Raw genomic sequence first — 288,358 nt, 5'->3', positions numbered from 1 at the left:
AAACCACTGAAACCCACTGTCAATGTATCATAGGCCTAAAGTGTTACTAAGCCCACAATGGTAAAATCAGTCTGTATATGCAGTAAAGCATGCTTGTTATACTCACTGTGGAACCTAAGGGGTAATCCTCTGCATTGTGTAAAAAAAAAGTTGTTTGATTTTGTCTTCTCTGATCCTCCCCTTCCACTGTCCCCAAATAATTCTACTGATAGTACAGAGCTCTAGGAGGCACTCAGCACAAGCTCAATTAGGTGTGCATTGCTAGAGCCTTTTTTTTTTTGGGGGGGGAGTGCATATGATTGGCACAGGGCCAATTGGCACTGTCTAGAGGGTCAGGGGTCATGCAGCCTCATAGGACAGTCAGAGTAGAATGAAAACTCATCCTACAAGATTTAACCAGTGTTCAGACGGATACTGATAGAAGTCAGAAGACTGCTGATGAGAAAAGGTATTTAACAGTTTATATTTACTAAAATAATTGCATTTCCATGTTCTGTGTACTGTGGAGACCAGATATAGTGAATGCAGGCTCCTGGGTTTAGTAACACTTTAATTATGTACTGACTGTTTAATATCCTGTTTATGTGTAACTATTTTTTTTCCTCCATTTTATTTTTAGGATTTCCTTGGTAAATCGGATCCATTCCTGGAGTTGTACAGGCAAGGCGATGATGGATCCTGGCAGCTAGCACACAGGACAGAGGTAGACCATCTCCTACACATTATGACTTTATGCTTAAATGGGCTATACAATGGCCTCTTTGTTCCATTTAGAGTGGACCTGTTTTTGTCTATTTAGTGCACCCTAAAGCAGCCTGTCACCATAGTGTTAAAAAAAAATGGCAGCCACCTGAAGTAAAAAGAAGCAGCTTAAAACACATCTAGACCCAAAAATCAAAATGTCTTTTATTGCAGTTTACCAGCCTTATATGTGGTGGTTGCATTAGTTCTCATTTTTCAGGATTTTTTTTTTTTTTTTTTTTTTTTTTTACTTCAGTTGCATCTATTTAACCTGCAAATACACTTCCTGTCTCTGAGTGGCTACTCTCACTCCCCTACAGAATCTATGGAAGGCGCTATGTTTATCACTCAGGCTGAACTTCAAACATGTCTTTTTTTTGCTAAACTTCATTATATGGGGTATGAGGAGATTAGTAATTTATACATTAAAGAGGTCTGTCAGTGTATAAAGATGCAGATAGTATCTGTTTCAGCTGTGAAAGGGTACCTGGGTAGGTGCAAAGACACATTGTAGAAAGGTGGGTGTTGCCCCATGAAAGGGTAACAGTCTAGCACAGTGTTTCTCCACTCCAGTCCTCAAGGCGCCCCAACCGGTCATGTTTTCAGGATTTCCCTCAGATGAAACGACTGTGGTAATTACTAAGGCAGTGAAGCTGATCAAAATCACCTGTGCAAAATAATGGGTAGCCTGAAAACATGACCTGTTGGGGCGCCTTGAGGACTGGAGTTGAGAAACACTGGTCTAGCAAGTCAGGTCACCCTCCCCAGGAGACAGATTGCTGCAGTAGTAGAGGATGTGTGTAGAAAGACACGCAAGTGAGCCCGTCCAAGCACGTCTGGCTTTAGGGTCAGTTCACACCAGCGCGCGGTGCAGAAAAGGCGCATATTGAGCATGTTTCCTGCATCATATTCAAAATGTACTGCCTTTGCAATCTGCCAATATCTTAACACACCCTAGTAACGCAGATTGAAAACGCAGTGCGTTTTGTGGGCAGCACATAACATGGTATCGCAGTACTGTGTGGAGATATATATATATATTACACAAAAAGTGTACCTGCTGACTTTTAATAATTAGACACTCGGGCGCACAAAGCCTCGTTCCTCTCCCCGGCGCCGGCATTGTAACAATGGGCGTCCGGCTGCGGCTTAACTGAATGGCCGGGCAATCTTCTGGGACCTGTGATGTATTTTGGACATTGGAGGGAGGGGGGAGAGGTGCACTTCCAGGGGAGGAAGTGGGAGTTGGGTGCCTGTCAAAACTGGGTCCCCCCCCCCAAAAAAAGACATGCCAAATGTTGCATGTCAGGGGGTCACCAGTACTTAAAAAGGAAGTTCAGTTTTTGGGTGGAACTCTGCTTTAAAGTAGTAAGTTCTACAACACCTAATGCTCACGCTGCTTTTCTATTAGGCCTCGTGTACATTGCGCTTTTAGGTCCGCTGCATGAGATTAATTTCAGGCACTTCTATAGCACCTTCAATTTACGCAGCGCTTTACATATAAATTGTACATTCACATCAGTCCCTACCCTCAAGGAGCTTACAACCTAAGGTCCCCAACACACATTCATACATATACTAGGGCCAATTTTAGACAGGATCCAAATAACCTACCAGCATGTCTTTAGATTGTGGGAGGAAACCAGAGTACGCGGAGGCAATCCACACAGGCACAGGGAGAACATACAAACTCCAGGCAGATGGTGTCCTGGGCAGGATTCGAACCAGCGACCCTTTTTGCTGCTAGGTGAAAGTGCTACCCACTACACCACTGTGCCGCCCATGAGATCATGGCATTTAGGTGCCTGCAGAAGGCACAGGCGCGCTGCCCATGCTACCAGCAGCCTGGTAAATTTATATGTAAGGCGGAAAGCTGCTGTGGCTGGATGGTGCACAGATTGGTAATAGCGTTTAGGGCAATAAATGTCCAGAGACGTATGTCTGGAACACAAGGGTAGATTTACTAAAACTGGTGCACACAAAATGTGGTGCAGCTGTGCAAGGTAACCAATCAGCTTCCAGGTTTTATTGTTAAAGCTTAATTGAACAAGCTGATTGGTTACTATGCACAGCTGCATCAGATTCTAAGTGCACCAGCTTTAGTAAATCTCCCCCTGTGGCTGCTTGCGCTCTAACTGCATTCGCCCCCTTTCACATGGGCCTGTCAGGTTTTTCAGGCGGACCTGATCGGACCATCCATTCACCCCTATGGGGCAGCGGATGTCGGCGGTGACATGTCAGCTGACACCTGCTGCTATTCGATCCTGTCCATGAATTCCAGATGGATGGAGACCCTATTTTCCACCTGTCATCAGATCGGATGAAAACGGACAGGCGGTCCATTTTCATCCAATCTCCTCCTAGAGAACAGTGGGGCTCTGAAAGGTTCATCTTAGCACAGTGAGCGGAGACGGACCTGTCATCCACCTTCTCAGTGGGGATCAGCGGAGCGATTCCGCCGGTCGAATCGCCCGTGTGAAAGAGCCCTTCCATCTACAAATGATCAATTCAGGGATTAGCATGGGTTTCTGAATTATTTGCATTGTATTGGACACCTTTTGAGCTCAATGCAGCATAAATGACTCTTGTTGGGACACAATGAATGTTTATCCTTGGCTCCAATGGCTGTATAATAAATTGTGCATTCTATGTTTTCTGCAGGTGGTGAAGAACAATCTAAATCCTTGCTGGAAGAAATTCAGTGTTAACTTGCAGAGCTTGTGCGGTGGGGACTTAAATAAACCTATCAAGGTGAGGAGCGAAATTTTGTCAGACAGAATGACTTCTAAATAGGAGGTTTAGGGAAAAGGCATATCCAGTTTTCATTATGTCAGCAGTCATTGCTAACGTCTCTGTTTAAAATGCAAGTTGTCTGGCTGTCATACTGACCCTCTGGCTTTATTGAATTCTGAGTCACTGACTTTAGTATTGAGACTTAGGCCTGGCTCACACCTATGCGTTTTTTTTTTTTTCTGGTGTGTTTTTTTTTTTTTTTTTTTTGTGCTTTTTTCAGAGACGCACTACAGTCCATTTTAACATGATTTCCTATGGGAAACATTCACATCTATGCTTTTTTCAACTGCTTCATTTTTGGAAAGGGTCGGGGACCTTTTTAAACACCAAACTGTGTTTTTTTTTTTTTGGTTCATTAGACTTCAATGGAGAAGATGCAGAAAAGCATGTTGTGCAAAAACGGATCAAAAGCAAACTGCATGGGTATGAACCAGGAGCTGGCCATACACCATACAATTTTCTTATTCAATTTTCTTTAGATTTACCTTCAACTATGTAGTAGAAGGGCCTGCCTGATTGCATACACATTGAAAGTGTTTAGGTTTGACCTCCCTATTATATGTTTTTGGTAAACCTAAAGGAAAGTTGCACAAGATAAATGTATAATGTATGGCCAGCATATAGGACTCTTTTGGGGTTGATTTACTAAAACTGGAGAGTGCAAAATCTAGTGCAGCTGTGCATGGTTGCCAATCAGCTTCTAACTTCAGCTTGTTCAATTAACCTGGAAGCTGTTTGGTTTCTATGCACAGCTGCACCAGATTTTGCACTCTCCAGTTTTGGTAAATCCACCCCACTGTCTTCTTCTGATTTTCATTTGCAGCATGATTTTTGTAGGTATGTGACTTGTGTATGAAAGGGAGACGCACGGCCAGGTAATCGGCATTTTCAAAAGGAGACCAGAAATGTCAACTACCACATTTCTCTCATAACAAGGGTACTAATTCATAAGTCCTCTAATGACTCAGGACTGTGTTTTGAACCTGTTTTGAACCTGTTTTGGTCATGCAGGCAAAGCATCAGGCTCATTAAGGCCCCAATCACATCTAGGCGTCTCGGATCGTGGGTAGAATCGCTGCAATTCTGCCCACAATCCAGAATCATGGAAAATCGCAGGACGCCCTTGCGATCCCCGTCACTTCCAATGGCACCAAGATCGCATTACGATTTTGCCGTGGTTGTTGCCCAACGAATCACGGTAAAATTGCGCACACTGAATTACGGTACGCTTGTCGCCCCAAAAAAGTTCTTGAATCGTGCCGTGATCAGGGTGCCATTGGAAGTGACGGGAATCGCAAGGGCGTGTCGTGATTTGCGATCGCGGGCAGAATCACTGCGATTCTGCCTGTGAGCCGAGACGCCTAGCTGTGAATGGAGCCTTAAAGTTGAGCTTCAGCTTTTGTTACACTTTACCCCAAACTGTCCCTCACTAATATGTGAGACCTCTGGATGTTTGCTGTTCAACCACCTTGGCAATCAGAATTTTCAGAAGGATCTCATCAAAGTTTTATTATGACAAACTTATTTATATCAGTATTTAGATATTCCAGGACTCCCCAGAAACGTTCATGTCTCCAGCTCCATGTGGGATATGTGATTAAATTGACCCTGCTGCTACATTTTAAATGTGTTGTAATAATGGAAATGTACTATATACTTGCCTTTCCTGCTGCTGATCCGAACTCCTTTTAGAAACTACAGTGCTTAGAAAATCTTCTTTCTACACTTCTGGGAGTGATGGATTTCTGCTTCCCTGCTGAGTGCTGTGGTTCCTTCCACCAGACACTTTTGGGTAGTGCGGTGATTGTTGCCTATGGAGAGAACCACAGTGCTCAGAGGGAGACCAGGAATCTGACACTCCCAGAAGTGTGTTGGATGAAGAGGATTCTGCAAGCTTCCATAGTACCTGAAGAGAACGAGGGTCAGCAGCTCATGAGACGGACAACAATAATATATCTTTAGAGGAAAATGTTTTTTCTACTTTAATATTTTTTTAAAGCAATGGAAAAAAAAGTGTTTGAGTATGCACAGTCAACTTTACTAAATGGACTTTGGACATGGGGGGTTATTTACTAAAGGAGAATACACTTTGCACTACAAGTGCACTTGGAAGTGCAGTCGCCTTAGATCCGAGGGGGACATGGAAGAAAAATAAACAGCATTTTAGCTTGCACATGATTGGATGTTAAAATCAGCAGAGCTTCCACTCGTTTCAGATCTACCCTTCAGATTTACAGCGGCTGCACTTCCAAGTGCACTTGCAGTGCCTAGTGGATTTGCCTTTCGTAAATAACCCCCATGGTGTACTATAGAAATATCACTTTTTTAATCATTTTTTCATCAGTTTGATGCATGTCTTAATAAATTTTAGCATTTTAATTGCCATAATACGTACTTTCAGGACCGAAAAAAAAGTCCAGCTGAACAGAGTCTGGTCTGTGGTGGTGTCTTCCTATTGTAAAAACAAAATATTCATAAGCCATATTTTTCTTTTTTTTTTTTTTTTTTTTACCTTTTGGTTCACGTTACTGCGGCTGAGATTTGATTTTTAGTGCGATTTATGTAGTGCGGCTTGGTTGCATTTTGGATTTGGTTTGCATACTCTACGGGGTCAAAATCGCTCTGGAATAGCACCGAAGTAGCACAGGACCATTTTTCAAAATTGTGCAGTGCTGTGCAACATTGGTGTGAACAGGCACCATTGAAAACAATGTGATTTCGATTTTTATTTGATTCTGTGTAACTCAATTTGCGTCTAAAATCTCGCTAGTGTGAACCAGGTCTTAGCTGATTAAAAAAAATTACATTTATACTTTCTAGACCCAAACATGGTAGATAAACAAACATCTACTCAAAAACTCTATACATCACCTTTTTAAAGTGGTCCAAGATTCTAAAATTGTTGGCTTAACTTCTACTGGCCCATACCCATTTTATTGTAACAGGAGTTGTGTCTTCAGGTGGAAAGTTATGTGACCACTACTGAATTCCCTGAAAGGGCTTTAGGTTGTCTTTTTGGGGCAAGAACAGTCAATAGTTAACATTGCCAGAACAATGGGGTCAACCCTTCACTAGAGACCACATGGCCAAAGCATTGGCTTTGGTCATGTGGTCCATTGTCAAGGGGAGCCCAAAGGAGAGCTCCACTCCTAACTGGAGATGTCAAGCAAGAAATGATTAAGTGGCTTTGCTAGAAGGGAGGAAAGTAGTAAAAGAAACCAAACAAAAAAATCATAAACTGCATCAAACTGATTGATAAATGACCAACTTTAAATGTGAGAATCTGTTAGGACAGTTATCACAGCCTCTACCTCCATCCAATTCTGGAGGCTGCCCTGGCCTGACTTGCTGAAGCAGGGCTGATTCCAGGGCAGAGCAATGCACAACCTCATGCAGAAGAGTGACGCCTGCCTTGGAACTAGCACCTCATCTGGTAATCAGACAATTGCAGCCTCCAGCACTGGATTGAGCTTCATCTGTGACTGTGAATGGTCATGCTGGTGGTTCGTTTTTAAAAAAATTCTATAATGTAATTAAAAACTTTGTGTCTGGGCTTCTGTATCTGTTTCAATGTCAGGTCTCAGTTAGCGATCACGATGACAGCTCCAGCTCCGATCTCATAGGAGAATTCGAGTGCGTGACTTCCAAGCTGCTGGGAGCTCAGGAGCAGCCGGTGAGCCCTATAACCTCTTCTCACTGCGTGCCTCTCTTTCTCTAGGTTCACTGTACAGATTATGATAGCGATGGGTCACATGACTTGATAGGGATATTTGAGACTAACTTGTCTCAGCTGCAGAAAGCAGGAGGAGGTTCTCCGGTGAGCTCTTTAATGTTTTTATTCACAATCAAATAACTTTGCTAATTATCTCCTACTCTGCTATGGATGCATCCAGGGCTGGGCCTCTTCACCCACTGACATGGTATGGTGGGCCTCTTCACCCACTGACATGGTATTATAGGGCCCCTCCTCCCTCTGACATGGTATTATAGGGCCCCTCCTCCCTCTGACATGGTATGGTGGGTCCCTCCTCCCACTGACATGGTATTATAGGGCCCCTCCTCCCACTGACATGGTGTTATAGGGCCCCTCCTCCCACTGACATGGTGTTATAGGGCCCCTCCTCCCACTGACATGGTGTTATAGGGCCCCTCCTCCCACTGACATGGTGTTATAGGGCCCCTCCTCCCACTGACATGGTGTTATAGGGCCCCTCCTCCCACTGACATGGTATTATAGGGCCCTTCCTCCCACTGACATGGTGTGGGGGGGGCCCCTCGTCCCACTGACATGGCGTGGGGGGGGGGCCCCTCGTCCCACTGACATGGCGTGGGGGGGGGCCAATCAGGCTAGGAAAAAGGCAGCACAGGATAACTGATCTGGGGTGGGGCACAGAGTATAAATCCGGCCTTGGGTGCATCATGATGGCTAATCACTGCTCTCATTGCATGCGTATTTGGAAAAGCCTGCGGCTCTCAAAACTGTTTCTGCTGTTAATCACTATGGATGGGGTTAGCTATGGTTGGGCACCAGTTAACGTGAACTTACTGAGATGTCTAAACCAGACAGCAGTACTTGGTTAGTATTTAATGTCAAATGTCTGTGAAATGTGATTTTTGTATAGGTGGAATTTGAATGTATTAATCCCCAAAAAAAGCAGAAGAAGAAGAGCTACAAAAATTCTGGGACTGTTCGCGTCAAGTTTTGTAAAGTAAGTTTTCTTTCTTCACTTCTCTGTAAATGTTTTGTCTCCATGAAGTGTATTTTAAGTTCAACTCCAGCCAGAATTTTTTTTTTTAGTTTTGAATAGAGTAGGGAAGGAAAAAAAAAAACTTGGTCGGTGACTCCACTGCAGAGATTTCTTTTCACAGTGTATGTCAGTGACACCAAGACAAGAAATAGGGGGAACAGGGGGAAGCAGGGTGGATGTGTTGGCCTATCTGTGGCCAAATTGACCATATTGTGTGCTGTTGCTTCTTTTAAGGAATCTCCTGATCCTGGAATATTGCTACTGGCCTTATAGAGTGAATCAACACATTTGGGCTTTATGTAAGTGCAAATATGATTAGGATTCAGGAATTCTAATCCCTGCCCTTTGTCAAGTTACTGTGGGCCAGCAATATTACTGAGGAACAGGCTAGTCTCTGGGAGCTACTAGGGACCAAAAACGTCCCTGAGGAACAGGCTAGTCTCTGGGTGCTGCTAGGGACCAGTACTATCACAAAGGGACTAGCTAGTCTGTGGTTGCTACTAGTAACCAGCAATATCTCGGAGGGACAATCAAGTCTGTTGGTGTAATATTAGATTGAAGTTACTCTGTGGATGCATGTCCATCTGTGGCAAGCAGTACATTGACCCACATAAAGATCTTTCCAAAAAAAAAATTATTGCATATTTGTTAGGGTAATTGCCATATATTTATGTCTAATGATGGTCGTTCTCTATCTAGATAGATGTGGAGTATTCATTCCTGGACTATGTGATGGGTGGCTGCCAAATCAACTTTACTGTAAGTAAATTGCATAGCAGTTAAGCTAATTTACAATTGCTAAGTGTATATATATGTGTGTATATATGTATATATGTGTATATATATATATATGTATGTGTGTGTGTGTGTGTGTGTGTGTGTATATATATATATATATATATATATATATATATATATATATATATATATATATATATATATATATATATATATATATATATATATATATACACACACTTATAATTGTGATTAAAATATATGTACATGTGTCAAAATAACTTGCCGCTCCGATGATGAAAATATGCAAAGCATACAAACTTGGTGCAATAGCAAAAACATGAAAGTAAATTAAAGTCACTTTTATTGTGTATGTACAATAAAAGTGACAGTCCCAATACAATAATATAACACCACTGTGTTATAGAAAATATCTTATGGAGATGAATCTCATGGTCACCGCTTTAGGGAATGGACTCTTACCAGAACGAGTAGACTGTATTACAGAGTCAAGTCATCCTGTGAGTAATATCCTGTAATGAGGTGCTATGACCTGTGTTGCTTGGTTGGACTCCCGTGATGTCTCCACCAAGATATAGCTTTCCAGAGCAATATTGCAAGTATCGCAAACAGACGTGGCGACATCACGTGCGTTAGTGCCACCCAACGTGTTTGTCACAACTGACGTCATAGGGGGCATCAAATCCCAACCACGACACTACCTGCCTGGAGTTTGCATGTTCTCCCTGTGCCTGCGTGGGTTTCCTCCGGGTACTCCGGTTTCCTCCCACACTCCAAAGACATGCTGGTAGGTTAATTGGATCCTGTCTAAATTGTCCCTAGTAGGGTATAGGGACTGATGTGAATGTACAATGTATATGTAAAGTGCTGCGTAAATTGACAGTGCTATATAAGTAACTGAAATAAATAGAGTACATGTGCACACTATATAAAAAGTTGCCATTTTTCTTGCAATGCAGTTATTGTACTTAATCCGTGCCCAGGCACGGATTAAGTGACAGCACGCTACACGCCAGACCGTGACACCCGCAAGATACACCGTTCCAGGGACATTTGGATATTCATCCTTTGGTCATTCAGCTGATATTCTAGGCTCCAGTGACTGCTTGTCCCCTATACCAATATGGGAATTACATTGGCATAGATTACAGGATATTGCAGCCACCATGCACTTAAAAATCTGCCCAATACTCAGTCTGACGGCCGTGCAATACTAGAACGGACTCTATTCTCTCCAGTGCCTGCCTATACATGGAATCATTACACTGGAATCAATATTTATGTATAAAAACTTTTCGAACCCTCAGCCCCTGAGGAAGGTATCTGAATACTTCATACCGGAAACGTGTCGGGCATTAGGGCATTTACACTGTATGACGTTTATGTGTATAGTTTCTATTTTGTTTTCCATGTGATACATATTGTGCATTCTTGTCATATGTAGATTTTATATGTTTTTTATTCTATATCATTAAAAGATTATATTTTATTCATTGAGTGGGTGGTCTGTCAAAGTCCCATTTGAGGGGGGTTACCTTCTTTTTTCCAATTAATAGGGATGGGACCACCATGCTCTGTGTGCCATGATGGGAGTCTCTCTTTTTTCTAGTTATTGTACTAAATGTTCAAAATGTCCTTGATGGGACAAAAATCTCTTTATGACTTAAAGCTGATCTCTGGGCATAAAGACCTCCCCCCTCATTAATCACTGAGTTAGATAACATTTCAGCTCTAAAATCCTAAATGTACACATTTAATCTGTGGACACATGACATGTTGGTTCCCATATCTTCTGTCATCTTCACTTCAGAGTAGAAGGATCCTTGTTTGGGTGTCCGTGTGCATGCCTGGGTGTTATGATCACCTACTTTTGCCTGTCTAGCAGTGGGGTCCTCTCAGGGTTCACAGAGGGATGGCACCACAAAATGTTGGAATAGAGGGATGAATGGGAGGGTAGAGATTTTTTTGCCTAAAAATGGGCTTTCAATTTATTAGCTCTCCACTAGTGCTGTTTGCAACTAGACATAACAAAACCCCAGTGCAGTTTCAGAATAACTAATATGGGTTCATCTGTCTCTAACTGTCATACATCTGGAAACTTAACACACAAGAACTGTCATCAATTTGTCATGTCATAGTTATGCTTGACTGGATCAGGAGAAAAAAATATCTACTTTTCTGCTTCATTTGCCAGTCATGATGCATTGATTGAGTTGACACTCTCAGTATGACTTCTTATTACTCTCAATGATCTTGGCAAGATGGGCTCTGACAACAAATGATTCCAGGTGCGTGGTTTAACAGATAAGATAATTTGCTATCTTATCTTGCTGGCTTAAACGGAAAGACAAATGCAAATATATATATATATTCTCAATTGCTTTAGCTAGAACTAAACTGTGGTATACATGATAAAACCTCTTCTGTGCATGCATTGTATAAATATGCGAAGAACAGTAATGTGTAATACATCCTGTCTGCTCATTTCAGGTTGGTATAGATTTCACCGGTTCAAATGGGGATCCCAAATCGCCCGACTCGCTCCATTACATTAGCCCAAATGGAGTGAATGAGTACTTGACCGCGATCTGGTGTGTGGGGAACGTGGTCCAGGATTACGACACGTAAGCTTGTTGTGGTGATTTATTTCTTAAAGTGATAATAAAGCTTCTGATTTTATTACATTACGATAATAAACATGTCATATTTACCTGCTGTGTGTAGTGGTTTTGCAAAGAGCAGCCCAGATCCTCCTCTTCTCAGGTCCCCCGCCGGCGCTTCTGGCCCCTCTATCCTGCCGGGTGCCCCTAGAGCAGTGATGGCGAACCTTGGCACCTCAGAAGTTTTGAAACTACATTTCCCATGATGCTCAACTACACTGCAGAGTGCATGAGCATCATGGGAAATGTGGTTCCAAAACATTTGGGGGTGCCAAGGCTTGCCATCACTGCCCTAGAGCAAGCAGCTTGCTGTGGGGGCACCCAGGCAGGTTCGCTGCTGCACTGTGTCCATTCACAAACAGAGCCACGGTTTGGCCCCACCCCTCTCTCTCCTCATTGGCCCGCTAGCCATTATGGACAGCAGGGGCAGCCAATGGCTGCCGCAGCTGTCCCAGCCAAAGAGGAGGGAGAGTCCCTAGAGAGCCGAGGCTCTCGTGTACATCGCTGGAGGATGATCATGCTCAGGTAAGTATTGGGCTGCTGGGGGAAGGTTTTTTACCTTCATGTGTTGAAGGTAAAAAACGTTGAGCCTTTAGAACCACTTTAAGAAGCAAGGATAGTTAATATAACAAAGCGAACTATCACTGCACAAGGCAACATGTAAAGATGTAACAAAACTCCGGTTGTTAAAGGATCAGTCCACCCAAAACTAAAAAAATACATTTGTTTTTTTCAGTAGATGCTAGGGCATTAAACGCTGACTGTTTGTTCTATTTCTCAGAGACTCCGTTGGTGACATCTCAGTGCATAGCAGCTGTGCCCATTATTAAGGCCTCCCAGAATCCATAATGGATTTTTTTATTTACAATTCTGAAGACTATAACAGGAGGGGCTGAAACAGAGGTTGATGGGAACCCCCAAAACTCTCAGTTGGAAAGAAACAGTAGTTTTACTGTATGTAATGGGGATCTCTGTGTTGGAGGATATCCAAGCCATGTAAGAAGCCAGGCATTGACTCCATAAATGGCTAAAATATCACTTTTGGATGGAGTTTTTTAGGGTATTGCACATGTTGAAAACAGGAGACCTTAGGAGACATTGTACTCCTCCTCCTCTTCTCCGTCATCCAACTCTAAATGGATAGCCTGACTAACTGCTTCAAATTTTTCTTATTTTGCAATTGAGAACAATCAAGGCCAACAGTTCACATGTCTGGATATTTATAAAAGTTTTATTTTTTTTTCCCTCTAAGTTTTGATGCATTCATTTTTTCAGGGACAAACAGTTTCCAGCATTTGGATTTGGGGCCCAGGTTCCTCCAAACTGGCAGGTAAGATGGAACTGGGTAAAAAGAAAACAAAAAATGGCATAACGCATACTGGGTAAACCTTGTTTGTTGTCCATTGCCAAAACCAATGAGTAGCGGCTGTATAACAGTAACCATAGTGGTCCACGTGACTGCCATGGGGCCTGGTGTAGGATCAGGGACCAATTGGGGTGGCTGTTAATCTGAAGTTTGCTGTATAGAAGGACTGAAGTTGGACCTCAGGATCCATCTGTGTAGTAAACCTAACCATTTACAAGTGATGGCGAACCTTGGCACCCCAGATGTTTTGGAACTACATTTCCCATGATGCTCATGCACTCTGCTGTGTAGTTGAGCACCATGGGAAATGTAGTTCCAAAACATCTGGGGTGCCAAGGTTAGTGATCACTGCCATATACTATTGGATTTTTTTTTCAGCCTACAGGCTTTAAGAAAAAAAAAAAAAAGCAACAGATTGTTTCATCCAAGCTACTCGGCACAGGTGGACAAATCTCCCACTGCAGCCATTGCATTTTGACAGCTGGTCCAGATGGATGCCAAATTCCCAAACAGCAGCTGCATCTGATTGGATGCAGCCGCTGTTTAGTCAACAGTATTCTGCCCGGCTCATTCCATTTTTCAACCAAGGAATGTTAGGAGGTAGGTGGCCGACGGGGCAACACACAGAGAAAATTGAATCTGTGTATGGTCAGCTTTTAGAGGCATTTGCTTAGCTGTGTGGATTTAATGCCCTCTGAACTTCTGATACAGACTGAAATGAACCCTGTAAGACTAATACAGTGTCTTCTCTGCTAAAACGTTTTAATACAGCTGAGGTTTGTAGTGCAGTTACAAACCAGTTTTTAATAAGTTTGCGTTAGGGTTATATAGTAAATGTGTGCAAAAGCATAAATAATTTTGCCACAATGTGAAATTCTTTATGGATGATAATATTTATTATTTTTTATTTCCATGAAAATACTTATTTGAAAAAGATTTTAAACAATAAGAAAGGTCTGGTGTCACCAGTGACACACCTCCATCCCTAATATAATATATATACAGAAAAAATCGCCCTGGGACTTAATATGAAGTGAGCACAGTTAGCCACTGAGTAACAAAAGTAGATACAGTAAAATAATTTATTGAAAAATTAATATACATACATGAATCCTAAAAGTATTAGCTCAGCCAATAAATTGTACATGATAAAATGGTACACATGTCATACAGTATAGTATATGCGCATATACAGGCATCAAGCAGATCCGACGCGTTTCGCGAGACCAATTGCTCGCCCTTCGGGGGTTGATGCGGATAGTATATATCTAAAATAGAGAAATGTATCACAGTGGTGAATGTTTAAGGCAATGGTAGATGATGATGATGATGATAATAATATTATTTTTTTATTTCCATGAAAATACTTATTTGAAAAAGATAAAGTATACATCGAGCATAAACAATGGTCGTGTATTAGAGTACAAAGAATATAGTATCATAACAGGTATAAACAGGTTGGCTATACATAGTCTCGCCTCCACAAGAGAGAGATCTTGGTCTGGAGCAGAGGGGTGAACAAAAAAAGAAAAAGAAAAACTCTGTTAATAAACATCAGGTAATGAGACCATTCAAGTCTGGGGTAAGGAAGTATTATTCTGCCTAGGCCTCTGGGACAGGTAGGGTAAGCACCGAGTGGTCTTCGGAGAGACGGTTCCACGTATTTGCCTACCAATTCCAGCTATGTATGCATAGTTCACATTGTATAATACTCAGAGATAGAATCATTTTGGTTTAAATTTTGGATGAGAAATTAAATCCACAAGTGTATATAGTAGGTCATCATAGGGCATAAAAGAAGGTGGAGTGTATTCGAGTTAAGAGCAGTGTTATTTTCGTCAACTGAAATCTTTTCGTAGACTAAATTTAATACTATTTTAGTCGACTAAATACGAATAAAACAATTGAGATGATTAAAACTAAAATGGCATTTTAGTAAAAAGACTATGACTAAAACTAAATTGAAATTTGATGTCAAAATGAACACTGCACTACCACATAAGAATATGTAGGGGGCATCTATCAAGCTGCTTAAAGAAAAAAAAAATTAAGAAAAAGGCTTTTCTTTTTTCTTAATATATAATGTTGGTCATATATTCCGGTAATATGTGCAATGGCATTACAGCCAACAGAGTTTACAGTTTTTTTGGGGTTTTTTATATTTTCAAGTTGTACTTCTGCTTGTCAAAAAGCAAAATATTTGTTTTATGGAGCTTGGTTTTATTTATAAAGACGTTATATCACAATGGCTAAATCTGTGTCTGTAGTGCATGTTCAAACCTTACCATAAATAATATGTTATTAGATTTTTACTCCAGGAGTATATAATGAGTTTGGCAATTCTAAAGAAATGCTTATATAAGGCATTTTAAAGTTTAACTAAACCCATTAGGATTTTAGGATACTAAAATGTACTGGAGATTTTAGTCAACTAAAATACGACTAAAGCTAAAACGATTCAGATGACTAAAATATGACTAAAACTAAATTGAAATTTGATGTCAATATTAACACTGGTTAAGAGTAGCGGTTAGCACGTGGTCTTCGAACATTGGAAGAGAGGAGAAAGGGAAAGAAAAGGAGAAAAAAAAGGGGGGGGGGGTCAGAGGGGAGTGGTGCATTTCTTAATCCCCCCCAAGGCATGTAGGAATGTTTTCTGGCCCTTCCCTGGGTGGGTGTAGGCATTGGGAAGGGTGCCATGTAGAATTTAGATCTATAGGCCGGGATTGCTTCTGTATTGAGAAAAGCAGCTACGCGGTTTTTTATTATTCTTATTTATTATTATTATTACTACTATAACTTTTAACCCACACTGGCCCCTTGTATTGTACTGACTATGCTGTCCCTGGCTTAGGCATGCTTTATGTTAAGATCAGTGACCCATATTGTCACAGTGGGCACTACCAGCTGCTACAGAGAGTTAGTCTGAGGGTCCCATCAAAATTTTGCTATGGGGGCCCATGGTTTTTAGTTGTGCCCCTGAACAGTAGGACTGCTAATGTGTTTCTGCTGCAACCAGAATGTGTCATAAAATGATGAAGCACAATATACACTGCCCCTTAGTGTGTGTATCACACAGATCAGTAATGCAATTGTCTTTTTGCATCATGGATGTACACCTTTTTAGCTTACTTTTTTTAATTTTGATATCTTTGGATATATCAAACCACTGCACCATATTTTGGGACTGCAGTTCTGGGTGAAGAGAGGCAGGCTTTGGCCTGTTGTGTGTCCAAGTTATGATATAGCCACCTCTGTCGTGCCTAGAAAGAGGAAATAATATTGTTTTAAATGCAACCAATGATTTTTGTTTACACATATTAATTTTTCAACTCAATGTGATGTTTTGTACTGGTGCTGTGACATATTCCCAACCTTCAGATATTTAAAGGTTAACTCCGATATTATTGTACAAATGCAGTTCACCCTGCAGCCAACTATGGTTATTTAAAACTAGAAATTATAGGGTTGGATTTACTAAAACTGAAGTGTGCAAAATCTGGTGCAGCTATACAATCGACTTCCAGGTTTCTTTGTCAAAGCTTAATTGAACAAGCTGAAGTTAGAAGCTAAACAGTAAAAATCTTGCGAGCTACCATACACATATACTAACTTCTATCTAGATAGCTGCTAGCACTGCTCACGTCCCATATGACCGTGCAAAAGAAATAAATATAAAGGAAAGTGCTGCTCTTAATATTGGCATGTGATAATTACCATTTCCGTGTGTACTTCCCCAAATCAGTGTAAATTTATATACTTTAGAATTTATCTTAAATGCTCCAAAAATAACCAATACATAAAGTGCCCTAGTGACAACTTTTCCCCATTCATCTTTCAGGACAGCACCATAGAGAGAGACACCGGCTCCTCCCCTCTTAGGAAACACCGCCTTCCAATTCAATATTTAAATCTCATCCTCCCAACGGCCCCTCAGTTCAGGTGTTTCCTCCGGTGGGGAGACACTGCTTGGGAACCGTGGCGGATCAGTCAGGGAGACTGAAGCCAAAGATTTTGTGTGAGGAAGAGGGGGAGTCGGGTCTCTCTAGCTCTTTCCCTCTACTATTGTTTATTCAGTTACGTAAAGGCTGGGGAAGCCATACTTACCTGTTTTTAAAACTGAATTGGCGCGCCTCAGCCTCTCTTGGGGAAAGAGACAGCTGAGGAGGTCCATGTTTCTTCTGCCCAGGGGGGCGCTGTGGGAAGTGCCTGAGTCTCTCCTGCTTGTTCAAGCAGCCAGCATTTGAAGCTCTATGGCCGGGTCGGATGACGGGTGACGTCAGTTCCGGCGAGGGCGGGCACTTCCGACGATTCCGCGTCTTCCGGTTCCGGACGCGGGGAAAGAAAACGGACCGAGCGTTCGGCTGGTGCGACCCTCTTGCTTTGCTGTAGAGTCAGCTGTCGGGGGAAACGATCGACCACCATCCTCAGCGGACATGTCTGAGACAGAGGTCTCTAGAACTGCTCCAGGAGACAGTAGCACCAGCCATGCTAAGGTAAGTGGAACCCTGGGGTGGTGTTCCCTTACCTAAATCCCGATAGCTTCACGGGTGTTCTCCCCTCACTGGTGGTTGGGGGGAAGGGGAGTGTGTCTGGGACCCTGGTGGTGGTTGGTCCTGGGGGGGGCACTCCTGGTGGTCCTCTGTAAAAGCACTGGTGGGATTGGGCATTTATGGCGACTCTCTCTCTTTCTTTTTCAGAAAGCCACAGAGAAAAGCAAGTCGCCTCATGGTTCAAAGAAAAAATGCCCCTCTTGTAGAGTTAGTATGGGGGAATCCTGGACCAAGGCACTTTGCAAGGAGTGCATTGATGGATTAGTCAGGGAACAGGCAGCAGAACAGGGTACAGATCTTGCTGCATCCGTCAAAGAGCTTTCTAGCACCTTTCAGTCCTTTAAGGCACTCTTTTCTAGCTTCCAGTTGCCGCAAGCCCAAAGCAGTCCTTTACCAGTGCAGCAGAGTGTTACACCTAGCCCAGTGGATACTCCCTCTGTTAGTGGAGAGAGACCAGGGGGCTCCAGAGTGGAAATTGAGGAGGAGCCAGATAGCACCGCTTCAGATTCTCAAAGGGAATCGGATGTGGAGGAGGTGGATGGGGAATCCACAAAAACCTCTCGCTATAAGCTTTCCCTGGACGAAGTGGAGGAGCTCTTGGGAGCTATTCACACCACTTTGGGAATTCAGGAAGAAAAGAAGGTGTTATCGCTCCATGACCAAATGTACAAAGGTCTTGGGGAACAAAAAAGGAAGGATTTCCCAGTCCATGATGTATTGGTTGAGGCCATAAAGAATGAATGGAAAGATCCTGAGAGAAAACCTTTCTTTTCAAGGGCTTTGAAGCGAAGGTTTCCTTTTTCAGAAGGGGAGTCTCTAGTCTGGAATAAGACCCCTAGGCTGGATGCTGCTTTTTCTCAGGTTTCCAGGCAAACAGATCTGGCCTTCGAGGACATGGGGGTTCTTGCAGACCCCATGGACAGAAGGATGGACTCTCTCTTAAAGAAGTCCTGGGATTCGTCACAGGGAAACCTTAAGCCTGCCATGGCGGTCACAGTAGTGGCCCGCAATATGGAATATTGGCTTACGCAGATAAAGGCGCATATTGAGGCAGGAACGCCAAAAGACTATTTTGGCTTCCTTTCCCATGCTACTTAAGGGTGTAGCGTATATTGCGGACGCTTCCGCCGAATCAGTGCGCATGTCCGCAAGGTCTTCAGCCCTCACTAATTCGGCTCGAAGGGCCCTATGGCTTAAGACGTGGCAAGGAGACAGCGCGTCTAAAGTTAAACTCTGTGGAATTCCCCTCACAGGAGATCTCTTGTTTGGCCCAGGGTTAGAGACCGTTTTAGACCGGACGGCCGATAAGAAAAAGGCCTTTCCCATTAAAAAGAAGTTTGGGGAGCAGGCTAAAAGAAAGTTTCGCCCCCAGAGAAAGTTTGAAACCCCAAAAGGAGAGCGGCAGAAAAAAGCTTGGGGGCAGAAGGGCAAGGGGCGGGGAGGGGCGATTTTTCGCCCTCCTGAACAGCCCAAGAAGACCCAATGACGGGGTAACCACGGTGGGAGGAAGATTGGGGGCCTTCCTCCCACAATGGGAGATGATCACCTCCAACCAGTTTGTGTTAGGGATCATAAGAAGAGGTTACCAGCTAGAGTTCTCAGAACCTCCTCAGCACAGACTTCTGGTCACCGAGCTGCCAAAGTGTGCAGAGAAAGCGTCAGCTCTTCTATCCTCCCTACAGGAGTTAGAGGAACAAGAGGTGATAGTGAGGGTTCCTGTAGAGGAGATAGGCAGAGGCTTTTACTCCCACATTTTTGTGGTCCGCAAGCCTTCGGGAAAATTCAGGCTTATCATGAATCTGAAGCCTCTGAATGTCTCAATTACCTACAGGAAATTCCGGATGGATTCTATCTATTCGGTGAAAGCGCTTCTTCCCCCAAATTGCTTCATGGCGTCAATAGACTTAAAGGACGCTTATCTGCACATTCCAGTCGCAGAAAGTTACCAGAGGTTTCTCAGACTGGCGGTGAAAACTGGGGAAGGAACGTTTCATCTACAGTTCAAAGCACTCCCCTTTGGACTATCCTCTTCCCCCCGCATCTTCACCAAAGTGATGGTGGAGGTCCTGGCTTTCTTGCGGCTCAGAGGCATCTCTGTAGTCGCGTACCTGGACGACCTACTCCTGTTTGCTCCTTCCCCGGAGCAGTTGTACCAGGATCTTCAGGTAGCAAGAGACAGCTTAGAAAACCTGGGATGGCTCTTGAACCTGGAAAAATCCAGTTTGGTTCCGGCCCAAAAGGTCACCTTCCTGGGCTATGTACTGGATTCGACAAAACAAAAAGTGTTCCTTCCAGCAGAAAAAATCCAGAAGGTGGACAGAGCAATATTACTGCTCCAGGGCAGCAGTCAGATCTCAGTAAGGAAAGCAATGTCAGCACTGGGCTTACTGACTTCCACGCTTCCGGCAGTTCAGTGGGCAGGGCTGCACTTTCGCCCCCTACAGCTGTTTATTCTGAGTGTCTGGGACCACAGTCCAGCATCTCTGGACTCCCTTATATCTGTGCCAAGTCAGGTCAAAAGGTCCCTCTGGTGGTGGAGGAAAGGGTCCAATCTCTCACAGGGCCTGGAGTGGGTTCTTCCAGTGTCCATAACGGTTACGACCGATGCGAGCGGCACAGGGTGGGGAGCACACCTAGATTCCAAGATGATGCAAGGCACCTGGGAAAAAGAAGACGCAAAGAAGTCCTCGAACTGGAGGGAACTGAGAGCAATAGAGTTGGCTCTCAGAGCTTTTCAGAGAGAACTCCTGGGGCAGCATGTGAGGGTCCGTTCGGACAACTCATCAACAGTGGCCCACATCAACAGGCAAGGGGGAACCAGGAGCAGATCCTTGTGGGGTCTGGCAGAATCCATCCTCAGGTGGGCCGAAGGGAGCATTCTCTCTCTCTCTGCAATACATCTGAAGGGGGAGCAGAACCACGTAGCAGATTTTCTGAGCAGAAAAATGCTGAAGGAAGGCGACTGGGTCTTGAACCAGGACATCTTCAAGATGATTACTCGGAAGTGGGGGGTCCCCTCCGTGGATCTCTTCGCCTCAAAGGCGAATACGAAAGCTCGTCTGTTCTTTTCCCTAAACAGATGGGACGGAGCAGCCGGGGTGGATGCACTAGCTCAGAGCTGGCGTTTCTCAAAGTGTTATGCCTTCCCCCCTCCCGTAATGATTCCAGCAGTTCTGAGAAAATTTCGGTCAGAAGACACAACCCTCATTCTGATCGCACCACACTGGCCAAGGAGGCCGTGGTTCTCCCTCTTGAAGAGTCTGACAGTGGAGCCTCCCTGGATTCTGCCTATCCGGGAGGATCTTCTCTCTCAGGGTCCAATCTGTTGCCCTCAGGTGGAGCGATGGAACCTCGCAGCGTGGCTACTGAGGAAGAATTGCTAAAGGGCAAAGGTTTCTCGGATCGGCTAGTGACAACTCTCCTAAATTGCAGGAAAAGAGAGACGCAAGCCATTTACCTAAAGGTGTGGAAACGCTTTAACAGTTGGTGCACAGAAAGCTCCTTCGATGTACGAAGTTCTGTAGCAGTATTAGAGTTTCTGCAGGCAGGAGCGGACAAAGGATTAGCCCTTGGCACCTTGAAAGGACAAGTATCGGCACTAAGCGTTTTCCTGGAAAAGCCGCTAGCTATAGATCCTTGGGTAGCTAGGTTTTTTAGAGCTTTAGGCAGACAGAGGCCTGTTAAAAGTTCCCCATTCCCAGTGTGGGATCTTTCCTTAGTTTTACAGTCTCTTACAGGGGATCCTTTTGAGCCATTGGAATCCTGTACCTTGAAGTTGATCACCCTCAAAACTGTGTTTTTGGTGGCGATCACCACAGCAAGGAGAGTAAGTGAACTCGAAGCCCTTTCTATTAGGGCGCCTTTTTTTCAGGTTTTTCCGGACCGTTTGATTTTTAAAACGGATCCGGCCTTTTTACCAAAAGTGGCCTCTAGTTTTCATAGGGGCCAGGAAATTATTTTACCTACCTTCTGTTCGAATCCTGTGAGGGAACAGGAGCATATTTTTCACAAACTGGACGTTAGAAGGTGCGTCCTTCAGTACTTAGATAGTACAAAACAGTTTAGGAAATCCGATTCTTTTTTTGTATTGTTTTCAGGGGCTAGGAAAGGGTTCAAAGCCTCTAGACGATCAATAGCCAGATGGTTAAGGTTGGCCATTAGCCAGGCCTATGTAATCGGGGGTTTGGAGCCCCCGGAGGGTATTAAAGCACATTCCACTAGGGCAGTGGCAACTTCTCAAGCAGAGTGGGCTGGTGCTTCTCCGGAGCAGATCTGTAGAGCAGCAACGTGGTCCAGTTTTTCCACGTTTGTGAAGCATTACAGATTGGACCTGCTGTCAGCCAAAGACCAAGCCTTTGGGCGTAAGGTGCTGCAGGCAGTAGTCCCTCCCTAAGGTAAGGTGCTCGCTTATCCTCTCTATGGTGCTGTCCTGAAAGATGAATGGGGAAAAACGGAGTTACTTACCGGTAACATCCTTTTCCAGGAATCTTTCAGGACAGCACTAGTACCCACCCAGGTTTTTGATTATCTATGAGAACTCATCGCATGAGAACGTCAGGTAAGATAAAGATTTGTATGACGTATTCTTGTGTCTCCCCAGCTGGCCAGAGGAACTCGTGAAGAACTGAGGGGCCGTTGGGAGGATGAGATTTAAATATTGAATTGGAAGGCGGTGTTTCCTAAGAGGGGAGGAGCCGGTGTCTCTCTCTATGGTGCTGTCCTGAAAGATTCCTGGAAAAGGATGTTACCGGTAAGTAACTCCGTTTTTTATCAATAAAGTGACTCCGTGCAACAATATAATGCAGCGTGTAAACTCGTATCATCATATGTCATAAAAAGTCCTTGAGTGCTCAAATTCTATACAAAAAAGTGTTCCAAAGCACTGAAGTGCTACACAGGGCCGTCTTTTCGCATGCGCACGCTGGGCAGTTGCCGGGGGCCCCACTTGCCTGGGGGGCCCCACCTGCCCAGCAACCCCAGCTAAGGCCACCTGCACTCAGTGCCCTGGGGCCACTTTTGGCTCAGAGCTTTCCCAGTTGCCTGTCAGTAAAATGAAGAGCAGCGGCGGCCGCAATGCCTCCTCTTCTGATCCGGCGCCGCCCACTGAACTAAGTGATATGCCTGAGGGGAGCAGGAGAACGCAGTGGTGCTGCTTGATTTCTCCTCCTTTCATCTGGCCCCTGTGGCACTAAAAAAAATATATATATAAAAAAAATTTCTCTCTATATAAATTTGTGTATATGTATATGTGTGTGTGTGTGTAGAGATCTCTCTCTATCTATAGATAGAGCGAGATATATAAATAGAGATTATATATAAAATCTCATACACGTATAGCAAAGGAAACTAGATAGTGTAATATTCTTTAAACAATTTTTATTAATAAACCCTAGCCCCTTTAATAGGGTACTCACATTTAATGGGTGCTTCAGTGCACCACTCTTTAAGGACCTAGAAAACAATGTGACCGCTAAACTGGTATGTCCTTTCCGTGCTGAGATTGATCCACTGTCTCCTGCACCGTCCTGTCCCCTCCCCAACGCGTGTCGATACCGGGAATGTGACGTATCTTCCTCATTGATTATACAATCAGACTGTATGTAATGTTTGGTGATCTTAAGAGGAGTATGGTCAAAGCTTTTTTTTTTTTTGACCAGACTTCTCTTGCGGGTCACAGGAGTGTACCAGTATCAGCTAAAACCCTGCTGTCGGATGAGGTTGCCGACAATCTCAGGATCCACCCAGATACCCGATCAGCAGCTGGCTTTGCCTTTCTGTGCACTGCTGAGAGCCCAAGCCAGCTGCTCTTGCACCCTCCCCAGCCAAGCGCTCTAGTGAGCGCTGGAGGGCCAGAGAGCATTGACTGACAGTCGCTGTTCTCTGCTCTGGGAGGACCGAGAACTGAGTGATCAACGGTCATGTGATCACCCAGTTCTCTGGCTTAGAGCTGGCAGGTGCCACAGCATCGGACTGATACTGCAGCAGGGAGGTGAGCAGAGTTTTAAAAAGGTATACGATCTGTGCCAGTGAGCTTTGTGTTTGTTTCAATAGGCCTATGCAGTTTGTTTTTGTTTTTTTTCATCAATTTACGCTTCTGAAATAATTTTGGGTGCATTTGACTTACAGCTGACTTGCTTTTAAGCTGCCTCCACCTTCTTCAAGCTGATTTTCTGTTCCTTTTGACTTGCATAGGAAGAGAAGCAGTTCTGAACAAACTAAAGCCTGTTGACAAAGGCCTTTACCCCTGCCCCAGAGTCTCTTTAGACCTAACTTCATATGTATTGTACTTGCAGGTCTCTCATGAATTTGCCTTAAACTTCAACCCAGCTAATCCATACTGTCCAGGTAAGACGTCACTGAAGACCCAATAACCTACTGAATTTCCCATAGGCCCCTTTTCATATTGATTGAATGTGCCACAGTAAAATAACATTTTTAAGAGCTCTAACTCTTCCGTGTGTATGCGTGTGTGTGTGTATATATATATATATATATATATATATATATATAATATATATAGTGAATGTGTGTGTGTGTATGTATATGTGTATATGTATATATATATATATATATATATATATATATATATATATATATATATATATATATATATATATATATATATAACATGTTTTTTAGTACAATTGGGAAAGGTTAGAGCCTTTGGTAAATTGGCTGAAGCTGGGTTAATGTTCTACTTTATTTCACAGGTATACAAGGCGTTGTAGATGCATACCGCCAGGCTCTGCCGCAGGTCCGCCTGTACGGGCCAACAAACTTCTCCCCCATTATCAATCATGTTACCAGGTTTGCAGCATCTGCAGCACAACAAAAGACGGCATCTGTGAGTATTCCATGTAACCTTAATGTAAAGCACTCACTTGTGTTTTTTGTTATTTTTAAATAATAAAAAAAAAATTGTTATACTTACCTGCTCTGTGCAGTGGTTATGCACAGAACAGCCCAGATCCTCCTCTTCTCGATCCTCTCTTCTGTGCTCCTGGCCCCTCCCTCCTTTCGAGTGCCCCCCACAGCAAGCAGCCATAGCTGTGTCTGTTCGGCCCTACCCCCTCACTCTCCTGATTGGCTAATTGACTTTGACCGCAGCAGGAGCCAATGGTGCCGCTGCTGTGTCTCAGCCAATCAGGAGAGAGAGTACCGGATGGCCGAGGCATTCGTGCACATCTCTGGATAGGGATGGAGCTTAAGTATTAGGGGGGCTGCTGCACACAGAAGGTTTTTGGATCTTAACCACTTCAGCCCCGGACCATTTTGCTGGCCAAAGACCAGAGCACTTTTTGCAATTCTGCACTGCGTCTCTTTAACTGACAATTGCGCAGTCGTGCGACGTGGCTCTCAGACAAAATTGACGACCTTTTTTCCCCACAAATAAAACTTTCTTTTGGTGGTATTTGATCACCTCTGAGCGTCAATTTTGAAAAGAACGCATTATTTTTTAATTTTTGCTATAATAAATATCCCCCCAAAAATATAAAAAAAAAAAATGTTTTCTTAGTTTAGGCCGATTATGTATTCTTCGCCATATTTTTGGTAAAAAAAAACGCAAAAAAGCATTTGATTGGTTTGGGCAAAAGTTATAGCGTCTACAAAATAGGGGATAGTTTTATGGCATTTTTATTAATAATTTTTTTTTTCTTTTACTGGTAATGGCGGCGATCTGCGATTTTTATCATGACTGCGACATTATGGCGGACACGTCGGACAATTTAGAAACATTTTTGGGACCATTGGCATGAATACAGTGATCAATGCTATAAAATTACATCGATTACTGTAAAAATGTCCCTGGCAGTGAAGGGGTTAACCACTAGGGGGAGGGTTTAAGTTGATCCTAGGGAGTGATTCTGTCTAGGGGATGGGCTAGCAGTGACACGACACTGATCGCTGCTCCCAATGAGAGGGAGCAGACGATCAGTGTCCTGTCACTAAGCAGAATGGGGAGATGCTGTGTTTACATCGGCATCTCCCGTTTTAAGCATAATCTGTCATTGGGCTGTATGGATATCATTACAGGGTTTAGTAGCATGTTTTTGCTATAGAAGAACCCCTTTGCTGTAGAAAATTCTAAGGCATACCTAATAATAAATGAAACGCGAACAAAAGAGGGTGCACCAGCCTAGTGCATTATCCCATGTTTATTGAAAAGCAATAGTTTAAAATTTATCCTCACAAACAACTCATTTGTAGTCCATGACACAGTTCACTCCAAAGTCCAGGGAGACCTCAGCAGGGTCCTTTACTGGCTGAAGCATTTCGAAGGATACACCTTTCTCAGAGCCAACTGGCAGAGGTCACCCTGGACTTTGGAGTGGACTACAGGGCTACAAATGAGTAGTTCAAATTCACTTGTTTGTGAGCATAACGATTGCTTTTCAATAAATGTGGGGTAATGCACTCTTTTGTTTGTGTTTTGTAATGGCTTTCAGGACATCCTCAGCCCGAGAGGGCAGCAAGGCTTTTGGCTACATCCCCATGACATGGAGTTATTCTCAACTTCATTACTGGGACACTTTTGCACAGAAGGTGTATTTATTTTTTTTTTTTTTTTACCTGTAAATGAAGTCAGGACTTGCCTTTTCTGCTGCCTGGACTGCCAAACTCTGCTCTGGAGCTGGTTCTTCCTGTTGACCTCCACATCACTTCTTTATACTGTAATGGGTGGAGGTCAGAGGGGAACTCAGATCGACACTCCAGGAAGTGTCAAGTTAGTGTGGACTTCAGCAGTGGATATATCCGCATTCTAGTGGAGGCCAGTGACACAGGCAACAGAAGAGGCATGTCCTGTCTTCTTTTACAAGGAAAATCTTCAAATGGGGACACTTGTTCTGGAGACCCACGGTCTGTGAGTAAAATGACCCCGCTTTGAAGAGCGATTCTCCTGCTTCTTGTGTTTACAGGACATAAAGTAAAGAGAATCTATTCTTGAAGCCAAGAAAACTTAAAGTTTCTACCACACTCTGAGACACTTAGAAAGTTTTGGCTTTAGATTTACTTTAATGCCCTTTCACCCTGTTGTCTCTTTTTACCTTTTCAGCAATACTTTGTCCTTCTCATCATCACTGATGGAGAGATCACAGACCTGAATGATACCAGGAACGCCATTGTCCAAGCCTCCAAACTTCCCATGTCCATTATCATTATTGGAGTAGGAAATGCCGATTTCAAGGCTATGGAATTCCTCGATGGTGACAATGGAGTTCTGAAGGCTGCCAGTGGGGAAGCAGCCGCCAGAGATATTGTGCAGTTTGTGCCATTCCGACAGTTTCAGAACGTAAGCTTGACCTATGGTTTCTATTTTGTGTTTAAAGGGGACAGCATAGTCCATGGTTGGGCAACCTTGGCACTCCAGCTGTGGTGAAACTACAAATCCCATCAAGCATTGCAAGATTCTCAGCCACAGGCATGAATCCCAGAGACAGAGGCATGATGGGATCTTTAGTTTCATCACAGCTGTAGTGCCAAGGTTTCCACTGATCAGTCAGTAATGTAAAGAAGGGGGGGGGGGCTGAGAATACTGGAATTGAGGGTGTACAAATAGAATCTCAGAAAATAATGTGTATTGACTGATACAAATTGCAGCTTGCGAATGTCCATATTTTACATACAATGAAATAGTTTATATTTCATTGCTTCCTACACAAATTCATAAAGCAGAATTTAGTCCTCATCTTGAGGACTTCAAACCTAACACCAGTGCATCTCAATCATATTATAAAAAGGTATAACCATGAAGGTTGCGGTCAGATTACGGAGATATATACTGTATTTATTGGCGTATAACGCTCACTTTTTCACCATGAAAATTGGGTGCAAATAGCGTGTGCGTGTTATACGCCAATACTTCAATTCTAGCTGCCTTGGAGGGGACAGGGAGGGGGGCGGGACGAGCGCCATCAGATTACATACAGTGAGAATCTGTTTACTTGGAGGCCTCTGTAATAGGAAGTTCAGTCTCCTGGGCCCTTATTGGACCACTGTTCTGTCTATCATAGGAGATTCTCACTGTATGTAATCTGTCGACGCTCGTCCCGCCCCCTTAGGCTGCAGATGGGCATTGATCAGGCTGCATTGAGGGCAACGGCGAGGCTGCTGCATTGAGGGCAACGGCGAGGCTGCTGCATTGATGGCAATTGAGAGGCTGCAGATCGGCTCTGACCCTTATTTTGCTTCAAAGTTCCTTATTTAAAATTTTACGTTTTTTTCCTGAAACTTCCCTCTTAAAAATGAATGTGCGTGTTATACCCCTGTGCGTGTTATACGCAGACAAATAAATATATATACCTTGGGGTGCGTGTTATACGCTGATAAATACTGATATAGATAGATATATATATATATATATATATATATATATATATATATATATATATATATATATATATATATATATATATTATAAACAGTATCTCACAAAAGCGAGTACACCCCTCACATTTTTGTTAATATTTTATTATATCTTTTCATGTGACAACACTAAAGAAATGACGCTTTGCTACAATGTAAAGTAGTGAGTGTACAGCTTGTATAACAGTGTAAATTTTCTGTCCCCTCAAAATAACTCAACACACAGCCATTAATGTCTAAACCGCTAGCAACAAAAGTGACACCCCCCCGGGATCCACAAAATGAAAGGATTTCACTATGCAAATTCAGACCATAGCTTTTATGGTGTTCTGACTTGCCTCCTACCACCCTCTGCAAATTCCCGTTGGGCTATATCGGGGCTCAAAATTTCAAGTCCTGAGCTGCTAGCCAGGCCTTAAGAGTTATTCGCCACCAGTTGCCCCAACCAACCCCTACCCTACCCTGCCCCTAATTCTGTCCCTAAACATGCCCACAAATTATCTCATGAAATGACACTTAAATGTTTTATGCAGAATTGAGTTACAAAAATAAATGTTACCAACTTTAACAATAACATAAAACATATTTCATTAATCTGACTCTCATAAATACAATTAGGATAGAATATGATTGGCTACTATGGGCAACTGTACACATAATTACTGCCTCGTTGAGTAAATATGGGCTGCGTACCGAGTGCAGGGTTGAGGGGTGCGCTGCATACCGAGTGCAGGGTTGAGGGGTGCGCTGCGTACCGAGAGATGTGCTTTGTGCTCCCAAGTTCTCCCCCAGTTCAGGGCTCCCCCCCCCCCCACATTCCAGTATAGAGCCCTCTCCCCCACACATTCTCTGAAAGAGTGGGGCTGCTGCAAACGAGCAGCTACAACCTATCTGCCCCCACCACCAGCCTGCATGGATAAGAAGGAGCTTCTGCCATGGAGGTGGCAGGATCCTCTTCTCCTCCCGCTTCCCCTCCTTGCAAGGCACCTTTTATGTGGCCACGCAGTGTGCACCGGGCCAGTGGCTCGCTCCCCCTCCCCTCCCTGCCTGAGCTAACCGGACCAGACCCGCCCTCCCACCTGAGTCGAGTTGAGTTGGAACTCGTCCTCGGCTTCTTCCACCAATAGCAAAGTGCAGGGATGGTCAGTTTTACATGCCGTGTACAAAAGTTAAAATTAATGTCAAGTTATCATTGCGGTTTGTGCAGACATTTAGGGGATTTACCACCTTACTTTTTTGTCTTGGTTACAGTTGTCACTGAGACAGGAAGTGAAAGGAATTTTAAACTTAGCGAATTAACCTCTCTTCATGTTGGTTGTCTAAGAGAAAAAGTGAGGGGAACTATTACCAATGGGGACCCAAACGGTAATAACAGAGTGACTGACAGATTCTAACCCTTTTCTAACTTATCTAAAACTAAAAATAAAGTTTAGCTGGGACTCTGTTGGGTACACTTGCTCACTTCTGGCTCTATTCTTGCTGCCTATGAAGTCTACCTCCTCCTGCTGCAACATGGGTTTGTAGATGGGCATATGAAGTCTACCTCCTCTTGCTGCGACATGGGTTTGTAGATGGGCATATAAAGTTTACCTCCTCCTGCTGCAGCATGGGTTTGTAGATGGGCATAGAAAATTCCTAGTTGTCTTTCCATTCTAAATTTCCTGTTAACTCAAAACTGCTTGCTTTATCTTACAGGCACCCAGGGAAGCTCTTACTCAAGCTGTGCTTGCCGAGGTCCCTAAACAACTGGTTTCCTATTTCAAGCTGCTGGGACTACCACCAGTCAAACCCCCACAGCAGAAGACCACTTAGAAAAAGGAGCAACCCCTCCATATGTGTTGCTGCTACAACCAGAGGAACATGACCTGTAGAATGAACAGATCTCCTTATTATCCCACTCTAATAGACTTGACACAGTTTTTCATTCCAGTGCAACAGAGCAAAACCCCTTTTCAGTAGATGTTCTTAGTGACAACCACCCTTCCTGGAATCTAAGGTCCACACTGCTAAGGCAATGTTCATGTATATGTGTTGAAGTGTTGAGCATTACAATCCTGCTTGCCACATCTATGGTGCAGTTTTAAGCAAAACACATGTTCTATAGGAATCAACTGTACCATATGGAAAACGCTGAAATGTGAAGTTAGCCTTAAATTAGAACTGTGGCCAGACTATAGACATTCAAATCTGTACAAGCTGTAAAACAGTCCCTCACTGACCTCTGTAGCTGCTGGTGCTATGGAGCAATCAATTTGCAAAGTTCACCAAACAAGAGAAGCTGTTCAAATCTGGTCAAAACCTGCAGTAATCGTGGCTGGAAGTGCACAAAGTTCATCCAGCCGCAATCACCGCAGGAAACTACTGGCTGCGCAAATTTTCACGAATAGCTTTGGCTGCCTACAAAATGTCACGGGCTCAAGGGCCACGACTAGCCGCTCAGTTGTCAACCCCAGCAGCGGAAATCAGAAGATTCCTGCCGCTAGGATTCGCATCGTGGTAAAAACTCCTGTGCGAATGTATCCTAAAAGGCTGGCAGCCTACTAAATCACTGCTGGGAGGGGGGAGCAAAACCACCTACTGAGAGAAAATAAATGTACTCCACAGTTCCTGCAGCTACAGAAGCCAGCGAGGGCTAGTTTTACTGATTATCAAACTATATAAATGTCTATAGCCTGGTTACAGTTTTACTTTTAAGATGAACATGTGCTCTTGGCATGTGGGTCAAAGTGACAGGATCACTTAACTCCCCACTCGCTCTGTTTTGGACTTTGACCTTTATATAATCTGTATTTTCTTTTCTGTATGTAGAAGTAGATATTATTATATGCCAATTTTGTGAATTTTATCCAATACTAACCAACATTGGGGTTTTTAATATGGGTTTTTAAGGTGCAGTGAAAATTGCGTAAACTCATAGCCGTGAGATTTAGCCCCGTTTGCGCCAAATCTGACTTTGAAATTGTGCGACTTCACTTTAAATCACACGATTTTAAAGCCGCATGTCGGTGCCACTTCAGGAGTGACTTGGCTGACATCTGTGCGATTTCATGGATAGATGTCTATGCAAGTCGCACCTGAAATTGGCAAAAATAGTGCAGGAACTTCTTATTCAAATTTGGTGCGGCACCGATTTGAACAGTTCCGTTGCCGACAAATAGAGTGCGACTTGTCACCGGTGAGATCGGGGGCTAAATAGTCTTGAATATCTAGCTTTAACTAAAATATATTTAGCGCTCGCACCGTAATTTGCACATTTATTAAAATCCTGCATGCTGCATATATAGAATGTATAGCTAAGCTGGGGCATGAATTTACGTTAGTAGCACAGAATGCACAAGCTGCATGCAAATTCCATAATTCCGATGAGAACACAATAATTCACGTGAATATAGTCCTTCTAGGTTTATTGATGTGTCTGATCACACAGTCCGTTATACAGAGAGTGAAGTGCAGTTACCCACAGCAGTCAATTGGTAATAATCTGTGATTTGAACCAAAATCTGGTTGCCTTTGCATTTTGTACAGCTGCCCTTTACATTGCTTTTCATTAGCCACGTCTTCTTTTCTATGCAATTTTGAAAGCTGTCCGTTTTATGTGTTGCATGCTAAAGCCTCGTACACCCGATCAAATTTAGGCTTCGGTCACACTGAATCCGACTTTGAAATTGTGCGACTTCAAGTGCAGTTGAATATCAGTTTTTTGTTAACAGCGTTCAAATGCAAAAATAAGAAAGCAGATCACAAAAACCTAAAACTGTAGTTCTATTTGACCCTGAAAATTGCCGCATTGATGTTCAATGATCCCATTTATGTGCCTCATTAATCTTCTCACTTTAGGTTTTTTTGCTTCCATTTTCCACTTCCTTGCTAGTGGACCTCTCTGGATGATGATCAGCACAGCCAAGGCTCCCATCCAGTGTTAGACGCTGATAGGGCTGACTTCCAGATGCAGTGCTAGTTCCAGGGCTTGCATACGACTGTGTGACTGCATCTGACTGTTCAGGTATTCAGACAGCTGTGGACGCTGTGGCTGTCTGAATACTATATTCAGCAGCAGGGATTCCTCCATCTAGCCCTTACCTGCATGTGTTGCCGGTTAGTGAATGAAAGCTTTGTGAATGGAGAAGAGCAACCAAGGCAGCCAGCATTTTCCGAAAGAGAAGTCTGTAATGGTTGTCCCAGTGTTCTGTAGTGATCGTTCTCCTTTTATTGCCACTTTGCTAATAAAATCTTAAATTGAAAATAGACGGAAAGTTTTTTTTATCACCCCCTGTCATTTTTAGTTTTACCATCTCTGTCCCATGGGGGGGGGGGGAGGATTTCCCTCTACTTCCTGTCCCATCGCCAAAATAGAAGTGAGGAAATTCCTCAAGTCAGGGATTACCTGGTTGTCACCAGAACTAGTGTCGTTATTGAAGGATTTCCTCTGCTAGTGACAACCCAAAAATGTATTTCACTTTAAAGCGGAGTTCCACCCAAAAATGGAACTTCCGTTTTAAGGGAGGTGTCCCCCCTGACATGCCACATTTGGCATGTCGTTTTTTTTGGGGGGGGGGACCCTCTTTTCAGAGGGTCCCAGCTCCCACTTCCTCCCGGCACACCGCGGCACCGGAAGGGAGATCACCTCTCAGCAATCACCCCTCCCTCTCAGCAATCATCTGGGACACATCACAGGCCCCAGATGATTACCCAACCAGTCACGGCGCATGCGCAGTGGGTACCCGGCTGTGAAGCCACAGCCAGGCACCCACAGTTACAATGGCGGTGCCGCAGAGAGGAGGGGGAGACCAGCGGGGCTTCGATCCCCTGCATTGCTGGACCCTGGGACAGGTAAGTGTCCGATTTATTAAAAGTCACCATCTGCACTATTTGTAGCTGCTGACTTTTATTTCTTAAGCAGAACTCCGCTTTAAGTGATAACGGTCACTAGGGCAAAGGTGAATCTCGCTAACAGGGGCACAGACAGCAGTAAAAACATAACAGGGGTTCTAATCCCTCTCCACTCTATCTAAAACTATAAAAAGTTTAGCCTTTTAGTTATATATTTTTACCTCTTGCAAAGCATTTGTTTTAGGACTGGATGAAATGAAGCCTTCATTTATGCTCACAATGTGTTATGCATTTGCTTGCCTTTAGAAGTGCCTTTCCCTGTCTCTGTACTTTACAGGGTTAACCAGTGCCACGCTTCAGTGCTCAGTGCCTTTCCCCATGATACAAATGCTGCTTTACCCTCTGCACACAGATACTTGTGGCCTACAATGCTGTAATAGTGGACATTCAGCTAAGGCTTCATTCACACTTGTGCGACTTGTCATGCGACGTTGGACATCCAAAGTCGCATGACAAGTCGCAGCCCATTCTTTTTAATGGCACCCATTTTCAAGACTTAGTCACAGCAACTTCGAAAAGGTGCCTACACTACTTCGGTGTGACTTTGGTCCAGAGAATGTAAAGTCGGATCAAAGGCACACCAAAGTCACACTGGAAATTGTTTGACTTTGGAGATGCGCTAATGTAAATGGAGCCTAAAACTTTTTTTTTTTTTTGGTTAAAGTTGAAAAGTTTAGATCAGGAATATACAATTAGCAGACCTCCAGCTGTTGCAGAACTACAAGTCCCATGAGGCATAGCAAGACTCTGACAGCCACAAGCATGACACCCAGAGGCATGATGGGACTTGTAGTTTTGCCACAGCTGGAGGTCCGCTAATTGCATATCCCTGGTTTAGAGATTTTCCATGACTTCCTGTCCTCGTGACTCCCAGGACGTTGCTGTGAGCTAAACTTTCCGTTCCTCACTTTAGATATTGTTTGGATCTATTGGAGGTGGTGACAATGACACTTGATCCATGCTGAATTTTCCAATACATATCCATAGACAATCCACCCAGATGCAATACAAGGGGAGCCAATAGGCTCACAACAGATCTCCTCACCTGGGACAGGTTTATAAAATTCTCATTTTATCCCAAAAATAAATAAAAACTGTCAAAGCGCGCCGATCTTTCCATGCTGTGCAATGTAAATTGTTGAGGCCTATCTTTGTATGTTTTCCTTTTTGCCAAAAATATCTATTTTCTAATGTTCCGTTATATGTTGAAAATCTATTGCAAAAGTTAACAGCGTCTACTTTCACGGGTCAGTATCGTTCTTCTTTTGTAACTTTAAAGGTCAATTCACCCGAAACTAATATTTAAGTTTTTTTGTTTTATTTGTGGGTGGGTGCTGGCACGTTAAACCACACACCAGCCTAATACTATAGATCTTTCCAAGACATTGTTGGTGAAATTTCTGTGTATTTAATGAACCGTGTAAGAAGCAAAGCACTGAATGCCAAGTGCGAGAACTCATGGTAGCCAATTGGAATTCACTTTGCTGAGGTCAGGCCTGTACAAGATGGATTTTGATTGGTTGGTAGGGGTTCTGCGCTTTGCTCACTGGCCCCAGTAATGTCTTCTGACCTTCCCCAGGCATTGCAGAAGGAAGGCGTCTGATTTTATAATATAAATTTAAACTCCCCCAGAAAAGATCTTGCTGGAGTTCCTAAGACCCGTAGATGCCACATCCACCCATGCTGGTTTCGGTGAACAGTCCCTTTTTTTTTTTTTATTATCGCCATTCATTGCTGGACTATACAATCCTATGGATCTGGTGTCAGGTCATATTATTCCAGTGGGGTCAGATGTATTCATCTAGTTGTATTTTGGATAATATGATAAATGAAGATTGGCATAATCCAGTCTTGTGTGACTAATAACCTGACAATTATTACCTACATATTATTGTTCAATGCAGCATTTTCTGTGTCATTTTGTAGACTTTTGTTTGTTTTTTTTTTTTTTTTATAGAAGTTCTGAAATAAAATGTATGCAAGTTATTTACAGTGGTCTTCTGTGGATTTTTGTCTATAAAGCAGTAAGGGAATATTTTAGGCTTGGTTCACACTGCCGCAACCTGAAAGTCGCGTGACTTACAGGGATACTTGGCCATGCGACTTCAGCGCGACCTGATGCGACTTTCCAGCAATTTCAGGGAATGCCGGGGTAATCCTTCTGTAATGTCGGATTCAAATTGCATCAATTAAGATGAGGATCTGAACCTGGAGCCATTAAAATCTATGGGCACAAGTCGGATAGAAGTCGCCTTGAAGTAGTACAGGAACCTTTTCTAAAGTCTTCCTTTTCTAAAAGTCTACTAGTCTACCTTTTCTAAAAGTCTACTACTACTTTGGTGGGACTTTTGATGTGACTTTGGTCCAGAGAATGTAAAATCGGATCAGGTCCAGAGAATGTAAAGTCGAATTAGAACTATTAATTCAGTAGTTCTAATTAAGACCGCGCTCATTGACTAAAATGGGATTTCACATGTCCCGCGATTTGGGGTCTCACAAGTCGCGGCAGTGTGAACCGAGACTTAGAGACCCTGTCGCCAAACTAAAAAAAAAAATCCAGGTGAAGGCACAGAGATGAAGTGATTTACATGCCTATTTGCAATGTCTTTTCCTTTCCATAAATCATTTCTTGCTACAAAATTTGACCAGTACATTCTCTAGAACCGCTTCCTCCCTTCTTGTGTGTCATAGCCCTTTCCTCTTCTGGGATTGTCTTAATTATGGTGTGTGCTGGCCCAGCTCCCCTGCTCTCCCTTCACTTCCCTCCATAACCTTTTATGTGTACCTGGCGGGGGAGGAGCAAAGAGGAATACAATAAAATATGACCTGAGTGACAATCTTGAATCTACTGGGGCTGCTGACATCAAATCTAAAATGGCAGGACCCTTTATCAGTCTCGGGGCATTTGGATGACTATGCAAGGGAGACTTCACAGGTAAACGACAATCGTAAAATAAGATAAATGTACATATAATCCTATGGGAATGTATATGTAAATGACTCCCGCGCTGTCTAGAAGTTTAAACGAAGGGGGCACTGCTGCAAATACCTGTGACTCTGATCCAGGGAAAAAAAAAAAATGAATAGAATAGTGATGGTGTTTGCACTGTGAGAATAGGAATAGAGGTGAGGGGAGTGTAGCAAAAGAAATTCTAGTGGAAATTGAAGTAATAATGACAAATGAATAAATGTACATCAGATCCAAAGTGCATCAAATAATGATTAGTACAGTCTAATCATGCAATCAAAAAGAGTAAAATCAATAGTGGATATGTGTAAAACATATAATATATATATAATATAAATACCAGTCAAGTTATGACTCATATAAAAACACACAAAAATGAATCCAAACGAATACAATTATAAAAAAAGTGGCAAAAGGTCCATGTGATAATAAGGAAAAATTGAAAAAAAGTCTATCAGACAAAAAGGAACAATCCCACCACCAGGAAGCACATGTGTACCAAATGCAATCTTCAGTGATGACACCTCTGTGTCTGCAAGCAGCTCACCTTACTACTGTAAAGTGTACACCATATACTGATCACAAGTGAGGATGGTTGGTGCAAAGGTAGAACAATCTCCTGTATATTGCTTGAACAGTTCCAGTGATGGATGTTTAGGATCATACAGAGAAACATAAAAAATGTATATAGCTTGATTCCGCGACAAACACAATGGGACAGGGGCGGATCAAACAGTGATGCACTCACTTTTATAAAAGGAGCATAGGCGTCAATCCACGAACGCTGAGTTCGTATGCCCTCAATGTGGAATTTTTGGTCAGCTCCTGCTCCCAGTGTTTGTCAGATGGGCTCAGTTGATATTAGTATAAACATGAAGAGATAATGCACATAGCGTAATCCCGTATGTAAAAGCCAATTTATTAATAAAAAAATTTCAATAACAAACTCACATATAAGAAGCTGTATGGGATAAAACATCCACGAGCGACGAGCTCGTCTCCTGCCATCAGGCTGTATCTGTACCCAGTGCTATTAAGGACAGTCGGAGCGGCTTCTCCACCTCCTGTCCTGATTGGCTGGGAGGAGAAGCCGGTAGCAAATATTGATTCGCTAATGTCACAAGTGGGTGGGTTCGGGGTGCAGAGCCCCACCTTTTTTAAGCCAATTAGAGCCTCTAATCATGTGCTTAAAAAAAAAAAAACTCCTAGAAACCTATGAGTCTGGCCCCCCACATGGAGGTTAGGGGGCGATGCCCCTTGTGCCCCTCATGAACCGGCTGCCGCTAGGATTGCCACCTCATTCCTTTAAACCCAAACACATATGAATTGCACAGGTTCTAAAGCTAATTTAATGGAGATAAGGCCCCAAGTGAATTTAATTACCACCTTAACCAGCCAGAGAACCTGTGTGATTAATATGTGTTCGGTTTTGAGCCCACAATCACATCGGGGCCGATTTGGCAGACGATTTGACATGTCAAATTGCATGCCAAACTGGCAGCTATCGCCGACAATGGCACCATCCAAATCGGTGCGACTTTGCAGCGCCGCACAGATTCCCAAAAGTAGTTCCTGTGCTACTTTTGGCAACTTTGGGGGTGATTTGAATAGACATCTTTGCATGAACCCGCACGATGTCTGTTAAATCGCCCCCCAAGAACTGCGTTGCCGGTTTGAAATCATGCGAGTTCAACTGAACTCGCAGGATTTCTAACCCGCATCAGTGTGAACCTGGGCTAAAGGGATGAAGCGGCAACCCTAGCCGCCACTGATTGGATATAGTCCTGGTCTATATTTTGAATTTAAAATTTGATAAGAAAGGAAGGAAAAAAAAAAAAGCTCTTTCCATAAACCAAGCTGCTGTATATGTAGCGCTGACAACCTTTGTTGTTAGTCATATGTGTGTTGTAAAAGAATATAAGTTGATCTAGTGCCATCTATTGGACAATTGAAAAGGTACAACATTTTTATGTTTCATGATTAAGAGAAGTGACATGGAAGTGATTGTTTACTTCTGAACATTAACTATGACCTACCCACAGTGCTTCTGGACAAGCGAAGAACTGAACTGCATTGTGGGAGGGTATAAAAGGGCTGGGAGCGGCCATCTTAGGTCTCTTGTTCCTGGGACGTGTGGCCTGCCAGCAGGACTCTGTGGGTGTGTGTGTCCCACAGGGTTGCGGCCTACCTTGTAAAGGAGCGGAGCAGCAGCAGCAGGGATCCTGTCATCGTATCACAGTGTGCTGAAGCAGCAGAAGTGATTGTTCCGGAGACGTGTGGGGGAGGTAACTGAGGACTCCCGGTCGTTAGTAAACGGAACAGTGTGACGGCGTGGTGGTGGCTCCATACGGACTGAGAACTGCTGAAACGGAGACATCCATCCGCCCGGATCCCGTGTGGTGAGAGGGTTAACACCCGGAACTTTGTTTAATACTACACACATTTAGGACGGTTACAGAGTATTGCTGGGACTGATAGTTCCACGGAACAAGTTAAGTTGGAGAACATTACATTTGCATAGATTTCAGTATTCAAGAACTGATACTAGATGTTTGTCTTCTTCGTATAAGAACACTTAATCTTCTGGATTATAATTGTCTTAGTGTATTACCTTACACTGCGCAACACCCAAGAAGAACCCTCTGTGGATTACAATTACAAATTTGTAGCTAGCGAAGATTGAAGACATCAAGACTCTGTCTCTTTTATTGCAGGGCCCTGCATCTAGTTACAAAGGGTAGTGACTTTACGGTTTAGAGCCGGGGGAACTCCCTGGTACAGATATATATTTAGGTATATTTGTGTTTGTCACCAAGACTGTTATAACTGTTTACTGTACTGTTGCACTACGTTGGTGTGATAGTGTAGTCACTGTAATAATTCTTTATATAAATATATCATTTATCCAAACAAAGAGGTTATTTTGGTTATTACAGAAGTTTATGTGCAGTGTTATTATTTTTCATGCAGGTGGAGCTACAAGCACCCAGGTAGAGGTAAATATAAGTGTATATTGTGGATTAAAGTTGGTATTAATATCATTACAACACTGCACTACAGCTGTGTCAAGGGGATTGAACAATTTAAAGCGGGGGTCCACCTATCTATCGTGTTTTTTTTGTTTTTTTTTTTAGTTCATTCACAAACTTTTCTTCTCAGCATTACATACTCACATATTGTGTGTAATATGTCCGCCTGTGTCAGATTTCGTCGGAAAGAATAACTTATATTATTCACTGCAGGCGGTTTCCATCTTCATTGTGGGCATTTGAAGCCCACAAGCATTTATTTCCTGGATGTGGTGAATACTGTGCTCCCAGCATTCACCGCTCGTTCCCGCACATGCTCAGTGGCATCCTGGGAAGCCTGAGACTAGCTCCCAGGAGTCTGGGAGAGGCTAGAAACACGCCTACTCCCACGGGAGAAGAACCAGGAAGTGCAAAGAAGATTAGAAAAATAAAAGGTAATTACGGTGATTTAAATTTTTTTTAACGGCATGACAGCATCTAGGCAAGGAAGAGAATACATACAGATATTGTTCAAAATTTGGGTGGAACTCCGCTTTAAGAGGGGTGAAGAGAATAGAGGACAGGCCCAATAATAAACCAGCAGCTCCACCGAGAGTTATTGCTACATATAAATAGCTTAATGATATTAAAAATGATTTACTAAAGGAGTACAGTGTCACTTGCCTTACCTTGAATATGATGAAAATTCACTTTGCAAAGAATACCCAATCACATGCAAGAAAAAAAAAAAGAAGAAAAAATACTTTTTATTTTTTTTTTACTTACACCTGATTGAACGATTGAAGTCAGCACAGCTAAACCTCATTCATTAAGCTGCAGTAGGTGAACCTTCTACCTGGATCACCTGTGTATTGCTGAGATCATGACTCTGGTCACTCCCTTGTTACCTGTTCACATTTCCTTAGGCTGTAACATTGTGTGCAATAAAAAAATCCATTACAGGAAATACCGGTACAGCGAGATCCATCACCAGTGATGTCAGGTATAGGTTTCCTTTTCATCTGTTTATGTGAAGCATAATAATGGATATATATCGGAATGGTTTTCTAGAAGCTTTGGGGCTTGTTTACACTACCTGTGTTTCTATAATGCACTGTACATTCATTTTGAATGGATTAATGCAGTACGCCGCAACGTGCCTCAAACACATAAAAATGTTTATGGTCATATGTGTAACAGCAACACAGCAGAGTACTGTGCATAATACTTTACTTTTACTTTATTTTAATTTTTTTTGAGCTAAGGTTTCCTTTACCCTGGTGGCCTGTTTACTGCCTTCTGAAAAACAATCCATGGTGGATTACTTTGCAGAGGGCGGCAAACAAGCAGCTTCAGGGGGCACAATTTCTTCTTCTTTTTTTTTTTTTATATTACTGCCAAGCGGTAATTTTATATTGTTAAACGTTGCTGCAACTGCAAGCCAAATGTTTGTCTCACCCTTGTGGTATGGCCCTATTGATGTCAATAGGTAAGTTTGACAGGTAGTGCTACCTGTCAAACTCTGCAGCCCGAGTTAAAAATGCCACGCTCACAAAGCAAAGCATCATGGCCAGGGCCACTGATAAGGCAGTACAGCCAGCCCTCTTCTACTGGGCCCGGGCCCCATCTGTTAAAAAGGGGAGCCCAGGCACCTGGTGAGAAGGAGGCTGTACTGTCTTATTGCAGACACCGATCCTCTTCTGTCTCCCGTCCCACTGCAGCGCTGCCAGCTTCTCCTCCTTTCCTTCCCTCCGGATGCACTGCAAGGGGATGGGTTCTAGCACATCCGCCCCTTCCATCTGCTGTCTGGGGGGCCCCCTGTGTGCCCCTTTCCCCCCACTGTGCTGCTGGCTTCTTTCCTCTACTGCTGGCACAATCACTCCTGTGTCCGTTCATCACTGAAGCATAGTAAATGGTGTTTACTATGATTCAGTCAAGTAGACTGTATGGGGCCCTGTAGTTTCTAATAGCAGCAGCGATCTTGGCCACAGCATGTGTACAGCCCTGTCAGGTTGTAATGTTCGCATTTGGGTAGGAGGCCAAAGAGCAGTGAAACTGCAACTCAGTTGCTGATTTTTTATTTTTTTTTTTTTTTATCGCTCCCGTGTCAAAGAGCTCTAACAGTTACATTTTCAGAACAAGGCAGCACAGTGGTCAAGTAGTTAGCACTTCCACCTAGCAGCACTGAAGTTGTTGGTTCGAATTCCAACCACGACACTACCTGCCTGTGTGGGTTTCAAAGACATGCTGGTAGGTTAATTGGCTCTTGTCTAAATTGGCCCTTGTTGTGTATGTATGAATGTGAGTTAGGGACCTTAGTATGTAAGCTCTTTGAGGACAGGGACTGATGTGAATGCACAATATATATGTAAAGCGCTGTCCTAATGGATGGCGCTATATAAGTACCTGTAATAAATAAACAAGCTTTTTGGCTGTTCCCTTCTTCTTGGTCCACACAGTACTGATACACAAAGCTTTAAAAATATGTTAAGAACGACAATTTTTAAGAAACACACACACCCCTTATGGAGTGAAAGGGTTGGGGGGGAGTCAGAGGTGAGAATTGTTATTAACCGCTTGCTTACTGGGCACTTAAACCCCCCTCCTGTCCAGACCAATTTTCGCCTGATGAGGCGGCACTGATGGGCACCGATAGGTGGCGGTTATGGGCACTGATGGGTGGCAGTGTTGGGCACTGATTGATGGCAGCACTGCTAGGTGGCACTAATAGGTGGCACTTGTGGGCATTGATAGGTGGCACTTGTGGGCATTGATAGGTGGCACTTGTGGGCTTTAATAGGTGGCACTTGTGGGCACTGGCAGATGGCACTTGGAGGCACAGATGAGGCATCTGTGCCTCCTTCCTCTTTGGGACCGATGTCCCTTTGACATAAGCCGGTGATCGGCTTTTTTTTCCTCCTCGCGCTGTTAGCGTGAGGAGAAAACGAAACCGATCACCGAGCTTTTGTTTACATCATGTGACCAGCTGTCATTGGCTGACAGCTGATCACATGGTAAGGGGCCGGGAACGGCCCCTTACTCGGATCTGTGATGATCCGAGTCTCCGTGACTCGGTGATCACAGCGCGCACACCGCGCGCCCTGCAGGGTGCGCGCGGTGCGCGTGCGTAGGGGAGGACGTCATATGACGTCCTCCCGGAGATTGAGGTCCGCGCTGTAGCCGTCATTCGGCTATGGCCCGGACCTCAAGTGATTAAACCATACCTCCCAACCTTTTGAGATGAGAATGAGGGACACCTATCAGCAAAAGTATGCAGGCATAGGACACACCCCTTGCCATACCCCCTTAAAGGAGAATTGTACAAAAAAATGATTGGTTAAACCCACAAGTGCTTTTTTTTACCACTACTATTACTTTATATTGGCTTTTGAAATTTACAAATGCAGCAATTTAGAAATTGGAGGAAAGGTTTAGCACTGGGAAACCCTTTTTGATAGATAAAAAGTGCAGTTTATATACAACTATATAGATCAGACCAAAATGAGGGACAGAGGGACATTGCTCCAAATCAGGGGCAGTTGGGAGCTATGATTAAACTGTAAAGCCTCGTACACATGATCAGATTGATGGCCAACAAAGCAGCAGACTTTTGTCCGAAGGGCATGTGCCAGGAACTTGTCTTGCATACAAACAGTACACAATTGTTGGCCAACAAGCACGAACGTAGTGACGTACTACGAGGAATTTCTGCTCTTGAGCGCCACCCTTTGGGCACTTTCTGCTAATGTCTTGTTTGGTGAGCGATGATTCTGAGCATGCGTGTTTTTGTACTTTCAACTTTTGTGTGACGGACTTGTGTACACACGATACGAAAATCTGACAACAGGCCATTTTTCGCCGAAAATTTACTAGCCTGCCATTCAACATTTGTTGGCGGAAAGTTGGACAACAATTGTCTGATGAAGTGTACTAACGGTCAGATTTTAGGCCAACAGTCTGTCATCACACAATTCCCTGACGAAAATCAGACTGTGTGTGTGTGTGAGGCTTTAGGCTGGGTTCACACTTACGTGAATTGGATGTGGATTTCTCCGCGTCCAATTCTTGGGTGTTACACCTTCCCACTATCAGAGTTCCTCTCTTATTAATTGTGTTACTAAAATTGCCTAGCATATCCTTATACACATTCATGAGATTCACCAGTTTTGCCACTAGATGGCGCTGCTATACCTCAGCACAAAAAGGAGTGCAAGGGCTGCAATCTCCCAGCTTTCAAGGATGGGAAAGAGGGACACCTATCTGCGCAAAGTGAGAAGACAAAGGGCAAGCTCCTGCCACACCTTGTGGACAATTATAAATTAAAAAAATAAGATTAGTTGAACCCACAACTGTGTTTTTTATATCACTACTTTTCCACTAGCTTTTCAAAATAGCAAATACAATATTTAGGGGTTAAATAAAAGGTCTAATGTAGTATAACATGTTTAGTATTTAAAGTCCAGGCAAATCTTTTATATAAAAAGTCCCCTGGCAGGTGTTTAAAAGAAATCTGCTTGGTTGGCACACCTCCTCTCTGACACTTCAGCTCCAGGAAGGTTTTACCCCCCCTTCATGACCAGGCCGTTTTTTGCTATTCGACACTCCGCTACTTTAACTGACAGTTGTACAGCCGTGCAACACTGTACACCAACAAAACTTATACATTTTTTATTTTTTTTACACTTAAGCTTTCTTTTGGTGATATTTGATCACCTCTGGGTTTTTTTTATTTTTTGTGCTATAAACAAAAAAAAGAAAATTCTGAAAAAACATTTTTTTTTTCTGCTATAAAACATATACCATAAAAAATAAATAAAATATCTTAATAAATGTTGGCCAAAATGTATTCTGCTGCATGTCTTTGGTAAAAAAAAAAAAAAAATCCCAATAAGTGTATATTGATTGGTTTGCGTGAAAGTTATCACGTCTACAAACTAAGAAATATATACTGGAATTATTATTATTTTCTATACTAGTAATGGTGGCGATCAGTGATTTATAATGGGACTGCAATCGTGCAGCGGGCAATCTGACACTGACGCTGGGGGGGGGGGGACGACAAACTAACTGCCACTGACATCACCAGTGACATTATTACAGGGATCATTATATGCACTGTCACTGTACAGTAATAATGAAACTGGGCAAGAAGGGGTTAACATCTAGGGCGATCAGGGGGTTAAATATGGGCCTAACAAGTGTTTGTGTGTGTATTGTGTGCTGCTTTTACAGGTGATCTAGTTGTTTTCGTTCCCTGCTTAGCATGGAAAAAGGACGGGTAGAAGAATGAGAGGTCTGACTCCATTCATAGAATGCTTTGCTTTATAGTACAGCCTCTATGAATGGAGGAGGGGTGTTAAGGGCAGACAGAGTTCACTGCAGCTGGGGTAAGGGGGGCGGAATCCGAGGACTCTGAATGTCGACTATAACTGGATCCAGTAGCACAAGGAACACTATGCATTGATTGTAAGTAATGTCCCTTGTGCTGATTTTTATTTATTTTCTTGGACTTTGCGTAGGCTGTAATATACAATAGTATGAAGCCACTCTTCTTTCTTAGCTGGCCATACACTATATACACAGCGCCTTGAGGCGATTCAGTTCACATGTGCAGCGCTATACAAATCATTCATTCATATTCATCCATTCACACATTTCAGCAGGTGCCTGCTAAAATTCGATCAGTGGGTGGCACTCTCAGCCCCTTCCCACATAAGTCATATACAGCAGGAGTCCCCAATCTCTGGGCCGTGGACCGCTACCGGTCCGTGGCCCGTTGATAAACGGGCCATCGTCACACAGCTGGGTATAAGTGGTGACCTTGGTCATGCCATTTAGCGTGTAGTGTCTACTCTCCTGGGTCTCCCGCCCGATCACCGATGTCATCCTATCAGCAGAGCAGGGGGCAGGAGCTGCAGATCGGACAGAAAGCGTGAGACTTTTCATATTACCAAGGGGATAATCACCTTCTTGTTAACATGACAAGTTGGGCAGCTCCCGCCCTCCGTCCAGATCTGCAGCACCTCCTGCCCTGCTGATAGGATGACATGGGCGGCCGGTGGGAGACCTGGGAGATGACACACAGGCTGATAACAACTACCTCTGCCCTGCCGAATGTAGGACTGTGCAGGGGAGGCAGAGATTGAAAGGGGCATTGTGTTGTAAAAGGAGAAAGGGGGGGGGTGACTACAAAGGGCACTGTGATGGAGGGAGCTATGACTGCAAGGGGCACTGTGATGGGGGGAGCCATGACTGCAAGGGGCACTGTGATGGGGGGAGCCATGACTACAAAGGGCACTGTGATGGGGGGAGCCATGACTACAAAGGGCACTGTGATGGAGGGAGCCATGACTGCAAGGGGCACTGTGATGGGGGGAGCTATGACTGCAAGGGGCACTGTGATGGAGGGAGCCATGACTGCAAGGGGCTCTGTGATGGGGGGAGCCATGACTACAAAGGGCACTGTGATGGAGGGAGCCATGACTGCAAGGGGCTCTGTGATGGGGGGAGCCATGACTGCAAGGGGCTCTGTGATGGGGGGAGCCATGACTGCAAGGGGCTCTGTGATGGGGGGAGCCATGACTACAAAGGGCACTGTGATGGGGGGAGCCATGACTACAAGGGGCACTGTGATGGGGGGGGGGGGGGCAGCTGAGATTACTAGGGGCACTGTAATCATTACAGTGCAGTGCCCTTTATATCACAGTGCCCCTTTACAGTGCAGTCCCCTTTATATTAATGTAAAGGGGACTGAACTGTGAGACTGCTTTAAAGGGGGAACTGTGATGTAAAAGAGATGGTGGACACTAATATAAAGGGGGGTTGTGATGTGAGGGGGGGGGCTAGAGACAGACAGACTCTGTGAACCCCCCCACCCCCCCACCCCCCCCAGGAAAAAGTGGCTACACCAAAACCGGTCCCTGATGCCAAAAAGGTTGGGGACAGCTGCCTTACAGTATACACTGTATTGCCAAAAGTATTGGGTCACCTGCCTTTACACGCACATGAACTTTAATGGTATCCCAGTCTTAGTCCGTAGGGTTCAATAATGAGTTGACCCACCCTTTGCAGCTATAACAGCTTTAAATTGTTTGTAAAGTCTCGAGTTTTTTTTTTTTCCCTAAATAACAAACATGTTATACTTACCTCCTCTGTGCAGTTGGTTTTGCACAGAGCAGCCCGGATCCTCCTCTTCTCTGGTCCCCCTCAGCCAGCAGCTTCCTATGGGGGCACCCAAGCCAAGTCAGAGCTCCATGTATCCATTCAGACACGGAGCCCTGACCCAGGCCCCACCCCCTCTCTTCCCTGATTGGCTGGCTGACTTTGACAGCTGCAGGAGCCAATGGCCAGTCAGGAGGAGTGTCCTGGACAGTTTAGACGTTCGTGGACATCACTGGAGAAAGAGGGGGCTCAGGTAGGTAATTAGGGGGGTGCAGGGGAGGCTGATACACACAGGTTTTTTATCTTGATGCATAGAAGGCGATAAGATAAAAAACCTCCTGCCTTTACAACTCCTTTAACTCTTTTTAAAGTTTACAATGTCTTTAAAACTCACAATCCCAATTAATAAGCGTTCCCCTATAAGGGGAAACATCACTAAGCCCTAATTAAAGTGTTTGTCAAGCAAAAAAAAAAAAAAAGAATTCTAGTTTTATATAAAGTAAGGGTTAGAACCCCTGTGGGATTTTAACCTGAAACTTCATTCTTCCAATCAACATTGGTTTTTAGTCCACATGCTGCTAACTTAAGTAAATAGATTAGAAAGTACGCTATATTACCAAAAGTATTGGGACGCCCACCTTTACACGCACATGAACAGCTTTATGCCCCGTACACACGAAAGGATTTTCCGACAACAAAATCCATGTTTTTTTTCCGACGGATGTTGGCTCAAACTTGTCTTGCATACACACGGTCACACAAAGTTGACGGAAAATCCGAACGTCAAGAACGCGGTGACGTACAACACGTACGACGAGCCGAAAAAAAAAAGAGCCAGTGCGGCTCTTCTGCTTGATTCCGAGCATACGTGGAACTTTGTGCGTCGGAATTGTGTACACACGATCGGAATTTATGACAACAGATTTTGTTTCGGAAAATTTGAGATCCAGATCTCAAATTTTGTGTGACGGAAATTCCGATGGAAAATGTCTGATGGAGCCCACACACGGTCGGAATTTCCGACAACAAGCTCCCATCGAACATTTTCCGCCGGAAAATCCGACTGTGTGTACGGGGCATTAGTCCGTAGGGTTCAATATTGAGTTGGCCCACCCTTTGCAGCTATAACAGCTTCAACTCTTCTGGGAAGGCCGTCCACAAGGTTTAGGAGTGTGTCTATGGGAATGTTTGACCATTCTTCCAGAAGTGCATTTGTGAGGTCAGGCACTGATGTTGGATGAGAATGCCTGGCTCACAGTCTCCACTCTAATTCATCCCAAAGGTGTTCTATCAGGTTGAGGTCAGAGCTCTGTGAAGGACAGGCAAGTTCCTCTACCCCAAACTCGCTGCGAGCCAGGCCTTCTCATCCAACATGAGTTGAAGCTGTTATAGCTGCAAAGAGTGGGCCAACTCAATATTGAACCCTACAGACTAAGACTAGTATGCCATTAAAGTTCATGTGTAAAGGCAGGCGTCCCAATACTTTTGGTAATACAGTGTATGTATTTCATCTGTGTATTTAGCTTATTGCCTTTGATCACTAAAATTAGAAATCTGAAGGAGGATCCTAACTATGACACACAAGTGAATAATGGAAAATCGCATGTAAATAAAATGAATTCCAGGTAAAATTGGCAATCTAAAAAAGCAGAGACAATCGTCTATGACTTGCACACAGAGGCTCATATCGTGTGCAAACCTTGGCGTGTCCTTTACTTGTGGGAAAGTGTTAATGCTTGTTTGCCAACACTGAGCCCTGTGGGTGTGATGTTAGAATAGATTTAAAAGTTAAAAAGCAAATCTGTGTACAGAGGCAAAAGCTGGAACCGGCCGGAGCTCGGAGGGTTCACTTGTTTCCGTAACATTGATTAAGTACAGCTGGAAAGTGTAACTCCAGCCAAACCTCTCCAAGGTTTTTATTGATGATGACTGAGCCTTCATTTGGGAGATTTTCCCTCACTTCCTATCCTGGTGACAACATTGTCATCCAAGGAAAAAAGTGTGGGAAAATCTCCAACAGGGTGAAAGGCCACAATAAAAATCTTATATGGGCGGAAATGGATAGACCTGTGTCTTTAATCAGCTTTGTAATTATATATGGAACTATGTTCTTGCCTATCCCTACTGCAAAAAAAAAAAAAAAAAAAAAAAAAGTTTTTTTCTGGGGTTACACGTTAAAGTAGGGGTCTCCAAATGACGGCCCACGGGCCGCCCACTACAAGATTTTATCTGTCCCGCTGCTAGACTCAGTGGCATATCCTCAGTTTCAGAGCACAGACTGAAGATTCAGATCAGTTGGTCTTCACTTCTGGTGGGGACTCTGAAGAGGGCCCTAATGTAAGGGGGGCTCTGATGGGGACACTTATGTGAGAGGGGAACTGATGGGATGATGGGGCATCCTGATGTAAAGGGGGGCTCTGATAGGGACCCTGATGTAAGGGTGGGCTCTATTGGGGACCCTGATGTAGGGCAGGACTCTGAGGGGGACCTTGATGTAAGGGAGGACTCTGATGGGGACCTTGATGTAAGTGGGGGCTCAGATGGGAACCCTGATGTAAAGGGGGGGCTCAGATGGGGACCCTGATGTAAGGGGGGGGCTCAGATAGGGACCCTGATGTAAGGGATGACTCTGATGGGGACCTTGATGTAAGGGGGAATACTAATGGGGGCAGTAAAGTAAGAAGGGCTGTGATGGTGGCCCTAATGTAAGGAGGGGGGAGCTCTGATGGGGACTCTAATGTAAGTGGGCTCTGACGGGAACCCAGATGTAAAGGGGGGGGCTCTGATGGGAACCCTCATGTAAGGGAGGACTCTGATTGGGACCTTGATATAAGGGGGATACTGATGGGGACACCAAAGTAAGAAGAGCTGTGATGGTGGCCCTAATGTAAGGAAGGGAAGACCTCCGATGGGGACTCTAATGTAAAGGGGGCTCTGATGAGGACCCTGATGTAAAGGGGGGCTCAAATGGGGACCCTGATGTAAATGAGGGGGGGGCTCTGATGGGAACACTCATGTAAGGGAGGACCTTTATGTAAGGGGGGATACTGATGGGGCACAAAAGTAAGAAGGGCTGTGATGGTGGCCCATAATAATGGGGGCCATAATGTAAGGGGGGCTCTGATGGGGACCCTGATGTAAGGGGGGCTCTGGGGACCCTGATGCTAGGGGGAACTTTGATGGGAACCCTGATGTAAGGAGGGATACTGATGGGGGCACCAAAGTAAGAAGGGCTGTGATGATGGCCCTAATGTAATGGGGGGAGCTCTGATGGGGACCCTGATGTAAGGGGGAACTCTGATGGGGGACCCTAATGTAAGAGGGAACTCTGATGGGGGACCCTGATGTAAGGGGGAACTCTGATGGGGGACCCTAATGTAAGAGGGAACTCTGATGGGGGACCCTGATGTAAGGGGGAACTTTGATGGGGACCCTGATGTAAGGGGGAACTTTGATGGGAACCCTGATGTAAGGAGGGATACTGATCGGGGCACCAAAGTAAGAAGGGCTGTGATGATGGCCCTAATGTAATGGGGGGAGCTCTGATGGGGACCCTGATGTAAGGGGGAACTCTAATGGGGGACCTTGAAGTAAGGGGGAACTCTAATGGGGGACCTTGAAGTAAGGGGAAACTCTAATGGGGGACCTTGAAGTAAGGGGGAACTCTGATGGGGACCCTGATGTAAAGGAGAACTCTGATAGGGGACCCTAATGTAAGGGGGAACTCTGATGGGACCCTGATGTAAGGAGGGGCTCTGGGGACCCTGATGTAAAGGGGGGACTCTGATGGGGGACCTTGATGTAAGGGGGAACTCTGATGGGAACCCTGATGTAAAGGGGATCTCTGATGGGAACCCTGATGTAAGGGGGGACCCTGATGGGGACCATGATGTAAGGGGGACTCTGGGGACCCCGATGTAAGGGGGAACTCTGATGGGAATCCTGATGTAAGTGCCACCCTAAGAGAGGAAGTGTGGGGGAGAAAAAAAAGAAAACGAATGCAGCCACAACATCAAAGGATTGGTAAGCTGCAATATATTACATTTAGTTTTTGGGTTTACACAGGCTTTAAGTGTGATTGGATCCTCCCAGACCTTTCTAGAATCCTCAGAATCTGTCGGGTGTCTCGCCCCACTACAAGCTGTGACCCCTGTGCTGGTTGTTACATCACAAGTGACTTGCTATTTATGTTGAAGCCGGGTGGGGAGAGCCGCAGCAGCAAACGCATCGGACGCACCCGGACACACCCAGAAGTGTTAGATGTAGAAGATTTTAGCGGCACATCAAAGTCTGCTGGAGAACGAAGATCGGATTCAACAATAATGTATTATTCGTGTATTTCCAAATACTGCGTTTCATTACATTTTTGTACTGCAGTGACAGTTTCCCTTTGATAGCCTTTATTCTGGACGCCCCACAATACTGCAATCTGCCATTATAACTGCCTTAGTTTACCTTCTAGGCATGGCCTGAGTTACATTTCAACCAGCTCATGATGAGGACAAATGAAGTCTACCTTCTTCCCTATAAAAGACCAGCTTGTACACAATGACTCACCTATCAGTGAAATATGTGCAATTTCAGAAGATTATACAGGTAGACGGTGTCATGGAGTACACAGGAATTTAGCTGACGTCATAGACTCTCCTAGGAGGAGTTAAAGGGACATTAAACTCTGGTTTAAATAAAATAAAAATAAAGATTCTATTTAAGTATTTATTCCTAAGGCATGTCTTTGGTCAAGAAATAAAATTATTTTTTAATTTCCACATTATTATTTCAATTAATTCTAGCCTACGCCTATTAATCTGAACAATCTTGATGTTTGTAAACTTACTTTACGAAGATTCCCGCACTTTTACTTCTTTGAATTCTGTGACATGTACAGTGCCACGAAAAAGTATTCATACCCCCCTGAAATTTTCCACATTTTGTCATGTTACAACCAAAAACGTAAATGTATTTTATTGGGATTGTATGTGATAGACCAACACAGAGTGGCACATAATTGTGAAGTGGAAGGAAAATGATAAATGATTTAAAATTTTTTACAAATAAATATGTGAAAAGTGTGGCGTGTATTTGTATTCAGCCCCCCTTTACTCTGATACCCCTAACTAAGATCTAGAGGAACCAATTGCGTTCAGAAGTCACCTAATTAGTAAATATAGTCCACCTGTGTGTTATTTAATCTCAGTTTAAATACAGCTGTTCTGTGAAGCCCTCAGAGGTTTGTTAGAGAACCTTAGTGAACAAACAGCATCATGAAGGCCAAGGAACACACCAGACAGGTCAGGGATAAAGTTGTGGAGAAGTTTAAAGCAGGGTTAGGTTAAATAAAAATATCCCAAGCTTTGAACATCTCACAGAGCACTGTTCAATCCATCATCTAAAAATGGAAAGAGTATGGCACAACTGCAAACCTACCAAGACATGGCCGTCCACCTAAACTGACAGGCCGGACAAGGAGAGCATTCATCAGAGAAGCAGCCAAGAGGTCCATGGTAACTCTGGAGGAGATGCAGAGATCCACAGCTCAGGTGGGAGAATCTGTCCACAGGACAACTATTAGTCGTGCACTCCACAAATCTGGACTTTACGGAAGAGTGGCAAGAAGAAAGCCATTGTTGAAAGAAAGCCACAAGAAGTCCCATGTGCAGTTTGGGAGAAGCCATGTGGGGGACACAGGAAACATGTGGAAGAAGGTGCTCTGGTCAGATGAGACCAAAATTGAACTTTTTGGCCTAAAAGCAAAACGTGTGGCGAAACACTGCACATCACCCTGAACACACCATCCCCACCGTGAAACGTGGTGGCAACATCATGTTGTGGGGATGCTTTTCTTCAGCAGGGACAGGAAAGCTGATCAGAGTTGATGGGAAGATGGATGGAGCCAAATACAGGGAAAACTTAGAAAAAAAACTGTTAGACCCCTCTCACACTGGTGCGGTTTTCAGGCGCTTTAGCCCTGGAAATAGCCTCTGCTAAGCGCCTGAAAACCGCCTCCCATTCATTCAAGTGTGACTTTTCACACTCGGGCAGTGCGCTTGTGGGACATTTAGAAAAGTCCTGCAAGCAGCATCTTTGGGGCGAGTTGGCAGCGATGTAATATTGCTTTGAAAAGTGCTTTGAAAGCGTCGCAAATGGGAGTTTTTAACCCTTTTTTGGGGTTAAAAGCGCCCCGCTAGCGGCCGATACAGAGCTAAAGCACTAATGGCATGGACGCTCAGTGTGAAAGGGGTCTTGGAGTCTGCAAAACATTTAAGACTGGGGATGAGGCTGCATAGTAGAAGCCCTAGCACAACTTCCCCCCTCCAAGGCGCCTGGCTCGGATGGACTCCCAATCGAGTTTTACAGTTAATTCAGGGAGATCCTCGTCCCTAAACTCCGTGAGCTATACACCCACATCTTCGACACTGATGCACTCCCAGCTACCATGGGTGAAGCCCTCATTGTTCTGTTACCCAAGCCTGGCAAAGACCCACTGCTCCCTGAATCATACTGCCCCATCTTTCTCCTGCAACTAGACGTTAAGATACTCACCAAAATCGTATCCCTGCGTCTCAATAAAGTAATCCTTAGCCTAATACACCCAGATCAGACCGTATTCATGCCCAACAAAAACACAGCGTTCAATCTAAGGCGGCTCTATATGAACCTTCAATCCCAACATGGCAACACTGGCTCCAGAGTAGTGGTCAGCCTAGATGCTGCCAAGGCGTTTGATTCTGTGGAATGGGGCTACCTATGCGAGTGCCTCCGCAGATTTGGCTTCGGCCCCAAATTCATCAAATGGCTCCTTTATCAGTCCCCCACTTCACGCATCCAGGTTAATGGTAGAGTCTCTTATTCCTTACCTCTCTCCCCCTACTATACGCCTTAGCCGTGGAATCCCTAGCCATCGCACTTAGAGCCCACCCAGACATCAAGGGTCACTGCCGTGGACAGATGAATGAGGTAATTAGTATTTATGCTGACGACATGCTCCTGTATCTGTCCTATGCTGGCCCATCACTACAGGCTGCCCTGCAGCTCATTAAACATTTCGGGGTATTTTCCGGTCTTCAGATTAATTGGGCCAAGTCCCAAATCCTACTTCTAGATTTAGGCGCCCCATGGCTGAATAAGCCACACTCCCGCTGGTCAGAGCTAACAAGATTAAATACCTGGGCGTCCACGTCTCCCGTTCCCCACTAGACTACACAGCCTTTAACATTAAACCCTTATACGATATCCTTAAAACCAAAACGCAGTCATGGTCCTGTCTCCCCTCTGGGTTATGGGACAAATTAACCTAGTAAAAATGATCCTCCTCCCCAAATTACTTTACATTTTCTGGCAAGCCCCACTCTATATTCCACCATGCATATTCAAGTCCATGGAATCCAATCTCAATACATTCATTTGGGGCTCCTCCTGTCACAAACTGTCATGGCAAGTCTTAAAATGTCCAGCTGATCTGGGAGGTACCTGCAAAAATAAATAAAAGACCTGACAGGGGATATACTCCCTAACTTTATCCAAAATTTTAAAAAAAATGCCTTTGGTTCTCATTTCCACATTAGAAAAATGTAAAGTTGAATTGTATTTGTTGTTATAAGATAAACAGGTGTTCCCTTTATGCCTCATTTCAGACATATTTTCCAGTAGGGCTCTTTAAACCTATTCAAAAAATAACAAATCTCTTCCTCAGGCTAAAATGCCGATAAGGAAGCCAGAAGAATGATGTTGTTTTATCTTTTCTGAGATTTAAATGTCAACCATCTTCAAGGAAATGTACACTGTTCATGAAGGATTACTTCTTTATAACGCAACCATTTTCTCTACAACCCTGCCAAAATGTGACATTGTGTATTTCAAATGTGTATTCAAACGTGTATTTCATGTATGTATTTAACTATTTGCCTGAACTTCCACTGTAAAGCACCATGTTACCATTGCTGGCTCAGGACATGTACCACTAGGCAGTATTGTTTGATATAATATAATTAAAGTAGATGTAAAACAACATAAATCTAATATAATCTTTAACATGCAAATGTAATTGAAAAAAATAATTTTTAATCATTTTAAATCTGCAACTTTAATTAAAAATGTAATTGAAGGTTCTTGATTGGGCAACGGGCACTTTCCTTTTTGTAGTGTGGCAACGAGTGCAGGTATCCAGTGACAGAATAGATGACCAGTTCAATGCTTAGGAAACTGGAATCTGACTGAATATGATTAACCATTTCCCGCCTGGCCTATTGCAGAAAAACAGCCAAGCAGGCGTTTTGTTATCCTGGGTGCATGACGTCATGACGTCCTCCAGGCGCACGCCTCCTGTGCACTCTAGCTTCCATGCTGTGGCTTAATCTGTCACCTGCTGTGTCCACCAGACACAGCAGATGACAGATCATTGTACAGGGCTGACCCTGGTACCATGTGATCCTTGTGACCAATCACAGCAGATCACATGACAGTTGTACATAATGAGTGGCTTTCATTTATAGCAATTCATTGTATACTATTGCGTTGATCTCAGTGATTAGTCACAGTGATGACATGGTACAGACAAGGCCAATCACCGCGCATCTGTACCATGTGATAACTGTGCCCAATCACAGCTATCATAATAGTACACACTGGCAATAACTGGATGCCATTTATAAAAAAAATATTGCTTTAACAGTGATGATTACTGTTATAAGCAACCATAGTGTAAAAAAAAAAAATCCTGATCTCCTCCCCAGTGTAGTACAGTGTCACTATGGTAGCACTGCTCTGGTCAAAGTCATCTGCTGTGTCACTATGGTAGACACAGCAGATGACAGATCATTGTACAGGGCTGACCCTGGTACCATGTGATCCTTGTGACCAATCACAGCAGATCACATGACAGTTGTACATAATGAGTGGCTTTCATTTATAGCAATTCATTGTATACTATTGCGTTGATCTCAGTGATTAGTCACAGTGATGACATGGTACAGACAAGGCCAATCACCGCGCATCTGTACCATGTGATAACTGTGCCCAATCACAGCTATCATAATAGTACACACTGGCAATAACTGGATGCCATTTATAAAAAAAATATTGCTTTAACAGTGATGATTACTGTTATAAGCAACCATAGTGTAAAAAAAAAAATCCTGATCTCCTCCCCAGTGTAGTACAGTGTCACTATGGTAGCACTGCTCTGGTCAAAGTATATAAAAAAAAAGTAAAACTAAAGAAAAAAAAATTATATATATATATATATATATATATATATATATATATATATATATATATAATATTTACAAAAATGTGAGGGGTGTATTCACTTTTGTGAGATACTGTGTGTATGTATGTGTGTGTGTGTGTGTGTGTGTGTGTGTATATATATATATATCATATACAAATGGAGGGAGGCCGACATAAACAGGATATGACCAGGACTGGGACTATGAACAAGAGAAGCAGATATAGGCTAACAGGATACATGGTACTGGAAGCAGATACAGGATAAGGCTGGGATCAGCAGGCATGGATATGGCTAACAGGCAAAATACTGAAGCACTGATGCAAATCAAGGATGGTGTTACATACCTTCCCAGCAGCCAGCTGATGCTGGCTGCTGGGAAAGTATACTGTGATCTGCTGGCTGCTGAGAGACAAAAACCATAAGGTATTTATATACACAAGGGGAATAGACAGAACTGGAACTTGCATCCTCTTCTTGCATCCTCTGTGTATATCATATACCTTTTAATAAAAGCCTATAATCTGAAATTATTGGAGTGTTCATCAGAGAGTTAGGACAAAGTGATTTGGCACTAATCACGAAAGTAATATTTAAAATCTGCAAATTTCATTTAAATAATACAAGTGATCCTGCCATTAATGTCCTTTCATAGAGTGACAATGAATGTCCCTGCCTCCCAACTGTGCTTCTGTGTTGTCACCCTGTCACATGCTTTCAGTGGAGACCATAGGCTGCCATGACCATGCTGAATGTGTTGGCATGTTCTGCGGTAATCACCATCAGGAGGCCTGCCCTGATCAAAGTCATGCAACCATTGCAGGAGTGCATGAAGACAGGAAGTGGCAGCAAACAGGTTTCAGGAGATTAGCAGCACTGAAAAAAAATATGGAAAAAGTGGCAATAAGTATTATTATTATTAATATTGCTAGTTCAGTCCCTTCCTCTAGAGCTAAACAGACCAGTTTTGATCATGCAACAGTGGAGATCAATCGCCTGCTTTAGAACACATTGTTTGTAATAGCAAGGAGCCCTTGGGCAACTTTCAGTAGGATGATCATAGTGACCATCTCTTATGATGGCAAGTGGAAGCTGCTATATGTGAAAAATAGAAAAAAAATTGCTTCTACTTCCTGTAATATGAGTTATTTGGAGCATTGGCCTACTACTCACAACCATCGCTAGAATCTTCATACCTTTCCTGAAGACTTATTATTACTACACCTTCTATATGAAAAGTACGAATTCTGTACCATACCATATTAAACAAGAGCATCTCATGCAAATTAAGACATTAAATTAGTTATTTCATTATTTTTATGTTCTTTCTCCTCTCTTATTCTTTGAACATAGGTTCAAAAGTCTCCAGGCTAGAGCCGGGTTGGTGACCTTTCACCATTGCACGTTAGCAGCCCATACACAGAGCAAATATCTTTCCTGCAACCCATGGAAATTCCCCCAAAATTCGGTTGATTCCCCATCAACACAGTGAGATCCCTTCCTCTGAGCCTTTGTATTCTCCCACGGGGAGGGAGAAGACATGATTATTACATAGTAGGTGAGGTTGAAAAAAGACACAAGTTCATCAAGTCCAACCCATGTGTGTGATTATATGTCAGTATTACATTGTAAATCCCTGTATGTTGTGGTCGTTCAGGTGATTATCTAATAGTTTCTTGAAACTATCGATGCTCCCCGCTGAGACCACCGCCTGTGAAAGGGAATTCCACATCCTTGCCACTCTTATAGTAAAGAACTCTCTACGCAGTTTAAAGCGGAGTTCCGCTGAAAAAAAAAAAATAAAAGTCAACAGCTACAAATACTGCAGCTGCTGACTTTTAATAATCGGACACTTACCTGTCCTAGGGTCCAGGGATGCGTGGGATCGAATCTCCCCCTCCTTTCTGTGGCGTCGGCATTGTCACTGTGGGCGCCTGGCTGTGGCTTCACAGCCGGGCACGCACTGCGCATGCGCGAGCCGCACTGCGAGCTGTGACTGGCCGGGTAATCATCTGGGACCTGTGACGTGTCCCAGATGATTGCCGAGAGGGAGGTGAACTTTCTTCCGGCGCCGCTGTGCCCCGGGAGGAAGTGGGAGCTGGAACCCTCTAAAAAGAGGGTTTCCATCCCCACCCCCCCCAAAAAAAATGACATGCCATATATGGCATGTCAGGGGGTCACCTTCACTTAAAGCGGAAGTTCCATTTTTGGGTTGAACTCCGCTTTAAGGTTAAACCTCTTTTTTTCTAATTTTAATGAGTGGCCACGTGTCTTGTTAAACTACCTATTGGCTATACCAGCCTCTAGTGATAATCGCATGTAAAACCCTGCAGGCTGGTTGTACCCAAATTGATTGATCGACCAACTTGATACATTTAGCCTGTCCATACATGGTTTCCCGGTTCACACATATGCGATGCGGGAACCAGCAGGATTCCAATGCGGATTCCCACATCGCATGTCACTCGCCAATGGTTCACACTGACATCTGCGAACCGCTGCGGGTGTCAGTGTAAAGTTAATGACACCCCCGATCGGTTCGCAGATCGCAGTGCGAACTGTGAAATGGTGCAGGAATCGGATCGCATAGGTGTGAACCCCCATGCGATCCAATTCCAGTGCGGACCGAAAAAAGGTTCCTGCACCACTTTGGTGCAAATGTTATTTCAGCCATGCAATTTGCATGGCCGAATTCGCATTGCAAAGACATTGCATGAGATCTGCACAGCAATGCGGTGCGAATAGCATGCGGTGTCTGTGATTGTACAGGTGTGAATCCACCATAAAACTCCACTTTGCTAGATTAGGCCGCACAGCGGCTTCTCCTCCCATGCTTTAGCAGTCTAAGGTCCTAAAGTCATCAAAACAGATGCAAGGTCCAAAGCGTCCACCTCTGAAGCATGGGGGAGCAACATCTGCTGTGCTTTTCCATTGACTTTTATGAGGTCCTGCAGTTTTGGTGCTGTTCAGAAAGCTCACCAAAACTCCTACATGCTGCATCTTTGGTGCGCTTTCTGAATCCACACCCAGAGCACGGGACATCATAGAAGTCAAATTTTGGGTGTCCCCAATGGGATAGCAAAGGAAAAAAATTCACCCTCCTGTAATCTATCCAAAATAATTGGTTCTACTTTTCTACTTTAAATCCTCACTTAAGCTGATTACTTGGTTATTTTGTTTCCTCAATGAAAAAAGTAATGGAGGATTTTTCTAGAAGTACAGTAAGGCAGGAAAGGCAATAGATGGCAGCTTGCACACAGACTTCTGTAGCCCTCAGTGATGTGATAAGGTTCCTCATACACCTGTGTGTTTAAGGAAACAATTTGAGGCGGGTGGCCTGGGACTGAGGTGTGTGGAACCTGCTCAGCAAGTATGCAGCGTGATGAAGAACCTGTAGAGCTAGTATGCGGCCAGGACATAGCACACTGGGGTGGGAGATCGCTTGTAGCTGTCAGTCTATGTACACCCTCTGCACTGGAATGATACCTACCTAGGAGGACCCCTGTATAGTCGTACATCAACCGGGACACCATGTCTCTCAGCATCACTTTGAAGAGGGTGACCAATCTCCCAGGAAAACATGAACGACAAGTAACCCTGACCTTTAGAGGTAAGAACTTACTCTATGTATATCCTTTGTCCATACACCAACTTTCTATTGCTGTTGAGCAAAACAGAGATCAAGGATCAAGGATCAAGTTCACTATATAGCAATCCGTACAAGCAATGTGATCAAAGATTGGGTTGCCGGTCTACCTAGATCGACTGTTCAAAGTTTGTTTGTCAACTAGCAATATCAACTTTAACAGTGAATTCTAATGTCGACTACAACATCGAATTTTAATGCCAGTGGAATTCATGTACGCTTTACCATCAAATACTAATGTCATTGAATTTTAATGTCAAGTTTAGAGTCAAAATTGTTTTGTTAATGATAACCTAAAATACGCTGGAAGAATCTCATGCGTGATCAGAAGTTTATTTTTGGTCATTAAGATCAATAATCATTGATCGAAACTACCCTTTCAAGCTACGTATCGATTGATGAATTTCCTATACAATTGAAAAATCAACTGGGCACAGTTGGTCGCTGAATCTATAGTTTATTCATTTTTAAACATCAATCTTTTCACTAATCATACACTTTACTCTAGAGTTATCTACCCGCTCTGCAATCTGAAATGCAGATTTATTTATGTTCGAGTGCTCCTTGCCTCTATTGTTGTCTTGCAGGGGGGTAGATAAAGGGGGGGAGGGATAGGGGGGTCCGAACCCGCCCAACTAGAACATCTTGCCCAGTGCCATTCCTCAGCGTCTGCACAGTCGTTTGATTATCATTTTGTCTAAAGGGAATGTTGGAAAATTTTCTTGATCAGCAGATTTTTTTGGTGTTCCAGAGTGCCCCTTGCCTCTTTTGTCATCTTGCAGGATGGTAGATAAGGGGGGGGGGGGATAGGGGGGTCTGAACAGCAACTGTGCAGTCGTTTGAATATCATTTGTCTAAAGGGAATGTTGTAAACTTTTCTTTAACAGCAGCTGCCTGCTAATAGGCTCAGAACATGGCCCCTTTACACTTGCGTGGTTTGGCCACACCGTGGGTGTAGCTCAGTGTACCCGCGGGTTTGGGGCAGGCTAGCCGCGCTCTCTCCCATTGACTTCCATTTATGTCCCCGCGGTTTTGGTGCGCTTTCAGAAAGTGCACCAAAACGATGGAACAAAAAAGAGCTCTATGGGAAAGCGCGCCTAATCCACACCAAACCCGCGTGTACATTGCGCTCCACCTGCAGTGCAGACAAACCTCACCACATCAGTGTGAAAGGGGCCTACAATGTCCAAATAACCATCTATGACCATCCTTAGAATTTAAGAGAGCTGAATTGCCCCCCCCCTCCAAAAAAATATCTATAGCCATATCGTGTAGGTAAGTATGGCGTCTCCTCCGCTCCCAAAACCCCCTGGGATATGCATTTCACTTATCTGGAGGAGGGCAGAACTGGTGGAGCACCATCAGAGGGCCGACTGCCTGAACAGGATAAGACAGCCAGCTCCCGATGAGGTGGGAAACGAAGATGACGTCATGGGACCTGGTGTGTGGCACAAAGCCACGGATCACAGCAGACCAGCGCTGGATTTGCCGCGTGTGTGCGTAAATTTCCGAGGATAAATCAGCTTAAAAGGTAAGAGGGGATTAAAAAAATAAACACGGGGTGGGAATGAAGTTCCTCTTTAAACTGTCAGAATCTTTTGGCTAGATTCATATCTTTCCGTGTGCTGTAATATACCTTCATACCTGTGTTTTAACATGTGTTGTGGCAACACACTACAACATAGTGTACAGTATATGTACATTGCGGTGCATTGTAATTTATTCTGATTGGTCCTCCAATGCACTTGCACAGTATTATCCAATGCAGCTGCACTTTAGTGCACCACAAAACATATTTGTGAATGTACATGCGTTGCGGTGCACTGCATTGCCAAAAAGATGTGCAGGTCTGTTTTTTATTGCAATGAAGAAAATGGGCTGCCTTAATGAAATGTGCGTCACTGCATGAAAAAACGCATATCAATGCACGCTTTTAAAGTGTATCTAAAGGTCAAAATTCTTTTTCCATTTGGATAAAGTGATGGAGGGTAACATACCTGTTACTTTTGTTTTTATCCCCACTATTTGTCCTGGTGGCCATGGGTGTCACAAGAGTGAAAATGAGGGAATATTCTAAATTTTCGAGTTGTCACCAGAACAGGAACAGAGGGGAAATCTTAAAATGGGGACACTTGCTCTGATCACAACTGTTTAAGAGGGAATTTCCCTAGTTTTGAAGCGATTTCACTTTACTTCCTGTTGTGCCTACAGAAAGTCAGAGTGAAGGGAAATCTCTGTAATGGGACATAGATGACAAAAAAGAAGCCTTACGGGGGTTTTGATCCATACCTATTTGTCCAGCATAAAAGAAAAGTTTTGTCTTTAGATTTATTTTTAAGTGATATTAGCAGCAAGTGTGTTCATCCTAGTGCAAGACAGGTTAACCACTTCCGGACCACCCGCCGCAGTTTCACTGCGGGAGGTTGGCTCGGCTCGGCAAATCGACGTTACCTTACGTCGCTTTTCCTTTTGGCCACTAGGGGCGTACGCGCGCGACCAGGGGCGCGCGCACGCAGTGTGTGCCCGGTGTCAATGCGAGTGCCCAGTGGGCACGATGACCGCCAGGCACCCGTGATCGCTCATGACAGAGCGAGAACCGGAATCTATTTCAGGGGAGAGGAGAGAGAGATCGTGTGTTCATACTTCCGATCTCTCTCTTCTCCTAGATAGTCCCATCCCCCCTACAGTTTTAACACAGTGAGGGAACACAGTTAACCCCTTGATCGCCACCTAGTGTTAACTCCTACCCTGTCAGTGACATTTATACAGTAATCAGTGCATTTTTATAGCACTGATCGCTGTATAATTGTCAATGGTCCCAAAAATGTGTCAAAAGTGTCCTCCGCAATATTGCAGTTCCGATAAAAATCGCAGATCGCCGCCATTACTCTTCTTTTGTTTATAGCGCAAAAAATAAAAACCGCAGAGGTGATCAAATAGCACCAAAAGATAGCTCTATTTGTGGGGAAAAAAGGACGTCAATTTTGTTTGGGTACAGCGTCGCATGACCGCGCAATTGTCAGTTAAAGCGTCGCAGTGCCATATCGCGAAAAATGGCCTGGTCATTGAGCAGGCAAATCTTCCGGGGCTGAAGTGGTTAAATAATATGTATCATCTTTGTTTGTGTAGTCAGGATTTGCAGTGGGTAATTCACTCTATTTTTTTCCTGATTTTTTTCTACTTTGCAAATTGACTGATTTATTCTGTTTTAAATAAGTATTATTAAGAAGTTCCCCTGCAATCAGTGGAGATGCTTGTGATTGCTCTGGTCTGTTCTGAGATTCCCAGGCTGTGGGTTTGACTGCTTTTCCCTGCCTTTTGGATGGTTCTAGAAAGTAGTGGGCTAGGAGAGTCAAATCTACAGGTTGGATATTTATGTGGTCCCAGACAATCCCTGGGGGAGGGCACCAAGTAGGTGACTGGGAGGGAGCATAAATAGTTTGAGGCCTGGAGCAGAGGGGTTCTTGTCCAGGAGGAGAAGATCCCAGTCTAAAGGGCTGCTGCCCTTCTGGGCAGTCCAGTTGCACACTTGTTCATCGAGGTCCCAGCTTCAGCAGCTGGGGTGCCTATTTTACCGAAATTTGATGGAGCTGATTGAGGGTTTTGTCTGGGGATCTGGTCTGAGGAGCCCACAGGGGACGTGTCTGGCTGATATTGGAGGGGGCCATCCAAATATACAAGGACGTTTGTGAGTACAGACCAATGTGTGAGACCCCAATGACTGTGTGCTGCCAGTATGCCTCTGGGAGCCTGTGCTAAAAGGTGAACATTCCCTAAGGTGTCCCTGAGAGGCTGAAGCTTTGAGAAGGAGATAAGTGTCCTCAAGTTGCTATTTAACATTATTAGAGTATCCCACAGTTACCCCGCACCCATCCAAGTTCAAGTTTAAAAGAGCATCAGAAAAAGGATACCCTTTGACCAGTGGTCTCCAAACTGTGGCCCGGGGGCCATATGTGGGTCTTTGCTTGCCTTTATCTGGCCCTTGGGGCATTATCCTCCCACTGATACGAGACACTATTCTGCCAGCTGACACTATTAATAGGGCACCAATTCTCCCACTGACACCAACAATGGGGAACCATTTCTGTCACTGACACCAACAATGGGCACCATTTCTCCCACTGACACAACAATGGGACACTGTTCCTTCCAGTGATACCAACGATGGGACACGATTCCTTCCAGTGATACTAACGATGGGACACTATTCCTTCCAGTGATACCAACAATGGGACACTATTCCTTCCAGTGATACCAACAATGGGACACTATTCCTTCCAGTGATACCAATGATTGGGCACTATTCCTTCCAGTGATACCAACAATGGGGCACTTCTCATCCCCTTTGATACCAAATGTGGCTATGTTTACTCCCTCTGATGCTAGGAAAATTTCCACTCCTGCTGGCCACACTGCGGCCCCCTTAAAGAGATTGTAAACCTCAGAAAAAAAAAATACCCTTCAAGACAAAGGCATAATGAGCTAGAACGCATCTCATACTAGCTCATTATGAAATATTTACCTTAGAACGAAGCTGTTGCAGCTGCACCTGCACACCGCTGACACGGCTGACATCTTTCCCGGAGTTTCTTTCAGGTACGTGGGCTCCAGCACTGTTACTGGCCGGAGCGGCGATGATGTCACTCCCACGCATGCTTGCAGCAGCCGCTGTTAATGGCACAGGGCTCGGAAGGAGCGGCACCCGGGGCCGTTCATTCAGAGCGCATGTGCCAGTGATATCACTGGCTGCATGCAATGTAAATATCTCCTAAACTGTACAGGTTTAAGAGATATTTACACTACCTATAGGTAAGCCTTATTATAGGCTTACCTATAGGTAAAAAATAAGAAAAAAGCTGCTGCGCCAACCAAACAAACAAATATAAGTAAATGTAAAAAATGAAAAATGTAGTGGAAAAAGTAAGCAGCCAACACCACCAATTAGACTAATTGTGACAATGAATATAAAAACAAAAAGTGTAGCGCTATAATGTTTCGGTCAGCAGCATTGGAATATGCTGAGTGACCAACAGTGTATATCAAAGATTAGATTATATTAGACCACAAATAAAAGAACAATGAACCAGTGGGAAATCTAATATTCCAAAGAAAACCACTATTATCATGTCCTTTGTGAGAAAAACGATGTGAATCAAAGTGTGCGTCACACAAGTTAAACCCAAATCCTTATAACAAAACACAGGCATATAGGGGTGGGGATGAGTGGTAAGTCCCTGAGGTGAGGACAGTTCATTTAGTCAGACGGAGACCTCTTGGAGCATGGACATATATCCAATAACAATGTTGTTATTAGTGGACTCCTCCAATGATCAGCCCAGTGCAAAAGTAACGTAAAATGCCCTTACCGGACGCGGTGGACTCACAGGCCATACAGCGGTGAGTCATACGAGCTTGAACCGTGTGACACGGTAGGGTTATAGCTGGTCTGCAATTGAATGATCTTGAGAAGAACTCCAATCATGAACAGTCTCCCGATTCATCCTCCAGCACTCACTTGGGTCTTCTTATCCTGGCTGCATCGATCCGGATAAGGAGGAGAACACAGCGGTGGCTCACTTTGAAGAAAGTGAGCCACCGCTGTGTTCTCCTCCTTATCCGGATCGATGCAGCCAGGATAAGAAGACCCAAGTGAGTGCTGGAGGATGAATCGGGAGACTGTTCATGATTGGAGTTCTTCTCAAGATCATTCAATTGCAGACCAGCTATAACCCTACCGTGTCACACGGTTCAAGCTCGTATGACTCACCGCTGTATGGCCTGTGAGTCCACCGCGTCCGGTAAGGGCATTTTACGTTACTTTTGCACTGGGCTGATCATTGGAGGAGTCCACTAATAACAACATTGTTATTGGATATATGTCCATGCTCCAAGAGGTCTCCGTCTGACTAAATGAACTGTCCTCACCTCAGGGACTTACCACTCATCCCCACCCCTATATGCCTGTGTTTTGTTATAAGGATTTGGATTACCTATAGGTAAATGTCTGTAGAGGAAGTTTACTTCCTCTTTAAAATCTGAAGTACAATACACTGACCCTTTGTTTAGAAGGTTTGGAGACCCCTGCCCTAGACTAATGAACCAGAGACTGTGAGCCTGGCTGCAAATACACTTGCTTGGGAAAGAACCTTTGGGACCACTCAGTAGGCCCTTTCAGGAGTGAGCGCTTCATTTATTTCAAGCTACTGTAAAACCTTGGTTTGAGAGTAACTTGGTTTGAAAGCGTTTTGCAAGACAAGCAAAATGTTTGAAAAAATTTTGACTTGACATACAAGCGATGTCTTGATATACAAGTAGCGTCATGTCACAACTGGATATAAAAGAGAAGAGAGGCGCCTCTAAGTGTAGAAATATGGTTACATTTAATGAAGGTACAACATTTAGCAACTCCCATGGTTGATTAGAACAGGCACATCTAAGTAGGCAGGCATCTGGGGTAAAGTTGTCCACATAGACCATCCTCTGCACCGCCATCGACGTCATCCCTTCCACTCTGCGCTCCATGAGCGGTTCAAGCCTCACTTTCAGATTGTTCTACTGCAGGGTAGTCTTCCCGGTCACGATTGCAGACTGACAGTGGTGAGAGATGGCGGTGCGAAGGATGGTCTATGTGGACAGCCTTTCCCCCGGATGCCTGCATACTTAGATGTGCGTCTTTTAATTGTCAACCACGTGAGTTGCTAAAAATCTTGTACCTTCATTAAATGTAACCATATTGCTACACTTAGAGGCGCCTCTGTTCTCTTTTATACTCTGTAACTCCTGCTGGATTTTGCTTCTAATCCCCTTGTGGGGGCTTCCATTTGTGGATGGACATTTTATGGTTACACAACCTATCACATTGCTATAATCTTTTTATATGGACTATAAACTGAAGAACTTATGAATAAATGGTTGTGGAACGAATCATTTGAATTTCCATTATTTCTTATGGCGGAATTTGCTTTGATATACAAGTGCTTTGGATTACAAGCATGCTTCTGGAACAAATTATGCTTGCAATCCAAGGTTTTACTGTATTAATATTCCATTACTTTTGACGTATACTGTGGAAATGTTGCCATCAGGGGTGTTGCTAGGTCTACAAAAGATCTGGGGCTAGAGCCCATAGCAGCGTAGTAAAGAAAATCATATGCTTGGGCGGGCATACACATCTATATACAGTAATATACGTATGTGTGTATATACAGTATATCCCCAGAGAGCCCCCCACTTACATCAGGGTCCCCAGAGAGCCCCCTTACATCAGGGTCCCCAGAGAGCCCCCTTACATCAGGGTCCCCAGAGAGCCCCCTTACATCAGGGTCCCCAGAGAGCCCCCTTACATCAGGGTCCCCAGAGAGTCCCCCCTTACATCAGGGTCCCCAGAGAGTCCCCCCTTACATCAGGGTCCCCAGAGAGCCTCCTCCTTACATCAGAGTCATCAGAGAGCCTCCCCCTTTCATCAGGGTACCCAGAGGGCCCCCCATTTACATCAAGGTTCCTAGAGAGCCCCCCTTAGGGTCACCCAGAGAGCCTCCCCCTTAAATCTGGGTCCTTAGAGAGCCTCTCCCTTGCATCAGGGTCCCCAGAGAGCCCCCCACTTACATAAGGGTCCCCAGAGAGCCTCCCCTCCCCTTTGGGGACCCCTGCAGAGACTCGGGCTATTGGTCCCAGATTCGGGGCTATAGCCCCAAAAGCCACCCCCTAGTGACGCCCCTGGTTGCCATAAAAAAGAAAGAAACTTCACACAAATATTGCCGGGGCAAACATGAAATACAACTTCAGCCAAAACTTCTTCTTTTTTTTTTTTTTTTTTTTTTTTTTTTTTAGGAAATAGTGGGGAAGGGTCCAAATCTCTGTGGGGTTAGTTTTATTCTGTCTGTGTTATCCCATCCTGGTGACACCGGTTATCTAATTTTCTTGTTGTGGTATCACTGGTACAGAAAGTGGGTGAACAGGCAGCGATTAACAACTCAGAACAAGAAAAAGCCAGAGCACCACCAATAAACGTCACAGTTTTAATGAGATCCAGCCTGTAAAGTTTAATGGCTGAGTGTTTGGCTTATTCTTGTTTGGAGCTAAAATACGGAATCACTGTTATCCATACACTTTAATTTGGGTTATATGCTGGATGGATTTGTTTTTTATCATGTAACACCTGAATGAGTTTTTGATCGTTTCAATATTCTGATAAAATGCGCAAACGGCCATTGTGGCTCACAGTCATTTTATTCAAATAATAAGCTGTTCGATGTGTTAAGGATTATAGGGCATATTGATGAAAATATCATTGTCTCAAGCCCAGCCTTTAAGTCTGTTATGTATGGGCACTAATGCATTGCTTTGCTAAAAAAAAAAAAAAAATCGTATGCACCTTTGTTTGTAGAGAGAAGTATGGGCAAAGTTGTTTTGGCCATACTTCTCTTGTGGGTCACAGGGTGCTTTCCTATGACCCTGAATCAGTCGATAGCGGGCTGTTGGCTGACGTCACTGAGAGCGGTGACTGACAGTCACTGATCTCTGTTTCCAGAATACAGAAAACTGAGCTATTAGCAATCATGTGATCCCAGCATGGGACAGTTGTAGCATGAAGGTGAGAATGTATGTTTGTTTTTTTACATTCCCATTTTTTTTTAAATAAATCTTTTCTATTTTCATTACATACACATTTAAGCAATGCCATCACTTGGTCTCTATGCTTATCTATGCAACGCAGGCAGATCATGGCTGGTGGGAGGGCCTGTACATGGCTTCCTAAAAACAGCAGACTACCCCAGGTAACGCCCCCCCCCCCCCCATATGATTCTGAGCCTCCATGATTGAAAGCAGTGGTGTATTTTGGTGTTGTGCTGCCCTAGGCAAGACTAAAATTGAGGGCCCTGCCCCATATAATTTTGTCCCACCCCTTCCTTCTCAAATGGCTATTCGGGTGGCTATGTGGGGTCTCTGGTTGCTATGCGGGGTGTCTGGTGGCTATTTGGGGTCTCTGGTGGCTCTGTGGGGTCCCTAGAGAGATAGAGGAGGGTGAGAGAGGGGAGGAGAGAGAAGGAGGGTGAGAGAGAGGGAGAGAGGGAGGAGAGAGAGAGAGAGAGATGGGGTAAGAGGGAGAGGGGAGGAGAGAGAGAGACGGGGTAAGAGGGAGAGGGGAGGAGAGAGAGAGATGGGGTAAGAGGGAGAGGGGAGGAGAGAGAGAGACGGGGTAAGAGGGAGAGGGGAGGAGAGAGAGAGACGGGGTAAGAGGGAGAGGGGAGGAGAGAGAGAGATGGGGTAAGAGGGAGAGGGGAGGAGAGAGAGAGATGAGGTAAGAGGGAGAGGGGAGGAGAGAGAGAGATGGGGTAAGAGGGAGAGGGGAGGAGAGAGAGAGATGGGGTAAGAGGGAGAGGGGAGGAGAGAGAGAGATGGGGTAAGAGGGAGAGGGGAGGAGAGAGAGAGATGGGGTAAGAGAGAGAGGAGAAAGAGGGAGGGAGAGAGTGTGAGAGAGAGAGAGGGAGAGGGGAGGAGAGAGAGATGGGGTAAGAGAGAGAGGGAGGAGGGAGAGAGAGGGGAGAAGAGAGAGAGGGAGAGAGAGAATGTGTGAGAGAGAGATGGGGTAAGAGAGAGAGAGGAGGAGAGGGAGGAGAGAGAGGGGAGAGAGAGTGTAAGAGACAGAGGAGAGAGAGGGGGAGAGGGGAGGAGAGAGAGAGGGGGGTAAGAGAGAGAGAGGTAAGAGAAAGGGGAGAGAGAAAGAGAGGGGGGGTTGACAGTGGGTGGAGGAGAGAGAGAGGGGAGAGAGAGGGATAAGAGTGAGAGAGAGAGGGGGAGAGAGTGTAAGAGAGAGAGGGAGAGGGGAGGAGAGCGAGAGGGAGTAAGAGAGATAGGTGAGAGAGAGGGGGGTGACAGTGGGTGGAGGAGAGAGAGAGAGGGATAAGAGGGAGAGAGAGAGGGGGAGAGGGGAGAAGAGAGAGTGTGTGAGAGAGAGCGAGAGGGGAGGAGAGAGGGGGGTAAGAGAGAGAGAGGTAAGAGAGAGGTGAGAGAGAGAGGGGGGTTGGCAGTGGGTGGAGGAGAGAGAGAGAGGTAAGAGAGAGGGGAGAGAGAGGGATAAGAGTGAGAGAGAGAGGGAGGTGAGAGAGAGAGAGAGAGAGAGGGGTTGAGAGAGAGGAGAGGGGGTGAGAGGGGGGATTGAGAGAGAAAGAGGGGGTGAGAGAGAGGATGCGCCCCTATTCCCCCCCATACTACACCAGGAGACTGTCCCATCCCCCTCCCCCCCCAAAAAAATGACACCCCTCACATTCCCGCAGCCCGCCGACTCCTTTTTACCAGCTGTATGTAGCGAGGCTGCCAAGGCACGATCACAGCCCGGGACTCTGACCAGCTCTGCCAATTGAGATACTTCTAGGATCAGAGGCTGCAGCCACCGTGGCCTCCTGCTTCTGCTTCACTCCCCTATCCCCGAACAGATCAGTTTGCGGCCGCCCCTGGTGTCACCACTCTGGCGGGTGTCACCTGGGTGCAGTCCACCCCCCCCCGTAGCGACGCCACTTCTTCTCTGCCTGGGGACATCGCCGCCCCCCTGAAAAATGCATCCCAAGGCAAACTCCTTGTCAGCCCCACGGTACAAACACCCTTGAACTGAATTGAATTTTCCGAAAAAATTTTACAGTTCTGTTTTTGACTTTCAAACGTTAACTATTTGCGCTTCTCGACTTGTAGATGTCTCTTTTTATATATCAACATGAAAATTAGTCAGATTCTTTTGTAAGGAAACCAAAAAAAGTTGTGACATTTATTCAGTTTATAATGGCCTTATAAATACCCCCTATGTAAACCAGCTGAACATATAATTCATCGGGTAAAGTCTACATCCAGCCAAAACCTTTTTCTTCGTTGTAGTCTTAGTAATGCCCTGTACACACGGTCGGATTTTCCGATGGAAAATGTGTGATAGGACCTTGCTGTCGGAAATTCTGACCGTGTGTGGGCTCCATCACACATTTTCCATCGGATTTTCCAACACACAAAGTTTGAGAGCAGGCTATAAAATTTTCCGACAACAAAATCCGTTGTCGGAAATTCCGATCGTGTGTACACAAATCCGACGCACAAAGTGCCACGCATGCTCAGAATAAATAAAGAGATGAAAGCTATTGGCTACTGCCCCGTTTATAGTCCCGACGTACGTGTTTTACGTCACCGCGCTCAGAATGATCGGATTTTTTCCGACAACTTTGTGTGACTGTGTGTATGCAAGACAAGTTTGAGCCAACATCCGTCGGAAAAAATGCTAGGATTTTGTTGTCGAAATGTCTGATCAATGTCCGACCGTGTGTACGGGGCATTAGCGTTTTTACTGCTATCCAGGGTCCTATTAGGAGAGATTCCCCTCGTTTCCTTTCCTGCTGACAACCATTTACTGGACAGGAAGTCTGACAGCAGTGTAGGCAGAAAAAAGGCTAGAGCCCCTTTCAGATTTTTATTTCTGGCTGAAACCCATTTACAGGTTTTCCATCGGAAAAATAGAAAACCTGCTCTCAATCTTTTGCTGGCGGAAATTCCGCCAGCAAAAGTCCGATGGAGCATACACACAGTCGGAATTTCCAACCAAAAGCTCACATAAAGACTTCTGTATGACTGTCTAAGTCCCAAATCCAGATACTCGTTATTCCACAAGACAAACAAACTCCCTTCACCTTCCTTGACTGAGCTGTCTCTTTTATTTACATTATATTACCAAAAGTATTGGGACACCTGCCTTTACACCCAGTCTTAGCCCGTAGGGTTCAATATTGAGTTGGCCCACCTTTTGCAGCTTCAACTCTTCTGGGAAGGCTGCCCACAAGGTTTAGGAGTGGTAATATAGTGTACTTTCTAATCTATTTACTTAAGCTAACAGCATGTGGATTAAAAATCAATGCTGATTCGAAGAATGAAGTTTCAAGTTAAAACCCCACAGGGGTTCCAACCCTAAGGCCCCTTTCACACGGGCACCATCAGTTTAGCCACGTTAAAAACGTATCAGTTCTTATCCGTTGCTTCATCCATCTTCATCCGTCATCCGTTCCGTTAATCTCCGTTTTCATCCGTCTTCCGTTCCGTTAATATCCGTTTTCATCCGTTAATGTACACGTTTACATCCGTTTTTTCATCCGTTTTTGTATCCGTTTTCATCCATTTACAGCAGTTTCTTTGCATTTAAGGAAATTACCTAGAAAGCCTTGCTCCACCCATCCTACACTGCCATGCGTGAACAATTTGCCGACTACTTTCTATCTCCATCAGGAGAAGTTTCATGGTAGTACCTATATATATATATATATATATATATATATATATATATATATATATATTGCAGTGCAAATTTTAATTTATTAATTCATTAATTTGGGTATTTCATTGTGTTTTGATAGCATAAAAAGACACAAAAGCACATGATATGTTCAAAACAGTTTTAGTTTTATTATTCTGCATAACCCTTTAAAAATAAAGGTTTTTTCACTTTGTTTTTTTATTTGTTAAAGTATGAACTTTGAATTATTTCTACAAAACGGATCTTAACTGATCGGACGTTGACGGACATTGTCAGTTAACGTCAGTTAATATCCGTTTTGACGGATCTGGACGTAGCTTTGTACGTTAAAAAAAACGGATAAAAACGGAAGCGGAGGTTAACTGATGGTAACGGATGGTCATCCGTTTGCCCATAGGAATGCATTGTCGTCCGTCGACGGATGGAAGAAAAACGGATAGACGGTCCGTCCGTGTGAAAGGGGCCTTACTTTATATAAAACTAGAATTATTTTTTTTTTTGCCTGACAAACCCTTTAATTAGGGCTTAGTAATGTTTCCATTTATAGGGGAACTCTTATTAATTGGGATTGTGAGTTTTAAAGACACTGTAAACTTTTAAAAGTTTTTGTTGTTTTAACTAGGTATTAGTGTAGTTCCATTCCCTGTCTTTGTTTGCCTCACCTTGTAATGATGGGCTCACATGTTGTGACTGCAGTTTGTGGTGTCATGGCTGATCGATTCCCCTTTGTCCATTTATTCATCCACCTCGCTTGTCCCTATTGGCTAAAGGAACAGGCAACTTCTTGTTTTGGGTCACATCCATGTATCGCCATTTCCTCTTTGTTCCATCACAAATGTGGTACAGCCAATGTGATAAAAGAACCTCTGTGTTACTGCTCTGCCTGCTTGGCCTATGTCAGATCTAAATATTGTTTAGCTCTCACTTGCACCAGCACTAGAGAGACCCAGGGATTGTGGGATATGTAGTTTCTTCACAGGAAGTGTGAGTTCTTAGACTACAGACAGAGATCATGCATTAACCTGTGCAGTGCCATGCCGCATGCCTAATGTTTGAACATTAACCGCTTGCCGAGCAGCCGCCATCATTTTACTGTAGCCATTAATCGTGGCCGACGGTCGCGATGACCGCTGACCACGAGTGATCACGAGCAGGAGAGATAGAACAGGGACGAGTGTGTGTACACACACTTCCCTGTTCTGTTCAGAGAGGAGTGACAGACCGTGTGTTCCTATTAGCTAGGAACCACGATCCGTCACTTCCTCTAGTCAGTCCCCTCCCCCTTCAGTTAACACAGTTAACCCCTTGATCACCACCTAGTGTTAACCCCTTCCCTGCCAGTGACATTTATACAGTAATCAGTGCATTTTTATAGCACTGATCGCTGTATAGATGCCAATGGTCCCAAAAATGTGTCAAAAATGTCCGATGTGTCTGTCATAATGTCGCAGTCCCGATAAAAATCGCAGATCGCCGCCATTACTAGTAAAAAAAAAAATAATAATAAAAATGCTATAAAACTATCCCCTATTTTGTAAACGCTATAACTTTTGCGCAAACCAATCAATATACGCTTATTGCGATTTTTTTACCAAAAATATGTAGAAGAATACATATTGGCCTAAACTGAGGAAAAAAATAGCTTTTTTAAAAAAAATTGGGGATATTTATTATAGAAAAAAAGTACAAAATATTGTGTTTTTTTCAAAATTGTCGCTCCTTTTTTGTTTTTAGTGCAAAAAATAAAAACCGCAGGGGCGATCAAATACCACCAAAAGAAAGCTCTATTTGTGGGAAAAAAAGGACGTCGGTTTTGTTTGGGTGCAACTTTGCACGACCGCGCAATTGTCAGTTAAAGCGACGCAGTGCCATATCGCAAAAAATGGCCCAGTCATTCACCAGCCAAATCTGAAGTGGTTAACAGAACTTTTGACACTAGAATGTAAAGATTTACTCCGCTATAGTCTGTGTGCATACAGAGCAACAACAGACACCATGAAACGATATGATCAATGCACATCTTATGCCATAGCTCCCAACTGTCCCTGATTTCGAGGGACTGTCCCTGATTTGTCCCTCTGTCCCTCATTCCTCCTCATTTGTCCCTCATTTTGGTCTGATCCATATAGAGGTATATAAAATGCACTTTTTATCTCTCAGAAGGTGTTTTCCAGCACTAAATCTGATTTCTAAATTGCTGCATTTGTAAATTCCAAAAGCTATTATAAAGGAATAGTAGTGGTTAAAAAAATCACTTGTGGGTTTAATCAATCTTGTTTTTTTGTACAATTCTCCTTTAAGGGGGCGTGGCAAGGGGGTGTGTCCTATGCCTGCATACTTTTGCTGATAGGTGTCCCTCATTCCCATCTCAAAAAGTTGGGAGGTATGTCTTATGCAGGTGAAAAACACAAGGGGCAGGTAGAAAGCTTTAATATAATGCCTTTAACGCTCAACTGTTAATTCTAGCCCTACTTAAGGGATTTGCAGAGCAGCACAACGCACAGTGTCTTGTGCGTCACACTGTGTTGCAATAAAATGTAAACAGCAACTACTAATTTTTTGAATGGGCAGCCTAATGAGCACTAACGCACAAAAAGCTAATTTGTGATGGGAATGGGTATTGAACAGCAGCTAACACAGTTCAGTAGTCTGTAGTGTGAAGTCACTCCAAAAATGTCATGATTTTTTTCTGTGCAGGTGTTATCTGATCTTTCAATTAATCGCTTGCCAACCGCCCCACGTATATGTACTGCGGGGAGGCGAAATCAGGTACCTGTACGTGATCTCTACTTCCCGGGGGATTGCGGTGCGCACGTCCTTCGCCCAGCTCCCACTGTGATTGGACACAGCGGGTCTGGCAGACCCAATGTCCGCAGGGACCCACCGATCGTTCCCAACAGAGGCAGAACGGCGGTCTTCCTATGTAAACAAGGCAGATCGCCGTTCTGTGACAAGTGAAGACAGAGATCCTGTGTTTTTGCTAAGCAGGAACACGGATCTTCCCACAGTACAGGCACCTCCCCAAACAGTTAGGAAGCACTTCCTAGGGACACATTTAACCCTTTGATCGCCCCTGATGTTAACCCCTTCCCTGACAGTGCCATTTGTGCAGTGACAGTGCATATATTTTTTTTAGCACTGATGTATTGGTGTCACTGGTCCCCAAAAAGTGTCACTTAAGCCCCGTACACACGATCCGAAAATCGTACGAAAAATGACGCTTTCGAATCGATGGTACGATAATTGGATCGTTAGTACAGAGCTTTCGAGAGCCGATCAGGACAGTTCATCCGATATTATTCTATTGGACATGCACGGAAATTTTTTTCGTACGATGCCAGATCGTACAATTTTCGTTTAATCAGTACAGCTGTCGTTCGAAAATGCAATACAAATGCATTACAACACATGACATCACTTCCGATTTTTTTTATTCTGTTGTACGAGAATTTTCGTGACTTTAGTAAACTCATCAGATTCAACGTGAGATTAGCATGCAAAAAAAAAACCAGACGATCATTCGTCCGATAATTGGATCGTGTGTACCGGGCATTAGTGTCTGATTTGTCTGCCGCAATGTTGCAGTCTCACTAAAAGGCGCTGATTGTCGCCATTACTATTAAAAAAAAAAGAAAAAATATCCCATATTTTGTAGACGCTATAACTTTTGCGCAAACCAATCAATATACGCTTATTGGGATTTTTTTTTTTACCAAAAATGTAGCAGAATACATATTGGCCTATACTGATGAAGAAATTTGATTTTCTATTTTTTTTATTGGGGGTGTTTTATAGCAGAAAGTAAAAAATATTGTTTTTTATTTTCTCAAAATAGCTTTTTTTTGTTTATAGCGCAAAAAATAAAAACCGCAGAGGTGATCAAATACCACCAAAAGAAAGCTCTATTTGTGGGGAAAAAAAGGACATCAATTTTATTTTGGTACAGCGTCTCACGCCGCGCAATTGTCAGTTAAAGTAATGCAGTGCCGTATTGCAAAAAATGGCCTGGTCATGAAGGGGGGCGGGGTTAAACCGTCCAGAGCTGAAGTGGTTAAGGTACTTCCCCCCAACCCCCCACCCCTATGCATTTAAAAAAAAATAAAAAAAAACTTATACAGGATAGTTTTTGTTTAGAATGTTTTCTTGCTTATAAAAGAAAAATCACAGGCATCCCATTTACAAAAACAATGTTCTGATTTTAATATACAATCCCTATTTATTAGGGAATGGTGTATTATTTAGACATTAACGAGCAGGGTTTCTATTCATTAAGCTTCCTCTAAATGTGTAACCTTTGCTCGGATGCTAATGGTTGATTAATAAATGGACTGCTGCTACATCTCAATTAGGAAGGATTTGAATTGGGCTTAATGAAAATTGCTCTGATTTGAGGATCAAAGGATTTCTCAGTAAGTCTGTAAAGTCTGGTAATTAATTAGAATTTTGTCCTTGATGTTCTGCATCGTTTACATGCAAACACTGGGAGCACTGCTGCAATGGGAAAGGACGTCTTTATAAGAGACCTGTGCTGAGAGATACAGTTGGGTCCATATATATTTGGACATAGGCACAATTTTCATACTTTTGGCTCTGTATGCCACCAAAATAAAATTAAGATGAAACAATCCAAATGAATTTGAAGTGCAGACTTTCAGCTTTAATTCAAGGGGTTGAACATAAATATCAAGTACAAATTTTAGGGAATGCAACCATTTTTATACACGGTGAGTCACCCCATTTTCAGGGGCTCAAATGTAATTGGACAAATATAATCATAAATAAAATGTTCATTTTTAATATTTTGTTGAGAATCCTTTACTGACAAGGACTGCCTGAAGTCTGGAACCCGTGGACATTAAGAAAGACTGGGTTTCCTCCTTTATGATGCTTTGCCAGGCTCTAACTGCATCTGTCTTCAGTTTTTCTATGTTTGTGGGTCTTTATGCCTTTAGTTTTGCCTTCAGTAAGTGAAATGCATGCTCAATTGGGTTGAGATTAGATGATTGACTCGGCCATTGCAGAATATTCCACTTCTTTTCCTTCAAAAGCTCCTGGGTTGCTTTTGCGGTGTGTTTTGGATCATTATCCATCTGTACTGTGAAGCACCATCCAATCAACTTTGCTGCATTTGGCTGAATCTGGGCTGACAGTATGTCTATAAACACTGCAGAATTCATCCGGCTGCTTCTGTCTTCTGTCACATCATCAATAAACACCAATGACCCAGTGCCAATGGAAGCCATGCATGCCCATGCCATCACACTGCCTCCACCATGTGACCACAGATGACGTTGTGTGCTTTGGATCATGAGCTGTTCCAAGCCTTCTCCACACTTTTTTCTTTCCAACATTCTGGTCATCATTCTGGTACAGATTAATGTTAGTTTCATCCGTCCAAAGAATGCTTTTCCAGAACTGATCTGGCTTTTTTAGATGCTTATTGGCAAAGTCTAATCTGGCTTTTCTATTCTTCAGGCTCATGAATAGTTTGCACCTTGTGGTGAACCCTCTGTATTTCCTCTCGTGAAGTCTTCTCTTTTGAATGCAGACTTTGACAATGATACGGCCACCTCCTGGAGAGTGTCTGGATGTTGTGAATGGGTTTTTCTTGCCCATAGAGAGGATCCTGCGATCATCCACCACTGTTGTCTTCCATGGATGTCCAGGCCCTTTTATGTTGCTGAGCTCACCAGTGCGTTCTTCGTTCCTCAGAATGTACCAAACTTTTGATTTGGCCACTCCTAATGTTGCTGCTATCTCTCTGATGGATTTGTTTCATTTTTGAAGCCTTACAATGGCCTGTTTCACTTGCATGGACAGCTCTTTTGAACGCATGACGTAGGTCCACAGCAATAGATTCCAAATGCAAATACAACACTTAGAATAACTTCCAGACCTTTTACCTGCTTAATTGATGAAGAAATAATGGAGAAGCCCCTAGCCATGAAACAGCTTTTGATTCAATTGTCCAATTACTTTTGGCCCCTTGAAAAAGGGGGAGGATGGCTATTCTTAAGAGCTGTAATTCCTAAACTCTTCCTCTGATTTGGATGTTCATACCCTCAAATTAAACCCGAGAGTGTGCACTTTCAGCCCATATGCATTATAAAACCGTACTTGAATATGTTTTGGTAAATACCTAAAAAAATAAAAAAAAATAAAAAAAACAAGAATTGTGCCTGTGTCCAAATATATATGGACCTAACTATATATAGAGGCTGAGCTCTACTTTTGGAAATATTGTCATGCTGGTTCGGTAGCTTCAATAAAATTTCCCAGGCAGTGATCAGGGAGAAGAATGCAGGTCAGGCATTTCTGTCTGACTTCACTTTCTGCCAGGCATTTCTGTCTGACTTCACTGTCTGCATGCTTGTTCTGCATTTGTGGAAGAGAAAGCATTGAAGCCTGAGACCTATATTGCCTAGGCCCATGATGGCAAACCTTGGCACCCCAGATGTTTTGGAACTACATTTCCCATGATGCTCAAGCACTCTTCAATGTAGTTGGGCATCATGGGAAATGTAGTTCCAAAACATCTGGGGTGCCAAGGTTTGCCATCACTGGCCTAGGCCCTAGGGTTTCCAACTCACCCCTAAAAAATGAACACATATAAAATACAAAGGTTCTGTGGCTGATTAAGGTGGTAATTAAACTCACTTGGTGCCTTATCTGTGTAGCAGAATCTCTAACCTCTTCCAGTCTAATGAGAACCTTTGAGGCCACAGATCGCTGACATCCTTCAATATGTAGTGGGTTGTGAGGCATAGTGGGTGCAAAGGTGGTAAAAGTCATTGTGCGCCAGACACTTCTTGGATGCAAAAGAGGTTTTATTTCTTTTAACCAGTGCAGACATCTCAAGTCTCCCGCGAGGTGCGGGAGACTCCCGAATTTCAGGAGTGGCTCCCGGACACCCGCGAGTGCCCTGCGATCTCCTGGCAGGGCCGATACTTAGTGAGAGTACTAGATGGGAGCGGTGTCAGGCTGTCTGCTGTAGTATAATCTTCCGATCCTGGTTGGTTCCTCTGCCTTCAATCCACACCCCTCCTCTCTCATTGGCTCTGGAGAAGCTCTGAATTTTCTGCATGGAGAGAGGATAGGAGCTGAAGCCGAGGATGTGAAATGTCAGCACAGCACTGACAACTAGTGCGGACTGGACACTGAGCCTGTCACACAGCTGAGCGAGCAAGAGAGGAGGAGAGTGTCACACAGTGTTGCCAACCTACCAGATTGAAATTTACTGACACAACACCCAAAATTTACTGGCACAGCCAAGTTTTTACTGCCATTTCCAAAAGTTCCAAAATTACAGTTTTAAGTGCAAATGAGAGTATTTAGGCTACAAACAATACAATATGCAATTAGCAATATGATTTAAAGTAGATAAGGCAAAAAACATATTTCTTATTTTATTTTCAATATAGTAAGTAAGTAGCTCAGGGACAGGACTCAGGAGGGCAAGAAATTAGAATAGGCGGCGCACACACATAAAATTGACTCTCACAGTGACACTGACAGCAGTGTGCAGCAGCACAGATGATGATGACACCTCAATGACGCAACACGTCCCCTCCTGAGTCACAGTGACAGTCTCTCTCCAAGCCAAGCGCTCCCTTCAGTCCACTCCAGTCTAAACAACATTTCGATCTCTGCTTGTCTTGTGTTCCTGTCAGCACCCTCCCCCATCCTCCCCAGGGAGGACAGAGCAAGCAAAAGAACGCACTCACCGGAGCTCTCCCCAAGGCAAGATAACAGATTACATTCTTCTCCTGTGAGTCTCAATTGTTCTGCCTTCCACACTGTATGAATCTGTGCTGAAAACTTGTCCTGCACCTCAGCAGGACATTTATGGTGAAAGTGAAAGTAAAATCCCTGAATGTGTTAGGAATATAATGGGACTTTTCAAGTGAATGCATTTCACAAAATCATTCTGTTTAACATATTTGTACGCAGAATATCTCACAAGTGGCTGCATATGATGGGCACAAGTGGCTGCATATACTGGGCACAAGTGGCTGCATATGACAGGCACAAGTGGCTGCATATGACAGGCACAAGTGGCTGCATATGACAGGCACAAATGGCTGCATATGACGGGCACAAGTGGCTGCATTTGACAGGCACAAATAGCTGCATTTGACGTGCACAAGTGGCTGTATTTGGTAGGCACATTGACTGCATATGCTGGGCACAGTGGCTGCATATGATGGGCACAGTGACTGTATTTGGTGGGCACAGTGGCTGCATATGCTGGGCACAGTGGCTGCATATGATGGGCACAGTGGCTGTATTTGGGCACAGTGGCTGTACACGATGGGCACAGTGACTGTATTTGGTGGGTACAGTGGCTGCATATGCTGGGCACAGTGGCTGCATATGATAGGCGCAGGGGCTGCATTTGATGGCAAAGTGGCTGTATTTGATGGCAAAGTGGCTGTATTTGGTGGGCACAGTGACTGTATTTGGTGGGCACAGTGGCTGCATATGCTGGGCACAGTGGCTGCATATGATAGGCGCAGGGGCTGCATTTGATGGCAAAGTGGCTGTATTTGATGGGCACAGTGGCTGTATTTGGTGGGCACAGTGGCTGCACATGATGGGCACAGTAGCTGTATTTGGTGGGCACAGTGGCTGCACACGATGGGCACAGTGACTGCATATGCTGGGCACAGTGGCTGCATATGCTGGGCACAGTGGCTGCATATGATAGGCGCAGGGGCTGCATTTGATGGCAAAGTGGCTGTATTTGATGGGCACAGTGGCTGTATTTGGTGGGCACAGTGGCTGCACATGATGGGCACAGTAGCTGTATTTGGTGGGCACAGTGGCTGCACACGATGGGCACAGTGACTGCATATGCTGGGCACAGTGGCTGCATATGCTGGGCACAGTGGCTGCATATGATAGGCGCAGGGGCTGAATTTGATGGCAAAGTGGCTGTATTTGATGGGCACAGTGGCTGTATTTGGTGGGCACAGTGGCAGCACATGATGGGCACAGTGGCTGTATTTGGTGGGCACAGTGGCTGCACATGATGGGCACAGTAGCTGTATTTGGTGGGCACAGTAGCTGCACACGATGGGCACAGTGACTGCATATGCTGGGCACAGTGGCTGCATATGCTGGGCACAGTGGCTGCATATGATAGGCGCAGGGGCTGTATTTGATGGCAAAGTGGCTGTATTTGATGGACACAGTGGCTGTATTTGATGGACACAGTGGCTGTATTTGATGGGCACAGTGGCTGCATTTGATGGGCACAGTGACTGTATTTGAAGGGCACAGTGGCTACATATTATGGGCACAGTGGCTGCATTTGATGGGCACAGTTTCTGCATTTGATGGGCACAGTGGCTGCATTTGATGGGCACAGTAGCTGCATTTGATGGGCACAGTGGCTGCAATTGATGGAACAGTGGCTACATTTGATGGGCAATGTGGCTGAATTTGATACGCACAGTGAGGCTGCAATTTATGTTTTTTGTTTGTTTTTTTAAGTATTTTTCAGAATTTTTCAGTTTATTTGCTCCCGCCAAAAAATTTTGAGCACCAGCCGCCGCTGCTTTTAACAGTCCTTTTATATTTTGCAAGAGAAAGAAGGTTGGGGCCAGGACACCCTTAAATAGTTACAATTTCAATAGGAAGATTCCGAGGCTTCAATAGGAGGACAGCCGTACAGGGAAAGGCCCCAGCAGGGTACCACTTCTGCACTTGCAGGTTTGCTGTCCCCTATGGCTACAGTACATAACAGTTCCTAATTTAAACGTAACAGTTCTCTCAGCTTTACTACAACTTCTACTTGTAGTTCTTCAGCCCCTTGAGCTCCTGGTCTCTCACTGGACCCTCTGATTCACTAACCCTGAATCCCATGAGCTCCTCAAGTCTTTTGTGGTAGTATCTCCCTCAAGCTTCACCCACACTTCCCTGCTGGGTCCCTAGCTTGGCACTTTGGATACCTTCAAGCTGCACCCCTACTGCCCACAGATCACCTGACCTCTCCAGAAATATATAGGTTCTCCCAGCTGGCCAAGGGATTCAAGAAAACCCCTGCCCAAACTTGCGATCGGGAGCTTTCCGATTATGTGACCACTGTGACAGCCTATCACAGTGGTCACATGATCAGAAACTCCGCCTCCTGGTTTCAGAGACCTCTTAAAGGGCCGGGAGGTGGCGGCGTTAGGGAGTTTGCTTAGTGATGTTGAACAAGAGTTAAAGTAGAACTGAAGGCAAATGTTTTTCATTTTGTATAGAGTAAATTACGGTTGTATCCCCTGTCAGATTTCTATAGCCATCCCATTTGGTAGATTTCCCTTGACTTTCTGTCCTAAAGCCACAACAGAAAGTGAAAGGATATCCCTCCAAAGTGAGGGAAATACCTGGTAGTCACCAGTGTCACCAGAACTAGTGTCCCCTTTATTGCTGCTCTGATGACGACTTTTAAATTTGTGATTTTCTTTATATTTCACTCTAATGGTCATCAGGACAAAAAGAGAGGGTGAATTGGGCACAAAAGGCAATAAAATCTGACAGGTGTTCTAATTGCTCTCCACTCTAAATCTAAAACCAACAAAAAACGTTTTGCCTGCAGTTATACTTGAATCCAGTGTCAGAAACCATGAAATCAGACCGAGACAGAAGTACAGTTAAATCACACTTGTTTAATAATAAAAGTAAAAAGAACAAACGTCAAAACATAGCCAAAGTTCAGTAACCGAAACGGACAGTCAGCCAAGCCAGAAGTCAGGGATCCATGTAGTGGAACAGCAAGTAGGATCTGGAGCCAGAAGGGATGTCAGCAAAGCAAGTCTTTAAACAGGAATGCAGGAGATAGGCTCTGTGATGTTGACCAAGGCGAAGGCAGAGATCCTCTGGACTGGACGGCTTAAGTAGGCAGGACTGACGAGCAGGATATCATCAACAGCTGAGTAACCGTGGAGAGATAGGAGCTGGCAATTAGCCGACAGCTGAGCGGCCAGCTCAGAGGAGGAAGGGCTGAGCCCAGCCCTGACATCCAGTCATTTTCAACCAGGGCTCAGTGGAATCCTGGGGTTCCTCCAGGGATAGCTAGGGAATTCTTAAGCTGAGGCTAACTGACCTCCTATCCAATGGTGTCTGCAAAGCTCCAGGTCCAACGTCACTTGGCAGAGCTAGCAACATGACTGCAAGGATGTCATTCTGGCCACCAATCTAAGAGGGGCATTCTTCCCATCGACCATCACCAATGTAAAGGGGCATTTTCCCAATAACCCTCGATAGACTAATCTTACCAAGTGTTCCCTGAAACCTGAAAATTAATTCAAGGGTTCTTCTAGAGTAAAAAGGCAGAGAAAGGATTCCCTAATCCTTAAATTACCTTGACTCACAAGTTGATTGACACCCATTGCAGACAATAATAGCCGAAACAGGAAACAACTGTTTATATGGGCACGCTGCAACTTCTGTAGTCATTCCCTGAATCGATGGTCCAGAATATTTATTTACAAATGAACATGCAGCAGATAGTAGGCAGTGCAGTCAATGGGACTTACAACAGAAGGAATTTTCCACTGTAGTTTAATCAATGTCAATGTTTTGGCGGGGCACAGTGGTATTGTTTCCCCAGTGGAAAAAATTGTTGTTTGATTGTTGTAAAAAAATGTATATTCAGTGGAAACAATTATTCTTATTCATGCAAGCATTTATTCTCAGAAAACACTTATGCCCCGTACACACGATCGAATTTTCTGACGGAAAATGTTCGATGGGAGCTTGTTGTCGGAAATTTTTGATGGCCTATTTCCTAAGCTATGACAGAAAGCATAGGTTCCTTTCTGAATACTTTTATTACAATAGATTTTTTTTTTTTGAGTTTTATAAAAATGAATAAGGTACTTCAATACATAGTTTACATTTCCTTCCAAAAAGAGAAAATCAGACTTAAACAGAAAAATATATAGAGTACATATCACATGCAGAAATATCCTACACACCAAAGGTTGGTAAATGCCTGTATGCCAGGTTTAATGAACCTGTGTGTTATGGACTTGTTGGTCTAATGAAGAAAAACACAAATGCCAATGTAGACAGAATAGAAATAAGTCAGAATACAGAAGTGCGCAGAAAAGTAAGAGTTGAGGAAATCAGAAGAGATGGAAAGAATGTGAAGGGGACTGAAGGGGTAAATGGGGAGGTAGGGAGACCTAAGGCGGTGCAAATTTGCTAACTATAGGCTTCAAAGCATTTTTTGGGTACCAAGAAATCTTCAGCTTCACTTGTTGGAATAGCCGATTTCCATGCTTTTGCTATGGTTTTCTTAGCAGCCGTAAAGACAAAAATTACAAGTTTGAATTAAGAGCTAGGGCATTTCACTGGTTCTAGGTTTATTAGAGCCTCCCATGGATCCTTTCAGATGCTTTTTTCCAAAATGTTTTATATCATTTGATAGACACCAATCCAATAATGTCTATTTATCTGCCAAATCCCACCAAACATCAAAGAGCGCACTTTCTGAATACTTCTACTTCAGTATTAAATTTGGCTGTACGAGTCTTTTATCCTTTTGCCATTTGATAAATATAATGTTGGCCATACATAAATTTCAGCAACTTTTTTTGATATCAACCAGCTTTCAAACACAAATTCACCTGAACAAATCAAGGCAACCTCTCATCAACAGTTTATAAGGCCGGCGATGGTGAGAGGCTGGCTTCATCTGTTCTTTGGTTTTGGGCTGGCTTCTTTAAAATTGACATATGTATGATCAGCATCAATGATAGAGAGGATGTGAATCTTTGAAGAGACACGGTGATGTTATAAGCAAAGGTAATCAAGGAGAGCATTGGAAAGAACAGGTATAAGGCCTCTTTCACACGGACTGTCCGTTCAGGTCCGCCTGTCAGTTTTTTAGGCGGACCTGAACGGACACTCCATGGAGGTCTATGGAGCGTCAGATGTCAGCGGTGACATGTCCACTGACATCCGACCCTCTCCGATCTGAAAAAGTGTAATGGAGGAAAAACCTTAATACTTACCTTTTACCTTCTGTTGACGCCAGTCTTTGCTCTTTTGAAGAGCTAGAGCCAACGCCAGAATGTTCAGCATTAGCCATTAAATGTGCCTAATGCATTCCAATGTTCAATGAACAATGTACATATTTGCCAGAACACCATGGATCTTGAAATAATGTCCAAAAGTTTGATTCAAAATTATCACAGCAAAAGAGTGCAGCGTTTCAGGTCCATGTAGGACCCCTTCATTAGGCATGAAGCTCCCGTTTATCTCTCAGCCCATTCCAGGAATTTGTGCAATGTCCAGTGAGTTTCCATGCTGCCAAGTAGAGTTCTCCCACTTCCCTGGCAGCTATGTCTCTAGGGACACGCTAATGGCCAGGGAAGCCACAATGGGCAGCAGGAAGACACAGGCATTGGACCGACTTGAAAGTGTAAAATGCCCAAGATAGTAATGGCTCTAGATGGTATCACTCCGCATGGGACAGGAGCCAGCACGACAAAGGTGGCATCAGCTCTTTCTCCCCACTACAGCTCCAACTTTGCAAGCAGCCCCTCCTCATTGCACTCTGATGTTCTCTGAAATGGTGGGTCAGCAAGCCCAGACTGCGATCTACCAGTCACCTGTCCACGATCTACTGGCTGCTGACCCCCGCTCTATGGTATACTGGAGTCATGGTAGCATCAATGTGTTGTCATTGTATTGTACCTGTATTTTACAACGCTGTTTTTGTTTAAACATTTGTTAAATCATGACAATACACCTGTAACTTCTAATGCCCCGTACACACGGTCAGATTTTCCGACGGAAAATGTGCGATTGGAGCGTGTTATCGGAAATTCCGACCATGTGTGGGCTCCATCGGACTTTTTCCATCGGATTTTCCGACACACAAAGTTTGAGAGCGGGCTATAAAATTTTCCGACAACAAAATCCGTTGTTGGAATTTCCAATCGTGTGTATACAAATCCGACACACAAAGTGTCACGCATGCTCAGAAAAAATAAAGAGATGAAAACTATTGGCTACTGCCCCGTTTATAGTCCCGACGTACGTGTTTTACGTCACCGCGTTCAGAATGATTGGATTTTCCGACAACTTTGTGTGACCGTGTGTATGCAAAACAAGTTTGAGCCAACATCCTTCGGAAAAAATCCTAGGATTTTGTTGTCGGAATGTCCGACCGTGTGTACGGGGCATTACTGTGCAGTAAACACCCGTATGTGTACTTGCATGAAACATATGCATACAGTTCTACCCAGAGGACAGCATAATTATGGAATTACAGGCCTGCGTGAGTGCTGGAGATTACACATGTGTATGTGCACAGCAAGGCGGCTTTGCAGCTCAGATACAGATCAGTGCGGTTTCCTGAAATGTTTGTATTTCATCACAATGTACATAGAAGGGAGATCTGTGGTGTACGGCAAACCCCTATGTCACCTGGAATTGTTATCTCACATCATAAAACTCTCATACTGGTGACTAAAGGCTACAGATTGAGTATAGCTAAACGCGGCCACAGACTGTACAGTCTTGGCCAAAAATGTTGAGAATGACACAAATATTAATTTTCACAAAATCTACTGCCTGTTTTTTATGATGGCAATTTGCATATACTCCAGAATGTTATAAAGAGTGATCAGATCAATTCCAATTAATTGCAAAGTCCCTCTTTGCCATGAAAATGAATTTAATCCCCCAAAAAACAATCCCACTGCATTTCAGTCCTACCACAAAAGGACCAGCTGACATCATGTCAGTGGTTCTCTCATTAACACAGGTGTCAGTCATCGGTGTGTGCAGCCCATTGCATTAGAGTGTGCATTCCAAAACTCAAAAACACATGCCTTTCTCTACAGCTTCAGCTGCACTGGACAGTGAATGAATGGGAAGTGCTCTGTGCTCAGCACAACACAACACACTTTACTATGCTTCAGTTATGATTGAACACAATGAGTGTGTTCATTTAAAAAAGGAAGGGGTTGGTAAATTACATATTGATTAGCCCCTTCCCCCACTGTCCATCCTGAAACAACCCCTGCAGCAGCAGATGGGAGAGGAGAGGAGAGGACAGGAGGGAAGCCAGCAACACTGCGGTGTGTGTGTGTGTGTGTGGGGGGGTTCCAGTCCTCTTTGATCAATTGACCGTGTTGAATCAACTCATGGACTTTTACTATCCTCTCCATCCACACCCACCCACATTCCCGATATACCACGCTTCTGAATGATGATTAATAGAATTCTATTAGCAGCTGCTTCGAATATATGAATTTATTCCTATATATCATCAGTGTCTGTGAGTGGTGATTGGTGTTTGTATGTGGTATGCATAGCCGCGGCTCCTGTGTTTTTAATGATAACGTTGTCATTTTTAATAGGGTCTGTGATAGTCACTTACCATAGCCCGCTCTATGTTTTTGTAGTATTAAATCCGCGTGGTGTCTCCATTTTTGCACAATTAAAATTTGATTTGTTTTTCCATATAGTGTTCGGGTGCTTTTTTGCCCTCTTAAGAGAACTTTATTCTCTTAGTTTTTCTTTTGTATGCGCCAGGGCAACCTGAACTGCATCCCATATTTATTATGTGGATGAAAGTCTAACATTTAATTTAATCCAACTTTTATTTTTGGTGGTTGATCCAGGCTTAATCACATCTTTGTTTGGTGGTGGTGGTGGTGGTGGTGGTGGGGGGGGGGGGGGCGGTTGAGCCTGGGCAGTAGAGGGAATTGAGTTGAATTGATGGTGGGGTGGCTCTTGACATCTAATGTAAGGGGAGGGGATGCGCTGGACATCTAATCTTTCAGATACAACTGGCCCTTTTGAGGACAATCATAATGCTGATGCGGCCCACAATGAAATTGAGTTTGACACCCCTGCCCTATGGTGTCAGTATTGACGAGGACAAGGCTGGAAATTACTCTGTAATGCTGATTGAGCTAGAATAACAGACTCGAAGCTTTAAAAAGAGGGTGGTGCTTGAAATCATTCTTCTTCCTCTGTTAGCCATGGTTACCTGCAAGGAAACAGGTGCAGTCATCATTGCTTTCAACAAAAAGGGATTCACAGGCAAGGATATTGCTGCTACTAAGATTGCACCTAAATCAACCATGCCTGACAAAGGGGTCCATGTCTGACAAAGGGGTCCCGTGTGACTCCGAAACGTTGCACTCCCCTTGTGTTGTGATCATGCAATAAACTATCCGTTTGAACGCTACTTTGTGTCGATCCATGGTGTGCTAGCAAATATCTACTTATGCCGCGTACACACGAGCGGACTTTCCGGCATACTTGGTCCGACGTTCTTCCCGCCGGACTTTCCAGCGCACTTTTTGAACAGACGGACTTGCCTACACACGACTGGACTTTCTGGCAGGCTAGGTCCGCCCGTCTTTCCGACGGACTTTCGCCGGAGTTACGGCGGACTTTCAGAATGAACTGACTTGCCCGCACAACGACAAGTCCGTTCATTTTGAACGTGACTCGGGTACAACGGGACTAGAAAAGGAAGTCAATCTCGCCACTTTTATCACCGAGATTGACACCTTGCGAGCCCCGTCTTGGGGCATACCAGGCCCTTAGGTCTGGCATGGATTTTAAGGGGAACCCCCGTACGCCGAAAAATCTGCATGGGGCCCCCCCCAAAATCCATACCAGACCCCGATCCGAGCACGCAGCCCGGCCGGTCAGGAAAGGGGGTGGGGACGAATGAGCGCCCCCCCTCCTGAACCGTACCAGGCCGCATGCCCTCAACATGGGGGGGTGGGTGCTTTGGGGGGGGGCACCCCACGGGGCCCCCCCCCTCCCCCAAAGCACCTTGTCCCCATGTTGATAAGGACAAGGGCCTCTTCCCGACAACCCTGGCCGTTGGTTGTCGGGGTCTGCGGGCGGAGGGCTTATCGGAATCCGGGAGCCCCCTATAATAAGAGGGTCCCCAGATCTAGGTACGGCGGACTTTTAGGGAAAAAAAGTCCGCCGGAGCCTACACATGGTCGGATTGTGCGGCGGACTCTGGTCCGCCGGACCAAGTATGCCGGAAAGTCCGACCGTGTGTATGCGCATAAGTGTTTGTTGTCCACTCAAGACTAAATTTATATGTAAACCCAGGTATAATACTATTCTCATTTATTACAAATAAACCCAAATAAGAAGCTACAGGCTTACAACATAGATGCTAAATGTATCTGATTTCCAGGGATTTTCCTGGGTTGTTCTATCTAAACCCAAGAACATAAAATCTAATACATTGCAGATTACTAGTCTTTAGATGTGGTGGCTGCATTATTTTTTTTTTTTTTAGGCTTACTTTTTCTTTAGTACATTCTCTGTCAGTACAGAAAAATTGCTGTTTTCCCAGTAGAAATCCAGTGTTCTTTTAACTTGATGCATGCTAAACTGAAATCAAGCAATGTTTTCAACCTTCCAAGGTTTTTTTTCTGTGAACTACAACCCCCACTACCCTTCCTGGAGCTAAAGAGAAGGGGAGATGTTTGTAGTCCAAATCAGAAGAGCAGCCTACAGTGACAATTCTGCTTCTTCATAGATACAGAGGGGTTGATTTACTAAAGGGAAATGAATTGTGCGCTGTGCAGTTGCTCCTGAGCTTAGTAAATGAGCAGAAGCTCTGCTGACCTTCCTCATCCAATCATATGCAAGTAATAATGCTGTTTTTTTTTGGTTTGTTTTTTATCCTTGCACGTATTTGGGTATTTTTTGCAAGGTAAAGGTTTACCTCATTTACTAAGCTCTGAAGCAACTACATGAAAATTACCAATATGAATGAGCGCTAGGTATCAATATGTGCCATCAATATCCAAACTACATAAAAAAAAAAATTATAAAGCCAAAAAGTATAATAATACCAACTAATACTTTAGTTCTTGTGCTCAGAAAAACCTTAAGTGTCCATAAATATCCATAATCAATAGTCCATTTGATGTGCCAATAGTGATGTAACTAAGGTCGGCCATACACGGTTTGATAGATCTGAATGTACCAAGTTGACCGATCGATCAACTTAAGTACAATCCAGCCTACTGGATTCTCATACAATTATCACTAGGGGCTGCTACAGCTGCTAGTGATAGTCACTGTCAGGGCCGTCTTTAATATTGATTGGACCCTGGGCAAACATTTTCTTGGACCCCCCCATACAATTTCGCTCTCCACCTCTCTGAGACATACAATAAATAGCAGCTAGACTTAAAATCTGTTTACTGTATCAGATCAGGCAGCGATTACGGTGGTTACAGTGTATCATTTCCGCTTACTGACTGGTTGCTAGAGGTTACAGCACACATTACGGCTCACTGATTAGTTGCTAGATGTTACAACAAATGATTTCTACTTGTTGATTGGTTGCTAGAGATTACTGTACAGTAATACTACTCACCGATTGGTTGCTAGAGGTTACAGCACATCTACTCACTGCAGGGGGCATGATATACATATGAATGCCGCCTTTATTTACATATCTATGCCACTATATCTATATCGGATGCAGCTATTTACATATGAATGCCAGTTATTTACATGTAAACACAGGGTCTGCAGGTGAGTCATCTGTACACAATAGGGCAGAGCTAGGCAGCATTTCACACTGAGATATCAGGACACAGCAAGGGAATTTAAACTGGGATAGTTGGCAAGTATGAGGCAGCAGCTTTGGGCCCCACAACAATGACAGGGCCCAGGGCAGCTGCCCCTTTTGCCCTGCCTTAAAGACGGCCCTGGTCACTGTCTTCTCCCGGCAGGGCCGGCAGGAAGCAGACAACTGCTTGGCAGGAGATATTCCCCTGCCAGCACTGTCCATATTGATGGGGGAATTGTGCAAATTTCTTTCCTGCTTTCCTTGTGGCCTGCCTAAACTTTTAAATGTGCCACACACAATTCATGCAAACAAAGTGCTCTCCAAATGGTGCTCTTCAGTGATTCGGCTCCATCCCCTTATACACTGAGACTCACCACACTTTTGGACCCAATGGTAAATGAGTCTATATGCGCAAGTGTATTAGTTCCAGCATCTGGATATCTGGATATCCACCTTCCTTATGGCCCCCTTGTCTACACTCATCAACTTAGGGATAAAGGCCATAAACAGGATCATCATGCAAGCAGTTTGATAAAATAAGTATGTCTTATACAAAGGTAAAATTGCACTCAAATGCTTCGCTGCCTCCACCAGCACCCAGCAGATTCCAGCAGTGTTCTGTGCACCAATTTGCCGGCAGCTGATATGGCGGAGCGGCGTGCTTTCCAATGGCCAGTGATTGCATCACCGGAAGTGACGTCAGTGGCTAGGTAACCCCGCCTCAACGTGTTTCGCTGTTATCAGCCTCATCAGGAAGTGGGTGGAGGAACACAAGGGAAATGTTTTATAGACATTTTTTATGTGAACATTATATTTAAATATCATTCTTCAATATTTTATTAATTATAATTTTTTAAATAGTCCACTTTGTTTACATGTGGCTTATTGCACTTTAACACTTTGTTATGCTATTAGCATTTTCTTTCATGGGAATTTTTTTAAGAAAGTGTGGGTTCACTCACTGAATGTATGGATTGTTTATGGATTATTCATTGTTTTTAAATATTTATATAATTGTTGTTATAAGCCCCCGTTCACACCGGTGCGACTTATCATGTGATTTGACAGATCAATGTCGTATGACAAGTTGCACCCTATATCTGGCTATGGAACCGTTCATATTGGTGCGACTCCAACTTGCACCGATTTTGAAAAGGTTCCTGCACTTTTTTTGGCGATTTCATGTGCATCTGTGCGACTTCGGCAAGCCGCACATGTAATCGCACCGACCAGTGGCTTTGAAATCACGCTGACGTAGTGCGATTTCAAAGCTGCATTTGGTGTGAACCGGATCCTCTTTATGTAAGTATATTTGAAGATTATAGCGCTACACTAACTGCATGTTTATAGATAGAGTAGGGTAAGTAAGCCTTGAAGAGAAACTGTGTTACTGGCAGAATCACCAGTTGAAACTACAGGGAAACTAACACTGTTCCTATTGTGACACTAATACCCTAAACAAAACTAGAGATATTTCTTTAGAAATGCATCAACCTATTAACATGTTGTCAGTCAGAATGTGACATTGCACTCTCAACCTAACTCTGTACATGGATTTTCCAGCTCAGGGGAAAACAAAGCAACATCAGATTGAGAGTGATCATTACTGGGGCAGGTTAACTCTGCAGTTAACCCTTTATGCTTCATGCACATTAGGTGTTTAGCCCCTGTGCATGAGATTCTGACATTTAGGTGCGGGTGGAAGGCACAGGTGTACTTTCCAATCCCTCAGCTAGCAGCCTATAAACCTCTATGAGAGGCTGACAGCCGCTGCGGCTGGACGGTGCGCTGAGTGGTACAAACATTCACAGCAGTATGCGCCTGGGGGCGAATGCTTGGAACACAAGTAGTCTGTGTTTCGGGCATTCACCCCTGGGAGCATGATGACCTAAATGTTAGTATCGCTCCGTGCACTGTCCAGCCGTATCCAGCCGCAACAGCTGTCGGCCTCTCATAGAGGTTTACAGGCTGGCGGCAGAGGGGCTGGATGTGCACCTGTGCCTTCCACCTGTGCCTTCCACCTGCACCAAAAATGCCAGAGTCTCCTGCACTGGGGCTAAACACCCTGTGTGCATGAGGCCTTACACACAAACAGTAGCTGCCAACATGCACCATTCAAAGCATCTACTATTGCAATTCCTACCCCTTGCCTGTGTAATGTGTAACCCGCTGCCATGCCCAGGCTGAGAAATGAAAGAATTTACAATATGGTTGCACGATGCGATACGATCTTTAAGTTCGGGTTAGAACATTTAGAGATTCAGCTTACCAATTTTAAAATGTTTGTAGTGCACACCCCCACCCTGCACAGCCAGGCACACCGCATTTTCACAGGCACTTCAGAGACAGAGAACAGTCCGTGGCTTTGTTTTCTTGTGGTTTATTGAGGGTTAGGAACTTGGATGAGGATGGGAGGTTATGGGATGCCCACTTGACTTCAACAACAAAACTTCAATGACAACTTCAGGGACCTCTTCCTATACACAGTCTATATACAGTCTCCTTGACACTCTTCCTGCACTTCACTTGCTTGCAGACACCAGCTGGATCACTGTAAGTGGATCTGACCGGCACAGTCAGATTTAGAAATAGCCTTTTGCAGGCAGGAACTCAAGGCCCTTTGTTGTGTAGTAGAATACAGTGATCAGCATGTACTTTCCCTCCTGTGGCTACTGGTCCCAGCACCACCTCTTCAGGCACTGCCAACTCACCTGAATGCAGCTGCCCCATTGTTTTTATTGTTTTTTTAATTCTTTATTTTCACAGAAACAGCGTTACAATTCCACAGATCAACAGTTCACAACCATGAAATAACATTCAATAAGAAACTTGCGAATCACATGGTTAGCAAAATTGTCCTTACAAAATACTTCTATGTTGTAGTATCATTAAATTGTATCATGATACATTGAAATAACTCCATGAGCATTAGTGTGCAACACTGTTTCTCATTTTACTATATTTTTTCTTAACCAAGTAGCCCCTTGGTTAAGTCCAGAAGGTATAAAGCAGAAAGACAGGTAGAAATGAAATATTGAGAGAGGAAAAAAAAAAAAAAAAAGAGGGGGAAAGAAGACCCGGTCACCCCCATGGCATGTTGGCTGAGCTCTGTGGGGCAGATTGTTGTAAAAACTACTGCTTAGAGGCTAGAGGGGTCTGTTCTTTATAAATGAAATAAGGGGTCCAGACTTTCCATTATTTCTCATCTTGCTCTTTCAACACCATAGTAAGGTTTTCCATTTATTGGATATCCGTTATCCTGGCTAGCCAATGTGATCTAGTTGACGGGGTGGTGCTCTTCCACAATGCCGGGATACACTCCTTCGCTGCAGTTAAGGGATGTTTTAGGAGTGAATTTTTTAATTTTTTAATGGATAGAGGGGTGTCATGTAATAAGAAAGCTGCCAGAATTTCTCCAAGAGACACACCTGTGATTGTTTTGACACATTCGGCTACCATTGTCTAAAATTATTTCAATTTTGGGCATTCCCAAAATATGTGGAAAAGGGTGCCCTCAAGCTCCAGAAAGCGCCATCAAATATTTAAAACTTGCCGGAATGTGGGTGCCCCTTGTGCCCACTGGGACCTATAAAGTCATGCTGGAGACTCCCATTCGTATGTGCTCCCATTTAGAATTTAGATTCACCGCTGTGTAGTTGGCAGCAAGATACAGAGCACTGCATGGGACAATTCTATCAGATACGATTGTATAAGATTATCTTGGGTGATGTTCTCATTGTGGCATTCCAGACAGGATGTGATTAATTTCCAACCATGTGTTGTGCCATGTCTGGCATTAGTCAAGTGATATTTTAGTAACAATTAAAGTTATATGGACACATCTTATTTGTCTGTTTTAAATAAAAGTACAGGAATAACTGACATGATCTCTAGTGACTTTACTGTATTATACAAGATTATTTACCCTGGTAACCCAGAAAAACATGAAGATTACATTACACTGTATGAGATATGCTTGTTTAAAAAAAACTCTGGTTTAGTTGAACATTGGCATACTGGTTGTAGTTCCTATAAATTTCAATGGAATTATTAAACAATACCCCTAACAAAACGATTCTCTGTAACTAATAGAAAAAGCAAATTTTTACTCTTGTTAGAATTATTTCTTAGGTTTCCTGAGAAGGTGAATCATGAGGATGGGGATTCCATGCTGATGGGGAGAAAGGAATCCCCATGAAATCCCCACCCCCATGGTTAAGCTTTGGGGCAGAGTGAAACGCCTTGGGATTGTGGCCTGGCTGGAGCCCAGGCTCAGGCTGTTACATTTTCTTACCTGGGGTTTGCAGAGATGTGTGGTGCATATGGACATTTTCTTCTCTGCACATTACTGTCTGGAGCCGGGACAAGCTCCAACCTAGCCTGCATTCACAGTGGTCGGCTTCATTGATTTGGATTCCTACAGCCTGAGCGGCATCCACAATTTTTTTGAAACAAAGTCTGTAAGGGCCTGTATTGGGTTTCTGTTGTTGGCATCAGTTTGACACCAATTTCCTATGCTTCTGAAATCATTCAGAATTCATTAACAGGTGCATTTGACCTGCAGCTGACCTGCTTCCGATCTACATTTGAGCTGCCTCAAGTGGGTTTTACATTCCCATAGACCTGTATAGGAATGCAAAACCAGTTTGAACTGCAAAAAATGCCTTAACATTTAGTGTGGGGACTGCGAGCCAGGCCTTTTCATCCATATCAGTGCCTGACCTCACAAATGTGCTTCTGGAAGAATGGTCAAACATACCCATAGACACACTCCTAAACCTTCCCAGAAGAGGTGAAGCTGTTAAAGCTTCAAAGGGTGGGCCAACTCAATATTGAACCCTACAGGCTAAGACTGGGATGCCATTAAAGTTCATGTGCAAAGGCAGGTATCCCAATACTTTTGGCAATATAGTGTATTTGAGCCCAGCCTTGATCTCACATGACCAAAGTTGGGAAGATGTAGTTGCTTTCAGGAGGTCTGAAGTATGAGTACAACTCAATTCAGCCCCAGAGCTCCCCTTTCCCACCCAGAGCCTCCTAGAGCCCCATAGCTTTCCTACCTACCTTGGAGGTAGTTATATCTCCTTTACCTGGAGCTCCTTAATTCAATGTACCCCGCACAACCCCCTCACCCCAGCCTCTGAGCTCCTCTTGCCTTCTTCATCATACTGAAACAGGTGCCAAAGGAGTTCTCCTTGGATTGACACAACCGATCATTTGCATTTATTACTGAAGCTGATGCACTGGCAAAATTATTTACAGTATTTCAGCATGTGTTTTGGCACAGTGCGCTGCTATTAACCTTGCCCCTGCTCCACCCTCATTCTCAGGCCCACTGATTTACAAAAGTTCCGAGGTACATAAGAATAATAATAATAAGTGATAAGAAAATTTAAAACTTTGAGCTGTCATTAGAACAGAAATTGAGAGAAAATTTTCCAATGGGGGCACCTGTTCCACTACCAATTTACCTAATTTTAGAGAAATTTCTTCCCACTTCCTGTTGTGTCTACAAGACAGAATTTAAAGGGAAAAACTGAAAGTGGTTCAAACTATTCTGAAATGGAAAAAAAAAATGTTGGCTTTAGGCATGCTTTAATGATTTTATAAATAAGGAACCAGATTAAATAGTGCGTTATATTTAGCTGGGGTTCATCTTGCAGCTAATAGAATCCATTTCTCAGTATGAAAGGTATGTGTTTTGTTCAATGGGATTAAAAAAACTTGTTCTGGCAGACTACAGCCTTTTGTGTTGTCCATTGTAATTCCACATTCCATCAAGTATAATGGCAACAATGAGGATATGAAGTTCTCTCTAAGAGAATGTTTTATATATCAGATGACATTGTTAGAAAGATGCAAATTCTGCTTTGAAGGGGTCAAGAGCCATATTCAGTCTATACACCTCTAATTCATTACACCATTTCTCATTAAATATAGAAGGCTATAATTTATTACATAGATTACAGAAATCTAAAATACCTATAACCTGTAATAAAATGTCACTAACAACAAGAATTTTACAGAAGAGTAGCATTGTCAAGCATAATACTATTTCTATTGCCAATGCATAAGCCCAAATAAGAAACTACAGGCTTGCAACATAGATGCAAAATATATCTGACATAAGAATGGTTTAATAGGATAGAAGACATCAAGACAATGGAAATTCTGACAAGCTCCTTGAAAGGCACATATGGCAAATTTCAGAAGACACGGTTTTATTGGTCTGCTTACTTCTGTACAAAAGAATTTAAATGCATCATAGCCAATTAATATACCAGATTAGACTGGACTTTATTTACTGATCACCGACTCGCTTCCGGGGCCACAAGTCAGTATATGAGAGAGGAACGTATGTCCCCCCCCCCCTCGCCTCTGGTTTTCCTTTACCCTCTGTTTATCCATTTCTGCTAAGACTTACCCTTTTGGCCTACTATATAAGTCTAACATTCAATGATGAGGCATTGCTAACTTTTGTACCTCTTAGGTCAAATCAATGCAACTAGGAGTTGACTATAAGCGATAATGACATTTATACCATGCAATTAAGGATAACGCTCATTTAACACTATATGGATAAATAAGTGACCTGGTCCATTCTACACTCTCTAACTCACATTTTCAATCTCTCCCTCTCCTCTGGCATCTTCCCCAACGCTCTAAAACATGCACTAGTCATCCCCATCCTTAAAAAGACCTTACTGGACTCCACCAATCTTAACAACCTACGCACCATCTCCTTACTCCCCTTTTCCTCCAAACTCCTTGGTCTACAACTGTCTGAGCGACCATCTGACTGAGAAGAAACTTCTTGATCCCCTTCAGTCTGGATTTTGCTCTCAACATTCCACAGAAACTGCTCTCATTAAACTCACAAACAAACTACTAATGGCTAAAACTAATATACACTATTCTGTACTCCTACTCCTGGGCCTCTCTGCTGCCTTTGTTATAGTGGACCAACCCTTCCTCCTCTAAAAAACTCTACTCCTTTGGTCTCTGTGACTACTCTTTGCTGGTTCTCATCCTACCTATCCCACGCACTTTCAGTGTCACTTACAATTTTACTCCCTCTTCTCCTCCTTTTTTCTTCATCGGGTTTCCCCAAGGTTCTGTTCTGTGACCTCTCCTATTCTCAATCTACATCTCCTCCCTGGGTCAGTTGATTGCTCTCCATGGCTTTCAATACCATTTCTTTGACCCAAATCTATCTCTCTACCCCTCAGCTCACTCAATCAGTCTCCTCACGCATCACTAATTTACTAACAGACATATCAGTCTAGATGTCACACAAATTTCTCAAACTCAATCTTTCCAAAACTGAGCTCATAATATTTCCTCCCCCACGTGCCACTTCCCCTGATTCCTCTGTCAAAATCAATGGCACAATTATCAACCCGTCCCCACATGCCAAGGTTCTATGTGTAATCCTGGACTCTGAACTATCCTTTTGGCCCCACATCCATTCACTGTCCACAACTTGTTGCCTCACAACATCTCCAAGATACGCCCCTTCCTAATGGCCCGTACACACAATCTGAAAATCGTACTAAAAATACCCCTTTTCGAAGAGATCGTACGATAATCTGATCATTAGTACAGAGCTTTCGGTAGCCGATCACGACAGTTCATCCAATATTTTCCGATGGTGCAAGCACGAGAATTTTCCTTGTACGATTTTCGTTTAATCAGTACAGTTGTCGTCCGAAAATACAAATGCAATACACATTACATCACTTGCAAATTTGTATTTTGTCGTACAAGATTTTTCGTAACTTTAGTAACCTACCCAATTTCTACTTGTGACTAGCAAGCGAAAAAAGTCGGACGATCTGTTGTCCGATTTTCGGATCCTGTGCACAGAGTAGAGGTGCGCATCATCACTGGTCTTACAATTCAATTCAATTACGATTGTCCTGTCCACGATTCGATTCCACGATGCATCACGATTATTGCGCATGGTTAAAATAATGATTTTAAGTGCGCATGGTTAAAAACTTTTTATCCAAAAATTCAAGCAGACAGAAAAACTAAATTTTTCTCCAGTGGCAGAGGGATGGTGGGATCAGTGGCAGAGGGATGGTAGGATCAGTGGCATAGGGATTGCTGGGATCAGCGTCAGAGGGATGGCTGGGATCAGAGGCAGAGGGATGGTTGGGATCAGAGGCAAGGGGATGGCTGGGATCAGAGGCAGAGGGGTGGTGAGATCAGTGGCAGAGGGACGGTGGGATCAGTGGCAGAGGGGTGGTGGGATCAGAGGCAGAGGGATGGTGGGATCAGAGGGGTGGTGGGATCAGAGGGAGACGGATGGATGGGATCAGAGGCAGAGGGGTGGTGGAATCAGAGGCAGAGGGGTGGTGGGGTCAGATGCAGGGGAATGATGGGATCAGAGGCAGAGGGATGTATGGGATCAGGCAGAGGGGTGGTGGGATCAGTGGCAGAGGGATGGTGGGATCAGAGGCAGAGAGATAGATGGGATCAGGCAGAGGGGTGATGGTAGTGGAGGGATGGGATCAGTGACACTGGCACTTATCTGCTCTCAGTGTCAGTTGATTCCCTCTCCTTCATGCTGCTCAGTGTCTTCTCCCTTCTGGTGTCTCTCTGGAATGTCAGGTCTCCTCGAGCTCCTCCCCCCTGCACTGTACTGGATGTCAGCTCATCAGCTGACTTTCTGCTTCAATGAAGGGGAGGGGCTTTATCCATAATGCAGGCTCTGCCTCTGTGTTTCTCCTGGAGAGGCAGAGCACCGCACGGAGTGATGGATGACGTCACCAGATATCGATTCGGCCGACTCGCAGCATCGCGAATGTCTGAATCGCGATGCATCGATGCTGCGATTATATTCAACACCCCTAGTACAGAGCATAACCAAAGACACCGTAAAGCTCCTAATCCACTCCCTGGTTATCTCTCGCCTCATCTACTGCAACTCCCTCCTCACTGGCTTACCCTTACATAGTCTGTTCCCTTTCAGTCAATCATGAATGCTGCTGCCAGGCTCATACACATTACAAAACGCTCAGTGTCTCCTACTCCTTTCTGCCAATCCCTCCACTGGCTTCTGCTCGCCCAACAAATTAAATTCAAGATACGACAACTTACAAAACCATCCACAACTCTGCCCCCAGCTATATCCTTAATCTAATTTAACCACTTACGGACCACCCGCCGCAGTTTTACATCGGCTGTTTGAAGGAGGATATCGTTGTTATGGCAGCAGCTAGCTGCCATAACCCCAGTATCCTCTTCTTCAGCGGGCGGTCCGCTACAAGATAAAAATGGTCTCTGCGGCAGATTCGCCGCAAGATCACCTTTATCGGCGGTGGGAGAGGGGCCTCCCACCATGATCCGGTGCCCTCCGCTGCTTACCGGAGCCGTCGGCAGCGGCGAAGGCGATCGCGTCTTGTCTCCTGCTTGGTATGGAGATGAGTGAGGGGAAGATGGCCCCCACCCGTCTCCATACAGCAGGCATGTACTGGCCATTGGGACTACAGGGAGTTTCCCGGTGGGCCGATGGCTCAGTGGGCCGATTTCAGTGACAGTGGACCGCTGCCTCCATCCAGTCCTCTGTCCCCCCCGCACTGCTCACCTCCTCTCCCTGGCTAGTTATGCAGCGCGCCTGAATACAGACATGATGCTCAGGAGTCAACACTTAGAAGCTCATCATACGATCTGGAAGGAGGGCGGCCTCACTTTCCTGCCTAATCTTGTTCCATTGGGGGGGTGGGCACCAAACTGATTCTTTGCCCCAGGTGAAATAATGTCTAGCTTCCCCACTGGTACTGCCTATAAGAGAAATAATGTAGAACGGCTAATAGCTAGTGGGGGGGGGGCTTGGGTGGCAAGCCGGCATGGGAGAGACCTGTCAAAGTGGGCCAGTCTGGGTGAAGTCCAGGGCCAAATTTTTGTCCCAGTCCAGCCCTGCCATACAGTTGCTGGGTGGAAGCAACGTCAAAATGTCACTTCTGCCCACAGCTCTTAAAGGGCCATTTTTTTTAAATGAATTTTTAAATGACAGTTTTTTTTTATTGCATTTTAGTGTAAATATGAGATCTGAGATCTTTTTGACCCCAGATCTCATATTTAAGAGGTCCTGTCATGCTTTTTTCTGTTACAAGGAATGTTTACATTCCTTGTAATAGGAATAAAAGTGACAATTTTTTTTTTTTAAAACAGTGTAAAAATAAAAGGTAAAATAAATAAGAAAAAAAAGCGCCCCATCCTGAGGAGCTCGTGTGCAGAAGCGAACGCATAAGTGAGTAGCGCCCACATGTGAGGTATCGCTGCAATCGGTAGAGCGAGAACAATAATTCCAGCCCTGGACCTGCTCTGTAACTCAAAACATGCAACCTGTAGAATTTTTTAAACGTCGCCTATGGAGATTTTTAAAGCTAAAAGTTTGTCGCCATTCCACGAGCGGGCGCAATTTTGAAGTGTGACATGTATCAATTTACTCAGCGTAACATTATCTTTCACGGTGTATTTTTTCCAAAAAAAGTGCGCTTGTAAGACCGCTGCGCAAATACGGCGTGACAGAAAGTATTGCAAGGACCGCCATTTTATTCTCTAGGGTGTTAGAAAAAAAAAGTATAATGTTTGGGGGTTCTAAGTAATTTTCTAGCAAAGAAAACTGTTTTTAATTTGTAAACAACAAATCTCAGAAAGAGGCTCAGTCCTTAAGTGGTTAAAAATACCAACCAAATCTTTCTCTTCATTCCTCTCAAGACCTCCTGCTCTCTAGCTCTAGTGTCACCTCCTCCCATGCTCACCTCCAGGACTTCTCCAGAGCCTCTCCCATCCTCTAGAATTCTCTAGCTGAAGCTGTCCGACTATCTCCTACTTTGTCCACTTTCAGACGATCCCTGAAAACTCATCTCTGTAGAACTGTACATTTATTTTCTCCATCAGCTCATCCCCCACAGGTATTACTTTTTGTATCTCTTGACCCTCCCTCTTAGATTGTAAGCTATAATGAGCAGGGCCCTCTGATTCCTCTTGTATTGAACTGTATTAAAGTTGTAGTATCTGCCCTCATGTTGTAAAGCGTTGCATAAACTGTTGCCGCTATATAAATCCAGTACAATAATAATAGAAATAATACATAATGGTTCCTCCATACTGCTAACTTCTGTGGGTGGTTTTCCTTCAGATTTACCATTGAACATAAATATAACATGTAACAGAGACCTACCTTGATATTTACGTTACAGTCTGTATACCACCTTATGATCTGTTGGAAGGTATCTTCGTTTTTAGAAATTCTGGAAGGAAAAATGTTAAGAATGTGAAAAAAAAAAAAATATATCTAATGTCCAGGAAAGTCCCTTAGTTTTCAAGTATATCTTACCCAAGAACAAAAACGTAATACATTTCAGCTTACCAGTCCTTAGATTAGGTGGCTGCAATATTTTTCTTTTTTTTTCAGGTTTAATCTAAAAATGTGCATTGATGTTTGCTTATCATTCTCTCTTTTTTTTTTTTTTTTTTAAGGTTTCACTCACAAAACCAAGAAAGTCAACACCACCACAATATTTGATGTTGGTGAGGTGAGTCCTTTGTTATTGGAGCTGGTCTTACTCAATGTTTGTTATGGTTGGGCAAGTTTACAGTGCAGCAGAAATGCATTTCTGAGATGTAACTTCCAGATATATGGCCAATAAAAAAACGAAGCATGTGATTTTTTAGAAATGGCTAGTTCTCCACTTACCCTTGGGTCACACCTATGTGTTTTTTTAGTGTGTTTTGCATAAACGCACTACAGTCCATTAAACATGGTTTCCTATGGCTCTAGTTCACATCTGTGCAATGAGAGACAATGCGTTTTTGGAAAGGGCCAGGGACTTTTTTTTTCCTGCAGAAGATTGAGTTTTACGTGTAATAGACTTTAATGGACCTGCACCAGAAGTGCAAGTGTTGCATTTTTAATGCATTTTGCAGGTTTTTTTTTACTAATAGCAAAGTAAACCGTTCTCTTCATGGAATGCGACTTTGATGCGACTTTATACTCTCTGGCACTCAGGTAGCACCAAAGTCGCATCAAAGTAGTGCAGGAACCTTTATGTGTCCAAAGTCGCATGTTAGGGTTAAGAGCTAGGGTAAGGGTTAAATGTTATTTTTACAGTTGTGCCATAGATCTATAGAATAGGAGTTGCTGCCCACATCCCTGAATTGATACAAATACAAAAACAGTTTCCTCTATGGAGACTTTAAAAGGCAGAAACTCCTTGACAATCAGATAATATTGAAAATAGATTTATATTTTATTTGAAAAGTTAAAAATACGGGAGTATAACATTGATAAAGGTCAAAATTGGATGCAAATATAACTCAGGTGTAATATAAAAAAACATATACAGACAACCACTTGACTCTGTCGAATAACAGAATAGGACAGAGAATGCCAACGCGTTTCAAGATTAGTAACAGTAATTCTCTTCTTCAGGGGGTAGTGGTTCAATAATTAGGTGTCTACAATTAATAGAAAACAAAAAGCAGTACGCATTCATCATTAAACATAATTACGAAAGCTCTACAATAAACATATTATAATATTGATTCTGATCATATATTTTTTGGATATCACCAATATTGCATCCTATTAAAAGCAGGGAGAAAGTCTGCTGCCATATATCATCCAAGCTAAAGAAAGCCAGTGAAGGAAGAGAGCACGGCAGGCTCAGGTTCAGGACCAAACACAGAGGGCCCTTTGTGTTCACCCAACCCCACACATGCCACAGCTGAAGCAGGAATACACCTCAAGGTTCTAGGGCAGGGTTTCTCAACCAGGGCTCAAAGGAACCTTAGGGTTCCTCCAGAGGTTGCTAGGGGTTCCTTGAGCAATTGGCAATTTCTGCCTCTCAGATAAGTTCCCTCTGACACCATTGATATTTTTAGCTTTCTGTAAGGGAGCAATTCTTCCCAATGACCACAAGTGTAAAGAGCATTCTTCCCCCTGACCATCACACTAATGTATCATGAGTTGCAGATATAGTAATTTTTAGCAGAGGTTCCTGAGATCGAAAAGTTATTTCAAGGGTTCCTCTGTGTTGAAAAGGTTGAGCAAGGCTGTTATAGGGTATAAACAAGAAAAAGAGAGGGAGAGAGAGCCTGTTTACTACAAAGTGTGCGCAAGTACTATGGTGAAATTCTATACGTGAATTTATAAAAGGTCATTTAATAGTGCACACACCTTATAGATGGCTGATATGTTGATAACGGGCAGACAAGGACAAAGAGAAGTGCATAAGACCAGACAGATCAGATCAAATATCTATAAAAGAATTAGTAAATAATATAGACTGCACACATTGTGTGCCAAGATATATATATATATATATAAAATATACAATATAAAAGATGCGGTGATGCAGATCCATAGGTAGCGGATAGCGTCCAGCTCCAATGAGCTCTGCAAGATTATATAGAAAGCTCTGACTAAGGCCTGACAAAGTCACATGTTAGGGTTAAGAGCTAGGGTAAAGGTTAAGGGCTAGGGTAAGGGTTAAATGTTAGGGTTAGAGTTAGTTTTGGGATTAGAGTTAGGGTTAGAGTTCGGGTTAGCGATAACTGTTGGGGTTAGTGTTAGTGGTAAGAAAAAAAGGGAAATGTCCCCCAAAAGGGGTTTTCTAGGCAGCAGAAGGGTAAAAAGATGATATCGTGTGGTTTAAAAATGATTGAGCTTTATTAATAACATAATCTCAGAGAGTGACAATAATAGTTCAAATAGGAATTGTGATACAGGAGATAACACAAGTGAAACTGGTACAATGATATACATTGTTCAAGCACTAAAGTAGGTAATTGTTAGGGTTAGAATGCTAACCTTAACAATTACCCCTAACCCCAACCATTACCCTAATGATTACCTCTAACCCTAACCCTAATGCTAGCATCTAACCCTAGCCTTTAACCCTAACATTTTACCCTAGCCCTTAACCCTAACATGCGACTTTGGACGCATAAAGGTTCCTGCACTACTTTGATGCGACTTTGTGCCAGAGAGTGTAAAGTCGCATCAAAGTCACACTCCATAAACAGATCTGTCATTCTTTCCTATTAGCCAAAAAAAAAACACACTACAAAACCTGCCGGAAAAAATGCATCAATTGCAACCTGCATAGAGGTGAACCTTGCCTTAATTGTGTTTGGCCATATAGAGCCATATTATTGTGCATCTAAGGCGAAAACTTTGTTTTTTCAAACACTAGATTGAGTAGGGAATAGATAAAACTCCTATGAGGTTTGTTTTGCAACTGTGTCCCATTAAGCAGACTTCCCTTCTCTTCCTGTCCAGTCAACACATCCGGAAATAAGAAGAAAAGTCCCTTTAATGCAATAACTGTCTCTATTGGATGACTTCCTCTCTATTCTTGTTCTGGTGACAAGGCAAAATTTTAGATATTCTCCCATTTTCAGTCCCATGACAATAGCTGGTAGGATAAACAGAGCGGATGGATCTCCTCAAAGGGGACACATACACAAGCAACAAAAAAAAAAAAGTAAAAAAACGGTGGTGCTTCCGTCTGATTCTGGAAAAGCTTGGTGAACTTCAATCTGCCATTTTACCAGGACACATATCAAACCAGAGGTTGTACATATAAATTTGTGAATGTCTGCGCAATGTGACTTGAAGACTCCTCAACAGCAACTGATTCTGTTCTTTAGCCCAGTGGTCCCCAACCTTTTTGGCACCGGGGACGTGGAAGAAAATTGTGCCAATTATATTGTAAATTATATTGTAAATATAAATTCAACTCACCATAATGCAGAATCAGTGGGAGCCCTGAGAGCGTCACTTGCTACGCCGCCTGCCACCACATGCAGCTTGTCACTTTCCACTTCGCCTGCCCCAGATGAGGAATGCCACTTTCCACGCTGCCTGGGCTGCCACCAGATGAGGAATGCCACTTGCCATGCTGCCTGCCACCAGATGAGGAATACCACTTGCCACGCTGCCTGCCACCAGATGAGGAATGCCACTTGCCACGCTGTCTGCCACCAGATGTGGATTGTCACTGCATTGGTGGCACTGGTTCATTTAGCACAGAGGCAGGCCTCTGTGCAGTGGCCGTTCTTGAGTGAGGGCAGGAGAGCCGCGATGCGGGGCGGGCGGTAAGAGATGATGTCATCTCTCTGCTCCCCGCCGTACCTCAGTGATTCTGCACGCTGTGAGGGCAGGAGAGCAGTGATGCTAGGCGGGCAGAGAGAGATGATGTCATCTCTGCTCGCCAGCCCGCTTCTCTCATCCACCCGCCCGCTTGCCTCTCTGATCCACTGGGCTCTCACCCACCTGCCTGACTTGCAATATCATGAGACGCTACAGCCCAGTAGTGGGCCACGGCCCGGTGGTTGGAGACCCCTGCTTTAACCCCTCTTTTAAGGTCTATGATTGGTAGTGTACTTGGGAGGCCCCCCCCCCCAGTCCACCCTTTAAGTGGAAGCTGGCAAGGACATACTGGGGTTGATTTACTAAAACTGGAGAGTGCAAAATCTGGTGCAGCTATGCATAGAAACCAATCAGCTTCCAGGTTTTATTTCGTTAAAACTTAATTGAACAAGCTGTAGTTAGAAGCTGATTGGCTACCATGCATAGCTGCACCAGATTTTGCACTCTCCAGTTTTAGTAAATCAATCTCAATGTTTCTATATCCTTCTGATTGATCTAATTCACTTAAATATGCAAGCAAACTGCAAATAGTTGGTATTAGTTGCCAATGGTAATTGGAATTGCTTTTACAGGTGACCTTCCCTGCACAGTTACTTGGGGTTTGTACTAACCTTTTACAAAACATCAAAAAAGACTTATGAAAAAAAGTGGTTGGAGAAGGGAAGGGGACACAGGCAATCAACAATTCTAGAGGTGTCAAATGCCAAAAAGTCCTACAGAGGCTGCAGAGCTCAATCAGAGGGCCTCTGGAAACAGATTGGCTTTCGGATATCATTGACTTCATCATTGAAATAGATTCCTGTGCAGGTTATTGCTAAACAAAGGTTGATGTAGACCTAGCATCCAGCGATGTCCATGAGAGCCTTGCCTCTTCGGGGACTTACACTCCTGATTGGCTTTTGGCAGCTTTTGTCTTTTTGTCAATCACAGACAGTGAGCCAAACAGGAGACGGAGGGCGCGGGGCCGAACCACAGCTCTGTGTATAAGAGAACACACAGAGCAGTGGCTCGGGAGCGTACCTGCTTGGGTGCCCCAAGAGCAAGCTGCTTGCTGTAGGGGCACCCAGCAGGAGGGAGGGGCCAGGAGAATGTGACGTGGGACCCGAGAAGAGGAGGATCTGGGCTACTCTGTGCAAAACCACTGCATAGAGCAGGTAAGTATAACATGTTTGTTATTTTAGAAAAAAAAAACAAGACTTTAATATCGCTTTAATGCATTCTCTGTCATCAAGCCTGAAACATGGTCTATTCCAACTGGCCACAGTCTGGCCCCCTAAAATCTGAAGGACGGTAAACTGTCCCTTTGTAGGAGGTTTGAAGACCCCTGCTATAGAGATTGTGCTGTTTCAGAAAATAAAATATTTCTTCATGCAAGGTTTCCTTTACTTTTTAATACATTTTATGAGGTTGATTTAGGCTACTTTCACATTGAGGTGCTTTACAGGTGCAACAGCGCTAAAAATAGCGCCTGTATAGTGCCTGTAAAGCGCTTCTCCTGTGTCTCCAGTGTGAAAGTCCGAGGGCTTTCACACTGGAGCGGTGCGCTTGCAGGACGGTCAAAAAAGTCCTGCAGGCCGCATCTTTGCAGTGCTATGGGAGTGGTGTATTCACCGCTCCTAAAGCGCCCCTTCCTATTGAAAACAATGGGGCAGTGCGGTTTTTAGCCCTTTTTCGGGCGCTAGCGGGGGTTAAAACCGCCCCGCCAGCGGCCGAATAGTGCCGCTGAAACAACGGTAAAGCGGCGCTAAATACAGTGCCCGCCCCAGTGTGAAAGTAGCCTTACTAAAACTGGAAAGGGCAAAATCTGGTGCAGCTGTGCATGGTAGCCAATCAGCTTCTAACTTCAACTTGTTCAATTAAGCTTTGACAATAAGACCCCTTTCACACTAAAGAGCTTTTCAGGTGCTTTCACGCTAAAAAAAAAGCACCTGAAAAGCTCACGAAAACCTATTTCCATTAAACTGAATGAATGAATGCTTTCACACTTGGACAGTGTGCTGGCAGGGCGGTGAAAAAAACGCCCCTCTCCATTGAAATGAATGGAAAGCTCTTCAAAAGCGCCTGAAAAGCTCTTCAAAAGCGCTCAGTGTTTTACTGGTAGTTTAGAAGCGCCTTAGTGTGAAAGGGGCCTAAAACATGGAAGCTGATTGGCTAAGCGCCCAGCTGCACCCGATTTTGCATTCCTCAGTTTTAGTAAATCAACCCCAGTATGTATATCTGTAAGACCCCTTTCACACTGGGGCGCTTTGCAGGCGATACAGCGCAAAAAATAGCGCCTGCAAAGCGCCCTGAAAGAGCCGCTCCTGTCTCTTCAGTGTGAAAGCCCCGAGAGCTGGCGCGCTGGCAGGATGGTAAAAAAAGTCCTGCTAGCAGCATCTTTGGTGTGGTGAAGGAGCGATGTGTGTATACCGCTCCTCCACCGCTCCTGCCCATTAAAATCAATGGGGCAGCGCGGCTATACCGCCAGCAAAGCGCTGCTGCAGCAGCGCTTTGCGGGTGTCTTTAACCCTTTTTCTGCCGCTAGCGGGGATTAAAAGCGCAAATACCACGGTAGAGCACCGCTAAAAATAGCGGCGCTTTACTGCCGAAGCCGCCCCCGCCCCAGTGTGAAAGGGGCATGATCCGAATCTGAATCTAAATCGATTAAACCCAAAAAAAAAAATCACTGTATCTATTCTATGTATTCTATTCAATGTATGTGTTCTATACAGGTGAATTTATTTTTTTGCAATACTTTTTATTTTCTGTGACACTTCCTCTTGTTGTTAGGCCAAGGTCTTACTCACCTGCAAAGTACGACATCACTTTCATTCTAAATATTACACTTTGAACCGGTTTGTTTTTCAGACTGCACACTGTGATTTCTTGGTTTATTTGTCTAGTGGGTAGGTCAGTAGTGACAACTTGTTAAAACTAAAATAGCTTCCAGTAACATTCCTTCCACTGTCAAGGAAGTAGTGTAATTACACAGTTCTTGGCTATCTGGACCCGGTTGCACTGTCCATGTTTTACAGTCTGCTACCACCTTAGCAAGCTGCAGACTTAAAATACCTGTTTTGCAACAATATGCAACAATATGCGACATATATCATCAAAATACATTCAATTGTGTTTTTTATATCTGGCTGGAGTTTGCCTTTACTATATATTCTTTTTTTTTTTTTTTTTTTTTTTTTTTTTTTTTTTTTTTACATGCAGAGTGCAGACCAAGTTGCCAGAGAATTGTGTCAGTGACAGGGAACTGGCACACACAATTATATGCTCATAGTATCTTAAAAAAAATAAAAATTTGCATTTTTGAGGGGTGCACTCAGCCAATGCCATCTTTCTTTTTTGTATATAATCTTTATTTCGTTTTCAAACATATACATAACTTACACAAACAAAATGAAGGTGATCAGGGTTGTCCAGCACTCGTATAAATCCAAAAAATGTATAATTATAATAGATCTCACAGATCACCTTGGCTGTATACTAGAAAGTATACAATAGAAAATAGTATATAACAAAATAAAAGGGAGAATAGTACAGACTCAAAAGTGTTGCATGGCCTAGCCCAGGATAGGGAACAGAAGTCAGCGATATTGCGGACAACAATGTTGGTCAAAGGCCAACCCAACAGAAAAAGGGAGGCCATATTGACCAGAGTAGTGATCAGGAAGATAATCGATGAACCACAGGATGGGAACACCACACAGGGGGTTTGCCCTAGTGCCCATGATACAGTTCATGAAGTGCTAGGGGCCACCCAAACAACTACATAAGAATATCTTTTACAAATTGAGCATTGGATCCCCAGTACCAAGTATCTCACAAGGGCGACATATGTAAAAAAACAAACAAACCAACAAAAAGTAAAGTGGGGGGTTAGGGAAGTATTGGACACTTTTCATACCTGCATGTGCCCATAGGCGTGCGCAAGGGGTGTGCCAGGTGTGCCTTTGCACACCCTAATCCTGGAGTTGGCAACCCATCAATTGTGGGCAGGTGACAGGTAAGCCGCGATCCTTACTTGCCGACCCCCAGAACCTGGACAGGATAGGCGGCTGGAGTGGAAATTAAGGGACTGATCTGTATTTTCTTCTGCAGCAGCTGAAAGTAGGCTTCTCCTCTTCCTCTCGCCGATATTCAGCTGCCACGAGAGGAAAATACAAGGGATTGGTACCAATGTATGCCACCCCTCTTGTCCCAGTTCCTGTTCTTTCTGCTGCCCAGGTCCCCCTGTGTGCTCACCTGCTCCCCCCCATTGTTTTAGGATGATGAGTGGGGAAAAGGCCGGTTAATATGTCACAAAGGCATATGTGTTGGAGCTTTGAGGTGCACACCCTAATACAATAGGCTGCGCACACCTATGCATGGACCATTATACAGACAGAGATTAAAGTGATAATAAATATAAATACATAGATCACAACTCGGAGATCAGGTGGGTAAGTCAAAGTTAGGGTCAGCAGGGCAACATCAGCCAAGGCCATCTTTAACACACCAGAGCTTGGCTCACTTAATGCATTGCGGCATAATGTGCTTTTTAGTATTTCAAACTGTATCTAAAGCCAAAACCTTTTTTATGATAAAGTACAATTTTTTTTCTTTTTTTTTTGCTTCCAGTACTTCTTGTACTGGAGACAATGGTCACCAGCAGTGGGATAACCACGACCATAGCAGTCCACCTTGCTGCTGTGGGACCCAAGCCAGGAAGGGGATCATACTTGGGAGGTTTTCTGATATCTTCATTCCAAAAGGAACATCCTTTGGCACTATGCCCCTATCTGTAAGTAGATTTATTGCTTTCAAATGAAGATAAGCTGAGGCATCCTCCAAACTCATCCCCATCTGAACTTTGCGTGGGTTTCCTCCGGGTACTCCGATTTCCTCCCACACTCCAAAGACGTGCTGGTAGGTTAATTGGCTTCTGTCTAAATTGGCCCTAGTACTTGTATGTAGGAATGTGAGTTAGGGACCTTAGATTGTAAGCTCTGGACTAAAGAACCTGTATAGGACCCAATCTGTTACCCCTATTGGGCTGTGTCTACTCAAAAAATTGTAGTAAAATATATTCACTAAATACACTCTACTCTGTACACTCTACTGAATCAATAGCTCTAGGAAATAGCTCTAGGAAATTTATTTATTAGCCCATAGTGCCAATGTTTTTTTTTTTTTAACCACGCGATTAGAGCCAGAGGCTCTAATAGGCTTAAAAAAAGGGTGGGCTTGGGGCGCAGAACACACCGAGCACACCCACTTGTGTGACAATAGCGAATTAATATTTGCTATTGTCTTCCTGACTGGCGTGATGCAGGGGGGGGGGGAGGAGATGCAGGGGAAACTGCCGCCTGGAGGAGCGCTGCCCGTGACCTATATGAGGTAAGTGAGTGCAGGGCCGACCAACCAGGGGAGTGGCATGAGACGCAGGCGACCCGACTATCACCAGCCGACACTTAGTCAGGCCCTGGTAAATGGCAGCTGAAGGGCTTTACCTTATCGCTTTGGTTGCATAAGTACCTGATGTACACATATCCTGTAGAGGTGGATAAAAAGTAATCCGCTCAAACATATCCTGTTTGATTTTCTATACAGCATTTCAGATGGCCGCACTATGGAAAATTAGTATCCGATGAGGTCCTAACTGTTAAAGTTTACAACTGCAGCAAAGTCTTCAAACACAGGTAAGTTGACACTACTTTTTTTCTGTTAAGGGATGGACGCCAGAAAAACAACATATTTGTAGATGTACTGAATATGTTTAGATGGATGCCGTCAAAAAAAGTCCATCTCATGAACATTTTGTGGGAAGGCTGACATAAAATGGGACAGACAGCATTAAAAAAAAAAAAAAAAATCACTACACGTATATTTCGCCCATGGTTTATCCCTATAAGATTCTGTAGCTACCGTATTTCCCTGAAAAAATTGCATCAGCGGGGGATCTCAGCCCCTCCCTCTGCAGTGCTCGGAGCAGGGAAGAAGAGCTTTGGCGGGTCACGTGAGGCGTTAGCGACCAGCGACCCTTTAAATAAGGTATTTTGCACAATAATTTTAAACAAACACACACACTGCACGTTATATAATTCTGTAACAGAGCAGATTACAAGATTTGTTAATGCTAGTGCTGCAGACCCTTGAGCTGACAGTCAGGGAGGGAGGGGGAGAGAAGGAGAGAAGACAGGGGAACAGAGAAACTGGCAGGATCAACCAGGTTTTTAAGAACACACAGAATGTAGATTATTGTACATGATTAATAAGACATCCCCTGAAAATAAGCCCTAATGCGTCTTTTTGTAGCCAAAATTAATATAAGACCCGGTCTTATTTTCAGGGAATCACAGTATAAACAACACCTGTTGATCTGCCAGAAATCCAGTGAGCTCCTAAATTCCTATTTAAGCTGCTGCTCCAAATCCCAAGAAATGTTGTCAGTGCTGTCTAGTTCTCCCCTCTGGACTACAGAGCACTTCCCCCTCTTCATCTCTATAATAAAAGGAGGAGTTCTGTAGTGCCAAAAGGAGACTGGGGCCAGGGCCGTAGATAAGGGGGTACCATTAGTTCTCCTGTATGGGGCCCGGGCCAGGGGGCAGGGGGTAAATTACTGGAACCAATCCCCTGTATGGCTCTCTCTCTGCAGCAGCTGAAAGCTGGCTTCTTCTCCTCTCCCTCCCATTGGCTTTCAGCTGCTCCAGAGAGAACCATACAAAGGATCGGTACCAGTAATTGCCCCCCCTGCCACACTGATCCCCCTCCCTGTGCACTATACATTTCCCCCTGCTGCCCAGGTCTTCCCCGTGTGCACCCCTTACCCCTGCAGCGCTGTTGGCTTCGTTCCTCTTCTTCCCACCGGCAGCTGCAAGCACACAATAGGATCCTTCAAGATTGAAAGTGGGGGAAAGGCTAGGTAAATATGTCATATTTACCAGCCTCTTCCTTTCCTGAATAAACAGAATGCGTGATCAGTACCGATCACTCACTGTGTTCATCCATAGCTGAATTATTAGCTGTATTGGGCCCTGTGTCAACAGCAGCCCTGACTGGGGCTGATCATTCTGCTTTGAAGATCACTGCAGCAGATGCACTGTGTTGTAGTTAAAGGGTAGACATCGGAAAGTTAAACCCCTCGATGGCTTCTTCTATCAAGGGCTCTATTGCTGAAATTGCTGTGCAGAGTTCCTGTGTCTGCACAACTGTTGTGCCCATTATGTGGGGTTCCCACTCTCTCTGCTGGATTTATTTTATGTTATGATGAATGTATTAGGCCCAGCAGGAGCACTCAAAGTTGGGCAAAACAAAACTCCTAGGTGGAATATATCAGGAATTTTAGCGGCTAGAGCTCACTGTTGAAATATCCATAGTATATAAAAGCCAGGGGTTGACTCAGCCCACCGGGCTCTGCCTATAGCTAAAATATGACTTTTGTGTGTACTATCACTATTGTAATAGCAGATACTGTATACTGTACCTGTTTTTATTACCAGATTGCTGGGAAAATTGATTATCAGCCTTCAGCATCTTCCCAAGAGTGGCCGGTTGGTTCTTAAAGAGGCTCTGGTGGATAAAAACTACAGCGTCACCACGGTAAGAGCTTTTCTGGATTGTCCCTAGCATTAAAGGGAATGTCTTTGAATATATTATCTTTATTTATTATGGTTCATATTGCCTATGGATATTTTGTATTCTCATTTTCCTCCAGAATGTGGATATCTCAAGCAAAAATGTACAGACACAAGTGAATGAGCCACAGCAGTAAGACCTGCCTTACACTCTACCCTGTCAGACAGGGATGTGTGGAGTCTCAATGAGAGAGAGAGAGAGAGAGAGAGAGAGAGAGAGAGAGAGAGAGAGAGAGAGAGAGAGTCTGAAGGCAAACATCACCTTCTGTGCTCTCTCTTTAGAAAACCCATACCATAAGTACTATGGCACCATTGTCGTCCTGCATTAAAGCTCAAAGCTCTGGTTCCCACCTATATATTGTTTTGTTTTTTTGCTTTGGGGACTATTAAAAAAGTTAACCCAGTGTTGGACTTGTAATGATTAATGATTAAAGGGTAACTCCACTTTCGTGGGGAAAAAAAAAGCAAATAAAGAAAAGATAAAATAGCGCATATAATTGTGACACTAATCATTTTGTAATTAAATGTTATTAAAAATTACCTTTCCTTTTCAATCTGCAGTCAATGTAATTTTCTGAGAATACATTGCAATATGGCTACCTGGAGTTTTCTGTACACAGTGTGTGTACTGACCACTCCCCAGAAACATCATTTCCTGCTTGTGTGATTGGCTCACCAATTTTCGCAGAAGTCTGCCTAAGATACAAGTTAGATTTCAGGCATCCCCTGCAACAAAAATGTCATTTTTTGAGAGATCCTTTCCATAGAACCAGGTCTAAAGTGATGCAGGCCCAGCAGATTTCCTAATTAGTGCCCTGCAGCTCCACACCTGACAGTTAATTATGAAACCACTCCCATTACTCACTCAGTACAGAGGCACAGACAGACACACTTGGATTTCTTCAGAATAACAAAAGGTAGAAATCTGCAACAAAGTTTGTTACAATCCTTGTAATGTACAAAGATCACCCAGAGGGGAATGCTTTTTACTCAACAAAAGTGGAGTTAGCTTTAATCGATAAAAAAACTCAATTCAACCCCCTCATGATCTTAATCCAGCAGTTCCAGGATTCATGTAACAAGTGAAGAGCCATTCTCCTGCTCAGAGCTGTCAAAAAAAAAAAAAAAAAGCAGCCTGCAATGTTTATCAACAACATTGCTGAGCACTGAAAGAGAGATAAAAAAATCATTGTATCTTCTGTTCTTTTAGAGATCAAAGGGATGAACTTCGGTCTGCAAATGAGGACAGTTTAACCACTTAAAGCGGAGTTCCAGCCACAATTTTTTTTTTTTTTTTAAAGTCAGCAGCTACAAACACTGTAGCTGCTGACTTTTAATAAGGACACTTACCTTGTCCAGGGAGCCAGCGATGTCGGCCCCCCAAGGCTGATTCCTCCATTGGATCGGGTGCAGGCGCCGCCATTCTAATTCAGGGAAACCGGCCGTGGAGCCTTTAGGCTTCACGGCCGATTTCCTACTGCGAATGCGTGAGTCGTGTGATGTTTTCTGAATGGCCCCGTCGCCTTCTGGGACACACACAGGTCCCAGAAGGCAACGTGGGAGCAAGAGGAAATGACGCCCTGGTTCGCAGCGAGATAGGACGGAAGTACACTCAGTGCTTCAGAAAAGGCAAGAAAGAAAAGAAAAAAGTTATCCAAAAACGAGTCGTGGAGGGGTGGTTTTTCCTTTAAGATAAAGTTGTAAAAGTGGGTGGAACTCCGCTCTAAAGACTAATGCCCCGTACACAGGGTCAAAAAGAAAAAGAAAAACTGCGCTGCAGAGCAAAAAAGGTCAAAGGTAAAAGCAGCACACAAAATACACCAATATCTGTGTATACCATGAAAAATAAAAAATAATGTGCGCTAATTATATGAAAGTACACACATAGATGTGAATACATGTGGGTGGTAGTAAAAACCACAATCTACTGAAAGCAAGTAAATGACTCCATGAGTGGTAGAAATATATAAGTGCAAAACATAAAAACTCAAATAAAAAGAAGAAACAAAAAATGTGTACATGTGAAGTACAATGATATTAATAGCGTGAAAATCTGAAAATCAAACAAACTCAGTCCATGGGTTCAAACATAAAAAGTTCATCAGTGAAAAAAAGCTTCCATCCACTATACAGCTCAGCAGCAACTAATCCCCCTATGAGTGGATTGACAAAGGAGAGAGATGTGCAGGATGGTGCAAATCCACTGACGGTGACTCCAATAAGTGAGAAAGTGATAAAGGTGGACTCTTACCCTCCGTGTTGGATCCCCTCCTTGGCAGGGTCTATCAGGCATGCAGATTTTTGCCCTCTGCAGGGACCGTGTAATGAGAAGATCTCCCTAGCAGCTGTCAGGAATGTTGTCTCCGATCCGGGCTGGTCCAAGTGAAAAGCCTGGAGAGGGGGGAAGGAAAGCTCTCTTGCTCCCAGTGTGGCAAAGGAAAAAGCAAAAGAGCGGAACTCCAATAGTGTAAAAAGTTTCGGAATTTATTCAATAAAAGTACAGACCGCAACGGAAAGTGCACGCTCCGTGAGGTAAAAATACAATTAAAAACAAGCCGGCATATAAGAATCGTAATAACCCGTGCATAACATGGGGCAATCGTGACGGCTTACAACGTAGCCACGCCCTACATGTTTCGTCATTAGTAGACGTCTTCAAAGGGGCACGGGCTACGTGTTAAGCCATCCCCTATATAGTATAACAGTGCACACCAAGCCTCGTTTTCACCTCCGCTCTCAGGGAAGGGAAAACCCAAGCCTCTACCTGGTGCTCCTCAGTGAATGGACATCCATATGCACGGGTTATTACGATTCTTATATGCCGGCTTGTTTTTAATTGTATTTTTACCTCACGGAGCGTGCACTCTCCGTTGCGGTCTGTACTGTTATTGAATAAATTCCGAAACTTTTTACACTATTGGAGTTCCGCTCTTTTGCTTTTTCCTTTGCCACACTGGGAGCAAGAGAGCTTTCCTTCCCCCCTCTCCAGGCGTTTCACTTGGACCAGCCCGGATCGGAGACAACATTCCTGACAGCTGCTAGGGAGATCTTCTCATTACACGGTCCCTGCAGAGGGCAAAAATCTGCATGCCTGATAGACCCTGCCAAGGAGGGGATCCAACACGGAGGGTAAGAGTCCACCTTTATCACTTTCTCACTTATTGGAGTCACCGTCAGTGGATTTGCACCATCCTGCACATCTCTCTCCTTTGTCAATCCACTCATAGGGGGATTAGTTACTGCTGAGCTGTATAGTGGATGGAAGCTTTTTTTCACTGATGAACTTTTTATGTTTGAACCCATGGACTGAGTTTGTTTGATTTTCAGATTTTCACGCTATTAATATCATTGTACTTCACATGTACACATTTTTTGTTTCTTCTTTTTATTTGAGTTTTTATGTTTTGCACTTATATATTTCTACCACTCATGGAGTCATTTACTTGCTTTCAGTAGATTGTGGTTTTTACTACCACCCACATGTATTCACATCTATGTGTGTACTTTCATATAATTAGCGCACTTTATTTATTTTTTATTTTTCACCGTACACAGGGTCGGACTTTCCGATGGAATATGTGCGATCGGAGCTTGTTGTTGGAAATTCCGACCGTGTGTGGGCTCCATCGGAATTTCTGACACAAAGTTTGAGAGCAGGCTATAAAATTTTTTGACAACAAAATCCGATCCTTTAAATTCCGATCGTGTGTAGACAAATCCGACGGACAAAGCGCCACGCATGCTCAGAATAAATTAAGAGACGTAAGCTATTGGCTATTGCCCCGTTTATAGTCCCGACGTACGTGGTTTATGTCACCGCGTTTGGAACGATCGGATTTTCTGACAACTTTGTGCGCCTGTGTGTATGCAAGACAAGTTTGAGCCAACATCCGTCGGAAAAAATCCATGGATTTTGTTGTCGGAATGTCCAATCAATGTCCGATCGTGTGTACGGGGCATAAGCCTTTTTCTGACACTTGTTGCTTGCAAGTTAAAATCAGTATTTTCTGCTATAAAATTACTTAGAACCCCCAAACACACACACATTTACGCAGCACTTTACATATACAGTGAGGGAAAAAAAGTATTTGAACCCCTGCTGATTGTGTATATTTGATGATCAGTCTATAATTTTAATGGTAAGTTTATTTTAACAGTGAGATAAAGAATAACAAGAAAAAAAATATCCAGAAAAACGCATTTCAAAAAAGTTATAAATTGATTTGCATTTTAATGAGTGAAATAAGTATTTGACCCCTTCGCAGAACATGACTTAGTACTTGGTGGCGAAACCCTTGTTGGCAATAACAGGGGTCAGACAATTCTTAAAGTTGGCCACCGGGTTTCCACAGGATTTTGTCCAACTCCTCTTTGCAGATCATTAAAGTTTTGAGGCTGACGTTTGGTAACTCGAATCTTGAGCTCCCTCCACATATTTTCTATGGGATTACGGTCTGGAGACTGGCTTGGCCACTCCAGGACCTTAATATGCTTCTTCTTGACCCACTCCTTTGTTGCCTTGGGTCATTGTCATGCTGGAATACCCACCCACGACCCATTTTCAATGCCCTGGCTGAGGGAAGGAGGTTCTCACCCAAGATTTGATAGTACATGGCCCCGTCCATTGTCTTTTTGATGCAGTGAAGTTGTCCTGTCCCCTTAGCAGAAAAACACCCCCAAAGCATAATGTTTCCACTTCCATGTTTGAAGGTGGGGATGGTGTTCTTGGGGTCATAAGCAGCATTTCTTCTTCTCCAAACATGGCGAGTTAAGTTGATGCCAAAACGCTCGATTTTGGTCTCATCTGACCACAACACTTTCACCCAGTTTTCCTCTGAATGATTCAGATGTTTATTAGCAAACTTCAGACAGGCCTGTATATGTGCCTTCTTGAGCAGGGGAACCTTGTGGGCACTGCAGGATTTCAGTCCTTCACGGCGTAGTGTGTTACCAATTGTTTTCTTGGTGACTATGGTCCCAGCTGCCTTGAGATCATTGACAAGATTCTCCCATGTAGTTCTGGGCTGATTCCTCACCGTTCTCGTGATCATTAAAACTCCATGAGGTGAGATCTTGCATGGAGCCCCAGACTGAGGGAGATTGACAGTTATTTTGTGTTTCTTCCATTTGCCAAAAACTGTTGTCACCCTCTCACCAAGCTGCTTGGCAAAGGTCTTGTAGCCCATTCCAGCCTTGTGTATGGAATCTTGTCCCTGACATCCTTGGACAGCTCTTTGGTCTTGGCCATGGTGCAGAGATTGGAATCTGATTGATTGATTGATTGCTTCTGCGGACAGGTGTCTTTTATACAGATAACAAGCTGAGATTATGAGCACTCCCTTTAAGAGAGTGCTCCTAATCTCAGCTCCTTACCTGTATAGAAGACACCAGGGAGACAGAAATCTTGCTGATTGATTGGGGATTAAATACTTTTTTCACTCATTAAAACGCAAATCAATTTATGACTTTTTTGAAATCCGTTTTTCTGGATATTTTTGTTTTTCTGTCTCTCACTGTTAAAATAAACCTACCATTAAAATTAAAATTATAGACTGATCATTTCTTTGTCAGTAGGCAAACGTACAAAATCAGCAGGGGATCAAATATTTTTTTCCCTCACTGTACATTGTACATTCACATAAGTCCCTGCCCTCAAGGAGCTTACAATCTAAGGTTCCTAACTCACATTCATACATACACATACTAGGGCAATTTAGACAGGAGCCAATTAACCTACCAACATGTATTTGGAGTGTGGGAGGAAAGCGTAGGACCCGGAGGCACAGGGAGAACATGCAAACTCCAGGCAGTTAGTGTTGTGGTTGGGATTCGAACCTGCGACCCTTTTGCTGCTAGACGAAAGTGCTAAAACATGATATAAAACATCAGTTAAATAAGTATGTAAAAATGTAAATAAATTTGACTTAAAACCTTTATAGTTTCCTGAAGCCAATAAAGTGAAAGCAGCAGTCATTTATTATAATCTAACTACGACCTTGTGTACCAGACAAGCTCCTAGTGACTGTCTCTTTCTGTGATGACTAATAACAAAGTCCCATGACAGAGCAGTAGATGTGTCTTGTCTACCACATAGCGGCACACCTATTCTCACCTCCCTTTGCCTCACCGCATAGGAATTCATCTGACTTTCCGGGTTTGCGTGTTAACAGTTTGCGCTTATTGCGGCAATCCATTGTTATTGCTTTTCTGGTCAAATTTCATGTTGTTTGAACAAAGCACGGTCATAAAACAACACAACGGAAGAGTGTGGTGGCAGAAATTTCATTGGGGTTAGGTGCCTGATGGGCAAAAGTGTCCTTGTTACTAAAAGTGCATGTTTCAAGCTCAGGAACCCGTTCTGCTTTTTTTGTAGCGGTATTATATATGGAATTTGTTACCAATTTCAAGTACAGAATTTAAGGACAGCTAATAGTAACCATTTGCAATCAGTGGTGTCGCTAGGGGGTGGCTTTTGGGGCTATAGCCCCGAATCTCGGGCCCATAGCCCCGAGTCTCTGAAGGGGTCCCCAAGGGGAGGGGAGGCTCTCTGGGGACTCTGATGTAAGTGGGGGGGGGCTCTCTGGGGACCCTGATGCAGGGGGAGGCTCTCTGGGGACCCCGATGCAGGGGGGAGGCTCTCTGGGGACCCTGATGCAGGGGGGAGGCTCTCTGGGGACCCTGATGCAGGGGGGAGGCTCTCTGGGGACCCTGATGCAGGGGGGAGGCTCTCTGGGGACCCTGATGCAGGGAGGAAGCTCTCTGGGGACCCTGATGCAGGGGAAGGCTCTCTGGGGACCCTGATGCAAAGGAGAGGCTCTCTGGGGACCCTGATGCAAGGGAGAGGCTGTCTGGGGACCCTGATGCAAGGGAGAGGCTGTCTGGGGACCCTGATGCAAGGGAGAGGCTGTCTGGGGACCCTGATGCAAGGGGGAGGCTGTCTGGGAGCCCTGATGCAAGGGGGAGGCTGTCTGGGAACCCTGATGCAAGGGGGAGGCTGTCTGGGAACCCTGATGCAAGGGGGAGGCTGTCTGGGAACCCTGATGCAAGGGGGAGGCTGTCTGGGAACCCTGATGCAAGGGGAGGCTCTCTGGGAACAATGATGCAAGGGGGGGCTCTCTGGGGACCCTGATGTAAGGGGGGGCTCCCTGGGGATATATACACACACGTATATTATATACATGTGTATGCCCACCCAAGCGTTTGACTTTCTTTACTACGTTGCTATGGGCTCTAGCCCCAGATCTTTTGTAGACCTAGCAACACCCCTGGTTGCAATTACCTAGACTTGTTTGATGTAGCACAGTGGTGTTTAGGTAGGGCTGCTAACAAATTTAGTTTGCCAGGTAGTAATTGTCCTGGCTAATTGTTAGGTGATCCACTGACTTTCCTCTAATTCTGGAATTGCTGCACTTCTCTCTTCTGTCAATAGGTGGCACTGTTACCTTTGGCATTAGAGTGATACCATACTTCCCCCCCCCCCCCAACGTCCACGTCATTGGATTTGATTGACAGCAGTGGGAGCCAATGGCTGTGCTGCTATCAATCTATCCAATCAAGAGCCAGGACCCCGTGCAGAGATTGACAGCGCATCTCCGCCAAGGCTCAAGTAAGTAAAATGGGGGGGCTGGGGAGCCGGTCACTGCCAGGTGTATTTTCACCTTAATGCATAGGATGCATTAAGGTGAAAAAACACGAGGGTTTACAACCCCTTTAAGGGGAAGGAGTCAGGTGATCAGTCTGCTTTTAGCCCCAGGCTGAGACCTGGGGGATGTGTGTGAAGCAGCAGCTGAAGGTTAGGCCTAAGCCGGAGGCCTAGCCACGTGTGTAGAGGCTCAGCCCGAGGGGAGCCTGATCGTTGCAGAGGTTCAGCGAGACAGTGAAGCAAATGTTGCCAGAGGTGAAGGAGAAGCAGTTGCCACATGGGATGACCACTCTTGTTACCAGCGTCAATCGAGAACCACAGGTCAGAGATAAAGGGGACACCGTCGCCAGTAAGGGACAACTACTCCCGTTATCAGAGGCCAGGTTTGTGAAGCCTGAAGAAGTACCAGAGCAACCTTTTTCACTAGCTGGGGGAGGTGAACAAGTTGGGAAAGCTTCAGCGTTCAATTCAGGGACCCAGCGGTACAGCAGAGGTGACACTTGAGTAGCATTAGTGAGTGCCAAGCCAGGAACCTAGTGGGTCAGCAGGGGTGACACTTGAAGATGATTCAGTGGGTTAGCTGAGAGCCAAGCCAGGGACCCAGCAGGTAGCGTGGGTGACGCTTGGAGTGTACAGGAGGTTAGCTGTGGAAGAGCTCAGGGGATCCAGCGGGCGGCTGGGATCCGAAGGTCTGGTGAGAAGACTGGGAGGCTGTGAGATGGAGGCCAGGTCCTACACAACGGGGATACCAAGTCTGGTATGTGTACAGATCTGTGTTGAAGTCAACCTACAAGTTCAGTTGCCATAGGAGGCAGCAGGTCTACAAATACAGTGCCGCAATCAGCTTAAAGGCCCTCAACCTGTATAGCTGTCTACCTATAGAAGTCTTGGAGTCTGCCAATTGCTATTGCATCTGTCTAAGGGTGTTCAGGCCCTAACCTTCTCTCCCCCAGTTCTTGTTAAGAGACAATAAATCTAATTTGTTTGCATTCAAAAAGTAACTGGCGCCCAATCATTCTATCTTGCATCACACCCACTATGCCTAGTAACCCACTCTACAAAGAAGGAGGTCAGCTTTCCCTGACCCTGGAAGTCACCATTAAGCCTCTAGAGGTCCCGGACCTTACATTTATAATGTTGAATATGGGGTGCAAATTACTTTTAAAATTGGTGTCATACTTACCTGCTGTGTGCAATGGCTTTGCACAGGGCACCTCAGATTCTCTTCTTTTGGGGTCCCCCTGTCGGCGTTCTTGGCTCCTTCTCTTCAGTGATGGGGGGCACTTGTGTGGGCTCGCTTCCAAGCTGCCCTCCTCTCCTCATCACAGCTTTTGATTGACAGCAGTGAGAGCCAATGGCTCCTGCTGCTATCAATCTGCTCAGAGAGGAGGAATAGAGCTAGGGGAGCCTCAGCTCTCATGCACAGCGCTGGATTGTGAAGGGGCTCAGGTAAGTATAAGGGGGGGGGGGGACTATAGAATGCATTAAGGTAAAAAAAACTTTAGGCTTTAGAACAACTTTAAGTATACCATTGAATGTGTTTTACTATATTTCTTCAATAAGTACAAAAGAAATACCTGTTGATCCTGCCAGAGATCTAGATAACTGATAACTTCCTGTGCTCTCTGTGCCAATTATTATTATTATACAGGATTTGTATAACGCCAACAATTTATGCAGCGCTTTACAACACTAGAGCAGACAGTACAATTACAGTACAATTTAATACAGGAGAAATCAGAGGGCCCTGCTCGTTAGAGCTTACAATCTAGGAGGAAGGGTCAAGTGAAACAAAAGGTAATAACTGGTGGGGGATGAACTAATAGAAAAAATAAAAGTACAGTTGTTAGGGTGGGATAAAATAGGCTTCTCTGAAGAGAAGGGTTTTCAGGAACTGTCTAACAGCAAACAGAGTAGGAGATAGTCAGACAGATCAGGGTAGGGAGTTGGGGTAGGAGTAGGATGGGAGAGGCTCAGGAAAAGTCTTGGAGGCGAGTATGGGAGGAGGTAACAAAGGAACTAGAGAGCAGGAGGTCTTGGGAGGAACAAATTAGAACGATTAGGTTGGTATTTGAGACCAGGTTAGTGATGTAGCTGGGGGGGGGAGTAGTGGATGGCTTTGTAAGTTATTGTTAGTATTTTAATTTAATTTGTTGGGTGAGCAGAAACCAGTGGAGGGATTGACAGAGAGGAGTAGCAGACACTGAACGGTTGGTAAGGTGGATGAATCTGGTGGTAGCATTTATGATGGACTGAAGGTGGGTAAGCCTATGTAAAGGTAATCCAGTGAGGAGGGAGTTGCAGTAGTTGAGGCGAGAGATGACCAGGGAGTCGATTAGGAGCTTTGTGGTGTCATTGGTTAGGAAGAGAGATGTATTTTGGAGATGTTGCGGAGGTTGAGGCTGCAAGATTTGGACAGTGATTGGACAAGGGGCAAAAGGATAGTTCAGAATCCATGATTTCACCTGGAACCTTGGCATGCGGGGACGGGTTGATAGTTGTGCCATCAATCTTGGCATTGAAATCAGGAGAAGTAGCATGTGGAGGAGGAAATATTATAAACTCGGTTTTGCATAGATTGAGTTTGAGAAATGTGATGTGATGTGACATCAGGCTGCTATGTCTGTTTGTAAATTAGTGATAAGTGAGGAGATGGAAGGAGTGAGCTGAGGGGTAGAGAGATACATTTGGGTGTCATCATCCTAGAGATGGCATTGGAAGCCATGGGAGGCTATCAGCTGACACAGGGAGGTCGTCTAGATCGAAAATATCAGAGGTCCAAGGACAGAACCTTGGGAGACCCCGTCAGAGAAAGGAAGAGGAGAGGAGGAAGTAGAATAGTAAGTAATGCTAAAAGTGCGGTTGGAAAAGTAGGATGAGAACCAGTGAAGATTACAATTACAATGTTCCCAATTCACTCTGTGGACTACTAAATACCTATGCTATTGAAAACACAGAGAGGAAAATGTGCAGTAGCCCAGTCCTATTGGGGGAGATTAACTAAAACTGGTGCACACAGAATCTGGTGCAGCTGTGCATAGTAATCAATCAGCTTCTAGGTTTTATTGTCATCAAAGCTTAACTGAACAAGCTGAAGTTAGAAGCTTAGATGCTGCTACCCTAGAAAAGAATGTGTATTACTGTCAGGATTATCAAATGAAAATAAAGGTAAAAAATCCAAGAAAAAAACAAATGCAGTCCCAATATCTAAGGACTGGTAATATTAATGTATTAGATCAGTGGCGGCTGGTGCTCAATATTTTGGGGGCTTGCGGGAGAGAGACAGGAAGGCGGAGATCCTTGCACCCCCCCCCCCACGGGAGACGGACGGGAAAATGGTGACCCCTAGACATGTGCGATTAGTTTCCGTAAATTCGTACATTCGGGAGGATCCAAAATACGAATTGCCATGCTTCCGAATTTTGTACGAAATATGAAATTTCGTAATTGTCACGAAAAGTTAACAAACCTAACGAAAATTCCTATTTCATACAAAATTTCGGACATTTAAGAGTGGAAGCAAGAGGGAGGTGTTTATAGACCTGTCCTTGGGTGACAACACTACATATCCAAAGATACAGTATACTAAGTGAGTGTTGTCACCCTAGGAGAGGAAAACAAATTCAGCCTCCAAATCGTGTTATGTAGCAGATTTATACTGAGCTGCTACTTTATGTTTTAGGCACATGGTCTGCACATGGTATAATGCTGTGAGAGTATGCTGAAGTTTGCTCTCTGTGTGTTGTATGTTTGCCTTCTGCAGATTCAATAGTTTATTTACACAGGCCCATTGTCTGTTAGGTATTTTTCTTTCAATGTGTAAAGGGCCTTTTCTAATAAAGAGTATAGTGTTCTTGGGTTAGTCACGGTTTAGTTGTTCTTTGCTTGCAGAATTCAGTCACTGCCCCTTAACTATGTTTATGACTACTCATATCCAGAGGCGTATCTAGTGAAAATGGCGCCTATGGCAAGCACTGAAACTGCGCCCCTGTCAAAACATAAATGCGGCCTTACCAGCACCCATAAATGCAGTAACGTCAGCACCCATAAATGCAGTAATATCAACACCCATAAATGCGGCCTTACCAGCACCCATAAATGCGGTAACATCAGCACCCATAAATGCGGTAACATCAGCACCCATAAATGAGGTCACATCAGCACCCATAAATGAGGTCACATCAGCACCCATAAATGTAGTAACACCGCTCCTGAAGCGCCCCTGCCCATTGAAATCAGTGGGCAGCGCCGCTGCAGCGGCGCTTTGTGGGCAGTTTTAACCCTTTTTCGGCTGCTAGCGGGGGTTAAAAGCGCCCCGCTAGCGGCCAAATAGCACCGCAAAAATGATGGTAAAGCGCCTCTAAAATTAGCAGCATTTTACCACCAGTGGTGCACCGACCCAGTGTGAAAGTAGCCTAAGTCATCATGTGCCATGCCCAGGCCCAAGCAGAAGTAAGCAGCCAATCAAATATAGTGCTCAATATGGATTAAATATATAATTATAATTATACATAGCCATAGATATCATAAATAAAGTGTAATAAAGTGATTTGTGCAACAGCAGGTACTACTTGCACAAATCACTTTATTTATGATATCTACGGCTATGCATAATTATAATTTATTTAATCCATATTGAGCACTATATTTGATTGGCTGCTTGGCAGTTGGCACTGGCACAATTGCACATGATGATGATGATAAGATTGTTGTGTAGTACCTACTGCCTGGGGGTTCCCCTTCATCCGATTTTCCAAGTCGCCTCTCTTCTCCAGCCAGTTCTCCTCCTCACCGACCTCACCTCACAGACCCGGTGTCCTGTCGAGAAATGCCACCGGCTCGCGCTCAGGGAGAAGATGATGCTGCGCAGAGGTGGGTAGGCGGAGCTTTAGGCTCCGCCTCCGCCAGTTACATAGGGTAGACCGGCTCTGGACAGTCACATTAATGGGCAAGCATGGGGGCATCTGTTGCTCCCCTCCCCACTGCCAGACCAAGTAGCTACTTGCAAATGAAGTGCCGTGCCGCTGCCGGGGGCTATATTAGTGGGGGAGGCGGCTGCAAGAGGACGGGTGTGATTTTTTTTTTTTCGTGCCGCCCCCCCCCTCCCATGGCGCCCATGGCACTTGCCATGTCTGCCATACCTTGGATACGCCACTGCTCATATCATAGCTAAATATCTGAGCATATAGGTTCCTTTGTCATGGGAGGCATTTTGATGTGTCATCTAAAGATTATTCTTTGAAGACTTCACATAAGAATAAATATTCTTGAAGTCCATCTATGGGCTCACCCTAACCACCTCCCCAGTGCCCCCCCCCTCCCCCTGCTGTATTTTTTCCTTATTTTGAAGTTGGTGGGCCAGTCAGGTCATGCACAGGGTCCTCTTCTCCTTTGGACCTTCTCACAGTGGTGGGCAGTCCTCAGTGGTGCAGAAAGTGGTACTGATGTGATGACATCAGCGCTGCCATCTTCATCATTAAACTGTGAGTGTAGGGTGCCGTGGTGAAATGAGATCCACAACACCCTGTACTCATCGTATAGCAGACCTTACCCAGGCTCAGCTGCTATAGACAGGATTCAAATGCTGGAGACCGGTGCTCTGGCTGGGGTGTTCAACTCCCAAAGCATAAGCCCATAATGTATGAAGCCAGCTACACTGTGTGGCAACAATTCCTTTATTGGCTACATATAAAATGGACAGCATTAAAAAATGTTCAACTTACACAGCTTTCCTCATAACATCCCTATGAGAAAGGCTGATTGTGTAAACTGAAAAACGTGTTGCATTTTTGATGCTGTGTAATTTTATATGTAAGCAATAAAGGATTTTTTGCCAAGATTACACTGGATAGCCAGCTTTATATGGACTTGTACCCAACATATGTTTTCAGCCTTCTGGGTTGACTGATGGTTGGACATCATTCATCCTGGAAGACCAAGAATATCCACTGGCTGAATTGAGTTTTTTTCATTCCAGTCTACCTAGAGTTAAATCTAAAGTGGCAACTCATTAAAGCATAGAAACACATAATTCTTATATTAATAGTTTTTTATGCTGTCTTTTCTCCCTCCCGCTACAGATTTATGTTGAGTTGGATATTCGGTATCAGCCACCAGATGGAGCAGCAGGATCCTGGGTGGGAAATGACTTTTTTAGTGCAGAAGACCAGTAAGTTCAAAGAAACTTATTATGTAATGTTAGCACATTTTTGGTCTGTGAACGTTGTGCAATTGTCAGAAGCCATGAAATTAGGCCGAGACAGAAGTACAGTTAAATCACATTTGTTTAATAATAAAAGTAAAAAGAACAAACATAGTCAAAACCTAGCCAAAGTTCGGTAACCAGAACGAATAGTCAGCCAAGCCAGAAGTCAGGTATCAATGTAGTGGAACAGCAAGCAGGATCTGGAGCCAGAAGGGGATGTCAGCAAAGCAAGTCTTGAACAGGATCGCAGGAGATAGTTTCTGTGATGTTGACCAAGGCGAAGGCAGAGTTCCTCTGGACTGGACTGCTTAAGTAGGCAGGACTGACGAGCAGGATATCATCAACAGCTGAGTAACTGTGGAGAGATAGGAGCTGGCAATTAGCCGACAGCTGAGCGGCCAGCTCAGAGAAGGAAGGGCTGAGCCCAGCCCTGACAGCAATATTTTTCTCAAAGGGGTTTTTGACATTTTCTAAAACACTAATTGGCATGTTTAATGTTTCAAATGTTTTTATATATACAGTACATTTCACATTTAATATACATAACTTAAAAGATGTCCTCTACTAGATATATCTGCCTCCCCCTCCCCCCACTGTGTTAAGCCAGCCGTAGACAGTTCAAATCTCAACCGGTTCAATAGGGACTGGCCAAGATCCAAACTATGTATGGGCAGGCTGATTGTACCCAAGTCGATCCATTGATTGACTTGGGTACAACCAGCATGTCAGATTTTTAGGAAGCAATTACTGCCAGCAGCTATAGCTGCTAGCAATAATCACTGTGTTCTCCTGGCAGGGACGGCTCCTCATGCCCCCCTCCCCCCCCGCACTGCCTGGGAGAACACCATAGCTTAGCAGGAGCGTTGCAGGAAAGAAAATCACACCATCTATGTTAGTCTTTAGATTCTGAAGGCAAACAGCCTCTGCTGTTGTCTCCCTTCAGGAAACTCAAAATTCTTTGTAACAGCAGTATCATGGGTACACCCAATATTAAATACTGTACCTATTTGTAATATTATGTTTTCATAAGCAGTAAAACTAAAAGAGTTTAAAATAGATATAAACTTACAAAATAAAGTTTACCCCCAAAATTATAATTTTTCCCTTTAAAACATTTGAACAAACTTACTTATGTTTGTATTCAAAGATCATGAACATACATTTTCATCTTTATTTTACAGCTCAGACTACATTATTCGGAATGTGAACTTTCAAGAAGAGGATCTGTAAGTATGGCAACTGTACAGTTTTTAACCTAGAGGACAAACCTTACCTTCTTCAGTGAGTTTATATCATTCTGATTCATTTTACACACTGCTGACAAATTTTGATATTTGGTATCTAACGTTCACAACCCATGCTAATATAAGCATTGGAAGTATCTGATCCAACCATCTAGAAATCTTCAAATTTTGCTGCTTTCTTTGGGAGAGTTGTAGGTCTGTAGATTCAGTAGAACATTGTACTATAGAAAACTTTAGCTCACTGTTGACAAAGCATGATGGAAAAAAGTCAGAACTAAAAGGTAGTAGTTAATTAACTTTGTTTATTATACTTTTTTACATTTACAGTATATGCTGAAAAGGAGGATTGTATAAGATGAACAATGAAAAAATACTTTATGAGCCTAACAAGATGACAAAAATTACACAGGCTCCCCTTTATTGACAATAAAATAAAATCCCATCCCATCACAAATGATCCTTATCACGAATGATCACAAATGATCCTTATCATTCATTCGTTATCATTTAACAAATGAGCACAATACATTTCACAGTTTTGTATTCTGCCAGCATTGACTTCCTTGGTGTCATTTGGTGACCTAATACCACAAAGGGAGTCAATGGTGGTAGTCTTCCGTCAGTTCTGTGATCAGAGGTCTGAATGGTGAGCAGGTAGCTATGTAAGACCCACCAGGTGTCACTAACTGCGGGTCCCACTCTTGTTGAGGTCTGAATGGGGGAGTATCTCCACTCAGGACCACCAATCTAATCAAAATGATTTATACTAGCCCTGGTGGAAAGTCCCTCCCTAGCCCAGTTTTCTCCTGAATCATATAGTCTTAAACAGCTCAAATAAGTGGAATTGTGCAATAAAGTGAAGCTGAGCTGGGGCGTGGCCAAGTCAGGCATGTGAGAGGACGCATCTCCCACAGCTGCCGGCAGTGATCCGGTAACCGATCCTCCCCCAGCCCACATACCAACTTTAAATCACCCTATGCAGCACGGGTACAATCCGTAGACCCCAGGGGAACATCCGCCGGCTTTTTGCACCAGGGGAAAGTTCCGTATAGGACAGATGGAGATCGCGGGCCTGGAAATCCAAAATGGCGCCGCGGTGTCTTCAGTGAAGAACACACCACGCGGACAGGACAAAATGAGGGACGCCAGTCTCAAATCAAGTAAGACACTCAAACCCAGTGGTAGAGAAGCCCCTAGAGACATGCTATACTATGCACAAAAGATGTCCGGGACTCTGGGGACAGAGCAGCCATCCCGCTCTGAGGGGCTACAGCACCTGCAGGAGGACATGCAAGCAGACACTCTCCCTGTACACTGGGGTGAGGTGGAGGGGGAGCAGACAGCCCACACACCTGGAGAACCACACAGCTCAGCAGAACAGAACATTGTGCAACCAACTTTAGCTAATATCCTTAGGGCTGTAAATAATTGTACAGCCTCTGTTAACACTCTAAAGGAACAGTTTGGGGGCCTGAGAGAGGATGTGTCATTATTAAGGCAGGACATGCAAAAGATACGCAAGCGCACCACTGCTGTGGAAAGTAGGGTAAGTGACATGGATGATCAGTTGCCACCCATGGTGCAGGACACCAGAGCAGCATTGCAGCTAGCCAAGGAAGCAAACGATCGTGCAGAGGACATGGAAAATCGCTTAAGGCGAAACAATGTTCGCATAGTGGGGTTGCCTGAGCGAGTGGAGGGTAGGGACCGCACTACATATGTTGAAAACTGGCTGACTGAAATTTTTGGCAAAACCGCCTTTTCTCCCTTTTTCGCGGTGGAACGCGCCCACAGAGTGCCTTCACGCCCGCCTCCACCAGGGGGCCCCCCCAGATCCATTTTGGCGAGAATCCTCCATTACAGGGACAGGGAAGCTGTGCTGCGTCACGCACGTGAAAAGGCAAATATTTTACACAATGGTACCCGGGTGTTCTTTTGCCCAGACTTTTCGGCAGAAGTCCAGAGACGCAGAGCCAAATTCATGGATGTCAAACGCAGGCTGCGGCTTCTACAACTTCCATATGCCATGTTGTACCCGGCGAAACTCCGGATAGTGGTGAGAGGTCAGGCACAGTTCTTTGAATCCGCTAAGGAGGCTGCTACCTAGTTGGAAAGGAATGAGCAGGCACTGAAAAGACAGGCGCCAATGGAGGAAGATTGAGCTATCCACGGAAATTATTTTTTAGGAGCTGAACAGAATGACAACAGCAATCCTGACTGATACTTTGGACAAAAGAAAAATACCCTCTCTACAAATTGAAAGATATTCTTTGGCTGGGGGACATAATATTCCTACACAAAGTGAAGAGAGTGAATTGGACCAAAAGTTGAGCATACAGATGTTTATTTAAAAAAAAAATGAGCGATGGATGATTGCTGAGAATGTTAAAGTTGCCATGTTGGCAGAGTGCGAAGTTACCAGCACAGGACAGTGGGGAAGAATTTATAGGCACGGGGAAAAAGCAGAGTAGTTGAATAGCCAGATGGTCAAGACCTTATAATTATTATTGTATGCACTGGGACCGGAGGAGCCACTGCCTGGATGTAGTTACACCAACCCGCACACTTACAAGCACGATTCCAGTCACCGAACACTGATCACCGTAAGACATGGCAGACATCCCTATAGTATCTTGGAACGTTAGGGGTCTCCACTCCCCCTTAAAGCGCACCATGATTCGTATGTGCTTGAAGAAATACATCCCTGGAGTACTTTGTTTTCAGGAGACCCACTTGACTGCAGACACCGTGAGTTTTCTGAGATACTCCTGGGTGGGGAAGGCCTATCATTCCACACACACTTCCTACTCTAGGAGGGTGAATGTGTTGATTCACGGAACTCTAGACTATGAAGAATTTGCAAGTGAAATAGATATTGAGGTTCGCTATGTTTTTATCCACTGCAGGTTTGATACATTGACATGTGTGCTAGCTCTACATCCCTCCTCCCTTCACGGCGGCAGTGCTTAGGTCTCTGCTTACATTTTCGGATGGCAGGCCTGACGCACCGTTGTTGGTGACGGGGGGACTTTAATTGCTGTCTGAACCCAGTTAAGGATAGACACCCAGGCCCCGGACCCTCTGCCCTCTCCAGGGGGGTACCCTGGCACGGTTGTTGCAGGTGGGCTGGGTGGATATCTGGAGACACCGGAACCCCGGGGTCAGACAGTTTACTTGTTTCTCCAAACCACATGGCAGCCTGTCCAGAATTTATCTGGGGGTGTGTAGCTTAAACATGCTCCCGTTTGTGTCTGACATGATACACAAGCCCCGCAGTGTATCCGACCACTCTCCGGTGGTTATAAGGATTGCAATAGCCCCAATAGTTACATTAACTAAAGCCCCTTGGAAATGTAATGCCTTTTAGCTGAAACTGTTCCGCTCTCATGAGGGGATAGTGGGGAGCATGCGTGAGTTCATTCACACCCAGGATCCAAATGATTCCATTGTTGGGCAGTAGGGTTCCCTTGAAGGCCTATTTGAGGGGAGTACTGATCACTGAAATGAATAAAGTTAAACATGCTTCTTCTGTTCTTAAAACCGAAGTAGAATCCAGAGTCCAGGAAATGGAGCAAGTATATATTGCGGACCCTTCGGACTCGACTAGGGAGGCCTGGCAGGCAGCTCTTTCTGCATATCATCAACTGCTATCCTCCTTGGCCAAAAAGAATAGGTTCTTTGCTAAACAGGCATTCTTTGAGGAGAGCGAGAAAACTGGCCGCCTGTTGGCGTGGATTGCGAATTCCTATCAGAAGTCACCTACCATAGGTGCCATTAGGGCTAAGAAGGGTAACATAGTTAGTACACCAGAGAAGGTATTTGCAGGAACTGGCTGGTTTTTACAAAGACCTGTACAGTCCGGGTACATCCTACACTTCAGACGATCTAGAGCAGTACTTGGGGCAGATTGACTTAAACGAGGGTCAGCGTGCAGACTTGGAGAGCCTACTTACAGTAGAAGAACTACAGGCTGCGGTCAGCTCCTTCCCTAACTGCAAAGCACCAGGGGAAGACGGGATCCCCATGGAGATATATAAACGTTCAACAGCATAGACTGGGACTACTTATGGTCGGTACTGCAAAAGTTTGGGTTCGGTCCGAACTACATTTCTTGGGTCAAACTCCTTTACAGCCAGTCAGTGGCCGCTGTCAGGGTGTCTGGCTTTCTTTCCCCGAGCTTCACGTTGAGGAGGGGCACAAGGCAGGGATGTCCCCTGTCTCCCCTCCTCTTTGCGCTGGCTATTGAGCCATTGGCAATCGGGATCAGGGCAAATCGGCACATCACTGGTTTCTGTTATGGAGGCATGCAGGAAAAAGTCATGTTATATGCTGATGATACCATGCTTTTACTTGGAGACACTGACCTCTCCCTTCGAGAGGCCATGTCGACCATATGCAAATTTGGGAGGTTCTCGGGTCTACTCATAAATTGGTCAAAGTCTGCTCTGTTCCTATTGGATGGAGATGTCTCACAGACGGTGAGCCTAGGGATTTCATCCACTTAAACATTTATCCCCTTCTACAGCGATTTAGGGACTAAATTAGAACTTGGAACTCCCTCTTTCTGTCAGTAGCAGGTAGAGTAAACCTAATAAAAATGATTCTTATGCCGCAATTACTTTACTTCCTCCATAATACTCCCATGGTTATTCCCTTAAAGGTATTCCATATAGTTAATGCCCGGATCAAGTTAGAACATTTACAGAGACCCAAAGACAGCGGTGGACTGGCATTGCCCAATCCATGGTTGTATTACTTAGCCGACCAATTACAACACTTAATAGGCACATTTGTACCATCTCAAAACTCGACCCATAAGCTAATGATTCACACAGTAGGTAGGGGTCCGATTCACATGGCTCTGGAAGCCTTGGCCTTCACTAAACCACACAAAAAATACCCAACTCTTTGTCTGGTACAAAAGGTGTAGAATAAGTCCAAATACCTCCAGAATGCGGATGGCTACACAGAGTATAGTCCCATCTGGCATAATGACACTTATGTGGAATTGGCCAAATTACAGTGTGGAGCTAGGTAGAAGGAATTCGGAGTTACACACATTAAACATATATTTAGGAATGGGGTGTTACGTACATTTGCTGACCTGAAGGAAGCGTATAATCTGCCTCCCTGGATGCATTTCTATTATATGCAACTTAGACATGCGGTGGTGGCTCAAGGCCAGTCCTCGGAGTGGCATTTGTCCTCAAATTCGGTATTTAACCCTCTGGGGGATGCTGGCTCATCTAAAGGATTTATCTCTCAATGCTATGCCATCCTGTTGCAATCCATGATGAAGCAGCATCCCCTGAAGGTAAGGGAAAAATGGGAGGCAGAGGTGGGACAGCTGGACGGGGATCAGTGGGAGGAGATCTTTCAGGTGGTGAACCTTTGTTCACTTAATGTGTCCCAAAAACTTACTCAAATATATATATTGTTGAGAACGTACTATACCCCTCACAGGCTACACCTAATGAATCTGCAGGCTGAACCGACCTGTACAAGATGCAAACGAGATCACGGGGACCTTATACATATGTTGTGGAGGTGTCCCAAACTACATACGTTTGGGCGGGAGTGGTGCGGAACGTCAACTCAGTCTTTAATGTGAATCTTCCACAGGACCCTAGATCATGTCTCTTGGGGGCTCTGGAGGAGTATGAGTGGGAAGGACACAGTAGAGAAGCTGTACATAGAGCACTTTTTCAAGCTACAAAACTAATCATGACTCACTGGAAGTCTGAGAAGCCCCCGACTATTAAAGAATGGACTGATAACATTAACGCAACTCTGAGACTGGAAAGGTTGATATATCAGCATAAAGGAAGCATGCAAAAATTCAAAAAATGATGGGCACCATGGTTAGATGTGCCGGGATTGGCTCCTTTGGAACTAGTGGCTGACAGGTTACTGGGAATCAATGTCGGGTGAAGTACAGATTAAGATTGGCTATAACTGGGATAATGTGTTATTGATGATACATTCGTGCTGATGATTGTTAACTGGATTGTGTACTATGCAGATGTACCATATGGTCTTGAATACAATGTTTGTAATGTTTTTTCTGCAAATTCAATAAAAATTTTGTTGGATAAAAAAAAAAAGAAAAAAAGTGAAGCTGAGCTATTTGAAATACGTTATGATGAAAAACATAGCTAAGCACAGTTTACCATCAGCAAAAAATACATGTCAAAATAACTAGTAGTAGTTAGTCATACTCATCTGAACTTGTTTATTAATATTGAAAACATTACACTCCTCATCGGAATTGACATAAGAAATGATCAAGAACATAAGCCATAATTCATATCTCCATGGGCAACTCGATTACCAATAAGCAAGCACCATGGCTGTCCTTGTAGTGAGTGGCAAATAATTCTGACACACAGTGTAGAAGATTATGTATCTCATCCTCTTGTCTTCAGTGCGGAAGCTGAAGACGCTCGCAAGAAAGATATTGCTGCCGTTAATATTGGGAAGAAGCTGGTGAAACGATCTGATGATGATGAAGATGATGATGATGATTCCTACGATGAATCGGAAATTGAGATTTCTGGCATCAGCTTTACTCCTGTTCTGAGGTAACAGTAGCTTGAATTATTTGGTAATTAAATACATCTATTACTGCCAAATGTATAACCTAAAGCAGTGGTCTCCAAACTGCAGCCCAGGGGCCAGATGCGGCCCTTTGCTTGCCTTTATCTGGCCTTTGGACATCAACAATGGGGCACCCTTCCTTCCTCTGACATTACTAATGGGGCACTATTCCTTCCCCTGATATCAACGATTGGCACTATTCCTCCTCCTTCCTAATACAAGGGTCTTTTCCTCAGACTGACATCAACAATAGAACACTATTTCTCCCACTGACACCAAAAGATAGGGCACTAATCCTTCCCCTGATGCCAACAAGTACCAATGATGGGGCATTGCATACTCCCATTTATGCCAAAGCATTTTCTACTCACAGTGGCTTCATTCAGGCCCCCAGAGAGTCTGAAGCACAGTAAACTGGCCCTTTGTTTAGAAAGTTTTTAATCCCTGACCTAAAGGATCATTCCACTCAGAACTGATATTTTAGTTCTTGGTAGATGTTAGGGGGATAAAACACTTGCTGGTTTCTTATATTTCTCCAAAACTCCATTGGTGAGATCTTTGCGTTCCCGGGTCTGCATGCTTACTGTGCCAATTATGATAGACCCCCACCTTTGCTGCTGGATGTTTATTTTAGTTGATAGAAAATATAGCAGGTGGTGCAGGACAACACAAAGGTGGGCAGGAACACCCAAAACTCTCAGGTGGGCCGATGGCGTATCCAAGGCATATAAGAATCCAGGGGTTGACTCAGTTAACCAGGGTCAAAGTGTCTAAAATATCTCTTTTGGGTGTACTGTCACTTTAAAGGAAAGTAGCCTGGATAGAAATATCAGAGCTATTTTTACTGAACATACAGCTTCTTTCACTTCTCGCAGTGGAGAGGCCCAGCTGTAAGTCTAATGCCTCATACACACGATATGATTGTTGGCCAATCTGATTTTTGTCAAAAGGGCATGTGCCAGGATCTTGTCTTGCATACTAATGGTACACAATTGTTGACGTACTACGAGGAATTTCAGCTCTTGAGCGCCACCCTTTGGGCCCCTTCTGCTAATTTCGTGTTTGGTGAGCATTGATTCCGAGCATGCTTGTTTTTACTTTCGACCTTTGTGTGACGGATTTGTGTACTGACCATACGAAAATCTGACGTCAAACCGTTGTCCGCCGAAAATGTACTAGCCTGTCATCCAACATTTGTTGGCCGAAAGTTGGACAACAATTGTCAAAAAGAGCATACTAATGGTAAGATTTTAGGACAACAGTCTGTCAACAGACAATCCCCTGCCAACAATTGTACTGTGTGTACGAAGCTTTAGTAACCCCAGAAATACTATACTTACATTATTGAACTTTTAATGTCAAAAGCTACTGCTTCAAATGTTGTACGGTTTCCTAAAGGCTATTACATTCCTACTGATGGTCTTCTTAAATTAATGTAGGTCAGGTTTGCAGGTTCTCTAACACATCCTAAAAGTAACGACTATTATTATTTTATATTTTATCACAAAAGTATATGCAGTACCTATAATGAAAATGATAACCGTAACCGAGACATTATCATAACTGCTTGGATGGCCACCATACAAGTTCATATTTCTTTCTTTTTGCAGTCGTTGCAGTGTTCCCGTGAGAGATTTTGCAGCCAACCCAAAACCAAGAAATTTTCAGGTATAGTACTGAGATCTGCATGGCAAGGTGCTAAGTGAATTTTACATCTAATGTTTTTTTTTTTTTTTACTAAAGAAAAACACTGCATCATAGACAATACTGTTTGGTGTAGTGGAATACCATCCCCTTGCTCAGTATGGTAAAAAAAAATATGATATTAAAAAAAAAGTGTGTGTGTGTGTGTGTATATATATATATATATATATATATATATATATATATATATATATATATATAATATATAGCACTATCTCTCGGTGGAGCTGCTGGTTTAAACTGGGCTGTTACCTTCACTCTCGATACCTCTGTTTCACCAGCACCGGGTCTAGGGTCCCGTTGAGTTTACCTCTGGACGATGTAGACACCAAACACTTGAGTATATTTTCCAATGCTTTAATGAACAAGTAATAAAGGAAGTAGCAGGAAAGAGGCAGAAGGAAAGTTGCAGGGAAGCTCAAATACCTTTCCTTAGTATTCTTTAGAACATTCTTTGAAATTGACCACTTGTAGTTGAATGCGCTCCCCTTGTGGGATTCAATCTTTGCCCGCCTGGATAGGCCTCTCTCACTAGCAGCCAGTACGTAGCACGAACAAAAGTCTCTGCCACAGACTTGTTTGGAATAAAACCCGTACGATCCTCTGCCACAGGATGTATTGGTTTGCGATGAATGTCAGACACAGTACTTGAACCTTTAAGCCAACCCGGCAGTACTATGCAGTAAGATTACTTCAGGATACGTCCTCCAACCGAGTCACCAGGCCCCTCTCCAGACCAGCACTCTGCATGATCCTTCCATGATGGGTCCTCCCCTGGGATCTCCTCGGTTGTCCAGCTTCTTCACTCTGGATAGACAGCTCAGGACCATCCTCTGCTGCTGTAGTAGGCCCCAGACAGGCTTCTGGGCCAACCCACACACTGCAGCCGCGTGGGCCTCCCGAACGGAGGACCACAAGGTGGTACTCCTAACGCATATCTGTCGGCAAGGAGGGCCAGCAGGTGGCTGGAAAACGAGCCCCTAAAACATGGCGTCTGTCCCATAAATACCATCTCCCAGAATGCAACTCGGAGGACCACCTCCACCGAGTTGTCTCCGGGACAGAGGAGCACTCATACGCTTCAACACCTTGCCTTTCCAACACCAGCCAATGGTGACAACGACACCCACCGGCACAGTGTGGAACTACACGCAACTCAGCCAAGCTGGAACATAGGCAAATCTAACTTCACCTAACGAGCAACCCACAAAATTTACCTATCAGCGGTAGGTTGAAAAATCTACCAGCGCTACATACTCCCCCCCACTACAATAGACGTTGTCCTCAACGTCTGTCAAAAAAATAATAATAACTCCCAAGCCTGAGAGCAGGTATTTGAGCTTAAAACTTGGATAAGGGCAAAGAAGAAGGAGAGACAGTATAGAGATATACAGTTTTAACATTTATATAACAGTATGTTCACATCCGCAAACAAAATCACATTATGACTGTCACAACCCCACTATCTATCTAGCTGAAAATCCTAACAGCTTGATGGAGGATCCAATTGCTCCTGAAAAAAAACAAAGTTAGAGCCCTTGCACACTGGGGCGGGGGGCGGCGTCGGCGGTAAAACGCCGCTATTATTAGCGGCGTTTTACCGTCAGTATGCGGCCGCTAGCGGGGCGGTTTTACCCCCCGCTAGCGGCCGAGAAAGGGTTAAATACCACCGCAAAGCGCCTCTGCAGAGGCGCATTGCCGGCGGTATAGCCGCGCCGTCCCATTGATTTCAATGGGCAGGAGCGGTAAAGGAGCGGAATACACACCGCTCCTTCACCGCTCCGAAGATGCTGCTGGCAGGACTTTTTTTACCGTCCTGCCAGCGCATCGCTCCAGTGTGCAAGCCCTCGGGGCTTTCAAACTGGGATGACAGCAGCGGCACTTTCGGGGCGGTTTGCAGGCGCTATTATTAGCGCAATAGCGCCTGCAAACCGCCCCAGTGTGCAAGGGCTCTTAGACACACACTAAATATGTACAATATCCTCAATAACAGTTTGGGAGCAAAGTCTCATTCCAGCAGGAGAATGACACTTTCTTCCCGTATAATTTCTCCTCTTAAAGAAACAAACTAAAGAAACTTTAGAAGTCCATCCCTTCTTGGGTAAATCAATCCTTTCAATAAGGAAATCCGGCTAGCAAAAAGAAGTCCTTGGATTTAGAAACACTGAGATGAACATCAAATCTTGATCACGAAGATCTCTGAACACTGTCACTATCTATCTACATACCCCACAGTTCTTTATCCATAATCACCAGTAGAACCGAGGATCTGGCAATGTCAGTGATTTTCCTTGTTTATCCACTGTAGTGATAAAGTACACAATGTCATCTTTTCCGGGTCTGCAAATGACCACCTTGTTAGCATGAAAGTGCCGACCATAGTTCCAGTATAGGAAACATCCACTGAAGCTTTCATCCATAGCGACAGAATATCCAGTTTTCCGGAAAGGCTTAGGCACAGACAAATAGTCCCAAACAGCTTCACTGTACCAAAGCTCCCGGTTGGCTTCGATCTCTTGCATAATGGCCTGGGTAACATATGGGAACTCCAAACCATATTCCCTGGCCACACGCTTGTTAAGTATTCTCTGTAAACGTGCAAGTTTGGGCAACGATCTATTTTTCCCCAAACCAGGGGGCACACAAGAGTTCAATGACTTGCTCACCATAGACCCGACGGATGTCGGCAACAAAGTAGTAACTTTAGGCAATGTCTCCCCAACAGTACTGTGTGGCTTCACACAAGGTGATGTTCTCCCAGAATCCAGGTCTGTCCATTCCGAGAAAGTCAAGGCAGAAGCAACATCTTCACCCTGGGCCCATAACAGTTCTTGCGACATCGTCTCAAATAAATCATCATCACCGGAGAGATCCGACATGGAATCTATCTCCGAATCTCTCAACTCCTCTGCCAGCAAATATTTACACAAAGTCCCAGATACATTCCCCTGTGAACTCTCACCCGTTCCTGACATGGACTTCTCCGGTTCGGGCAGTCTCTGGGGTAGGCCTCGACCACGGCCGCGGGAAGCCTTTACGTATCCCACCTTCCTTTGGACAGGTACAACAGGGATAGGTGTAGTGGACGCGGAAATCAAGGTAATGTCCGCTGATGAGTCGGTTACCGCAGTATCTCTCTCAGGAACAATTTCGGTGACAACAGGCGAAATCACGGCCTGCCGTTCTTTTTCAGCAGTAGTAGCAGCTTCTACTGTGGTGACACCTGTAGCCCAGTCCATACGATAAGCACGGGGCAACATGGTAGGTTGCTCCACCACAAACAAATATTCTCCACATTGCGAGCAGCGAACAAATGGACGGAGATGTATGACCAGTCCTTCACACTTGTGACAAAGCATGCGCAGTCCTTCAATATCTCCAATTGTATAAAGAACAAACCTCCCCTGCGGTTTCAGACGAATGCCGGTGTCTGTAAACAAGGTTCCGGTCAGCATGGCACCCGCATCGGTGCTGGTAGGGAACATCTTAGGCCCCACAGTTGGTTGCATCACCGAAAAAGACATGGCCACACTCTGATCTTCTCAGCATGATCACGAGGCCTCTCTTCTTCTCTGGCCCCAACACACACACGCGTCCCACGCGGTATCAAGTAGGCTAGGCTCCTCCCACTTGTTCCTCGGATCACGAAGCTCCTGGGCTTTTACTGGCGCCCTCCGCCTATGCAGTCAGAAATAAAGTCCTGCAACTTTTAACCTCTTCTTCTCCTGAGAAATTGACAAAGTCCAGCTCTCACCGTAAACTCCCGGTGAAACACTTCTCTAGGTTGCGAGAACTGATCCCGAACGACGCCCCCACATGTAGCACTGACTCTCGGTGGAGCTGCTGGTTTAAAGCGGGCTGTTACCTTCACTCTCAATACCTCTGTTTCACCGGCACCGGGTCTAGGGTCCCGTTGAGTTTACCTCTGGACAATGTAGACACCAAACACTTGAGTATATTTTCCAATGCTTTAATGAACAAGTAATAAAGGAAGTAGCAGGAAAGTTGCAGGGAAGCTCAAAAACTTTCCTTAGTATTCTTTAGAACATTCTTTGGAATTGACCACTTGTAGTTGAATGCACTCCCCTTGTGGGATTCAATCTTTGCCCGCCTGGATAGGCCTCTCTTACTTGCCTAGCAGCCAGTACGTAGCACGAACAAAAGTCTCTGCCACAGACTTGTATGAAATAAAACCCGTACGATCCTCTGCCACAGGATGTATTGGTTTGCGATGAATGTCACACACAGTACTTGAACCTTTAAGCCAAACCGGCAGTACTATGCAGTAAGATTACTTCAGGATACGTCCTCCAACCGAGTCACCAGGCCCCTCTCCAGACCAGCACTCTGCATGATCCTTCCATGATGGGTCCTCCCCTGGGATCTCCTCGGTTGTCCAGCTTCTTCACTCTGGATAGACAGCTCAGGACCATCCTCTGCTGCTGTGGTAGGCCCCAGACAGGCTTCTGGCCCACCCACACACTGCAGCCGCGTAGGCCTCCCAAACGGAGGACCACGAGGTGGTACTCCTAACGCATACCTGTCGGCCAGGAGGGCCAGCAGGTGGCTGGAAAACGAACCCCTAAAACATGGCGTCTGTCCCATAAATACCCTCTCCCAGAATGCAACTCGGAGGACCACCTCCACCGAGTTGTCTCCGGGACAGAGGAGCACTCATACGCTTCAACACACTGCCTTTCCAACACCAGCCCATGGTGACAACGACACCCGACACCCAAATTCACTTAGCACCCTGCCATGCAAATTTAAATATATCAATACGTTGTTTACCAGTTAAAGAAACTTTTTTTAGAAAGTTTAAGTTTTTTAAAAAAATTTAAGAAAACATACTGTATAGACAATATATTTCTTGAAAACGTATTTAAAGTTTTTTTCGGGGACCTATTGTTTACAGTTAGAAGACCTATGCTCCTTTTCAAATGTTGCTTCCTGCAAAAGACATAAAAAATACAAAAAATTATTATCACAAAGTACGAAACATAAAAGCCAAATTCTTATGGAAACAAACCACAAGAAAAATACAGGTACATGCATGGAAAACGTTATACAGTTGTAAACAGAGGTGGTGGAATCCTACCACATCGGCATGAACCATACAACCGGGTAACCATACAACCGGGTAGCCTAGAGGGTGAGTAGTAGAAAAGTCCCTGGACTTTACTACTACTCACCTTCTAGGCTACCTGGTTGTATGGTTCATGCCTATGTAGTAGGATTCCACCACCTCTGTTTACAACTGTATAAAATTTTCCATGCATGTACCTGTATTTTTCTTGTGGTTTGTTTCCATAAGAATTTTGCTTTTATGTTTCGTACTTTGTGATAATACATTTTTGTATTTTTTATATATAATTTCTTTATTATATTATTTCCTTTTTCTCAATTGCCTTTAAAATCCCATTCTTGAGGTTTGGTACTTTTCAATAGTTACATAGTCTGGCTGAAAAAAAGACACAAGTCCATCCAATTCAACCAATAAAAGGGAAAATAAATAAATAAATACAAATATCCTTAAATACAGTGACAGGATCTGCTATCTGATACGTTTTGCTCCTTGTCTCCCCATATTTCACCCATGGCTGATTCACCCAACCCTCTATTCCGGTGTTCAGTTCCAAATTGTCAGATGTGCTTTCCTGCACCCCCTTTTGCACACCATATCCAGAACTTTGGGACTGAATCCTAGAATGAAAAAGAAAATATCCTTTATATGTTCTTGCTACCACAAGCAACCTTTCGAATCTGACACTTGCAGTACATATGTACTTACTTCCTCCAAGATCCTTGATGTGCGGGCCCACTGCCAAAAGTCCCCCAACTGGGCTCTGCTTTTTCTGTGAATGTGTAGAAGTACTTGTAACACCAGCACTATAAATGGGGTGTCGTTGTCACTGGGTCAGGAAAGAACAGACAAAAAATGTAAAAAGTTATCAGAAGTTCTAACACTTCCTCACTCCACAAAAAATGTTGTTTTGTCCCTATTAGAAAGTGATTTTTTTTTCAGTTATTGCATGCTTTATTTTGTCGAGCCTATAGTTATAGTATTACATATTTTAATCCACTTGAAGTAAAGGTATTTCTTTATCAGTACGGCAGCCACCTATATTTTGTCCTCCAAACTGATTGAGCACAAATCCTCTCTTTAAATGAAGCAGTATGGCCATGGCATGCTTTCTTAAAAATTACTGGCGCATTAAGGCCTTGTTCACAGGAGCGTACTCCAGCATGCACCCATGTGAGGGCCGTGTTTGCCCGCATAGGGATGCACAGGTGTTCCCTGCATCCCTGTGCAGGCAATCTTATTCATGTCAACTGAGATACAGCAACTGCATGGACACAGCCGCTGATCCCAATTTGAAAGCAGTGCAGCTGCGGGTGCATGACTCTGAACACAGACAGTGTGCATCAGTAAAATTAATGCATCAGGAACACCCGTGCATCCCCATACAGGCAAACATGGCCCTCGCATGGGGTGTACGCTGTAGTATGCCCATGTGAATGAGGTCTTGTGAAGCAGCTCAGAGGCAGCTCTCTAATTAGGCAAATTAATTGCCTAACGCGTGTATGGGAGGGAATGCCCAGCACTGCCTAGTCTCAAGGTCAGTGGGTGGCTCCATTTACTACCCCCTATCATTATAAGGGAGATATGATCTCAGCCTCTCACCCCAATGCTGCCACCATCACCCCAAACTGCATCCTGCCATCCAACCAACTGTACCCCAACAGTTGAATCACACACCACAATACTGCCCGGCCACCCAGTGAGAGGTAATGATGTGCTGTAACCTCTGGCAAACAATCAGTGAGCGATAATTATAAGCAGTTACCCATAGCAACCAATCAGTGAGCAGCAATAATGTGCAGTAACTTCTAGCAACCAATCAGTGAGTGATAATGATAAGCAATAGCCTATAGCAACAAATCAGTGAGAGGTAATAATGTGCAGTAACCTCTAGCAACCAATCAGTGATCGTTAATGATGTGTACTAACCTTTAACAACCAATCAGTGAGCCTGGAGCAATCAATGAGTGTGAACCAGATCTTTATGTATACATTATTGAAGTTTTTTTAGATACTGTAAGTCTATGTGCATGTTTGTTTTTTGGGATGTTGGGGTATCTGCATAGTAACTATTCATCGCTTGTATTATAGCCGCACAGTCTCTTACCATCTCTTGTATCATGTCTGCAGTCTCTGACCATCTCTTGTATTATGGACGCACAGTCTCTGAATATCTCCTGTATCATATCCTTACAGTCTCTGACCATTGCTAGTATTATGTCTGCAGTCTCTGACTATCTCTTGTATAATATCTGCACAGTAACTGACCATTGCTTGTATTATAGCCTCACAGTTTCTGACCATCTCTTGTATCATGTCTGCAGTCTCTGACCATCTCTTGTATCATGTCTGCAACTTCAAGGCCAGTCTAATGCCCCGTACACAAGATCCGAAAATCAGGCGACAGATCGTCTGACTTTTTTTACTTACTAGTCGCAAGTAGAAATTGAATAGGTTACAAAAGTCACGAAAATTCTCATATGAGAGAAAAAAAAATTGGAAGTGATGTCATGTGTTGTAGTGTATTTTTATTGTAGTTTTGTGCTTGTCCTATCTAATAATATCGAATGAACTGTCGTGATTGGCTCTCAAAAGCCCTGTACTAATGATCCAATCTCGTCGAAGGCGGTATTTATCGTCCGATTTTCGGATCGTGTGTACAGGCCCTAAGGCTAATGATATTTGATTAAAGAGTAATTGGTTAGAGAAAGTTTTAGAAACTGTGAATTCGTAGTTCATAGGATTTAAGGCTCTTAATATATGCAGTTCATACAGTTAATTTCTATCACTTGAATTATTTTTCCCATTGTGGAAGTGAGTGGGGCCTCATGTCGAAGATTTGCATAAGGCCTCACAAAGCCTAGAGCCACCTCTGCAGCAGCTTTACACAGTTTACTAGGCTTCAGTTATGAATGGACACATTGAGCAAGTGTGTTCACTGAGTTCATTTGGAAAAGGAAGTCGCAGGTAAATTACATATTTATTAACCCCTTCCCCTGCTCTCTATCCTGAAACATAAACGGCAGCAGCTGGGCAAGAGTAGCAGCACTGTGCAGTGGGGGTGGCAACAAGGGGGAAGCCTGGGCAGTAGGGGAAATCGGCACTGCACATAGTGATTAGGGTGTACCCAGGCACACCTGGCACACCCCCTGTGCACGCCTATGCTATTAATAGGCCATTTATTACACTATTCATGTCAATCAAAACTTACTGGTGATTGGCCTTCAAGTAAGTAGCTTACAACAATTTTATGAATTGCATGCAATGGTACTGACAATGTAACATCTCTTTGCAGGTTGCAATTACAGTCATACAAGCTCAGAAACTCATAGGGGTCAATATTAATCCAACGGTACATGTGAAAATTGGGGATGAAAAAAGACATACAATAACCCAAAAATCAACAAACTGCCCCTTTTACAATCAGGTGAGTAAGGGGTAACAATTCCTACTGAATTACTTTTATTTTTATTAGCTTTTATTTCTAGTGAAGATATATCAAGTGATTAAGGTTGGCCAGATTATTGCAAAGCCAATATGGGCAGTGGCCAAGGGTGACATGCTTGAAGGAGGCTGCCTATAGCCACCCACATATCATACCTTTTAGCAAATTAAGCTATTTTCCAAATATATCCTTTGATATTTTTACTTCCTGTTGCTCTACTGGTATGCCTGCAGTTTCTCTCATTACAGATTTCCTGATAGCTGATAAAGCCATGTGTAATGTCACAGAACTCGATGTATAGAGTTATGTAAAAAAAAGGGAGGAAAATGAAAGTACATTTGTTAGGTGGAGGCAGGATAGGCTTCACTGAAGGGAAAAGTTTTCAGGGATCGCCTAAAAGTGGATAGAGTTGGAGACAGTCGGACAGATTGTGGTAGGGTATTCCAAAGGATGGTAGAGGCTTGGGAGAAGTCCTGGAGTATGGGAGGAGGTGACGAGGGAGCTAGAGAGCAGGAGGTCTTCAGAGAAATGAAGAGGACGATTTGGTTGGTATTTTGAGACTGGATTAGCTGGGGGCAGAGTTGTGGATGGCTTTGTAAGTTGTTGTTAGTTTTTTGAGTTTAATTTGTTGGGTGAGTGGAAGCAAATGGAGGGATTGGCAGAGAGGAGTAGCAGATGCTGAGTGGTTTGTAAGATGGATGTGTCGGGCAGCAGCATTCATGATGGACTGAGTAGGGGATAACCTATTTAAAGGTAAACCAATGAGGAGGGAGTTGCAGTAGTCGAGGCGAGAGATAACCAGGGAGTGAATTAGGAGCTTTGTGGTTTCATTGGTTAGCGAGGGATGTATTTTGGAAATGTTGTGAAGGTTGAGGCGGCAAGCTTTGGAATGTGATTGGATGTGGGCCCGAAAGGAGAGTTCAGAGTCCAGGATAACACGTAGCACCCTTGCGTTTGGGGATGGGTGGATGGTTGTGCCATTGCTCTTAAAAGAGAGGTCAGGGGAAGGGGCACGTGGGGGAGGAAATATTATGGGCTCGGTTTTGGATAGATTAAGTTTGAGGAAGTGGTGTGATATCCAGACAGATATGTTTGTTAGTAAATAAGTAATGTGTGAGAAGACAGATGGAGAAAGGAAGAGGAGGAAGTAGAATTGTAATGCCGCGTACACACGAGCGGACTTTACGGCAGACTTTGCCAGGCGGACTTTTCGATGGACTTTACGACGGACTTTCTGAATGAACGGACTTGCCTACATACAATCAACCACAGTCCGTCGAATTCGTACGTGATGACGTACGACTGGACTAAAATAAGGAAGTTCATAGCCAGTAGCCAATAGCTGCCCTAGCGTGGCTTTTTGTCCGTTGAACTAGCATACAGACGAGCGGACTTTTCGACCGGACTCGAGTCTGTCGGATAGATTTGAAACATGTTTCAAATCTAAGTCCGTCCAACTTTTGAGAAAACAAAGTCCGCTGGAGCCCACACACGATCGAATTGTCTGACGAAATCCCGTCCGCCGGGCAAAGTCTGCCGTAAAGTCCGCTCGTGTGTACGCGGCATAAGTGACACTGAAGGTGTGGCGGAATAGGTAGGATGAGAGCATACTTGCCAACAGTCCCGATTTTCCCAGGACAATCCTGGTTTTTGGCACCGCAGCTGCTTCTGGCTCCAAAAATGTGGCCGCCGTGAGATCTCTTTCCGGGCTAGCAGCTTCTTTCCCCTTGTGTTAAGTGGAGAGAGGCCTCCGATCTGTGCAGCCAATAAATTGGCTTCTCTCTTCACAATTCTCTTGCACACTGAAGCCGGGGTTAGCTGCACGGATCGGCCCCTCCCCTCTCCACTGAACACAGGGGAACAAGACAGACACATGGAGCTGCCGCCAACCCTCCGTCCCATGCCCTGCTGCCACAGTTGGAGTTTTTGACAGGTTGGAGCTTTTGACAGAACACTGATTTGTGACAGGCAGACTGCACTGGGGACACATGATGTAAGAGGCAGACTGCACTGGGGGACACATGATGTAAGAGCAAGACTGCACTGGGGACACATGATGTAAGAGGCAGACTGCACTGGGGACACATGATGTAAGAGGCAGATTGCACTGGGGGCACTGATGTAAGAGGCACTCCGCTGGGGACACATGATGTAAGGAAGCACTCCGCTGGGGACACGTGATGTAAGGAGGCACTCTGCTAGGGACACATGATGTAGGAGGCACTGCACTGGAGACACATGATGTAGGAGGCACTCCACTGGGGACACATGATGTAAGAGGCACTGCACTGGGGAAACATGATGTAAGGAGGCACTGCACTGGGGACACATGATGTAAGAGGCACTCCGCTGGGGACAGATGATGTAGGAGGCACTGCACTGGAGACACATGATGTAGGAGGCACTCCACTGGGGACACATGATGTAAGAGGCACTGCACTGGGGACACATGATGTAAGGAGGCACTGCACTGGGGACACATGATGTAAGAGGCACTCCGCTGGGGACAGATGATGTAGCAGGCACTCCGCTGGGGACACATGATGTAAGGAGGCACTCCGCTGGGGACACCTGATGTAGGGAGGCACTCCACTGGGGACACATGATGTAAGGAGGCACTCCACTGGGGACACATGATGTAAGGAGGCACTGCACTGGGGACACATGATGTAAGAAGCACTGCACTGGGGACACATGATGTAAGAGGCACTGCACTGGGGACACATAATGTAAGAGGCACTCCACTGGGGACACATAATGTAAGAGGGACTCCACTGGGGACACATGATGTAAGGAGTTACTGCACTGGGGACCCATGATGTATGGAGGCACTTCGCTTGGGCACATGATGTAAGGAGGCATTCCACTGGGGACACATGATGTAAGGAGGCACTCCACTGGGGACTCATGATGTAAGGAGGCACTCCGCTGGGGACACATGATGTAAGGAGGCACTCCACTGGGGACATGATGTAAGGAGGCACTCCACTAGGGACACATGATGTAAGGAGGCACTCTGCTGGGGACACATGATGTAAGGAGGCACTCCGCTGGGGACACATGATGTAAGGAGGCACTCCACTGGGGACACATGATGTAAGGAGGCACTCCGCTGGGGACACATGATGTAAGGAGGCACTCCGCTGGGGACACATGATGTAAGGAGGCACTCTGCTGGAGAAACATGATGTAAGGAGGCACTGCACTGGGGACACATGATGTAAGGAGGCACTCCTCTGGGGACACATGTTGTAAGAGGCACTCCGCTGGAGACACCTGATGTAAGAGGCACTCCGCTGGGAACACCTGATGTAAGAGGCACTCTGCCAGGGACACATGATGTAGGAGGCACTCCGCTGGGGACACATGATGTAGGAGGCACGGCACTGGGGACACATGATGTAAGAGGCATTCCACTGGGAACACATGATGTAAGAGGCACTCCACTGGGGACACATGATGTAGGAGGCACTCCACTGGGGACACATGATGTAAGGAGGCACTGCACTGGGGACACATGATGTAAGAAGCACTGCACTGGGGACACATGATGTAAGAGGCACTGCACTTGGGACACATGATGTAAGAGGCACTCCACTGGGGACACATGATGTAAGAGGGACTCCACTGGGGACACATGATGTAAGGAGGCACTGCACTGGGGACCCATGATGTATGGAGGCACTCCGCTTGGGACCCATGATGTATGGAGGCACTCCGCTTGGGACCCATGATGTAAGGAGGCACTCCACTGGGGACACATGATGTAAGGAGGCACTCCACTGGGGACACATGATGTAAGGAGGCACTCCGCTGGAGAAACATGATGTAAGGAGGCACTGCACTGGGGACACATGATGTAAGGAGGCACTCCTCTGGGGACACCTGATGTAAGAGGCACTCTGCTGGGAACACCTGATGTAAGAGGCACTTCGCTGGGAACACTTGATGTAAGAGGCACTCTGCCAGGGACACATGATGTAAGAGGCACTCTGCCAGGGACACATGATGTAAGAGGCACTCCGCTGGGGACACATAATGTAGGAGGCATGGCACTGGGGACACATGATGTAAGAGGCATTCCACTGGGAACACATGATGTAAGAGGCACTCCACTGGGGACACATGATGTAAGAGGCACCCCACTGGAGACACATGATGTAGGAGGCACTCCACTGGGGACACATGATGTAAGGAGGCACTGCACTGGGGACACATGATGTAAGAGGCACTGCACTGGGGACACATGATGTAAGAGGCACTGCACTTGGGACACATGATGTAAGAGGCACTCCACTGGGGACACATGATGTAAGAGGGACTCCACTGGGGACACATGATGTAAGGAGGCACTGCACTGGGGACCCATGATGTATGGAGGCACTCCGCTTGGGACCCATGATGTATGGAGGCACTCCGCTTGGGACACATGATGTAAGGAGGCACTCCACTGGGGACACATGATGTAAGGAGGCACTCCACTGGGGACACATGATGTAAGGAGGCACTCCGCTGGAGAAACATGATGTAAGGAGGTACTGCACTGGGGACACATGATGTAAGGAGGCACTCCTCTGGGGACACCTGATGTAAGAGGCACTCTGCTGGGAACACCTGATGTAAGAGGCACTCTGCTGGGAACACCTGATGTAAGAGGCACTCCGCTGGGAACACCTGAAGTAAGAGGCACTCTGCCAGGGACACATGATGTAAGAGGCACTCTGCCAGGGACACATGATGTAAGAGGCACTCCGCTGGGGACACATAATGTAGGAGGCATGGCACTGGGGACACATGATGTAAGAGGCACTCCACTGGGGACACATGATGTAATAGGCACTCCACTGGGGACACATGATGTAAGAGGCACCCCACTGGGGACACATAAAGTAAGAGGCACTCCGCTGGGGACACCTGATGTAAGGAGGCACTCTGCTGGGGACACCTGATGTAAGAGGCATCCCACTGGGGACACATGATGTAAGAGGCACTCCACTGGGGACACCTGATGAAAGAGGCACCCCACTGGGGACACATGATGTAAGAGGCACTCCACTGGGAACACATGATGTAAGAGGCACTGCACTGGGGACACATGATGTAAGAGGCACTCCACTGGGGACATATGATGTAAGAGGCACTGCACTGGGGACACATGATGTAAGAGGCACTGCACTGGGGACACATGATGTAAGGAGGCATTGCACTGGGGACACATGATGTAAGGAGGCACTGCACTGGGGACACATGATGTACGGAGGCACTCCTCTGGGGACACATGATGTAAGGAGGCAGTCCGCTGGGGACACATGATGTAAGGAGGCACTGCACTGGGGACACATTATGTAAGGAGGCACTCCACTGTGGACCACATGATGTAAGAGCCAGTCCACTGGGGAAACCTGAGACACCTTATGTAAGAGGCACTCTGCTGGGGACACCTGATGTAAGAGGCCCTCCGCTGGGGACACCTGATGTTAGAGGCACTCTGCTGGGGACACCTGATGTGAGAGGCACCCCACTGGGGACACATAATGTAAGAGGGACTCCACTGGGGACACCTGAGACACCTGATGTAAGAGGCACTTCGCTGGGGACACCTGATGTAAGAGGCACTCTGCCAGGGACACATGATGTAAGAGGGACTCCGCTGGGGACACATGATGTAAGAGGCACAGCACTGGGGACACGTGATATAAGAAGCACTCCACTGGGGACACATGATGTAAGAGGCACTCCACTGGGGACACATGATGTAAGAGGCACTGCACTGGGGACACATGTAAGAGGCACTCCACTGGGGACACATGATGTAAGAGGCACTCCACTGGGGACACATGATGTAAGAGGCACTGCACTGGGGACACCTGATGTAAAAGGCACTCCGCCGGGGACACATGATGTAAGAGGCACTCCACCGGGGACACGTGATGTAAGAGGCACTGCACTGGGTACACATGATGTAAGAGGCTCTGCACTGGGGACAAATGATGTAAGAGGCACTTCACTGGGGACACATGATGTAAGAGGCACTCCACTAGGGACACATGATGTAAGAGGCACAGCACTGGGGACACCTGATGTAAGAGACACTCCACTGGGGACACCTGATGTAAGAGAGACCCCACTGGGGACACTGTAAGAGGGACTACACTGGGGACACCTGATGTAAGGAGGGACTCTGATGGGAATGCCTGATGTAAGGAGAGACTCTGCTGGGGACACCTGATGGCATCTGGTGGCAGGCGAAAAGGCAGGGGACACGCTCAGGGCTCCCTCTGTTTCTTGCATTAAGGTGAGTTGAACTATTTTATTTTATATTACAATGTAATATAATAATAGTAATAATGTGCTTTAATCATACTGACACCATAACAACCATGGTGCCGGGATGATTGAAGTGCTAACACCAGGTGTTTGGAGTATCTTTATCTGCTTATTGTTAAACTTTATGGAATACCCATATTTCTATTGTGGTGTACGATCTGGGCCTGCTGTCCCTCCATCCCTCTTTCCTTCCTTCTTTCTCCTTCCCTCCCTATTTCTTTCTTTTTCCCTCCATTCCTCATTCATCTCAGACTCGGACCACACCCCATTTGAGTCGCACCCCACGCCCACTATTCCCGTTCAAACCAGACCCATTTTTTGCAGCGGCGCGCTTCACATTTTGCTTTTCCCTCTAGGCCACGTCTTAAAACGAATGCCGCACCCCCAAATTATAATAATACTCCGGCTACAGACACAAAAGTGTTCCTATAAGTTTTTTTACAATGTTGGCAACTATGTGAGAGCCAGCAAAGAGCACAGTCATGAAGACCAAAGAAGTAAAGTTTTTTGAGGAGGGGTGGTTAACCGTATCAAAGGCAGCCGAAAGGTCAAGAAGTAGAAGTACAGAATAGTGTCCATTGGTTTTTGCTGTTAGTTAGTTGCATTGCATTCTTTTTATTGTTTACTTACACTAAAGTATTATATAGCAATTATCTTAATGGGGCTAATTTACTAAAGTCAAATAGACTGCCCACTTTGCAAATGCAGTTGCACTCATTTTCCCCAGAGCTTAGTGAATGTGATGAAGCTCTGCTGATTTCCATCATACAATCATGTGCAAGCAAAAATTCTGTTTTTTTAAATTTTCCTTGTACCTTATTGGTTATTCTTTACAAAGTGAAGCTTCACCACATTCACTAAGCACTGGGGAAAATAAGTGCAACTGCACTTTTTAAAGTACACAGTCTATTTGCCTTTCGTAAATCAACCCCAATGTGCCATAACAATCCTCCTAAAATCTCTGGAACATAGTTTGTGAACAGATATTTATATTCTGTGACATTTAATATCCAAATGTAAATTTTCTTTTTTCATAGTATTTCGTATATGACTTCCTTGAGCCTCGTGAGGTTGTATTCGACAAACTTATTGAGTTATCGGTAAGTGTGTTTTAAAATGTTTATGCACTGAGCAGATGAGTATTTTAAGGTTAGATCAGCTCCACCCAGACTTAATAATTTTTAGTATTCCAGTGCACATCAGGGGTTCAGAGCCACTTGTATCGTTTGAAACTCTAATGTTACGTAAGATCCATTGCAAAGTGGCCATGGTCAAGTTCAGACGCTTGTTTTCAGTGATGCAATAGCCAGAAAAGGGTTGTCACAGATTAGGTTCACAACAGCCAAAATTTTGGAGCTTAAAGGATTAGTCCCCCCCGAGAGTGACATATTAGTTATCGGCAGAGCCCCCCTAGGCTGAACCAGCCCCTGGCTTTTTTATATGCCTTGAGTATTCCATAAACGAGGACCATAACTCTCAATTCTGTCAACCTTGGAGTTTTTGGTGTTCCCATCCACCTTTGTGGGTTTTAGAACCTCCTATTACATAATCCATAATGTTAAAAAAACAATTTCAGCAGAAAGGGCAGACACCACTCATAATTGGCACAGCAAATGTGCAAAATGGGAACTAAGCTTAGACTAGAAACTCTATTTATTGCCCACTCTGAGAAAACAGAAAATGGAAAACCATCATAGCGTTTGGTAGTGGGTTTACTTGATGGAATTTGTTTGAAAGCTGGTTGAGTTTGCAACAAAATTGCATACCATACAACCTGCATTGAAAATGATTCTGTGGCTGACATTTTGCCCACTTCCTCTGGCCCTGTACTGGTTTCCTATTTGCCACTAAAAGGGATGGTTGCTCTCCCAGGGCAACAAAAAGATATGAGGTGTAGGACAGCTGTCCTCCCTGGACAACTCAAAGATACAAGGTGTAGGACAGTTGTCCTCCCTGGGAAACTGGAAGAAACCACTCATAATTGGCGCGGCAGAAGTGCAAAACGGGAACCCAGACTCTGAGAAAACAGAAAAACTCCATATTGATATGAAGACAATCCTGGTCCGAAATGAACCTAGGAAGGTTACAGAGCCGCAAAACTAACCACTAAGCCACCCTACTGGTTTCTCATTGGTCACATGCTGGGGTGTTCGTTTGTACACTGCATCTGTACGTCATTGTACTGGTGTCAGGAACTCTGATGCTTGTAAACATTTGCGAAAAACTATGTACAGTAGATGTTTTTTACTTCCTGTTGTCTCATACTGCATAAACTATATGAATCAATAAACTATTACATACCTGTGCTGTAGGGAATCATTAGGGATGAGGGTACAGGTTAGGTATTATCATTATTGATTTACGGTCTGTCCTAGAATACCGTACTGTTCCACAGCAATACAGTTTTAAACCATCCCCTGGGCATTTTAATTAAAAATGTTTGCGTTTTTCAGTGTTGCCTTCAAAGATGCATACCCTTTGGTATTTTTGTAAAGCTTTTTTTTGCATTGGTACTTGACCCCTATTGCAGTGCCCAACTTCACACAACTTTAGCTTCAGCTCCATAAATACAGGGGCAAACATTGACGCGTTTCACTCTATAGAGCAGTTAGTCATAAGGCTATCTGTGGATTTCCACAATAAAGTTTCAGTATCTTCTGTATGGTAGTGTTGGGTTATCCATCTCTTCCTTCAACCTGCCACCAACAGTTTCTCTCAAAATGCTAAAACCATCATACCGGTTGGTGGTAGGTTTTCTTGATAGAATTTTTTTGAAAACTTGTTAAATTTGCAACAAAATTGCATATCATGCGGCTTGAAAATGCTTCTGTGGTTGATATTTGGGCCACATCCTTTGGCCCTGTACTGGCTTCTTATTTGCCACTATAAGTGATGGTTGTCCTCCATGAGCAACTGAAATATACAAGGTGTAGGATGGCTATCCTCCTGGGGCAACTGGAAGATACAAGTTGTAGGCTGGTTGTCCTCCCTGGAAAACTGGAAGATACAAGGTGTAGGATGGTTGTCCTCCTTTGGAAACTGGAATATACAAGGTGTAGGAAGGTTGCACTCCCTGGGCAACTGTAAGATACAAGGTTTAGGATGGTTGTCCTCCCTGGGAAACTGGTAGATACAAGGTGTAGGATGGTTGTCCTCCCTGGGCAACTACAAGATACAAGGTGTAGGATGGTTATTCTCCCTGGGCACCTGAAGATAGAAGGTGTAGGATGGTTGTCATCCCTAGGAGACCGCAAGATACAAGGTGTAGGATGGCTATCCTCCTGGGGCAACTGAAAGATACAAGGTGTAGGATGGTTGTCCTCCCTGGGCAACTGGAAAATAGGTATAGGATGGTTGTCCTCTCTGAGAAACTGGAAGATAGAAGGTGTAGGATGGTTGTCCTCCCAGGGAAACTGGAAGATACAAAGTGTAGGATGGTTGTCCTCCCTGGGCAACTGCTAGATACAAAGTGTAGGATGGTTGTCCTCCCTGGGCAACTGGAAGATAGGTATAGGATGGTTGTCCTCCCTGGGAAACTGGAAGATACAAGGTGCAGGATGGTTGTCCTCCCTGGGAAACTGGAAGATAGAAGGTATAGGATGGCTATCCTCCTGGGGCAACTGGAAGATACAAGGTGTAGGGGGGGGAGGGTTCCTCCCTGGGCAACAGGAATATAGGTATAGGATGGTTGTCCTCTCTGAGAAACTGGAAGATAGAAGGTAAAGGGTTGTTGTCCTCCCAGGGAAACTGGAAGATACAGGGTGTAGAATGGTTGTCCTCCCTGGGCAACTGCTAGATACAAGGTGTAGGATGGTAGTCCTCCCTGGGCAACCGAAAGATACAAGGTGTAGGATGGTTGTTCTCCCTGGGAAACTGGAATATAAAAGGTGTAGGATGGTTGTCCTCCCTGGGAAACTGGAAGATACAAGGTGTAGGATGGTTGTCCTCCCTGGGAAACTGGAAGATATCAGGTGTAGGATGGTTGTCTTCCCTGGGCAACTGGAAGATACAAGGTGTAGGATGGTTGTCCTCCCTGGGAAACTGGAAGATAGAAGGTATAGGATGGCTATTCCCCTGGGGCAACTGGAAGATACAAGGTGTGGGGGGGGGGGGGGGTTTCCTCCCTGGGCAATGGGAATATAGGTATAGGATGGTTGTTCTCTCTGAGAAACTGGAAGATAGAAGGTGTAGGATTGTTTCCTCCCAGGGAAACTGGAATATACAGGGTGTAGAATGGTTGTGCTCCCTGGGCAACTGCTAGATGCAAGGTGTAGGATGGTAGTCCTCCCTGGGCAACTGAAAGATACAAGGTGTAGGATGGTTGTTCTCCCTGGGAAACTGGAATATAAAAGGTGTAGGATGGTTGTCCTCCCTGGGAAACTGGAAGATACCAGGTGTAGGATGGTTGCCTTCCCTGGGCAACTGGAAGATACAAGGTGTAGGATGGTTGTCCTCCATTGGAAACTGGAAGATACAAGGTGTAGGATGGCTATCCTCCTGGGGCAACTGAAAGATATAAGGTGTAGGATGGTTGTCTTCCCTGGGAAGCTAGCAGATATAAAATGAAGGATGGTTGTCCTCCATGGGCAACTGGAAGATAGGTAGAGGATGGTTGTCCTCCCTGAGAAACTGAAAGATAGTAGGTGTAGGATGGTTCTCCTCCCAGGGAAACTGGAAGATACAAGGTGTAGGATAATTGTCCTCCCTGGGAAACTGGAAGATACCAGGTGTAGGATGATTGTCTTCCCTGAGCAACTGGAAGATACAAGGTATGGGATGGTTGTCTTCCCTGGGAAACTAGCAGATACAAAATATAGGATGGTTGTCCTCCCTGGGCAACTGGAAGATACAAGGTGTAGGTTGGTTGTCTTTCCTGAGCAACTGGAGGATACAAGGTGTAGGAGGAGGCAGAAAAAACATTATTTTAAGAAGATCAATGTTTGTATAATAGGGCAGTTTTGGGGTATGGGGTGTTTTTAAAGATAAAAAAGCATGCAAACAACCATGAACCCATTTCCATGGACAAGCTTTTTATCTGTGATTTAGGCCACTGCACATCTGTACATTGCAACAACAACAAAAAAACTCTGATTGCTGTATTTTTGAAAATCATGCATTACCTACATTAATTTGTCCAAAACGCAGAGCACCTGTAAAAGTACCTGCGTACATAGCATGCAGATGTGAACCCGGTCTAATACATGACAAGTGTCTGGTCACTGGTGATATATTTCTTTATCCGCTACATTACGGTGTTTCTATTACCAGGTTGTTCATACCAAGGCAATACCTATTTTTGGAACGCACATTGGATCATTCAAAATAGATGTTGGAACTGTCTATAACGAAAAAGGTACAGTAACTGGGGTGATTCCTGCAAACAGTGCCAAATATATTTACTGTGATATACAGGGTATATCATAAAATACTGTATTTTAGGAAACACAAAGTCCTTTTTTTAGAAAAAAGTTTTTTTTTTTTTTTTTTTAACATTTCCCAACTATAATGATATGGCCCATACTCAATCAGTATTTTTTCAGATCACAGATATCTGCAGAAATGGGCAGTGATTACTGATCCTAAAGATACCCGGGCGGGTATAAAAGGGTTTGTGAAATGCAATATGACCGTAGTAACGAAGGGAGACCCAATGACTGCGCCTCCGTCATCCATAAGCAGCCAAAACGATGACATTGAAAAGTAAGTTTAAAATTTCTAACTGTATTCCTAATTCACCAGATCCCTTTCACCATCATGAATCACAATAAACTTTGCTTATCCTCTGTTAAATGTTCTGTGCACACACCATGCTGAGCCATGTTTCAGAATTTCATTAGTAGAGTGTTTGATGATGATAAAATTGCCTTATGTATGTTAGCATTCAGGAAACCTGCCAGTTATATTCAATTTCAATTATAAGAGTAATAAGGTCTCCCCCTGCTTTACCTGAGGAGTATCAAGGCTCTGTGTGCATTCTTTGTTGAATGAAATATGCCATAAGACATGGGGACTGAAGTGCAAGAGAGTGCATTGCAGAGGCTTAATATACACAACAAAGTAGTTTATTCATTCCACAGGAATCTACACACAACTGGAATATCAGATTTGTGTGGATTGTGCCCTTCATTAATAAGACCTTTGCCTATGACAATTAAAAGAACATCCCAATGTAGCACCCCCCTAGATAGGCTGCCAGGATGTCAGGCAAAGTTAGTTCTTTTTGGCTCCTCTGTAATCATTGGAGCAGTTATTGATTTCTTTGGGCTGTTCTAGATCTCACGGGTTGCAGGTTTTACTGTTTCACCCTGCTTAATGTAAGTTTCCAGAACATAGGGCTGGGAGAATCAAATAGGCAGCTTAAATATTTATTGAGGTTCAGCCAATCCCTGGAAAGGTGTGTCCAGCAGGTGGCTAGGGAGAATATAAATAGTCTGACGTCTGGTGCAGCCAGGTTCTTGTCCTGCACGAGAAGTTCCACAGCCTCAGGGGCTGCGGCCCCTTTTGAGCCAGTTCTACTGGAGTTTTGCTGTTGTTAATAGAGGTCCCAGCTGTGGCAGAGCTGGGGGGCCTATTCCGAAGTATCTTTGGAGTCAGCTAAGGGACTTCACCTAAGGATCTGGTATGGAGAGCTTACAGAGGAGTGTCTGGTGGAAGCTGGAAAGTGTATAGCTGCCCTGTGGCATTCTGAGCATTAACCTCTCCTCCACTGAAGAGTGTCTGGTGGAAGCTGGAAGTAAGTAGCGCAGTTGTACTGAAATATAGAGATGTCCAGTGGAAACTAGGAAGTGTTCAGCTGTTCTATGACATTTTGTACTAATCTGAGTTCAAAATCCTGGTGACTGTGTGCTGTTCTTAGGGTGCTAAGTGGTACTTCTGATTGAGACAGTTCCTACAGGGTCTCAGATTTGGCATTTTCCTCTTGTCCCTGGCATAAAGACTGTTCGGGGAAGTCTAGCCTAGTGAAGTGTATCTTCCTGTTGCTATTCAGTGTTCCTGGAGTATCCTATACCACCCTAACCTCTTTCATGTTACAAGTTCTACAAGCAATAAATTACCAAACCCTAGACTGTTTATTGGAGCCAGAGATAATGGACAGTTGCTTGGCCCCTCTGGGGGTAGCGCTACACCATCCAAATGTGATATTTTAGTTTTAGGTGGACCCTGGTGGTGTGAGTCAGTGCCTGGCTTAGGGATTCTATTGCTGACATCTCTCTGTAAACATTTCTAACTCTGGTCTTGTCCACCTGGATGTGCCTGAAACCCTTCATATTCTCTTTCAAGTGTACAAGTTTTTAAACAAAATTTTATATTTTTTTCTATATAAAATATTTTTTTTACAATGAAACTTTTATTTATAGGGTACATCGATCACATGGGTTTTCTAAAGCCAGAGCTTTCCTTTGTGAATCTTTTTTCTTTTCAATCTTATTTTATTTCAAGATAATAGTAGAACAGAAGAAGAAAGCACTTTACAATATATTATTACATACATTTTACTAATAGTAATGAGGTGAACCTTTACTATAGATGTATAGATTGAGACATTTTGGTGTATAATCTCTGGTGAAACAATGAGATATCACAGTGTAAATAAAAGCCACCTATATAAGAGAAGGATATCATGCGTGTAGGAACCAGCATATATTTTACCCTTAAAATTTTGCGTAGTGATACTGTCATGAGGACCAACCTATCCAGGCTGATATGCTGTTATGCTGTAGGGATCTCTTATTGACTTATAGTAGATATTTATTTCAGTGTACTATTCTGTGTATATGGCCTTTATTCATATGCTTGAGTGATTGGTTCAAATCAGAGGGAGAAGCAAGCAAAGAGAGAGAAGAGAATTATAACATGGGAAGAAATAAGGGATAGTAAAGAAGTTAAGGGTCACTCCAGCATGGCTATCCGGAAGATGAGGTTGGGGCTTCCATAGCCCATACAGTAAAGTCATCAGAGTATCGAAATATTGACCATGATGTCCAGGTGGTGGTGAACTGTTCCTACTTCCCCGATTCCTGTGCCAACAGGCGCTCCAGATCTCTTATCTGATCCACCTCGACAGCCCAATCGCCCATGGAAGATACATCTGCTGATCTCCAATGTCGGGGAATCACTGTCCTAACTGTGGCCAGAAAGTGGCGCAATATATCTTTTTTAATCGACTTGAGGGGTCCTGGGAGCATAGATAGTAGGGATATCTCTGGTGTGGGCTTAATTGAGGTCACCATCAGCCTGCAGTATAGGTCAAAGACTTTTTGCCAGAGCCTCCTAATTGGAGGGCAAGCCCACCAAATGTGGAGCATTGTCCCTCTAGAGGGCAGGCATTGCCAACAAGTAGATGGGAAAGAAGGGTTAAACCGTTGAATAGTCGCTGGGCACCTGTACCATCTCGTCAATAGCTTAAACCCTTTTTCTTGAGTCTTAGTTGCCAAGGAAATCCTATGCGTCAGGATGAAGTTTTTTTGCCAATCAGCAGGGGAGATGGAGTGTTGTAAGTCTGTTTCCCATTTCTGCATCTATGTTGGAAGGTCAGGGGTAGAGATGTTCAGTAGTAGGGAGTATAATAGTAATACTACGTGTGTTGGCGGGTTGTAAGAGCAGCTCGTCAAAGTTTGATGGGTCATCTAGTATATCTGAGAGGGAAGAGAAAGTACGTATGTAGGACACTAATTGACCCCTCTGTAACCACACTGTTGGGGGCCTCAAATCTGTCTGGGAGGGTATGTCCATTCTCAAGGATGGGTCAGCGTGAAGGACCTGCACTAAGCGTCTATGACTATCCCTATTCCAGGGTCCAAAATCTCCACTTACTTACAGTTGGGAGGAAGGCCAGGGTCCCAAAGAGGGGGGTCATAGGGCCCTGTGGTTTCGATAATTTACCAGCTAAGATCAGACGGTCTCAGATCTGAAGTGTCTGGCGAGTAAGAGCAGTAGAGAGTGTATTATCCTTGCGTTGAGCCGTAGGAGTCCACGGCAAGGCGCAAAGATCAATCTCATTTAAATGTCTCTCCAGTTGAACCCAAAGCTTGGAGGAAGGGTGGTGAAACCAATCTACGATACGGATGAGAACCGCCGCCCTATGATATGTGGAGGCGTGTGGGACCCCAGCTCCCCCCCCGGGCCTTCAGAAGGATCATTGTGTCATATTTTATCCTGGGACGGTCCCCCTTCCATATGCATTTAGAAAAAAATCTGACGAAGCCTTTTAAAGAACGAGGTGGGAATATGGATGGTTTGAAAAAGATATAAGAATCGAGGGAGAACATCCATCTTCAAGTGAATCTTTTTTCTTATTCAGACCTCCCCATAGAGCTATACAGGGCAGTTAGAGAACTGGGAGCATAGTCCACTTATTCAGCTGTGTCTGTAATTTGAGATTCAGCTATTAATTTTTGCCAAAGTTCAGTCTCACTCCCCTGTTTTTTTCTCTCTCTTAAATGTTATGCTGGGGTGTCCTGAATTCAGATACTCATCTGACTAGTAAATCCAGTGTTTTTCTGCTGCAATCTGCTGCTCAAATGCCACACCATGGGTCCAGCACCACCATCTTTCCCTCTGATGTCATCATGGCCTGGCTGCCTCTTCAGGGATAATGTGCACCAGGCCCACCTATTGCCCTGCTTATGCAGCTTCCTTGGATATCTGATGTGCATATCCCAGGAAGCAGAAAGAGCAGGTACACTTTGGGTGGTGCGTGGTGGGGGGCAGGTCTACGGTAAAAAAAACTGTAAAAATGCAAATGCACAAAAAACAAATGGCCATTTTAGTTTGCGCAGAACGGGAAAGAGGGGTTGTAGGGAGGAAAACTCCCTTTTGAGACTAAAGGTCTACTTAAGGGCTAGTCTTTTAAGCAGCTGGCTGAAAAAATTAAATAATAAAAGTAGTTGCTATTTATTTGACTAAAAAAAGTAAAGATAATTACAAAGCACTATGCCTTCCCCCTTAAAAATGAAAAATGGTTATTTTTTTTTTACAGTTACATGTGCATCCATGCCCTCCACAGGTTTAGTCTTCTTCGGGATTCTATAATGTCATTATTTTGTTTGTTGTAGGAACTTATTGCTCCCCAAAAGGATACCAGCCGAGAGGCCATGGTCAAGAATCAGTGTTAAAATCTTTAAAGCTGAAGGATTACCCAGCATGAGTGAAGGCATCATGGGAAGTTTCTCAAAGATCATGGGGGACAAGAAGGTCTTCATTGATCCATATGTACAGGTCATATTTGCTGGTCAGCAGGTATGGTCCAACATCTTTACTAAATGTCAGTCTAGATGTATATCTCTTTTTTATTGTCTTTATTTTTGTAGCACCAGTCTATAGCAAATAATTTTATAGAGCATAGATGAGCTCCCATACATGGTGAAGCTGGCCATAAACATCACTAACTGATTGCACAATCTCTGTGCAATCTCATGTTATGCAAAGCCCTACCTATACAATCCATTCAGTTTGTGTTCAGTTAGGCAGGCCCTTGTACTATAAAGTTTTTGGTAGATCTAAAGGCGATTGCACAATCAAATTGTGTTATGTGTGGCCAGCTTAATACAGACTTATGCGGCGTACACATGGTTGGATTTTCAGATGGGAAATGTTGGATGTGAGCTTGTTGTCAGAAAGTCCGACCGTGTGTATGCTCCATCGAACATTTGCTGTCGGACTTTCCGCCAACAAATGTTTGCTAGCAGGTTCTCAAATTTTCCGCCAACAAAACTTTGTTGTCGTAAAGTCCAATCGTGTGTACACAAGTCCGTCGCACAAAAGTTCACGCATGCTCGGAATCAAGCAGAAGGAGCCGCACTGGCTGTTGAACTTCCTTTTTCTCGGCTCACCGTACGTCTTGTACGTCACCGCGTTCCCACGTTCATAATTGTTGGCCAACATTTGTGTGACCGTGTGTATACAAGACAAGTTTGAGCCGAACGGTTTTGTTGGCGGAAAGTCCGATCGTGTGTACGGGGCATTATTCTGTAGGGCCAGTTTAGTCAGTAGCTGGCTATTTTCTGTGTCAAGATTTTGGATTGTTAGCAGAAACTCACTTTAACACAGGCTGAACATGTAGTATAAACTGCCCTACTGCTGAACATGGAAACCAGAATGGCGGCATCACAAAGCAATAGTGCTACTTAGCCACACTTCCCAGAGCCCCATGTTGTGGCAGTAATTTATATACTTCTGTTTCAATTTTCTTGCACACTCCTCTTTACAAAAAACAACAGTAAGTACCTCTCACCTTCAGAGATTGCATTTGCAGATAAGCAAGGGTGTGTTTTGGTGTGGTTCCATCCCTGATGGCATCAAAATGGGTTGTATAAGAATCAAAATTTCATCTAAAGAAGGACTATAGACAAAAAGTTTTTTTTTCATTTTGGATAGAGTAAGGGAGGGTTATAACCCCTGTAAGATTTTTCTTGCCATCTATATCCCATTGGGGAGACTTATCTTCACTTCCTGTCCCATAGCCAAAACAGGAAGTGAGAGGTAATCCCTGCAAATTAAGGGAATCCCTTGGGGGTCACCAGAACTAGTGTCTGCAATTGGAACATTTCCCCTCGTGGGATTTTCTTTTACGTTCACTTTCGATGATAATGGTAGACAGGACAAACAGAGGATGAATCTCCCTAACGGGGGCACAGACGGCAATAAAAACCTGATAGGTGTTCCAGTCCATCTCCACTCTTTCCAAAACGTAAAAAGTTATACTATAAAGTTGAACTATGGCCTCCCATTAGGAAAAGAATGTACTGCAGCACTTTATTTTAAAGTGTTACTAAACCCAGGAGCCTGCATTCACTATCTCTGGTCTCCCACAGTACACAGAACATGGAAATGCAATTATTTTTAGTAAATATAAACTGCTAAATACCTGTTTTCATCAGCAGTATACATGTATAGCAGTTTTATGACTTCTATGAGTGCCTGGTTAAAGCTTGTAGGAGGAGTTTTCATTCTCCTCTGACTGTCCTATGAGGCTGCATGACCCCTGACCCTCTGTCTGGACAGTGCTGATTGGCCCTGTGCTAATCACATGCACGCTCCCAAGAAAAACAAAAACTCTCTAGCAATACACAATAAAACTGAGCATGTGCAGAGTGCCCCCAAGGCTCTGTACTATTAGGAGATGGTTTGGGCACTGTGGAAGAAGACAGGATCAAACAGCCTTTTAACACAATGCAGAGGATTAACCCCTTAGGTACCACAGTGAGTATAACAGGCATGCGTTACTGCATATACAGTGCCTTGAAAAAGTATTCATACCCCTTGAAATTTTCCACTGTTTGTCATGTTACAACCAAAAAGTAAATGTATTTTATTGGTATTGTATGTGATAGACCAACACAAAGTGGCACATAATTGTGAAGTGGAAGGAAAATGATAAATGGTTTTAAATTTTTTTTACAAATAAATATGTGAAAAGTGTGGTGTGCATTTGTATTTAGCCCCCTTTACTCTGATACCCCTAACTAATATCTAGTGGAACCAATTGCATCCAAAAGTCACTTAATTAGTAAAAAGTCCACTTGTGTGTAATTTAATCTCAGTATAAATACAGCTTTTCTGTGAAGTCCTCAGAGGTTTGTTAGAGAACCTTAGTAAACAAACAGCATCATGAAAGCCAAGGAATACGCCAGACAGGTCAGGGATAAAGTTATGGAGAAGTTTAAAGCAGGGTTAGGTTATAAAAAATATCCCAAACTTTGAACATCTCACAGAGCACTGTTCAATCCATCACCAGAAAATGGAAAGAGTATGGCACAACTGCAAAACCTAAACACCTAAACTGACAGGCCAGGCAAGGAGAACGTTAATCAGAGAAGCAGCCAAGAGGCCCACGGTAACTCTGGAGTAGCTGCAGAAATCCACAGCTCAGGTGGGAGAATCTGTCCACAGAACAACTATTAGGACAGGCCTTTTTGGAAGAGTGGCAAGAAGAAAGCCATTGTTGAAAGAAAGCTATAAGAAGGGACACAGAAAACATGTGGAAGAAGGTGCTCTGCTCAGATGAGACCCAAAATTGAACTTTTTGGCCTAAAAGCAAAATGCTATGTGTGGCGGAAAACTGCACATCACTCTGAACACACCATCCCCACCGTGAAACATGGTGGTGGCAGCATCATGTTGTACGAATGCTTTTCTTCAGCAAATGTTGCAGAACATGTTAAGCTGCAGTGTCTGGAAGGGGGAGTGTGCGAGACACAATTGAAAAAGGATCTGTCTCAGTAGGGGAAGGAAAACAAAGTTTTTCATTACATTCTGAGGCTTGTGCATCCAATAGTAACAGGATTTAATGCTTGTTTATACTGTCATATAGGAGCCTTTAGTTGTATGTTGTATACAGTTCCCACTGCTCCAGCTTATAAATACAGCAATCTATACCCCATGTCTGTGTAGACTTTGGTTCAGACCAATTACATGATGTGTCAGCCATTGACCAGGGGTATGGCCAGACTCTGTAGCTCAGTTGCATTACATATGTAATTAATAATCTTTGATGATCTTGTGTAAATCATTTTTCAGTTTAGTTTGTGCAGCCAATGGCCGAACTGTTCTTCTAACCCTTTTGTCATTTAGGGAGAAACTTCAGTGGAAAATGACACCAACATCCCAGAATGGAATGAGCAAATTAGTTTCATTGAACTTTTCCCTCCTCTAGCTCGGAAGATAAAAATTCAGGTCCTGGATGATGCTCACGTCGGGGATGTGGCTCTGGCCACTCATTTTATTGATCTGCAGCAGATATCTGACCCAAGCAAAAATGGTGAGACAAATACTTCACAGTCACAATAATGGACTAATATATATGAATATAATTTTATTTGGATCCACACTGGAATGCTAATCAAAATAGATAGGGAATGTCTTTTTTCATATAACTGTGTATATAAATCCCTACCTTACCTAATCCCAACCTTACAGAATATCTAACTGTCAACTAAGGCCGGCCATACACAGTTCAAATCTCGGGTGGTTCAGCAGGAACAGGCCAAGATTTGAACCATTATTGGGCAGGCTGAATGTCCCAAGTTGATCAAGTGATCAATCAGCTTGGGTACAACCAGCCTGCCAGATTTGCGTTCAATTATCGCAAGCAACTGCTATAGCCGCTAGCGATAATCACTGTCCCAGCAGGAGGGATTCCCCTGTCAGCACTGTCTGTGCTGATGGGGGAATCATGCAAATAAAGAAATTAGCATTGTCTATGGCCAGCCTAACTTTTGCTGAGATTGTGATCAACAACTCACCAAGAGTTTCAGAAAACGATGTAGCTAAGCAACTGCATTTAATCACATAGACTTTACTTTGTATTCTTGGCATAGGCAGCAGATATCTCAAGAGCTGGTTCTGGCCAGCTCAGTAGATTGTTTTAAGAAGGGCCTGGATTCTTTCCTAAATGCAGAAAATATAACTGAATACTAATATTTATAGGTAAAGTTGATCCATGGAATATCTGATTGCCTCTTAAGGGATCAGGAAGGAATTATTTTCCTCCAGTGGAGCAAATTGGATCATAGTTTTTTTTTTTTTTTTTTGCCTTCCTCTGGATCAACTGTGGGTATTGGAATAGTGTATATGGAGGTTTTCTATTTGAGTATGTTGTTTTTCCTTTCTCTGGGTGTTAATCTGGATAGACTTGTGTCTTTTTTTCAACCAGATTAACTACGTAACTATATATATTACCACCTAGGACTGAATCAGCCTTGAGCACCTTTAGTTCAGGCACCATACTTCAACTTTTCTCAACCATTTTATCCCAGGTGACCGTCTTCAGGTTCCAGGGAATTATCTGCCCACAGTACAGTGTTATCATTGGGAGAGCCCCCTTCCCCCACCTATATTGGAGGTCAGTGGGAGTAGGAGTCCCTTACAAAGAGGGTTACTGGAAAGAATGCTAGTTACATTGATGGTCACTGAGAACAATGCCCCTTACAAAGAACTGATCATCAGTGTCAACGGTTGCTTACCTGAAAGGGGAAAAACACACCACTGGTCTCATATAACTTGCTCTACTGAGTGATATCAGAGCTTGAACTATGCAGGCACCTTCAGATAAGAAATCAATTTGCAGCTAGCAACCCCTGGAGGAACCCTAATGTTCCAAGGAACCTGACTTAACAAAGACTGGTCCAGATACCTTAAAACAGCCAAGCAAAATGTCTCACACTACTAGTACAGAAGCCTTCTTTTTTTCAGTACACAGAAATTTTCCTCCTAGCCTACAAGCCTTCTAATTTTCCTTCTCTTTGTCCTTAGCTGGCTTTAACCCAACTTTTGGCCCAGCCTGGATCAATCTGTATGGGTCTCCTCAAAACTATACACTGAGAGATGTCCATCGGGATCTGAATGAAGGTCTTGGCGAGGGGATCTTCTACCGAGGTCGGATCCTGGTCGCTGTAACGCTAGAATTATTCTCTAATAATAATGTTCAGGAGAAGAAGCCCTTGAAAGCCCTCAAAAATGCCTTCAGTAAACTTAAGCTGAAGAAAAAAAGTAAAAAGGCACAGGAGAAGGAGAAAGCAACTGCAGCAACTGCTGCAGCAGCAGCGGAGGGTGCTGAAGGAGAAGACGGAGAGAACAATGAACAGCCAAATGCCGTCACTGTGGAGGTGGATGATATCCTGCCCTTGCCAGAGGTACCCAGAAGACAAGGGAGAATTTAAGTTATAATGCTTGTCTCCTTAGCAAACTAATTGTTCTATTCAGAACACCAGGACTCTGCAATATTTAGGTCTATGAGCATAACCACTACTGTAATTCATAAAGATATTGTAAAGGGTTCTGTTGGTTGAATGCATGCATAAATGCTATGAACATGCAGTTTTATATACAGTATACTATCTACTATCAAGGGCCAGTCCAAACAAACCTTATATTTCAGCTTTTGAGTGTTAAAGGGTTAGGCCACTTGAGAGCTTCCAGAACTCCGGTGGTGAGATCCCCGTGCTTGGGTTTACAGGTCTGCTACACCAATTATGAAAAGGGTCCCACCCTTTCTGCTATGTTTATGCCACGAAGAATGCAAGTGGGTGGTGTATTGACTAAGGGTGGTGGCTTACAATATCAAGTTTTAAAAAGAAGCATGTTCTGATAGCAGCATATGCCAGAGACATAACTAGAACCTTCAGGGCCTTGGTGAAAGAAACCATGAGGGACCCTCTGGCCTCCGCCCAGGCCCTTCCCATTGATACATTTACTCCCATCGTGGGCCCCTTTATTACGGTCCCACAGAAGGCCACTTTCCTGCCGTCTTGGGGTCCCCCCCCATGGAATGCCAGAGCTCAGTTGTAAGTGCATCCTTTGTGACCCTGGTAATTATGCCACTGGTGTCGGTAGTTTTTTATTTTTGTTGTTTTTTTTTATAATCTTTTACCACTTTATTATTTATTTTTTTACAATTTTAGGGGGGTCATGGGGGGGGGGGGGGGGTTGGTGAAATATCAGGGGTCTAAACAGACCACTGATGTATCACTTTTGAGACAGAGAAGGGGACTAAGGTCAGATTCATCGGTCCCATTCTTTGCAACCTCAGCTGCACAGAATGAAAGAGCAGAAATAGCTCTGTACAGAGCTTTCTGTTCATTCATAAACTGAGGCATAGTAAACACAGTTTACTATGTCCCAACTATGAATGAATGAAAAAAAAAACAACAAAAAAACAAAAAAGATTCAGTGATTGGTACTTATTACTGACTCTATTCATTAAGACATGGAAGTAGCCGGTAAATGACACATTTACCAGCCCCTTCCCTGCTCCCCATCCTGACAGATCCCCCACAGCAGCTGGCGGGAGGTGGGAGGGCAAACAGGGCAGTGCTGCAGAAGGGCCAGGGAAGCACACAGAGGCCCGGGGCTGCAGGACATTTTATAGAGAGTCAGTGGGAGTGGCATGTGGATGAACCAATGTCCTCCATTTTCCTCCTGCAGTTGCTAAATGTCTGCAGGAGGGGGAGGAGGAGAAGCAGGCATTCAGCGCCTACATGGAGGGATCAGTTCTTCTACATGCCGCCTCCCATGCCGCCCTCCTATCCAGGTGTACAGGGGGGGTCACACAGGCCTTCTGAAGCATGTGGCTGGGTCGCAATGGTGACCCCTGTACATACGCCCCTGGCATATGCATAGCAAAAGCTTACCAGAGGTGCCACAGACACAGTATTAATAAGGTCTTCTAAGCCACCTGTATTTGATCATTATTCTTCTTTTCACACAGAATGCCTTAGGAGTAAAAGAAGAGTTCCTTCTGTTTGGAACGCTATTTGAGGTCACAATGATGGACCCCAGTATTGGAACCAAACCTGTCAAATTTGAAATTTCTATAGGTGAGCATTAATGGTTTTCTGATAGCTCTAAAAAAAAAATCAGAGATTCAGTATTTAAGGGCTATGTATAGTCTGCATGTATATATGTATTTAGTATATATTATTGTTATTCTTTATGTTAACATTTTTAGTCACGAAAAAAATGAAAAAGTGCATACAATACAAGTCTAGTACTCAAGTCTAGTACTCTACTATGCTGTGAATAGCTTGAATGATCTGTATATTGAATAGATCTGAATAGCAGGATATTAGATTACACACAATTCTGAGTAAGAAGGAGCACATCCACCACCCTCTCAGCTAGTACATATTTTTCCTCTGAAGGAGCAGTCAATAAGTGAAGAGGCAGTGTTGGAGTTTAATATTAGAAAGACCAGCATTACCTCTGCAAATCCTTTATCATGGAAGTACTCTGTGCAGGGGCGGACTGACCATTCGGGCACTCGGGCACTGCCCGAGGGCCCTATGCCACTAAGGGGCCCCATCAGGGTTGCCAGCCTCAATAAAACCAGGGACAGTATGTAAAAATCTGTGTTTTTTTAAAAATCCCAAGATTATAGCTGCCCCACCTCTCCAGTACCTTTTCAGTGTGTGTATGTATATTCTGTGTGTGTATACTGTGTGTGTATACTGTATGTGTGTGTGTCTATACTGTGTGGCCCCATAATCTATTGCCTGGGGTCCCCATAATCTCCTATTGCCTGGGGGCCCCATAATCTCCTATTTCCCGGGGGCCCCATAAACTTCTATTGCCCTGGGGCCCCATAATCTCCTATTGCCTGGGGACCCCATGAGTTGTCAGTCCGCCCCTGACTCTGTGGTAAATGCTTATTTGTTCACTAAGGATTTTATGCAAATAATGAAGAATGTGGTGGCAGTTTATAAATTAAACATTTTCTATTACACAGGTAACTATGGTAAAACGGCTGAAATAGTCACTGCTAAATCTTCTAAAAAGAAGGAAAAATTGGAGACGGTACCAGAGGAACGTCAGGGTCTACTGGACACTGGGTCAGAGGATGAACTCAGTGTAGATTTTGAGGAGGAAGTGACTTTAAAAATGGACCAACATGGCAAATCAGTGACGCCTGCAAGGAGACCTCAGCGCACAGAACCAGACGAGTAATATATCACAATGATTACAGTAATGGTTAAGTCTATGGTTATTAACTGCTGCAGTTTTGCAGCAAAGGTCAAAGCTTAGGAGAGCAGAGTAAAATGCCCTCTATGGGTTCATACATATGGGCACTGCAGCAAATATTTTCATTGACCCAAAGTGATGCTGACTTCTTAGTAGGCATTTATGTGTACACACATCAATGCTTACATTATAATTATTGATACAAGCAATTTGGAGCTTTACTGAAGCGGTGCAAACAATGTAGTGTAATGGCACCCATAATATATACAATACATATAGCTATACTGTATATATATATATATATACATACACTGAGCAAGATTATAAATGCAACACTTTTGTGTTTGCCCCTATTTATCTGGCTGGCCACCATAAAAGGCCACTCTAAAATGTGCAGTTTTTCTGTATTGGGGGGGGTTTTGAAAAACAGTCAGTATCTGGTGTGACCACCATTTGCCTCACGCAGTGCAGCACATCTCCATCGAATAGAGTTGATCAGGTTGTTGATTATGGCCTGTGGAATGTTGGTCCATTCCTCTTCAACGCCGGTGCGAAGTTGCTGGCTATTGGCAGGAACTGGAACACGCTGTCACATATGCGGATCCAGAGCATCCCAAACATGCTCAATGGGTGACATGTCAGGTGAGTATGATGGCCATGCAAGAACTGGGATGTTTTCAGCTTTCAGGAATTGTGTACAGATCCTTCCAACATGGGGCCGTGCATTATCATGCTGCACCATGAGGTGATGGTCATGGATGAATGGCACAACAATGGGCCTCAGGATCTCGTCACAGTATCGCTGTGCATTCAAAATGTCATCAATAAAATGCACCTGTGTTCGTTGTCCATAGCATATGCCTGCCCATACCGTAACCCTACCGCCACCATGGGCCACTCGATCCACAACGTTGACATCAGCAGACCGCTCACCCACACAACGCCATATACGCTGTCTGCCATCTGCCCTGTACAGTGAAAACCGGGATTCATCCATGAAGAGAACACCTCTCCAAAGTGCCAGACGCCATCGAATGTGAGCATTTTCCCACTCAAGTTGGTTACGGCGACAAACTGCAGTCAGGTTGAGACCCTGGTGTGGACGACGAGCATGCAGATGAGCTTCCCTGAGACGGTTTCTGACTGTTTGTGCAGAAATTCTTTGGTTATGCAAACCGATTGTTGCAGCAGCTGTCCGGGTGGCTGGTCTCAGACGATCTTGGAGGTGAAGATGCTGGATGTGGAGGTCCTGGGCTGGTGTGGTTACACGTGGTCTACAGTTGTGAGGCCGGTTAGATGTACTGCCAATTGAAACGCATTTGGAGATGGCTTATGGTAGAGAAATCAACATTCAATTCAAGGGCAACAGCTCTGGTGGACATTCCTGCAGTCAGCATGCCAACTGCAAGCTCCCTCAAAACTTGCAACATCTGTGGCATTATGCTGTGTAATAAAACTGCACATTTTAGAGTGGCCTTTTATTGTGGCCAGCCTAAGGCACACCTGTGCAATAATAGTGCTGTCTAATCAGCATCTTGATATGCCACACCTGTGAGGTGGATGGATTATCTCAGCAGCAAAGGAGAAGGGCTCACTAACACAGATTTAGACAGATTTGTGAACAATATTTGAGAGAAATAGGCCTTTTGTGTACATAGAAAAAGTTGTAGACCTTTGAGTTCAGCTCATGATGAATAGGGGCAAACGCAAAAGTGTTGAGTTTATAATTTTGCTCAGTGTATATATACTATGTTCACAACAGACAGAACCTGATCAACTTAAGCTTTAAAGTATAACTAAAGGCAAAACTTTTTTTTTAGTTTTGGATAGAGTGGAGATAGATTAGAACACCTGAAAGTTTTATTGCCATATCTGCTCCCGTTCCGGAGATTCACCGTCTCTATTCATCCTGTTTACCATTAGCATTGAAAGTGAAAATAAGAGAAAATCTAAAATTTTGGATTGTCCCCAGAAAAGTAATAGAGGAAAAATCTTCCAATGGGGACGCTAGTTCTGGTGGCCTGGGGGTCCCCACGAAATTCCCCCCTAACTTGCAGGGATTTCCCCTCACTTCCTGTTTGGCTATGGGACAGGAAGTGAAGGGAAATCTCCACAATGGAGGACAGATGGCAAAAAAAAATATGACAGGGGTTATAACCCTCCCTTACTCTATCCAAAATGAAAAAAAAAATCAAGTTTTGCCTATAGTTCTACTTTAAGTTATTAAAGTTCTGTAAGCTCTCCAAATCTATCCAAATGTTCCCTTGGAATGCTGTTCAAAAACTCAATCAAATTCAGAACTCCACCTGGAAGTTGGAAGTAGAGTTCTGAATCAGACAGAGATTTAAAAGCATCCCACTGGAGAGATTTGGAGTGTTTATGACCTTTTATAGCTTTAAAGCTAAGCTCACCTTTTTCAAGAAAATAGCCTTTGCAGCCAAGGGGATCATTCTTTTTTTTTTTTTTTTTTTTACCTGTAGGTCATTTTGATCAGAAACCTGGATAAAAAAAAAACTCCTAGTTAGCAACCCCTATGTCCTGACTTGTTGCTGGGACATTAAAACCATTGGATGCTGACTCACAGTACTGTAGGCGTAAAAACAATTGCTTAATCATTCAATTAGATCATTTTAGTCGCATTAAATAACACACACAACCTGCTCTTCAATTCTCACCTAACCTGTAAAAATAGCTGGAAAAATGTTATCCCCCAGGATAAATATTGATATATAGGTCAATAAACCAGCGCTATCAAAATCAACTGATCAAGTGTCAGTGCAATGCTAAATTGCCACCAAATAAACCCATATGTATTGTATAAATAATACATCCCTGTAGTGAAAAAACAGCAAAAAACAAATTTTGTCTCAAAGCATTTCATCAGAACTTCCTCAGGGAGAAATATTTACTGCCTCCTGAGGAAGTCCTTGTGACAAAACGTGCTAAGGGTGGACATGAAGTCAGATACAGTGTGGAACCGGGAAGTGTCCGGGGTTTTTATTATACAGGATCTCGTTCTACAATTTTTATGTGAGTACAATTTTATTATTTAATTACATTCTACATTATAGCGATTGTCTGTTTTTATCTATGGTGCTGAGTGGAGGGCTTAAGACCTTTACTGGAGGGAGAACTGGAAGCAGAGGGGTGCCAGTGGTGCTTAACCGTAATATCAGCAAATTTATGATCATTTAAAAATAAGTGGTTTGGTAAGCGCTTTGGATTTATAAGTCTGCGCATGAAAGTGGATGAAGGATTAAAGAAAGGAGTGCCAGCGTAGTGGACACACTGATTAGAGGACTTTGATAGAGGACTTTAATGAGCTGCCATGCATGTTCTTTACTGAAATATATATGGATTGTTATATGTGGAATTGTGACAATTTATCATATTATTGTGTTATTTATTTATTTATTGTACTGGTTTTTTTTTCACTGCATGGATGTATTATGCATATAACACATACTGTATGTTTTATTTGGTGGAAATTTAGTTGTATACTGATATTTGATTAGTTGATTTTGATAGCGCTGGTTTATTGATCTATATTTTAGTCAAATTGAATTATTGATTATATGATCATATCAATACGAGTCCGACCACTTTAAGATGACTAGTTATTCTGCAGTTAATATGCTGCTTTGTAAATGCTTGTGTAGCCAAAGATGAAATTGTAAATCTCTTGCTTTACATAGTTTGCTATTTTTCTTTATATAGTTCATTCAGTTACATACCTCTGGGTAATGAAAGGCCATGTGTCTATGTGTGGAGCTACTGGGAGGATCACAGCTGGAGGCTGTACAACTCCAACTGGATAGTCAAGATAGCAGAACGCCTGGTAAGAGTCAGAACCTGGTATAGTGCTCACTTCTCCATGGTACTCGACAATTTAAAAAGTTATAAATAAAATAGCACTGGAAACACCACTGCTAAAGCCCAAATCTTTTATCTGAGTTTCTCATAGACTTGGTAGACAATAACATCTTTCAAGTTTTGGTTGCTGGTGATGACAGAGGTACCCAGTGACGCCTGAACTAGATATGAGAGGGTTTGAGTGTCACCAGAACAGGACAACATAGGAAGTGCTATAAGCCCAATAAATGTTCCAACCCTTCCCCCACTCTACAAATCAAATGTACTTTTGTTACTGTATCGGACCCCATCTGAGGGATATCCCATCACTTATTCTCCTTGTGTAGTGCTACCCCCGTAGGAGCCAGTGGATAATGCTTGTCCTCTGGTGCTGTCCTGACCTTTCAAACTCTGCAACCTTTTTAAAACTCTAGGTTTAGACGTAGTTAGACCAACAATGTTCACCAAACCAGTTATCAATATTACCCAGCACAGAGTAAAAAAAGACAATGGACACAATAACCAGAGTTGTATTGAATACCTCAAGAATATCTCAAGTTAACACTTAGGGGGTTACAAATTATTTACAGCAATGTATTCAATTTGAAGGATTAAGCAATAGCAACACAAGGTGAAAATTAATAAATATGTCAACAGACTGTAAATAACCACTGTGCCTCAATGATGCCTGTTGAGAGTGCAGCACTGGTTATGGGGGAGAGGTTTAAGAAAACCGCCAGCTCCCTTGTGACCACTGGTGCAATGCAATGGGATCATGTGAATGCCTTTTTATGAATATTTGTTTAAAGAAGGGGCACCCATTTAAGTAAGCAATGAGTAGTTGTGGATATGGAATAGAGTTAGTCCAAAGGTTGGGGATAGTATCTTCTGCTAGCATGTTGGGGCCCATTAAAGATGAAGAGTAATGAAGAATGGCAGAGTCAGGTCTGCAGACAGAACTAGGGAGGTAGCAATGCAAGGATTCCTTGATTGATTTAGTTAAACCAGTGTCTGATTTTGTTAAAGCAGTGTCTGTATACACCTGGGTAAACAGAAAGGTGGGCAGCTGCCCTCACCAATCCCGGTACAGATGTGGTCTCCGGCACTACAAGATGAGCTGAGCAGTTTTTTATAAACCTCCACAGAAGGCACAGCAGTTATATAGCAGGCTGCTAGTGCACTGGCAGATGAGGCTGTGTGTCACTACCACTGGCTGGGCTGCTGTGTCCCAATGCAGCTGGATGCAGAAGCAGCCTCCAATCATCCTCTTTGATGTTCCCGGGCTGAGCGGGCTCTCCCATAATCCTTTGTTGGATCAGCTTTCTGGAATTTGTTGTTCCGAAGGGGCTCTAAAATACAGCGAGGGTAGACTGCAGGACTACAGGTCCCAAGATCCTTTGCTCTGTTACAGGAAGAACCGCTCCTCTATAGGCAGGAATTCATGTAAAGGTCTGGGTCCCAGGCATTAGGAAGGAACTAGTTAGTTATGGTTCAGTTTGATAATGTCCTCTTGATTCTATTTTGCAGTAGCCGGCATTGGCTATGCTTGTGACACTTGGCATAGAAAGTGTGGATAATTTGCTCCATCGGGAATACAGAGGAAAATGCCCCCAGAAAAGCAGAGGTTTTAAATACTCCACAGGTTTGAGGCTTAAAGGGCTGGTTCACACTGGCGTGTTCCTGTGCCATCTGGTTTTGACACCCCATTCATTTGAACGGGCTGCCAAATGCATGGGATTGTTCAAAAAGTTGCGCAAACACTGTGTCACGGAACGCCCCACACTCCACTTGAGTGCTTCCGTCAGTATACCACTTCCTTGTAGTCTGGATACAGATATCAGATATTCCAACCTCTCTGAGCACAAAACAAGGCGACACTTGCTTGTTGCTAACATGGACTGACTTTATTTAGAATCAAAATACAGTCTTATATACAGGAGAAGATGAGGTTCCCCCCCTCCTGCTCATATTACTCTATCAATACAAATGTAACCTAATTAACCTAATTAACTTGAGCTAGTTTACTAAATCATTTACCCAGACCAGATGACTCAGAGACATGACCTGTAGGACACAGACTTGTGGGCACCGAGCTTCACACAGTAACAGAGTTAATTATCATAAGTACAACCACAGGACATTTTCTCACAATAGCAGAAGCTCCAATAGGTGTCGTCAGTCTCCTACATTGTATAGAGGACAATGTGATCAGCTCACTCAATTAACATGTTGAGTTCAGAATCAATCAAACCAAGAATAGTCTCTACATACATCCTGGGAGATATTGTGGACAAATATTACTGTCCCATTTTAAGTAGTCCAAGATATATTTTCTCACTCACCCTGTGCCAGTATAGCACAGGGTGACTTAGACATAAGAGGTGTATGGGGAGCTGAAACAAGGGCATCCCCTACTTAACAAGAGATTCTGAGTTCCACGGGCCCTCCCGTCACACATTACTTTTTCAGATTGCACTGTACCAAACTGTTGTGTTTGTGTGATATGTTTGGGGTGACATTAACAATTAGAGGCACCCGTGCGCATCTCACAAGAATGAATGAATGAATAACTTGTATAGCGCTACATATGCAAACTAATTCGTCTCAGGGCAGAGCAGAGCATGCACATGCGGTGCGGGAAACATGCACAAAATGCACCTTTCCTACACTGCATTCCAGTGTCCTTTCGGCAGAAGACTAACACAGGAGGAGACCCCAGACGGGTTGACTCCGAAGTTAGTCAGTAGTTCCAGTCCTCTAATGCCTGTACCCACACAGTACCCCAAACAAATTGTTCCAAACAAAGCATTACTCACCCAGCCAACCTCTGCCTCTCTTAGAGAACATATCTGCCGCTGGGGAGAGGCCTGGACTGGCCCTTCTCCCTGGAGTCCTTTCTGCTGCTGGAGAGAAGACAGGGTGACTGAGCTCACTCCGTCATGCTGTTGGGGATCTGGGCCGACTGCCCAGCATCCCTGGGGTATACAGGTGGAGACTGAAGCCCCATCCACCTTCACAGGAAATCCATCGTCTGTTAGTTGAGGGCAGAGTCCAGCAGTACTCGGCCCTGTTGCCAGCCCTTCTGCTGGAAACCCCACACCATCTGCTCCGGCTAACTGTTGGGAAGGGAGGCCGACTGCCCCGCCTCCCTGGAACTCTGTAGTTGTTGCCGGTGCTTCAACTGGGAAAGTTCCTTGTAACTCCACGGATCCTACTGTTGGTGCTGGACAGAGCACAGTGAAGCTTGGCCCCAGTACCAGCTCTTCTGCTGGAGGCTCATCAGGTTGTTCTTCCTCAGCAGAAAAGTCTATTAAATCCCCTACCTCTATAACTGGTGTCTGGGGATAGAGGTTCACCATCTCCTGTCCATGGAACCCAGAAGATGCTATCACTGCTGGGCAGAGGTTAGCAGAGCTCTGCCCTGTTGTCAGCACTTCAGCTTTGGGAATGGCAATCTCCAGATTTTCCACTGCCGATTCTCTGGCATGCTGCTGGACAGGCATCCATCCAAGATAATCCCATGCAGAAACAGGATCATCAAGGTCAGTCAGCCCTTGCTGCATCCGCCATAAGACCTCCGCCTCCATAGCTGCTGGGGCAGGTTGGCAAAGCACACTATTACTCTGCCACATTGCCGACTCTTCAGCTAGGATTTCAGAGTTGTCAACTGGTAATTCCTGATAGTCCCAGGCAAAGGGAGCCCAGCCCTGGCACTGAGCAACGTCTAGCAGCCGTTTGCAGGCGATCTCCAGCTCCCATTCCTGAACGGTCAGAAACTCCAAATCTTCCTGTGCCCAGTGCACTTCCAAAATGTTCAGTAGCCTTTCTCTGAAATCCATGATTTCGTCCACCCGCCACTCCAAATCACTCCCAAAGTTAGGGTCCCCTGTCAGCTTCACATACAACAGTCCCAAGCCGCCGTAGCTTAAGCCTTCCGTTGGGCTGTCATCCGCTATCCAGGGACATGCTTGGGATACATGCCACCGGAGGGCTCTGTAGCTCTCATCCAGCTTCATCTCTGCCCAGACCAGCCTGCTTAATTCAGCTGTCTGCTCCTTGTGCGGTTTTTCTCCCAAAAACCGCACCCGCAATCCGTACTGCGACCAGTACCTTTCCTGGATGGAGGGGAGAACTTTTCCCTGGTGTCGCTGCTCACGGGCTAGTGCTTCTTTCCAGAGTTTGCAGCGAATAGAATCACACCATCCCAGCAGGACCTGCTCTGATACTGGTCCTCTGTGCTGTATCTGCATCTCTCGCAACCTCCTTCTGAATTCCTCCTCCATGGCAGCTGGTATCTGTACCTCTCCTCTCCTGCTATCTGGACCTTGGATCCAGGTGGAAGCTTGGATGTCCCAGACTGCGGGAAGCGCCCCGCTGCTTGCCACCAATGTCACGGAACGCCCCACACTCCACTTGAGTGCTTCCGTCAGTATACCACTTCCTTGTAGTCTGGATACAGATATCAGAAATTCCAACCTCTCTGAGCACAAAACAAGACGACACTTGCTTGTTGCTAACATGGACTGACTTTATTTAGAATCAAAATACAGTCTTATATACAGGAGAAGATCAGGTTCCCCCCCTTCTCCTGCTCATATTACTCTAACAATACAAATGTAACCTAATTAACATGAGCTAGTTTACTAAATCATTTACCCAGATCAGATGACTCAGAGACATGACTTGTAGGACACAGACTTGTGGGAACCGAGCTTCACACAGTAACAGAGTTAATTATCATAAGTACAACCACAGGACATTTTCTCACAATAGCAGAAGCTCCAATAGGTGTCGTCAGTCTCCTACATTGTATAGAGGACAATGTGATCAGCTCACTCAATTAACATGTTGAGTTCAGAATCAATCAAACCAAGAATAGTCTCTACATACATCCTGGGAGATATTGTGGACAAATATTACTGTCCCATTTTAAGTAGTCCAAGATATATTTTCTCACTCACCTTGTGCCAGTATAGCACAGGGTGACTTAGACATAAGAGGTGTATGGGGAGCTGAAACAAGGGCATCCCCTACTTAACAAGAGATTCTGAGTTCCACGGGCCCTCCCGTCACACACTACTTTTTCAGATTGCACTGTACCAAACTGTTGTGTTTGTGTGATATGTTTGGGGTGACATTAACAATTAGAGGCACCCGTGCGCATCTCACAAGAATGAATGAATGAATAACTTGTATAGCGCTACATATGCAAACTAATTCGTCTCAGGGCAGAGCAGAGCATGCACATGCGGTGCGGGAAACATGCACAAAATGCACCTTTCCTACACTGCATTCCAGTGTGAAAGGGCCCTATTCCTTAATCCTTAAGCAGCATTTAGCAGTTTTTTATTGAAGGTCTAGGTAGGAATGTTTAATCACTCTCAGGACTCAGTGTTGTTGGGGCTATGTAATGTATAGCATTAGTAGTTAAAAGCATTTAAAAGGCTTCTCATTACAACAATCAATAAATAAGATAATTTGTTTGTGAAGATTGTCTTTGGACAAGCTTTCCTGGCTGCCTTCATCGCCAGAAGCTTTATATGTTAAAGGAGTAAGGTTGTAAAGTAACTGTACATATTCCTTCTGCAGGAACGTGGACTCAACGAGGTGGAGAAACTCACAAGACGGCCTAAATCCAACCCAGAAGGCCGTCTGAAGCAAGTCCTAGAAGAATTTGTTGCTGGCTGCAGGTTAATGGTTTTGCCACAACTTTTAAACACACAGTTTAATTAGTGCTTACTTTACAGAATGTCACATGGTTGTGCAAAATTTTAATTATAAAATCAGAATGTGCTATTAGCAGCAGTATGTCAGAGGCAGAATATGCAAGGTCCTCCAGGCAGCTAGAAGACGTTCTTTTGTTCAATTTATTATACAGATTCAAGATTAAGCATTCTCTTGTACTCTACTAAAACAGACTGAGACTGAATTAAATGGATCCATTCTGTGCATAATAATGATAATGTTGATTTGTTCTTTTGCAGGCAGTACTCACTTAGTGCTGGAAAGAGGACAATGGCTCGCCCCAACAACTTGGACAAGTGCAGGATGAAATCTCTTTCTCACAATGTTGTAAGTCTGTGATGGACATATTGTCAAAATCTTTAACCAAAGGAAGTGGAATGAAAGCACAATTGAATATGAATACAATGAGCAGAGACATGGGTCTTTACAGAAAGAATAGATATGTGTTACATATACACAATATATTGTCAAAAGTATTGTGACACCTGCCTTTACACACACATGAACTTTAATGGCGTCCCAGTCTTAGTCCCTAGGGTTCAATATTGAGTTGGCCCAATCTTTGCAGCTATAACAGCTTCAACTCTTCTGGGAAGGCTGTCCACAAGGTTTAGGAGTGTGTCTATGGGAATGTTTGACCATTCTTCCAGGAGCGCATTTGTGAGGCCAGGTACTGATGTTGGACGAGAAGGCCTGGCTTGCAGTCTCCGCTCTAATTCATCCCAAAGAAGTTCTATCAGGTTGAGATCAGGACTGCAGGCCAGTCAGGTTTCTCCACCCCAAACTTGCTCGTCCTTGTCTTCATGGACCTTGCTTTGTGCACTGGTCCAAATCATTTGGCGGAGGATGAATTATGGTGTGGGGTTGTTTTTCTGGGGTTGGGCTTGGCCCCTTAGTTCCAGCAAAACAGCGTAAAAAAAAAAAACATGCCTAAAGCCATGTTTTACAAATGTTTTTGGACACATCAATCATTTGGGCGTTCATTCATTCCATTGGCAGAATATTAATTTATTCTGGCCATTGAAATAAATGAATGCTCAAACGTATTTAGATGTGTTTAGGCAGGTTGGGCGTTTTTTCCTGCTGGAAGGCTCCTTTCCTGAACTCACAAATGATGGGGTTTTTTTTTTTCTGCCGCTAAACGCCTGTAAATACCTATTTTGGATATTTCTCTTGAAGATATTTCTGCTTTAATCCACATGATTTGTAGAAAAGTAATGCAGAATGCCTACTTACCCTTCCCAAACTGACAGCTGTGTCACATCTAAAGCAAGCTTTAACAATGTATAAGCAAATCATACAATTATGCTATTATTACATAGCAGTGTAATCTGTAATGCAACTAAGCATACAAACAGCTACAGTCACTGTCACTGTCACCCTCCTTAACACTAAATCCAGGAAAGTAAATCAGTCTATATATGCAGTAAGGCATGCTTGTTCTACTCACTAAGAGGTTAATCCTGCACATTATGTAAAAAGGATGTGTGATCCTGTCTTCTCTGATCCTTCCCTTTTTCCACAGTCCCCAATCCATATGCTGATAGAACAGAACCTTGGGGGCACTCTGCACATGCTCAGTTTGCTAGAGAGTTTTTTATTTGCTTGGGAGGGTTCATGTGATCAGCACAGGGCCTATCAGGGACCATCCAGACAGAGGGAGAGGGGTCATGCAGCCTCATAGGACAGTCAGAGAAGAATGAAAACTTCTCCTACTAGCTTTAACCAGACACTGATAGAAGTCATAAGCAGTGGCAGCTGGTGCTATATCTTTTTATTTTTTGGGGGGGCAGCGGCAATCCACCCCAGTCACAGGAAACCGCCCCGGTCATTCACCAGCCCCGCACTTACCTCATCTAGGTAGCGAGCAGCGCTTCCTCTGGGCTGCGGCTTCCCCTGTGTCTCCTCCCTTCTCCTCCTTGGCGGCCAATAGGATTGCCTGTCCTCCTGGCCAAGGTCTCAGGACCCACTTCCTGATTGGCCTGGAGGAGAATTAGGAAGTCAATAGCAAATATAAAACATTTTTAAGCCAATTAGAGCCTCAGGCTCTAATCGTGTGCTTTAAAAGAAAAAAAAAGAAAAAAAAACCCCACTGTAATCTATGCGTCAGACTCCCTGCATGTAGATTAGGGGCTGGGTACATGAATTAGGGGGCAGAGCCCCTGTGGGCCGCCACTGGTCATAAGACTGCTATATACTGCTAATGAGAAAAGATTTTTAGCAGTTTATATTTACTAAAATAATTGCATTTCCATGTGTTCTGTGTGTGGTGGGTGACCAGATATAGTGAATGCAGGCTCCTGGGTTTAGTAACGCTTAAAATGGATTCTATCCCTGTAGATTCTCTCTGCCAAACAAGCACTGAGAGCCAGACGCCGACTGACCAAGCACAATGTGAAAGAGAAGATTAACGACGGGAAGAAGATTTTAACCAGAATTCGACTCTTGGCTAAAGAGGTTTGTTCTTCTTACAAACTTGTACCCTCTTTTGTGTAGACAGAAAAGCAGGCAGGAATTCGTTAATAGGTTGACTAGGTCCGAGTTAGAGATACCAAAGATCGTAAGTATACTCTTATTTTCCACATGATAGTATATTCTTCTTCATGATATTATAAGCAGGGTAAAGACAATGAAAAGTCATGTTGGAAGGTAGTGCATAACTGGCATTATACCATGGGGTGCAAATTGGGAAAAAACATATGTTATTAGGTAATTTCCTGTGCTGGTTGAATGTTTTTCATTGGTTTAAAACAGTGGTCTCCAAACAGCGGCCCTATTCTTCCCACTGACACCAATGTTGAGGCACTATTCCTTCTTCTGATACTTACAATGGGGCACTATTCCTCCCAATGACACCAATGATGGGGCAATATTCCATCCCCTGATACTAAAGGCGGGGCACTATTTCGTCCCCTGATACTAATAATGGGGCACTATACCTCCCGCTGATCATAAAGATGGTGCACTATTCTTCTCAATGACACCAATGATGGTTCGTTATTTAGTCCCATTGACGCCAGGGCATTTTCTGACACACTTCAAAGTCTGAAGGACAGTAAACTGGCCCTTTGTTCAGAAACTTTGGAGACCCCTGGTTTAAAATAAAAAATACAGCATTGGCCACTAGATGGCGCTAATTATTATTGGAATTTCCTATAAATTGATTGTGTGGTTTCATGTTGTCCCAGCCTCAGTGCACGCTGCCTGACATTGTGATATGGATGTTCAGCAACAATAAGCGTCTGGCCTATGCACGCATCCCAGCGCAACACATCCTTTACTCCGTGGTGGAAGAGGAAAAGGGAAAGGACTGCGGCAAGATCTCCACCGTTTACTTCAAGGTGAAAATATTGCTTCTACTCAGGAAATATAAGCGGTCTCTTATTTTAGTCAGTACAGAATATTTCCATAGCGAAGGAGAAACTGCAGGGAATTGACTTGAAAGATTAAGGGCCCATTCACACCATTGTAGTGCGTTAGTGCACGCTTGTTAATGTGTGTTGCGTTAAAGTAGCCCATTCGTGTGGGTGGGCTGCCTAACGCACTAAAAAAGGTACATGCACAATTTCTGGCAGCACAGTGCATTGGAGTGCATGTTAGTGCAATGCCACATGTTGCACGGCAAAGGACATCTGTTGGCAAGGTGCGTTGGGGGTGCCATTAAGAATGTATGACACTGCATTGCAAAAATGCATGTAGCATGTGTTGTGACGTTTTACTGTAATACAATAATGTAAATGGGCCCTAGAAGTTATGACTCCATTGACCTTCCTGTTTTGCATTCATGTTCCAGTTCAGTGTGCTAATGTATTAAAGCCAGGAACAGCCAGGCAATTTGCATTTTTAGAAGAATGCCAGCAATGACAGCCTGCTTCTGTGAGTACAATTTGCCTTCAAGAGATACCACCCATTCAGGGCAACGTGAAACCACCTCCTGATATGGCGACTGGAATGAGTTGGCCGAGGACAGGCAGATATCTTCCCACTTTTATGGATGGAGATGTAGCACTACCCCCAAAGTGGGGTAGTTTCCAAAAACAGTGCATAAACAGCCAGGCACATTCCAACAATCACTCTGGCTCATTGAACAGTCTAGGGGTTGTCTTTTAAGGTGTGTTTGCTAGTAGAATCTTTTTGGGGTAGGGGGGAATTTGGAGTAATGTGGGATACTCCAAAACGTCAGGTATTATTAACAGAAGACACTTCTCTCCCTCAGTAACAATAGCATAAGTACAGGTAGAAAGGAACTGTCTATGGGTTCATGGCTGGTGACCATAGAGTAGCTTTAGCACAGGCACTGCAGGGGACACAGCTGGGGACCATGAAGTAGCTTTGAGAAGTAGCCTTAGCATAGGTATAGCTAGACTGGAGGAGTCTATAGGTTCACAACTGGGGAACCATGAAGTACCTTTAGCACTGGTAAAGTTAGACTGGAACAGTCCATAGGTCCAAGGCTGGGGACCATGAAATGGCTTTAGCACAGGTATAGCTAGACTGGAGCAGTCTATAGGTTCACGGCTGGGGACCATGAAGTAGCTTTGAGGTGCAGCACAAAAAGAAGGCTGTTCTTACAGGATACTGGAACAAGATCAATTCATGGGTGTAGTCTCTTGTAAAATAATCCAGCATCCAATCCAAAGGGCTCCAGGGGAAAACAGCCCCCCTCCTATCAGTTCACAGATCCATTTCCTCAGGAGGGAAAAAGACAATCTCCTCAGGGCACCAGACTATTTAACAGTATCCCAACCACCATCTTGACAGTCCTCCCCAGGGATTGGCTAGGCCCTGTTCAAGATTCATGCTGGTGATTTGAATTTTCCCACCCTAATCTCCAGAAACTTCTTCTGGAGGTAGGGGGAAGCAATGAAACTCCCAGCCTGTAAAGCCCAGAACAGACCAGACCAAACAACTACTGCTTCTCTGATTACAGCAGGAGCCAAAAAGTAAATTTACTCAACAGCCCAGCTTGAGGGTGCTACTGGGAGATAAGTGGCAGTGGCCAGCCTAAGACTAAACAGTCAAAGTGGTTCTACAATAGCATATTCTATCTATAACAGTAAAGAATTTGTCCAGTTGGTCAATACTGCTCAGTCAAGAACAATTGGCCAATTAAATAACAACCAATGGGAATTGTCACGTACCTGGTGGCGGAGCCCAGAATGCAGGGAGCAGCCTCTCATGTGCCTCTGGCTCGAGAACCCCTGATAGAGAAAACAGGGACTCAAGAGCACAGGGGGCCACAAGTGCTTGGCAAGTGGCAGGTGTAGAGCTGACCTGGACCTCTGGTGCAGCAGAAGGAGGACTGACAGGAACACTGGAATCGCTGACTAAGCAGAGAAGTACTGTAGCTGGCAGGAACTCAGGAATAACAGGCAGCAGGGAGGTGTTCTGTAGTACAACTGAAGCACTGGAACAACTGGTAGTGGGAAGATAAACCGGAACTCTGGCAGGAACACTGGAACTGCTGACTGAGCAGAGAAGTACTGTAGCTGGCAGGAACTCAGGAACAACAGGCAGCAGGAAGGTGTTCTGTAGTACAACTTGAAGCACTAACGAGGTCAGACAGGCCGGGTCAACACTGGCGGGCAGAGCAGGTACCAAACGGAAGCAGAAGAGTAGTCGGGGCACGGACTGGATGGGCAACAGACAGGCAGATAACAACTGTAGGATGAGGCAGGAGAATAGTCAAACAAGCCGAGGTCAGGGGACTGGCAGCAAGCAGGAGAAGTCAGGAACAAGCCGGGTAACGGGAAACAGGTAGACAGGTATACTAGATAGCTTGGGGTCACAGGAAACGCTATAGACTGGACAGCAAGAAAGCATGCTCACAGGCTCCTTTAAATAAGTCCATTGGCACCAAACACTGTCACATCCTACGTCCACGCGCTCCCGCGCGTACCCGAGTACCGATCGTACGTACCCGCTCGTACCCCCACGTACCCACATACACTCGTTTGTGCTAGCGTGCCTCCGTATGCGTTCGTTCGTGCTAACGCGCCCCCGCACACGTCCACCGGCTCTGACACTTGTGCTAACAGGACGTTTTTCATGACAGGAATGCTGCAAATGGGTTAGTATTGAAGCATGCAAGACAACACTCATGCTAATAAAAAAAAAAAATGTCTTTATTCATTAGGCGGTAAGATATTGGAGGTCATTTTTAAGGTGAATCTCTTTCTGATCCCAGATTCCGGGATCGTACAGCGGTGAAATCTTTGCCAAAGCTGAGATCTACATGTGGCTAGGAGTCAAGAAGTATGTCAAGAACAGCACGGTGGATCTGCCTGAGGATTACAAGTTCCTTTATGACAGAGATGGAGAATTGGTGGAATCTCCAACTCCCAACCCACCAATCCTGATTCGGAGGGACGGTGAGATGCTCCATTTTGTTATTTACATTGTAAATCAGCAGAAAGTTTCAAATTATAGGAAAGCTGCAATGGTTCTTGGCATTTATTTTTTTTAAGTTTAACCACTTCAATACTGGGCACTTTTACCCTCTTTCCTGCCCAGGCCAGTTTTCAGCTTTCATACTCCCAGGATGTTGATAAATACTCCCAGGAAGTTGCTAAGTGAGGCCTAGTCATCACTGCTCACCTCCACCATACAGTAGTCAGCTCTTTCTCTGATTCAAACCCCCTCGCATACTCTTTCTCTCCCCTGATACAGTAGCTCTGAGCTCAGCATTTGAGAACTCACTCCTGTGATGGTGGAGGTGAGCAGTGATGACTAGGCCTCACTTAGCAACATCCTGGGAGTATTCCAGTCAAGCTCCATAAGGTATGTAAATGGCCTATTCCTATAGCAAGGGTATTATTAACTTTTAGTCAAAGCTGCACAGTTTGTTTTCATCTACAGATGCCCCTTACCTGCATAGGCAGTTTTGTAGTAAAGGTGAACTATCCCTTAAAAGAATATGTAAACCCAACATTTCATATTCTTGATATGTGCCTGCTCTACCATGTACTTGTACTGTATGAACAAATATCCTGTTCTCTTTGTATTGCTTCTTTTGTGTTAAATCCCTGGTGTTCTTGCCAGTCCCTCTGATTTCCTATCAAAAACTGACCACACTAGGCATGAGAGCACATCGTGGGCAGTTTTCTACCTGTGCTGGGAGCTAACCCAATAATCAGGCTTGTGCTGACCCCCCCCCCCCCCCTCTGCACAGCTATTCACTGGGAACTGGGAAGAGGGGGTGCTGCTTCTCCTCCCCCAGCTCCGTATGCAGCTGAGAACAGAGGTTGTGTGATCACATATAAAAAAAGGGGGGAAAGGGTATTTATAATGTTTTTTCAATGTATACATAAATGTTTTGTCGTTCATTTCTACAGTATTTTGAATGGAATGGGTTGAGGGTATACATATAAAAACAAAATTCAAACTCCTTTGAACAGCACTGGACTAGGATCCAAGGGGCTCCATAGGGCACAGGGATCAATATAAAGTATAACCTAAGTAATCACAGGAGATTGTAAACTATCACCTTGTAAAACAGTCCATTTAGTTTAAAACTGAAACAAAAGGTAAAATATTTTTGTATAGATATTAAAAACATTATAAATACCCCCCCCCCTTTTTATAATTATCACATTCCCTCTGTTCACAGCTGCATAAGAGCTGGGGGGAGGAGAAACAGCATTACACTGAGCTTCCCAGTGAATGGTTGTGCAGTGGGGGGCGTGTCCAGGCAAATCTGCTCATTGGAGGAGAGCAGGCTGAGTTCCCAGCACAACTAGAGAACTGACCACGGTGTTTTCTGCTTACTGTGGTCAGTTTCTAATAGGAAAGCAGATGGACTGGCAGGAACACCAGGGATTTCACACAAAGGAAGCAATACAAAGAGAACAGGATACTTTCTCATACAAGTACATGGTACAGAAGCCGCATATCAGGAATATTAAATGCTGGGGTAACAAACACTTTAAGGTATTTCTTTTTACAGCTCAAACACATACCAGTAGGTTTATTTTTTATGGTGAAATTGGCTTTAAAACATTTGACTGTTGACCGGCGTAAAGATTGTAAACTCCTGCAAGGGAAGGAACTGATGCAAATGATTCTATGTGCTTCTATGAACCAACATTTTAATAATTCAGTAAATCAAAAATAATACCTGTCTTGGGTAAAGGTATCCTAATATTATCATCTAGACTCTTGCCAGGTGGTAGAGGTATAACTAACAGCATATAGTGAACATGTCCTCTTCTCTTGATCTCTGTAGATTACCGCTATTTTCAGCTGAGGGCTCATCTTTACCAGGCTCGGGGAATACTACCTGCCGACGACAATGGCTTGTCCGATCCATTCGTTAGGGTTGTGTTTGGAAACTTATGTCAAAATACACTGGTAAGAATAAACATTAGGTTTTTACTGCCAAAGAGCAAAACAACCATAAGTCACCTTTTAAGGCCTCTTTCACACGGGGTGGATCAGTGATGATCCGCCCCGTGAACATCCGCTAGCTCAGCAGGGATCGCTCCGCCGATCCCCGCTGAGCAGGAAGATGACAGGTGCATCGCTGCACGCTGTGCAGCGATGCACCTGTCAGAGCGCCGCTCTCCCCTATGGGGGATCGGGTGATGACGGACCGTAGTGTCCGTCGTCACCCGATCCGATCCGAAAACGGATGGAAAAGTAGGTTTTTCCTCCGTTACACTTTTCGGATCGGAGCGGGGTCGGATGTCAGCGGACATGTCACCGCTGACATCCGACGCTCCATAGGGATGAATGTATGTCCGTTTTTCATCCGAAAACGGAAGGATGAAAAACGGACATACGGATCGTCCGTGTGAAAGAGGCCTAACACCTGAACATGAGGTTTACAGAAGGAAAAGAAGCCAAACATCTGCGTATACAGTATTTAAGGAATTGTTGTATTTAAGGAAATGTACAGTGCCTTGAAAAAGTATTCACACCCCTTGACATTTTCCACATTTTGTCATGTTACAACCAAAAATGTAAATGTATTTTATTGGGATTTCATGGGATAGACCAACACAAAGTGGCACATAATTGTGATGTGGAGGAAAAATTATAAATGGTATTCCAATTTTTTTACAGATAAATATGTGAAAAGTGTGGGGTACATTTGTATTCAGCCAATACTTTGTAGAACCACCTTTCACTGCAATTACAGCTTCAGCTTTTTAGGGATGTCTCTACCAGCTTTGCACATATGGAGAGTGAAATTTTTGCTTATTCTTCTTTGCAAAATAGCTCAAGCTCTGTCAGATTGGATGGAGAGCGTCTGTGAACAGAAATTTTATTGCCACAGATTCTCAATTGGATTTAGGTCTGGACTTTGACTGGGCTGTTCTAACACATGAACATGCTTTGATCTAAACCATTCCATTGTAGCTCTGGCTGTATGTTTAGGGTTGTTGTCCTGCTGGAAGATGAACCTCCGCCCCAGTCTCAAGTCTTTTGCAGACTCTAACAGGTTTTCTTCTAAGATTGTCCTGTATTTGGCTCCATCCATCTTCCCATCAACTCTGACCATCTTCCATTTCCCTGCTGAAGAAAGCATCCACCACAACATGATGCTGCCACCATCATGTTTCACGGTGGGGATGGTGTGTTCACGGTGATGCGCAGTGTTAGTCTTCCACCACACATATCATTTTGCTTTTAGGCCAAAAAAATAAATGTTAGTCTTATCTGACCAGAGCACCTTTTTCCACATGTTTGCTGTGTCCCCCACATGGCTTCTTGTAAACTGCAAACAGGACTTCCTATGGCTTTCTTTCAACAATGGTTTTCTTCTTGCCACTGTTCCATAAAGGCCAGATTTGTGGAGTGCACGACTAATAGTTGTCCTGTGGACAGATTCTCCCACCTGAGCTGTGGATCTCTGCAGCTCCTCCAGAGATACCATGGGCCTCTTGGCTGCTTCTCTGATGAATGCTCTCCTTGCCTGGCCTGTCAGTTTGGGTGGATGGCCATGTCTTGGTAGGTTTGCAGTTGTGCCATACTCTTTCCATTTTCAGATGATGGATTGAACAGTGCTCCATGAGATGTTCAAAGCTTGGGATATTTTTTTTATAACCTGACCCTGCTTTAAACTTCTCTACAACTTTATCCCTGACCTGTCTGGTGTGTTTGATGCTGTTTGTTCACTAAGGTTCTCTAACAAAGCTCTGAGGGCTTCACAGAACAGCTGTATTTATACTTAGATTAACTTACACATAGGTAGACTCTATTTACTGATTAGGTGACTTCTGAAGGCAATTGGCTCCACTAGACTTTAGTTAGGGGTATCAGAGTAAAGGGGGCTGAATACAAATGCACACCGCACTTTTTAGATATTTATTTGTACAAAATTTTGAAAACCATTTATCATTTTTCTTCCACTTCACAATCATATGCCACTTTGTGTTGGTCTATCACATAAAAATCCCACAAAAATACATTTACGTTTTTGGTTGTAACATGGCAAAATGTGGAAAATTTCAAAGGGTATGAATACTTTTTCAAGGCACTGTATGTATTGATGAGTAAGGCCGACCATAGACGGTTCGAATCTCGACCAGTTCCTGCTAAACCGGCCAAGATTGGGGAAAATAATTATTATCTGATCCCCTGCAGATTTTGTAAGTTTGCCCACTTACAAAGAAATTAAGGGTCTATAATTTTTTTATCGTAGGTGTATTTTAATGATAGAGACAAAATATCAACCAAAAATCCAGAGCAAAACACATAAAATAAATGCTATAAATTAAGTTGCAATTCAGTGAGTAAAATAAGTATTTGATCCTCAAGCAACACATGACAGTAGTTGGTGGAGAAAGCCTTGTTGGCAAGCATAGAGGTAAGACGTTTGTTGTAGTTAGTGAATAGGCTTGCACACATCTCAGGAGGGATTTTGGTCCACTCTTCTTTACAGATCTTCTTTAAATCCTTAAGGTTTCTTGGCTGTCTCTTGGCAACTGGAAGTTTCAGCTCCCTCCATAAATTTTCTATAGGATTAAGGTCTGGAGACTGGCTAGGCCACTCCATGACCCTAATGTGCTTCTTCTTGATCCACGCCTTTGTTGCCTTGGCGGTATGTTTTGGGTCATAGTCATGCTGGAAGACCCATCCATGACCCATCTTCAGTGTTCTGGCTGAGGGAAGAAGGTTCTCATCCAAGATTCTATTATACATGGCCCCATCCATTGGCTCTTCAATGTGGTAAAGTCGGCCTGTACCTTTAGCAAAGAAACAGCCCCAAAGTATTATGCACCTGCTTGACTGTAGAGATGGTGTTCTTAGAGTCAGCATTTTTCTTCCTCCCAACACGGCGAGTCGAGTTAATGCCAAAGGGCTCAAATTTTGGTCTCATCTGACCACAGCACTTTCTCCCAATTCTTCTCTGAATCATTTAGATGTTCATTGGCATGACTGTACATGTGCCTTCTTGACTCGCTGTGTTTGGAGGAAGAAAAATGCTGACTATGACCCTAAGAACACCATCCCTACAGTCAAGCACGGAGGTGAAAACATTATGCATTGGGGCTGTTTCTCTGCTAAAGGTACAGACCGACTTTGCCGCATTGAGGGGCCAATAGATGGGGCCATGTATTGTAAAATCTTGAATGAGAATCTTCTTCCCTCAGCCAGAACACTGAAGATGGGTCATAGATGGGTCTTTCAGCATGACAATAACCCAAAATAGACCACCAAGGCAACAAAGGAGTGGCTTAAGAAGAAGCACATTAAGGTCATGGAGTGGCCTAGCCAGTCTGCAGACCTTAATCCTATAGAAAATTTATGGATGGAGCGGAAACTTCGAGTTGCCCAGCGACAGCAAAGAAACCTTAAGAATTTAGAGAAGATCTGTAAAGAAGAGTTGACCAAAATCCCTCCTGATATGTGTGCAAACCTGGTCACTAACTACAATAAACGTCTTACCTCTGTGCTTGTCAACAAGGGTTTCTCCACCAAGTACTAAGTCATGTTTTGCTTGGCTATTAAATACTTATTTTACTCACTGAACTGCAACTCAATTTATAACATCTGTATCATGTGTTTTTTTCTGGATTTTTGGTTGATATTCTGTCTCTATTATTTAAAATACACCTATGATAAAAATTATAAACCCTTTATTTCTTTGTAAGTGGGCAAACTAATAAAATCAGCATGGGATCAAACAATTATTTTCCCCACTGTATGGACAGGCTGAATGTACCAAGTTGATCAATCGATCAACTTGGGTACAACCAGCCTGCCGGATTTTACTTGCGATTATCACTGGTACATCCGGTAGCAATAATCACTGTCTTCAGGGATTTCCCTGTTAGCACTGTCTGTGTTGATGGGGGAATCATGCAAATTTCTTTCCTGCAACCTGTGGTTCCAGAAAATAAATTCACACGGTCTGTGGCCTGCTTTAATCAATTTGCAAGTAAAACAATCTATGAATAACATACGTTTTGATTCACCAGAATATGCGAAGAAAGCTCAACCAATCTGTGCAGGATCATACAGTTCATGAATCACAACTGCCTTCATTTTCGAATTCTGAATCTGCATGAAAATATTCTGGAAAATCTCATTTTTATTAACCGAAAATCCTCACTATTTTAGCAAAATTAGTTGTGAGTTTGGTCAGTCATTTTTGAACAATGAAATATGTACTGATATATTTTTTGACAGTAATCTGAAATAGCCAGGCCAATATAGTTAGGTGATTTTGTAACTTTACAGTAGAATGAATAGCAAAGTAGTAAACATTAAAATTGAAAAATATTGAAAATACTGAAAAAGAGAATGATAGAGATAGAAAGAAATTTTGAAGGGAAGAAATGCTGGGAAGATAGGGAAGAAATGAAGGAAGGAGAAAATAGAAGAAAGAGAAAGGAGGGAAGGAAGGAAAGACAGAAAAGAAGAAAAGGGAAGGGAGGAAGAGAAGAATAAATGAAAAAAGGGAACTTTATTCTACCGTTAGGCCTATGTATGAACCAACTCAAAGCCGTGATACTGTTTTTTAAATATAACATTAGATACCCTCACTCATTTCAGTTTGTTTGACATTTCAATATTAAACCTTTCTTTCCTAAGAGGATTTTGTCCTAGGCCCACCACCCTGATCTGTATATTTTGGTGCTTGCAGGTTAGGCAAAATGACAAGTAATAATAAAAAAAAAAAAACTCTTTAACATGTACCCCCCTTCTATAAGGAATGCTTGCTCTAATTGTGGGGGCAACAGAGTTCTTTCTGTCCACATCATCATGGTTCTGGCTTGTGGTTTCTGCAGGTTATTAATGAGACTCTGGCACCTATGTGGAATGAAATGCTCATCTATGACAATCTCCTGATGGATGGGAATAAGGAAAACCTAAGGAATGATCCACCGCTTATTGTTATTAATGTTTATGATCAAGACAAGTTTGTAAGTACACCCTGCTGGTCTCTCTCATTTGCTTTGATAATGCTTTCATACCCTCTATTAGCTCTGACTTCCATGTTTTGGTCCTGCCTGACACAACATGTGTCTTATTTAAGAGGTACTCCTGTTTAGGCAGAAAACAATTTTGTGCTTATTTAATGGATGCTACCATTCTTCTTTTATGCAGACAATAGTTGGTTCTGTCATCAACCCCTTTTACTTATGTATGCATTTAATATGAGGAGTGAGACAAAATTTTGAAAGGCTACATTCATTTCTTGTTGTGGCCTCGCTCATTCTTTCCTGAATCCTGTATAATGCCTAAATATCTCCCCACCTTTTATGTCTGCCTAAAACATGGCCAAAGCGGGTGGACAGAGACTGAAGGAGTCAATCACTTGAGCTTTTGGACCTCACTCCCATTTCAGCAACCACTAAAGGCACTGCAATTAAAAAAAGGGACTAGATTTTGTTGTATGAGGGTTTATCTTTAAGATGAATAAAATATACCCTTTATGCCTGCAGATCTCAAGTTTAATTTTAAGGCCGTTTCTTGCTTTGTGATAACTTGTAGGGAGCCCCTGATTTTCTTGGTCGTGCGTTTGCAACCCCTATTGTGACATTACTGGATGAAGAAGAGACAGAAGACACAGGACCTAAATATGTCCAACCTGCCCTTCAGTTCTTTGACATCTTCAAGGGCAATATTCCTGCTGGGGAGCTTATAGCTACATTTGAGCTCATTGAACTTGAGAACAGAACCTACATGAAAGAGGTGAGTTTGGTGATCTGCCATGAGTCTTGGAATACAGGAAAGTGTCTACTAATGAAAATGTTGAGCAAAGTGTTAAGATAGCGCTGGACCCATAGGTTTATTTTACTGGTATTATTATCTGATATTGTTATACAGTAAGATATGGTTGTGTATATATAGGAGTCTGTATATTTCCGGTAGTCAGGTCAACGTTTCACTGGTTTAAGGCTTCCACAGGACCCAAAATGCTAGTAGTAGGGCAGCACTATATACAAAAAAATTACAAAAAGCAACAACACAACATAATATATATGAAACAATAATGTTACTCAATGTGTACATTGCTCACATCACTGTGGTAGATCAGGGGGTGCTTATCAGCAAAGCCTTGGGGTGAGCACAGGGGCACTGTGATGATGATGCTGAGCATTTTGGGTCCCGAGGAAGCCTTGAACCGGTGAAGATGTTGACCTGACTACCGGACATATACAGACTCCTGTATGTACACCCGTATCTCACTGTATATATCATTTCTGGTAGCTATAGTGGGGCATTGCATTTCGGTTTTTGTTAACATCTGGATCTTGATTTTGTGGAGGCAGTTCATGCCTATATTTTAGTCAATGTATTTTAATATTTTTTTGAATAAACATATATTTTATATACGGTAATCAATTTGTGTGGTCTCCCATATTGAGCCTTTAAAGTCCAATGTACTGTATATAAGCGGTGCTTGAATACCTTCGGCCCACAATCTCTTTTTTCAAATGGCCTTCACAGAAGCCCAACCTTAATCCAGGTCTTCTCATACAACATCAGTATGTGACCTCATGGGGCCTGTGATTTGCGGGCAGCGTGGGCAGCTACCTTGGGCCCTACAACAATGATTGGGCCCAGGGCAACTGTCCCTTTTGCCCCCCCCCCCCGTGTTAAAGACAGCCCTGGACCTCACAAATGCTCTTTAGACTGAAAGCGCACATACAGGTAGTTCCACAGATATATGTTAGAAAGCAGCTCTGAGATACAAGGATAGAAAAAAAGGTTACTACAATAGTTGAAGAAAAAACCTGTTTAACGATACACAATGATTTGATTAATCATCCAGTAAGGTCTGCTTTAAGCAACTGACTAATACCTTTTATGGAAACTATGCGATAAAGGTTTGCAATTCCCATCAGAAATTTACAATGATTGTCCTTTATTTGTAATTTTTTTGTTTATTTCTTTCTACCAAGTTATTTTTCTAAATTGTTACATTCTTTACCTTAGCCAGCCTTACCGGAATACATAACAAATCAGGAACCAGAATATTTGGATGAAAATTCTGACCGTTATATTATTCCAAAAGGCATCCGGCCTATCCTAAAGGAATTCAGAATAGAGGTAAATATATCAGTAAACAAAAATTTCATAGATTTACATAAAAGAAATCTAAAGCAGAACTCTGACATTTAAAAAACAAATCCTCCATGTTCCAAAAAATCCAATACCCTCTAGTACTTTCTCCACACTACAGCACCCTACTCAGCCCTCCATTGCTGCCCACCTTCAGGGTCAGTGGGGGCAGGCCGGTGTCATTCAACCCATTCTGTCATGATCACCTTTCATTCCCTGGGGGTGTTTCATCACCCCAGCTTTGCTTCACAGTACTGTATCACTGAACAGTGCTCACAGGTCATTACATGAGGGTGCTTCAGTTCTACAGTGAGTTCTGCAGTGTGCAACCACTAATGCCAATGGACAAGGAAAGAAAGAACAGGTGACGTCATCAGACCAACAAGAAGACAGCTAGAATGTAAGGAAATTATGTAAGGAAATTAAAAGAAAAAAATAGGTGAGAGGGAGATTCACAGAGGGGGCAGGAGAACTAGAGGACGGTGCACTGGAAATCTATTTTAACCTCAAAAATTTTTAAACCATAGTATTATTTTTTTTTTTACTTATTTGCAACAGCACGTGGAAGCACCAGAACCAAAGTTTTGAGTTAGGTCTGGTTTAAAGTAGAACTAAAGGCAAAACCTTTTTAATTTTTTATTTTGGATAGAGTAAGGAAGCGTTATTATCTTTGTCAGTTTTTTTGCATCTGTGTCCCATTGGGGAGATTTCTCTTCACCTGCTGTCCCATAGCCAAAACAGGAAGTGAGAGGAAATCCTATCAGGGTCGCCAGGATGGGTGTCCTTACCGGAAGATTTACCCTTTATCCCTGTTCTGGTGACAACCTAAAATTTGGGATTTTCTCAGGACAAATAGAGAGGGTGAATCTACAGTACTGGACACAGGTAGCGATAAAAACCTGACAGGTGGTGTTATCCCTCTCTACTCTATTCAAGTTTTCATTTAGTAATATATTTAAAATGTACAGTATATATTGTATAGCTAATGAATAGAGTGGGGAAAGATTAAAACCCATATCAGTTTATTTTTTGCTATCAGTATCCCACGGAACGAGGAGACTCAACAGAAAATAAGATTAAATCACATCATAGTAAAGGGAATTTTTGTCTTACACAGTTGCCACTAAAACCATTGTCTCCATTGGATAATTTACACTCATCTTTTGCTCTGGTAAAATGTCTAAAATGTTGGATTTTCCTTCACTTTCTATCATGTTGGAAATGGTGCAACACAGACAACAAAAAAAAAAAACAGAGAAAAAGTCTAACCCTTAAACTCTCCCTACTTTATCCAAAACTTTTTGGTTGGAGTTAGACTTTAAAAATAAGGATCCTGTATTGCTCCCCAAATTCTTATATATATTGTCTAATTCCCCCATGTACAGTGGGAACGGAAAGTATTCCGACCCCGTTAAATTTTTCACCCTTTGTTATATTGCAGCCATTTGCTAAAATCATTTAAGTTCATTTTTTTCCTCATTAATGTACACACAGCACCCCATATTGACAGAAAAACACAGAATTGTTGACATTTTTGCAGATTTATTAAAAAAGAAAAACTGAAATATCACATGGTCCTAAGTATTCAGACCCTTTGCTCAGTATTTAGTAGAAGCACCCTTTTGATCTAATACAGCCATGAGTCTTTTTGGGAAAGATGCAACAAGTTTTTCACACCTAGATTTGGGGATCCTCTGCCATTCCTCCTTGCAGATCTTCTCCAGTTCTGTCAGGTTGGATGGTAAACGTTGGTGGACAGCCATTTTTAGGTCTCTCCAGAGATGCTCAATTGGGTTTAAGTCAGGGCTCTGGCTGGGCCATTCAAGAACAGTCACGGAGTTGTTGTGAAGCCACTTCTTCATTATTTTAACTGTGTGCTTAGGGTTGTCTTGTTGGAAGGTAAACCTTCGGCCCAGTCTGAGGTCCTGAGCACTCTGGAGAAGGTTTTCGTCCAGAATATCCCTGTACTTGGCCGCATTCATCTTTCCCTCGATTGCAACCAGTCGTCCTGTCCCTGCAGCTGAAAAACACCCCCACAGCATGATGTTGCCACCACCATGCTTCACTGTTGGGACTGTTTTGGACAGATGATGAGCAGTGCCTGGTTTTCTCCACACATACCGCTTAGAATTAAGGCCAAAAATTTCTATCTTGGTCTCATCAGACCAGAGAATCAAATCTTATTTCTCAACCATCTTGGAGTCCTTCAGGTGTTTTTTTAGCAAACTCCATACGGGCTTTCATGTGTCTTGCACTGAGGAGAGGCTTCCGTCGGGCCACTCTGCCATAAAGCCCCGACTGGTGGAGGGCTGCAGTGATGGTTGACTTTCTACAACTTTCTCTCATCTCCCGACTGCATCTCTGGAGCTCAGCCACAGTGATCTTTGGGTTCTTCTTTACCTCTCTCACCAAGGCTCTTCTCCCCCGATAGCTCAGTTTGGCCGGACGGCCAGCTCTAGGAAGGGTTCTGGTCCTCCCAAACATCTTCCATTTAAGGATTATGGAGGCCACTGTGCTCTTAGGAACGTTAAGTGCAGCAGAAATGTTTTTGTAACCTTGGCCAGATCTGTGCCTTGCCACAATTCTGTCTCTGAGCTCTTCAGGCAGTTCCTTTGACCTCATGATTCTCATTTGCTCTGACATGCACTGTGAGCTGTAAGGTCTTATATAGACAGGTTTGTGGCTTTCCTAATCAAGTCCAATCAGTATAATCAAACACAGCTGGACTCAAATGAAGGTAGAACCATCTCAAGGATGATCAGAAGAAATGGACAGCACCTGAGTTAAATATATGAGTGTCACAGCAAAGGGTCTGAATACTTAGGACCATGTGATATTTCAGTTTTTCTTTTTTAATAAATCTGCAAAAATGTCAACAATTCTGTGTTTTTCTGTCAATATGGGGTGCTGTGTGTACATTAATGAGGAAAAAAATGAACTTAAATGATTTTAGCAAATGGCTGCAATATAACAAAGAGTGAAAAATTTAAGGGGATCTGAATACTTTCCTTCCCCACTGTATGTGCCAAAAAAGGTTTTCCAGGCTATAGACTCGATAGTGCTGACCTTTTTATGGGGCTCCCATACTCCCAGAATATCTTTAGCTACCCTGAAGTTATCCTTGTGTAGCACTAACTCTCAGTGGAGCTGCTGGTTTAAGCGGGTCTGTTACCTTCACTTTACTTCCCTCTGTTTCACCGACACCGGGTCTAGGGGTTCCGTTGAGTTTACTGCTGGACGACACACGCACCAACACTGGAGTACGTTTTCAATGCTTTATTGAACAGTCAAACTTTAGGAAGTAGCAGGAAAGAGACGGAAAAGGAAACTTTCAGGAGAAACTCAAATATCTTCTTACAAGATCTTAGCGACAAATGTCCCGGTAGAATTCAGATAATTATGTGGAATGCATTCCCCTCATGGGATGCACTCTTTGCTCGTCTGGATAGGCCTCTCTCACCGGTCTAGCAGCCAGTATGCAGCATGAATCTAAAGTCTCTGCCACAGACTCACTTGGGGGGGGTAAATCTGCACGATCCTCTGCCACAGGATGTATGAGATCTTCTGCAGTGAACAGTCAGTCACAGTGCCTGAACCTTTAAGCTGAACCGGCAACACTATGCTGTATAATTACTTCTTTTAGCTCAGGACCATTCCTCGGCCGCGGTGGTAGGCCCCAGACAAGCCTCTGGACCCACCCTTGCGCCGTAGCATCGTGGGCCTCCCGATCGGAGGACCACAAGGTAGCTCCTTAACTCATACCTGTCGGCCAGGAGGGCCAGCAGGTGGCTGCAAAACCGACCTTAGAACATGGCGTCTGTCCCATAAATACCCCCTTCCCAGAATGCAACTCGGAGGACCACCTCCACCGAGCTTGTCTCCGAGACAGAGGAGCATCTATACACTTCGACCCATTGCCCTTCCAACACTGACTAATGGTAACAGCGACACCCACCGGTCAGCAAGGAAGCACACACAACATCAGCCAAGCTGGAACAGAGGCGAACTTTTAACCTTCCTAACACACAATTTACTAAATTTACCTAACTGCGGTAGATTGTAAATCTACCAGCGCTACACTTGGTTTTGGGGAGGGTTGGCGATGCCGCATTTGAGGGCTTACTACTTTGCCTCTCAACTGATCTATCTCTATTACCATTTTTTCCCAAAACTCTGAATGCGACAACTATGGCAGAGGTGGCGTCGTATGAAGCCTTACTTGATTTATGGGGGGGGGGGAGAGGTGGGGGAGGTTTTGTCTTTTGAAGATTTTTTGTATATGCTCCCACAACCTAGGCGATATGCCTCTGTCTAGACCCCCTAATAACCCTCTATAGCAGGGGTCAGCAACCTTTTTCCACTTAGGGCCATATTTAATGTATGTAAATGCATGGAGGGCCGCATTCACCTGCCAATAAATGAAGATAATAATAATCCTAACATAGTAATAATAACAGTACAGGTTTACCTCACTTTAGGGTGCTTCACTAATACAAAGCCAGTTCACCCTGAGGGAGCATGTGGCTGGGGATTCAGATTTTTACTACCCCCTCCCCCATCCTAGCACTCAAGGGTGGCTGACGCCAGCCCTGCCAGTCAGCATGGTCTGGAGATGGGGTTCCTGTCCCTAGGAAAAATGGGGTTCCTGCCCTTAGGGGATATGGGGTCTCCATTCCGAGGGGAGATGGGGACCCTGTCTCCAGGGGTGATGGGGTCACTAATAGGGTCCCCCCCTATTGCAGTGCCCTCTGTACCCTCATATCAGTGTCCTCTGTCCCCCTTCACATCACTCCCATAGTGTCCTCTGCTCCCCTCCCCCATAGTTGTTTCCTGTGCCCCTCAAAGCAGTGTCCTCCGTCCCCTGCACCCCCCACCCCCACTGCAGTGTCCTCTGTACCCCCATAGTGTCCTCTGCCCCCCTGCACCCCACCCCTCACCCAAACACACACTGTGTAGGTAGAACTCTCCTACCTTACACAGGTGTAGAGCAGAGCAGAGATGGGCCGGTATCACAGGGCTGGATGGGGGCAGGAACTGCTGAAGTTAACTTTTCACATTAACAGGCTAGTGATTGGTTGCTAGGATCTCCTGGCAATGTTTAATGTGAGAAGTTAACTCCCGCAGTTCCCACTTCCATCCAGCCCTGTGATACCGGCCGCTGTCCAATGAAGAGGAGAACGGTGAAAATGTCCGCTGGACGGGTGCACACAAATTCATCACGGGCACTGACGGGCTGGATATTTAGCAGGGGCAGGCCAGGTGTGGCCAACGGGCCGCAGGTTGCGGACCCCTGTTGTAACCCGTCTTTGGGGGGATTTTCTAAGATGGAAGATGGTATGGGATTAAGTATGTGAGAGGGATGTTTTTGTTTTTTTGAGCAGTTATGTAGGACCAAAAGGGTCCCTAGGTCTTGCCATTTTAAATATGCACAGACTAATGCCTCCTAAATATTTCTCCGGAGAGCTCTGTACTGGGGCTCAGAAGGTAGGATTGGTAGAAGCTTGGCGATGGAAAAACCCATTAACTAGATTATATTCCTGTTTTTCATTTTCTTATAAGACTGCTTCCCATATAGATCTAGCCTTTGTCAATTCGGATATATTAGCGGACATGGTAAATGTTAAATATTTGCCTAGTGGGCTGACACGCCCCGCTAATGCTTACATTTCGTCTTCATCACTTTCGGGATGCAGCTTAGTGGAGATTAGGAACACACTGGATATCACATCCAGATGTGGTTAATACAATTCCGCCCCTCTTAGCAAAGTACTGGGAATTTAACGCGGGGTCTTTCACTTCAGTAATAACATGGGATTCCTTTAAGGCCTATACCAGAGGACAGTATATATCTGCCATTAAGGCGGTTAGTAGGGCAAAACGAGTAAATAGTGATACTCTGCAGGCCACATAAACGGGCCTTGCATTTACATATGGCTGAGGCTACGAGGATGGATCTGTATAAAAAAAAAAATGAAATCCTTCGAGCAGGGGGATCATAACGGTCGGTTTTTGGCCATGATGGCTAAAAATTAACAACCTAGTATTCCGATTTCGGAAATACGTACTCCCTCAGGAGATATGGCTTCTACACAGTCTAAAATCTTGGAGACCTTTCGGCACTTTTATCAGACATTATATACATCCCAGTTGTCACCCGATTTCCAGCCAACGGAATTGGCGGGTTGGCTGGATTCAGTTGCACTGGCTTGGTTAACAGATAATGAGAGTTAGTTAGTATGCCCTATAACATCGGAGGAGGTCCTTTCAGTAATTTGGTTCATTACCCTTGGGGACCGGACCTGATGGCCTTCCCATTAAATTCTATAGGGCCCATGGAGATCTCCTTGCTCCCATACTGGCTTCCCTTTATTCTAATTGTTTAAAAGAGGGATCTTTGCTGGATTCAATGAGTCATGCCCATATAGTCTTAATTTATAAGCCCCCAAAAGACCCGTCATCCTGTGCCTCATATAGGCCTATTGCTCTTTTGAGTGTGGACTTTAAGATTTTAACAAAACTTATCTCCCAACGACTACAACCGATGATGCCCAACATTATTGATCCAGACCAGACGTGGTTTATGGCCGGTTGGGCCACTGATGTGAATTTGTGGAGATTGTTTACTAATATTCATGCTTCACATCTTAATGTAGGATCTAGGGTTGTTGCCTCTTTAGATATAGAGAAGAATTTTGATACTCTTGAATGGCCATTTTTATGGGAGGTAGTCTGTAGAATAGGCTTTCCAATGGTATTTATAAAATGGTTGCAGGTTCTATATAGACATCCCACAGCTGCAGCGAAAATGGGGGGAGGGATGTCAACTTCCTTTTCGTTATTTAGAGGAACTCGACAGGGCTGCCCTTTGTCTCTGACCCTCTTCGCTATTGCAATGGGGTCTGTGGGGGAGGGCCTCTGCACTTCCCCCAATATTAAGGGGCTGCAGATTGGTTGGTTGGAGGAGAGGGTAGCCTTGTATGCAGATGATCTTTTATTATTTTTGAATGATGCTGGACCTTCTCTGCAAGGGGCTTTACAGATTTTGGACTCTTTTTCAATGAATACTGGGCTGAAGGTGAATTGGACAAAGTCCTTGTTGTTCCCAATAGATATTGAGGCTCGTAGTACGGCTTCGAGTGATATTCCATTTAAGTGGGTAGAGGATTTCAAGTACTTAGGAGTTGTAATTTCTCGTCAAGCTTCTGAGTTTATCTCCTTGAATTTGACTCTGATCCTAGGAGATATTGGGTTAAAGTTGAAAATGTGGAAGTCTCTACCATTATCCTTATTGGGACGCATTAATCTCCTAAAAATGAAAATTATGCCAAAATTTATGTACCTTTTTAGACACTCTCCTCAGTGGCTCCCTGTCTCCTTTTTTACAAAATTAAATCAAATTTTTCTCATCCTTTTTATGGGGATCAAAAAACCCCAGGTATAAATTGACCACCCTGATGTGCCCTTGTGACCAAGGTGGCCTAGCTTTTCCAGATTTATATAAATATTTTTTAGCGACTCAGCTGGTTACGGCCGCATGGTGGCTAAATCCAGATTTATCTAACTCCTCTACCCGGTTGGAAGCAGCAGTGGTGGGTTCTATAGAAGCTCTTAAGGGCACTTGTATTCAGGGGCCCGGAGGGCACCCTACCAGTTGACTGCTTCAATGCTCAATACTATTCGAGCTCGGGAGGCTGGCCTTAGATATGAGCATTATCTTAAGGATGCGATCTCAGCAAATGCTCTGTTATGGTTTAACCCTACCCTTTCTCAATTTTATAAATTATCTGAGCCCATTGCATGGACTAAGTATAATATCAAATTACTTTTTCAGGTGGTCACTGATCAGAAATTGTCTAACTTTTCTACACTTGCTTCAACTTTAAACTTGCCTAGTTCTCATTTATTTAGATATTTTCAGCTTTTTCTCATACCTTTCATGCCCAGTTTCTACAAGATAGCTTAATAATTATACAACCCACTCTAGAATCAGTACTTAGGTCTGAATGTTTGGAGAGGTCCACCTCTATATTATATTCTCATTTAAAGTGGAGTTCCACCCAAAAGTGGAACTTCCACTCATCGGATTCCTCCCCCCCCTCCGGTGTCACAGTTGGCACCTTTCAGGGGGGGAGGGGGGTGCAGATACCTGTATATTACAGGTATCTGTACCCACTTCCGGCGTAGATAGCCGCAGAATCTGCGGTTATTTACGCCACATCCTGTTCACCCCCGCTGTCTGCTGGGAAACACACGGGTCACAGAGACAGCAGGGACCAGCCGTATTGCGCTGCACGACTTGCGCATGCGCAGTAGGGAACCGGGAAGTGAAGCCGCACGGCTTCACTTCCTGATTCCCTTCCCGAAGATGGAGGCGGCAGCACCCGAGGACCGAGAGACGGTTCGGCCTCAGGTGCCGACATCGCGGGCGCCCTGGACAGGTAAGTGTCCATGTTTTAAAAGTCAGCAGCTGCAGTATTTGTAGCTGCTGACTTTTAAAAAAAAACATTTTGGCGGAGCTCCGCTTTAACCTTAATTTCCCTCCTGCCATTGGAGGGTCTTAGAGCTAGGTGGATGCAAGACATAGCGGATTTGGACTTAGAAGACGAAGTGTGTGGGATTTCCCTCTGCGATCCTTGGTATCCGTGTGAGACCTTATGATTCAATTTAAATTGGCACATAGAGCATATATTACACCACACAGACTTCAAAAGATAAATCCTATGTGCTTACTCGAGTGTTGGCGGTGTGGAGCCATTCAGGGGGATTTCACACACATCTTCTGGACTTGCCCATATATACTTAATTTTTTGGGTGGAAGTGGTGGATTTGTTGAATTCTATCACTTCCGCTCCTTTACAGCTTTCAATGTCTGTATGCTTGTTGGGTCTGGTGGAGGCCACTTTCCCTACAGTGTCAGAGGGAGCGTTTGCTAATATTACATTATTTTATGCAAGAAAAGCTATTGCCTTACATTGGAAAAAACCCTTTGCTCCTACGCTTGTATATTGGAAACAATTGGTAAATAATTTTCCACTGTATAGAGACACTTACACGAATAGGGGCTGCCCTAGTAAGTTTGACAAAGTCTGGGCAAAGTGGCTGGATAAGCCATATATGGCATCTTATGCCCACGAGGGTTACTGACCAATGGATTTAATATAGACATTTATATATAGTTACATAGTAGGTGAGGTTGAAAAAAGACACAAGTCCATCAAGTCCAACCTATGTGTGTGATTATATGTCAGTATTACATTGTATATCCCTGTATGTTGTATTCATTCAGGTGCTTATCTAATAGTTTCTTGAAACTATCGATGCCCCCCCGCTGAGACCACAGCCTGTGGAAGGGAGTTCCACATCCTTGCCGCTCTTACAGTAAAGAACCCTCTACGTAGTTTAAGGTTAAACCTCTTTTCTTCTAACCTTAATGAGTGACCACGAGTCTTGTTAAACTCTCTTCTGCAAAAAAGTTTTATTCCTCTTGTGGGGTCACCAGAATGGTATTTGTATATTCAAATCATATCCCCTCTCAAGCTTCTTTTCTCCAGAGAGAATAAGTTCAGTGCTCGCAACTTTTCCTCATAACTAATATCCTCCAGACCCTTTATTAGCTTTGTTGCCCTCTTTGTACTCGCTCCATTTCCAGTACATCCTTCCTGAGGACTGGTGCCCAGAACTGGACAGCATACTCTAGGTGCGGACCAGAGACTTGTAGAGCGGGAGAATTATCGTTTTATTTCTGGAGTTGATCCCCTTTTTAATGCATGCCAATGTTCTGTTTGCTTTGTTAGCAGCAGCTTGCATGCCATTGCTGAGCCTATCATCTACTAGGACCCCAGATCCTTTTCCATCCTAGATTCCCCCAGAGGTTCTCCCCCCAGTGTATAGATTGCATTCATATTTTTGCCACCCAAATGCATTATTTTACATTTTTCTACATTGAACCTCATTTGCCATGTAGTTGCCCACCCCATTAATTTGTTCAGATCTTTTTGCAAGGTTTCCACATCCTGCGGAGAAGTTATTGCCCTGCTTAGCTTAGTATCGTCTGCAAATACAGAGATTGAACTGTTTATCCCATCCTCCAGGTCGTTTATGAACAAATTAAATAGGATTGGTCCCAGCACAGAACCCTGGGGGACCCCACTACCCACCCCTGACCATTCTGAGTACTCCCCATTTATCACCACCCTCTGAACTCGCCCTTGTAGCCAGTTTTCAATCTATGTACTCACGCTATGGTCCATGCCAACGGACCTTATTTTGTACAGTAAACGTTTATGGGGAACTGTGTCAAATGCTTTTGCAAAATCCAGATACACCACGTCTACGGGCTTTCCTTTATCTAGCTGGCAACTCACCTCCTCATAGAAGGTTAGTAGATTGGTTTGGCAAGAACGATTCTTCATGAATCCATGCTGATTACTGCTAATTATACCGTTCTCATTACTAAAATCTTGTATATAGTCCTTTATCATCCCCTCCAAGAGTTTACATACAATTGATGTTAGGCTAACTGGTCTGTAATTCCCAGGGATGTATTTTTGGCCCTTTTTAGATATTGGTGCTACATTGGCTTTTCTCCCATCAGCTGGTACCGTTCCAGTAAGTAGACTGTCTGTAAAAATTAGCAACAACGGTCTGGCAATCACTTGACTGGGTTCCCTAAGTACCCTCGGGTGCAAGCCATCTGGTCCTGGTGATTTATTAATGTTAAGTTTCTCAAGTATAATTTTAATTCTGTCCTCTGTTAACCATGGAGGTGCTTCCTGTGATGTGTCCTGAGGATAAACACTGCAGTTTTGGTTACTGAAGCCCCCCGATTCCCTCGTGAAGACTGAGGAGAAGAATAAATTCAATACCTTCGCCATCTCCCCATCCTTTTGTAACCAGATGTCCTTCCTCATTCTTTATGGGGCCAATATGGTCTATCCTCCCCTTTTTACTGTTTACATACTTAAAGAATTTCTTGGGATTTTTGTTTGCTCTCCTCCGCTATGTGTCTTTCATGTTCTATCTTAGCCATCCTTATTGCACCCTTACATTTCTTGTTGCATTCTTTATAAAGTCTGAATGCTGATGATGATCTCCCAACCATGTATTTTTGGAAGGCCTTCTCCTTTGCTTTTATATGCATTTTTACATTGGAGTTAAGCCATCCAGGACTTTTGTTCGCTCTTTTAAATGTATTACCCAATGGGATGCATTGGCTAATGCCCTTATTTAATATGCTCTTAAAGCGAACCCTTCTCTCCTCTTTGTTCTTTGTTCCTAAGATTTTGTCCCAATTTATGCCTTCTAGCAAGGTTCGTAGTTTAGGGAAGTTGGCTCTTTTAAAATTCAGTGTCTTTGTATTCCCTTTATGTTTCCTATTTGTGTGATTTATACTGAAACTAATTGACCTGTGATCGCTGTTACCTAAATTTCCTCGTATTTCCACATCTGTGATCAGGTCTGTATTGTTGGTAATCAGTAGATCCAGTAATGCTTTATTTCTAGTTGGTGCGTCTACCATCTGACCTGTAAAATTGTCCTGCAAGGCATTAAGGAACTGGCAAGCCTTAGATGAATGCGCGGTTCCCTCCGCCCAGTCTATGTCTGGAAAATTAAAATCCCCCATTATGATAACACTTCCTGTCCTTGCTGCTAATCCAAATTGTGATAGGAGATCTGTCTCCACTTCCTCCCTCAGGTTAGGGGGCCTATAGCATACTCCCAGTATTATTTTCCCCTTAGCTTCATCCCTTTGGAGCTCTACCCATAAGGATTCCACCTCCTTCCTAGCTCCCTTAGTGATGTCATCTTTCACATTCACTTGTACATTATTCTTGATATATAGGCATACCCCTCCCCCTTTTTTACCCTCTCTATCCTTGCGATAAAGGGTATACCCTTGAATGTTTGCCAGCCAATCATGAAAGCTGTTGAACCAGGTCTCTGAAATTCCCACAAAATCCAAATCCTCCTCGTACAACAGTATCTCTAGTTCACCCATCTTTTCTGCCAGGCTCCTGTCATTGGTGAACATGCCACGTAGTTTAGACTGGTCGAATATTATCCTCGTATTGGGTGTTCCGAGATTGCAACTAGGACTTGCTACTGTACTTAACTTGGGTTTTTGTGCTTTGGTCAACCTACCACTAATGCCCCCAAAACTGCCCTCTGGAATATGTTCCGCGCTGACTATCTCTACCTCTGGACCCTCCCCCCCATTACCTAGTTTAAAAACCCCTCTAACTTTTTGGCTATCTTCATTCCCAGCTGATCTGTACCCTCCTCATTTAGGTGCAGTCCGTCCCTTCTATAGTACCGGTTATCGACTGAGAAGTCGGCCCAGTCCTCCAGGAACCCAACCCCCTCCTTACTACACCAGCTCTTCAGCCACTTGTTTACTTCCCTAATCTCCCTCTGCCTTTCTGGTGTGGCTCGATGTACCAGTAGTATTCCTGAGAATACTACCTTGGAGGTCCTTTTCTTCAATTTAGCTCTTAAGTCCCTAAAATCGTTCTTTAGGACACTCCATCTGCCTCTGACTTTGTCATTGGTGCCAACGTGCACCATGACAGCTTGGTCTTCCCCAGCCCCTCCCAGTAATCTGTCCACCAGATCCGTGATGTGCCGAACCCGAGCGACCGGTAGACAACATACTGTTCGGCGCTTCAGGTCTTTGTTACAGACTGGCCTCTCTATCTTTCTAAGAATTGAGTTCCCTAACGCGCGGGCAAATTATTAGCATACCTTGCTCGTCAGGATATGAGTCCACCAGTGGTGGTTACACTCCTTGGGCCAAACTCTGTCACATACTCAGACCCTCCAACAGTGGCAAAAGCCTTTCAAACATACTTTATGGACCTATACTCCTCGAAAGTACAAGTCACTACACAAGAGACCCAGACCTTTCTTAAAGACATCCCCTTTCCCCAATTGTCAGAATCCCAAGTCACTGAGCTAGAGGCCCCCCTTAACTTGGATGAAATAGCACTCGCCATAGCATCTCTGGCACCAGCAAAAGCCCCTGGAGGCGATGGTTTACCACTCGACTTTTATGCAGCCTACTTGGAAATTCTTATCCCTGAATTATTGCTGCTGTTTAACCATATATTTGAAACCGAGACCCTACCTGAATCCCTTCGTCAAGCAGTAATCATAGTGATTCCCAAACCAGGCAAGGACCCCCACCACCTAGAATCCTACCGCCCAATCTCGCTCCTCCAAGCGGACATTAAAATACTAGCCAAAATTTTGTCCATGCGCCTTAACCAAAGTATTCTCTCCTTAATAAATTCGGATCAAACGGGGTTCATGCCTGGCAAGAATACAGCCATGAGCTTACGACGATTATACATGAACATTCAAGCTGATCGTGAGAACGTAGGAGACAGGGCGGTGGTGGCGTTAGACGCCGCAAAAGCTTTTGATTCGGTGGAATGGGGGTACCTGTGGGAATGCCTTAAGGGGTTTGGATTCGGGCCCAAGTTTATTAAATGGGTAAAATTACTATACTACTCCCCCTTGGCTAGAGTGGTAGTTAATGGGCACACATCCGACCCCTTCCCCCTGGGACGCGGAACCAGACAGGGATGCCCGTTGTCCCCTCTACTCTATGCCCTGGCTGTGGAACCCCTGGCCATTTCACTCAGGTTAAGCCCAAATGTACGAGGACTGACCAAGGGACCCCTAACAGAAAAACTGAGTTTATATGCCGACGATATGCTTCAATATCTAGAGCACACTGGCCCTTCTCTTCAAAGCGTTCTTGATATTATCGGGGAATTTGGAAAGCATTCAGGGCTAAATATGAACTGGTCCAAATCACAGATTCTCCCCTTGACCACTCACCTCCCTCCCATCATGCGGCCTCCCTTCCACTACAAAGAGTGGCCTCAATTAAATATCTGGGCGTAACTATTACAAGAGATCTCCATGAATTTATAGTAAATAACATCGAACCACTCTTCCCCCTTCTAAAATCTCGCACACAATCCTGGGCCAGGCTTCCTCTAGGAGTAATGGGGAGAATTAATTTATTTAAAATGGTACTTCTGCCAAAACTTTTGTACATATTTTGGAACTCCCCAGTGCTAATCCCACTAGAGATCTTTAAAAAGATGGATCAAATCATCAACTCTTTCATATGGGGGTCTAACAGGCACAAACTTGCTTGGAACACGATTAAAAACCCAACCTCGTCAGGTGGAGCGGCCATACCAGATCTACACACCTATTATATAGCTGCACAGCTTTCACATTTCTATCATATTCACAAGACTGACGAACTTAGATATCAAACATTGGTATGTGAAAGACCAAATGATAATATGCACTCCCCACTACAAGTCCTATTTAGGAATGAGAGCAGGAGACGAACAAATAAGGTACGGCACCCACTGTTACACCAGCACTGCTATGTATGGGGAAAAGTGATCAAAATGTCCAGTACCGACTATTTCCATTCACACACACCCTTATGGCACAATCCCCTTCTGAGGGAACTACTGATCTTACAGGGGGCTAAGAGGTGGGCTGCAAGGGGCATAGTGTTCCTCTTCCAGGTTATCACTATATTTGGGGTAAGACACTTCCAAACACTCTGCGAAGAGTTTGACCTTCCCTCTACTATGCAATTTAGCTATTTGCAACTAAAACACGCGCTTCAGGCGCAATTTACAAACGTTTTTCCCAATCCACAAACGCTCCCTCTGGTGGACATCATCACAGGCTCCTCTCCAGAAAAACTTATATCCAACCTGTACACCGCATTACGTACTAGAACCACTGCCAGAATAGTAGATATAGCAAAATTCAAATGGGAGGCAGACCTCGGCCAAATAGACAACACTGATTGGGAAAATATATTGGAAAATGTATGGAAAACCTCACCTAAATTATCCGAACGCCTGACTCAATTGTACATTATTCATAAGTCTTATCTCACACCTGCCAGAATAGCCAAATTCTCTCCAAGCCAGAATCTAAATTGCCCAAGATGTCTAGGCACTCCATGTTCCTTTTTCCACTTGATCTGGTCATGTCCAGTAATAACTGAATACTGGACGCAGATTATAAAATTCCTCCACGACCATATGGGTTCACCACTACAACTAGACCCCAGGCCGTGCTTACTGGGTCTACTCCCAGACACCTTGTCCAGGCCTCTGGATACACTCCTCAGTGAAACACTGTTTAGTGCTAGGAAACTAATTGCCAAACACTGGTTGAGAACCACCTCTCCTTCTGTCCAGGACTGGTTGAGAGAGGTAAATGCGTCCCTGCCATATAAAAAAGTACTCTACATACACAGGGGTTGTCCTAAAAAGTACCATAAGATATGGAGCGCATGGCTAACCAACGATAATACCTGTACTACATGATCACTAATGTATAGCTGCAAGATTATGGAGGCTACGGTTTTCATTATTCTAGGACGGTAGTCTGGGGAAATGTCTAGTTTAATATGAACATTACAATGTATATGGCTAACCTAGTTACAATATCCAAGCTATGCACATACTAGTACCTCCTTAGTCCGGTGTAAACAATGATGGAAATGCAAGTTAGAATATATGTAATGCTCATAACCATTGATGCTGCTGACATGACACGTTTCTTTTATTTGTATGATGTGTTTTTTGACAACAATAAACATGTTCTTTTAAAAAAAAAAAAAGAATTGAGTTCCCTACCACCAGAATCTGTCTTTTCTTTCCCTTCGCTTCCCCCCCACTCTCACTGGAGGAGTTCTTCCCCTGGCAGCTAGGAGAGTCCCTCAGCTCCCGCAGTGCTGGTCCCTGACTGGTTTCACCAATGTCACTCAATGGAGCGTACTTATTGGGATGCTCCTGCCCTGGATCGGCCCCCCTGGCACTTCCCCCTCTACCCTTCCTGACTGTCATCCATCTGCTCTTTGCTAGTGACTGCACCTCTTTGTCTCCACCCGCCTCTTTGCTGGCCCCTGCCGGCACCTGCCGTGTACATTCCTGGCTCTCCTTTAGTATGGATGGACTTCTCAGTGCTGACAGTTGCTTCCCCAGATTCAGAACCTGGGCTTCCAGGGAAACAATGCGCTTACATTTTGCACAGCAGTATTCACCCTCGATCGGATGATCAAGGAATGCATACATGCGGCAAGATGTACAAAGAGTCGCCTCTCCACACCCGCACACCCACGGCATCGTGCCTATTATTATTATGATTATATCTTGTCCAAATTACCTAACAACTAGCTTCCTGACACTAATACACAAGACAAGTACACAGGTACTCAACAAGACAATACACAGGTACTCGCAGACCTACGTGCACTCGCAGACCACTCGCAGAACTACGGTACGTGCACTCGCAGACCTACGCGCACTCGCAGACCTACGTGCACATATATAGGATGGAAGGGGGCCAATGTGGTTGGAATGGACTAAAGTTTATTTATTTATTTTTTGCTATATTAGATTATTAGATGTGGATTGATATTTAATTTGTTAAATAGGATGGTTTAGATCCTAGCACAGTAAAAAATACTCCTACGTTAATTATCTTTTTTTTTGTTTGTTTTCTATTCTTTGAATTGATGGCTGATATGTAATGTGCTTGGATCTTGACCTTGCTTTAATATTTTGCTCCAATGTGTATGATATTTTGTTTTGTCTTGTTTTGTCTGTTGTTATTAAAGAAATAAAAAAAAATATATATTAAAAAAAAGGAAAAATAAAATTATGCACAGCTTCCTCACGCCGCATTAGCCCAGTTTGGGGGAGGTTTTGCTCAGCTTCACAATATTAAACTGGAGGCAGTTTTGCTGCATCTGGATCCTGCAGAGCTGGTCTCCAGATATATGTGGCTCTGGGTCCTGGGGATTCACAATTGGTTGGGTGAGCTAATGCCCTTTGGATAGCTACAACAGGCATATTATACCCCTTTATGTCTATTTCATATACATAAGCGGGACTCTGCGTTATGTTATAAATTGCAGTTGGGTGAGGTTATTCTTTCCTCCACATGTTGTGGAAGTGTTCCAAAGTAAGACCCTTATGGCCTCAGGTGACAGAGTTCATAGTGGACCATTTTGGTCTTCCTAATATATGCAACCCCTTATTATGTCTACTGGGAGTTATTGAAGATGAGGAGATGGATGCAGCTACGAAACTGTTCCGTAGACTCATCTTCTCTTATTTCTGCAAGCTTATAGTGAGGAATCAATGGATCCATGTAGAAACTCTAACTTTGGGGATGTGGATGAGGTTAGTTAGGTCCGCTTTACAGAATGACGTATGAGGCAAGGGGATGCCCCCAAAAAATTTAGGAAGGTGTGGTTTTCTTGGATTGATTCTACTGACACACTAGAGGGGGAGGTGGACATCTGAATTACTATGGGGAAGGGACAAGGAGGGACTATAAACCCAGGGGTGGAAAAAAGTAGGAGAACACTCTAAAAGACCTGTAGTTGCTGTTTTTTTTTTTTTTTTTTCTCTTGGAAATATGTTTGAAATGTTCATTTGTGTTGAGGTTAATCTTAACCCTTTGGGGGGGGGGGAGCACTTACTAGGCTTGGAGGAATATCGCTGGTCAGAATTTACCATTGAGTATTTGAATATGGTTACTTATGACATGTGAAATACGTAACAATTTTTTTTTGGCAGGTGAATATTGCTTACTTTGTGTATATGTGCTTCTATGAACACATTTATGTGTTGGAATTGATATTGTATGTAACCTCTGATGTCTAGTAAAAATAAAATTTCTTAAAAAAAAAAAAGCATCATGAACATATATTGCTGCTGTATCTTAAAGATAAAAAGCTTGAGATTTAATTTACTTTACAGGTACTTTTCTGGGGGCTGCGAGATCTTAGGAGGATCAACTTGTTTGAAGTTACACAACCTCAAGTGCGCATTGAATGTGCCGGGAAAAAGGTGGAATCTGAAGTCATTGTAACCTACAAGGAATTTCCCAATTTCACTGAACTGGTTAAATGCGTGGATGTGGTAAGTCCCCATAGATATGTGTAACACCCTCCTAGATAGGTGCTAGGTTAGGTAAATTTAGTTCTGGGCTCACTGTAATCAGTGCTAACATGGGGTTAATGTAGCTGTATAATTAACCAGTGGAACCCGGTGTAAATACAATGAACAAAGAACAATATAACAGCACTGTTAGAAAGTTTCTTTAATCTAATATGTAATATTTATCAATTAACAAATATTAGCAAATGAATGAATGGATTGGGTCTTGATGGAATGATTGACTTGAATATATTTATATTTTCTAGATATGGAAAAAGTGAAATATATAGACTTTATACTTATGTGAAAATATACACTTTTTGTTATAATTCCATAAACATTCTTATGGAGAGTGAACATGTGGTAGTAATTAAGCTTGAGCTGGGTTCTTACCATCCTCCCATCATAAATAGATAAAGTTACATGCTTCTTGAAGATACATAAAGTTTGTGCATATATATATATATATATATATATATATATATATATATATATATATATATACATACACACACACACACACACAGTGGGGGCGGAAAGTAATCAGACCCCCTTAAATTTTTCACTCTTTGTTATATTGCAGCTATTTGCTAAAATCATTTAAGTTCATTTTTTTCCTCATTAATGTACACACAGCACCCCATATTGACAGAAAGACACAGAATTGTTGACATCTTTGCAGTTTTATTGAAAGAGAAAAACTGAAATATCACATGATCCTAAGTATTCGGACCCTTTGCTGTGACACTCATATATTTAACTCAGGTGCTGTCCATTTCTTCTGATCATCCTTGAGATGGTTCTACACCTTCATTTGAGTCCAGCTGTGTTTGATTATACTGATTGGACTTGATTAGGAAAGCCACACACCTGTCTATATAAGACCTTACAGCTTACAGTGCATGTCAGAGCAAATGAGAATCATGAGGTCGAAGGAACTGCCTGAAGAGCTCAGAGACAGAATTGTGGCAAGGCATAGATCTGGCCAAGGTTGCAAAAAAATTTCACTTAAGGTTCCTAAGAGCCCAGTGGCCTCCATAATCCTTAAATGGAAGAGGTTTGGGACGACCAGAACCCTTCCTAGAGCTGGCCATCTGGCCAAACTGAGCTATCGGGGGAGAAGAGCCTTGGTGAGAGAGGTAAAGAAGAACCCAAAGATCACTATGGCTGAGCTCCAGAGATGCAGTCGGGAGATGGGAGAAAGTTGTAGAAAGTCAACCATCACTGCAACCCTCCACCAGACGGGGCTTTATGGCAGAGTGGCCCGACGGAAGCCTCTCCTTAGTGCAAGACACATGAAAGCCATGGAGTTTGCTAAAAAACACCTGAAGGGCTCCAAGATGGTGAGAAATAGGATTCTTTGGTCTGATGAGACCAAGATAGAACTTTTTGGCCTTAATTCTAAGCAGTATGTGTGGAGAAAACCAGGCACTGCTCATCACCTGTCCAATACAGTCCCAACAGTGAAGCATGGTGGTGGCAGCATCATACTGTGGGGGTGTTTTTCAGCTGCAGGGACAGGATGACTGGTTGCAATGGAGGGAAAGATGAATGCGGCCAAGTACAGGGATATCCTGGACGAAAAACTTCTCCAGAGTGCTCAGGACCTCAGACTGGGCTGAAGGCTTACCTTCCAACAAGACAATGACCCTAAGCACACAGCTAAAATAACGAAGGAGTGGCTTCACAGCAACTCCGTGACTGTTCTTGAATGGCCCAGCCAGAGCCCTGACTTAAACCCAATTGAGCATCTCTGGAGAGACCTACAAATGGCTGTCCACCAACGTTTACCATCCAACCTGACAGAACTGGAGAGGATCTGCAAGGAGGAATGGCAGAGGATCCCCGAATCCAGGTGTGAAAACTTGTTGCATCTTTCCCAAAAAGACTCATGGCTGTATTAGATCAAAGGGGTGCTTCTACTAAATACTGAGCAAAGGGTCTGAATACTTAGGACCATGTGATATTTCAGTTTTTCTTTTTTAATAAATCTGCAAAAATGTCAACAATTCTGTGTCTTTCTGTCAATATGGGGTGCTGTGTGTACATTAATGAGGAAAAAATGAACTTAAATGCTTTTAGCAAATGGCTGCAATATAACAAAGAGTGAAAAATTGAAGGGGGTCTGAATACTTTCCGTCCCCACTGTATGTATATATATATATATATAAGTAAAACCTAGGAACAGAAGCAGAGTTGGGCAGATTTGCTTCAGACACACTCAAGGAAGCTGCCATAGCTACACACATACAAAGACACACATCTAATTATATATATATACATCTGTTTATATATACAATCTTCATTTCAAGAATGTAACTACATTAGTGATGTTATTTTTACATTCTATATTTTGATATTGTTCTTGTAATATTTTCCTATTTTATTATTAAATCAATTTTTGAGTTTTTACACAAGAACTGAACAGACTTTCTTGGAACTTTTCTCACCAATATGAGTTATTGAATTTAAAAGCAGTCAACAAGTTCCACGTACCCCAACTTGCTGTTCCCCCACTGCGCTCTTGTATATACTGCAAAAAGTCCCTAAAGCTGCCAAATTAAATGAAGTAAAAATGAAAAAAAAGTATTTTATCTGAAAAAATAGTGGCGCTGTGTTCACCTCAATATAGTGACATCCAATCTAATATATTAATAATATACAAATACGTGTTTCCATAATGAGTCCAAATGAATGGACATTATACCATAAATGGATAAAATAAAATAGTGATATAAAGAAGTAGGATAAATTAAAATACAAAATAAAAATCATAAAAGTCCATACAAGGTGAAATATTCCACAAACTGTTCAGTGACTAATCTTCTTATGCACTTCTTATAAAATTTCCTTCCACCACACCGATTGTGACTGTGAATCACTCCTTTGAAACCGCACTCACCACAAAGATTTGCCTTGCACTCTCATGCTCGGCAAGTAAGCTGTTTTAACAACCCACCAGGGTTAATCAGGGTAAGTTAAATTCCTCGATCTCCAGCAGTGTTCAACAAAAGGATGCGTTTCCAATTTTAGACATGAAATGATAAAAGCGCCTCCAATAGTGTGATACCGTAAAATCATTTATTAAAACAAATGCACACAATCATCAACCATTGCACTCACATGATTCCAATATAAAAAGGCATTTCAGGGTATCTCCTGTAACTGAGCATTGGTGGTATATTATGGTCACGGCGGACCCGGGATGCAGCTGATAATTTCACCCTCCTCTCGTTAGCCAGTCAGCAGCACAGACCCGTCACAGCCGAACACCGCAGAGCGTCACACATTGAACTAGGTTACTGTATAGCCGTATAGCCACGCCCCGACATGTTTCGTCACATCGACTTACCATGAATAAGTCGATGTGATGAAACATGTCAGGGCGTGGCTGTACGGCAACCTAGTTCTATGATCCACGCTATGCTCCTGCTGTTCTATCATGTTGCTGGAACTCTTATTGCACATGACATATTTATATACTGACCCTGTTCTGGACATCATAGGTGCTCACATGCGCTCCTGAAGAAGAAAGAGTGTTCTTGAAATGCATCAAGCTTCTTATGTGGACCAGTTTTGTAAAAATAGAAATTCTCTGTATTATAGATGCGAACTTTAACTGAGTGCAACACATGGATGTGGTTACTACTATGTCTTTTTTAACTTTTGTATAGTAAATTTGCAATTTTATGTGATATTTTTCTGTTTTGTTGGTTTTACTCACTACATGTATGCCCTTTTACAGTCCCTTTGCTACAACACAGATTCTGTTATACCAATTAGTGGGAAGTGGGCATACTAGCATGGTATCTTCTTCCCCTATTAAGATTAGTTCATTTTTAGGGTTTACAGAGACTTTAAGTTAAATGTAATACTATTTACAACTAATGTTCTATTTTTGATGGGATTATAATATATAATCTGCTGTAACTTTTATTGTACAAGCAGAAAAATGCTACAGATAGATGTGATGATATTCATGTTATTGCAGGAGCTTCCAGAGCAAACATACCTCCATCCACCACTGAGTATTTTCGTAGTTGAGAAACGTTCATTTGGCCACTCTGTCTTGGTTGGGTCTGCAGTTGTGTCTAATCTCATGAAGTTTGCTCCAAAAGAACTGGAAGAAAGCACTGAAGAGGATGACACTAAACCTAAACGTGAGTAACAATGTACTGTGTGGGTGGTTCTCTAAATGGAATTAAAGCAGTAATCCAGTTTATAGAGAACAGAATTAAAGTGACACTAAACTTTCATTTAAAAAAAAATCAAGTATGTATCCTTACTGCAAATGACAATGTCTTCATCAGCTTTTCTCTCCAGAAGGGTGGTGCCATCATTATTCAGACACCAGTCAGGGTCAGCATTTACTTCCAAGACTAAGGCAGGCCATGCATGGTTCCAATCTCATCCAGGAACCGGCCTGAGATTTGAACCGTGTATGGGCAGGTTGACCAACTTGGGTACAACCAGCATGCCAGGTTTTACCTTCAATTATCAATGGCGTTTATTCTTCTTTTCTCCAAGCGGGGGCGGCTCCCCCCCCCCAACTGGGAGAAGACATTGGCCCGGCAGGAGGGATTCCTGCATCAACACTATCTGTGTCGATGGGGGAATCTAGCAAAGTTTTTCTTTCCTGCAACCCGAGGTTGCAGGAAAGAAATTTGCTCCATGTATGGCCGGCTTAACACACTAGCTCAGAAATGTCACAATTATGTAAATCCTGGTATCTATGCAATTCTTGGCTGTGTCTACAAATGTCTGATATGGATCAGCCCCTGCTGAAACCCCCCCACCTTGCGGCTCGCTGCAAAGTTACAATGTTTCAGTCCAAAAGTGGAAGAGAGGAGGAAATGCTTCTTGCTGCCTGCAGCAGACTGATGACATCATTTCAGCCTAGGCAAAGTCACTGGCCTGAAGCTCAAGGACAGCTTTTTAATGATAAATGTAAAACAAAAATAATACTTTTGCTATATATTGGTACATATCAAAATGTATAATAGCAAACATACAAAGATCCTGGAAGATCCCCTGTATGTGGAATTCGTAATAATGCTTTATTTTTATAAACATTGCCAGATATAGAGAATACAGTTATTGTTCTAAATGTTGGAACAAGCTTCCCTTGAATTCTCACCCTTTAAACAGCATTTGTTTTAATTATTTGAGCTTTTCTACAGTTGTGAACTGATTCTGCCTAGACTTATATCTGAGTTATATCCTGATCAGCCATAACATTATGACCACTACCATAACGCATTGAGGCACGGACTCCACTAGCTACAAGTTTGAAAATTACTTGCTAAGCTATTGCTAGTAAGAAAAAAGAAATAACCGCGCTAAATGTTAGTAAAAAATGTGAAATGATCTTGAAAACTTCAGTAGAAAAATTCATGTGTATGTGTAAACCATTGCGATAATCAGAAAATTATACATAAGTCCATACATATAACTATAAATCAAAAGGTGATGTCCATGTGTAGTAGATGGGAATCCTTATATATAATGATAAACCCATGAATGGACACAACCAGACTCGGTGGTAAAGATGAGAGAGACACCACACTCAGTGATCCGCCACCACACAAATATTGCGCTTACTGCAAGGCAAGCAAAAAACAGCCTATATTCCGTCCTGGTATGGGAAATCCAGCTGATGTACTTTGACTGCATACAGCGTAGCTAGGAGGTTTATAGCGAGGACCCCAACCTCTCATCTCACAGGCATGTGAATGAAAAGAAACTGACCATAGTGTAATACTGGCAAGATGGTTTAATAAAAGAAGGTAGAAAACTTACATGAATAGATTAAAATACAGCAAATAGCCGGCCGGCATAGCGAGCACCCATCCACACTAGGATGGCGATGACGTCAGAGCGTTCCTAGTGTGGACGGGTGCTCGCTATGCCGGCCGGCTATTTGCTGTATTTTAATCTATTCATGTAAGTTTTCTACCTTCTTTTATTAAACCATCTTGCCAGTATTACACTATGGTCAGTTTCTTTTCATTCACATGCCTGTGAGATGAGAGGTTGGGGTCCTCGCTATATCCTCCTAGCTACGCTGTATGCAGTCAAAGTACATCAGCTGGATTTCCCATACCAGGACAGAATATAGGCTGTTTTTTGCTTGCCTTGCGGTAAGCGCAATATTTGTGTGGTGGCGGATCACTGAGTGTGGTGTCTCTCTCATCTTTACCACCGAGTCTGGTTGTGTCCATTCATGGGTTTCTTTCTGGGACTGATATTGGTTAATCATTATATATAAGGATTCCCATCTACTACACATGGACATCACCTTTTGATTTATAGTTATATGTATGGACTTATGTATAATTTTCTGATTATCGCAATGGTTTACACATACACATGAATTTTTCTACTGAAGTTTTCAAGATCATTTCACATTTTTTACTAACATTTAGCGCGGTTATTTCTTTTTTCTTTTTGGTATTTTGGTGCACATCTCACTGTTTAACTGCTGCTTTTTTGGGGGTATATTTATTTAGTTGTAGCGCAGTATTTTTTGTTTTTTAAGCTATTGCTAGACTTGCCAGGCTTCACAAGTTTGTTGCACAATTACAGCAAGTCCGCATTGCATGACTCCCAGATCAACTTTTTTTGCAAACATTCTGCATGTCTGTTGCATGTTCTGGTTCAGTTATGGCTAGTGCTGTAGACTTGCAGAGCGCCTCCTGTAGACTCACCACTGCAACTTTGCTCTTGCTAGAGACTTGCCACCTAAAATTTGCTACAAATTTAAATTAGGCCTGTACATTTCTGAAAATAGCCATTGATCCCTTTGGTGTAAAATATACCTTTAAAAAAAAAATAAGTTTTTTGGTTTTTTTTCCCCCCATCCTTTAATGCAATTATTTTTCTTCAGCAACTCTGGTTTAATTTTATTTTTTTCAAGGCTGAATTTTTGTTTTTATTTTTAAGAGGCAACTGCAGTTGTCTGTATAACTTCCAGGATATAATGTACAGTATATTTTTCTATAAAGCTGTTAATGGGATTGTTAACACCACCTTTGTAAAGCGAATAAAAAATATAGTTCTCCTTTAAAATAAATAAATAAATACATTTGCTACAAATTGGAAAAGTGTCAACTAGAACTTGTGCTTCAAGTGCTCTGCAACTTGCAAGTGCACAACTTAAAAAAAAAAAAAATATATATATGTTCATCATGATGACACTTAGACATATTTTACTATTATATCAATAATGAATTACTGGAATTAATATCAAAAATTGTTAAAATGACTAAAATATTGCTAAAATGATTATACTAAAAAATAAATTGTAAATGGTTCCTGATTAATTAAACGGCGTATATTTATTTGACTGTTTGTTTATAAAACTATTTATATCCCAATCAACATTTAACCCCTGTGGTTGATGAGATTTTAATTCGTATATCCAGCGAGTTTCTTGCCTGGATATTTGACAAACTATATTACCGTATATACTCGTGTATAGGCCGACCCGGCTATAAGCCTAAGCACCTAATTTTACCACAAAAAAATGGGAAAATATTATTTTGACTCGAGTATAAGCCTAGGGTGGGAAAATACAGCAGCTACTGGGTAAACAATGCCCATCTGCAGCCTCACTGTGCCCATTTGCAGTCTAATTGTGCCCATTTGCAGTCTCACTGTGACCATTTGCAGTCTAATTGTGCCCATTTGCAGTCTCACTGTGCCAATCTGCAGCCGTACTTTTGATTACTAAAATAGCGTGTCTCCTTCTGTGTTATGCAGTCTTTTCAGCCGTCCATTGTAACAAAGCCCCACCTCCTCATCTGTGATAGACGGAACGCTGATACAGTTTCCCAGCATTGTATCTGTTTTCCTCTATCACAGACGAGGAGGAGGCGTGGCTTTGTTACAATGGACGGCCACCAAACAGACTGCATGGCACAGCATGGCACAGCGGGAGACACACGCAGTTTTAGTAATCAAAGGTATGGCTCACTTGAGTATAAGCTGGGGGGGGGGTTCAGCCTAAAAAATGGGCTGAAAAACTCGGCTTATACTCGAGTATATACAGTAGTCCCCCTCCAATGTGGTATACCCACTTCGACTTCCTATGACCTTCACCTGGGTTGGTTCTTTCCAATGCTTTAACGCAAAATGCCTAAATAGGTTGTGTTTGGGAAAGTTCACCTATCCTGACATGTAAAGCTCTCTTAGTCCTCCCCACGTACTGTTTTCCACAGCCACATTGCAGTAAGTACACTACATTCTTGGTGTTACATGATATGAACTTTTCTATTTGATATGATTTGCCTGTGAGAGATAGATTTCAAATAGAAAAAAGTCCACCCAGTTGTGTAAGGTAGCAAATGAATATTTGCTATTTTTATACTAAGTCTGCTCTCCGCCAATCAGGAAGCGGGTCGTGCGACCTGCTTCTCGATTGGCCAAAACGTCAGGCGATACTATTGGATGCCTAGCGCTCAGTAGGAAGAGAGTGGAGACACACGCCGGAAGCCGTTGGAGGAGCAGACATCGGAGCCGCTGCTCACACCTCGCCACTCGCCACCTAGATGGGGCCCACCTGCTGTGCTGTAGGGGACACTGGAGCCACTGCCAACACTTCGTCACCTAGATGAGGCCCACCTAGATGGGGTAAGGACCAACCAACAGACAGTGTGGGGGGGGGTTCGCTAGTGCCATGCTGCCAGCTGCTGGGGTGTGGTAGTGCTGTGCCAGCGGCCAACAACAGGGGGGGCGGGTTGCTGTACAACCCCCCCAAAGAAAAGACCCACCAGCCGCCACTGGAGCTGACAGGTTTTTTTTTACAAAGAACTGTAGTATGTACCAGGCTTAAGACCTCCCTGCTCCCCTCTAGAGCATGTCCCAGCATAATGTTTGATCTTTTACCTTGTTCCTGTAGCAGGAAACAGCTTTTATTATTTCCTGTAACATCTCTATCGGGATTCCTATAAACCCAGGCATGCCTCTGAAACTACATCTCCCAAGAGCTCTTTCCCTACACACAGTGTTGTGAGCAGGCTCTTGGCAGTCAAGGCAGGAGCATTGTTTTGCTTGCAAAGAAATCAACTTATGCATGTGGAGAAGGACTGAGAAGGATGGGGAATCGGCAAAATTCTGTAGTCCAGAAGACAGGGCTGACAACATGGCTTGGGATTTTAATGCAGCAGAGGCAGTCTGGTCAAGCTGTTAGGAGTATTCTGGATTTCTGGCATATCCATGGGTAGTTTTTTGTGGTAATGTGCATGCATTTGAAAAAAGTAGATATCCATGAACTCAAGAAAGTCAAGCAATGATTTCAATGCAAGGGTTCAAAAATTGCTTGTACTCTTGTGAGCATTGCTGCTTGTATAATTATTTAGCTTGCACCAAAACATGTACTTACATTAACACTAAAGAATTTGTTCTTTGTTTACAGAGAAAAAAATCTTTACTCAGATGCCTTCCATGCCAGCCATTATAAATATAGACCAAGATGATAAAGGTGGAAGATTCAACCCTCTCAACCTGGTGAAGGTGTGTGGGAATGGCAATGCAAGCAGTAACACTAATGTGAAAGGCCCGTTTAAAGTGGTTTTTATTCTACCTTTAGATTTATGGATATTATTATTGATGATTATTGATTGATATTGTTATTGATTGATTATGATGATACTTAAAGCAGCCCTGTCAGGTAAAAAAAAATATATATATGAAAAGTCCCTGCAAGAGAAGAGTATTATGCTCACCTCTCTGGTGGTCCCTGTCTCTTATCTCCTCACTTCCTGGAGTGGTTCAAACCTCTGAGACCTACATCAATGCTGAGTTTTGTGGTAACATGGGAATCGGTGGAAAGAACCATGGGAAACACAGGAACACAGGCATACGAATCAAAGTCATTGACAAGGCTACAGAACTGGAATTGAGTGATGGCAGGAGACACAGGGCACAGAAGAAATCTTGACCATCTATAGACCTGCTTCCTTCCTTGGAGTGTGTGGTCAATCAATTAATAGAAAAAGCACAGCCTGTAATGAATGTCAGGATTTTTACAGCTTTAAAGGAGAAGTAGGGTCTAAGCTCTTTTGGCCCTACTTCTCCTATGGATCACAGGAGTGTACTTAGTTCTGCACTCCTGTGACCAGTTTTCAGCCAACAGTAGGCTACAGTCCACTGTTGACTAATGTCACTCAGCTGGTCCAGACTCTGGAAGGATCCTGACTTTAATGTCAGGATCCACCCAGATGCCTGACCGGCACAAGGCTGAGAGCCTGAGCCAGCCACTCCAGCCCCCACCACAATCCATCACTCCAGTGGGGGCTGCAGGGGCAGAGCACAGAGCAGAGCTCTCTGCTCACTGAAGACCAAGAAGTAAGCAATCCGTAATCTTCGATCGCTCAGTTCTTGGTCTTAGAGGAGGCGGGGGACAGATTCAGCACCGGATCGATACAGCATCCACCTCAGTGAATGTTTTTTCCCCAAACTTCTGTTTGGGACATCCCGTGCTTTCAAGACAGTGGAAATAAGACAGAGACAACTAGATAACAATAAAAAATGGGCTCCTGGTTTTTATCTAATCTTCCTGGGCTCCTGGTTTGTATCTCAATCATACCACTTTATTCAGTTAAATGGCAACTTCTACTTTCAGTGAGTACACATATTGATTCATCATTGTACAGTTTACCTAAAATTAATTTAATGTCAGGGATTCCGCTAATGTTCACTGAGCCTATGGGAGGTGGGTATACTTGCAAAGCATAACCAAAGAGATTCCCAGCTCAACTTACCGACCAGCCTGCAACCAACCAAATTGTCCTGTCTAACAGTATGCGTTAAAAACAGGGGTTTAGTTTGCATACATTTGCAAATACACGCGTAAGCTACAGAGCCCCTTTAGGGCACCCCAGTATTTTTTGTAGTCCTAACTCTAAATTTTGAAAGTCTCCACAGTGAAAACACATGCATTATAATAGATAGGCAGACGGCAGGTGAACATGGAGGGAGCCCACCCCTCCTTAAATGCCTCCTATGTTAAAAGAAGGAAAGGCCCCAGTGGTAAATGAATTGTACTTTTGGGCCTCAAGGTGGTTTTTTTTCAATTTACTGACACCTCACCAGTTGAATTTGACCATGCATAAGGGTTACTGTATGTGTGTAGTTTTACTGTATACTCTTTACAAATCACTCAAACAATAGTAAAATAGGTAATATGCAAACAATGCTTTCAGGTACAGGTAGCATGCAAACGCACTGTATAAGATCATTTGGTAAAAGGAAACTTTTATGGAGAGGAATACAAAGTCTGCCATTGCTGATGACCTGAAAAAATGTCTAAAATTTGGCAAAGCTAAAATTGACTTACTATGAAGAGCACACCAGACCCCCCTCCCCATTTTATGCCCCAAAGTCTGCAGCTCAAGCAACTATTATAATCCGCCATTGAGAGACCTCACCAAATTTATCCTGGCTCGTGGCCCCTTATAGCAGCCTTGCAGAACGTTCTTCCATGTAGCAGCCTATTACTCCCTCCCTGTGATTTGTGGACAGAGCTAGAGAAAGTGTCCTCAGTACAGAAGAGATGGCAGCCATTTTAGGAGAGCAGGAGGCTGAAGGAGGACTGCGATTGACTGTACCAGCAGCTGGAATGTGAACCTGGAGGGCAGACTTTCCATTGGTCGCAGCCACTGCCTGGGACTTGGCCCTGCACCTAGACAAAAAGCTGTGTCCCTTCTCTGGGATATTCAAGCTATTTTGGAGGTGTTTGACACTTCGCTGTGTGATAGGGTTGATCACAGACAGACAGAATGTGCTGTGTTGGGTTTTCCACTAAATTGTTTTCAGTTCACATTGTGTAACCTGTGTCTTGTAGGACCCATTGAACAATTTGGGTAAAGCATTAATTAAGGAGGAGGAGCTGGAAGAAGACAGACCGGAACCTGAAGAGCTTGACTGGTGGTCAAAATACTATGAATCTCTAAGAGACGTATCAGACCAAGTAAGTGTGCATTGACTGTCCATAGATGATAGGACAAAAAAAAACATTCATTTGAATTTAAATTTATGATGTGAGCCTAGGGGAATGGTAGTAAGGAATGATTATAACCCCAGTTGGTAATTTTGTAGCTGTCTGTGTCTTTGCTTGGAAAGTTTCCTTTCACTTCCTGTCCTGGATACACAGAAGGAAGTGAATGGAAATCCCTGGAACAGGCCTAGCTTTTGGAAATTTCCTGTCACCTCCCCTTGACATGTATACTGTAATCTTTTGGATTGTCTATCATTCTGGTATAGCAAAATCCTTAAAGAAACAAAAACCCCAGCTGCACTAAAATCTCCTGCTAGACTACGAAACACCTTCCCTTCTCAGGAGGGGAAGGATAACAGAGGCATCACAAAGCCCCAGAACCTAGGGAGAGTACCGCAGGTCTCTGTGCAAATGTTCCATACTTAAAGTTTATTTAAATCCAAAACATTTTTTTGTTAGCATTGGATAGAGTAGGAAAACATTAAAACCACATCAACTCTTTTTAGATGTCAGCAAACTGTGTTCCAGGTTCAAGCCGAGACTTCCAGTCTCATATCTGGAACACAGCAGAGTCTAACACAGAGGCGCTCAGCCATTCAGAGAAAGCGATGTATTCCATCGATGAATACAAAGCTTCCGCTGATTGGCTGAGTCAGAGAGGTGGGCTGATGTCACAGCTGGCCCAAACAAACTATGTATAATCTGTCAAAAGACGGAGTTCTTCTTTAAAGTGGATGTAAACCCGAAATTTTTTTTTTTTTTTTTTTTTTTTATCATACTGTAGAGTATAAGATTTGCTATCATTTCAGCCCAGTCTTGCCACAAAGAGTTTATCCATCTCTGAGCAATCCTCTTTTATTGTTCAGTGAGATAAATCTTGATGATTTGGCATGCTGAAGTCATGTGGTTACTTTCCTGTCTTTTCACTGGATATTAGAGATCATAGCAGAAGTTCAGTGTAAGAAATACACAGGAGAAAATGCATATTGACAAGGGGAGTGTAGAGGTGGGCGGGGAGTCTACTGACATCACAACTCCACCTACCGAGCTCCAGACAACAGACCCGCCCACAGAATCTGCAGTTTTTCGGGTCTCATAACAGACAGAGGGGAGACATTTGACAGGTAAAGATACATGCAGGAGGCATCTATAGCCTTATAGATAACCCCTATGGCAGTAGTTTAGAAAGGATGACATTGGGTTTACATCCACTTTTAGGGTACTTTCCTTTACTTCCTGGCCAAAACACACAACAGTAAAGTTGCATTCACACGGGGGATTTGGCCCGGTGAAAATTGCAGCGGCAGAAGTCTGCTGACCAGACTAGAGCGCCTTTAGATTAGGTAAGTATACCCATCTTTCCTTTACAGGGTAGTTAACATGGTGTTTAGAAAGGGGGTGCAAGTAGGTTTAAGCATAGTTAGGTTTTGACCTTTTGACCTTGACTGAACTTCTACTTTTAGGCCTGTCACCCAGCCCCTGCCTACCTTCTTAGTGGTGCAGAGGAATACAAATTACTGAACATGATTCCTGCAGATCATGGATAGCGCTGACACTGACAAAATGGTAATAACCTCTCTGACGTTCTTATAGGCACCTGACCAAGTCAAAGGTTCATCCAACATAAATGCGAGGATGCATGCCTAGGCTTCCCCTGTGACCAACTGTCCCTGATTTTGAGGGACTGTCCCTGATTTGGAGCAATGTCCCTCTGTCCCTCATCCCTCCTCATTTGTCCCTCATTTTGGTCTTATCCATATAGATTTATATAAAATGCACTTTTTATCTATCAAAAAGTGTTTTTCAGCGCTAAACGTTTCATCTGATTTCTAAATTGCTGCATTTGTAAATCCCAAAAGCCAATATAAAGGAATATTAGTGGTAAAAAAAAGCACTTTTGGGTTTAAGCAATCTTGGTTTTTTTTGTACATTTCTCCTTTAATGGGGCGTGGCAAGGGGTGTGTCCTTTGCCTGCATACTTTTGCTGATAGGTGTCCCTCATTCCCATCTCAAAAAGTTGGGAGGTATGCCTGTGATGTGACCTTGTGATGTGTCATGTGACCTCTATACTGCATAGACAGAAAACATTGTATAGGAATTAAATTGTTTTCTTATTTAGTATAATGCTGGCCATACAGTATTGTACTAAATAAGAAACCTTGTGATTATAGCACAGCAGTAACAGCAAGTTAGGAGCTCACCGATTTATTAGCAAAATAACAGGTATTTTTTTTTGCACTTTTTCAAAGCCCTGTGTTAGATAACAGAAATTCCTTTTCAGTGATAAAAAATAACTCCTAAAAGAATGCAATATATAAAAAAAACTATAATATTCAATTATAAAATATGTACAAATTGTATAAGATACTGCTTAAGAAAATATGCAGTACACTATATTACCAAAAGTATTGTGATGCTTGCCTTTACACGCACGTGAACTTTAATGGCATCCTAGTCCGTAGGGTTCAATATTGAGTTGGCCCACCCTTTGCAGCTATAACAGCTTCAACTCTTCTGGAAAGGCTGTACACAAGGTTTAGGAGTGTGTCTATGGGAATGTTTGACCATTCTTCCAGAAGTGCATTTGTGAGATCAGGCACTGATGTGGACAAGAAGGCCTGGCTTGTAGTCTCCGCTCTAATTCATCCCAAAGGTGTTCTGTCAGGTTGAGGTCAGGACACTGTGCAGGCCAGTCAAGTTCCTCCACTACAAACTCACTCATCCATGTCTTTATGGACCTTGCTTTGTGCACTGGTGCTCAGTCATGTTGGAACAGGAAGGGGCCATCCCCAAACTGTTCCCACAAAGTTAGGAGCATGAAATTGTCCAAAATGTCTTGGTATGCTGACGCCTTAAGAGTTCCCTTCAATGAAACTAAGGGGCCAACCCCTGAAAAACAACCCCAAACCATAATTTCCCCTCCACCAAATGATTTGGATCAGTGCACAAAGCAAGGTCCATAAAGACATGGATAAGTGAGTTTGGGGTGGACGAACTTGACTGGCCTGCACAGAGTCCTGACCTTAACCCCATAGAACACCTTTGTGATGAATTTGAGCAGAGACTGCAAACCAGGCCTTCTCATCCAACATCAGTGTGTGGGCTCACAAACGCGCTTCTGGAAAATGGTGAAACATTCCCATAGACACACTCCTAAACCTTGTGGACGGCCTTCCCAGAAGAGTTGAAGCTGTTATAGCTGCAAAGGGTGGGCCAACTCAATATTGAACCCTACGGACCAAGACTGGGATGCCGTTAAAGTTCATGTGTGTAAAGGCGGGCGTCCCAATACTTTTGGTAATATAGTGTATGTGTTAAATATGATAGTATAGGGCAGGGGTGGCTAAGAATGTGGCTCAACACAAATATTATAACCTGATTTAAAAATGTTGATTTTTTAAAAAGAAATCTGCAAAAATTAGTTTACACTTAGCAAACACATGCGGCTGAAGAAAAACTTGACAAAGGTCTCTTTACTGGACTTTTATAAGTTTTATCTTCCCAAAGAAAAATATCCCGCTCTACACAATCACGCCTTATTCATGTCATCAGCACTAATATTTGCAAACAACTATTTTCAAGGATGAAGGGCAAAATTAGAAGAAAATATCTGATGAGCACCTTGAGAATAAATTGAGAATTGCTACTACGTTCATCGAACCTGATATTGATGCATTCGTTTATTAAAGCGGGGGTCCACCTATCTATCGTTTTTTTTTTTTTGGCGTTCATTCACAAACTTTTCTTCTCATGATTATCTACTCACATGTTCTGTGTAATAAGTCCACCTGTGTCCGATTTAGTTGTAAAGAATAACTTATAAAATTCACTGAAGGCAGTTTCCATCTTCATTGTGGGCATTTGAAGCCCACAAGCATGTATTTCCTGGATGAAGTGAATGCTGTGCTCCCAGCATTCACCGAGATGTTGTGATGACGCTGTTGCACAATGCATGCTGGGAAGCCTGAGACTAGCTCCCAGGGGACTGTGGGAGGTCTGGGAGAGGCTAGAAACACGCCTACTCCCATGGGAGGAAAACCAGGAAGTGCTAAGAAGATTAGAAAAAAAAAAGGTAATTACGGCGATTTAAATTTTTTTACACAGCATGTCAGCATCTAGGCAAGGAAGAGAATGCATAGAGATAATGTTCAAAATTTGGGTGGAACCCCGCTTTAAAAACAGTGTCAAATATTGCATTAGTTTTATGTTGCCCTCTTTTACTTTTTTAATAAAAAATATTACAAAAAATTAAGTTTTATTACTTGGGTTGGTGCGTTATTTTATCAGTGATCGTTAACTTGTGATCTGCCCGACTTTTTCTGCTCATCAGCTATCCTTATTGATAGTGTATTTTTTGTGTGACCCAAGACAATTCCTCTTCTTCCAATGTGGCCCATGAAGGTCAAAAGGTTTGACACCCCTGGTATAGGGTATTACTCAGCAAGAAATGATGGTGCTAGATGAAAGATATACAAATCTCAAACAAACAATCGTAGGCTGTCTTATAGACAGGGCCGGTGCTACCACTAGGCAAACTAGGCAGCCGCCTAGGGCACACTGCTGCCTAGGGCACCCGGTCACTGGTGTTCCTACTCTCTTCTCTCTGCAGCAATCAACTAAGTCTCAGCATCAGCAGGCAGTCGCTGCTCTGTTCGCACATAGTGTCAGAGACGCAGCGGCGGCAAAGGACTGTGTCTGTGTTCCAACTCCTGAATAAATGGAAGCAAGCAAACATTGTTTGATGGGCGCTGGTAGGCTGCATTGATGGGCGCTGGTAGGCTGCATTTGATGGGCGCTGGTGAGGCTGCCTTTGTTGGGTGCTGGTGAGGCTGCCTTTGATGGGTGCTGGTGAGGCTGCATTTGGTGGGCGCTGGTGAGGCTGCATTTAATGGGTGCTGGTTAGGCTGCATTGATGAGCGCTGGTGGGCTGCATTGATGGGTGCTGGTAGGCTGCATTCATGGGCGCTGATATGCTGCATTGATGGGCGCAGGTAGACTCCATTTGATGGGCGCTGGTGAGGCTGCATTTGATGGGTGCTGGTGAGGCTGTATTTCATGGGCTCTGGTGAGGCTGCATTTGATGGGCGCTGGTGAGGCTGAATTTGATGGACGCTGGTGAGGCTGCATTTAATGGGCACTGGTGAGGCTGCATTTAATGGGTGCTGGTTAGGCTGCATTGATGGGCGCTGGTAGGCTGCATTGATGGGCGCTGGTAGGCTGCATTGATGGGCACTGGTAGACTGCATTGATGGGCGCTGGTAGGCTGCATTGATGGTCGCTGGTAGGCTGCATTGATGGGCGCAGGTAGACTGCATTTGATGGGCGCTGGTGAGGCTGCATTTGATGGGTGCTGGTGAGGCTGTATTTCATGGGCTCTGGTGAGGCTGCATTTAATGGGCACTGGTGAGGCTGCATTTGATGGGTGCTGGTGAGTCTGTATTTGATGGGCGCTGGTGAGGCTGCATTTGATGGGCGCTGGTGAGGCTGCATTTGATGGGCACTGGTGAGGCTGCATTTAATGGGCACTGGTGAGGCTGCATTTAATGGGTGCTGGTGAGGCTGTATTTGATGGGCGCTTCATTAAAAAGTTGGGCTATACATGAGCAGGGCGAAGGGGGTGGAGCCAAGGGGGGGGGGGTGGCAAAATGAGGTTTCGTCTAGGGTGTCAAAAATCCTTGCACCAGCCCTGCTTATATAGATATGAATTAAAGTTTATTGAAAGCCATTTTTATGTGTTGGATAGTGTGAAAGGGATAGACCTGTGGTCGTTTTTTATTTTTTGCTGAATATGTCTCCGCTGGTGGGAATTACCCTCTGTATTTGTCTTGGTGACCATTGTCACTGGGACTGAAGGTTAAAGAAAATTCACTTCCTAATGTGTCTACAGAACAAGAAGTGGAGAGAAATCGCCCCTATGGGACACAGATGACAAAAATACCTAAACACGGTTGTAATCCTTCTCATCTCCATACAAAATGAAATGATGTATTTGAAATAATCATATCTGGAACCTGATACAAGGATGTGTGCCTAAAAGGAAGACTGTAATACACGATTCCACACCTTGCTACATCTTTTAATGCAGTTCTCTTAAGCAAGTGATCCCCCATACTCTGATATTTGGAAAAATGTATTTCTATGGATTATTTTGTTTGAATTGGTATTATTTGCAAAGTAATTATGCATTGCAATGTGTGCTCCAACAGTACTGCATACTGCACAAAGCTACCAAGATGAACCTTGGGTAGGCAACAGATGGCCATAGTTCCTGGCAAAATACCATCATCGCTGGGCCATGTGCTAATGAAGGAGTTAGTTTAACTAGTTTGTGGAATCCATTATGGGTGCTTTATCTCTTTTACTTATTTGTGTTATAGATGAACGTTGCTGAAGAGGACGAAGAAGCAGAAAATGAAGCAGGCAAGACTTATTTTCAGTATTAATTTAGTCATTTTATTATGCAGGAGAATGTAGATCTTTACTGTTAGCTGGCAGTTCCGGTAATTACCCAAAAGGGTGATGTGAGATTATTTGTGGGCTTTGCTAATAAGCTTTATTTTGCTGGAATAGCACATTTAATTGCACCTCTAAATACCCAGCACAACAGTGCCAATACATAAAAAAATTATTCCCCAAATCCCCAACTTCATTTTGATTTCTAATATGACATTTGCCTCTTAAATGCTGGTCTTTGAAAATTTATAAAATGTGTGCATTTTTATCCTACTAAAACGAATATTGTAGAACTGGGTGGACATAGGTTAGCAACTGCGAGTTGATAAAATACATCACCCAGACCCTTTCTTACTCCATTATATAAGAATAAAAGGGTGTTGAAGGGCATCACAAAGCCCAGGCACATAGGAAGTGTGCCCCAGGCCTCCTTGCAAATGTTTAAAGTACATTTACCAACTTGTCTTAACAAATGGAGCATGAGTTTCCCCCAGCTTTTGGTTGACACCTTCCTACTACATGTGTCTGGGGCATTAAATGTTTTTGGAAGTCAGTGGTGCATTATGCTACCACATACCTAGTGAACTACCTACCCTTAACCCCTGAAATGGCCCTTTTTGTTCTACAAACATCCCAGGTATTAAAATTTCAAGGGGCTTCAAAAAACTCCTCATCATATCTCTTGTGGTGTGGAAAGCCATTCTACATAAATGGATTTACCCAGAAAGCTCCACTATCCCTCTGTTTATAGAAAAGTTATCCTACGTTTTTCACATGGAATGAGTGGAGGCTTCTTTGCATAAGGAACTACAGGTCCAAAAGTTTGGTTGGTGTTTGGGAATCTTTCATCCAAACCTTGCCAGTAGATACCCAACAATCTATAATGCTATGTTTTCTGTATATTCAATGGTATCAACTCAGATTCTTACCAATGGACACTCTACAATCCATTTAAACTGAATTATACCTCCTAATCTACTGATTGAGGCCTGCTCCCCTTTCTTTCATTGTTACTTATTAGACTGAAGGCCATTAATCTTCATCCCTAGACCAGCATTGTTAGTTTGTTCTCAAACTATACTAGCAAACTGTTCATTGTTTTTCTTACATTGTCTTATTGCCTAAATAGTGAGCCCACTTTTATTGTTAACCGGCCGCCTTCACTTGCTAAAAATACGCTGACAGTAATGCGAGCCAAAGCACCATAGTGTTAACGCATATTTTTGACTTGTTTAACATGCATTTAAGGCACATTAAAAAACTAATCCCAGATGCCCTCCAAAGCATATTTTTTCCACCTTACTGATAGTCCATCTTCCACCTTACTAAAATTCAATTGACAAACGTGCTGTAAACATGCAGTAAATGCTACAGGTTGTGTTTACAGTGCATTACCATAGACTTGCGTGGAAGGAATTGACAAGCTTCAACCCCTCTATAGATAGATAGATAGATAGATAGATAGATAGATAGATAGATAGATAGATAGATAGATAGATAGATAGAAATATAAAAACTGCGCTTGTAAGCAATGTGAAAATTAAATGATTAAAATTGAAGACAACAGCAGCACTCACAACATTGCACACAGCAATATCCAGAAATAAAAATAAAAAACATGTTGCGCTGTCACATAAATTGGTGCAATAATTTTTACAATTAGTGTTATTTGATGAATCACATAATCGTCCAAAAACGGGTTAATTTAGTGTCCAAAAACCAAGTAAAGTCCATAAAATGATATAATAAAAAAAAACTCCTATGTTTTAATTGAACGCTGCGCAATGAGTTTTTTCTCTGCTTATGCCACATACACACGAGCGGACTTTTCGACCGGACTGGTCCGATGGACTATCCGACGGACTTTCTGTGGACTTCCAACGGACTTTCCCAACGAACGGACTTGCCTTCACACGATCACACCAAAGTCTGACGGATTCGTACGTGATGACATACGACCGGACTAAAATAAGGAAGTTGATAGCCAGTAGCCAATAGCTGCCCTAGCGTCAGTTTTCGTTCGTCGGACTAGCATACAGACGAGCAGACTTTTCAATGGGAACTGGGTCCGGCGGAGTTCCGACGTAAAGATTTGAAACATGTTCCAAATCTAAAGTCTGTCTGATTTTCGACCGAAAAAGTCCGCTGCAGGTCTGATGAAGCCCACACACGGTCGAATTGTCCGCCGGACTCGGTCCTTCGGACCAGTCTGGTCGAAAAGTCCGCTCGTGTGTATGCGGCATTATTGTTACACTGTATGACCGGGCCAGAGGATTCCTTAAGGATATATGTTTTTGGTGACTTCCATCATTGGTTTCCACAAGGCGGCTGGAAAAGCAGAGGTGGCCTATACCTAGTGTGAGGGGTAAAGCTCACAGATGCAAATACAAACTTTGATAGGTCTATTGATCTGGTACAAGGATATATTTGCCCTGTCTTTCCTATGAGGAGCACTGGGTGTTGCATCCAATAAGAAACGGAGGACACTTGCACATTTTATAATATCACTTTTATGGAATTTACTTGGTTTTTGGACACTAAATAACCAATTTTTGGACATTAATATGATTCATCAAATAGCACTAATTGTGAAAATTATTGTACCAACCTATGTGACAGAGTAACATGTTTTTTTAATTTTTAAGCTTCAACTCCTCCCAGACATGACATGTAGATTAGGTTTTGCCCCACAGCAACACAAAGTGACACAAATGCTACACGTTTTTCAACCATATTATCCCTACATCCTGTGATGTGTCACGTGACTTCTTGGCATAGGGCAGTGATGGCGAACCTTGGCACCCCAGATGTTTTGGAACTACATTTCCCATGATGCTCATGCATTCTGCAGTGTAGTTGAGCATCATGGGAAATGTAGTTCCAAAACATCTGAGGTGCCAAGGTTTGCCATCACTGGCATAGGGCCACAGGGGAAGCCTGGAAAATCTATACCTTTTAATCTGTTGACTCGGTTAAATTGATGATAGGCAACTCCTATCCTCATATTGATTAGTGGTTCCAAATTAATAATAACTACTGCAGTAGGGAACAGACACAAAAGATACACTCAGCATCTTTCCAAATAACTGTTCTGCTTTATTATGATGCAATTGAAGGTTTTTATGCACATGATTACGCAGGTATCACATTAATATTACAATTGTACGTTTATGGTAACAAGGGGCGTAACATAGGCAGGCTAATTCTAATCAGGTCTTCAAAGAATGTAAACATTTACTGAAAACATTATTAGTGCTGTTGCACAGTGAGGGCAATGTGCAATACATACAAAATACAATACAATTATATACAGAACTTACTAATTTCCATTACACTGTATTACAGTTACATGCTGCAGAAGGGGGGGGGCATTCTTCATGAAATTGAAATTTATGTAAGCACCACTCTATGCTGCATAGATAAAAAACTGAGAAACACTGCACTTTTATATAAGCACATCATCTAGAAACAGATTACACTAAGCAAGCAGTATGATCAATAAATAATTGATTTGATTTCAACAGTCAATTTTTGGGGAAAATTCAATGGAATATCCCCAATATACTGTAGATTTTATTTGCTAACATTATCATTATGTGATTGGTTAGAATAACACATGGTGGGTTAATGGGCACATTTCAGATGGTCATAAAGATCCAGGCTAACCCCACCAAATGTGGGTAAAGTGAAAGTGTGCAACCAAAATAAAAATGTGTAAAAATTGTATGTAATGAAACATAAATATGAATGATATTGAAGTCCACACAGTGCGACCATGGGATGTCGGACACTCATAAAAAACACTCTGTTGCTTTTGTTCAGAAGATATAACAAACAGCGCCACTTACCAGATTTGGTGGATCTCAAGTTAGAGATCAAAGACGCTCATCCAGGGATCACTCAGCTTAGGAATACTCTTCCACGGGCTCATCCATTGCAGGGATCCTCTCAATACAGCGGGCTCTCTGGTGGTATGATATTCCTCAAAATTACAGCAATAACTCTCTCCCAGTAATCTCCAACAGTGGGAAATATATCAAATGATAGAAAGAAAAGGCTTCATGGTGCAGTACTCCAGTTTTAAAATTGATTTGAAACTTTGTAGGCAGTGACATCCAAAGAACGGTAAAACAGTACTTTCTAACAGCTGCGGCTCAAGCCAGCCAGCTGGTGCGTGGTGACGTCAAGAACTGGTGCTCCACCTTTGACGCCACTACATATCGGCGCTGTTTGTTTTATCTTCTGAACAGGAGCACTAGAGTGATTTTTCGGAGTGTCCGACATCACGGTTTCACCTATTGGAGCACTGCGTGAACTTTAATATCACTCATATTTATGTTTCATCGTATCCAATTTTTGCACATATTAATATTTTGGTTGCTCACTTTCACTTTACCCACATTTCTATGAGCTGAATTTTTAGGCTATTTAGGTCACAGCACCATTTTTTGTAATTTTTCATTTTTTTGTAATTTATATGTAATTTTTTTGCCATTTTTTTGTCATTTCACGATTTCAGGGGTAGCGCAGATATTTCACTATACACATTTAACCCCATCAAATAACAGAAGGATGAGATATGTACAGCTCTGTATCAGGCCATATCCCTTCAGGCTGTGAGCAGATGCCAGTGGGGCTCACATTACAAATGTGGATGGATGCCCAACTATATGTAGAAATGCCATACTATGTTGTTGTATTATAGCTTCCAGTGCTTGTATTACAGAGGGAGTCAATATAAACGCCTTAGATGCTGCAGAGGAGGGGGAATTTGTTGAGGGGGAAATTGTGAAAGCAAAACGGAAACCAATTTCCACAGTGAAGGTATGTTTGTGTCTTACTTCTAATATGGTTTACTGTATTACTGTAATGTTAATTTCTATAGATGTTGCAAAACACTCAAATATCTAAAAAGCTTTTATTTCATTAACAAAGTAACTGTTATAAACAACTATAAAAACATGAAAAAAATTCAGATACTTAAAGGATCCACCACTGACAGTCAAAACAATTACATGATCATTTGAATTACCTTATCATCATCACCAAAGCATGTAAACAATGTAGTAATTTAACTCACTCAACCTAAAAATTAGACTATCACAGGAAGAGAAGATTTGTCTTTGACACGTTTTTCATATTTGCAAAATGGTGGCACCCAAAAGGAGAATAACTGGGTCTCTGGATATAGACTGGAGCAGAGTTTGTGTTTACTGGTTGAATTTAAAATAACATTTAAAAAAAAAATACAAATGTGGAAACACACAGGCTTTTTATTGCAGAAACGTACCACACTCACCGGCCACATTATTAGGTACACCTGTGCAATTACTTAGTAACTAGACATGTGGGCCATCAATAAATTTGTTTTGTTTCGTTCCATTTCGTATTAGGATTAATTCATATTTCGTAATTCGTGTCCGAAATTCAATTCGGATTCGTACGAAATACGAATTTTCGTTAAGTTCGTTAACTTTTCGTAACAATTATGATTGTTCGTTATGATGAATTTATTATGAGGGGCTCCCACCATCCCTGTGCTGTGCTGACTTCCTGGGTTTTTTAACTTCATCATAACGAATAATTCGTAAACGAAATTTCGTATTTTGAACAAAATTCGGAAGCATAGCAATTCGTATTTCGGATCTTCTCAAATGTACAAATTTACAGAAATTCGTACGAATTTTCGATTCGTATGAAACTAATCACACATGTCTATTAGTAACACAGATTGCTAATCAGCCAATCACATGGCAGCAGCTCAATGCATTTAGGCATCTAGACATGGTGAAGGCGACTTGCTGAAGTTCAAACCGAGCATCAGAATGGGGAAGAAAGGGGATTTAAGTGATTTTGAACGTGGCATGGTCGTTGGTGCCAGACGGGCTGGTAGGGGTATTTCAAAAACTGCTGATCTGGGATTTTCACACACATCCTTCTCTCGGGTTTACAGAGAATGGTCCTAAAAAAGAGAAAATATCCAGTGAGTGTCACTTACGTGGACAACAATGCCTTGTTAAGGTCAGAGGAGAATGGGCAGACTGGTTTGAGTTTATAGAAAGACAACATTAACTCAAATAACCACTTGTTACAACCAAGGTATGCAGAATACCATCTCTGAATGCACAACGCAATGAACTTTGAAGCAGATGGGCTACAGCAGCAGAAGACCACACCGGGTGCCACTCCTGTCGGCTAAGAACAGGAAACTGAGGCTACAATTCGCACAGGATCACCAAAATTGGACAATAGAAGATTGAAAAAGAGTCTCTATTTCAGCTGCAACATTCAGATGGTAGGGGCAGAATTTGGCATAAACAACATAAAAGCATGGATCCATCCTGCCTTGTATCAACGGTTCAGGCTGGTGGTGGTGGTGGAATGGTGTGGGGGATATTTTCTTGGCACACTTTGGGCCTTTAGTACCAATTGAGCATCATTTAAAGGCCACAGCCTACCTGAGTATTGTTGCTGACCAGGTCCATCCCTTTATGACTACAGTGTCCCCATCTTCTGATGGCTCCTTCCAGCAGGATAATGCTCCATGTCACAAAGCTCCAATCATCTCACCACTGGACAATGAGGTCACTGTACTCCAATGGCCTCCACAGTCACCAGATCTCAATCCAACTTAGATGTGGTGGAGAGTGAGATTTGCATCATGGATGTGCAACTGACCAATCTGCAGCAACCGTGTGATACTATTCTGTCAATATGGACCAAAATCTCAGGAATGTTTCCAACACCTTGTTGAATCTATGCCACGAAGAATTAAGGCAGAGGGCAAAAGGGGGGCCAAACCGACCTAGCAAGGTGTACCTAATAAAAGTGGCTGTGTCAGTGTATGTCTCTACTGCAAGAAAGGATCCTTACCAGCCTGTTTGCAATTTTCTTTACAATGTACATTGAGCTGCATATACAGAGCTCAGTGTACAATTTTGGCATCTGCCATGATAAATGTCCAGTGCATGCACGGGAAGCCATGTCATTCTGGTGAGGCCAATGAAGATGGCCGAAGATCCCGAACCTGGAAGAAGATCAAGTGTTGGCACTGGTGAGGGAGCTCGTAGACGTCACATCACTGAAAGAGAGGTGGGCCTAGTTCAGCTTTAAGCTGGTTTTTTATTTCATATTTGGCAGAGGTTTTTGTAAGCTGTTGCAAAGGAAGGGGATGCTTTCTCTTTAAAAAAAAAAAAATCACATTTCAAGTTAGTAGGAAAAGCTGAAGCCATTTATTTTCTCTGCTTTTCAGCAGAGTTTTTTATTTTTACTGTTAAATCAACTCTAATAAACCTTTCACTTTTTCCTATTTATGTGTATATTTCACATAATTTCAGGACATTGGATCTAGGGTAATCTATTATTTTTGAGAAAGGAAAACTGGAAAATAAATTTTCCTTGGTGTTATAACTGACTTTAAATAACACCTGTCATTGGAGAAATATGAAGACCGCTTTTTCTTTTTTCTGGCTGTCTCTGTACTAATGATTCAGTACTTACTGAGTCACCGACCAGGAATAAGTATGTAAGCAGGTCTCTCTAGCTGTAGACATCAGTACACTAGGTGCCTACAGAATTACAGGGCTGTCCAGAGGCCTCCTATTTCAGTCTATATCAGCTCTACAACCCTTGCAGACTTAAGCTGTCTGTTAACGTGCACAGATGGTGGTTTGAAAACCTTCTGCTACACCATCCCCCTGGTCTAAAGTAATATAGACTCATAACTGACTGGAAGAACCTACATCGTAAGGCCTTTAATTTATATTGTGTTTCCATTTGAGAGCTCCAACAGCCCAGCCTAAAGCCTTGGTCCCATGAGACACCTGGAGGGCCACTTCTGCCCCTAACCACCACTACTCCCGACCTGACCATATTTACAACATGTACTTTATACTCAGGATCCTGATGTGAATACTCCAGGTCCCAAATTGAAAGACCCGAAGTTATTAGATTAGCATGATAGCCATACAACTATATTTTTTAGAACAAGGTGGTCAACAATGGCAGCCCACACTTCCTTTAAAAGTTTATTTTTTTATTTTTTATAAAACGGGCCTGGGGAGTTCAAGTAAACCCTGGGAGTTGTGCCAGGTTGCACAACTCCTTATTCTTAGTTCTGTACATAATAGAATCACATCTAAACTAATCAAGCCCATATTTTGAAGTTGACTTGAACTCAAAAGTGAAGATTTGCTAGGTTATTGGGAACATTTGCAGATGTTGATTGTGCCTAAGCAGTATCCAACAAACCTACCGTTTGTCTGGAATTCCTCCTGAAAATTGCAGTGTACTTACTGGTATGCAAGGGTACCTATGGACTCTTTTGCCTATAGCCTCATAGGCTCAAAGCCACAGTATATATCTGCAGTGTGAGATCTAAGGCACTGCTGCCTGTGGCTGCTAATCTCAGGAGATTTGAAGTGTGATTTGGTGATGTCACTACTGCACTGCTAACCTTCACTTTGCTGAAAGCTCCGACATAGGGACCCTAAACCCTGCCTCTATTAAGATGGCTGCCTCCTTACATAGCAAAAAAAAGTATGGTAAGAGACAGTAATGGGAAAAAAGTTCAGCTACAAGCAGACTACAAGAACTACTGGAGACTGGTAGTTTGCTCTTAGCTAAGGTATGTACTGTGGCCAGATTAGGTTGATGATGTCATCGTCTTCTTGTTTATGCACAACTGCAGAACAGAGTATTCCACACTCACTGCTGATTGGGCCAGTGGCCTGATATTATGTGATAGTTTCACGCAGGTTTAGGCCGAACTGAGTTTGGCCCGAATCTTAGCTCATCCCTACATTCAACTTGCTTTTCTTTTGGCAAACCTTCCAGAGTTCAGTTCTTCGTAAATATTTCTGTATGTGACTTTCGCTTTTTTTTACATGCTCGCTGGTCCATATTATTGCCATTTTATTTAATATAGCAGGCTCTGGTGCTGTCATCTTCTCCCTTTGGTGCTCATTGCTTTGAGCCATCACTTGCCATCTTCATGTAAAATACAGAGCTATTAACCCTGCATTGTACATGAAGGAGGCAGGCATGTGACCATGGCCAGTAAGTCCTTAGAAAGGAGGCTTTGCGAGAGAGATCGCAAGATGGAGGGAGCAACAAAGTATTATTTCTCATCTCTGCACCCCTAGACCTAATCAGCGGTTAACCCTTTCAGTGTGGGGGTCCAACTGCAAGGGTAGATTTCCTGTAGTTGGATTTTAACACATATTGATAATAGTATACGATGCTGATCTCTTGTTTATGTGTATCTAAAAAATAAAATGTATACAACCCCTTTAAATTAAAGGCAAAACACTTTTTTTGCAGATATACAAAGGAGAACTGGAAGATGAGTTTGACAGGTTTGAAGATTGGCTGTATGTGTTTCCTCTGTACAAGGGCAAGGCGTTGGATGATGAGGATGCTAACGATGATGATAATTTTATGGGAAAATACAAGGTATGTTTAGTGATGTGTGAGCTACTGTGCACCATTCATTAGTATAGAGAACCAACACTGATTTCCTTCCTATAATTGTGCTCTCTGTAGGGCTCTTTCTATATCTACCCATCTGGGCAAGCCACTGATGAGTACCAAATAATGAGAGGCGTCCCCAGAAACCGGCCAGTGAAAGTACTTGTCCGCATTTACATTGTCAAGGTATGTGGCTCGCATTAGCTGGTGGACTTAGCTGGTGGACACATGGCATTAGCTGGTGGACACATAATTCAGGTAAAGATTGACCACACTGCTCTTCAATTCCTTGCTTAAAGTGAACCATAAAGGACAGAGCAACAGGTTTACCTTGTTATGTATATAGAGCCATTTAAATTTTATCTTTTGGATGGAGTGGGGAAGGGTTAGACCCTCTGTCGGTGTCCCATGTGGTATTTGACCTACCTATTTGTCCTGGTGACAGTTTCACTAGGACTGAAAATGAGGGCAAATCCAAAATTTTGAGTTATCATTGGAAAAGGAATATAGGGGAATTTTTAAATGGCGATATTTGTTCCAGTGAAAACACCTCACTTTGCAAAGATTTTCTTGTACTTATGGATCTGTCTGGAAGTGAAGGGAAATATTCCCAATAGGAGCCCAAAAAACCCAAAAACTAACAGGGGTCTTGAGCATCCCCTATTCTAAAACAAAAAAAAGCTGTCTTTTTCATATACTTTAAAGGCAGATGCAAGGGAGCTAATCACGAATGTTGGGTGTTATATCTGATCCTTCAAGCAAGATGGCTGTTTTGATCCTCAACATTATTATAATAGCTTTTTATCTAGGTTCCTAGATTGTGCCTCCAGATAAACTGCCCAAGCGTACTTAAAGCTAAATGCCAGGTATGGCAATTTTCATGTAGTTATATTGGTCCAGCTTGATCCCCATGGAACCTGGAAACCACTGTAGTGGTCCAAAATCCTTGCAACGGCCCTGGGTAATGATACATGTAAACATGCAAGGGATAGGCTGTGATGGCTGTGCGGACATTGGTGGTTAAAGTGAGATTAACAAGGCCCTACAACCAATAAGACTGCTACTTGCATTGTCAAAATCTAAGGGCTCTAGAGAACAGCTAGTGGGAAATCTCTGTGATTGAATCCAAGGAATCAGAAGAGACCAAAGGTAATGAACCCTACCCCAATACACCCAAGATATAGAAATCTGTTTTGGGTGGCATTTGCTTTAATTTTTATGTTTGTGGCGTTAGCTATAATTGTAAAGAGATATAGGCAAGTAATGTAATATTAACTTTGTTTTTATCATAGGCAACAAACTTGGCTCCAGCTGACCCTAATGGAAAAGCAGATCCTTACATAGTAGTGAAAGTTGGTGAACAGACAATGGACAGCAAGGAGAGATACATACCCAAACAGCTGAACCCAGTGTTTGGAGAGTAAGTAGCATGAACTCTAAATAGGATATTGCTTTAAACAATATGTCAAGGCTTATAAAAGATATCAGTAGCATGAAAGTGTCACTGATCCCAGCGCTCAAATGGAAAAATAAAATCAATGCACTAAAAGCTGCTATTATACAAATAAAAGAAATTATAGAATTATGCAAAGATAAAAAATGGAGAAAATTATCCCAGCATTAATAGCGCTAAGCAATATACCTGAAAGTATACAGTGCAATACATATACAGGATAAACAAATCATACACAAAACATAAGTCCTTGTGTGGAAATATCCATAAAAAGTCTTTAAAGTAGAAGAGTTGCTTCATGACCCATCAGAACCAAGAGAAATCCTACAAAGCCTGAATACCATCACCGAAAAAACACCTCGTGTACAAATGAGCCCTGTTGGTAATGCATTCACCACACACCGGCGATAAATGAGCCTTATATCCACACCATTGAATAGATTCCTAAACTGGGATCCGACCCTTCATGAGTCAGCGCAGGTGAAAAACACTAGAACCTGGTATTTCCTTATAATGAGGGATGGACTCCCGTGAAGAAGTAAAGGATAAAACATCAAGGTTAAAATCTGGACGGCTTGCGAACAACTGTCCACTCGGATTCACAACGCGATGACGTCAGCGTGCCACTCCTCCCGACGCGCGTTTCGTCACACTCTGACGTCGTTCTATTGTACTGTATTGTCTTTTACTGTCAGCCTACAACCCCCCTGTCTTCTTCAGTGGATCAGAGATCCAGTCAAGCACTGTATGACCTCCCTGAGCAAGGGGGGTCGCAGGCTTTCTGATAGGTATCAGGTATATTGCTTAGCATTATTAATGCTGGGATAATTTTCTCAGTTTTTTATCTTTGCATAATTTTATCAATATGTCAAGGCTGCTGTACTGGTTACTTATAGTAGAACTCCAGCAAAAACATTTTTCACTTTGAAAAGGCTAGACCCTCAGTCGGGAAAATCCACCATTACTACTGTCATCAGGACAAAAATGAAATCCAAAATATTATAATTTGCCATTTACTTAGCAATATAGAGGATCTCCGCCAATGAGGAACTCACAATTCTAATAATCGCTTTCTGGGCAGATTTTTACTCACTCCCTGTCGTGTTTCTGGGACAGAAAGTCAGAGGAAGGTACCCTCAAGTTGGGGCTAATCACAACCTTTGACTGTTGTCACTGAAATAGGGGTCACTGACTCGTTGTGTGCTGGCAAAAAAACTTGCATACACCATTTTTGGTATGTTGGCAGCCCATTCATTTTGAATGGGCTGCCCTAACACAAAGAATGTTGAAACATGACATAACACGTGTCAACAAGTGTGTGTTAATGCACTCCGATAGTGTGAATGGGCCCTAAAGCTAAAATATAGTTTTAGAATGAGTTCTACTTTAATTGAAGATTACCAAATACGGAATGATGTCTGAGGTGTGGTGGTTAAACTGGGTCCGAAGGATATGGTGCTAAAGAGCTGGCCTGGCATGGCTTAGAGTGCCCACTGGAAAAGAAAAGAGGGAGGCAGGAGAGTCCTTATAGTGTAGTCAGGGCTGCTGTTAGAAATAGCGGGGCCCCATACAGCCTATCTGGCAGGATCCCCCTCAAACCACACACCCCCCTGGCCAAAAGTGACTGAGGACATAGATTTACCAGTTCATTTCTCTACAGCCTCAGCTGCGCAGATGAATGAACAGGAAGCTCTCTGAGACTTCCTGCTCATTCACAAACTGAAGCCTAGTACAGTGTTTCTCAACTCCAGGCCTCAAGGTGCCCCAACAGGTCATGTTTTCAGGATTTCCCCAAATGGCTGTGGTAATTACTAAGGCATTGAAACTGATCAAATCACCTGTGCAAAATAATGGAAGGCCTGAAAACATGACCTGTTGGGGCGCCTTGAGGACTGGAGTTGAGAAACACTGGCTTAGTAAACACAGTTTACTAGGCTTCAGTGATGAACGGACACAGGAGTGATTGGTACCAATCACGCACTGTGCTCATTCAGGAAAGGAAAGAGGCAAGTAAATGACATTCTTCATGTGCCCGCAGCAGCTGCCAGCAGGAGAGGGCGGGGGGGGAGCCAGTAGCGCTGTGGTGGAAAGGGGCACACACGGGGCCTGCATAGCAAATGGAAGGGGCGCATGAGCTAGAACCAATGTGCTTGCAGTGCAGTCGGAGGGAGGGAGAGGAGGAGAAGCTGGCAGTGCTGCAGTGTAAGACAGAAGAGGATCGGTGTCTGCAAAAATAAAAGACAGTACAGCTGGCAATCCTGCTTAGCAGGGGCCCAGACCCCCCTTTTGAACTGATTGGACCTGGGCCCAGTACAGGAGCTGGCTGTACTGTGTTATCAGTGGCCCTGAGTGTTGTAAACTGTAAAGATATTGATTATGATGCTTAAAAGAGAGTATAAGACTAGAAAAGCAGTGGGAAGGAAAGAGATACAGTATATCAGGGCCATCTTTACCGCAAGGCAAACGGGGCATCTGCCCAGGGCCCTGCCATGGTTGGGGGCCCAAAGCAGATGACTCCGGAGCCCGTGCTGCCCATTGGCTTTTTTTCAGCAGAGTTCCTCCACTTCCGAGATCCGACTCACCCCTCAATCTTGCACCCCGTACACAGCTCACCCCTAAACCCTGCACTCCATACACAGCTCACCCCTCAGTCCTGCACTCCACACACAGCTCACCCTTAAATCCTGCACTCCTTACACAGCTCACCCTCAATCCTGCACCCCCTACACAGCTCACCCCTAAACCCTGCACTCCGTACACAGCTCGCCCCTCAATCCTACACCCGGTACATAGCACACCCCTTACCCTGCACTCTGTATGTAGCTCATCCCTCCACACTACTCTACTGCAGGCAGCATGACTAGTAATTTATTCCTGGCAGCCTGTCTTCAGGGATACTGCTCCTATTGAGTTCTGTTCCTAGCTGCACTCAGTTAACCTTCATAGCTATGTATGCTCTGCTCTGCTCTATGCTAATAGCAAGTTCTAGGAGTTTTCTGCCTATTGGCGGGTCCCCTCACCTCCTCAGTCCATGATGTGCAGGCAGTGAGAAGATGATGTGCTGTAACCTTCAGCAACCAATCAGTAAGCTGTATTGATGTGCTGTGACCTCTAGCAACCAATAAGTAAGTGGTAATGATGCACAGTAACCTCTAGCAACCAATCACTGAGCGGTAAGCATGTAACCTCTAGCAACCAGGCAGTGAGTGTTAAGTATGTAACGTCTAGCAACTAATCAGTGAGCGGTAAGCATGTAACCTCTAGCAACCAGTGAGCAATAAGCATATAACCTCTAGCAACCAATGAGTGAGCGGTAAGCATTTAACCTCTAGCAACTGAGGATGTGCAGTAACCTCTAGCAACCAATCGGTTAGCAGAAATGGTGTGCTGTAACCTCTAGCAACCAATTCATGAGTCGTAATGTGTGCTGTAACCTCTAGCATCCAGTCAATGAGCAGTAATGATATGCTGTAACCTCTGGCAACCAATCGCAATTGCTGCCTGACCTGATTTTGAGTCTAGCTCCTAGAGTGGGGGGGAGCTGGGGGGCCCAAAAGAAATGTTTGCCCAGGGTCCAATCATTATTAAAGACAGACCTGCAGTATATAATGACTTACAACTGTTCAGTCGGCGGTCACCCAACAGGGTGGAAAACACGCAACCTTCAGTGAACAGGTGAAAAAAACCTGTCTCCACTCATTGTTGCGGTAGTCGCTCTCAGTGCCTCGGGGGTTTCCCAACCTGGGTCCTCAGTGGGATTTTCTTTCGGGTGTAACGAATCAAATGCTAAGGGAGTTTGTAAATAACACCTGTCACTTGTCCAATTGCCAGGGGCGCCCAGAGTGAGGGGTCAAAGAATAGGTGGGAGTTGTCTGTTTTGTATAAACATAACATATTTTTTTTTTCACCCAATAATTAATATTATTATTATTATTATTGGGTGAAATAAAGAAATTTTATGTTTATACAGAACAGAAGGCTCTCACCTCTTCATTGACACCTCACTCCGGGCTCCTCTGCCAATCGGACAACTGACAGGCCTTTTTTCGCAAACTCCCTTTGTGCTATTCAATTACAAAAATGGAAAGAGCTGCTTGTTGGAGAAAAAGGTACAAAAACCATGGTCAGACTATTCTTTCTAAGTTCTCAAATGAATGTGCACCATTCAGTGCAACTTTTACATAAGCTAAAAAAAAACAAAAAACACAGTACTGGTTTATCTCTGCTGCATCAGTATAGTGCAGTAATAAATCAGATGAAAGTTTTCAGCTTCTTTCCTTTCTTTTAGTATTTCTTCCATATTTTTCCTTGAACTGTTATGTCCTGTACACATGATCGGACATTGATCGGACATTCCGACAACAAAATCCATCTGATTTTTTCCGATTGATTTCGGGCCAAACTTGTCTTGCATACACACGATCGCACAAAGTTGTCGGAAAATCCGATCGTTCTGAACGCGGTGACGTACGTCGGGACTATAAACGGGGCAGTAGCCAATAGCTTTCGTCTCTTAATTTATTCTGAGCATGCGTGGGACTTTGTGCGTCGGATTTGTGTACACACGATTGGAATTTAAACGATTGGATTTTGTTGTCGGGAAATTTTATATCCTGCTTTCAAACTTTGTGTGTCGGAAATTCTGACGGAGAAAGTCCGATGAAGCCCACACATGATCGGAATTTCCGACAACACAATTCCGATCACACTTTTTCCGACGGAAAATCCGACCGTGTGTACGGGGCATAAGTTTTAAAACCTTCGCACAGTCGCCTCAAGTTTGTTCGCACTGTACAACAGTCTGTATCCTAGAAGGGTGAGCTTAAAGGAACACTCCATCTCAAATGTATATTTCAATTTTGGTAGAGGTGTGCCAACTATATAACTTGGCATACACTGGAATAGTTGTAACAATTGTGAAAAATTGTATTGTTGTAGTTCATTAGAATGACCAGCAGGGGATATTGTCCTCCTACAATTGACACTCTGTTCAGCTGTAATTTGCTGTAACAGGCGATTCTGAAGGCAACAAATTCCAGTTTGTGGTTTTGCTTTCACCTTTATCTCTATGCACAACCCTGACACAATTGTAATTCAAATGTCTAATTATTAGCATACCTTTCCTATGACATTAAAGGAATGGTCTCTCTTTTGCAAATATTGAATAAATATACCCACATTATTGAAATTAAAAAAAAGAATTTAATAAATGTTTGCATTCAGGTCTACAGAGCATTGCAACTGTGATCATGGTGAATGGCTGAAATGTATAGTGGACATGAAATCAGGGGCTCAAATGCTCATCAATGAAAATCATCTGCAGTCACAGGGGGCATTGCATTGCCCTGTCTATATATACAGCATACACCAGTGTTCATTTTAGTCTTAGAACTAAAATGGCATTTTAGTTTTAGTCCCATTTTAGTCTTCTGCAATTGTTTTAGTCGTATTTAGTCGACTAAATCTCCAGTACATTTTAGTAATTGCAATTTAGTTTTAGTCATAGTCTTTTGACTAAAATGGCATTTTAGTTTTAGTCTCATTTTAGTCTTTTGACTAAAATGGCTTTTACTTTTAGTCGTATTCTAGTCATCTCAATTGTTTAGTTTTAGTCGTATTTTAGTCGACTAAAATGGTATTCATTTAGTCGACTAAAATGGTATTCATTTAGTCGACTAAAATGGTATTCATTTAGTCGACTAAAATTTTTTAGTCATTTTAGTCGTTTTAGTCGACTAAATTAACACTGGTATATACACTATATTACCAAAAGTATTATGACACCTACCTTTACATGCACGTGAACTTTATTGGCATCCCAGTCTTGGTCTGTAGGGTTCATTATTGAGTTGGCCCACCCTTTGCAGCTATAACAGCTTCAACTCTTCTGGGAAGGCTGTCCACAAGGTTTAGGAGTGTGTCTATGGAAATGTTTGACTAATCTTCCAGGAGCGCATTTGTGAGGTCAGGCACTGATGTTGGATGAGAAGGCATGGCTCACAATCTCCCCTATAATTCATCCAGTAGGTGTTCTTTTGGGTTGAGGTCAGGACTCTGTGCAGGCCAGTCAAGTTCCTCCACCCCAAATTCGCTCATCCATTATGGACCTTGCTTTGTGCACTTGTCCAAATCCTTTGGGGGAGGGGGATTATGGTTTGGGGTTGTTTTTCAGTGTTTGGGCTGGCCCCTTAGTTCCAGTGAAGGGAACTCTTAAGGCATCAGCATTCCAAAACATTTTGGACAATTTCATGCTCCTAACTTTGTGGGAACAGTTTGAGGATGGCCCCTTCCTGTTCCAACATGACTGCGCACCAGTGCACAAAGCAAGGTCCATAAAGACATGGATGAGCAAGTTTTGGGTGGAGGAACTTGACTGGCCTACGCAGAGTCCTGACCTCAACCCAATAGAACACCTTTGGGATGAATTAGAGTGGACACGGAGAGCCAGGCTTTCTTGCCACATCAGTGCCTGACCTCACAAATGCACTTCTGGAAGATTAGTCAAACATTCCCATAGACACACTCCTAAACCTTGTGGACAGCCTTCCCAGAAGAGTTGAAGCTGTTATAGCTGCAAAGGGTGGGCCAACACAATGTTGAACCCTACGGATTGAGACTGGGACGCCATTAAGTTTCATGTGCGTGTAAAGGCAGGCGTCACAATACTTTTGACAATATAGTGTATATGTAATACTAATCTATTCTTTCTGTAAAGAAAGAAATATAGTGTGTGTGTGTGTGTGTATATGTATATATATAACACACACACACACATACATACGCACGTGCACACACACACACACACCGTATATTATGCACAGGATGCCAGCGACTAGTCCTGGATTGGCAGTATATTTCCCCATTGTTTGTGTTGTGTCCCCTTTAAGGGGATGATGGGAACTCATTTTTAGTATTCAGGGGTTCTCATCCATGCAGGGTAAATGGTTCTGAGGTAGTCTGGTCAGAGAGGAGAGAACTGATTTACTCTCTGGATTGGTCCTCATTTGGGACCCTAAATTCAGAGGCTCAGAGATCCGCTTACCCTGATTATAGGGGCTTTGGCCCTGAAGGGATTAACCCATCTGCAGGAGGCCAGAAAAAGAACAGAAAACAGCCAGCAGGCGTTGGTGAGGTGGAGTGGAGTAGTTACAGCTATGAGAAAATGTGGACTGTCAGGCAACTGAGGTGTTGTTTGCTGAGCTCCTGCGGCTTTTACAGTACCCCGAAGCAGATGGGAACCTAAAACCCTGGTGTGGGACTGGTATACTGGCAGTGATCCAGCAATTTTTCCTTTATTACACCAGAATTACAGACTGTTTTTGGTTTGTTTTGCTGAAGAAAGCTGTTGTGTTTGCTTAATTTCAAGAGTACAATAAAGAATGTTTACTTTTAGAAGTGGCTGGCTGGTGATCCCGGGCTCCCTATATTACAATATACAGTGCATCCGGAAAGTATTCAGAGAGCTTAACTTTTTCCACATTTTGTTATGTTACAGCCTTACTTCAAAATGGAACAAATTCATTATTTTCCTAAAAATTCTACAAACGATACCCCATAATGACAACATGAAAGAAGTTTGTTTGAAATTTTTGCAAATTTAATACAAATAAAAAACAAGAAAAAATTTGCCTCAAGTCTTTTTGAGGGTGATGCTACAAGCTTGGCACATCTATTTTTGGGCAGTTTCTCCCATTCTTCTTTGCAGGAGCTCTCAAGCTCCATCAGGTTGGATGGGGATCCTCGGTGCACAGCCATTTTCAGATCTCTCCAGAGATGTTCAATCGGGTTCAAGTCTGTGCTCTGACTGGGCCAATCAAGGACATTCACAGAGTTGTCCCTCAGCCACTTCTTTGTTATCTTGGCTGTGTGCTTAGGGTCGTTGTCCTGTTGGAAGGTTTTCATCAAGGATGTCTCTGTATATTGCTGCATTCATCTTTCCCTGGATCCTAACTAGTCTCACAGTTCCTGCTGCTGAAAAACATCCCCACAGCATGATGCTGCCACTACCATGCTTCACTGTAGGGATGGTATTGGCCAGGTAATGAGTGGTGCCTGGTTTTCTCCTAATATGACACTTGCCATTCAGGCCAAAGAGTTCAAGCTTTGTTTCATCAGCTCCTCGTGCATTACCATCAAGCCAGTTATTAAAACCCCACAACCAAGTGGATGCTCACAAACATATAAAAAACAGCAGGCATGTAACGTAGCTTCAGCTGTGGACAATACATCCCATTGTTAGACCATCTGGTTGGAGAGCTGACGCGTTTCGGGAGACTCTCTATCTTCTTCAGCGGAGACTGAAGCATCTATGTTTCAGGCCTGTTGTTTTTATAGGTTTGTGAGTATGCACTTGGCTGTGGGGTTTTCATAAATTGTTTGGTGGTAAAGCACAAGAAGCTTGCACCCTTGTGTGTTTTTTTGCAGTCAACTGGGGCTCCCCCCAGAAGACTCACCAATCCAGAGTGAATACGCCCAGCGTCATTCAACTCACATCCTGTGAGCCTAGAGTGTCCTGGTCCTGCACTTACAGGAGAATGCTGCATAGAATGGCAGCATTTGGAAACTGCCCACCACCAGAGGAAAAAGAAAAGCTGGAGAAAAGGTACGTATAAAGGTTTTAAAAAAAATAGGGTCATGGGTTGCTCTAAGGGGGCAAAGGAGCAGGGGTAACCCGAACACGAAGTTGGATTCTTAGACCGGGACCTTAGTGCTTCACAACCCACAGGATCTTTTCCAACAAGAGTTTAACTAAGCCACCTGTGTTTTATTGAATAACCATGTATAAGACACTAACATAGAGCCTGATATATCTTATTACTTCCAGGCTGCACTATATGTCTGGTTATCAAGTTGGTCTGCCGTTTATCATCCTCTAACAAGGATTGCAGAGTGTAGGTGGGAGAGAAAGGTTATTTATTGGTGAAATAAAGGAGAATCCTATTTGCAACCTGACTGAATTAATGATGTAGCATCGATGTTGTTCCCCGCAGCCGGATCCTATTTTTACAAGTCATTGAGACAAATGTTTCGCTAGAAAATTACTGCTCTTATAAACTGCCCAGCTTGAGCCTCATTGAAATACATTAGGATTCAAGGAATAAAAGCAAAAATACCAGAAAAAAAATAAAAAATTAAAATTATATATACTTAAAAGGATTTTTAGCAAACACAGTAGCTTCCTACAGTCATTTGTGAAGGCGTTGAGCACAAGCCATGGCAGTACATTATTTGTACATTTCCAACCTTATTGCCAAGTGGGTGAGTCTTGTATGAATTCTATCCTTTTGTCAGTCACAGTGTTGTAGGAAATGCACCCCTAACATGCCCTTCTGTCAACACTTTACTTTAACATGGAACTGCAGCCAAATTCTTTTTATTTTGTGGTTAAAACTTTTTGGGATTTTATGGCTATTTGTCAAATTTTGGATTTCCTCATTCACCTCCAGTTCTAGTGACAACTGCCAAACTTTGGATTTCCCCAAGCACTTTGGGACCTGTCCTTTTGAGGGGCACTTGTCAGAAGTTAGGACTGTCGGACAAGTGCCCTATTTGTTCTAGAGTGTGAACCTACCACACATAAAGTTATTTGCATTACCTTTTAGTTGCACTAAACAGATAGCAGGTTCAGATGGTAGGTATCTGTTATTACGAGGTACTATCCAAGATACGGAAATTACTATTATGACTTATTATGCTCCAAACTGTGCCCCCGGGACCTTTTTTGACCCAGATCTGCTGCCTGCTAGCATCCCATCAAAAGGGTACTCTCCTTCTCTGAGAAAGGGGGCTAGTTCCCTGAAACGCGAAAGTGGGCATTGTCATCCTTTCTCTTGTTGGCGCTGGAGAACGTACTTTGTGACTTTGTGCTTTGTGCATATACCTTTCTTTTGCCCACTTGGCTTATGAGTACATTATGTTTTCTTTTACCCTTCAATAAAGTGTTGGAAGATAATACGCTAGGCGTTTGCTCCCTCTCTGGGTTTTGTGCAGTGTTAGATTTCCTCGATCTGAGGAGGGCTGCATCGCCACCTTTTTTCCAGAATGGGTCGTTGAATGATTTTGAGATTTATGGTTTACATGACATCCACCATTTCTGAGCGCTGAAGTGTCAAGCTTGCATATACTTTTCCTTACAGTAAAAGGAACCTGTGCTTTGTTTATGCAGGGCAAAGTAACAGGTTGACTCTAATGGCAGCCCCATCAGCTGTTTATATTTGCCCCCTATTGCATTCATAGAAAGACTCCCAATTGGTATGTGACAGTGCTGAAACTAAAACAGGCGATCAGAAAGAACCAATGATGTCATGTCATAGGAATGGGTCACATGCTCCTATTACCTTTAAATACTAGGAAATTTCCTTCGCTTCTGGCGGTTAATCGTAACAGTGGGGTAGCACAGAGAAGGTGAGCATGTATTACTGCTTGTGGAGCTGCCCATTAAGTGAACTTGTTGCTTTAAAGCCTTATTCTTTTGTAGTTTTGAATAGGTTGCTGAAGGGTTAGATTCTCTGCAAGTCTTTAATGCGGGACGATGGACCTGCTGGGAAGATTTACCTTTTGTTTTTGTCCTGATGGCCATTGTCACTGTCTTAGAAGGGAATTCCCCTCACTTTAGAGAGAATTCCTTTTGTGGCAGCAAGACAGGAAGTGAAGGGATATCTCCTCCCAGCAGGATAAAATAGACTGATAAAGCCTTCAACCCTTCCCTATTCTTTCCAAACAAAGCAAACAAAAATATGGGATATTTGAACTCTTGGGAGTGTATATTTAAGACATTTATAGAACTATTTTTCCTGCAAAATTGCACGTACATTTGTTGTGTGTGAATGCTGGCAAAATCAAATGTTACTAGGCTATTTTCTATCCAGGTTGGATGTTCTTCAGTCATACAGAACAGAGTAGATCGGGAAAATATCTAAATATGGGCACCTGATATAGGAAATAAAAACGTATTTACTATGACTCATCTATTGGCCATAATGCAGTATTTTCCTGGTTCACACACGAACATCTGACCTGGAGAGAAAATAACTTTGAAACATTACATTTTTCAGCATTCGCATAGAATGAAAGTGCATAGAGTTTTGCTGGAAAAATAGCTCTGTGAATTTTTAATTATACACCTTAATGCTGACGTTAGTCACATACACATGGGAAAACAATAAAAAAAAAAAGACTGAAAACGAACCTTTCAGTGTTTTCAGCTGTGTGTATACGTAGTGCTGTAATACTGGAGTCAATTGCTGGGTGTTTTTTGTTATTTTTTATAGTACTTCTGCTCTTTCTTATTATCTCCCTTCGTCCAATGTGCAGGGTGTTCGAAATGACGATCTCCTTTCCAATGGACTCAGAACTGACAATCTCAGTGTTTGACCATGACCTTATCGGATCAGATGACTTGATTGGTGAGACAAAACTGGATCTGGAAAATCGTTTCTACAGTAACCATCGAGCAAACTGTGGTCTGGCCCTGCAGTATGATGTGTAAGTGTGGAATATTCCAATTGTAGAGGGCACAAAGTGTTCACCTCTATGATGCTATAAAAAAAAAAAAAAAAAGTAAGACATTGTTAATGCTCAGTGATGACATCCAGAGAACTCAGGGGAACTATAGGGGAGAGTAGCCTGAAATTTTTCCATATATTCCAATGAAGAATCCACTAGGGGGAGCATGCGTGCATCAAGGACTTGGCAGGGACAAAAACCCTGTCCTACTACACTCATCTTTTTTGGATTTACATAATACTAACGTCTGTAGGGTCTATAGCATTGACATTATAGCATACCCATGTACATGAAATATAGGTTTTAAAGGTAATCTGTTATTTGAATTGAACAAAAAAAAATTGCTGCAGGTATACAGTGCAGGAGACTAGATGTACCTGCACATACCTGTAGCAGTCATCAGAACCCTCCCATCATGAGTTCAATATGTCCAAATGGTAACGCTCTGGAACTTCCACCTACTGCTAAAGCTTACCTGCCTCTTCCTGTACATTCCATTGGCCAGCAAGGCCGCCCAGCATAATTATGAGACAAAAGGAAATGTGGGGTATGGCAGGAAATAGCAGATAGCTCTGACACTATCCAAATACATGAAAATGCATGTGGTCTATGTGAACAACATAATCAAATAGATACTCTATACTGTAAGAAATGAGGAAAAAACATAAAACAGATGTACCATATGCATTTTTATGTATTTAACATATCTATGTATATTTGCTTTTTTAGATGTAAACTTTTTGGCATTGTGTTAGATGAAGAAACATGGAGTCCTGAGGAAGCGTCAGTGACCACGAAATGCTATGAAAAATACTTAATTTCTCTACTACTGCCATGATGCGTTTAAATGTTATTGTACAGAAATATAATAAGGATTTCCACCCCCACTTTTTGTATGTTCCATTTTAACAGTGCTTTGTAATAAAATACAATGTTTTTAGAAGATATGTGGTTTGTACATTAATATACTGATGGGTCAACCTTGAGCACCCTTTTCCTTTTTTGCATATACTTTTCCTATTGGTTCGTTGGGTTGATGACCCCTTAGTATTAGCTTGGTTTAAACATTTAGTAAGGATACGTCACTTCCTCCACACATATCTTCAGTCGAATACGACAATTAATTTTCTTCATGATACAGATTCCTGTATTTACAAGATCTATAGTCTACTGCAGCCATTCTCAACCAGGGTTCCTCCAGAGATTGTTAGGGGTTCCTTGAGCTGTGTCTGATTGACTTCCCATATGATGGTTCCTGCATAGTTCCGTTTCCGGTGCCACTTAGCAGAGCCAACAGCGTGACACCAAATATTTTTTTTTTTTTTATCAGAAGTTTTATTATTATTGAGCCACATAATACAAATCATAAAATAACATTCAAGCACAACTCGACCATAGTACTAACATCTGAATATAAGTATAAGTGCTTACCAATGCGACACCAAATATTTTAAGCTGTCGGTAAGGGTGGCATTTGGATCACCACTGTAAAAATATGGTTCCCACTGAGTCATGATAAATTAAATTAGGCAGGGCTTCCCTGGGATCTAAAAATATTTTGAAGCGTTTATCTTGGGTAAAAGAGTTGAGAAAGGCTGGTCTTGTGAATAAAAATGCCGTTTGTCCATTTTGTTCTATAATGTATTACTTTTTTTATCCTTCAGTGATGGCTACAATGCATGGAGAGATGCCTTCAAACCTTGCCAGATTCTCAGCGCTTTGTGTAAAAAACACAGCCTGCCCATCGCAGAGTATAGGAGGGAAGAGGTCAAAGTTAATAATAAGATCTTTAAGATACCCATTGAGGCATTTCCTGAAGGTAAGAAGACGTGGACCCAATAATGATGGTCAATTAATGTGCTTTTATTTGCCTGATCAAAGCCACAGAAGATACAGAACCAGACATGACAAGCTATGTCAAGTATAAAACCTGCTGTACTGACCTGCTGCTGGTCTTCACTGCAGTTTCCAGCTTGGACAATTTATTTCAAGTCTAGTTAAAGCAATTATTTTCTGTCCTTCCAAATCTAATACTAAGCATGCCTCAAAAACTGCCCTTGGTACCTTGCCTACAATAGTAGAATGCCTACAATAGTACGTTGTAATAAATCCTATGGTTAGTTTTAAATAAGGATCTCGAACATGATCATATGCAGTAGCAAGGCCCATTTTGAACATTTCTAAGCCTTTCAGTTTCCAGTACTTAGCCGTGTGTAGCTCACTAATTCGTGCTTGAAAATGAACATATTGCAAGTTAGTGATCACCATCTCAGTAAGAGGCAGCTGTCAATCAATCGTCTTAAAAGAAGGGAATATCCAAAGATTTCTCCTTCCTACTTTTTTAGACAGTGCAAGGCTAACTCCACCAACTGCATTCCCTGTTCGCTGAGGGTGTCTTCATTGGCCACTAATAACAAGTGTTGTTATTAGACAGGAGGTGGCCCTCAGCAGGCCTTTTTTCTGGAGGTCAGGTCACTAATAAAAATGTTTTAACTAGTTTCAGTGTAGAAATTATCTTGATTGGTCTTGTAGACGCTGCTGCCTAGTAACCTAGTCTCCTAGTCCTGCAGCCAGCTTCTCTGCATAGATTCACACCACTTTAGGTCCATTCAAAGTTTCTATTTTAACTGAAGCCCTGATGAAGAGGGGGTTTTTTCAAGCTGGTGTAAACCAATAAATTAATTTGGACTCTTATTATCTGGTCTGGCGCTCCTTCCATTGGTGCATGTTTTTTTTACTAATTTCAGTGTGGCATTATAAGAGAGATTTATGGTTAACAAACATAAAAAAAACAGGTTGTCTTTCAACAGTTCTGTTTGCATATATTATCATTATAACCCATTGGTACCATTTGGTTGTTTTGATTTAGCACTTTTCCTCTTTTTGAATTGAATCAAACTTTGGAATCTCTCTTTCTGTGACATATAACGCCAGTCTTAAATTACTTACTGAGAACAAGCAATAATCCTATCATCTATCTTCTATTCCAGAGGCTTTCTTAAAAGACAAGAACAAGGAAGATGATGAGTTGCTATCTGGTTATGACGAACACAAGGCTTTGCATGTCCTGCAGCACTGGTATGAAATGCCAGAGTTTGGCACCAGGCTAGTACCAGAACATGTAGAAGTGCGGACCCTCTACAACGCTGAGTGTCCTGGAATTGGGCAGGTAGGGAAGGACCATCTGTATAAGAAAACTGTAGGAGGATATCCCTGTACACCAAACTTTCTAAACAAAGGGCCAGTTTACTGCCCTTTAGACTTTAGGGGGGGAGCAGACAGTGGCCAGTTGTAATAGAAGATGATATCAGTAGAAATAATAGTGCCCCATCATTGGTGTCAGTGGGAGGAATAGTGCCCCATTATTGGGGTCAGTGGGAGGAATCGTGCCCCATCATTGGGGCCAGTGATAGGAATAGTTCCCCCATCATTGGTGTCACTGGGAGGAACAGTGCCCCAAGGGCCAGAGTTGAGCAAAGGGCCACATACCACAGATTGGAGACCACTGCTGTACACCATGGTTCCAGAAGAACAACAACAGCCAGTTATGTGTAAAAGCTCTTATGCTGCATACACACGAGCGGACTTTCTGGCAGACTTGGTCTGGCGGACTGGACTCACTCGGACAGTTTGATCGTGTGTGGGCTCCAGTGGACTTTTTTTCCCCAAAATCTGACGGACCTAGAAATAAAAGATGTTTCAAATCTTTCCGACGGACTCGAGTCCGGTCGAAAAATCCGCTCGTCTGTATGCTAGTCCGACGGACAAAAAACGACGCTAGGGCAGCTATTGGCTACTGGCTATCAACTTCCTTATTTTAGTCCGGTCGTACGCCATCACGTACGAATCCGTCGGACTTTGGTGTGATCGTGTGTGTCCAAGTCCGTTCGTTTGAAAGTCCGTATGCTGCAAAGTCCGTCAGAAAGACTGTCAAACCTAGTCCATTGAAAAGTCTGCTCGTGTGTACGCGGCATTACTGGTATTGGGATCCACATGGCCCTAAAACTCACTGAATTGTAGAAGAATTAGAAAATCCAGAATACCCATCAGGGTGGCCAACCTTCCGTGGAATTTTTTCCTGACAAAACATGGGAAATTGACTGACAGAGCACATTTTTTACTGACAACCTGAAAAAAGATGGAACTCCTAATTAATACTAAGACAGTCGATATTTAAATAGTATAAACATGATCTGGAAACACTGACAATACCCATAACAAGTAATTTGCCGGGTTAACACTTATAAAAGTCAACACAGCATGACAAATTATCAACCCTTGATATTTACACTGACTTTTACAAACAGTCAGTAAATTTACTGACGGTTGGCAAGCCTGATACCCATGCACATCACTGCTGTCGGGGTCATACAAATGTATTTAAAACATGGCTTTGTCTGCATCCTATTGTGAGGTGAATGGGTTGTGTTCACTCAGCTAGTCTATTTTGTTGCCTGTATAGCAAATATGTGGTCTTGTCTGCAGCATTAATTGAAGAATGCCTTACAACAAAGAAGCTGGGGGTGCCATAGGTCACAAATCTTTGTTTCTCTCCACTGAAAGACTCAAGCACTAACAACTAGTTATTTTGGTTGTCAGGTTTGCCAGTGGAATGTGAATTTCCATACTCATGACAAGGACCAGTGACGGCGGGTGCATGTAAATTAGGGGCCAGGCGCATGGATTAGGGGGGCGTTGCCCCTGCGCCCTGTATGCACGGGCCACCTCTGACCAGGACAGACCTCAGCACATACGAATAGTTAATAATGCAACATGCTTGCACTTATTAACAGCATGGTCATGCAAATGCATAATGCAAATAAGATCAGAACTTAAGTTCTTCTATAAATCTGAACCATAAACACCAGAGTGATATACTGTAGCTACTAATGGTTGCCATAAACTGCTGTGTTCATTACTAAAACTACCTTAACTTATTTTGGCACGTTATTGTCTCATTGCACCTTTCATCCACTATTTTATTCTTGGGCCGGAGGGGGAGCTCAGGGACAAAAGTCTAAGCAGGTCAGCTTAGAGCTCCTTTTGCCTTACTATAGACTTAATATCTTCCGTGAGATGGACAGCTTCAAACAGCGGCATATCTACGACCTGTAAAACCATTATGTAGCTTAAAGCTGAATTTTATATTTTGCCTTGCCTGGTGCCTTATTACCTTCTTCATTAACGTGCTTATATCTTTTTTTCAATAAAACCTTTCTATTTTCATCACAGTACATACCTTTGTGATGACCTCACTGGATTCTCTTTGCAAAGCAGGCAGATCATGACTGGTGGCAAGGGCTGGCAGGTTACTGTACATAGCTTCCTTAAAACAGTTGTACCTCAGTTCGGCTCCCAAGGGCCTTCAGGCTTGATGCAAAAAAATGGGCTGGCTGTTGGAAGGGATTACGCAAATACATAGGTGTGCGCAGCGTATTGTATTAGGGTGGGCACCCCAAAGCTCAAACATGCATGCCTTTCTCTCCAGCCTCAGCTGCACTGGACAGTGAATGAAAAGGAAGTTCTCTGTGCTGAACGGCTTTCTTTTCATTCACAAACTGAAGCATAGTAAACTTGGTTTACTATGCTTCAGTTATGCATGAACACAGTGAGTGAGTGTGTTCACTGTGTTCATTTAGAAAAGGAAGGTGCTGGTAAATGACATATTTACTAGCGCCTTCCCCCACTCTCCATCCTGAAACATTCCCTGCAGCAGCTGGGGGGAGAGGAGAGGAGGGAAGCCAGCAGCACTGCAGGGTGGGGGTTAACAATGGCGAAGCCCAGGCAGTAGGGGGAATCAGCACTGCATGTAGTGATTAGGGTGTGCCCAGGCACACCTGGAACACCCCCTGCGCATGCCTATGCGCAAATATCACAATGCCTTGATGGGTGGATGTCAGTTTGGAGGAATGGGTGTTCCCAGGCAGACAGCATTTGCATACAGACTGCCCTATGTAGCGCTCACATGTGATGCTGAACATTTATGATCAAAAGAACTGAAGGGGGCAGTCAGCCTGGGTAGAAAAATGGCTTTATGATGCTGGATGTCCTCCAGCCAGGAATTGAGGCTTGTTCTATCTAATGTACCATAATGCACACTGTAAGAAACTCAATAATGTGCAGTAAAATCAAGTAAGTATTTACAGGATAAGAGCTTGTAGGCAGGCGCAGTATGTATTCCCCACTGTAGGTGGCTCTTGACTGATGCAGCAATGCAGAAGGGGAAGGAAGTCGTGAGGAATTTGTTTCCTCTATGATTTCCTGCGGTCACCAGGGGAACAGGTGTACGATTGGATGCTGGTGACCATCGTGACCTCTGTGGCCATCTTGGGTGAGGGCAGAGCCTTTTAAAGGCCCCGACTTCATGGTTTGGTGCACACTGTGCGAATGGTTAAGGCAATGGACTGGAAACCCATTGAGGTCTCCCAGTGCAATTTTGAACCCTGCCGAATATGCCAAGTGTGAGCAAGGTGCAGCATGGGGGGCTGTACAGTACCACATTAGTAAATGCTGCAGTCGGTTTCTACCGGTGCTTTTGCTGTCACAAGAATGTTAAGGTTGAACGTTTTGATTCAGGGAATCTATCTAACAGTTGTTCATGGCATTAGAACAGAATGGTACTGCCTGTGAGCAAAAAAACTGGAACCAGTTGCATTTTGAAATTAATCTTGCCTTCCTTCAAGAGTTTTGTGTTGCCTTCCAGAATGCTAAGAAATTATACAGGCCGATCTTCAACCTAGTTCATGATATAAAGGAGTTCAATATGTCTTTCAGGGATCTCTTCATATGTGGATTGACTTGTTTCCAACGGATGTTCCAGCACCACCTCCTGTCAACATCAAACCACGAGAACCAGTAAGGTATGCAAACAAGATGTCTCCAAAATCCTCCACATTGCTGAGGTCTGGAGCCATAACTGGAGCCAAGAAACTATTTCTTAGGGGCAAAACATGGGGCAAAAAACATCATAATGTGGAGTCATGGAATAGCAAAATTGTTTAAGCTATACTTACATAATAGAACACCCCAGTTTTTTTTTAGCTCCTAGGGGAGCTCTGAAAATAGGCCAAAGATTCATGCAGACATCTGTAGGTGCCTACTTATCATCTATCGAGACAGGTACCCTTTAAATGTATGGTACCGTGACTGTAAGGTACCTCTTCTATACCCCTATATTTCACATTCCCAATAAATACATTTAATTAGCTCATTAAAGCACATAAATACGGAACATCTTCCTTCCATCCCCATCTGCTCATTAAGCTTCTGTAGTTATTTTGAAGGTCAATAAAATGTTAACACTATTTAATAGCAGTGCTTTGACAGTAACTGGTCTTCTCCTCCCTGACTTTTCTTCTCTGTAGTTACGAGTTGCGTGTGATCATCTGGAACACAGACGATGTCATCCTAGATGATATTAACCCATTTACTGGCGAGCCATCTAGTGACATTTACGTGAAGGGGTACGTGCTATGGCTTTCACACTCTCTATTATTTGCTGATGTTGAAACTCAGTTGTAAAGTCAACACCGATTACCTGCACTGCATCTGATATTTGCATGTCTTGACATAAGTAAATTTACAGTGTATTTATTGGGCTGAAAGTTATTTTTTTTCTCTGGAGATAAAATTGTAATACGTCAGATTCATATGGCTGGTGCCCAACGTTGCAGCAAATGGATTTACAGACTTAGATTGTAGTTGTTACTGGTAAAGACATTGCTTTTTTTCTTTAGATGGATAAGAGGATTGGAGGGTGAAAAGCAAGAAACTGATGTACATTTTAACTCCCTCACTGGGGAGGGAAACTTCAACTGGAGGTTTGTGTATCGGTTTGACTACCTCCCCACAGAGAAGGAGATCACATACAAGAAGAAAGAGTCCATTTTTTCCTTAGAAGAGTCCGAATTTCGTGAGCCAGCTGTGCTAGCGCTCCAGGTGTGGGACTATGACCGTATATCTGCCAATGACTTTTTAGGTATGTAACTTATGGTCTAACTTGGATTTTTCTAAGATTTTACCATACGTCATGACTGTATTAAAAAGATGCAAATGGGACTTTATGAATTGTATCTTAACCTAAAAAAAAAAAAAAAAAAAAAAAGTTACTTTGAATAGAAGATATAGTAATAACATTTGCAAATGTGTATATAAAAAAGTACCATGGAGAAAATAATTATTTGATCCCCTGCATATTTTGTAAGTTTGCCCACTTACAAAGAAATAAAGGGTCTATAATTTTTATCATAGGTGTATTTAAAATGATAGAGACAGAATATCAACCAAAAATCCAGAAAAAACACACGATACAAATGTTATAAATTGAGTTGCAATTCAGTGAGTAAACTAAATATTTGATCCACATGCAAAACATGACTTAGTATTTGGTGGAGAAACCCTTGTTGGCAGATTTAAGACAGCTGACAGCTGAATGTAAAAAAAAACATGCCGGCATTTAAAAATTATGAAATTGGGAGTCCCCCCCAATGCATACCAAGGGCCTGGTGAAATTCCTGTTAAAAAAACAAACAAAAAATGGTGTGGGGTCTCCCCATATATCCACACCAGACCCATATCCGAGCATGCAGCCCAGTAGGTCAGAAAAGGAGGAGGATAAGCAAGTACCCCTCCCCTTCCTGAACCATACCAGGGCACATATCCTCAACATGGGGGTGCCCCCCTGCCCCAAAGCACCCTGTCCCCACGTGCCCCCTGGCAGTCACGTCCCCCCCCGGCAGCCTTCTCTATGAAAGCAGTTCACATATCTGTGCATTTTTAAAAAGAGTCATGTACGTTTGTTAGTTCGGTTCACATGCAATTTCAAGTGAAATTTCACACCTGAACCACTGAACAAAACCGCCCCGGACTCCTTTGAAAAAACGCAGGGATGCCTGCCTTTACACGCAGATGAAGGGACGCCTGTCTTTACACACACATGAAATTGAATGGCATCCCAGAGTCTTAGTCTGTAGGGTTCAATATTGAGTTGGCCCACCCTTTGCAGCTATAACAGCTTCAACTCTTCTGGGAAGGCTGTCCACAAGGTTTAGGTGTGTGTCTACGGGAATGTTTGACCATTATTCCAGAAGCGCATTTGTGAGGTCAGGCACTGATGTTGGATGAGAAGGCTTGGCTCACAGTCTCCACTCTCATTCATCCCAAAGGTTGAGGTAAGGACTCTGTGCAGGGCTTTCAAGCTCCTCCACCCCAAACTCACTCATCCATGTCTTTATGGATCTTGCTTTGTGCACAGTCATGTTGGAACAGGAAGGGGCCATCCCCAAACTGTTCCCACAAAGTTGGGAGCATGAAATTGTCCAAAATGTCTTGATATGTTGACGCCTTAAGAGTTCCCTTCAATGAAACTAAGGGGCCAAACCCAACCCCTGAAAAACAACCCCAAACCATAATTTCCCCTCCACCAAATGATTTGGATCAGTGCACAAAGCAAGGTCCATAAAGACATGGATGAGTGAGTTTTGGATGGTGGAACTTGACTGGCCTGTGCAGAGTCCTGACCTTAACCCGATAGGACACCTTTGGGATGAATTAGAGTGAAGACTGTGAGCCAGGCCTTCTTGTCCAACATCAATGCCTTACCTCACAAATGTACTTCTGGAAGAATGGTCAAACATTCCCATAGACACACTCCTAAACCTTGTGAACAGCCTTCCCAGAAGAGTTGAAGCTGTTATTGCTGCAAATGAGGGGCCAACTCAATATTGAACCCTACAAACTTGGACTGGGATGCCATTAAAGTTCATGTGCGGCAGGTGTCCCAATACTCTTGGTAATAAAGGGTATGTGAACCTTCCCTTAAACTGAAAGTTCAGTGGAGCTTTAAAAAACAAAAGTGTAAGTACTAATGTAAGTTACCTCTAGCAATTTATTTGAGACATAATTGGGGATAAAAGTAAAAAGCGTATGTTAGACAAGGCACAGGTCAGTTATCTTTTTCAAATTGGTTTAACCTGTAGTTTGTTTTTTTATTATATCACAAGACTTTGTATGAAACTGAGAAAAATAAATTAGATGTCTGCTTTCATTTTCCCATCTGCAATTTACTTCTGCTGGAATTGGATTGGGTTCAGTACAGACAATACTTATTGGATCAACAAAAACGAATTTTCATATTTCAGGATCGATTGAACTGAAATTAAGCGACATGGTGCGAGGAGCAAAGACGTCTCAACAATGCACCATCAAGATGGCCAAGGACAAAGCCATTCCGCGCTTCTCCATCTTTAGAAATAAGCGCATGAAAGGCTGGTGGCCATTTGTCAAGCTCAAGAGTGAGGAGGACATCGAGAGGGAGGAACGGGAGGCGGAGGAAAAAAGCAAGAAAAAGAAGAAGAAGAGGAAACATGTTAGGATAGAGGATGTGCAGTATACTGATACCAGTGGAAATGTCTACATTCTGGCGGTAAGTCAAGGAAAAACCACATCCATTGTACAGGCAGGCCCGCAAATCACCCCAATTGTATGTAGAAGTGGCTGCAAAAAAGCTGCAGGAGATCAGCAGCATTGAGCTGCAACAAAGGAAGAATAATTGATGAATACAGTATTTATTTATTTAAAGGGGGAAAAAATAGCTTTTATGAAACACAGTGCTTTAGCAAACTAAATATCACCCGGTTAGGGTTAACATCTAGTTTGAAGAGATTGAATAATGATTTTGTAGCTATTTTCTATATTAATTATAATCAGGACTCAAAAGAAAAATATTAAACAAAGGTTTTTCTCTTTCTCCAGCCTTTTCACGCATTTTCACTTAGGGGTGTACTCACTTTTGTTGCCAGAGGTTTAGACATTAATGGCTGTGTGTTGAGTTATTTTGAGGGGACAGCAAATTTACACTGTTATACAAGCTGTACACTCACTACCTTACATTGTAGCAAAGTGTCATTTTTTCAGTGTTGTCACATGAAAAGATAGAATAAAATATTTACAAAAATATGTATATGTATCTATATATGTGATCCTGCAAAGTAGGGCTGCCCTGTAGCAGTAAATCTGCTATAGGGCAGTCTTTAACTGGTTAATCAAAAGTTTACCTAACATAAAGGGTGCCTAAAAACAAGCTTTATTTGCTGTGCTGTAAATTTTGATAACCTGTGGTGCTCTGGAAATCCTTTTTCATGTATCAAATGTTTATTTGTAAAAAAAAAAAGATTGTATACATATTACGGGTAAAAAAGAAAACAAGTATAACATAAAAATTGACCATAGACCATTACCGTTTCCCTTGGAAAGTAGATATAAACCCTAGCTGAATGGCATGTAGTTCGCTAAAGCACAGTGTATAAGGTTTTTTCCTTTTTTATCTTTTTTTAACTTTTATCATCCCTTGTTACATCTCAGTATGGTTGATCTTATGCAGCCTGTTTGCAGACACTTCCTGTCTACATGCACTCCAGCGATGCCTGAATGGCATCTCTCAGGGGGAGTTTCCTGATGTAAGACCCCTTTCTCACTGGGGCGCTTTGCAGGCGCTACAGCGCTAAAAATAGCGCCTGCAAAGTGCTTGAAACAGCCGCTGCTGTGTCTCCAGTGTGAAAGCCCGAGGGCTTTCACACTGGAGCAGTGCGCTTGCAGGACGTTAAAAATACTCCTGCAAGCAGCATCTTTGGAGCGGTCCTTCACCGCTCCTGCCTATTGAAATCAATGGGGCAGCGTGGCTATACCGCCGGCAAAGCACCGCTGCAGCGGCGCTTTGCGGGCGGTTTTAACCCTTTTTCTGCCGCTAGCAGGGGTTAACTCGCCCTGCTAGTGGCCGAATAGCGTCGCTAAAATGACAGTAAAGCGGTGCTAAAAATAGCGCCGTTTTACCGCAGGCCCCCGCACCGCCCCAGTGTGAAAAGGGCCTTAACAACAGCGGACCGTGTTTGTGTAATGTGTGTTGAAACAGCCACTTGCATTTTCTATTGGACGCATACCAGGGAGACCATGCAGGGTCAGAACTGTGGGACAGGGACAGAGCGTTGTCACCCTATAACAGGAAGTGCCTGACAAGGACCTTCATGGCAGAATCACTTTTATTATTATTTTTTTTTAAGCTTTATTTACAACATACTGTATTTTACATTCAATTAATGAAAGCTGTAGATTTCAACAAATTTTAGACATGTTAAAGCTTATATGGTGATTGAGTTCACAAATGCTTTAGGAACAGCAACTGTGTCTTCTTACTCTGTTAGCCACACATACCCAGAGGCCCCGCTACTGAGGACATTCTCACAATGGTGATGCGCTCCATCATTACTAACTTCACATGCATCCATTGCAGCTAGGTCATGGACAGAAATACCTTTTTGTTTGAGGATTATCACACCTCAAAGAGACTGACGCCAGCACTCAGAGGAGATTTAAGCTTTTATTCATACATTTTAGAATCTCAGATCAGGAAAACGTCAATCCCTGCCCCATTTTTACCCAGTATCAGACGGATTTTCCCAGCTAGCCCATATAAGATCAAAGCTACAATTGGATTTGACTTCTCTGCAATATAATTGAACAATACAGCAAATTGTAGGGTGCTGAGCGGTGATACATAGCTTGATGTAGAACAGAATCAACCGGTCCTCTGATTTCTCTTGAGAGAATGTAACATCCTGCTCATTAAAAGGGAATGTAGAGCCTTTTTCATAAAAAAAAAAAAAAAAAAAAAAAAATTCTTGTCTTATTTTTTTTATTAAATAAAGTTTTCAAAGTTACAGAAGTTGCCAGAGGTCAATAGTATCAGTAATTTATTTAGGTAAGGTTTGGGGATGCAAGGAACTCACAGTATATGCATCAGAGAGATCGGATTATCTTGTTTTTTGCAACCTGCAGAAGAAAAGAAGAAAAAAGTGGTCAGGAAGAAGGGGAAGGGGAAAGGAAAGAACAGGTAGGAATGGACAGTAGGGGTTTTAAGCTACCCACGTGTAGTTGTTGGAGTGTGACACTCATGTCCGTACGAGAAGGCAGGAAAAAATTGTGAGACTTAAAGTTCCCTGACCTTTTTGAATTCAGGCATGGTGCCCTGAAGCTTTGTCACCAATTTAGTCATTGATCAGAGTCCAACGCAATCTATTTTTAACTTAACTAAGTTAACGATAATTACTATAATTAGCTTTAACCAAGTGACATAAGAGTTCAGCTTATAATTGGCCTCAGGCCATGCTAAGGCAACCATGTATATTGGTGATTGTTCATTTTGTGACCATCAGGACAAGTGTAAATTGATGCTTTGAGATACCCTCAGGTTTTACGTTTAGGAGTGCCTTACCCAGTTCTTAGGAAGCTGTATTTTGGTGAAGAATGCAAAGGAGTCGGTATAGCTATGACTATAAGCCCTGGGTTACCAGACAGGACCATCATATGTGATAGAATACACCTTATTCTGGGCAACCACAGAAGCAGTTGGGAGAGTGGCCTAGGGCCGCACAAGCAAGATGGCTGGGCAACCAAAGAAGTTCTTTATAATTTGTTTCCACTGCAGAAGCATTATAGTTAACAAGACTTGGTCATGCCCCATATAGGAGTCCATTCAGTGTGCCCTAACTGTATTCCCATATATATATATATATATATATATATATATATATATATATATATATATATATATATATATATATATATATATATATTTTAAATAAACACATTCCTCAAATCTACACTTAAAATCTCCCCATTGCTGCTTACATTGTCGTCTCCCTGGGTTGAAACTTTGCTGGTCCTACCTTTGAAGTTAGCCTCCATTAAAAAGTATATTGTCCAATTCCTTCACTGGAGATGCAGTGCCTTGAAATAGTATTCATATTCATATGATAGACCAACACAAAGTGGCACATAATTGTGACGTGGAAAGAAAATGATAAATGGTTTTCCAAATTTTTTACAAATAAATATGTAAAAGTGTGGGGTACATTTGTATTCAGCCCCCGGAGTCAATACTTTGTAGAACCAACTTTCACTGCAATTACAGCTGCAAGTCTTTTTGGGGATGTCTCTACCAGCTTTACACATCTAGAGAGGGACACTTTTGCCCATTCTTCTTTGCAAAATAGCTCAAGCTCTGTCAGATTGGATGGAGAGCGTCTGTGAAGAGCAATTTTCAAGTCTCGCCACAGATTCTTAATTGGATTTAGGTCTGGACTTTGACTGGGCCATTCCAACACGTGAATATCCTTTGATCTAAACCATTCCATTGTAGCTCTGGCTGTATGTTTAGGGCCGTTGTCCTGCTGGAAGATGAACCTCCGCCCCAGTCTCAAGTCTTTTGCTACCCTTAACAGTTTTTTTTCTAAGTTTGCCCTGTATTTGGCTCCGTCCATCCATCCATTTGGCTCCATCCATCTTCCCATCAACTCTGACCAGCTTTCCTGTCCCTGCTGAAGAAAAGCATCCCCACAACATGATGCTGCCACCACCATGTTTCACAGTGGGGATGGTGTGTTCAGGGTGATGTGCAGTGTTAGTTTTCCGCCAAACATAGCTTTTTGCTTTTAGGCCAGAAAGTTTAATTTGGTCTCATCTGACCAGAGCACCTTCTTCCACATGTTTGCTGTGTCCCCCACATGGCTTCTCGCAAACGGGACTTCTTATGGCTTTCTTTCAACAATGGCTTTCTTCTTGCCACTCTTCCATAAAGGCCAGATTTGTGGAGTGCACTACTAATAGTTGTCCAGTGGACATATTTTCCCACCTGAGCTGTGGATCTCTGCAACTCCTCCAGATTTACCATGGGCCTCTTGGCTGCTTCTATGATTAATGCTCTATTTGCTCTGCCTGTCAGTTTAGGTGGGTTTGCAATTGTGCCATACTCATTCCATTTTCGGATGATGGATTAAACAGTGCTCCATGAGATGTTCAAAAAGCTTGGGATATTTTTTATAACCTAACCCTGCTTTAAACTTCTCCACAACTTTATCTCTGACCTGTCTGATGTGTTCCTTGGCCTTCATGATGCCGTTTGTTCACTAAGGTTCTCTAACCAACCTCTGAGGGCTTCACAGAACAGCTGTATTTCTACTGAGATTAAATTACACACAGGTGGATTCTATTTACTAATTAGGTGACTTTTGAAGGCAATTGGTTCCGCTAGATTTTAGTTAGGGGTATCAGAGTAAAGGGGGCTAAATACAAATGCACGCCACACTTTTCAGATATTTATTTGTAAAAAATGTTGAAAACCATTTATCATTTTCCTTCCACTTCACAATTATGTGCCACTTTGTGTTGGTCTTTCACATAAAATGCCAATAAAATACATTTATGTTTTTGGTTGTAACCTGACAAAATGTGGAAACTTTCAAGGTGTACAGTATGAATACTTTTTCAAGGCACTGTCCCCCTGAGATGGCCCTTTTTTGAGGGCTTATAAGAGATGGAGGTGGAAGTGGGTGAAGGAGGGGGTGGGTCATAACCTGTTTGTTTCTGGGAAAATGTTACCCTCCTATTTTATTTGTTCTGCAGCTGATTCTTTAAAGGGACTAGATAAAGTTTTGTACATATTTTCTAAATATTAAACATTTTCCAAATTTCTTTTGAGCCAGGTAAACACCAAATACAGAATATGTACAACATTTAGACGGTAAATATGAGAGATACCCTACTGATGAATCAGAATACACACAGCTGAACGGCACAAATGAGGGGGTACACTTCCTCCCTGAACCTTGTTCAATGGGCACTGAATGGGGTACCAGTCAGTGTATCACTTTGCAAGTTAGTAGCTATTGTTGGGTGGTCATTTTAGCAGGCCCAGAATGCACTGGGAGCATGAAAGCACCCTGTATTACACATTAATTTCTAAACAAAAGAGCTTATACATATTTTTGAAAAAAGTGACATAAAAGAGTTCAACTTATGAATCACCAGGTTTAGCAAAATTACCCAAAAGCCATTTTATTTAACTTTTAAGACTAATGCCTCGTACACATGATCGGACTTTCCGACAACAAAACCGTGGATTTTTGTTCGAAGGTTGTTGACTCCAACTTGTCTTGCATACACACAGTCACACAAATGTTGGCCAACAATTACGAACACAGTGAGGTACTAGACAACGTGGTTTTTTAGCGCCACCCTTTGGGCTCCTTCTGCAAATTTCGTGTTAGTAGAAGTTTGGTGAGTGTTGATTTGCACTTTTCTTTTTGCATTTTTTTTATTTTGCGCTATTTTTATTATTCTTGATATCACTTGGGAAAAAAAGCCTTTGAAAATGTGTTTGCAATAACTCCATCAGTATCACCAGCAAAGCAGCTTCATTATTATCCCATTAAAGAAGAAGAGAATTGTGCGCTGCATTTGGAGATTTCCTAATTTGCCATGTCACGAATGTTAATTCTCCATTATGAACGCTAGTTTACAAGACCGGCCGCTTCTGCTTCTTAGCATGCGTGGACTTTTGTGCGTGGACTTTTGTGCGCAGACTTGTGTACACACGATCGGACTTTCCGACAACAAAGTTTTGTTGGTGGAAAATTTGAGAACCTGCTAGCCAACATTTGTTGGCGGAAAGTCCGACAGCAAATGTTCGATGGAGCCTACACACGGTCTCACTTTCCGACAACAAGCTCACATCCAACATTTCCCGCCAGAAAATCCGACCGTGTGTACGTGGCATAATATATGATAACAAAGCCTCTTTTTTTTTTTTTTTTTTTTGCTATAGGGGAAAGTTGAAGCAGAGTTCCAGCTACTGACCGTGGAAGAGGCAGAGAAGAGTCCAGTGGGCCTTGCACGCAAGGAGCCAGAACCTCTGGACAAACCCAAGTATGTATTAGTGATGGTATCATTTTGCCAGCCCCGTGTAAGCTCCAAGCTGGTCTGATTGGATTTTAAACAAGGCAAAGTGTTCTTTCCCTTCCCATGTGACAGTGTTCAGGCCAGCCAAATTGCTGCCCAGGCCACCCACTTTGCATCATGAATGGAAGAGGAGAGAGTCGCATGTTCCCCTGATACCCAGATGTAGCGGGCAGTTCATTGGTTTTGCAGGCAAACCGGGTTGCAGTGGAGTGAAGGGAAGATGGGTATTGGCAGCAGGATGTTGGACAGTTAGACCCCTTTCACACCGAGCCGCCTATAGCGTCGGAGGTAAAACGCCGCTATTTATAGCGGCGTTTTACCGTCGGATTTGCGGCACATTTCGGCTGCTAGCGGCTTTTACCCCCCGCTAGCGGCCGAGAAAGGGTTAAAACCGCCCGCAATGCACCGCAATAGCAGCGTTTTGCCGGCGGTATCCCAGCGCTGCCCCATTGATTTCAATGGGGAGCAGCGGTGGAGGAGCGGTAAACACACCGCTTCACCGCTCCAAAGAAGCTGCTGACAGGACTTTTCCTGACGTCCTGTCAGCGCACCTCTCTGGTGTGAAAGCCCTCGGGCTTTCTCGCTGGAGACAATGCTGCAGCTGTTTGAGGGTGGATTGCAGGCGCTATTTTTAACGTTATAGCGCCTGCAAAACGCCCTCGGTGTGAAAGGGGTCTTAAAGTGGAAATTCAGCTTAATCAAATATCCAGGCATGCTAGAAAATGTTAAAAAAGCAGCCCTAACTGAAAAGCTCATCTTGTCTCCAATGCGGTCTTTTCTGGGTTGACTGACAGCCGGCGGCATTCACCCCTTTTCCTGTGAGTCCAGGCTGCCTTGGGGTGCGTCACCATGTTAGCCTGGGCCCTACAGTATCATACCTCCCAACTTTTTGAGATGGGAATGAGGGACACCTATCAGCAAAGGTAGGCAGGCATAGGACACGCCCCCTGTCACGCCCCCTTAAAGGAGAATTGTACAAAAAAAACAAGATTGGTTAAACCCACAAGTGCTTTTTTTACCACTAATATTCCTTTATATTGGCTTTTGGAATTTACAAATGCAGCAATTTAGGAATCAGATGAAAGGTTTAGCACTGGAAAACACTTTTTGATAGATAAAAAGTGCATTTTATATACAACTATATAGATCAGACCAAAATGAGGGAAAAATGAGGAGGGATGAGGGACAGAGGGACATTGCTCCAAATCAGGGACAGTCCCTCAAAATCAGGGACAGTTGGGAGCTATGCAGTACTGCGTAGAGCAACGCTAAAGCCATAATGTTAGGGTAGTTCAGGGTTGTTCTCAGCAGCATTGAAGACTGCCAATGACCACCCCAGGGGGATGACTCAAGGATGTCATGTGACAGGCCAGAAGAATTAGGATATGTATAAGCGGTACTTCATCCTGGCATGCAGGGAGTTTAAATTAAGCTGCGCATGCGGCAGTTGGCAGAAGAAACATACAGAGTCTCTTCTGCCATATAATTCTACCTGCTAGCCATTAAAAAAAAAAAAAAAGAACCTTTAGTTCCACTTTAGGCCGGTTTCACATATGTGCAGCTGCGGGTTCGTGCCTGGGGTCCGGTGCGTGTCTGTTGCACCTGAACCGGACCCAAACATGTACAGGACCCTTTTTTAATGAGGATTGCAGCCGCCCCAGACATGTGTGAACCGGCTCCATTGAGAGTTGGCCACACTCGCCTGCATTAAACCCGAATTCAAATCACAGATATGTGAACCCAGCCTTAAGGGCACCTGTTGCTTGCCCTACATTGGCAAAGCATAGGCTCACTTTAAGCCTAATAATTATCCCGGCATCTCAGGAGCAGTTACACAGAACTTGTCTGTATTAATGCTTGTCATCTTTTTGTCAATATCTAATTAATTATTGCTACAGTGTGCTTTACATTTCAAACCATTGCATATGAATTCCTGCTTTCGCTCTTGTTTTTAACACTTAAATTCATAAATGTGTGTAATGAGCTGTGTAAGTTGTGCAGGTGTAATGAGCTGTGCCTTATAATCATTTGTAAAATTCTGTCAGTTTATAAGTCAGTGAATGTAGGAATAAGTGCATCTTATATTCAAACAGGACTTTACTTTTCCTCATTAACCATCGGCATTGTACAAATCTGAGTTGCATACTGTGACTGTTGTGCAGAGTTAAAGCTGAACTTCGGGCACAAAAACTTTTTAATTTAAAGGAGAAGTACAGCCAAAGCTTGTTTGGCTGTTCTTCTCCTGTTGATCACAGGAGTGCAGTTCGTTCTGAAGCCCGCTGTTGGCTGACATCACAAAGCCAGTCCAGGCTGGTGCAAGATCGCAACAATAATGTAGGGATCCACCCACAACCCTGGACCGGCACCTGGCTCAGCCTCTCAGCGAGCCGCTGACAGCCTGAGCCAGCCGCTCCCGCCCCCTCCACAACCCAGCACTCCAGTGAGGGGGGGGGGGGTCAGAGCACAGAGCCTGTGCTCTGACGGCCGCCCCCCTATTCTAGTGTCCGGCCCCTTTTAGGTCACCGGGCATATGAATAGAGCGGCCAGTTTTTGAAGCACCTGATTAGAGCAATAGATCTAATAGGCTTCAAAATAGGGTGGACTCGGGACGCAGAGCATTGCATCTGGAGCCCACCCTGGTGTGTTGCAACAGAGAATAAAAATTCTCTGTTGCAACCCTGGTCCTCCTCCCAGCCAATCGGGAAGCAAGTATGAAACCTGTTTCCCGATTTGCCAAAACAACAGGCGATCCTGTTGGACGTCTAGCGCTGGGAGGAGTGGAGGGGGGATACCGTGGAAGCTGCTCCAGGTGAGGACACCGGAGCAGCTTTCCCTGACCCCGCCACACTCTCACCACCCACATCCAGGGTAAGGACAGCGGGTGGTGGTGGGGGCTGTTTTAGTGTCACTGGGGGGGGGGGGTTGTTTGCCGCCCCCCCAAAAAAAACCCGCCAGTGGCCACTGCTCCCCAGCAACAATAGATCCACCTCAGCAATTATAGGCCTCCGCCAGCAACAATAGATTTCCCATTAGCTAACATCAATGGATCCACTAGGCCAGCAACAACAGGCCCTTCCCTCAACAGCAGATCCCCCAGCAACAATTGCCCCCCACCCCGGCAACATAAGACCCCCTCAGCAACAATAGACCCCCTACCAGCAACTATAAACCTTGCCAGCAACAATAGTTCACCCAGCAGCTAGCAACAATAGCATCACCCTCCAGCACACCCCCATCCCTATTCATTACATACATTTGCGCTTGAGGTGCTGGAACTGCATTTCCTGTGTTTCCCTGTTTCTAACATACCTAAAAATGAAAGTACTGCTCATCTGCCTTTTTTTTTTTATCTATAATGCCGCGAACACACGATCGGAATTTCCGTCAAAAAAAAACTTGGATGTTTTTTCCGACGGAATTCCGCTCAAGCTTGCCTTGCATACACACGGTCACACAAAATTTCTCTGATCTTACGACCGTTAAGAACGCGGTGACGTACAACACTACGACGAGCCGAGAAAATTAAGTTCAAGGCTTCCGAGCATGCGTCAAATTGTTTCCGAGCATGCATGATTTTTTTGTGCGTCCGAATTGCATACAGACAAACGCATTTTCGGATAGGTACTTTTCCCTAACGAAAAATAGAGAACATGCTCTCAATCTTTTGCTGGCTGGAATTCCGCCAGCAAAAGACCGATGGAGCATACACACGGTCGCATTTTCTGACAAAAAGCTCTCATCGGAGTTTTGCTGGTGGCATTTCCGATCGTGTGTACGCGGCATTAGACTTCTTCTTTAATAAGCGGATTTATGCTACATACAGCAGCCAAATTTCTTCCCATTTTTGAAAACATCACTAGTTTTCCCTTCTAGGTGGAAAGCCACTGATGCCTCTTTATGCGTGTATTAGTAGTCATTTATTTGACAATGCCACTATATCAAAGTTTGTGTTCGTTGTCACTGGTGATGAGTAATGCCTCGTACACACGATCGGACTTTCCGACAACAAAACCATGGAATTTTGTTTGAAGGTTGTTGGCTCCAACTTGTCTTGCATACACACGGTCACACAAATGTCAGCCAACAATTACGAACGTAGTGACGTACAAGACGTACGGCGAGCCGATAAAAAAGAAGTTTAATAGTCATGCGCCACCCTTTGGGCGCCTTCTGCTAATGTTGTGTTTGGTAAGCATTGATTCCGAGCATGCGTGGACTTTTGTGCGACAGACTTGTGTACACACACGATCAGAAAGTCCGACAACAAAAATTTGTTGACGGAAAATTTGAGAACCTGCTAGCCAACATTCGTTGGCGGAAAGTCCAACAACAAATGTTCGATGGAGCATACACACGGTCGGACTTTCCACCAACAAGATCACATCCAACATTTGTTGTTGGAAAATCCGATCATGTGTATGCGGCATAACAGCGGTTCTGCTCCAAGTACAAGCATCAGACCAGAGGACCACCATTGGAAATATAACTCACCCTCTTGCTTCTACTGCTTAGAACACTATACACACCCAATGATTTATATACAGTATGCATGAAAATTATAAGGAATTTTCTGTTTTTCTTTCAGCCGCCCCAAAACCTCGTTCAACTGGTTCGTGAACCCCCTAAAAACATTTGTTTTCTTCATCTGGAAGAAATACAAGAAGTACATCATTGCCCTACTAATCATCGCTATACTGACCGTTTTCCTGGTCCTCATCCTGTACACTATGCCTGGATACATCAGTCAGAAGATCATCAATGGATAAGGACCTTTCTTATAAATGATGGTGTAAATAATCTGACTTCAATCTGTATATATTGTTTGGAATATCTTCTTTTCAAAGGAGAGCTACCTTCATTGTGTTTACAAAAAAAAATAGTCTGGTCCAGTTGGATTAATGGCAGTGCCTGGCCATGGGGACTTGACATGGTTTTGTATTTGGCCAAGGCTAAGTGGGTTGTAGACTGGAGGATCATACTCTTAATGTGGGTTTTTTTCGGGTCCCACTTTATTCACTTTTTCATATGGTTATTATCTCAGGTACTGTGTCTCCTCATAATGATGATGTTTAACCTATTGCCTCTGAAAATCTATGTTTTTTTTATTTAGGAAAGCAAAGAGCAAGACACAAAACATGGTAACCCACAGTGGCCAATCAGAAAGCATCGATTGCAGTTCTGACTATGATAACATACAGAGAGCTGAGATCTGATTGGTTTCTGTGAGTCATTGAATTTCATTTTTGCACAGTTAAAAGAGAAGTATGGGAATGTTTTTTAGTTTTTTTTTTAATAATACTTACCTAGGTGGATGCTGCATCTGTCCCCTGCTGGCTTTAATTTCCCATACACACTATTAGATTATCTGCAGATTTTTGTCTTCAGATTTACTAAAACCATATAATATGAGGTCAAACCTTAAGAGTTTCAATTTGTATGCAATCAGGCAGGCCCTTGCACTACATGGTTTTGGTAAATCTGAAGACAAAAATCTGCAGAAAATCTAATAGTGTGTATGGGACTTTAGACTGAGAATTGAGCGATCAAACACTGCAGATTGCTTGGTTCTCTGAGCTCCCTGAGCAGAGAGCTGGTGACTGTCAATCACCGCTCACTGGAGCGCTGACCTGTGGAGAGGGCGGGAGCAGCCAGCGGGCTCGCTGATAGGCTGAGTCGGGTGCCGGTCTAGGCATGTGGGCGGTTATTGATCTTTTCCGAGCCTGGACCGGCTCTGTGATGTCAGCCAACAGCGGGCTTCTGGCCGTTTGCTGAAAACGGGTCACAGGAGAGCAGAATGAACCAAACTCCTGTAATCCACAGAAGTACAGAAAAAGCTTTGGCTGTACTTCTCTGTAGATAAATGACATAACTATGTATTCATGAATTTGTTTGTTAATGCAACTAAAAAAAATTAAAAATTGAAGAGAGGATAGGGCCAATCAAAAATGCTCCACAAATGTGCTGATAGAAATGGACAGCAGAGTGATCCAAGATATAAAGTAATTTACTGAAGGTTATACGCTTTACAGTGGAACCTTGGTTTACGAGTAACGCGGTTAACGAGCGTTTTGAAAGACGAGCAACTTTTTTTTTTTAAATTCTGACTCGGTTTGCAAGTGTTATCTCGCAAAACGAGCAGAATTCAAGAAAATAGGGTGTGCAGTACTGCATTTGGCCAGAGGTGCGGGGGCGCTGGGGACACTCAGGACAGTTCGGAGATGTTCGGAAATACTCGGAACCACGCGGAAATACTCAGAAATACTCCATTCCTGAGTGTTTCCGAGGCTTTCTGAGTTCAGCTGAGCTGTCCCCGAGTATTTCCAAGGCTCTCCGGCGCCCCCCCCCCACCTCTGGCCACTTGCGGTATTGCATGTAATAGAAGTCAATGCGGAACAAATTATCTTCGTTTCCATTGACTTCTATGGGGAAACTCGCTTTGATATGCGAGTGTTTTGGATTACAAGCATTCTCCTGGAACAAATTATGCTCGTAATCCAAGGTTCCACTGTACAAGGGAAGTTGCAATGGAGTTTACCCAAGAGCTTAGTAAATATGATGAAGTTTCACTTTTCAAAAGAATACCCGGTCATGTGCAAGGACAAAAAAAAGCATCTTTGTTTGCATGTGATCAGATGTTTGATGTAAGCAGAGCTTTATCTCATTCGAATTCCCTTGCAAAGTGCCTATTTGCTTTTAGTAAATCAGCCCCATGACCTCATTATTCTGCATCTGCTCCTTTACTGTGCAATCAGCAGGCTGGGGGCAGGGAGTTGACACCATTGCATTCCATAACTGTAACAGAGAAGTAGTGTCATCCGCCTAGTGCTGTGCGACAGGGTTGTGTTATACCCAGAATAGGATGAACAGAAATATAAATCCTTTGGCAGGAAAAACAGTTCTCCTTATATGTATTTTATCTGTGTTTTTAGATGTTTGCCTGGAGTCCAGCTTTAAAAAGTACCATATGACTACTGCAGAATATTTAGCATACATTTTCTCAAGCCTCATAGCATGATATGGAATATCTAACGCATTTCATGTCAGCTAGGACTCTATTTCCTCTTTGTGTTATCTCTTATACACTCAGCAGCAAGAAGCACTTTACAGAAAGTATATAAGAACATTTGCAGCAGTCCCCAGACTCAGTTTATTAAACCAACCAAGCAGCTTTTCAACGCTAAAGAGAATATAAAAAAATATCCTATGTAGGTTAGACCCTGATAATATTCCCACGCAGCACTCACAAACAATATCCAAATCACTCCAAGTGGATGTAATCCCTAAGGCCGGCAATATATGGTGCAGATTTTTTTTTCTGCAACCACGGGTTGCAGGAAAGAAATTTGCAACATTCCCCCATCAACACAGAAAGTGCTGACAGGGAAATCGGCAATTGTCTTTTCTCCACGGGAGAGTTGGGAAGCCCCCTCCCCCCAGGGGACAGTGATTATCGCTAGCGGCTATAGCAGCCGTTTGTAATAACTGGTAGCAAAAAATATATATAGTGTAGCGCTGTGTGTGTAAATGGTAAAGGGTATAAAAACAGTGGGTTAGGCTCGAGCCATCTCTTAATGGCCAGCAAATAGACAGAAAATACTTCAAAATTAAATAAAAGTGACTCAATACAATCAAAAGTGCACTATATGTTATAAAATGACATGTAAATTATAGTAATTACAACAAACCAGTGATTAATGGTGAACAAGAACAAATTATATATAGATAAAAGTTCAGCCAAAAGAGTCCATAAATATTAGAAAATGTGTTCCTGATAAAAATCAAAAACCACCACCGAAAGGTCTCTGAGGGTCAACTCGTGAAAACAACAATGAAAAGCTTCTGGTAGATGAAAAGGTAGAGCACCAAAATGAAATGAGACGTCTAAATATAAGACAGGACCATCACCAGAGTATCTGAGGAGGCTTACCGGAAGCAGGGGACTTGAAAAGACATACGTCCTACAAGTCTCAGAAAGCTTAATGAGCCGCCAGGGCTGGCAAGATGGATCATCGGGTGTCCACAACTTCAAATGGGGGGGAAAGGAAAATCCTTGCACAGCCGGCAAATCAGCAGCACCTCCGGAGGTTTGGCTGAACTTTTATCTATATATAATTTGTTCTTGTTCACCATTAATCACTGGTTTGTTGTAATTATTATAATTTACATGTCATTTTATAACATATAGTGCACTTTTGATTGTATTGAGTCACTTTTATTTAATTTTGAAGTATTTTCTGTCTATTTGCTGGCCATTAAGAGATGGCTCGAGCCTAACCCACTGTTTTTATACCCTTTACCATTTACACACACAGCGCTACACTATATATATTTTTTGTTAATTTACTTCTACCTGTGTCTTAGAGGTGTGTTAGCTGCTTATTGTGTAACCATCTTTATAACACCATCGGAGCAGCGCTGTACTTATTCCCTATCGATTCCAATAATAACTGGTAGCGAATACAGCAGGCTGGTTGTACCCAAGTTGATTGATCGATCAATTTGGTACATTCAGCCTGCCCAGGGTTTGAATCTAGGCTGGTTTCTGCTGAACCGGCTGAGATTCGAACCGGGTATGGCCGGCCAAAGGCCCAAAGCACACAGGACATTTATTAACCTCCCTGGCGGTATGATTATGTCGGATTTTAGGTGCTGAAAGCCTTACAATTATTTTGCATGGAAATTTGGCGTTTTATATTGTAGGTTTGTAATTCTTAGCAATAACACACTTAAATCTGTCCAAACAAGAGTCTAGTAGATATCCCGGGTATGATGACGTTTGAAACACAAAATCATAAATTATAATATAATAAATAAATGTAAATAATTTTAAAAAATAATAATATAATAATAATAAAATACATTTCCCCACGATTCACTATCGCTCAATTCTGCAAGTGTTCTAATTTATTATTGCTGTTTTCTAGCTGATCTAAAACCACTTTTGACGTAAAGGGACACTTTTTGGTTGCTATGGACAATCTCCAGTTTCCAGGCTGAAAGAACAGTATATATCATATAAAACTGCATGCAGGGCATAGGACAAAGCACTGGGGACAAAAGGGATGTGAAATGATTTCATACAGTACTGTAATCTGTAAGATTACAGTACTGTATGTGTTATGATTTTTACACTTTTTTGAATTTGCCGCCAGGCTCCGCCCCCGTGCGTCGCTCGCAGGGAACAGAGCCTGGCACAGAGAGGCTTCGGAGGAGGACACAGCCCACGGACACCGCGGGGGGACATCTCAAGATCCTGGGGACAAGGTAAGTATACCGCACCAGGATCCTGCAATGCAATCCCGAGTGTGGCTCGGGGTTACCGCTAATGGTGCTGAAATTTAACCCCGAGCCACACCCGGGAAAACCGCCAGGGAGGCTACACTCCCCTGGGTGTCTATGCTCTGGGAGGGACGACAGCAGCATTAAAAACCTGCCTAAAGCCACGTTTTGCAAATGCATTAAGACGTGTCAAGCCCATGGGCAGTCATTCATTCCATTAGACAGAATATTATTTATTCCGGCCATTGAAATTAATAAACGCCAAGCGTTTGAAGCTCCTAAACCTACTTAGTGATAAAGCAGGTGTAGATGCATTTACACCAATTTTGATGCTGAAACGCTCCTCTCCTGAACGTGCTGCCCTGAGTTTTTTCCCTAATTTTCTACTGTACATGGACACATAGGCTAACATAGAGGGGCGTTTATTTTAAATATCAAAAATGCCTGAAAAAACACTCAAGCCTTTTCAGGCATTCCTATTGAAGTCTATGGGTCCAAATCTGCCTCAAACGTAGCTCATGTATCTTTTGGATCTTCACGCTTCAAGCTAAAGTCGCCTGAGCACTCATGTGTGAACAATCACCATTGTAATACATGGGCTTTTGGATGTTGAGCATTATTGAGCTTTGAGCTACTAAACAACCAGCTGTGAGTATGGCCTTAAAGCGGTATTAAACCCAAAACCAAAAATGTAATATATTGCCGCTTACCAATGATTAGATGTGGTGGCTGCATCAGTTTTTGTTTTTTAGGCTTTTTTCCCCCGTCTGTTTTCACCTGGTGATCTGGCCAGTAACGCACCTCCTGTATTAGAGTGCCTACACTCTGGATGAAGGAGCACAGAAAGCAGCTTTATCAGTCTAGGGGGAGGGGAGTGTTGGATATACTAGCAGATTTAGATACACCAAAATTGAAGCCAAAACTTCAGCCCACACTTTGTTTGAGCAAACCGTTTACTTTTCCTTTTGGGATAAAGTTTTTACCGTAAATAAATAAAAGTGGATCATTGTAAGCACCTTTTGTCAGTATTGCATGGTTTGTTTCATTCCTGTAACTGCTACATCTGCAGGAAAGATTGTTCATTTGTAAAAGAACAGCACTTAGGGTCGGTTCACACTGGGACGACTTGTCAGGTGACCTAGCCGCCTGACAAGTAGCGTCCTGTTCTGTACAATGGAACCGTTCTAATTGGAGCGACTTAGAAAAAGGTTCCTTTACTACTTTGGGGGCGACTTGAGGCGACTTGTATAGACTTCTATATAGAAGTCGTTTTGCAAGTCGCCGCCCCTGTCGTGTCCAGGTCTCCTGAGGCAGTCGCGCTGCCTCAGTGTGAACCGGGGCTTACTGGCCAGATCAACAGGCGAAAAAAAAAAAGCCTAAAAAAAGCCTAAAAAAAGAAAACTTCCTCATGCACACGGAAAAACTGAAGTTTTGGGAGTTCGGGCGTTTTTTTTTTAACAGCTCTTAAACTCCCCTCTATGTTATGCTTTGTGTCCATGCACACATGGACGTTTTTTGACGTTTAATAGCAGGGCAGTTTATGGGCTGTTGTCTGAACACCCTAAAATTGCATTCAAGAGCAGTTTTTCCGGCCACAAAAAACGCTGAAAAACGCGCATAAATGCGCTTTTATCAGTGGTAAAAAGAAAAATATAAAAATGTACTAAAGTGCTGATATGAACTAATGAATAAATATGTGACAAATATTAAAAGATGACTAAATAATATAGCTGCAATTATTGTGTATGTGAACTGATACCACACAAAGAAAATAAAATACAAATTAATAATGCGCTGATATTAACCTCCTAATATAACAGTGTAACCTCCAAAAGGTAATTAGTAAAAATAATTGGTGTATAATGATGATAAACCATATGTGATGTAAATGATGAATATGAATAAAAATACGTGTAGTTAAATTTTTATCAGTGTTTTAACACTTTTATCAGTGTTCAGCATTTTTTGAGCTAAATGTAAGCTGGTGTAATTCTATAAAAATGCCCAAAAATGCTGATGCTGAAAAATGTGCATAAATGCTTCTAAAAAACGCTGCTAAAAGTGCATTTTTGAAGTAGCGTTTCCTGCCAGCAATCCAAAAGTCCAGAACCTGAACCTTATGCAGCCATCATTAAATAACAATATGTGCCGTGCTAAGATCAAACAGTGAATGAATGGATAAGTAGATAAATAAATAAAAATACAATGTAATAGGGTGAATACCGTATTTATCGGCGTATAACACGCACTTTTTTCCCCTTAAAATCAGGGGAAAGTCACAGGTGCGTGTTATACGCCGATACCCTGCGATCCCGAGCTGTCAAAATGTCAAAATCGCCGACCGCAATTTGAAAATGGCGCCGCCGGCGCCGAAATACACAGAGCCGGTCCTCGGCTCTTTCCGGCGGCTCTCGTTTACTTTCGGCTCCACTCGTAGTCCCGAGCGGAGCTATCCGAACCTACCAAAATAATAAATAAAAATAAGATAAGATCAAATAGAATCACACGTACAAGCCATGCGCTTACCTTAAGTGCACCATGGACGGTCAATGTTACAAACAAATATCAGAAGATAGCGGCAGGTGACGTCAGAGGCGTGACTCCTTCCCCTTACGCGTTACGTCCTGGGTGGGACTTTTGGGTTTAATACCGCTATAATTGAAAAAACATTCTACATCCTGCAATTTATATTTATCTGCTAACTGTATGTATTGTTCCATATCTTGTCATCTCTATTATGGCCTTGGGTCATCCATATTCCATAAGTATAGACCTCACTCAAGTTCATAATAACATTAGTATCAAATATGTTTCCATTATATGACTTGATCCATTTTCCACTGATGTCAGCATCTACAAATATATTTCCATTCATATGATCTGATACATTCTCCACCCCCGCCCATTATCTTATAAATGGTCATTTTTAAGTACATGGGGACAACATCAGCAATGTCCTGCTGATCCTGTCCTGATTATAATTCCTTGCCTTGTTTCTGAATGTAGACAGATTTAGGTTCACGCTGAGTACGTTAAATAATCAAAATAGGTGATCACAGTACAATCATGTGTCTCAGCTACTCCAAGCTGTATGGTGTCTGTCTTTTTAAAATGCTGCCTGTCTATAAGTACAATTAAAATAAATGATAGTGATACATAGGAAATATATGAAGTTGTTATAATACTGAGAAATGTTACTACGGTGTATAGTTTTGAGTTTGGAATCTCAAATCCTCACATTCCCAGATTGTGCTTTTTAGATCCTGAAACAATTATAGAGAGTTCAGTAAAGCTGGTCATACATATTACACAGCAGTTGGCTGCACTGACCTACTTCCACCCAAAACATATAGAAGAGCACACTCCTTGAATCTTTTTGCAGCCATTTCTACTATCAAAATGATATTTAAACTTTATAACCATAAAAATTTGCAAAAGACCAGAACGCCAGAAAACCTATCACTGAGCTCAGATATGGATTGCTGTATTTCCCAAGCTGTACAGGACCTTTCCTTCCAAAAGATAATATTTTTTGCTTTGGATGGAGTATGGTAGGCTAAGTCAACCGCTGGCATCTCATACAGTATAATGTCCTGTTTGTGCACCTGCCAACCTTGGAGTTTTAGCTGTTCCCATTCCCTTCATTCTATTTAGCCATTGTGTCCGATGTTACATTGGGCAATGCAGGCTTCTGCCTATAGGCTGTGTAAATAGTGGACATGATTTTTGACTTCCTATCACCCATGGAAATTTTAGTATTCATGTAAAAGCTTGTTTACACAGAGATGAGTTCTAATGGTGGCAAAAGTTGTGGCCTACTGTTTGCTGTGAAAGAAATCTGGCCCTGATTAGCCATACAGGAAGGCATTGGCTGACCAGGCATTGGGGCTGATTTACTAAAACTGGAGAGTGCAAAATCTGGTGCAGCTCTTCATAGAAACCAATCAGCTTCCAGGGTTTTTTTTTTTCTCAAAGCTTAATTGAACAAGCTGACGTTAGAAGCTGATTGGCTACCATGCGCAGCTGCACAAGATTTTGCATTCTCCCGTTTTAGTAAATCAACCCCATGGCTTAGTTTTCATTCATTTGGCACAATTTCACAAAACTTAAGCAGGGAGTCCTGACTTTCCTTATAATCCTTTCGGCTGTTAACCACCCGGGTGGGTCATGTGCCGGACGCATGTCATTCTTGCTGGAGAACAAAGCAGCTGCAAGAAAGCACAGGTAAGGTGTAAGTGGGCCATTTGCCGAGACACTGGTGTTGATTTACTAAAACTGGAGTGCGCAAAATCTGGTGCAGCTCTGCATGGGAGCCAATCAGCTTCTAACTTCCGCTTCTTCAGTTAAGCTTTGACAATAAAACCTGGAACCCAATTGGTTTCTACCAGATTTTGTTTTCACTCTCCAGCTTTAGTAAACCAACCCCATTGTCACTGTGCCCTGCATAGCAAGGTGACCAAGATTTGCAAATTAGCAGCTCTGCCAGCTTCAAAAAGGACATTAAAATGTTCATGGATTATAGCTAAACAACATCTGAGACTGCAGAAAATTATTTAAGAATACTCTTTATGTCAAAGGATCTTGTTTGTGATGTAATTAGGGAAATGCTAATGCATACATACACAGAATGTGGAATTTCACCTGATTTGTTTTGTTAATACATATTTTTAATATAGGAAATTATGTGTTATAAATGTGAAAATCTATGAATTTTATTTGAGAGTAATATATAATAGTTATGATGAATTCAAATGTATGTATTTAATTATTTCTGTACTAAATAAGTTAACAAATAAAAATAAAAAAAAGGAGCTATTGCTTTTAAATGCTGAATATAGTCATGTCATTTTTTCCTTGTCCATCATTAATATGAGTGAATTTTGGCTAAAGTATGTGATATTCTGGGCTGCATATGGTACGTCAAAGGCAAGTCTGCCAGGGCAATATGGATCAGCCCATTCCTTCATATGGAGAATAGAGTTTCCTGGTTTAGTAAAGATTATTTTTTCTTGCTAACAGAAGAAAATGCGGGCTTAAAGGATTAGTCCACCTAAAACTTGCCTTCAGTTTTGGCTAGATTCTCATTGCCTGAATCCCTTATCGGTTTGTTAAAGGAAAACCTATTCTTAGAAAAAAACAGAGGCGCCTTTTTTTCTGCAAATGTGAGTTGCCTGGCTGTCACTGATTTCCACACTTTCTAAATTACTGGCCTAACAAGCACTCAGATTAGAAATTATTTGTAATTTATAACTCGTGCTTTGTATACTTCTACCAAGTCTGTGCATTAGAACATATTTAAGCCACTGAATCAGCCAGGACAGGCAACTAGCATTTTGAAAGAAAAAAATGGCCGGTGATGAAGGAGACCTGCCACAGTTCTCTGTTACATGTTGCAAGTTCCTTGGCAATCATCTTCATCCATGGCTCACCAATTTGTGAGTTGCCCAAAAGAAATATGCGGGTTGTCCAACTTGATTGACTGAATTCTTGTTTTGTGTCAGTTGTTCAGTGTCGTTCATTTACCAAAGGGGAACTTTTTATTTACTTTACATATGATTGGATGATTGACGTGAACATCACTGAGCTAATCTGTCCCATTAATACCGGATTAAGGCCTTGGGTGAAAAAGGGTTAAGTGTTAGTGTCAGCCTAAAGCCAGCCATACATGGATCGAAATCAGGCCAGTTCAGCAGGGACCGACTGAATGCCGATCCACGTATGGGCACTGTGGCTGTACAGAAGTCTATCTACCAGTCAACTTATTTACAATCGCCCTGTTGAATTTTCCCCACTCTATCTCTGACAGTATCCCTACTGTCAGAGTACAATAGCTCAGCAGGGAGGATTTCCTCATTCACCTCCAATGTGTGGATGAGGGAATTGGGTAAGATTTTTTTTGTTCAATCCACCGGTCATCTATGGGCTGCATACGTTTAATGGTTTTGTGTGCGTGTGTGGGGTGGTTAGTTTCTTGGCTCCAAATACCAACACACAGAAAAAGAAGATGGCTATAGACCAATTTTACTCAAAACTATTATGATGGAAGGTAGGCAAATACCAACTTTACTCAAAACGGTCATAGAAAGAGGTAGGTAAAGACCAACTTTACTCACATCTATTATAGTGGAAGGTAGGTAAAGGCCAACTTTACTCAAAACTGGCATAGGAGGAGGTAGGTAAACACCAACTTTACTCAAACCGATTATATTGGAAGGTAGGTAAAGACCAACTTTACTCACAACTATTATAGTGGAAGGTAGGTAAAGACCAACTTTATTCACAACTATTATAGTGGAAGGTAGGTAAAGGCCAACTTTACTCAAAACTGGCATAGGAGGAGGTAGGTAAACACCAACTTTACTCAAACCGATTATAGTGGAAGGTAGGTAAAGACCAACTTTACTCAAAACTGTCATAGAAGGAGATAGGTAAATAACAACTTTCTTCAAAACTATCAGAGGAAGTTGGGTAAAGACCAACTTTACTCAAAAGTGTTATTTCAGGTTTACATGGTCGTTGGTCAAATGAATCACAAACTGGTTTTGGAGTCCTTGAGATAAGAAGCCAAACAGTTGTGTTATCTTCCCTCTATGGATTCTCCATGGGGTAGTAAATCCAGCTGTAAGGCAGCAACCTCTCTTTTCTGTAGCAGACAGCAGAAACACAAACTACCACATTGAACTCTTAACTCAGGATTTTCCCAAAAAAATCTAGTTGGTTATCCAACTCAGCAATGCCCACCAAGAACTAAAAATTATGTTTAATTGGTGGTTCTCCAAGAAAACCTGTGCAATTAATGGGTGAAAAAAGCCTACAATAAAATCTTATGCATATTTAGTGTAAAGGGCAACTAAACTAAAGCAACTAAGGAGCAAAGGACTAGTCACCAGTATTGCCTGAGGTCTCTTAGATGATGTTTACCATTAATGACTTACCATGCCTTGCTCTGCACTGTGTCTCTGTAGAGATGGCCATTTTGGTAAAGGTAGGGTTTTGCTTCCTCTTGTTAGATCAAGGAAACCAAGGCGCAGCACAGTAGCGATATCACCAAATCTCATCCATTATCTCCTTATGCCCCGTACACACGGTCGGACTTTGTTCGGACATTCCGACAACAAAATCCTAGGATTTTTTCCGACGGATGTTGGCTCAAACTTGTCTTGCATACACACGGTCACACAAAGTTGTCGGAAAATCCGATCATTCTGAACGTGGTGACGTAAAACACGTACGTCGGGACTATAAACGGGGCAGTGGCCAATAGCTTTCATCTCTTTATTTATTCTGAGCATGCGTGGCACTTTGTCCGTCGGATTTGTGTACACACGATCGGAATTTCCGACAACGGATTTTGTTGTCGGAAAATTTTATATCCTGCTCTCAAACTTTGTGTGTCGGAAAATCCGATGGAAAATGTGTGATGGAGCCTACACACGGTCGGAATTTCCGACAACAAGGTCCTATCACACATTTTCCATCGGAAAATCCGACCGTGTGTACAGGGCATTAGACTAGCAGCCAGCGGTACTGTGCCTTAAATCTCTCACTGTAGACATACAGCTATGAGGCTATAGGCACAGGAGGCTCTAGGAACCCTCACATACCATTAAGTGTACTGATATTTTTCAAGGAGAATTCAAGACAAAGGGTGGTGTTTCACATATTCATGGTGTGGCTGAGGAAAAGTTACCATTTCTAGATGTTCATGTCCACCCGAGGTCTTCTAGAATGCTGCTTGTAAATCAAAAACTACATGAGTAATTCAAGTTTATATTGTGTTAGGCTTTACAGCAGAAAATGATGGCATTGTTTATAAAAATAACAATTCAGCATAAGTCCTGGTCAATCAGGGAGCCCTACTGCCATAGGCACTGCATGCGCTGATGACCCCTGAATCAATGATCAAAAGACATATTTTATGGATCCATCAGTGAGGCTAACAGAACAGCAGTGACTTTATTATTGTGCTTATACAAAGAGCCATAAATCTATCAACACTGAGAAATACCATTGGTTAAAGCAGCACACATTCCCATCTTCCTAAGCACACAGGATTCCAAATACATTAGTTTGTTGAACAGAGGCGTAGCTTGAAGCTTCTTGGCCTTAATGCAAAAGTTGACCTGGGGCTCTCTCCCCCCCTACCACCCGCCACAGGTGGGTCCTCTGACTTCCAAATTCACATACAAGCCCACTGCTTTCACTTGGCAAACCTAGAGTGTGGTCTGCCTGCCCCCACCTTTTATTTTTTACTACTTTTTTCTTTAACAGCCCTGTTGAGGGACTTTGGTTAAATATCATGGGTCTACACAGACCCCTGATATCTCACTTTTGAGACAGAGGAAGTGATTGAGATCCTCAATCTTTATCTCTGCAGCCTCAGCTGCACAGAATGAACTATGTTTACCATGCCTCGGTTATGAATGAACACAGTGAGTGATCGTTAGTGATCACTCACTGTGTTCGTTCAGTAAAGGAAGGGGCTGGTAAATTACATTTACCGGCCCCTTCCCGCCGCTCTTCATCCTGAAAGGTTCCCCCGCAGCAGCCTGGGGGTGGGGGGAGAGGAGAGGAAGCTGGCAGTGATGCGAGGGGGGGAACACAGAGGGCAGCAGAAGGAAGGTGAACCTGGACAAGAGGGGTGACAGGTAGATTGCATCCCTTCCTTGCCAACCCCCAGAACCTCGAAGGCAGGGGCGACATTTAGTGGAACAGATCTGTATTTTCTTTCTGCAGCAGATTAATGCTAGCGGGAGGGAGAGGAGGAGAAGCCAGCTTTCAGCTGCTGCAGGATAAAAATACTGATCGGTTCCAGTAAATGTCCCCCCTGATAACCCTCCTGTCTAGGTTCCGTGGGTCGGCAAGGAAGGAATGTGATCTACCCATCACCTGCCTGTAATCAATGGGTAGATCACAATCAATGGGTTGCCGACCTCCAGCGAATGTGACATGATGTTGAAAGTCTACCTGGTAATATCTCAGAAGCTGAGCATCAGTTGCTGAACAAAGATGTTTTCTCTGTCCAGTCCAGTTATCAGATTACTACAAATTCACACTACCACTTGTCATGTTAAAGGTA

The 288,358-nt window shown here is 43.3% G+C and overlaps 2 protein-coding genes across 2 annotated transcripts in view; both read left to right on the top strand.

Moving 5' to 3' along the window:
* Positions 1-34,861, top strand: part of CPNE1 (copine 1) — a gene marked incomplete in the record, with an annotated part of 50,893 nt that extends 16,032 nt beyond the window's left edge. The window contains 11 exon segments of the mRNA XM_073606566.1: positions 620-703; positions 3,403-3,492; positions 7,253-7,351; positions 8,157-8,243; positions 8,982-9,041; positions 11,532-11,665; positions 12,977-13,031; positions 23,914-23,965; positions 24,331-24,464; positions 26,676-26,912; positions 29,681-34,861. Coding sequence (XP_073462667.1) covers positions 620-703; positions 3,403-3,492; positions 7,253-7,351; positions 8,157-8,243; positions 8,982-9,041; positions 11,532-11,665; positions 12,977-13,031; positions 23,914-23,965; positions 24,331-24,464; positions 26,676-26,912; positions 29,681-29,797 — 1,149 coding nt within the window.
* A 23,684-nt stretch (positions 34,862-58,545) lies between these two features.
* On the top strand, positions 58,546-277,533 carry LOC141113463 (fer-1-like protein 4). Its single transcript, XM_073606565.1, has 45 exons — positions 58,546-58,848; positions 101,235-101,290; positions 110,491-110,579; positions 112,380-112,479; positions 126,237-126,325; positions 127,543-127,587; positions 134,031-134,186; positions 135,813-135,870; positions 144,285-144,416; positions 151,799-151,861; positions 156,030-156,114; positions 156,302-156,461; positions 160,817-161,000; positions 164,334-164,520; positions 166,014-166,393; positions 167,968-168,076; positions 168,985-169,198; positions 172,935-173,055; positions 178,659-178,759; positions 179,054-179,141; positions 181,155-181,271; positions 182,003-182,155; positions 185,002-185,185; positions 187,039-187,163; positions 192,053-192,187; positions 192,759-192,959; positions 194,208-194,321; positions 212,153-212,314; positions 216,324-216,492; positions 221,748-221,845; positions 224,178-224,303; positions 230,708-230,750; positions 235,510-235,607; positions 240,105-240,236; positions 240,327-240,437; positions 241,544-241,671; positions 253,018-253,188; positions 254,874-255,028; positions 256,200-256,378; positions 259,984-260,069; positions 260,574-260,672; positions 260,946-261,187; positions 263,349-263,632; positions 269,867-269,967; positions 274,586-277,533. Exons 1-45 carry the CDS (start codon positions 58,770-58,772, stop codon positions 274,764-274,766), a joined length of 6,090 nt encoding a protein of 2,029 aa, XP_073462666.1. The 5' UTR covers positions 58,546-58,769; the 3' UTR covers positions 274,767-277,533.
* Positions 277,534-288,358: the final 10,825 nt, after the last annotated feature.

The sequence above is a fragment of the Aquarana catesbeiana genome, linkage group LG12 (assembly GCF_042186555.1).
Source record: "Aquarana catesbeiana isolate 2022-GZ linkage group LG12, ASM4218655v1, whole genome shotgun sequence".
Taxonomy (NCBI): domain Eukaryota; kingdom Metazoa; phylum Chordata; class Amphibia; order Anura; family Ranidae; genus Aquarana; species Aquarana catesbeiana.
Note: the sequence above shows the minus strand (reverse complement) of the source record. Positions and strands in the feature narration are given on the sequence as shown.

What these genes read in the sequence shown, in the direction of transcription:
- LOC141113463 (XM_073606565.1), top strand. Translation starts at nt 58,770, where the DNA reads ATGTCTCTCAGCATCACTTTGAAGAGGGTGACCAATCTCCCAGGAAAA. An exon ending in TTTTTTAGTGCAGAAGACCA is followed by an intron (nt 126,326 to 127,542) that starts GTAAGTTCAAAG and finishes TTTATTTTACAG; the next exon opens with CTCAGACTACATTATTCGGA. An exon ending in CATTGAGGCATTTCCTGAAG is followed by an intron (nt 255,029 to 256,199) that starts GTAAGAAGACGT and finishes CTTCTATTCCAG; the next exon opens with AGGCTTTCTTAAAAGACAAG.